Source organism: Mus caroli, unplaced genomic scaffold, assembly GCF_978045245.1.
Source record: "Mus caroli unplaced genomic scaffold, Mus_caroli_1 scaffold_1, whole genome shotgun sequence".
Taxonomy (NCBI): Eukaryota; Metazoa; Chordata; class Mammalia; order Rodentia; family Muridae; genus Mus; species Mus caroli.
In genome coordinates this window covers 80,299,660-80,588,017 of record NW_028227256.1, presented here as the reverse complement: position 1 = coordinate 80,588,017, position 288,358 = coordinate 80,299,660, and the positions used below count along the sequence as shown (strand labels likewise).

Genomic DNA, 288,358 nt, shown 5'->3' with positions numbered 1-288,358 from the left:
CCTATCTCTGGGACAATAAAGTAGACTTGTCTTACTGCAGCAGTCTCTGGAGGTTCTTCCACAGTATTTCTGACTGTCAGAACCTTGTTCTCCACCTCTGCTCCCTTTGTGGTGGCCCACTGCCTCTGAGGAGCAAGGGGTTGTGCACAAATGGATCCCAGAGACAATGGTTTCTTAGCTCCCTGGCCCCCTTTGTTTTACTGTCATACATTTTAATGCACTGAATAAGAATTCAGGTGTTGGGCCTGGAAAGACTGGGTTAAAAGTTAAGAATGCATATGGCTTTGCAAAGAACCAAAGTTTGATTCCTACGATCCAATCCATATCAGGTAGCTTGCAACCACTTATAACTCCAGCTGTAGAGGATCTGGCACCCTGTTTCAATTAGACTTGTGTGCACACACACATGCATAATTATACACAGAAATATATTTATAAAGATAAAAAAACACTCAGGGTCTAGCCCCATTGTCAGCTCATTATCTCACTATCCATTAATTATAACTACAAAATAACCTTTACAATATTAATCTATTTGACCTCACAAAGTTGTGTGTGCTTTCTGTTAGTTACGAACCCAGGCTCCGCAATTTTGAATAGCAATAGTCATTACCTCATTGTGCTCAGGTTACTGGTTATATCCCTGCAAAGTCACATGGCCAATGATTAGTATCACAAACATTTATGTCAGGTTACTTGAGAACCAACACCTATTTCTATTAACCACCCTCCACAAATGATCATCCTAACCATTGCAAGCAGGTGGATTTCCAATTACAAATCATTAGATCACTAATTTTCAAATCACTATCCTTTTTTAAAAGCAGCTTTGGCATTTTCAATTTGAGAAGTATTTAACATAATTATATTAATAACCATTATGGTTTGAATCTGACATTCCAGCCACAATTCATATATAAATGCACGGTCTCTGCCTTATTGTGTGGTTTTGGAAAGTAGAAGAAATATTTGATGGCATCTTCCTAGCTGAAAGAAGTAGGTAGCTAGGGATATACCTGTTAAGTTTTTGATTTTCTGTGGTCTCTTCCCCTCTCTTCTTCCTATCTACCATGACATGGGTAACTTTAACCACATGTTTCCACTAGCATAATATTTTGTTTATCACAGGTCCAGAAACAAGAGAGACAATGACTACAGACTGAAACCTGTGAAACGATGAGCCAAAATAACTTACTTTAAGTAATTGTCATGCATTTCCATCACAAGTACAGAAAAATATCATATTATCTAAAGACTTGCTGGGTAACTGCATCAGTTAGCTTTGTATTCTGTGACAAAATGGCCAGCACAGCAACTTAAGTGGGGGAGAGATTGAGTTTGGATTACTGTTTTAGAGGGTTCAGTCTTTAGCTGCTTGCTCTCATCCACTTTAGTGGAGAAGCATGAGGGCATGAGTATGTGAGTGGTTTAGTTAGGGTACCTATGGCTATGATAAAAACACAATGAATCAAAGCAACTTGGAGAGAGAGGGATTTATTTCAGCCTAAATGTCCTAATCACAGGATATAATTAAGGAACACAGGGCAAGAGTTTGGAGGCAGGAACTGATGCAGAGGACATGGAAGAGTGCTGTTTACTGGCTTGATCCTAATGGTGTGCTTGGTCTGCTTTCTTATAGCGCCCAAGACCTGAAGCTTAGGGTTGGCACCACCCACAGTGTACTAGGCTTTCCCAAACAATTCATCAGTCATGAAAATGTACCTCAGGCTTGCCCACAGGCCAACCCAGTAGGATGGTTTTCTCAGATGATGTTCCCTTTTCTAAAATGACTCTAGCTTGTGTCAAGTTGTCATAAAACTAGCCAGTATAGTGGGTCAGAGCAGGAAGCTGACAGGACAATGCTAGTTTTCATGCTTTCTCATTTATCTATTTCTATGATTCCCAGGTTCCAAGATCATACCTGCCATTCACACTTAGAATGTCTGTCTCTCCACAAATTTCTGAGTGTGTCCTCAGAGGCATACACTGAGGCATGGTCAATCTGATTGTGATTAACCATCATTATAGCAAATGGAGAATACACAATAAGCAGTTTCTAAAGTAATTTAGTCATAATGTGTAACTGAGGAGACCGTGAAGTTGAAGTTATTAGTTGAAAATGTAGTCCATACAATAAATTGCATAGGGGCTGAATAGAATATACTTCTACAGTGGATCATATATACATGTCTAGGGCAGTTACTGGGTGCTCATGAGAAGCCTTATTCCTCCATACTTCAGTGAGTAGCTTTGTGTTGACACTGATAATTGCTTCCTTTGATAAAAGTGATCCAGATAGCTGTCATATTTTGTAATGATCTTACTTAGATGCTGCAAGTATCATCTCTCTCTGATGTATTCTCTTTGAAAGGAGAGAGAAACTTATAGTCATTGTCTCCTCCATTGAGGCTGATCAACCATCATCTTTACTTCCTTAATTATTATTTATACAATATATAGCATGAGTTGATATATTATAATGACTTATACTTATATTTATAAAATTATATTTATAATGATATTTATAAAAACTGCATCTCAAGCCAGCTCCATGGGTAAACATGCTCACAAACAAGTCTGAAAAACTAAGTTTGGTTCATGGGACATAGTAGAAGGAGAGGACCAACTTCCACTAATTGTCCTCTGTTGTTCTCCATATATGAACATATGGGGACATACACACTCATGCATGCACACACATGCATGCACACACACATATGCACACTCACAGGAACACATGTGCATGCTTAGACACACATGCACACATATATGCATGCAATAAATAAACATAGAAAGAAAACTGCCTATGTGTAATTGTCATATAAATGTCCATATTAGCATGAAAAAGACTTACTTTATACATAATGATTATATTGGTCTATTTCAGCTTCTGTCACAAACAACTCACACTGGATAATAAACACAATTATTAGTTCTCATTTTTTTGGAACCTGGGAAGATTCAATGTCTGATGAGATTCTTTTCTCTCATGTAATATTGCATGCGTGTTCTCTATTGAAAGTAAACAAGATCCTCCCATGAACTTTCATACGTTTACTAACATTAATCACCTCCAAAAGGTTGCACTGTGTAGTATAATCACTTTAGGGTCTTGTTTCCACATATTACATCTTGCCCACAGAAGTGGTTTTATATATGTGAATTATTGTTTTGCATGCTTGAGATCAGGATAATAAAGATAAGGCACAGAAAAAGACATGGAGTGTGTTTTCTGGATATATAAAAGACCATATCCAATTCTGTGCACAATGTCCTATATTTAGCTATGAGCATGAACTATATTTTAGCTACAATGTGGTAAAAAGGAGGAAAAGGAACTAGGTTATATCAGAAACCTAAGTGAAGCAATTTCTCATAAAAAGGTTTTGTGTGTGTGTGTGTGTGTGTGTGTGTGTGTGTGTGTGTGTGTGTGTGAAGGGGTGAACATCTTCATTAATATAATACTCTAGAGGAAGAAAATTTATGATAAAGACATACTATACTTAGGCTTAAAGATGCTAAGCACCGTACACTATGTGAGTCATGCCCCAATGTATCTCTCACATTAAAAACTTAATCCCATACCCCACATCAATACATTCACTACTGAAGAAGATCAAATTACTGAAGCCACATGGCAAGGGAGGGCAGAAAATACCTAGAGCCCTGCCTGCCACATGGCTTGCCCACAGGAAGAGCCACTATATGGTGGAGAAATGGGTGAGAAAAAGAAGTGGAATAGTCTGAGCACTGTGAAGAGAGGAGGGACTGGAGACTAAAGGGTGAGGAGGAATAGCCTGATGTGAATAGTCTGTGCTGATACTGGAGGCTATGGTAAGGTTCCTGCCTGTGCTGACACTGACAGCCATATCTTGGTCCATAGCCTAGCAGTAGTAGGGGTCTGTATCAATGTCCATAGCTTATATTACCAGCAAAGGCCATGTGGGTGTCCCTGATCTGGGATGATGCACGGGACCATGTTAATGTCCAAGGACTTTGTCGACCTGTCCCTGTTTCTCAGTGTCTGCATCACTCTGAAGTGCTGGGCACATCTCTGACTGGCTGGAGCTCTTAGGAGCATGACCATGCACCAGTCCTGGGTAACACAGTAGGGCTGTCACTAGAGGCTGGTGCACAGGTGAGTTGGACCCAAGGGTATGATGCCAGGAGAGCTGGCAGTGACCCTTGTCCGCCATGAAGTGGCATGGACCTGGGAGCCATGCCCTTTTCCCTCAACTCTTGGTAACCACAAAATGGGCAGAGGAGCTGGCCCCAGGGACAGTAGAGAGGAAGAGCTGGTCCTGCCCCTCACCCACTGTAGCACTGGGGAGAATGAGCCCTGTACCTCACCTAGGCAGCACAATGGACCTGGTCCTGGTAGTGAGATATGGGTGAGCTGGCCCTGTGGGTATGAGAGCAGGAGAGTTGACCCTGCTCCTTGCTGGCTGCAGCATTGGGTGAGTGAGCTAAGACAGTACTGAGAGTTTGTCCCAGTAGTGTGGGTGTGGAAGAGTCAGTGGAATGACCAACTCAGCAACCACATAGGCCCAGACCCAGGGCCTTGAGTTAGCCCACCAAACCATATCTATGAACTGTTACAGTGCATGAAGTGGTTGGTTCTGAAGATCCAGTGCTATAGGATTTCTATGACACAGGGCAAAAACATCATATCTAAGAGGAGTCACAGTGAGGATCATAGTGTAGCAGAAGGCAGAGACCTAGAACCAGACTGATGACTCACTGAAATGAGCATTTGCAAGTAAAGATCTGTGCACAAAGTGGTATACTGGGGGTATACTGTAAAAACAGCACAGCTTCCATGACAAGGTGTTTTGTATTGTTTTTGTCTTAGTTACTTTTTAAGTATTACTTTCTATTTTCTTTGGTGGGAAGGATGCCTGGGCAAAAGGCAGATAACAAAAGGATAGGAAGATGAGTACATGATACGAAATTCACAGAGAAATTCAATAAAAAGTTATAGAAATAAAAACTAACCCCACAAGTTACTAATAATGGAATCAGATAGATAGCTTATAGATAGATAGATAGATAGATAGATAGATAGATAGACCCAACTCTATGGAATTATCTCAAAAACAAAATGAGGAGTAAAGAAAGGAATGGGGTCATACAGCTCACTAAATGTCAGGAGGTTGAGCTGGTAGGGGCATGGAGCCTCCACTCCTACATTATAGTCTCTTTGGTCCAAGAAGGTATTCTGCAAGCTACAGAAAGAGAAACCTGGATACTACCCAGCCACAAAATCCTACACTTACAATCTGTCCTGCCTGCAAGATGTTCTATGGCAATAGTGGCAAAGAACTTATGGGAGTGGCCAACCAATGTTTGTTTTAACTTGAGTCCTACATCATGAGGGGCAGTTCTATAGTGCCTGGATGGCCACAAACCAGAGAAAGGTTAGCCCAGAGTGCTAGGGTAGAAACAAACATTTCTGGGTGGCGGGAGGGAGGGATCAATGAAATGATTCCTAATGATATTCTGCTATAATAATAGATTGGTGCCTTGTTCAGAAGTCATTAGAGAGGCATCTTCTAGCAGCAGATGGGAGTGGCTACAGAGACTCAGAGCCAGACATTATGCAAAGAGGGAGTATACAATTAGACATCTCCACTTTGTCCCTCCCCTCAGAGTTCAGGGAACCCCATGGAAGGAGAAGAAAAATTGTAGGAGTCAAAGGGGGTAGAGACACAAGAATAACATCAGCTAAGCCAGGTCTCACATGGGCTCATAGAGCACTAGGCACTAGGGCAGCAAGCACTAGGCCTGCATGGGTGTGTACCAAGTCCTCTGCATATAAGTTACTGCTGTTAAGATGGTGTTTTTTTTATGGAACTTAGAACAGTGGGAATGGGAATCTCTGATTCTTTGGGGCTCTTTTCATCCAATTAGGTTGCCTTGTCTAGCCTAGATAGGGAGAGGAGATTTACTTTATCTTATTTTATCTTGGCTTGACCTGTTTGATTGTCGTCTCTTGGTGACTTGCTCTTTTCTGAAGAGCAAACTGGGGAGGGGTAGATCTAGGTAAAAAAGGAGGGGGGCAAACAAGGAGAAATAGAGAGAGGGAAAACTGGGGTTGGAATATATTGTATGAGAGAAGAATCTATTTTCAATTTTTTAAAAAAGAAAAGTTAAATGATCTTAAAGTATATAATCCAAGCAGAATTCTACTTACAACCACAGTAATGTGTCACATGTACTTTCAAGAGTGTCTTTGATTAATATTTATCAATTTAAGTTGGTTCCTCTTAGGATTGCCTCAAGCCCATTCTTGTAAACAAAACATACACAATATTTAAAGGAAGAGATTATATCTCTTCATGAACACATGGACTATGAAATTCAAATTCTCATATTATCCCCAAGTCACTTTCAAATTTAGTACAATTACAGTACACCTTTCAACAAGATGTCACAGACTTACACTCAAACACAGAGTTTATTCTGGAAATATAAAGTGAATATGTAGGGTTTGTATGAGGACAAACTTATTGAACTATTTTAAATACCTAATAAACACATTTTTCCTAAGTCCAGCACATAGTTACTAATACCAAGTGGTCTGGAGTTCTGCCTAAGTATTAAACAAACATAGTCATTTCCAATGTTTAATGCCATCAATTAACAAGATGTTATGTCATCTTGACAGATCTATTGTGTTTAAGAGCAATGTGTTTTCAACAAAGAAGTGAGAGTGTTTTGGGTGTTTTGGGTGATTCTTGTGGTCATATCATTCCTTGTTCCCACAGTGCTATGAAAACCTAAGATCTAGTATAAGTCCTTCAGTGGGAGGTTGTCCTGAGACTTACCTTCTTATTTGGTTTCCAACTTGTTTGATTCTTTTGTCAAAATGTTATGAACAGAGGGCTGCAAAATCCCAGTCAGGGCTGTGAAAAGTGCCACCAAAGGGGAGAGCTGTGAGCAAATCGCTGATAACAATAAGCCAACAAGATGGTGGGTGATATAGAAGCAAGCTATAGGCACAAATGCACACAGCCCACTTTAAGCAATGCACACCACAGAGCATGGGCCAGCAGCTTACTGCCTCAGAGGAGATGTTTACATGAGAAGTCTTTATATAAAAGAAGACATAATTTCATGAGTACACCAACTAGAACAAATAAAGCCAACATGTCAGTCAAAGATGAGAATATGAACACCCAGTAATGGCTTATTGAATTTAGCCTCTTCCAAAGTTCTGACTTTTATGCTGCTTACACATGGAACTTACTACTGCTCAGTCTTTCCTTAGTTTGCCCAACATATGGATTAAAAGCTAAAATAGCAGCTTATTTCCTGCTGCTTCTATGTTAGAAAGTCTCAGTAGGTGTTAGAATCTGCATTTGCATTTTCTTCACTAACAATCTGAGATTATTTTCCACCCTTCTCTGCTGGCAGACAAATGCATTGTGATAAAATATTCCTGATTATTAATGACCTCTGTGTTCCAAGTTGGCACAACTGAAGGCTGTTTTCTATTCCACTCATCTCAGACATATGGAGAAGGGACTGCCTGACCATGGACAGTAAGAAATTTGTACTGGCTGATTGTGTGTGTCAACTTGACACAGGCTAGAGTTTTCACAGAGAAAGGAGCTTCAGTTGGGGAAAGGCCCCCACGAGATCCAGCTATAAGGCACTTTCTCAATTAGTGATCAAGGGGGGGAGGTCCCCTTGTGGGTGGTGACATCTCTGGGCTGGTAGTCTTGGGTTCTATAAGAAAGCAAGCTGAGCAAGCCAGGGGAAGCAAGCCAGTAAGAAACATCCCTCCATGGCTCTGCATCAGCTCCTGCTTCATGACCTGCTTGAGTTCCAGTCCTGACATCCATTGGTGATCAACAGCAATGGAAAGTATACGCTGAATAACCCTTTCCTCCCCAACTGCTTCTTGGTCATCATGTTTGTGCAGGAATAGAAACCCTGACTAAAACACATGTCCATTTGTGTATCATGACAAATATTACTTGAGGTATGCATTCCGATCATGCACAAAAGCTTCAACATTGTCAGGTCTGTCTCTTAGAATGAAATTCCAGGAAATAGACTCTAGGCCAAGAACTGTATGAAGCCTCTTAGAGAAGAATTTGCAGTTGCTTTCAAATGCTACATGCGGAAGCTGATACGCCTTGTTACTGAAAGTAGGGTATTAACCAGCTCTGTGAAGAACTGTGGAGATAGAACAGAATGCAGTGCTATCTAAAATCATGGAAATGTGATTGGACCTTTGTATCTCTTCATCTATTCCTTGGAGAAACTGATGAAAATCTCTTCATGAGAGATTCAATTCCTAATGAGACACAAATCTCTAGTCATCTATGAGGTTTCCAGATCCTAATATCAGAAGGAACTGTAATACAGCAGCCCTAAAGATGAGATCTCACATCCCATACAAGCCTCCAGAAAAGTTCAATTCCATGTATAGACTTAGGTTCTGTCTAGTGAGCTCATCAGCCACACAAGACTCAACGATCACGGCAGAAGGTTGGACACCACACAACTGGTTTCAGTGGTCAGAGGAATTCTTCACATGGTAGATTTTATGTATATTGGTTACAGCAAAAAAAAATATATATAATATATATATATATGGGAGAGATAAAACTGAAGCTCTCAAATTCTTTCTAAATGAAGATGTTAAGACAGATCTGCAACCCTGTAGGTGCAACATGATGAACTAACCAGTACCCCGGAGCTCTTGACTCTAGCTGCATATGTATCAAAAGATGGCCTAGTCGGCCATCACTGGAAAGAGAGGCCCATTGGACATGCAAACTTTATATGCCCCAGTACAGGGGAACGCCAGGGCCAAAAAATGGGAATGGGTGGGTAGGGGAGTGGGGGGGGGGGAGGGTATGGGGCACTTTTGGGATAGCATTGGAAATGTAATTGAGGAAAATACGTAATAAAAAATATTTTAAAAAAACCATATTGCATTTATTTTACTTTAGGTACTCTATTAAACACAACTCTGTTGAAGAAAACAAATCAAATTAATCAACCACACTTAGGTCTGTTATGGCCTGAAGAAAGTGAGGGAGGGGGAAGGGAAGGAGAAGCTAGAGAGTATAGAATGGAAGAAAGGGGTGGGGGTAAAAAATACGTGTTTTACATAGCAAAAAATAAATTAATTAATTAAAATCCATTACAAGTAAGCCTGTCGTTTAGAGCCTGTAAAGGAACTCTGTTGGAAATGAAATGTTATAAGATAGTTTTCCTAGTTTGTATTCTCTCCGTGTGATTTACCACTGACAAAAATTGGCTTGTAGAGGAATGGATTCATTTTATTTAGGTTTCTACATTACAATCTGTCACCATAGGAAGCCAGCACAGGAACTTCAGGCAGGAAGTCAAGACAGGAACTGAAGAAGAGACCACAGAGGAATGCTTTTACTGCCTTTCTCTTTATGACTTGCCTATCCACCTTTCTGATCCAACCCAGGATGGCACCAGGCATAGTGAGCTGGGCTACCTTTCTGATACAACCCAGAACCACCTGCCAAGGGATGGCACTACTCATAGTGAACTGGGCCCTTCTGCATCAATTAGCAATCAACAAAACAAAAGGTTCTACACACATGCCCACAGGTCAATTTGATGAAGACAACTCCTTGACCCTTGACTGAGGGTCCCTCTTCCCAGGTTTGTCTATGTTTATACCATAAATTAAAAAAAAATTAACCAGAACAGTAAAAAATATACATAAAAGATGTATAAATAAAATTATGTTATTTAGATTCTAAAAATTAACTGAATTTTGAAGACAAATACATTATATATTGTGATATTTATAACATTTTTCCAAGTGAGCTGTGTGGTGACAAGAATCCAGGTATCAGAAGTCACATGGGAAGTCCTGATGTTTTTAAAACCATCTTAGCAGCAGCATGTAGCTTGAAGGCAGATTTCATATGATGAGTAAAAGTTATTATAACTTCTAAAGTTGTGAGTAAACTGGTACAGTGCAGAGTTATGTGCAGTAAGCCCACTTGCAGCCTGTAAACTTCCAATTTTCAACCACTAGAAGTAAAAATTCTGTAAAAAGAAGTCACTGTGTTTGATGGCAGGAGTGGTTATTTCTATGTTAATAGTGTGGTGAGTCTGCTACTGATTCTATGGGAGGGAACCTGCTATTACAGATCTGTTATCCAGCCTATATGACTTGACCTTTGGGACAGTGTTCCATCTATAAAGGGTACTCTGTCACAACAAGTAAGCTTCACTTGTGCTACCTAGTCTTGAGTAGTGGGTACTGCACACAGGTAGAATTTTTGTGAAGCTTCCAAGGTGCATATAACCGGGAAGAGAACTCACTTGAGAGATACCTGTCTGTGTGGGCTTTATTGACGTTTCCTTGGAATGTGTGCTCATTTTTTACACATGCGACCTGAGAAAAATCAAACCTGAACCCCAAAAAGAGAAAGAGAGAGAGAGAGAGAGAGAGAGAAGAAGAAGAAGAAGAAGAAGAAGAAGAAGAAGAAGAAGAAGAAGAAGAAGAAGAAGAAGAAGAAGAAGAAGAAGAAGAAGAAAAAGAAGGAGGAGGAGGATGGAGGAGAAGGAAGAGGAGGAGGAGGAGGAGGAAGAGGAGGATAAGAAAGAAAGAAAGAAAGAAAGAAAGAAAGAAAGAAAGAAAGAAAGAAAGAAAGAAAGAAAGAAAAAAGGAAAGGAAAGGAAAGGAAAGGAAAGGAAAGGAAAGGAAAGGAAAGGAAAGGAAAGGAAAGGAAAGGAAAGGAAAGGAAAGGAAAGGAATGAAAGAAACGAAAAAGTTCCCTTCTCCCTCAGTGCTAACCCAGCACTTTAACAAACCTTGGAATCTTGCCAGCTGATGGGGGTGAAATGACTGCTAGACCAAATCTAGTATCACCCAATATTATAATAGAGTGTTCTTAAAGATGGGAGGAAACAAAGAGGCAGTTAGCACTGGGGTCACTCCAGTCTCTACCTTTCAATTCTCCAATCATGACTTTGGACTGAGGATGCATTATTATAAGATCAATGTTCTTTGAGGATATATATTTGCTCTTGAAAAATGATGCTGCGAATTCACAGGATATATTATCTAGGTGGTACATCGATTCTCTTATCAAAACCCATGCAATCAAGATGCCAGGATGTTTTGCTCTGATGACCAGAACTTGTGGGATAATTGGCAAGAATTGAGATCATGGATTCACAGTCAAATTGCCTTTCCTATAAAATGTGGTACTTGATGAATTAGATGTTCCGAGTCCTTAATGTGTATCTGTGAACAGAATAGCAGTGCCTAGAAGATGCTGTTGTTTCTGCTAAGAATGAAAACAGTTCCTTCCAGCGCAAAGCTCTCTATTAAAATATTTGTTTCATTAAGAGATAGGAGGAACTCAAGAGTATTCTTTGTTAGAGTGAACTGAATTGAATGAGAAGAGGTTGCTACATCAATGTTGGTGATTAGGAGTGTCAGCCATTGCCTTTATTTCTGCTATGATGGCTGCTCTGTGTGGACCTACCATGCCATGAGTAAGCCTACCACCAACAGAAAACAAACAGATTTTCCAAGCAAATTATCTTATCTATATTATTTTTTGATCACCATTCACAGTTAATGTTATTTGTGTATAAAAATATACAACACAAAGATTTACACTTTGTATATATGTGTTACAGGGCACTGAGCCTAGAGTCTTGTGCTCAAGAAATATGGAATCGGTGTAGTAAAGATTAGGGTGAGATTGGTAAGTGATTAAATCAATGTTGTAACTGAGACTACATTAATTTTCCAATATTTCTTTTTCGAAATTGAGACCCTTAAATCTCTGGTTCTAGGTATAGGTTGTATAAGTCCTTACGTAAGTCTAGCACTTGTCACTGTTTTTTTTTTACTCAAGATTTTCATCAAGCAACATTGTTTCTCTATATCTGTTTTCCACATCTACTAATGGAAGATAAGAATAGTAACCTATACCTTGATGCTGCTTTGAAAGCCAAGCTTCTTATGTAATTGGCCTTGTACAAAATACTTGGGTTTATTAAATAATTCTTAAAGGGTAGAAGTATACACACGTGCACACACACACCTACACACACACACACACACACACACACACACAATAGGATTTCTTGATGCTATTGAAGTTGCTAATTGTTCCATAATGAGCTATAATACAACTTAGTAATCCAAATGAAAGTTTACTAATTGCTGCCATGATTTTGTTCTTTGGCTGGGCTCATCAGGAGAGTTTGGAGTCTCTAGTTCATGAAATTTCAGTCAAATACTGAAAGAGCTGTCAGTATCTGAAAGCAAGACAAAGTTGGGTTTTATGAAATGCTCACCTTGCTATAAGCAACTGCTAGACATTTGGAGGGACTTAGCTAGATTATACAGTTTCTTTGTGGGACCTAACTTCTGAAATTAGGGCAGATGATTTCCCAAGGTGCTTGTGCCATTAACAAGTGTTTCAAGATTCAGGAGGTTTAAGGCTACTGGTCTTGCTAGATTTAGGTTGTGCAAAAAGCTTTATAAATTCTGTTACTTAATTGTGAGGTTTGCCACCTCTTAGGGAATATCAGGAGATCAGAAACTATGAAACCATCTTTGGAAAGCTGTTACTCATAATGACAAATAAAATCTGTGATGATAGAAATTACTCTACAGCAGGCTTATTTTATGCAGAAAGTATAATATTTACGACACCTAGAACATATAAACCTTGAAGACTTTTATAAATAAGGTATAACCACATGTAATTGGTACTGCCAGATAATTACTAATTATATGAAGTATTACTATGTAATTATCAATAATATATAATTTTCTTCAAACATGTGTGTTGATTTTTATTTTAGTGAGGACTTGTTTATATATTCGGGTTTTACAGTGCTCCCTGAAACAGACGAAAATCTGGAAATAATTATGAGAAAGATAAGGAAGACTGTGGGTTGAGCAAACCATTCTACAATCAAAGAAGAGAAAAGACTGGCCTTCATAATAAAAACGATGAGATTATTTTTAAAATGGGAATAACATGAGGAAGAAGTGTGTCTTGCACAACAGACTTTGAGTCCTAGTTCCATGTACTCTGATATTCACTTTCCCCTTTAAAAATAGACATTAATTTTCTCATTGCATCTGCTAAGCAATATAGAACAACAGTATTAAACTTGTTTATGATTTCCATCATTGCACGCTAAAAGGTATGAAGTAGAAGATTAAAAGAAAGTAGTCACAAGAACAGTGCAGTGTTTGGCACCTTCTGTGTATATTTCAAAAGTGGTTTCTATTTGAAAAGCACAGATATTGGAGTTCTATATTTAGAAAGGTTAAAGTGAGTGATGGTCAGTTGCATGTCTTTCTCTAGACATCTACCTTTAAAGACTTTAAAACTGGAGACAATTGCATCCTGCCATTTGTCATCTAGAGTGTGCCCTGGAAGATGCTTAAGCCTGAGGTTGTACAGATCTGTGTCTTTTCACTTTAAAAAAAATTTCCTTTTTTTAAGAGATATTTTCTTTCTTTACATTTCAAATATTATCCCCTTTCCTGGTCAGCCCCCCAAATCCCCCTTTCCCATCCCCCTTCCCTCTGCTCACCAACCCAACCACTCCAGCTTCCCTGTCCTGGCATCCCCCTACACTAGGGCATCAAGTCTGCTCAGGACCAAGGGCCTCTCCTCCCATTGATGGCCAGCAAGGCCATCCTCTGCTACAAATGCAGCTGGAACCATGGATCCCTCCATGTGTACTCTTTGGTTGGTGGCTTAGTCACTGGGAACTCTGGGGGTACTGGTTGGTTCATATTGTTCTTCCTCCTATGGGGCTGCAAGCTCCCTCAGCTCCTTCAGTCCTTTCTCTAGCTCATCCATTGGGGACCTTGTGCTAACTCCAAAGGTTGGCTCACTCCAATGGTGGTATAAGCATCCACCTCTGTATTTGTCAGGCATTGGCAGAGCCTCTCAGGATACAGCTATATAAGGATCCTGTCATCAAGCACTTCTTGGCATCTACAATAGTGTCTGGGTTTGGTAGCTGTATATGGGATGGATCCCAGGTGGGGCAGTCTCTGAATGACCTTTTCTTCAGTCTCTGATCCACACTTTGTCTCTGTATCTTCTCCCATGGGTATTTTGCTCCCCCTTCTAAGAAGGACTGAAGTACCCATACTTTGGTTTTCCTTCTTCTTGAGCTTCATTTGTTCTGTGAATTGTATCTTGGGTATTCTTAGCTTCTGGGATAATATCCCCTTATCAGTGAGTACATACCATGTGTGTTCTTTTGTGATTGGATTACCTCACTAAGGATGATATTTTCTAGTTCCATCCATTCATCTAAAAATTCCATGAATTCATCATTTTTATTAGCTGAGTAGTATTCCATTGTGTAAAGGTACCACAGTTTCTGTATCTATTCTTCTGTTGAAGGACATCTGGGTTCTTCTCAGCTTCTGGCTATTATCAATAAGGCTGCTATGAACATAGTGGAGCATGTGTCCTTATTACATGTTGGAGCATCTTCTGGATATATGCCCAGAAGTGATATAGTTGTGTTCTTAAGTAGTACCATGTCCAATTTTCTGAGGAACTGCCAAACTGATTTCTAGAGTGGTTATACCAGCTTGCAATCCCACTTACAATGGAGGAGTGTTTCTTTCTCCACATCCTCACCAGCATCTGCTGTTACCTGCATTTCTGATCTTAGCCATTCTGACTCGGTGTGAGGTGAAATTTCAGGGTTGTTTTGATTTGCATTTCCTTGATGACTAAGGATGTTGAACATTTCTTTAGGTTCTTCTCAGTCATTCAGTATTCCTCACTTGAGATATTTTTGTTTAGCTCTGTACCCCATTTTTAATAGGGTATGTTGTTCTCCGGAGTCTAACTGCTTGAGTTCTTTGTATATTTTGGATATTAGCCCTCAATTACATCTAGGGTTGGTACATATTTTTCCCCAATCTGTTGGTTGCCATTTTGTCCTATTGACAGTGTCCTTTGACTTCCAGAATCTTTGCAATTTTATGAGGCCCCATCTGTCAATTCTTGATCTTAGAAAATAAGCTATTGGTGTTCTCTTCAGGGAATTTTACCCTGTGCCCATGTGCTCCAGGATCTTCCCCAATTTCTCTTCTATTAGTTTCAGAGTATCTGGTTTTATGTGGAGGTCCTTGATCCACTTGGACTTGAGCTTTGTACAAGGAGATAAGAGTTCTTTTTGGTAGATTTTTCCTTTGATGAGTATGAAGTGTCCTTGCCTATCTTTTTTTGATGACTTTTATTTGAAAGTTGATTTTATTTGATATTAGAATGGCTATTCCAGCTTGATTCTTTGGACCATTTGTTTGGGAAATTGTTTTCCAGCCCTTTACTCCAAGGTAGTGTTTGTCTTTGATTCTGAGGTGCATTTTCTCTGTGCAGCAAAATGCTGGGTCCTGTTTATATATTCAGTTTGTTAGTCTATGTTGTTTTATTGAGGAGCTGAGTCCATTGATATTAATGGATATTAAGGAATAGTAATTGCTGCTTCCTGCTATTTTTGTGGTTATTTTTATGTATTTGTGATTATCTTCTTTTGGGTTTGTTGAAAGAAGATTACTTTCTTGCTTTTTCTAGGGTGTAGTTTCACTCCTTGTGTTGGTGTTTTCCACTATTATCCTTTGTAGAGCTGGATTTGTGGAAAGATATTAAGAAAATTTGTTTTTGTCATGGAATATCTTGGTTTCTCCATTTATTGTAATTCAGAATTTTGCTGGGTATAGTAGCCTGGGCTGGCATTTGTATTCTCTTAGGGTCTGTATGACATCTATCCAGGATATTTTGCCTTTCATAGTCTCTGGTGAGAATTTTTATACATTACTTGACCCTTTTCCCTTACTGCTTTTGATATTCTTTCTTTGTTTAGTGCATTTGGTGCTTTGATTTTTATGTGACGGGAGAAATTTCTTTTCTGGTCTAGTCTATTTGGAGTTCTGTAGGCTTTTTGTATATTCATGGGCATCTCTTTCTTTAGGTTAGGGAAGTTTTCTTCTATAATTTTGTTGAATTTACTGACCCTTTAAGTTGGGAATGTTTATTCTCTTCTATACCTATTATCCTTAAGTTTGGTGTTCTCATTGCGTCCTGGATTATCTGGATGTTTTGTGTTAGGAGCTTTTTACATTTTTCACTTTCTTTGATTGTTGTATCCATGTTCTCTATGGAATCTTCTGCACCTGAGATTCTCTCTTCTATCTCTTGTATTCTGTTGGTGATGCTTGCATCTATGACTCCTGATCTCTTTCCTAGGTTTTATAACACCAGGGTTGTCTCCTTTTGTTATTTCTTTATTGTTTCTATTTCCATTTTTAGATCCTGGGTGGTTTTGTTCAGTAGCTTCATTTGTTTGTGTTTTCCTATACATCTTTAAGGGATTTTTGTGTTTCCTCTTTAAGGTCTTCTAGCTGTTTACCAGTGTTCTCGTGTATTTCTTTAAGTGAGTTATTTATGTCCTTCTAAAAGTCCTCTAAAGTCATCATGAGATGTTCTTTTAAATCAGAGTACTGATTTTCTGGTGTGTTGGGGTAACCATGGCTCACTGTGGTGAGAGAACTAGGTCCTGATGATGCCAAGTAGCCCTGGATTCTGTTGCTTATGTTCCTGTGCTTGCCTTTTGCCATCTGATTATCTCTGGTATTATCTGGTCTTGCTGTCTCTGACTGTGGCTTGTCTTTCCTGCAAGCCTGTTGGTCAGTACTCCTGGGAGACCAGTTCTCTCTGGGAGGAATTTAGGTATGGAGAGCTATGGTACAGAGTCAGCTCTGGGGTGCAGACAGAAACCAGAAGGATCCTCTTCCCTGATGATCCTTGGTTCCTGTGTCCTGAGGGTTCTGGGTGGGTTCCTCTGAGCAGCAATGGTGGTCCTACCTGCACAGATAGGCCTGTCTGCATTCCTGGGAGTCTTGCTCTCTCCCAGCACTCTCTAAATTTTCAATACTTACTATGGTACACATGAGTGCTTTGTAGATATTAGTAATTAAATAAATATTTGTTAGTTCAAGAACTTTTCAATATTAACATTTGTCTTTATCACATTGTTCTCAATGGAAATTTTTCCTCCTACAAATAAAAAAGAATTACACTGCTGAACAAGGAATGAACTCAAACCAAACTGATATATTTTAATAATTATGAGTTATTTTATTCTATGTAAGTAAATTGCTTTAAGAATTTGCTCTAAATGCCTAATTCATTCTACTTTGTCAGCCCTTATCATTCTGAAGCAGATATCTGACCTTATAGTGGGACACTAATGATTTCTTAGCTCCTTGCTAGTAACTAAATTTCACTTCTTGCTGATTGACCTAAATAAATGCATGTATGCCAAACTATACATTAGTTTGAAATATCGATCAATAACTTTTATTCATATAACAAGATCATTCTCAGCACAAAGTAGACCAATAATTTCAACAAGGTCTTAACATCAGTATTTGGTATGATGCTAAAAGGTGAAATTCAATAGTACTATTAGTTCTGCCTTCATTTGAAATGGATCAGAAAAGATGGACAGAAATGCTGTTCATGATCAGCACTGTGCAAAAATAAAGAAATAACTGCCCCCAAAGTAACTGCCACCAAAATAATAATAATATAATAATAATAATAATAATAATAATAATAATGCTACAGACATTTTAGAAGTGGAACTTTAGGATGCACACAAAGAAATACATTATTATCACTTACTGTGCAATAAGACACCACACCTTGCTTTTGTAGTTTTTGAAATATTAAGACAACTAGAACAAAGCATTGCAATTGTTTGAAAGTCAAAGACATAAACAGCGAAAGTAGAATCATAAACTGAGACCGTGATAATAGATGTCCCCTTCTTTCTGCTGTTTCTGCTGGAGATAGAAAGCTGACTGTGTGGAAGAAGAAGAAGAAGAAGAAGAAGAAGAAGAAGAAGAAGAAGAAGAAGAAGAAGAAGAAGAAGAAGAAGAAGAAGAAGAAAAAGAAGAAGAAGAATCACTTTCTTGTCTTTGTGTATGTGTGTGTGTGTGTGTGTGTGTGTGTGTGTATACATGTGTGTCTGTGTTGTGCCTGTGTATCACAAATATCTGAATTATTTGGTGCAATCAATATTACCATGTTTGGTTTCATATGTATAGTTGTTTTGCCTGCACATTTGGCTGTGTACCACAAGTCTGCACACACAGAGGCTAGAAGAGAACATCAGATCCTCTAGGGCTGCAGTTACAAACAGTTGTGATCCACCATGTGTGTGCTGGGAACTGAACCTGGGTCCTCTGGAAGATCAGCAAGGTTCCTTAACCACTGAGACATCCCTCTATCTCTAATACTAAGTCTCTAAAGAGAAAAGCTATGTGCCTGAAACCCCACTTCCATTCAGGCTTCTTTTTGCTTTAATAATTAATAACAAGAAAGCAGAAAATAAGAAAAAGAACAAAGAAGAGTAATCATAAGACAGGTGGGAAACATGGAAAATCATATCATATAATATAAATGGAAACTAGCTTTATCAATATGAAATAATCCTCCATGAGCTGTCAAAATACAGCAGTTACATGCTGCAATTCTGACTGTAGAATAAAAACTTTGAAAGAACCAAGGGTTATTTTAAATCTGGGCATGGTATTGCATACCTATAATCCTAGCTCCAGAGAGGTGGAGGAAAAAAAAAACATGAGTCCAAGGCCTGCCTGGGTTACATCATGATTTTCTATCTTTAATAAAGTAATGCGTAACTGGGCAGTGGTGGCGCACGCCTTTAATCCCAGCACTTGGGAGGCAGAGGCAGGTGGATTTCTGAGGTCCAGGCCAGTCTGGTCTACAGAGTGAGTGCCAGGACAGCCAGGGCTACACAGAGAAACCCTGTCTTGAAAAATCAAAAAAAAAAAAGTAATGCATAAATATGTACTTAAATACACAAATCAAATGATAAAATATATTGGCACTTTAACATAATAATCTTCTTAAAATGGCAGTATGTAATAATTCATGCCTAACAAGGTTAGCCAAGGCTAGATAAAAATACTCTCTTAAAAATGTTTTTTCATTTTTTTGTCTAAAGGTACACACCTCTAGTACCTGCATGCAGAAGACAGGGGGATAGTGAGTTCAAAGCTAGCCTTAGCTACATGAGAAGAGTCTTTCTTAGAAACAGACCAGCAAAAGAAAAGTTGCTTCACATTAGCCTTCAGAAGAAGGTAGAAAATTAAAGGATTATGAATAAAAGCCATTAAGTAACAATGAACCACAGTTGTCTGAACTCTATAATTATATTCCACCAATGTACTGAAAGAAAATATAACAAAGACAAAGATATTTTATAAACCAAGGGATGAAACATCAGAATCCAGCTTACTCAAACAGTCACACACCCAAGCAAAATCTCCCAGAAACCTAGATTATTCTATGAACTGACTGGGGATAACTGGTATCCACTCACCTAAGCCCTAGTGAGATCAAGTTAAATAAATCAACAATGGAAGATCCCATTGCTGTGATACCATTTCAGGTTCCAGTTGCCACATTTTGAGTACAGAAAGGAACAGTGAAACAGTTTCTGCACATAGACAGGAAAACATACAAACCATTATGCAGTTTAAAAAAGTTCAGCTGCCCACAGGTGACTAGAGACCTTCAGGCTGTGTGTGACAGAAATATATTTCTTCTAACTCAAGTTCAGAGCTAAAATTCTATATTGAGATTAAAGTTTTGTTCATTTCCTATTATAATAAATCTTGAAATTTGCAGTCTCATTGTGTCAGGGTAATGCAGGTTGCAGACAGTTGAGATGTCTTTCACATAATTCGGGTGCATTACTCAAAAGTACCGAGGCAAAATGATGAGTCATATGCACACTGAACATATGTTTGACTGAGAAAAGAAATAGTGGAAGTGTTTTTTTTTTCCTAGTCGATATGACAAATGTTGAAGCTGCAAGACAAATTTGCTGACCAGCATTTCCATTTGTGCCTTAGTCCACATTCTGCTGATAGAACAGAATGTGAGAAACTGGCAGTGTATAAGGTACAGAAGTTCTCAAAGGGAGGCCCTCAGTAAAGGAGTCAGTGCATGGTGAGAACCTGCTTCCTAATTCACACATGGATCCTTCTCTCTGTGCCTTTGCATAGTAGAAGGAGTAAGGCCATTCTCTGGGACATTGAAAGGACATTCATTAATCCTGTTCTTGAAGACTTTGTCCCCATTTCCTATTTTGTTGTTGTTGTTGTTGTTTTGGTTTTTCTTAAGGGAATATTTATTTATTTATTTATTTCACTCCATATTTTATTCTGTCTTCCATCCACCCTCTGATTGTTCCACATCCTACACCTCCTCCCCACATCCCTGTCTCCATATGGATGTCCCCACTCCTCACCCAACCTGACCTCTAAATTCCCTGGGGCCTCCAGTCTCTTGAGGACCTGGAAGTCCTCTACTGTATGTGATGAGGGCCTCATATCAACTGGTGTATGCTGTCTGTTTGGTGGTCCAGTGTTTGAGAGATCACAAGTTTCCAGAATAATTGAGGCTGCTGGCCCTCCTACAGGATCACCCTTCTCCTCAGCTTCTTTCACTTGGATATTTTTATGTATTTACATTTCAAACGTAATTCCTCTTTCCCAGTTTCCCCTCTGGACCTCCCCTCCCCTCCCCCTCCCCTGCTTCTATGAGGGGGCTCCCTTTCCCACTCACCCACTCCCACCTCATTGCCCTGACATTACCCTACATTGGGGCATTGAGCCTCCACAAGACCAAGGTCCTCTCCTCCCATTGATGCCAGTCAAGGCAATTTTCTGCTACATATGTGGTTGTAGCCATGAGTCCCTCCATGGTTGATAGTTTAGTCCCTGTGAGCTCTGGGGTGGGGGTGGGGGTCTGGTTGGTTGGTATTTCTTTTCTTTTCTTTTCTTTTTCAGAAGCAATTATGTTATCTTTATTCATAAAACCTCAAACTGGATCCTATCCATGTACCTGTCACTAAAGCTACAAATAGAAGGTTCTGATACACACATACTATAAAGCAATGATTATGAAAGCTACAGAGCATACAACAACAAATGATGCATTAAAAAAAAAGCTGGATCTTAAAGATATTCCATTAGAGAAGAAGAATGGCCAATATACTGGACTACATACATTCAAAGGTGGTTCGGAATAAGTTCAATGATTAAAGGAGAATGATGGGGTTGAGAAACTAGTGCATTTATATGCTGTCATTTACTGGGCAATGCACCTTACATCATCCTCTACAGAGAGGCCCGACCTGCTAAGGACACCACAATGCAGATTAGGCCTCAATTTAAGATTTTGATGGAGACATCAAATTCACACCATACCTATTCAGAAGACAGCCATCATAAGATCTCATGGAGGATGCTTCAAGCAGAAAGCTAAAGCATGCCACATATTTGATCACCATTTTGGAGAGTTCCTTATATAAATATCACTCCATAGGGAGGTTTTTATTAAGAATACATTCTATGAAAAAGGTTTGTCTAAGTTGTGGGTAGGCATGCTCTTGATTTGACAAATTATTCAAATAGCACCTGTTTAGAGAAAGGTCATATGTTAATCTCCCTGTAAGATGGAAGCTGCATAGTGGCAGAAATTTTCTTTAATGTGCTATTAGAAACTCATGTTTCTAAAAATGCCTAGTGCTGTAATAGATGCTGAAAATAGCCTGTTGGAAAAATATGTAAATTTTCATTTCTACCTACACACAGGTGAGTAAAGGAAACAAGGTATTGTATACTCAGTTTCCTTTAATGCTGTGATCATAATGCATTTAGAGTCTTAGAAAATACATTTATTGCGGTTTCATTTTCTTGCATTTGCGAGGTCTTACAGTTATGAACTTAACAAAGTTGTGTTTCTATATACTCAAGGATGATTCATTTTCTTACTGTTTTGCAGATAAGCAAGTAACTTATCTTACTTTCACAATACTCTTAAGTCATGTCTGAAACATCTCTGTATACATATTCACAAGTTTAGGAAACTCTGATATGGACATGTACAGAGGGGGTCAAGTTTTTAACCTACCACACCTGATGAATTCATCAGACACAGGTGGTACAAATAATAATGGCAAACACAAATCAGAAGGTTGTAAGTGTAGTGGTCATGAGATACAACTTTGGTATCTCTCTTCCAGAAACAATCTGTCAAATGCACACATCTGTGGCCTTTGCAGCTTTAGTTAAATAAACTCTTTGGGAGAACAGCTAGCCAATGCTTTAACACAGAAAGACTTCCCAAGCCATTCCACTTCTATCCACCATATCCACCACTATCAGGATGTATTTGTCAGATCAGCATCACACTCTATCCTGCCCTGCTTCCTTTCCCCTCCCTTCACACACTTCTCACCTCATAACTCTAGCTCAGTGTGTTCTTGCTCAACCAGCCCAATGTTATAATAGCAACAGTCCCCATTTGACAATTGGTCTTAGTGAGATTTAGAAATAGAAGGTCAAGTTTACGAATCATGAAGCAATCTGGAAGAATTTTATGGAGAGGGTTATTAAACCTCTATTCATAGACTGTAGGAGGGACTTTCAGTGAGAGAGACCCAAAAGAGCATTAAGTACTTTTGGAAAACCACTTATTTCTAGAAAACCCCATTGATGAAAGTCACTAGCATAGCAAGTGCCAATGCCAAGACCTCCTGAAAAAGAGCAGTGACTTATCCTTAGGTCTTAACCTGTCAGCTTTACTGGCTGTATTTACCATGTGTGAATCATGTGTGTATGTGTGTGTGTGTGTGCATGTTAATTGTACTCAGGTTCATGTCTGTGGGCAGAACCATCTACATGGCCATATGGGGAGGCCAAAGTTTGACATTGGTTGTCTTGATTGTTCTTGATTTTCTCATTGAAGTATACTTTCTCATTGAGCCTGGAACTTTCTGATTCAGCTAGTCTGGCTAACCAAACATCCCTGGGGGAACTCTGCCACTTACACATTCGAACACAGGACAACCAGGCCTGCCTGGTGTCTGTATGGCTGTCAAGCATCTAAACTTTTGTTCTGGTGCCTGCTCAGCAAATGATTTTTGCACCAAGCCTTACTCTCTGTATTTACAACAAAACTGCATTGTATTTGTTAATTCAAAAGGAAGAACAATTTGAACATTTTAGGCAAAAGTGAAGCAGCCTTTCTTGGTTCCTTAAGTGGAATAGATAATGTTAAATCCTTTGAACTTTCTTATTTATTCTGAGAGTAAACCTCACTCTTAACAGATTAACAAGGCATGAATAAAATAGGATCTTATTCATTTATTTGTCTATACTTTACTTAACTGAAAATATAATTAATCTAACCAATGAGGTATCTATTCAGTTGTGAAGAAAAATATTTTAGTTAAAAAACTAATTTTTAAATGTTCTCTCTAAGTTCAAATTTTGGCTTTACAGTAACATTTTAATTGTGGTAAGAACTGACAGTTTTTCTGTTTTGATTTTGGACTCTCATACCTGAGGATTATTACCCAATATTTCATTAGAAATTGGCATGTTCCTTGCATATATCTGATTGTTTGGACATATATGTGCAGATAGTGTGCTGTTGCTATTTTCCTTTTAATTATTTACGGTAATATTACATTTTAATATTTTATCACAAATCCTGAGCAAACCCTAGGATCTCTAAAGTATATAATTCTCTTCCCATCCCCCTATTTTTCTATCTAGCAGGGAAGAAAAAGATCACAACGTTGAAAAAGGAAGTCCAGGGAGTTGCAGGTTTTATTTTAACCTTAAGAACAAGCTTGAAATTTGCTCTGCAAATGGATAAACTGAATCCCAAAATAGTAACACACTTGTGCTGACAGATGGAGGTGTGGAGAGAGAAGACTATGCCTAGCAACTGCTGCCCAAGGCGATCCCATCTGTCACCAGGACCCTGCGATGCCTGTGCACTCAAAATTACCTGGTCCACTAACGGGCAGCGGTTCATGCTTCCACCATTTAATTCACTGAGAGTTGGACTAAACCTCTCACAAGGATTTGGAATGGCAAATATAACCAGAGTCTGCATTCAAGATGCTAAAACATTATCATTTTTAAAACACCACCTTTAATTTTTTTCCCTAAATATCATACCTAGGACATAGAAGGACAATGATGATGGAAATAGTAAAAGAAGGAGAAAAATAAAAAGAGAAAAAAGAAAATAGCTCCTCCTCAAACATTTTCTTTTTTTAAAAAAAGCTTATTTCCCTCCTCCTCCCAATGCAATGACAATAAATTAAGCTACTTAAACAATAGAAAGGTCTAATTCATTGCTCCTATTTAGGCAAAACCCAGCATCTGATCCCAGGATCTTCAGCCAGACTGCCTGGATTTGAACCTCTTGCCACTAACACTGGCAACTCTGGTATGTTTCTGACTGTTTAAGCCTCAGTTTCTAGGTGTTAAGTACGAATTAATAATTACGGCTATGTCAGCGTTTTGATGGGTGTTAAATCACTTAATACGTATGAGACTCTTAAAGTAGTTCCTGTTAGAAGATAGTCACTCATCAACTTCCAGTTAGACACTGAGCCAGAGGAGAGGATACTAGCCTGAACTCGCTGAGGCCTCTCAACTGGACTAGTTGAAAGGCATAGTAAGAAAGCAAGATGGTTGTCTCTGTTTAGAGATTGTTCTTCTGGTGATTCTGATTACCGTCTATCAGCAGACCTGGGAGACAGGCTCTTTCCTCTGAGTTTCAGGATGTGGAGAAAGAGGAACACTCCTCCATTGTTGGTGGGATTGCAAGCTTGTACAACCACTCTGGAAATCAGTCTGGCATTTCCTCAGAAAATTGGACATAGTACTACCGGAGGATCCAGCAATACCTCTCCTGGGCATATATCCAGAAGATGTCCCAACCAGTAAGAAGGACACATGCTCCACTATGTTCATAGCAGCCTTATTTATAATAGCCAGAAGCTGGAAAGAACCCAGATGCCCCTCAACAGAGGAATGGATACAGAAATTATGGTACATTTACACAATGGAGTACTACTCAGCTATTAAAAAGAATGAATTTATGAAATTCCTAGCCAAATGGATGGACCTGGAAGGCATCATCTTGAGTGAGGTAACACAATCACAAAGGAACTCACACAATATGTATTCACTGATAAGTGGATATTAGCCCAAAACTTAGGATACCCAAGATACAAGATACAATTTGCTAAACGCATGAAACTCAAGAAGAATGAAGACCAAAGTGTGGACACTATGCCCCTTCTTAGAATTGGGAACAAAACACCTATGGAAGGAGTTACACAGACAAAGTTTGGAGCTGTGATGAAAGGATGGACCATCTAGAGACTGCCATATCCAGGGATCCATCCCATAATCAGCTTCCAAACGCTGACACCATTGCATACACTAGCAAGATTTTGCTGAAAGGACCCAGATATAGCTGTCTCTTGTGAGACTATGCCGGGGCCTAGCAAACACAGAAGTGGATGCTCACAGTCAGCTATTGGATGTATCACAGGGCTCCCAATGGAGAAGCTAGAGAAAGTACCCAAGGAGTTAAAGGGATATGCAACCCTATAGGGGGAACAACATGATGAACTAACCAGTACCCCAGAGCTCTTGTCTCTAGCTGCATATGTATCGAAAGATGGCCTAGTCGGCCATCACTGGAAAGAGAGGCCCATTGGACTTGCAAACTTTATATGCCCCAATATAGGGGAATGCCAGGGCCAAAAGAATCAGAATGGGTGGGTAGGGAAGTGGGGGGGTATGGGGGACTTTTGGGATAGCATTGGAAATGTAATTGAGGAAAATACATAATAAAAAATATTAAAAATTTAAAAAAAAAGAAAGCAAGATGGATTTCTCGACACTTTAGAATTCAGGTAGGTTCCTCATGACCAAAGAAGATCTTCTATACCCAATGTTACCTCTGTGATCACAGTGCACAGCTTGCCCACAGGACTCAAGAAATTGTACTTTTAATAGAAACAGTTTTTGATATTATGGCATCAAAAGTTTGAAGCCATTTCTCCTGTCCTGAACTTTATTATAAGATCTGAATGTCCATTTCTGGGTGTGTAAGCAAAACCATCCTTCATAGGGCCCTATCTTTGTTCAACTGATAAGTGTTTTGCATGCACACACACACACAAGTATCCACATTTCATAAAAGTAAGTAAAAATTTAATCTATATGATTTGAAGACCAAATAATATATATTTAGTGTCAATGAATAGAAGAGAAATAAGTTGGTTTATATACTTCATACCTAGGACAATTTAAATTCAATGAGTGGGTGGTAGAAAAAAAAATACCCCGCTGCTTGCATAGATATCTGTTCACATACCTGTAATTCAGTAGATCAGCAACGTGACGAGCTGGCCTCTGGCCAGGGCACCTACTGTTCCCATACTTTTCATAGCAAGTCACAAGTTGTGCACACTGATCCTAATTCCAACTGTAATAAACCTGGGGCCATTCAAAATGTTGATCTTATTTAACAGTTTGTACAGTCAGTGCTGTGTGCCCAAACAGTCACAACACATTGACAGGGAATTGATCAGACAGACTCATTCAAAGGAGAGTCGAGAATGATAAAATAACTTTTCCCCCATTTTTTTTTTTCTTTTCTCGTCAAAGCTCTTGGACTCCTACATGTCATTCAAATAAGAATCTGTTTTCCCATCTTCATTCAGACCTAGATGTCAAGATGGAGTGAGCATCTGTGAGAAATAGTTGTTGCCTCTTAGAACAAAACCATTGAGAAAATGAAGTCAACGATTCCTTTATTATCTTTCTCACTTCTCTGGGCCCTCAATTCCCTTGAAGTGTATTACATTGATAGAAATCACTTACATTGTATCTCTCAAAAAGTAAACAAAGCATAATTCACAATATGCATGAAACTTAAGAAGAAGGAAGGCCAAAGTGTGGATACTTCCATTCTTCTTAGAATTGGGTACAAAATACCCATGGAAGGAGTTAACAGACACAAAATGTGAAGCAGACACTGAAGGAATGACCATCCAGAGACTGCTCCATCTGGGGATCCATCCCATATACAACCACCAAACCCAGACACTATTGTGGATGCCAACAAGAGCTTGGTGACAGGAGCCTGATATAGCTGTCTCCTGAGAGGCTCTGCCAGTTCCTGACAAATACAGAAGTGAATGCTCACAGACATCCATTAGATGGAGCACAGTGTCCCCAATGAAGGAGCTAAAGAAAGTACTCAAAGAGCTGAAGGGGTTTGCAGCCCCACAGGAGGAACAATAATATGAACCAACAAATACCCCCAGAGCTCCCAGGGACTAAACCACCAACCAAAGAAAATACATGATGTGACGGACTCATGGCTCAAGGATGGCCTAGTTGCTCATCAATGGGAGGAGAGGCCCTTGGTCCTGTGAAGGTTCTATGCCCCAGTATAGGGGAGTGCCAGGGCCAGGAAGCTGGAGTGTGTGGATTGGTGAGCAGGGGTAGGCAAGAGGAGATGGGGATTTTCGGAGGGGAAATGGAGAAAGGGAATAGCATTTAAAGTGTAAATGAAGAAAATATTTAATAAAAAGTACTAAATAAATACATACATAAAAAGAAAAATTTAGTCATGTGTTTCAGTTTCTCGATATGTTGAGATATCTATATCTATACACACACACACACATCTGCAGCAGGCAGAAAGTTTCTAGATATGTGAACATATTCTAGCTTGAAATATAGGAAGAAGACACACAAACCTCCATTGTTTGTGTACAGCAATGGCAGTAGGCTAAGGAACCACTTTACTGTAAATGTGTTGGTTTTATAATTCACCCATGACTGAGTGGCAAGGGAAAAACCTAACCAATAGAGTGGTAAAGCTCTCTCTGGGTAACCCTGACATGCTGCCTTCTGTTTTAGCTACTTTGCTGCTGCTGTGATAAAACACCTTGACTAAGTAAATATGTAGAGGAAAGAGTTTATTATGAGCTATGGTGGCAGGCTTGTAGGAGTCTATCACAGCAGGAAAGTATTGCACCAAGAAGTAGGCATGGTGGCAGGAGCAGGAATCAACAGATCTCATCTTTAGAAGAAACATGAAGCCACAGGTTTAAGGTAAGTCTATGAACTCTCAAAGCCCACCCCCAGTGATGTACTTCCTCCAACAAGGCTGTATCGCCTATTCCTGCCATGACAGCATCACTATGGGCGAACAAATGTTCAAAAGACTGAGCCTATGGAGACTATTCCTCAAGTAAACCACCACACCCTCTGACATCTCCCTTCCCAGGTTTTCTCCAAACCCTAAATTGTACTGATCCCCATACCCAGTACTTGGGCTCTAAGGAAATCGCCAGAACACATCAAGGTATGAATTTAGCAGTGAGAATAAAAACTTTCTCTATCTCATAAAACCTACTCTGTGAAGATTAAGATAGTCACTCATTCCTCTAATATCATTCTCAGTTGGCAAAATGACTTTAAGAAGATAATTGACAACATTGCACCTTGGAGAAATATTTCAACAATAACTTGGCTACAGGAAGAAGCTCCTTCCCTTCATGCATCACGTGAGTACTGGTTCTCATGTCCTGCGGAGAGCTCTTGTTTCCTGGTTGATTTTAATTTCCCCAAACCAGCTACTCTCTGTCATTTGATTGCCATTAAGAACAAAGGTACACCTTCATCAAGATGCTATCTGAGGCCTGCCTAGGCTTATAGCTTGAGGAATTACAACTGAAGGGCCACTAAGGGATTAGTATGTCACTCTTCAGCAATGACTCTATTTCCTAGCTAAAGACATTAACCAGCTGTGTGTTGTCTTATATACATTCCTCATATTTATATATGTCATAACACAGAATATTCTAAAATAGGAATGAATACTGATATCTTTTGATCCATATTCATATTCATTCAACAATTTGAAGTTCAACTGATTCAGTAGAATGTAGTGAAACAATTTAAAATAATATTTGTTCTAAAATGTTGGCATTAGAATTACAAAGAGCAACATATTTTACATTAATAACTCAAACAATCTTGCCTTAATAAGTTCATCAATTAAGAAACCTTCTGCATTAATGCTACTCCTCTGAAATCTTGCACTATACATAATTTAAATATAAAACCATACACATATGAAGGAAAGACTTGCCCTTTCTTTTCATTTCATAGAACAGACTAGGACTTACAACATGGGCAGGTTTAAGGGGAAAGCAATGAACTTGCTGCTGGGATCCTCATGCCCATTGCTGTGGGTTTTTTTGTTTTTGTTTTTATTTTTGTTTTTTTGTTTGTTTGTTTTTTCTAAGCAGAGCGGAAGCAATCACTTTTGCACAAGACAATGTAGAGCTTCAATATAAAAACTTCTGATAGCATTTTCCATAAAAGAAACATTTTCTGTTTTAAAGGACATAAGGGAGCTAGGCTGCAGAAACATCACAGCTGATATAGTACTTGCCATGCAAATGTGAAGACTTGAGTCTGCTCTTTAGGACCAACTTGAAAACCTGGAATGAGGGAAGCTTTGGTAAATCTTAGCACTAGGGAGGAACAGAGATATTTACCCATTAGGTTCCCTGTCTAGCCAGCCTAATCTCTTGGCTTGTGCTAGGTCAATGATAGATCCTGTCTCAATAAAGAAGGTAAGGGGCTCCTGAGGGATGGTACATGAGGGTGAACTCTGGGCACTGTGCGTACGTGTATACATGTGTGCATGCTCACACTCCCCCACCTGAATTCCCCACTTGTACATATGCACACACACACACACACACAATCAAAATATACTTATAAACTTACAAAAAGTATATTTTAATAAATAATAAGTCACCTACAGGTGAGTTGCTCCACAGTTGTATCTTCCTAGTGCCCTGGCTCATTCTCATGCTTATACAACACACACGTACGCATAAACATAAGGTTTGAGTCCCACTTTGAATAATCACAAACTGCGCACTCTTGAGTCAGTGTTTTTATCAGTTGCATTCAAATAAAATATCTGCTTTCTAGAATTATTGTCAAGTCTAAATATAGACTGTAAATAATTTAGTGTTTGTCATTGTTAATGTACAGCATAAATACTATTATTTGTGATAACTACACAGGGTTCCACTTTTTGTATGTAGTTAGAGGATCAAATCTGAAATAAAGTTAGAGGGTGCTTACCTAGTTCTGGATTTACAGTTAAAATATAAATAGAGTGATATTTTTATTATAGCTGCTCAGCTAGTGGACTATTATATAATTAATGCACATTTTGTTAAATAAGATTCTGTATTACCCTCATATCTGCTGTTAGAAGATTAAGCCGGGCAGTGATGGCACACGCCTTTAATCCCAGTACTTGGGAGGCAGAGGAAGGCAGATTTCTCAGTTCAAGGACAGCCTGGTCTACCGAGTGAGTTCCAGGACAGCCAGGGCTACACAGAGAAACCCTGTCTCAAAAAAACAAAACTAATAATAATAATAATAATAATACTTTTAATTAAATAATATTTAAATATTTTATTCATTATTAACCTTTAGTCAGTAAAAACAAAAACAAAAACAGTAGAAGGAACTGAGTAATTTTCCTCAACTCCCTGATATTAGTTGGGTGTCTTACTTATCTAGCTGTTGTATAAACACAAAAGTCTAGGAACTGAATAGCATAGTAAATTAAAGTTTGCATCCAATGAACAGCTAGTTTGTGTAAACTTAAGCCTTCATACTGTGAAGTCGACCATACTCCCTGATGTCCATGATGGATGGTACTTAAAGGGTTAACAAAGCCCCATAGGATGCAGTTTCTTGTGCACATCAGAATCACATGACCATTTATAACAGGGAAGTCTTAAGAAAAGGTTTGGAAGTATATGTCCAGTTCTAAGTGTGTGATCAGGAATCCTGGATGATTATGGAGTAAAGATTGTGTGTGGACGTGGACCCTAAAGAGAGGTGTCTGCCCACTCTTCTTAACACCTGTGCCCTTTTGCTGACTCTGTGTTTACACCTGCATGCAGTCTTGCCTGTGGAAAAGGGCTGGTTGAGGCACTGACACCTGCACATCAAATAGCCACTGTATAAAAACACTGCTACAGTGTCTGTCAGCACTTTTTTTACACTTGCCAGGAAAAAAAGGCAAGATCACTGTGCTCTAAATACCAAGCTGAGAAAATCATTAGGCCTTGAGCCCATTTCAATAAAGAATAAACATGCTTTCCCAGACAGGTAGGAGAAACAAATCTGCACATTAAGGTGTGTCAAGTAATACTTTGTTGAAATTATTGTGGGTGATTCTGCCATGTCGCCTCATAATGCTGGCTTCTGAGGTCAGATGACAATTCCTGAAAGGTGGCCATTTTTAATAAAGTATTCAGGATACCTGGTTGTGTGCATTCTTTTCTTTTTGATGTGTGGTCCAGTGTGTATGGACATATGTGTATGGGTAGACATGCATGTGGGTTTATAGTGTTCAGAGGTGGACTTTCTGTATCCTCTTGGATTGCTCTCCACATGATCTTTTGAGTCACATGTGTGTGCAGGGTATGTGTGTGAGTGAGTGAGTGAGTGAGTGTGTGTGTGTGTGTGTGTGTGTGTGTCTATTCTCCATGCTCACTGATTGGCTAGCCTCATTGGCTTCCAATGCCCCCCTTTCCTTTTCCTCTGTCTCCTCCTAGCTTCTTCATTATTAAATTCCCGTTCAAATATTTGCCTTAGGGCAGTGACAAAAGCTTCCAGCATAAGCATGTGAAACCAGGCATGCAGGTATTCACATTGCAGAAGTGAATATCTAAAAAACACAGCTGGGAACACCAGACACAAATTGTGCCTATTTCACAGTCTCTCTCAGCCCTAGTCCTGTTAATATTTCTTTCTCGGTAAAGCTTTCTCTTCTGCACTGAATCAAGTCCTGAAACAGTGTAATCTCAGGGGTCGATGTAAAGAGGATAAAGGCAGCAATTTTTCACTCTAACATCATTAAGTCACCTTTCTGAAACAGGTGATAGTAGCTACAGCTACATCTGTCTATTTCTAGTCAAAGAAAAATCTTTAATTGAGAAAAAAATTCTGTGTTTCATTTTCCTCTGAGTTTGAGATATTGATTACATAAACAAGTGATTGTCACTGTATTTAAAGCCATAAATAACCAGATTCTATAGAGGTTCCAGTTGAATGCTATGACTTTCAAATCAGGAGCCAATGAAGCTATGTTATATGGAAACATAAGCATATTCTCTCCTTTTCATATTTCATGTATATGAATTATTCATAAGAAAAAATATGAGATTTATTTTCCAGCATGAACACAGAGGGAACTGTATCATAATCCACAGAATTTACATCTTAACAACTATCTTGGTACCTCAAAGGGGTCATAAGAAAAACATAATGATTTTCACATGATTTTTTAATCAAATATTTCTATAAGAATGTTTGGACTGCTCACCACTGTAACAGATGCCCAGAGGAAATTAGTTATTCATATTAAAAAGGGGGTCTCAGACAAAAAGAAACCACAGCAGAGCTTTTCTTGTGTGTGTGTGGTTGTAAAGAACAGAAAGAAATATTATATCTAAATCCCAACACATATTATTAAGTCAAATTCTTCTTCCCAAGTTACATTTACCATTGTTGTTCCTGTGTAGATAGTAATTGCAGGTTATATTTTATAGAGTATCCATCCAGACCTGCAACTGTGCCTGTTTCTAATGTCAAAGTGCCCTAGGTAATTCTCATGTAGTAGATCCCTAGACCAAGAACATAGCAAGAGGCCCATAGAATCTAGTGATGAGGTCACAAGAAAGAAGAGGACAAAAATAAAACGATCACACTTTGTTAAGCTTAACTAGGTCGTCCCTGGAGGTTAGCACAGATGGTAGATGCACCCCAAAGCAGGATGAGGAATACTCAGCATTGGCAAGCTATCTGTTGGCTGTAGGACAAAGGTGGCATCATCACTGGAAGGGAGAAGGGCTCCAGGGGTAAGGTCCATCACTTATGAAAGTCCATGAGAGATGGGATGCATCCTATGTTCTGAACAAGCTGACTTTAGAGTAGTATATGACTGGACATAGTATTCTGTAGGGTTCATTCTTAGACCTGGATTGCTTAAAGCTGCATATACAAAGAAGTCACTGTGAACCACCCTATCCAACAAGCCAGCCCAGGCCAATTAAATGTATTCCCAACTCAGTTCCCTTTACTGAGACTCTGCAATGTCCATAGTTAACTTCATCAGCCTAAGGCACTATGTGGTCTCAACAATGAACAGGTTGAATACTAACATCCAGTAATCATAATTAAATGTGTTTAGAACAACATCTTATATTTCAAACATACAATGATATAAACCTATTCCTGGAGTTCTAAGAAAACAAATGGAAACCATAGATAGAGACAGCCCATTGAAGGCATTTTCCTTTAATGATATAAAGGAAATGAAGGAGGCATACAGATATTTATTCTATTTTTTACTCATTTATTTTTATGTTATGTGCAGTGATGTTTTGCCTGCATGTTTGTCTGTGCACCACATGCATGAAGCACCCACAAAGGCTAGAAGAAGGCTTCATATCCCCTGGAACTATAACTGCTGATGGTTTTGAGCTACCACATTAAGTGCTAGTTGTCCAGCCTAGGTTCTCTAAAAATATCTCATGATCTTAACCACTGAGCTTTCTCTCCTTACCATCTTGTTTTTGTGTGTTTTTTTGTTTGTTTGTTTGTTTTCTTTTTTAGTGAAAGATAGTACCATATGTATAGTGGTTAGGACAATCAAATGAGAAATAGTTATATTTAGGATAATATAAATAACATTTATAGAGAATAGTTGCAGGGAAGGAACCATTCTTGTCCAGAGATGGCAAGAATCCAGGGAATTAATTGAAGTGCTGTCCTTCCATAAAAGCCTAAAACTATATAATCTATTCTTTAGCAGAATGCCAACTACATTGAAATACTATGTATTTATTTGTGATGATTTCTTTCCTCAATAAAATGTGATATAGTACATCCAGGTGAGTTACAATTAAATGAGAGGACAGGTGGGAGATGGAGAGAGAGGGAGAGAGAGAGAGAGAGAGAGAGAGAGAGAGAGAGAGAGAGAGAGAGAGAGAGTCGGGGTTGACCAGGAAAGTTAAATGTAACTTTAATTTTTTTCAAAGCCTACTTTTTACAATGGTTCTTAAACTCTTTACCCTCCCTTCTAGCCCATCACCAAATGTAGTGTAAAAGAAAGGATATGGAAGAAGTAGACATGTTTAGAAATAATTCTTTGGAGCAACTCCCATCTGTGTGGTCAAGAAATAGGCATTTCAGTTCATAGGTCATTAGTGGCAGCTCCATTAACTTGCAAACACTTCATGGATATACTGGCAGTCCAGTTTGGCAGAGTTGGGAGAGCAAACACAAATCAGCAGAGGTGGCACTACCTAGCAGAGAGAGCCAGGCCTCAGCCTCAGCATAAGTCCTTGTGAGGGACCAGCAGGAAACCAGGAGTTCTTGGCTGTACCTCTCTCAGCAAGACCAACAAGCATTGCACAGCTAACTTTAGAAACAATCCTAGCAAGTGGTCCACCTTGCAGGGAGCGCCATCTTGGCTGCGGGACTCCGCCGAACTTAGTCTCCACAGGTGAGAGTGAGGACCACAGAGGCAGACAGCTTCTGGGAAAGGCGGGAGCCACAGAGCCGCTGAGGCAGCACCCTTTTGGGGCCGCAGACATCCGGCACCCTCCCAGCCAGAAGACAGTGGTTTGCCCTGCACGGGAGCCCTCTGCCTCAGGAGCAGGGAGCACATCTTGGATCCAGGACTCCACCGAACTTAGGAACTTAGTCTGCCCAGGTGAGAGTGTGCACCACAGAAGCTGACAGCTTCTGTGACCTGCCAAAGCAACACAGCATCTGGGAAAGGTCCTGTTTTTGGCCTTCTTCTTCGGCCTGGAGGAGGTCCAAACAACAGATATCTGTACACCTTCCTTTTAAGAGGAAAGCTTGTCAGCAGAGAGTGCTCTAACCACTAAAACTCAGAGGAGAGAGCCTGTCTCCCAGGTCTGCTGACAGACAGTACTCAGAATCACCAGAAGAACAACCTCTGAACAGAGACAACTATAACAACTCCAGAGATTACCAGATGGAGAGAGGTAAACGTAAGAATCTTACTAACAGAAACCAAGACCACTCACCATCATCACAACCCAGCACTCCCACTTCGCCCAGTCCAGGGCACCCCAACACACCTGAAAAGCTAGACCTGGATTTAAAAGCATATCTCATGATGATGGTAGAGGACATCAAGAAGGACTTTAATAACTCACTTAAAGAACTACAGGAGAACATGGCTAAAGAGTTACAAGTCCTTAAAGAAAAACAGGACAACACATCCAATCAGATGATGGAAATGAACAAAACCATACTAGACCTAAAAAGGGAAGTAGACACAATAAAGAAAACCCAAAATGAGGCAACACTGGAGAAAGAAACCCTAGGAAAGAAATCTGGAACCATAGCTGCGAGCATCAGCAACAGAATACAAGAGATGGAAGAGAGAATCTCAGGTGCAGAAGATTCCATAGAGAACATCGGCACAACAATCAAGGAAAATGGAAAATGCAAAAAGATCCTAACTCAAAACATCCAGGAAATACAGGACTCAATGAGAAGACCAAACCTACGGATAATAGGAGTGGATGAGAATGAAGATTTTCAACTCAAAGGACCAGCAAACATCTTCAACAAAATTATAGAAGAAAACTTCCCAAATCTAAAGAAAGAAATGCCCATGAACATAGAAGAAGCCTACAGAACTCCAAATAGGCTGGGCCAGAAAAGAAATACCTCCCGACACATAATAATCAGAACAACAAATGCTCTAAATAAAGATAGAATACTAAAAGCAGTAAGAGAAAAAGGCCAAGTAACATATAAAGGCAAGCCTATCAGAATTACACCAGATTTTTCACCAGAGACTATGAAAGCCAGAAGATCCTGGACAGAAGTTATACAGACACTAAAAGAACACAAATTCCAGCCCAGGCTACTATACCCAGCCAAACTCTCAATTAACATAGATGGAGAAACCAAAGTATTCCACGACAAAACCAAATTCACACATTATCTCTCCAGGAATCCAGCCCTTCAAAGGATAATAACAGAAAAAAAACCAATACAAGGACGGGAACGACGCCCTAGAAACAACAAGAAGTAATCCCTCAACAAACCTAAAAGAAGACAGCCACAAGAACAGAATGCCAACTTTAACAACAAAAATAACAGGAAACAACAATTACTTTTCCTTAATATCTCTTAATATCAATGGACTCAACTCCCTGATAAAAAGACATAGACTAACAAACTGGCTACACAAACAAGACCCAACATTTTGCTGCTTAAAGGAAACTCATCTCAGAGAAAAAGATAGACACTACCTCAGAATGAAAGGCTGGAAAACAATTTTCCAAGCAAATGGTATGAAGAAACAAGCTGGAGTAGCCATTCTAATATCTGATAAGATTGACTTCCAACCCAAAGTCATCAAAAAAGACAGGGAGGGGCACTTCATACTCATCAAAGGTAAAATCCTCCAAGAGGAATGATCAATCCTGAATATCTATGCTCCAAATACAAAGGCAGCCTCATTCATTAAAGAAACTTTAGTAAATCTCAAAGCACACATTGCACCTCATACAATAATAGTGGGAGACTTCAACATACCACTTTCACCAATGGACATATCATAGAAACAGAAACTAAACAGGGACACAGTGAAACTAACAGAAGTTATGAATCAAATGGATCTGGCAGATATATACAGAACATTTTACCCTAAAAAAAAAGGATATACCTTCTTCTCAGCACCTCATGGTACCTTCTCCAAAATTGACCACGTAATTGGTCACAAAACAGGCCTCAACAGATACAAAAATATTGAAATTGTCCCATGCATCCTATCAGATCACCATGGACTAAGGCTGATCTTCAATAACAAAATAAATAATAGAAAGCCAACCTTCACGTGGAAACTGAACAACACTCTTCTCAAAGATACCTTGGTCAAGGAAGGAATAAAGAAAGAAATTAAGGACTTTTTAGAGTTCAATGAAAATGAAGCCACAACATACCCAAACTTATGGGATGCAATGAAAGCATTTCTAAGAGGAAAACTCATAGCTCTGAGTGCCTCCAAAAAGAAACTAGAGAGAGCACACATTAGCAGCTTGACAACACACCTATAAGCACTAGAACAAAAGGAAGCAAATTCACCCAAGAGGAGTAGACGGCAGGAAATAATCAAACTCAGGGGTGAAATCAATCAAGTGGAAACAAGAAGAACTATTCAAAGTATCAACCAATCAAGGAGCTGGTTCTTTGAGAAAATCAACAAGATAGATAAACCCTTAGCCAGACTCACTAGAGGGCACAGGGAAAGCATCCTAATTAACAAAATCAGAAATGAAAAAGGAGACATAACAACAGATCCTGAAGACATCCAAAACACCATCAGATCCTTCTACCAAAGGCTATACTCAACAAAACTGGAGAACCTGGATGAAATGGAGAAGTTCCTAGACAGATACCAGGTACCAAAGGAGAATCAAGATCAGGTTAATGATCTAAACAGCCCTATATCCCCCAAAGAAATAGAAGCAGTCATTAATAGTCTCCCAACAAAAAAAAAGCCCAGGACCAGATGGGTTTAGTGCAGAGTTCTATCAGACCTTCAAAGAAGATCTAATCCCAGTTCTTCACAAACTATTCCACAAAATAGAAACAGAAGGTACTCTACCCAACTCATTCTATGAAGCCACAATTACTCTGATACCTAAACCACAAAAAGACCCAACAAAGATAGAAAACTTCAGACCAACATCCCTTGTGAATATTGATGCAAAAATCCTCAATAAAGTTCTTGCTAACCGAATCTAAGAACACATCAAAACAATCATCCATCCTGACCAAGTAGGTTTCATCCCAGGGATGCAGGGATGGTTCAATATACGGAAAACCATCAACGTAATCCAGTATATAAACAAACTCAAAGACAAAAACCACATGGTCATCTCGTTAGATGCGGAAAAAGCATTTGACAAGATCCAACACCCATTCATGATAAAAGTCTTGGAAAGATCAGGAATTCAAGGCCCATACCTAAACATGATAAAAGCAATCTACAGCAAACCAGTAGCCAACATCAAAGTAAATGGTGAGAAGCTTGAAGCAATCCCTCTAAAATCAGGGACTAGACAAGGCTGTCCACTTTCTCCATACCTATTCAACATTGTACTTGAAGTCCTAGCCAGAGCAATTCGACAACAAAAGGAGATCAAAGGGATACAAATTGGAAAAGATGAAGTCAAAATATAACTTTTTGCAGATGATATGATAGTATATATAAGTGACCCTAAAAATTCCACCAGAGAACTCCTAAACCTGATAAACAGCTTCGGTGAAGTAGCTGGATATAAAATTAACTCAAACAAATCAATGGCCTTTCTCTACACAAAGAATAAACAGGCTGAGAAAGAAATTAGGGAAACAACACCCTTCTCAATAGTCACAAATAATATAAAATATCTTGGCGTGACTAACGAAGGAAGTGAAAGATCTGTATAATAAAAACTTCAAGTCTCTGAAGAAAGAAATTCTAGAAGATCTCAGAAGGTGGAAAGATCTCCCATGCTCATGGATTGGCAGGATCAACATTGTAAAAATGGCTATCTTGCCAAAAGCAATCTACAGATTCAATGCAATCCCCATCAAAATTCCAACTCAATTCTTCAACGAATTGGAAAATGCAATCTGCAAATTCATCTGGAATAACAAAAAACTTAGGATAGCAAAAACTCTTCTCAAGGATAAAAGAACCTCTGGTGGAATCACCATGCCGGACCTAAAGCTTTACTATAGAGCAATTGTGATAAAAACGGTGTGGTACTGGTATAGTGACAGAGAAATAGACCAATGGAATAGAATTGAAGACCCAGATATGAACCCACACACATACGGTTACTTGATCTTTGACAAGGGAGCTAAAACCATCCAGTGTAAGAAAGACAGCATTTTCAACAAATGGTGCTGGCACAACTGGTTGTTATCATGTAGAAGAATGGGAATGGATCCATTCCTATCTCCTTGTACTAAGGTCAAGTCTAAGTGGATCAAGGAACTTCACATAATACCAGAGACACTGAAACTTATAGAGGAGAAAGTGGGGAAAAGCCTTGAAGATATGGGCACAGGGGAAAAATTCTTGAATAGAACAGCAATGGCTTGTGCTGTAAGATTGAGAATTGACAAGTGGGACCTCATGAAACTGCAAAGCTTCTGCAAGGCAAAAGACACCATCAATAAGACAAAAAAACCACCAACAGATTGGAAAAGGATCTTTACCTATCCTAAATCAGATAAGGGACTAATATCCAATATATATAAAGAACTCAAGAAGGTGGACTCCAGAAAGTCATATAACCCCATTAAAAAATGGGGCTCAGAACTGAACAAAGAATTCTCACCTGAGGAATACCTAATGGCAGAGAAGCACCTGAAAAAATGTTCAACATCCTTAATCATCAGGGAAATGCAAATCAAAACAACCCTGAGATTCCACCTCACACCAGTCAGAATGGCTAAGATCAAAAATTCAGGTGACAGCAGATGCTGGCGAGGATGTGGAGAAAGAGGAACACTCCTCCATTGTTGGTGGGATTGCAAGCTTGTACAACCACTCTGGAAATCAGTCTGGCATTTCCTCAGAAAATTGGACATAGTACTACCGGAGGATCCAGCAATACCTCTCCTGGGCATATATCCAGAAGATGTCCCAACTGGTAAGAAGGACACATGCTCCACTATGTTCATAGCAGCCCTATTTATAATAGCCAGAAGCTGGAAAGAACCCAGATGTCCCTCAACAGAGGAATGGATACAGAAATTATGGTACATTTACACAATGGAGTACTACTCAGCTATTAAAAAGAATGAATTTATGAAATTCCTAGCCAATGGATGGACCTGGAGGGCATCATCTTGAGTGAGGTAACACAATCACAAAGGAACTCACACAATATGTATTCACTGATAAGTGGATATTAGCCCAAAACTTAGGATACCCATGATATAAGATACAATTTGCTAAACGCATGAAACTCAGGAAGATTGAAGACCAAAATGTGGACAATATGCCCTTTCTTAGAATTGGGAACAAAACACCCATGGAAGGAGTTACAGAGACAAAGTTTCGAGCTGTGATGAAAGGATGGACCATCTAGAGACTGCCGTATTCAGGGATCCATCCCATAATCAGCTTCCAAACGCTGACACCATTGCATACACTATCAAGATTTTGCTGAAAGGACCCAAATATGGCTGTCTCTTGTGAGACTAAGCCAGGGCCTAGCAAACACAGGAGTGGATGCTCACAGTCAGTTATTGGATATATCACAGGGCTCCCAATGGAGAAGCTAGAGAAAGTACCCAAGGAGCTAAAGGGATCTGCAACCCTATAGTTGGAACAACATGATGAACTAACCAGTACCCCAGAGCTCTTGTCTCTAGCTGCATATGTATAGAAAGATTGCCTAGTCGGCCATCACTGGAAAGAGAGACCCATTGGACTTGCAAACTTTATATGCCCCAATATAGGGGAATGCCAGGGCCAAAAGAATGGGAATGGGTGGGTAGGGAAGTGGGGGGCGGTGTGGGGGACTTTTGGGATAGCATTGGAAATGTAATTGAGGAAAACATGTAATAAAAAAAAAAATATATATATATATATAAAGAAACAATCCTAGCTCATCACTGTCTGTGGAGTCCTGTTTATACTCCCTCCAAACTTGTGTCCTCCATTGCTCCTGTCTCACCTCATGTCATACCTCAGCACTTGAGTTTGACTTAGCAAAACTCCAAGTCACACTCTCAGCTGACATCACTCTGCCAATCAGTCTGAGTCCAAGGAAGTGGCAAGAAACTGTAGCACACTATCAGAAGATTTTTTTGATGAATTTCTCTCTACAGAGTCCCAAGAAATGGAGCTCAACTATGAAATATAAGGTAGGCTAATACTTGTATGTCATTAGCAAAGAATCCTTCATCATTTGTCCGTTCACATGCAGAATATCCTTTTACCTGTGTAAGCTTCAACAAAACATTCCTTCACAAGTCTGCCTTAGGGAAATGTCCTTTCACCTGTGTCCACTTCATCGAAATGTTCCTTCATGTGTTTGATTTAGCAAAACACCATCCAACACAACTGACTTTCCAAAGAACCTTAAGTTTCCATGTCAGTTGAGGTATTGCCTGGAAGCAGTGTTGTCTGTTGGAAAATTATGATGAATAATTTAAGTAGGGATAATCAAAATCATTGTACATTTTTATCAGAAAGACTTAAGAGTGAGTTGGTTCAAAGACAGGAGAAATTGGATGTAACATACCCAATGTTCTTCTGAAAGTTTACTTAAGACAGACAAAAAGGGAGAAAGTGCACTAGGTATGCCAGGAGAAGACTGATGATGGCTGTTGGATTCTGGTTTAGGGAGGGAGGATATGAGAGACATAATGGAAAGAGGAAAGGTGGTACAGTGGATGGGCTGGAGGACTGGGTGTCAATGAAGATGTGCTCATTTATCCTACAAATCTATGGGATCATGTTTGGAGGGTTAGGAGCTCCAGAGGGAAATGATGAAAGTGTAAGCTTTAGAACATCCACAAAATGACAATAGAACAACCAAGTGGAGATGAGTGATCATATCATGAGGATGTAAGTGAATGAAACCAGAGCCAATATTTAGAATATTAGAGTAATTATAGAATAATTATAGTTTCTTCCTAAAGAAACCAAAAAACTTATTCAAGAATATGACTGGAAGAGTGTAGGGGAAAGAATGACCCTGTTACTAAAATATCACGACTACAGAGCAGATCATAATTTGCTTACTAGTTCTGCAAAACACATGCTCAAGGAAAAACATCTCAGATGATGGGCAGGTAGTAATACTTCAATTGTTTTCAGTTCCGTTCTCCTTCTAGTAGTCACCCCTTCCACAAGTGGTGTGTACAGTCACTGGCTTCTTACCATACCACCTGTACATACATATGCATATATGTATTTTTCTTCATAATGGAACAGGTATGAGCAATAGATTAGGATTCTGATAAGGTTAAACCTGAATGACTGTGCTCAATTTGGAAAAATTAATGTTAGCACCGAATAAGATTATTAATAATTATATATGTAAATGTGTTTAATATTTAGAATTATAAAAGGAAGACAGGTCATAGAATAGATAGATGATACAGGTCATAGATTAGATAAATGATAGATTGATAGATAAGTAGGTATATAGAGTTACCAAACCCAGACACTATTGTGGATGTCATCAAGTGCTTGCTTACAGGAGTTTGATATAGCTGTCTCCTGAGAGGTTCTGCTAGTGCCTGACAAATGCAGAAGTGGTTGCTCACAGCCATCCACTGGACTGAGTACAGGGTCCCCAATGGAGGAACTAGAGAAAGGACCCAAGGAGCTGAAGAACTTTGCAGCCCCATAAGAGGAGCTACAGTATGAACCAACCAGTATCCCCAGAGATCCCAAAGACTAAACCACTAACCAAAGAGCACACATAGAGGGACTCAAGGATCCAGCTGCATATGTAGCAGAGGATGGCCTTGTAGGACATCAGTGAGAGGAGAAGCCCTTGGTCTTATGAAGGCTTGATGCCCCAGTGTAGGTGAATTCAAGGACAGGGAAGCAGGAGTGGGTGAGTTAGTGAGCAGGAAGAGAGGGGATGTGATGGAGAGGGGGTTGGAGGGGACCTGAGGAAAAGGAATAAAATTTGAAATATAAATAAAGAAAATATCTAATAAAAATAAAAATAAATGAATAGGTAGGTAGATATATAGGTGATAATATGATTTATAAATGATAGAAAATGAGAGATAATATGTGATGAATGAGAGATGGAAGATAGATAAGTACATTGATAATTGATAGATTGCAGAAACATAGCTTATAGGTGACAAATAGTGTCACAGATATATGGAAGTCAGCTAAATACATAGATACACAGATAAATACTAGATAATTGATTGACAAATTATGAAAAGATATATAATGGATTATTGATGGTTATAAAAAGTTATATTATAGCAGGAAGATGATAAATAAATTGGTGATTAGCTAATACAAAGTAAGTTGATAGATATATAGATAAGTTGTTCTACTTAATTTCCAATAAAGCAAAAGGATCTGCCCTTGGATGAAAAAGCCCATAACATTACATTATCTCTCTGCTTCATACTTGTGTATCAAGATGCAAGCTCTCCACTATTGCTCCAGCATCATGCATGCCTGCCTGCCTGCTGTCATGCTCCCCACCATGATGGTTATGGACTCTAACTAACCCTCTGAAGCTGTAAGCCCCAAATATACACCTTCTTCTATAAATTGCCTTGCTTATGGTGTCTCATTGCCCCAACAGAAAAGAAACAAAGTCAACCTGTTAAAATATAAAAGTGAGTGTGCCATTATATCAAGGAAATTAAGTGAATAGGAAATTTTGTGTATTCTGTTTATTCCTCTACTCAACCCTTGAAAGAATAAATGTCGTGTTGATGCTATATTTTGCTCTGATAGGAGTGGAAAGTCCTTGTTTTACATTCAAAGTAAAAGTAAAATCTACCCTCTTCTAGGAATTCCCAAGTACTTTCTAATTACATTTGTAACAATTTGCTATGTTCTACTTACAGATATGAAGTTTTTTCTGGAGGTTAGTCATAAAAGTGATCTCTTGAAAACCTGAACTGAACCCCAAAGTAGGAAAATAGTCAACAAGGAAACCATCATCTTGCAAATTCATTCTCTAAAATATTCAGCACTTCTCACTTACCCACTGCAGTAATACTGTGTAAACTAAGTGCTTAAAATATGTCTAACACTTTGACCTAGAACAAAACTTTTTCACGAATAACCCTTGATGATAGCAAATTAGAACAAATGAACACCTGACTTTGTAAGAAATAATGGTTAGGCTAATGGGTTCTAGAATTAAGGTATCTGGACTCAATTCCTAACCCTCCGTTTATTTGAATCACAGAATATTGCAAGTTTTTATTATATTTTAATTAACCTGTCAAAGATGGTCTTTACCTAGTTTCAAAGGAAGATATGAGTCATGACTCCAATTTAAAAATTATCTTCCAAGGTGTATAATTTTATTTGAGAAGAGATAAATCCAAGAGTGCTTACTGAGTTAATTTGTAAAAGGGTTATAAGACATAAAATCCTGACTTGAAAATAACAGTTAACAACTTTAAACAACTAATTTTTTACCAAATGTAGTTTTCTTTTCCAGATGTCTTTGTCTTTAATGATGGAAGGAAAGAGTCATGGAAACTATATAAACTAAAATTTCACATAAAAGCAGTCCTTTATTCAAAACTGCAATGTGTGATAAAACAATATCACATAAGTTTCAATTAAAATAGTTGCTTTAGTGAGCACTCATTAATCTTTTTTTATTTGTATAAACAAACCAAAATGACCGAGTAAAATTTCCCCTAAAAACACCTTTGTACAAAATCTGTATTTATTGTCCATTATAATTACACTTCTCTTTAGGCATATTTTCTGGCCAAGTCTGAAATAAAAAGAACAGAGCTAACAGTTTTTGCTTCTATATTATAAATGTGGGTCTTTAAAAATAACTCCATTTTCTGACCCTCAATTTTGCCTACTCTAAAATGGGACTGCCTATGATCTTTCTATAGTAAGCTATTTATAAGAACTTCTGAAGGTATCACCAGTTCTGATTTCAGACTATATTACAGAGCAATAAGAATAAAAACTGCTTGGGTTTGGCATAAAAGCCGACATATTGATCAATGGAATAGGATCAAAGATCCAGATATATACTCACACACCTATGAATATTTGATATTTGACAAAGAATCAAAAACCATACAAAGGGGAAAAGAAAGTGTCTTCAACAGATGGTGCTGGTTGAATTGGATGTCTGCATGGAGAAGAATACAAATAGACCCATATCTAACACCCTGCACAAAACTCATAACCAAGTGGACCAAAGACCTCAACATAAAATCAGACACACTAAATTTAATATAAGAGAATGTGGGGAGCTGCGTTGAACTTGTTGGTACAAGAAACAAATTCCTGAACAGAACACCAATAGCTCAGACATTAAGATCAACAATTAATAAATGGAACCTATAAAGCTGGAAACCTTTGCAAGGCTAAGAACACCATGAACAAGACAACATGGCAGCCTAAAGACTAAGAAAAGATCTTCACCAACCCTACATCCAATTAAGGACTAATATCCTTTAGTTAGACACCAAGAAACCAAATAACCAAATTTAAAAAATGGGCTACAGAGCCAAGCAGAGAATTCTCAATAAGGAATCTCTAACGGTCAAGAAACACTTAAAGAAAACCTTCAGGATTCTTAGTCATCAGGGAAATGTGAATCAAAACAACTTTGAGATTCCATCTTACATCTGTCAGAATGGCTAAGAACAAAAACTCAAATGACAGAACATGTTGGTGAGGATGTAGACCAAGGGAAACACTCCTCCATTGCTGGGGGGAGTACAAACTTGCACAAACCACTTTGGAAATCCAATTGGTAGTTTCTCAAGACACCCCTGGGCATATGCACAAAAGACACCCCACTATACTGCAGAGATATTTGCTCAACTATGTTCATAGCAGCTTTATTCATAATATTCAGAAACTGGAAATAATCTAGATGCCCCTCAACTGAAGAATGAATAAAGAAAATAAGGTACGTCTACACAATGGAATACTATTCAGCTATGAAAACCAAAGACATCATGAAAATTGTAGGAAAATGGGTGAAACTTGAAAATATCATCCTGAGTGAGGTAATCCAGACCCAGACTTTGGACATTAGTCTTAAAGTGCAGGATGGCCATGCTATAATCCACAACCCAAAGATACTGGGTAAGAAGGAGACCCCAAGGGAAGATGTGTGTGTCTCACTCAGAAGGAGAAACAAAATAGTCACCAGAGGTAGATGGAGAGAGGGAAGTGGGTGTGAAAGGGGATGAGGAGGGCTATGGGGATGTCAACCAGTTGTGGGGAGATGGGGAGAGAGCTGGAAATGGGTGGGAGTCATCTGTGGGCCCATCTAGGTTGGGGAAAGATATGCAGAGTCTATAGAGGTAACCCTAGATGAGATTCATACCAGCAGAGGATATAGAAACAGACGTGACCACCTCCTGAAGCCAGGTAGGACTCCAGTGAAAGAAGAGTAACATCAACCCACCCACAAAACCTTTAACCCAATTTTTTTTCTGCCAACAAGATTAACAGGGATAAAGATGGAGAGACTGAGGGAATGGTGAACCAATGACTGGCCCAAAATGAGACCCATCCTGTGGGACAGAGCAGACACTAATAATGATAGCCTGCTATTTTTGCAGACAGAAACCTAGCATAACTGATTCCTGAGAGGCTTCACCCAGCAGCAGATGGAAACAGATGTAGAGACGCATAGTCCCAAGTGGGTGGAGCTTGAGAAGTATTGTAGAAGAGTGGAGAATAGAATTGAGTGAGTCAAAGAGGTCAGGAACACCACAAGAAGACCTACAGAGTCAACTAACCTTGACCCATGGAGCTTACAGAGACTGACCCACCAACCAAAGAGCATGCAGGGGCTGGACCTAGAACCCCCCACTCCCCCCTCACACACACATTTGTAGCAGATGTGCATCTTAGTCTTCATGTGTTTCCCCTAACAATTGGAGCTGGGGCTGCCTCTGACTCTGTTGCCAGCCATTGGACTGCCTTGTTGGGCCTCAGAGGGAGAGGAGGTGTTTATTCCTGCTGGACTAGATGTCCCAGGGTAAGATGGTACCCATGGGGGCTTCCCCTTCTCTGAGGAGCATGGGGAGAGGGTAATGGAGGGGATTTGCAAGAGTGCAATTGGGAGGAGAGAAGTGGGGAGCTGCAATTCACATACAATGTGAATACAAATAAATAATGAAAAAGAAAGAAATTAAATGAGAGTGGTACCTACCTGGAGGAAATGGTCAGTGGGGATCTGTCTTTAAAGGATATATCTTACCTCTGATCTCTTCTTCTCAGTGTCTTCTTCCTAGTTATTGTGAGGATAGCATCCTCTACTGTGCCTGACCACTCTGACCTTCTTCCTTGCCAGAATCCTAAGAACAATAGGGCCAGCAAGCAGTAAACTGGAACCTCGGGAGCCTCCGGGCATGATTTTGCTTCTTTGTTTATGTCAGATAAATTGTTCCAGTCACAAAATGACTAACTCAAAATACTGACACTAAATCTGCCTTTTTCCATTTTCATATTCAGTTCGCTCTTTACTCATTTACTTGGAATTATCCTTTTATTAATTGACATGTTTACCCATTTATGTCATATTCTGTGGTAATTTGATAAATATGGGGAATGGAAAGATGGCTTTGTGGGTAAGAGCACTTGCTGTGTGAGGATCCCATGTGCCAGCAAACATACACCAACAGCAGCACAGTGCATAAGATTAATCAATAAAACAAATACTAAAGTGCTTTGAGCATAGCTCCCTCATCAGTCTTTTTCTGTTTGTGTGTGTGCCTGCACATGTGTATGGGTATTCACATGCATATAAGCACAGATCTCAGATTTCATGTCAGTTATCTTCCATTGCTTTTGACTTTGTATTTCAAGACAAGATGTCTCCTTGAACCTGGAGCTCATGGATTTATCGAGACTAGCCTCTGCTTCCAGTTCCTTACAGCTAAGATGAAAGGCATATGTCATTTTTCACAGCTTTGCATGCAAGTCTTGAGGATCCAGACTGAAGTTCTCATATGAATTTTGTAGCCTGTAACTTCACTGAATCTGAAATTAATATTTCTAACCTGCGATCCAAAATCTGTTTCTCCCTATATAAATTGTTTGATATGCAAACATGAATGACCCTTTCCTTCTGGAAAAGACTCTTATTTCCAGAAAACTGTTGGATTTACGGTGTTAGTGGTAGGTAAGTACATAAAAACATTTGATAGTAAAAATATAGAATCCAGAGACAACATTAGGGAAGAGGAAAAGCCGGATGGACCAGGGTCACAAATCCCTTCCGTTCAGCTCCAGCACCTGGTCACCTTGGGCACAGAGTCAGAAGACACCCCCAAGGTCCCCTAGAGGACTCTCCAAGCGATCTTAGAACCACCAGTGAGTGGAACACAACTTTTGTTCCAATCCAATCATGCAGGACCTGAGACAGAATTAGGGAAGCAGAAAAGCCGGCCTGACCAGGGTCACAAATCCCTTCCAGTTGGTGCCAGTACCAGGTCACCTGAGTGAGGAATCGGTGGACACCCCCAAGGTCCCTAGAGGACAGCTTTTGAGGCAGACCCCATTTCGGGCTCCTGACATCCAGGCACCTTCTCTGCCATAGGAGAGGTGTATGTTCCACCCAGGAGGGCTTTGCTAGAGCACCTGGGGGCTCAATCTTGGTTCCTGTATCCCTCTGAGACTAGTCAGCACAGGTGAGAGTGTGGACTACAGAAACTAACAGCTTCTGGGACAGACTGATGCTACACAGCTACTGAGACAGGCCCTATTTCGGGCCTTCATCTTTTGCCAGGAGGCAGGTCTGAACACCAGATATCTGTGCACCTTCTCTGTAAGAGGAGCACTTCCCTGGAGAGAGTGCTCTGACCACTGAAACTCAGAGGAGAGAGCTAGTCTTCCAGGTCTGCTGATACAGGCTAACAGAATGACAAAAGGAACAAGCTCTAACCAGAGACAACTATAAAAACTAACTCCAGAGATTACCAGATGGCAAAGGCAAATGCAAGAATCTTACTAACAGAAACCAAAACCACTAACCATCATCAGAACGCAGCACTTACACCTCGCCCAGTACTGGGCACCCCAACAAGCTAGACATGGATATAAAAGCATATCTCATGATGATGGTAGAGGACATCAAGAAGGACTTTAATAACTCACTTAGAGAAATGCAGGAGACCACAGCTAAAGAGTTACAAGTCCTTAAAGAAAAACAGGAAAACACAACCAAACAGGTAGAAGTCCTTAAAGAAAAACAGGAAAACACATCCAAACAGATGATGCAAATGACAAAACCTTACTAGACCTAAAGAGGGAAGGAGACACAATAAAGAAAACCCAAAGTGAGGCAACGCTGGAGATAGAAACCCTAGGAAAGAAATCTGGAACCATAGATGTGAGCATCAGCAACAGAATACAAGAGATGGAAGAGAGAATCTCAGGTGCAGAAGATTCCATAGAGAACATCGGCACAACAATCAAAGAAAATGCAAAATGCAAAAAGATCCTAACTCAAAACATCCAGGAAATCCAAGACAAAATGAGAAGACCCAACCAACAGATAATAGGTGTATATGAAAATGAAGATTTTCAACTTAAAGGGCCAGCAAATATCTTCAACAAAATTATAGAAGAAAACTTCCCAAACTTAAAGAAAGAGATGCCCACGAACATACAAGAAGCCTACAGAACTCCAAATAGATTGAACCAGAAAAGAAATTCCTCCCAACATATAATAATCAGAACAACAAGTGCACTAAATAAAGATAGAATATTAAAAGCAGTAAGGGAAAAGGGTCAAGTAACATATAAAGGCAGGCCTATCAAAATTACACCAGATTTTTCACCAGAGACTATGAAAGCCAGAAGATCCTGGACAGATGTTATTCAGACACTAAAAGAACACAAATGCCAGCCCAGGCTACTATACCCAGCCAAACTTTCAATTACCATAGATGGAGAAACCAAAGTATTCCATGACAAAACCAAATTCTCGCATTATCTTTCCACGAATCCAGCCCTTCAAAGGATAATAACACCACCACCACCAACAACAACAACAAAAAACAATACAAGGACAGAAACCACGTCCTAGAAAAAGCAAGAAAGTACTCCTTCAACAAAGCAAAAAAAAGACAGCCACAAGAACAGTATCCCAACTCTAACAACAAAAATAATAGGAAGCAACACTTACTTTTCCTTAATATCTCTTAATATCAATGTATTCAATTCTCCAATAAAATAACATAGACTAACTGACTGGCTACACAAACAGGACCCAACATTTTGCTGCTTATAGGAAACACATCTCAGGGAAAAAGACAAACACTACCTCAGAATGAAAGTTTGGAACACAAATTTCCAAGCAAATGGTCTTAAGAAACAAGCTGGAGTAGCCATTCTAATATCGAATAAAATCGACTTCCAACCCAAAGTTATCAAAAAAGACAAAGAGAGGCAATTCATATCCATCAAAGGTAAAATCTTCCAAGAGGAACTCTCAATTCTAAATATCTATGCTCCAAATGCAAGGGCAGCCACATTCATTAAAGAAACTCTAGTAAAGCACAAAGCAAACATTGCACCTCACACAATAATAGTGGGAGACTTCAACACACCACTTTCATCAATGGACAGTTCATGGAAACAGAAACTAAACAAGGACACAGTGAAACTAACAGAAGTTATGAAACAAATGATTTTAACAGATATCTACAGAACATTTTATCTTGAAACAAAAGGATATACCTTCTTCTCAGCCCCTCATGGTACCTTCTCCAAAATTGATCATATAATTGGTCACAAAACAGGCCTCAACAGATACGAAATTATTGAAATTATCCTGTGCATCCTATCAGATCACCATGGACTAAGGCTGATCTTCAATAACAAAATAAATAATAGAAAGCCAACCTTCACGTGGAAACTGAACAACACTTCTCAATGATACCTTGGTCAAGGAAGGAATAAGGAAAGAAATGAAAGACTTTTTAGACTATAATAAAAATGAAGTCACAACATACCCAAACTTATGGGACACAATGAAAACATTTCTAAGAGGAAAACTCATAGCTCTGAGTGCCTCCAAAAAGAAACTAGAGAGAGCACACACTAGCAGCTTGACAACACACCTAAAAGCTCTAGAACAAAAGGAAGCAAATTCACCCAAGAGGAGTAGATGGCAGGAAATAATCAAACTCAGGGGCTAAATCAACCAAGTGGAAACAAGAAGAACTATTCAAAGAATCAAACAAATGAGGAGCTGGTTCTTGGAGAAAATCAACAAGATAGATAAACCCTTAGCCAAACTTATAAGAGGGCACAGGGAAAGCATCCTAATTACCATAATCAGAAATTAAAAGGGGACATACAACAGATCCTGAAGAAATCTAAAACACCATCATATCCTTCTACAAAAGGCTATACTCAATAAAACTCGAAAATCTGGATGAAATAGACAAATTTCTAGACAGATACCACGTAGCAAATTTAATCATGATCAGGTTAATGATATAAACAGTCCTATATCCCCTAAAGAAATAGAAGCTGTCATTAATAGTCTCCCAACCAAAAAAGCACAGGACCAGATGGGTTTAGTGCAGAGTTCTATCAGACCTTCAAAGAAGATCTAATTCCATTTCTTCACAAACAAATCCACAAAATAGAAATAGAAGGTACTCTACCCAATTCATTCTATGAAGCCACAATTACTCTGATACCTAAACCACAAAAAGACCCAACAAAGATAGAGAACTTCAGACCAATTTCCCTTGTGAATATCGATGCAAAAATACTCAATAAAATTCTCGCTAACCGAATCCAAGACACATCAAAACAATCATCCATTCTGACCAAGTAGGTTTCATGCCACGGATCCAGGGATGGTTCAATATGCTAAAATCCATCAATGTAATCCATCATATAAACAAACAAAGACAAAAACCACATGATCATCTTGTTAGATGGGGAGAAGGCATTCGACAATATCCAACACTCATTCATGATAAAAGTCTTAGAAAGATCATGAATTCAAGGCCCATATCTAAATATGATAAAAGCGATCTACAACAAACCGGTAGCCATCATCAAAGTAAATGGTGAGAAGCTGGAAGCAATCCCACTAAAATCAGGGACTAGACAAGGCTGCCCACTTTCTCCCTACCTATTCAACATAGTACTTGAAGTCCTAGCCAGAGCAATTCAACAACAAACGGAGATCAAGGGGATACAAATTGGAAAGGAAGAGGTCAAAATATTACTTTTTTGCAGATGATATAATAGTATATATGAGTGACCCTAAAAATTCCACCAGAGAACTCCTAAACCTGATAAACTTCAATGAAGTAGCTGGATATAAAATTCACTTAAACAAGTCAATGGCCTTTCTGTACACAAAGGATAGACAGGCTGAGAAAGAAATTAGGGAAACAACACCCTTCTCAATAGTCACAAATAATATAAAATATCTTGGAGTGACTCTAACTAAGGAAGTAAAGATCTGTATGGTAAGAACTTCAAATCTCTGAAGAAAGATATTACAGATCTCAGAAGATGGAAAGATCTCCCATGCTCATGGAAGGGCAAGATAATATAGTAAAAATGGCTACCTTGCCAAAAGCTATCTACAAATTCAATGCAATCCCCATTAAAATTCCAACTCAATTCTTCAACGAATTAGAAAGGGCAATCTGCAAATTCATCTGGAATAACAAAAAACCTAGGATAGCAAAAACTCTTCTCAAGGATAAATGAACCTCTGGGGGAATCACCATGCCTGTCCTAAAGCTGTACTACAGAGCAATTGTGATAAAAACTGCATGGTACTGGTATAGTGACAGACAAGTATACCAATGGAATAGAATTGAAGACCCAGAAACCCACACACCTATGGCCACTTGATCTTTGACAAGGGTGCAAAAACCATCAAGTAGAAAAAAAGACACGATTTTCAACAAATGGTGCTGGCACAACTGGCGGTTATCATGTAGAAGAATGCAAATTGATCCATTCCTACCTCCTTGTACTAAGGTCAAATCTAAGTGGATCAAGGAACTCCACATAAAACCAGAGACAGTGAAACTTATAGAGGAGAAAGTGGGGGAAAGCCTCAAAGATATGGGCACAGGGGAAATATCCCTGAATAGAACAGCAATGGCTTGTGCTGTATGTAAGTTTGAGAATCAACAAATGGGACCTCATAAAATTGCAATGCTTTTGTAAGGCAAAAGACACTGTCAATAAGACAAAAAGGCCACCAACAGTTTGGGAAAGGATCTTTACCTATCCTAAATCAGATAGGGGAATAATAGCCAATATATATAAAGAACTCAAGAAGGTAGACTCCAGAAAATCAAATAACCCCATTAAAAATGAGGCTCAGAGCTAAACAAAGAATTCTCACCCGAGGAATACTGAATTGCTGAGAAGCACCTGAAAAAATGTTCAACATCCTTAATCATCAGGGAAATGCAAATCAAAACAACCCTGAGATTCCACCTCACACCAGTCTGAATGGTAAGGTCAAAAATTCAGGTGACAGCAGATGCTGGTGAGGATGTGGGGAAAGAGGAACACTCCTCCATTGTTGGAGGAATTGCAAGCTTGTACAACCACTCTGGAAATCAGCCTGGCGGTTCCTCAGAAAATTGGACATAGTACTACTGGAGGATCCTGCAATACCTCTCCTGGGCATACATCTAGAAGATGTTCCAACCAGTAAGTAGGACACATGCTCCACTCTGTTCATAGCAGCTTTATTTATAATAGCCAGAAGCTGGAAAGAACCCAGATGCCCCTCAACAGAGCAATGGATACAGAAAATGTGGTACATTTACACAATGGAATACTACTCAGCTATTAAAAAGAATGAATTTATGAAATTCTTAGTCAAATGGATGGACCTGGAGGGCATCATCCTGAGTGAGGAAACCCAATCACAAAAGAACTCACATGGTATGTACTCACTGATAAGTGAATATCAGCCCAGAAACATAGAATACCCAAGATATAAGATACAATTTGTAAAACACATGAAACTTAAGAAGAACAAAGACCAAAGTGTGCACACTTTGCCCCTTCTTCGAATTGGAAACAAAACACCCATGGAAGAAGCTACATAGCCAAGTTTGGAGCTGAGACAAAAGGATGGACCATCTAGAGACTGCCAAACCCGGGGATCCATCCCATAATCAGCCTCTACATGCTGATACCATTGCATAAACTAGCAAGATTTTGCTGAAAGGACCCTGATGTAGCTGTCTCTTGTGAGGCTATTCTTGGGGCTAGCAAACATAGAAGTGGATGCTCACAGTGGATGGAACACACGGTCCCCAACGGAGGAGCTAGAGAAAATACCCAAGGAGCTAAAGGGTTTGCAACCCTATAGGAGGAACAACAATATGAACTAACCAGTATCCCCAGAGCTTGTGTCTCTAGCTGCATATGTATCAGAAGATGGCCTAGTCTGCCATCAGTGGACATAGAGGCCCATTGGTCTTGCAAACTTTATATGCCTAAGTACAGGGGAACACCAGGGCCAAAAAGTGGGAGTTGGGGGGGGATAGAGGCGGGGAAGGCATGGGGGACTTTTGGGATAGCATTGGAAATGTAAATGAAGAAAATACCTAATTAAAAAACAAACAAAAAACCCAAAACAAAACAAGCAAACAAACAAAAAAACAAAACAAAAAAGGAATTCAAGATAAATTCTGTATGACTTTGAGGTAGATCTCTTTGAATGATCCAGGTCTTCAGTTCATCCAATGAAGTAAATTCATTACTATTGAAAAAAAATATATATATATAAAAGCTAGTGTGACATGCCATAGCTTCCATTGCTACTGGCTACTCTAACTGTTCCTTGAGTTATACAATCTTTGGCCTTTATAATTTCAGTGTGAGAATTTTTTTTTTAATTTAAAGCATTTTTATAACAGTTTAAAATTTTTTTTTTTTTTTTTTTTTTTTTGGTTTTTCGAGACAGGGTTTCTCTGTATAGCCCTGGCTGTCCTGGAACTCACTTTGTAGACCAGGCTGGCCTTGAACTCAGAAATCCGCCTGCCTCTGCCTCTCGAGTGCTGGGATTAAAGGCGTGCGCCACCACGCCCAGCTATTTTTTAATGTTTAAATATTTTAAAAATATTTCAAAATTTTTAATTAATTAATAATTAAAATCATATGGTATGTGAAATGGAATAGACATTTTATATTGGGAAGGCCTTTCATTTTGTTTGTCATTTTGGTCTGGATAGGACTTCTGAACAGCATGATCTGGAAGTTTCTTATAAATTTAAACACCATGCAATCTATTCATCTAACCATTTTATCTATAGGTATCTATAGTTCTCCATGAGAACTGAACATATGCCTCTGCAATGATTTGTACAGCATAAATATTTGCAGGTGCTTTTTTGTAGAAACCAACCATTAGGGAAAGTTCAAATGCTTAAAAAGGGGTTTGCGGGTAAAAGGACTGTGGTGTTCCCCAACAGTGGGAGGCACTTGAAGAAGGAAAAGGGGAGCTACAGACCCAGACAGCAACACAACTATACCTCAAATGGCCACATCCTGCAAAAGGAGCTCCAGGAAGAGTTAACACCCTGTGATGCCATTTGTAATGGCCTCCCAAATACCATGTTCTGAGGCTTGGCCATCAGCCTGCAGTACAACTGGGAAGTAATACATACTTTAGGATTTCAGACATACCTGTAAAGAGTGGGTTTTGTGGGCTACATTTTTGTTTCCTATTGCTTCTCTCTTTGCTCCATCATGCTTTCTCTGTCATGATGTTCAGTTGTGCCAAAAGCCTTATAGGAATGGATCAAGAGACTTGCAAACAGAAGACTCTAAAGTCTTGTGCCAAGATATGAATTCTTTCCTTATCCTTATAACAACAATTGAAAGCTAATATTCTATTGTGTAAAATTCTAGAAGAAACAAATTATTCCTCAATTGCTTTTTTAGAAAAGGAGACTTTCTGGATATGGTGACCATGGAGGACTGAGATCATGAGGTCAGGGAGAGTTACCAAAAAGCTTAGTTTGGGCACACACAATGACTAGGTCCATTCACTTTGTGGATAAAACAAAACAGTTACATGAGTATTTGTGGACATCAAACTGTACTAACTGTATACTTTCAAAAGTCAAATTTTACTATTATGTTATTTGTGTTTAATAAGCTATTTAAAAGTTGAAGGAAAAAAATGCTACTTTGGGAATTTATAAATTGCTCTGTCCTGGTGAGTTTGTCTTGCTCCATATTTGTTTGAATTTGGAACTACAAACATTCGTAATGAGAATAAGCAATAAAATATGTCGGAGTAAGGGTATAATTCATTGGCATGGTACTGGAGTTCATGGATTGTGAATTTGATCCTCAATCCTGTAAATGAATAAATAAAATAAAAGGAAGATTTTGGAATGGCTCAATAGTTAAAATGCTTATCTCATAAACAAGAGTTTTAGAATTCAGATCACCAGACGCCAAGTTAACATGAGAAAGGGTGGTCCTGGAACTTGGAAGGCAGAAGTAAGAGGACTGATTGATACAAATTCAGGCAAGCCTTAGTGAATACATGGGTCATGTGTTTAAGCACAGCCAGGGAAAGATTAAACTCTTTCTCAGTAAAATAAACAAAAAAATTATAATAAACATTAACACACAAAAACAAGAAAACCACAAGTATACATTTCTACTAGAATTCTAACTATCTACTCAAGAAAATTCACAATGTAAATAACATGTTCAAGAGAGGACAATCATATTTATGTGATACTTGCCTTTAATGTTTTTGTAAGATGTTAAGTAATAAGATACAAGAGGAAATGATAAAGGAAAATCTTTCCTTAAGGTACGCATATGGTCCTACTAGATTTTGACACTTACCTCTGCAAACCATTTTCAAGTCAATGATGTTCTTGAAAGGAGCTTTAAAGTGTAAAGATGCTTCGCATGATTCAGATAAGACAGAGGAGGACAGAGCTGAGCCCATGGCAGCCACAGCATGTATCCATTTAGGAGATCAGTCATGACACAAAGACAGTCTTTAGCCACAAATTTCCTGTTAGCCAGGAATGAAAAAGACAGCATTTAAAATATTCAATTGAAACTGCCAACCTGTATTTTAAGGCTGGTGTGAATCCCTATTTCTGCCAAAATCAATTTTTATACCTTCTTTAATTTTATTTTTTATTTTTAAAATTTTTATTAGGTATTTTCTGTATTCATACTTTAAATGCTACCCCCTTTCCCAGTTCCCCTCTCTGAACCCCACCCCATCCCCACCTGCCAACTATTGCTCACCAACCCACCCACTCCAGGTTCCCCACCCTGGCACTCTCCTATACTGGGGCATAGAACCTTCACAGGACCAAGGGCCTCCCCTCCCATTGATGACCGAATAGGCCATCCTCTGCTACATATGCATCTAGAGCCATGAGTCCCACCATGTTTTCTTTGGTTGGTGCTTTAGTCCCTGGGAACTCTGGGGGCACTGGTTAGTTCATATTGTTGATCCTCCTAGTGGGTTGCAAACCCTTTCAGCTCCTTGGGTCCTTTCTCTAACTCCTTCATTGGAGACCCTGTGCTCTATCCAATGGATGGCTGTGAGCATCCACTTCTGTATTTGTCAGGCACTAACAGAGCCTCTTGGGAGACAGCTATATCGGGATCCTGTCAGCAAGCTCTTGTTGACATCTGCTATAGTGTCTGGGTTTGGTGGTTGTTTATGGGATAGATCCAAATTCTTCTGAGAATGTTTCTCTGGATATTGCATTGTTAACTGAAACCATCACAGCACATGTTAATCTTGAGTTCCCCCACAATAACTAACAAGTGGAAAATCTTGTTAAGATTTTGGGATCTCTTGAAACCATTTGTCCATCTGGGGATAGAATTAGACTAAATCCTATAGAAACATGCAGCATATGGTGACTGTTAAGCTTATGGACTGATCCCATATTCTCCCACTGGGTTTGTCACTAGGCTGTACACTGTCTAAATAATGTCAATAGGTCAATTATCAGCAACACTGCCATCATCTTCAATGAGTTGTAAGTTCTTGTCTCACCACCCTTACCTAGTGCTTCCTTTCATTCCATACTAGGAATCTCTCCTCAAATAAGAGGGGAACAGCCCTTGAGGCAAAATAGCTTTCAGTGTTTGTAAGTTGAATTTTGTATATATCAAGGCATCCTGTGACTGCTGTTCTCCCGAAGTATTAGGTCTATGTAAACAGACATTGTTCAGAAAAAGATTCAAGCTATTGGAGGGTCAATCCCTTGACTCAGGACAGTTCAAGGAAATAGAAATTGAAGTGTAGGTTAACCATACGTATCAGACTTCTAGATTTATTATTTTCAACCCATTTGATGTAATTCTTTAACTAGGACACATTGTGTATCAAAGGACCAACATCCTCTATAGTTGGATTCAGTTCTTCATACCCTCTTTATTATGTTAGTTCTTTGGCATCCACAGTTGGATATATTTCAATTGACACATTTTGCTATCACAGAAGACATTGACTATTTTGAGTTCTAGAAAAATTAAATCAATAGAAAACCAAAGATGACAAGGGGGTGCGTGTGGCCATTGTTCATAACTTAGTTTTAAATGAACTGAAAAGGAAGTAAGATTTTTCCTATAATACTGTTGAGTACACTCCAGATAATTGTAAAATGGCTATAAAACAGAGTTAGGACTATGAGAACTCTCAACGATGAATATCAAGTGAATAACTGTGCAATAAAGGAGAGAAAAGTGAGACAGAGCATAAAAATTTTCTTTGCTACTAAAAAGATGTCTTTATCTGGCATGAGCCCGCAGTAATGTCTGAATGGAGACTTATAATTTCCCATTTCCTATGATATTCTCAAGAGTATTTTTTGTTTTCATCTTTTATTTGTATTTATTAGACTTTACTTTTAACTAAACATGAACTGAAGGTTTGTTTACATGCGCAGGTGTCAGTGGGTGCTAAAGGGGATCATCAGATCCCCTTGAGCTAGAGTTACAGGCAATTGTGAACCACCCAGCACTGATGCTGAGAACCAAACTTGGATCCTCTGCAAGAGGAGTACACATTCGTAATCACTGAACATCCTCTCCATCCCCTCATATTCACTTTTTCATTAGATAAAATACATCTGTACAAAACCTTAAAAATGTAGGCCAGGATACAGTATGATCTGCTGTTGATGGTTTTCCCACAGGAAGCCATGTTACCAGAGTGTTCTACTTCATCCCTTAGGGGTCAAATTTTCATCAGTGGGAAAACAGGACATAGCAATTTGTGGCGAGCCGTGCTGTGAGCAATCGCCATTATAAGATGGCGCTGGCTTCCGCTGTGCCTAACTAGTAAACAAGCCTTGTACGCAGGTGCGAGAGTGAACTCATGCCTAGTCACTGCCTATCTCGGGGCGTAGTAATGGGGTCATGGGCGAGCAACAAATCAGGAGCTGACACGCCACATCAGGTGCTGAAACACCATGGCTGAGGGCTATATAAGCAACGCCATTTTCCGGAGTCTGGGTCTTCCCTCCTGAAGAAGCAATAAAGCTTTTGCTGCAGAAGAATCCGGTTGTCTGAGTGTGTTCTTGCCAGTGAGAACGATAGCTCGGGCAGCAATTGGCTTCCATAAGTTTATCAACTACATTCTTCAACACTGTCCTTTCAAATTCTGACAACTTTCATTCCTCATATTAATATTCTACTTTCATCAGCTTTTATAATTTAAAAAATCCCATGCAAATGCCAGAAAACATTAACTCTATACTGATGCCTGATTTAAAAAAAATGGATTATCATTTACTAAATTCTAAGATGATTATATTTTTTATTATTTTCCTGGTATCTGAGGGAGATATTGAAGTCATAGCTTTATGGTTTCTTTTCTTACTTACTACATAAGCCATAATTCAATTGTATTAATAGCAGAGGGAATCAGGTACATTCAGAGTTTTATACCTGTATACTCTAGTTAATATCAACCTGAAACCATTACAGAACAAAGTTGATATATTTTTACCAACTAAATATATATGAAATATGAATATTAATGGCTAGTTTTGCTTTTCAGAAACTAATCTACTTCTCAGAAAACAGCTAACACAGCAGACATCTATTTGAATATTTTGATTGTAAAGTTGGACTCTTGGCTAGCTCTTGGCTTGTCTTCTAAAGCTTTCTTTAACTGGCAAGGTGTCTGTGTGTAAAGAAAGCCCCATGCAACGGTTTGTGATGGACAGCTTCAGGGAACGTGGGATTTTTGCTGCTTGCTAAATGGGGAATATCTATGTGGCTGGCCTCTGACAACTTTCTGTAGGGAAGACATCTCATAAAAAATACTGCATATTTCATACTAAGAGAGAATATGATCTATGAGACCACACCCAGGAAAGAAGAAAAACAGAGATCTGTGTGCCTGGTCCAGACTCCTCCATGTGTTTCTTCTGTTTGCCCAGCTGTGCATATTTGCAATGTTGATGTGATACACTTTATGCATATGGCTCTATGCAGGTTCTCATGAGTCTCCCTTGCCAAGCACTGAACAGATGGCATTAGATGCTCCCTAAAATGCCATTTAATTAGTATGAAATAAAACACTAAAATTTATCTTTTCCAATCCCTCATTGTTAGGGTAATGTTTTGCTTTGTTTTCTCAGATCATATATTTCTTCCTGTATTAAAAAAAAATCCATTGCTACCTATTCTCTTTAAAAATCCCTATTCCACTCCATCACTTACCAATAGCCTACCCCTCTGCATGTCAGACATGTGTTCCTTTGCTCAAAGGATTCTGACAAGCCGTTTACCCCGCTGGAGAGCTGTATTTTATAGCTACTCACCAGATTGTCTTGCTTCTTTTCTCTGTTCTCTTAACATCATCACAAATTTACTGTCTTCCTTGCCTCAGTCCCCCCTCCCCTACTCGTTGCATCAGAGGCATAATTGCAAAGAACTGGGGTGTAGGTATTAAGATTAATCTTCACATCTTGATGGTTGCATTCCTCATAATTATTCATGAGCTGAAGTTATCTAAGCAGACAATCCTTTTCTAAACCACTGTAACTGATGTGGTGTCTGTTGAAATGTTAAGCTTTCACACCTGGCTAGCTGTGGCAAAAACCACAGACAGGATGCTATGGTTTATGCAGTGGCTGTAGGGCATCTACCCAAAGAGCTGAGATTTTTGTGTATCTCTTGCCTTCCCTTTGGAATTTTCCCAGTTGCCATTCCAGGTAGCACATATCTAGATTAACGAAGTAAAAGAGGAATATATGGTGTGTGTGTGAAGGAAGGGAAGGGGGTAAAATATTTCTCTTTCAGACCACAAACTGCCCAAGATAAATAGGAAAGGGTAAATACTGACTTAGATTACTTAATTGTAATTTGAATTTGTAATTACTTGTAAATTGGTAAATAGTAATGGCGAAGGTTTATTTATATCTTATAAAGGTGAAACTTACCTTTAAAGGTAAGACTCATTTAGATCAGTAAGGATTGATCACCAATGACTGTAAGAAAGGACTCAGCACAGTGTCCCCAATGGAGGAGCTAGAGAAAATACCCAAGGAGCTAAAAGGGGTCTGCAACCCTATAGGTGGAACAACAATATGAGCTAACCAGTAGCCCCCAGAGCTTGTGTCTCTAGCTTCATATGTATCAGAAGATGGCCTAGTTGGCCATCATTGGAAAGAGAGGCCCATTGGTCTTGCAAACTTTATATGCCTCAGTACAGGGGAATGCCAGGGCCAAAACGTGGGAGTGGGTGGGTAGGGGAGTGGGGGGGACTTTTGGGTGGGTAGGGTATGGGGGACTTTTGGGATAGCATTGGAAATGTAAATGAAGAAAATACCTAATTAAAAAAAGAAAGAAAGAAAGGCCTCAGCATGTTTGAGTTGAATAAGGTCATTTTATAATGAAAAGGAACTTAGTTGTTGAGTAAAGGAATGGTTTGTCCCATATAGGTTGTTTAGGTCATTTGAAGTATTCATTTCAGCATAAATTGGGGGTGAGAGGACCAGCTTCCAAAGTTACTGCTGTAACTAGTAAGTCTGATGGGACCAGAAAGTTAGTTTTTAGCAATATCTATCATTATACCCTATTGTTGCTGCTACTGCTCTGGAGACCATTCTGTGAAATGCTGAAGAGAGAGACAAAAGCCTCTCCCACAAAACTCCATAGGTTCTGGATGAGACTGTTGTAGTCTTATTTTCAAGTATATGAGATTTGTGACTTGTTATAGATGTACATTGGATTGAGCAATGGTCTCTCTTAAAGTTGTAGACAAGCTCAGTGCTGGCTGCCTAGATAAGAAAGTGTCATGTTAGCTCTGGGTCTATTTGTAATTAGATGTTAAGTCTGTTCTCCTGGGAGGGGTTGAGAACAAGGACTGAGTGAGCATGCAGGTGATTTCCTATAAACCTTCATCTACCTTAATTTGAAAAATAAAGGCTAGAGCTGGTGATTGGGCAGATAAAGGGAAGGTTGAGCTGAAAGTTGGGAGAGAGAAGAAGGAGGAGGAAGGAGGAGGGGAGAGAGAGAGAGAGAGAGAGAGAGAGGACTAAGGAGAAGTTGAAAAGGAAGCAGAGCAGAAGCACATGGCCTGGAGAAACCGCAAATTATAAGGGGTTTCATAGATGTGGAAGATGGTAATGTAGTGGTAGATCTGTCCAATCTATGTGCACAACTTGTATTCATATTAATTGAGTTGTGTTTTCATTGCCAGGGCATATGTGGGTTGGAGATTTACCATAACAGTGTCATCTGCAGAATCTATGACATTCATCATAGTTTGAAAATAAAATTTATGGTGGCTTCACCATTTCTAATATGTTGGGAAACAAACTACAAAGGTATGTTTTGTAAACCGCAATGGAGTGTTTAATGAAAATATTAGTCACTTCAGATCATACCAAATAGCACAAACTATTATGATAAATTTAAGTATAATGTAACATTGAGGTTTTTCTCCTTAATCTTGAATATAAAGTAAAAATAGTAACAAAGCTCTATGTTGCCTAAAACACTGCATACAGAGGAATACAATCTACCATGAATTAAACTAGATAGAGGCTGAAAAAAAAAAATCAATCCAGAGAGTCCACTTCAGTGGTCAGAGTTGAGAAGAATTGAGAGGTCATGTCCAAAAGGATACTGATTACACTACAAAAAATGATTTGGATAAAACATATTAAATTATTCACGGATATGCATCTGTTGGTAATATCATTAAAAAAGTCAATTAGTATTATGTATTATCAATGTTGTTTGTTGATAATATACTATATATCTGAATAAAGTTACATCCCTTGTTATGTGTGGCGAAAGTATTGTAGAAACAAAGTTTGCATAAACACAACTCTCACTTCAAAGAAGATAAGAGATAGTTCACTCTGGGGCAAAATATGATTGTCCACAGTCCATGAACACATGTAAATCACCACAAATTTCACGTGGTAACAGCTTGATGAAGGTTTACAGGAAAAGAACAAAGAAAGTCATAAATCAAGACACCTTTCATAGACATTGGTGGAAACACTAAGTAGGCAAGTTGAAGCAAAGCAGGGAAATTCTGTTGGAAACCTCAGAGAGTACCTGACAATATTCTTGGCTTTTTGATTGGTTGGTTGGTTGCTCGGAAAACTGATGCATTGTTTGTACATTCTAATTGATATACTCAATGGTCATAAAGGTGTTAGGTCAGGTTACAGAGAAGAATAGAGAAGGCTGCAGATGGTCGGAGGTAATTTGGCTCTAGACTTGAAACCTCCCAAACTCTCCAACCATCAAGATTCTAATCAACTTTGCAGAAGGTTCCCTATGAAGGCATTGCTTCTTTCTGGCCACTTTCATTCACAGAACTTTTAAAGCAAAAGCCTAAGGAACTAAACATTGTAATGGGCTTTCAGTCGAAATACTGTAATTCAGTGTTCTTTTATGCTGTGGGCTAGAGGAAATGGTTCATAATGAAAGGTAATCGGCATCTTTGGTATAAAGCTACTTAGAATAAAATAGAAGGAAAATTCTCAAATGAGATAATCAAGGAAAAAATGCAAAAAAATGCAAGAGGTAAATTTCTTTGGTCTGGTAAGGTTGACTCCTCCCTCCAGGAAGGAATCTGTAGAAAATAGCTAGCTAACAGTTCTTCCCTAGCATCTCTTGCTCTGGAGAATCCTATGATATTTGACTTACTTGGTTTGTTCTTCAGAGAAGCACAATAATACCCTTCTTTTCTCTCTCCCTCTCTGTTTTTATTGGTTAGTTTATTTATTAACATTTCAGATGCTTCTTAAAGAACTTTAGCTCCAGTAGCAGGGCTGCAGATCTTTGCTACAGTGAATGTTCAGCCTATGTGATACCCTGGGTTCAATCCTCACAATCTAAAAATGGAACAATGAAGCATATATAAAAGTTCTAAAGGTAAATTAATGTGTTTAAAGTCATGATTTCTCCATATATTAAAGAGGCTACCTTGGATAAAATACTTCACCTTAGTGTATGCCATTTTTCACATTTTATTAAGATGACACTGGCTACATACATTTCTCTTTATAGATTTGTTGAAAACATTAGCTGTAATATAACATGAATAGAACTGTCATTGACATATAGAAATCATATTGCAAATGTTAATTTTATGTTATAATTTGTTATTATGCATTATTACACTGTAATATAACTTAAATAATCTGTACTTACCACATAACCTCTTCAAATCTATTGTAACAATTGTGAAAATGATTTAGAAATAGCTCTGGACTTAAGATGAATGTCCAAAATGTAATTTTCTAAAAGACAATTCAAATGTTTTTAAAGTACACCTTTTCTGCTTCATTTTTTTTCTTCTCCAATGATCCCTGAGCCTTAGAAAGAGAATTTGTGATGGAGATGTCTTATTTGAAGTTGAGAACTCTTTTAGTCTCAGTCTCTGAACCCTGATCAGTTGAGGGTCTCTGTATTAATCACAATTTAATGAGAAAAAAAGCTTCCCCAATAAAGACTGAAAGAGGCACCAATTCATTTGTATAATGATAACCTAGGTATTACGTGTCCATTTGCTACTATGTCTGTTTAGCAGGAACATAGTATATTCTTTCCTAGGGGAAATGATTTAGGACCACAGATTTTTGGACCCATAATTGTATGATATTAGAACTTTTTTCTTGTGGAATGAATGGGCTTTAAATCTAATAAGAGGGTGTTTGGGTACTCCAATGATGTCAGTGCCATTTTTTCTCCAGTGTGATTGTCTTGCCTGGATAGTTATTACTGTAGCTCACAGAATTAAAAATATATGAAAGCTAGCCAGCAGGAATGTAGCTTCTGGGTGAGTATCAATTTGATTTCTCTATGGCTCAAGTCAATGGCATATTCAGACATCAGTTAGTTCCCTCCTCATCAGATTCAGATGGTATCCAAGAGCACTGGAAATGCCCTATAATGTATGCTGGCCTATTTAGATTGGTGGGCTAGGGAAGTACAAGCTGCATAGAGAGAAATTTTAGGCTAACCAATATATTCTACATCATACTTCAGTGCAGGGATGTCATTTTATAGGTTCCCAGAGTGATGGGGTACATTATACTTTAATCCCAAGCATGGACTCTGATGATCCTGTTCAGTTCTGTGGGGTTATGCCTTTACCTGGTGAAATAATAGATTAATAGTCTAGAAGAGAGTCATGTTGTCTTTATGTGCTCACTGACACAAACCCTCCAGGCTCTAGTGGATAGTTTCACAGTCATGCTAGTGGCCAGGGAAATCTCAGTGTGTCACAGTACAAAAAACAAAACAAAACAATAAAACAAAACAAAAAACAAAACAAAACAAAAGGATATGAACTTGTAAAAAGGACTTTAGGGAGAAGGGGTTTGCTGATGGTGTACAAGGAATGTGAATGTGACAGAGTAATCATATTGCATCCTATACATGTACAGAGTTGTAAAAGAATAAATTTAATTAACAAGAGAGATAGTTGAAAAGACAATAAAGTACGTAAGAAAATAAAGTTTAAGTGATTTGAAAGACATTTTAATTTATTAGCTGATATATTTAAATTCTCAGTAAATAAAAAATATGACTAAAACTTGAAAGTAAATAAACACCAAAATTTATTAAAGAATTCACATAATAATATATATGCGACAGGTGAGAGTGAGGACCACAGAGGCAGACAGCTTCTGGGACTGGCGGGAGACACAGAGCTGCTGAGGCAGCACCCTTTTGGGGCCGCAGACATCCAGCACCCTCCCAGCCGGAGGACAGAGGTCCACCCTGCAGGGAGCGCCATCTTGGCTCCAGGACTCCACCGAGCTTAGTCTGCACAGGTGAGAGTGAGGACCACAGAGGCAGACAGCTTCTGGGACAGACAGGAGCCACAGAGCCTCTGAGGCAGCACCCTTTTGGGGCCACAGACATCTGGCACCCTCCCAGCCGGAGGACAGAGGTCCACCCTGCAGGGAGCGCCATCTTGGCTCCAGGACTCCGCTGAACTTAGTCTGCACAGGTGAGAGTGAGGACCACAGAGGCAGACAGCTTCTGGGACAGGCGGGAGCCACAGGGCCGCTGAGGAAGCACACTTTTGGGGCCGCAGACATCCTGCACCCTGCCAGCCGGAAGACAGTGGTCTGCCCTGCACAGGAGCCCTCTGCATCAGGAGCAGGGAGCACATCTTGGATCCAGGACTCCACCGAATTTAGGAACTTAGTCTGCACAGCTGAGAGTGTGCACTACAGAAGCTGACATCTTCTGTGACCTGCCAAAGCAACACAGCATCTGGGAAAGGTCCTGTTTTTGGCCTTCTTCTTCGGCCAGGAGGAGGTCCAAACGCCAGATATCTGTACACCTTCCCTTTAAGAGGAAAGCTTGTCAGCAGGGAGTGCTCTAACCACTGAAACTTAGAGGAGAGAGCCTGCCTCCCAGGTCTGCTGACAGACGATACTCAGAATCACCAGAAGAACAACCTCTGAACAGAGACAACAATAACAACTCCAGAGATTACCAGATGGCGAGAGGTAAACGTAAAAATCTTACTAACAGAAACCAAGACCACTCACCATCATCAGGACCCAGCACTCCCACTTCGCCCAGTCCAGGACACCCCAACACACCTGAAAAGCTAGACCTGGATTTAAAAGCATATCTCATGATGATAGTAGAGGACATCAAGAAGGACTTTAAAGAACTACAGGAGAACATGGCTAAAGAGTTACAAGTCCTTAAAGAAAAACAGGAAAAAACAACCAAACTGGTAGAAGTCCTTAAAGAGAAACAGGAAAACACATCCAATCAGATGATGGAAATGAACAAAACCATACTAGACCTAAAAAGGGAAGTAGACACAATAAGGAAAACCCAAAATGAGGCAACACTGGAGATAGAAACCCTAGGAAAGAAATCTGGAACCATAGATGCGAGCATCAGCAACAGAATAAAAGAGATGGAAGAGAGAATCTCAGGTGCAGAAGATTCCATAGAGAACATCGGCACAACAATCAAGGAAAATGGAAAATGCAAAAAGATCCTAACTCAAAACATCCAGGAAATACAGGACACAATGAGAAGACCAAACCTATGGATAATAGGAGTGGATGAGAATGAAGATTTTCAACTCAAAGGACCAGCAAACATCTTCAACAAAATTATAGAAGAAAATTCTCAAATCTAAAGAAAGAGATGACCATGAACATACAAGAAGCCTACAAAACTCCAAATAGGCTGGGCCAGAAAAGAAATACCTCCTGACACATAATAATCAGAACAACAAATGCACTAAATAAAGATAGAATACTAAAAGCAGTAAGAGAAAAAGGCCAAGTAACATATAAAGGCAAGCCTATCAGAATTACACCAGATTTTTCACCAGAGACTATGAAAGCCAGAAGATCCTGGACAGAAGTTATACAGACACTAAAAGAACACAAATTCCAGCCCAGGCTACTATACCCAGCCAAACTCTCAATTAACATAGATGGAGAAACCAAAGTATTCCACGACAAAACCAAATTCACACATTATCTCTCCAGGAATCCAGCCCTTCAAAGGATAATAACAGAGAAAAACCAATACAAGGACGGGAACCACGCCCTAGAAACAACAAGAAGGTAATCCCTCAACAAACCTAAAAGAAGACAGCCACAAGAACAGAATGCCAACTTTAACAACAAAAATAACAGGAAACAACAATTACTTTTCCTTAATATCTCTTAATATCAATGGACTCAAGTCCCCGATAAAAAGACATAGACTAACAAACTGGCTACACAAACAAGACCCAACATTTTGCTGCTTACAGGAAACTCATCTCAGAGAAAAAGATAGACACTACCTCAGAATGAAAGGCTGGAAAACAATTTTCCAAGCAAATGGTACGAAGAAACAAGCTGGAGTAGCCATTCTAATATCTGATAAGATTGACTTCCAACCCAAAGTCATTAAAAAAGACAGGGAGGGGCACTTCATACTCATCAAAGGTAAAATCCTCCAAGAGGAACTATCAATCCTGAATATCTATGCTCCAAATACAAAGGCAGCCTCATTCATTAAAGAAACTTTAGTAAATCTCAAAGCACACATTGCACCTCATACAATAATAGTGGGAGACTTCAACACACCACTTTCACCAATAGATAGATCATGGAAACAGAAACTAAACAGGGACACAGTAAAACTAAAAGAAGTTATGGATCAAATGGATCTGGCAGATATCTACAGAACATTTTACCCTAAAACAAAAGGATATACCTTCTTCTCAGCACCTCATGGTACCTTCTCCAAAATTGACCACGTAATTGGTCACAAAACAGGCCTCAACAGATACAAAAATATTGAACTTGTCCCATGCATCCTATCAGATCACCATGGACTAAGGCTGAACTTCAATAACAAAATAAATAATAGAAAGCCAACATTCACGTGGAAACTGAACAACACTCTTCTCAATGAATCCTTGGTCAAGGAAGGAATAAAGAAAGAAATTAAGGACTTTTTAGAGTTCAATGAAAATGAAGCCACAACATACCCAAACTTATGGGACGCAATGAAAGCATTTCTAAGAGGAAAACTCATAGCTCTGAGTGCCTCCAAAAAGAAACTAGAAAGAGCACACATTTGCAGCTTGACAACACACCTAAAAGCACTAGACCAAAAGGAAGCAAATTCACCCAAGGGGAGTAGAAGGCAGGAAATAATCAAACTCAGGGGCGAAATCAATCAAGTGGAAACAAGAAGAACTATTCAAAGAATCAACCAATCAAGGAGCTGGTTCTTTGAGAAAATCAACAAGATAGATAAACCCTTAGCCAGACTCACTAGAGGGCACAGGGAAAGCATTCTAATTAACAAAATCAGAAATGAAAAAGGAGACATAACAACATATCCTGAAGACATTCAAAACACCATCAGATCCTTCTACCAAAGGCTATACTCAACAAAACTGGAGAACCTGGATGAAATGGAGAAGTTCCTAGACAGATACCAGGTACCAAAGTTGAACCAAGATCAGGTTAATGATCTAAACAGCCCTATATCCCCCAAAGAAATAGAAGCAGTCATTAATAGTCTGCCAACCAAAAAAAGCCCAGGACCAGATGGGTTTAGTGCAGAGTTCTATCAGACCTTCAAAGAAGATCTAATCCCAGTTCTTCACAAACTATTCCACAAAATAGAAACAGAAGGTACTCTACCCAACTCATTCTATGAAGCCACAATTACTCTGATACCTAAACCACAAAAAGACCCAACAAAGATAGAAAACTTCAGACCAATATCCCTTATGAATATTGATGCAAAAATCCTCAATAAAGTTCTTGCTAACCGAATCCAAGAACACATCAAAACAATCATCCATCCTGACCAAGTAGGTTTCATCCCAGGGATGCAGGGATGGTTCAATATACGGAAATCCATCAACTTAATCCAGTATATAAACAAACTCAAAGACAAAAACCACATGGTCATCTCGTTAGATGCGGAAAAAGCATTTGACAAGATCCAACACCCATTCATGATAAAAGTCTTGGAAAGATCAGGAATTCAAGGACCATACCTAAACATGATAAAAGCAATCTACAGCAAACCAGTAGCCAACATCAAAGTAAATGGTGAGAAGCTTGAAGCAATCCCTCTAAAATCAGGGACTAGACAAGGCTGTCCACTTTCTCCATACCTATTCAACATAGTACTTGAAGTCCTAGCCAGAGCAATTCGACAACAAAAGGAGATCAAAGGGATACAAATTGGAAAAGATGAAGTCAAAATATCACTGTTTGCAGATGATATGATAGTATATATAAGTGACCCTAAAAATTCCACCAGAGAACTCCTAAACCTGATAAACAGCTTCGGTGAAGTAGCTGGATATAAAATTAACTCAAACAAATCAATGGCCTTTCTCTACACAAAGAATAAACAGGCAGAGAAAGAAATTAGGGAAACAACACCCTTCTCAATAGTCACAAATAATATAAAATATCTTGGCGTGACTCTAACTAAGGAAGTGAAAGATCTGTATAATAAAAACTTCAAGTCTCTGAAGAAAGAAATTCTAGAAGATCTCAGAAGATGGAAAGATCTCCCATGCTCATGGATTGGCAGGATCAACATTGTAAAAATGGCTATCTTGACAAAAGCAATCTACAGATTCAATGCAATCCCCATCAAAATTCCAACTCAATTCTTCAACGAATTAGAAAGTGAAATCTGCAAATTCATCTGGAATAACAAAAAACCTAGGATAGCAAAATCTCTTCTCAAGGATAAAAGAACCTCTGGTGGAATCACCATGCCAGACCTAAAGCTTTACTACAGAGCAATTGTTATAAAAACTGTGTGGTACTGGTATAGTGACAGACAAATAGACCAATGGAATAGAATTGAAGACCCAGAAATGAACCCACACACCTACGGTCACTTGATCTTCGACAAGGGAGCTAAAACCATCCAGTGGAAGAAAGACAGCATTTTCAACAAATGGTGCTGGCACAACTGGTTGTTATCATGTAGAAGAATGTGAATTGATCCATTCCTATCTCCTTGTACTAAGGTCAAGTCTAAGTGGATCAAGGAACTTCACATAAAACCAGAGACACTGAAACTTATAGAGGAGAAAGTGGGGAAAAGCCTTGAAGATATGGGCACAGGGGAAAAATTCTTGAATAGAACAGCAATGGCTTGTGCTGTAAGATCGAGAATTGACAAGTGGGACCTCATGAAACTGCAATGCTTCTGCAAGGCAAAAGACACCATCAATAAGACAAAAAAACCACCAACAGATTGGGAAAGGATCTTTACCTATCCTAAATCAGATAAGGGTCTAATATCCAATATATATAAGGAACTCAAGAAGGTGGACTCCAGAAAGTCAAATAACCCCATTAAAAAATGGGGCTCAGAACTGAACAAAGAATTCTCACCTGAAGAATACCAAATGGCAGAGAAGCACCTGAAAAAATGTTCAACATCCTTAATCATCAGGGAAATGCAAATCAAAACAACCCTGAGATTCCACCTCACACCAGTCAGAATGGCTAAGATCAAAAATTCAGGTGACAGCAGATGCTGGCGAGGATGTGGAGAAAGAGGAACACTCCTCCATTTTTGGTGGGATTGCAAGATTGTACAACCACTCTGGAAATCAGTCTGGCGGTTCCTCAGAAAATTGGACATAGTACTACCAGAGGATCCAGCAATACCTCTCCTGGGCATATATCCAGAAGATGTCCCAACTGGTAAGAAGGACACATGCTCCACTATGTTCATAGCAGCCCTATTTATAATAGCCAGAAGCTGGAAAGAACCCAGATGTCCCTCAACAGAGGAATGGATACAGAAATTATGGTACATTTACACAATGGAGTACTACTCAGCTATTAAAAAGAATGAATTTATGAAATTCCTAGCCAAATGGATGGATCTGGAGGGCATCATCTTGAGTGAGGTAACACAATCACAAAGGAACTCACACAATATGTATTCACTGATAAGTGGATATTAGCCCAAAACTTAGGATACCCAAGATATAAGATACAATTTGCTAAACGCATGAAACTCAAGAAGAATGAAGACCAAAATGTGGACACTGTGCCCCTTCTTAGAATTGGGAACAAAACACCCAGGGAAGGAGTTACAGAGACAAAGTTTGGAGCTGTGATGAAAGGATGGACCATCTAGAGACTGCCGTATCCAGGGGACCATCCCATAATCAGCTTCTAAACGCGGACACCATTGCATACACTAGCAAGATTTTGCTGAAAGGACCCAAAGATAGCTGTCTCTTGTGAGACTATGCAGGGGCCTAGCAAACACAGGAGTGGATGCTCACAGTCAGCTATTGGATGTATCACAGGGCTCCCAATGGAGAAGCTAGATAAAGTACCCAATGAGCTAAAGGGATCTGCAACCCTATAGTTGGAACAACATGATGAACTAACCAGTACCCCGGAGCTCTTGTCTCTAGCTGCATATGTATCGAAAGATGGCCTAGTCGGCCATCACTGGAAAGAGAGGCCCATTGGACTTGCAAACTTTATATGCCCCAATATAGGGGAATGCCAGGGCCAAAAGAATGGGAATGGGTGGGTAGGGAAGTGGGGGGCGCTATGGGGGACTTTTGGGGTAGCATTGGAAATGTAATTGAGGAAAATATGTAATAAAAATATTAAAAATTAAAAAAATAATATATATGCATCATCTGTATAAAGAAAATCATTTGAATTTTAAAGTATTTAGAAGACCTTAAAAATTAGAGATTTAGTTCAGTGTAACAAATAAATGGAATAATTTTATTCTCCCCAATTTGACATAAGTATTTTGGATCACTTAAAAAATACTCAATATTAATAGTATTTTGTATAAAATTTCACAAAATCATTTGAGACTTTATTTCTAAAATCAAGCAGAAAAGTATTTACAAACTATTCCAAAAGAAATAAATCTCAACATACGCCTTCATCCGTCAGACATAAAAGCTTATGGCAGCCTTAAAATTTATGCTGGTAATTATTGTGCAGTGCAATAATTCACAAATCAATTACAAAGACCACAAAGAGGCTTTAAGTATAGCACTGAGGATCCTCATGAAAAGGAATAATTATTTAACGTATGACAATAAGATGATTGATTACACAGTAGAAAAAGATGTTTCATTGTGTGTGTGTGTGAGTGTGTGTGTAGAAGTGAAATGCAAGTGTCTCTGAGTTCCCAAAGAGGGCACCTGATTCCCAAGAGATGGAGTTACAGGCAGTTTTGAGCAGCCCCACATGAGTGCTGAGAACCCATCCCAGGTCCTCTGCAAGTGGAGCAAGCACCCTTAATCACCAAGTGTGTTTCTAGGCTCGGAACATGTAATTTTGAAAAATACCATCGTACAAAAAGTAAAAATCATAATAATCCACTGATATAGGAAAATAGTGCTTAACATTATAAGTAATTTGAGAAAAGCAAAACGAGACCACAGTGAGATGCTACTTTATATTGATTATCTTAGAAAATATATAGAAATGTTACAACAAGCATAAAATATGAATGTAGATATAGAGAACAAGTACATGGGGTCTGTGGGTGTTGTAATTGGTGCAACCACCTTGGAAACAGCCTTCCATTAATAGGAAATGTAAACTATCATTTTTGAGGCCCTCTGTGCTTTGCCCATCTGTCACAACAGAAAACAAACCTATTATAATTCCAATTCCCATCAGACACTGGGAAATTCAGCCAGATGTTTAGAAAAAGGAATGTATCGAATAATGTGGACATGCCTAACCTTTTTCATTGTGCACCGTCCCCCCAGTAAGGCGTACAATATAAAACCATTTTTAAACTTAGAGGGAGACTTTCCATAAATATTCCACAGAGCAATAATCAGTCCTTGGGTTTCTATTGTGTGTCTAAGTAGAGGCCAAAAGGCTTCAAAGAGTGCAATTAGCCCTCTAGGAGTATGCCAGCATAAGGAAAATGCATTGTGTGACTGGCTTGGCTCAAAGTGCCTGCCACCAAAATGTGGTAAGATGTCTATTCTTCAAAGGTAAACTCAAAAAATGCTGGATGGTCTTAAAAAGTAAAGAGTTGAGAAAGCATTTGAAATGTCTGTCTCTTTATAAGAACATCCACTGTAACAAATGCAAACACTAACTCAAGAGTAACACTAGTAAACGAAGCGTTCAGGGAGAGGCAAGGAATAAGAGCTTCAGTTGTTACTTTTAGAGATTACTGGCTAGTACATTTGTTTCTAATGTGAGACCAAAGTCTTTCCTCTTGCCAATGAATATTAAAGGATTAGGAAGTATCCTTCGTCGACTAGGGTGGCATCGTAACTTCCTTCCCTCCAATGTTTTTAAACAATCCAATTAAGGCATAATTATGTTACTTTCCTCTTCCCCTTCCTCTCTTAAACCCTTCCCATATATAAAAATAATAAATAAATAATATCAGTTCAGTCCATTTTTCTTATGTATATATAACTTCAGAGATAACCACTTTGTGTTTGCTAATCAAATAAATACCTCATCCCTTGAAAAAATGAACTCTCCCTCTTAATAGCCTGTAGTTATTTATGTCAGGGTGGAGACTGTGAGAGTTCCCCTGCCACATTAGTTTGTCTACTGTTATTGTCATTGTTCTTTAAGCATTTAGCTCAAAGAAAAGTAGGAAATGCAGTTAACTATGTCATATAGAAAAAAAAAAGAAAAAATCATTATTTGTTTCTTTTTAAAATTTATTTATTTATTTACACTCCATATTTTATTCCCCTTGCCCCTGTCCACTTTTTGACTGCTCCACATCCCATACCTCCTCCCTACCCCCCTGTCTCCATGTGGATGTCCCCACCCACCACCGCACCTGATCTCTAAACTTCCTGGGGCCTCCAATCTCTTGAGGGTTAGGTGCATCATCTCTGAATAAACACAGACCTGGCAGTCCTCTGCTGTATGTGTGTCAGGGGCCTCATATCAGCTGGTTTATGCTGTCTGGTTGGTGGTCCAGTGTTTGAGAGATCTCAGGGGTCCAGATTACTTGAGGCTGCTGGTCCTCCTACAAGGTCGCCGTCCTCCTCAGCTTCTTTCAGTTTTTCTCTAATTCAACAACAGGGTTCAGCTGCTTCTGTCCATTTGTTGAGTGCAACTATCTGCATTTGGTTCTTTCAGCTGCTTGTTGGGTCTTCCAGAGTGTGGTCATGCTAGATCCCTTTTTGTGAGCATTCCATAGCCTCAGTAATAATGCCAGTCTTTGGGATCTCCCTTTGAGCTGGATCCCTCTTTGGGCCTGTCTCTGGACCTTCTTTTCCTCAGGCTCCTCTCCATTTCCATCCCTGTAATACTTTCAGACAGGAACAATTATGGGCCAGAGTTGTGACTTAAAAAGCATAAAAATAATGACTGGCCCAACTTGAGACCATTCCATAGGCAAGAAGCAATCCGTGACATTATTTATTTTACTCTGTTATACAGGAGTCTAGCATAACTGTCCTCTATGTGTTTCTACCCAACAACTGAATAAAACAGATTCACAGACCCACAGCCAAACATTAGACCAAGTTCAGGAAGTCTTCTAGAAGAATTTGGGGAAGGATAGAGGGAACACGGACTCCACAAGAAGACCAGCAATATCAATTAACCTGTACCCTTTAGGGTTCCCAGAGACTGAATCACCAACCAAAGAGCAAGCATAGGCTAGACTGAGGTCCCCTGAATATATATAGCAGATTTGCAATTTGATCTTCATATAGGTCCCCCAAGTACTAGAGCTGGGGCTGTCCCTAACTCTGTTGCCTGCTTGTGATCCTGTTTCCCTAATTGGGATGCCTTGTCTGGCCTCAGTGGGAGACAATGTGCCTAGGCCTGCAGTGACTTGACATCTCCTGTGTAACTTCACTCAGCTGCAGACAGAAACAGATTCCAAGACCCACAGCTAACCATCAATCAGGTGGAGCTTAGAGAGTCTTGTGGAAGAGTGTAGGATAGACTTGAGAGAGCCAGAGGAATCAAGGACACCACAAGAAGATCTACACAGTCAACTAACCTGGGTCCATGGGGGCTCACAGAGAGAGAACCACCAACAAAAGAGCATACTGGGGCTGGACTTAGGTCCCCTACACATTTGTAGCAGATGTGCAGCTTGATCTTTGTATGGGTCTCCTAACAATTGAAGCTGAAGCTGATTCTGACTCACTTGCCTCCCATTGGTTCCCATTCTTCTAACTGGGCTGCCTGTTTGGGCCTCAGTGGGAGAGGATGCACTTAGTCCTGCTGTTAATGGTTGTCCCAGGGCAGGATGGTTTCCAAGAGGGAATTCCCATTCTGTAAGGAGAAGGGCAGGAGAATTGGGGGATAGGAATTTGTAAGGGTGGGACTGAAAGGAGAGGAAGAAGGGGTGCTGTAACCAGGATGTAAAGTCAATAAATAGATAGATAGATGGAAAAAATTAACACGAGAAAAATTAAATCAATGAATGAAATCAGACAAACAAACACATACACAAACACACACACAAATAGCTTATTCAGAACAACAATCAGTAGTAATTTGGAGTAATATTTATTTTGCTTATGACATAGTTTTATTAAATTAAAATCAAATATAGGATGCTGTACAACATATAAATTTTAAATGTTTCATTAATGCAATGGCTTACTGAATTGAAGTATTATACTAAAATGTCATATTTTGCTGAAAATCTCTCTGGATTGTACTTATCTTTGCTTCAAATTTCTTCGGTGAATACATAAAAGTGATTAGGATAAAAGACACAACAACAAAACTAGACCCATTTCCCAGAAGGCATTTGTGCTGAGCACTATACAAATACTAGCATTTTTAATATTCTAGGTTATCTCTATTAATCTCACTTTATAGATAACTCAAGAAAGGTTAGCAATTTACATTGTTAAGAGTTTATTGGTATAAAATATAGACTTAAGCCAAGGTTGATGTGTTTCAAAGCGCTTGTTTTTTCTATCCTAGACTGCATCCATTCTAACATGGTAAGGCCACCAACATTTTGCATTATCCAACACAAAGCATTTTCTCTATGCAAGTTCTGATGTCATGATGTGAGGATGGAGGATGGGAGTTGCAGACTAAAGAGAGTAGTTATTGGCAGGTGCAAGGAAATATGTATAAGAGGAAAGCATCCATGAATGTAGTTGTCCAAAGAGAACTGACTATGACTGCCAAAATCATATCTTAAAACTGGCAGCAGGTACTCACAGGGCAGGAGAGTAAGCCGTGGATAATGGTTATAGTTATGAATAAACAATAACCACCTGGTAAGAAAAGAGTTGAAGATTGTGTGCTAGGAAGATTAGAAGCGAAGCATGGCTCTCCTCTATGAGCCATGAAGACTTGTACAGCTGTAAACAAGCTCTCCTATGCAAGAAAATGATAATGCCATTTATTTTATAAAATCAGGAGACTATATTCCTGTGAGCTGGGCATTTGTGTATGTACCTAGAACTCACATGTTGTAAGTAATTATCAGTGTGATGGCTGAGAGCTGATGCTTTGCCCTCTCCCTAAATAGCTCCAAGATACACCTGCCACTCTGATTAAAATTCTATGTAAGAGTTATTATAGAAGAGAAATTTAATGAACTGTGTAATAGAGCTGATGGTAGCTGAACATAACACAAAACCTAAGATGGGAAAAATGAAAGATTGAGGGATGATAAGAGAACTTCAATATGCTCCATGTGCAGAGTAAGAAGATATAGGTACAGTGTAAGAAGTATGAATACGGCCTAGAATAGCCTTGCAGAAAGATAATGAAAGACCAATAGGTAGAAGATTCCTGCCAGATTAGAGAGAGAGAGAGAATGTGTTTTATTCCAAGGCCTCTTTCTTAATTCACATCACCTGGGAGGTCTTAGGCAGGATTCTCCAAGAAGACTCAATCAACAGGATATGTGGAGATTTAAAGATATTTATTATGGGAACTAACTCATGTGGTTAAGAAGGCCAAGAAGTCCCTCTGTATGACGTGTGTACCCTGGAGACTCAGGAAATCTCATGGTCTAATTCAGCCTGGATCTGAGGTTCTGAAAGCCAAAGGAGGCTGTGATACAGGAACTTCTGTCTAAGAGCAGGAGGAGAAGGATGCTTCAGCTGAATGAAGCAGATAAGTCCCCCAAGGATTGTAGGATGTCATCCCACATTAGTAAGGGGGACATTTTACTCAGTCTATCAATTCAAATGCTAATATCTTCCAAAATGCTCTTACAGGTATACTTAGAAATTATGCTTTCTGGGAACCTTTTAGCCCAGGAAAATTGCCAAATTAATTACAATGCCAAAGAAGTGGTTTATCCAATTAGTAAATGTTGGGAAGGGGACTAGTTAGGTGTGATGACTCACTTCTTTAATCCCAACACTAGAGAAGCAAAGGTAGGTAGGTCTCTGTGAATTCCAAGCTAGTGTGGTCTCTATAATGAGACCTTTAAAAAAGAAAAGAAAGAAAGGGGGAGGAAGGGAAGGAAGAAGTGATGAGGGAAAGTGGACATATCAACAATCACTCAAATACCCAATAATTTCTCTCTTCTTCCAGATTGAAACCAACTTGCCTTCAAAGCTGATCTCTCTGCCTGGTGATGCTTAGAACAGGGAAGTGAGCTTGTCTAACCCTGAAGTGAGAATGTGAGGAAATGGGAATTCACATCGCCTGGAGGGATGAGCAACAGGCACCATTGATTGGAGAGCAACTCTGCCGATATTAATAAATGCTAGAGGGAACCATGTAAGCTGTTTATCTCTGTACCAGCCAGCCGCTCTCCTCTAGAGCTAGATAAAGCCTCCCAGCAGTCTTTCATACATGGACAGAAATATTATAGTGAGAACACTGATCACAATACTTGGGAAAACTCCCACATGCCTATCAATGGGCATATGGTATAGCCATACAATAAAATACTATGTGATATTAATATTCAATGCCTACATTGATTTGTATCAATATTTATAAAACATTAAAATAACATCTTGAATGAAATATTATACCATTAGCCAAGTTTTGTGCTGAGACTGTCCATATTTGAAGTTATATTTAGTTTATGAACATGTATAAATGTGAAAAAAGGTAGTTCAGACATAAAGAGCAACTGGAGTGATGACTGAGAAGGACCAGTTAAAATGGAAACAGACTCATTTCCTGTCTAAACATACTTCCTATTTCACCCCTAAAGAGAAGGCCTCTCTGGTCCTACCCACTCCTATGCTCTACATGGAATTATACACACTCTGGAAGCAGCCTTCCTTGCTCCCATTCTCCTTTCCACCCTCTCCCACACATCTCCCCAAGGAGAAACTACTTAACTCACTGATGAACTAGGAAATGGATGCTTGCCTCCTTGCCCCAGCCTTCTGCTTCTGAAGGTTCCACCTCTGTGTCACATGCTTCTGAGGTGACTACTAGGAGTGGTCAGATGAATCTGATCAGGTGAGTAGAAAGATGCTAGGAAAATCTTTTGGCCCTGGTCACTTCTCTGATTTATACTAGGCCATAACTGTATTAAAATACTTTAAAATAAGTTAGAAGTAGAATTTGCTTTGAGATTTTAATATTGTTGGCTTGTTAGAAACATAATGGCTTTCCACACAGGGATAAATAAATAAATAAATAAATTAATTAATAAGTAATATAGTTAATAACACTGAGCCACCAACCAGGCAGCATATATCAGCTGATATGAGGCCCCTGACACATATACAGCAGAGGACTACCTGATCTGGCCTCAGTGAGAGAAGATGCACCTAACCCTTGAGAGGCTTGAGGTCCCAGGGAGTGGGAAGGCCTGGTGGGGGAATGGGTTAGGGGGGTGGGGACATCCTCTTGAGTCAGTGGGGAGGAAAAATGGGATGGGGAACTGTCAAAGGGCAGACTGGGAGGAGGATAATGACTGGAGTGTAGAAAAATTATTTAAAAATTATTAAAAGTATGAAAAAAGATATAGTCAACAAACGGAATAATTTTATAGCTTAATGATTAATAAACAAGACATTACAAATTCAGTAATATATATAACATTTAATAGGCCAATTATTACATTGGCTCTTAATATTTCTAGGTCTAAAAAAATATCAGTTGCAAAACATTGTTACCCTCATTGGGTTCCTCAGGTCACTAAGGCTAAACTACTTAAATGAAAGCCACAGGAGTTGAATCTCGTGAAATAATCTGGCCCCAAATCTTTTGAACTTCCATAGCAACTATGCCTAAGATTGAACATCTCTCTGATTACCAGCCTTTGGGAAAATCACTGGTTATGAAATAAAGGGCACTTGGGGTTTATCATGAAGTTGCCAACAGCTCTTTGGGAAGCCAGTGGAAAAGCCAACAGCTGCTCTTCTTTTCATGCATGTTAACCCCTCTTATGATGGCCTGAAAGCTCTTTCATAGAAGAGCACCCATCAGGCCAAATAATTTCACATTAGAGTAAGACTGAGTTTCATAATTTACTGCTCTTGTTTCAGGGAACATTACATAACACCAGGAGATGTGTGGGGCTTGCATTATAAATCCTGGCAATTTTGTGAGGGGTTTAAGATGCAGTACAGTGCTCTTGTTTTTAAACATCAATACAAAGTGTAAAAAAGGAAATGAAAAACACAAGTATTCAAAATAATACCGGTTGCTTGGTCATTGGTTTGTGGAGATGCATACAAGAACTATTTTGTGAGTTTGCAAAACATACTATCTTTCTAGACCCTTCCCATTTCCTAGGTCCTAAAAACTGTTTGCATGTGATGTTTTCACAAGTGCTAAAATAGAGTGTATGTGTTAGAATTTCCTGGCAGTTGCAATTGCTAATTATCTGTGCACCCAGAATGTGCTAACAGGTCAACCACAGCGACAATTAGTATGGGATTTTTTTCCTTCAGTTTTCCCGCAGCTATAAAATCTCAACAATAAATCTCTCTGCTTCACTCCTTGAGGACACAGTGATCAGAGCTCTTCATCACTTATCACAGGGCTATTACATCACAAAGTTCACAAGTAGCCATTTATCATCACTGAAGCTCTTGGGAATCATTTATGTAAACTGTGTACTGAGAGCTGTATTGACAGCTCCTTCCTAGAACTGTGCCACGCAGTTATCCTTCCCTGGCTACCTATTCCCCTGCCTACTCTCTTCTTGTCCTTGGAAAAGCAGACACATTGGATATCATCAACTTCTCAAGCATTACAACTTCACCCTTTTTTATGAGTTCTGCACTTCTTGTGCAGTCATTCATTCATTCATTCATTCATTCAACAAACATTCTAAAAGTGCCTTAGGCCCATTCTGTGCTACGACAGACACTAGTGCTGTTCTTAACATCTACTTCTTGCCTGCATTGTACTATAAAAAGAGTTGCAAGTGGGGCTGAAAAGATGGCTCAGCAGTTAAGAGCACTTGCTGATCTTACAGGACACCAGCAGCTGACAATCATCCCCAACTGCAATACAAGGAGACCCTGTACCTTCTTTTGGCCTCTACAGCCACCAGTTCCACAAATAAAATATCAGAATACAAATAAGAGTAAAAATTAAGCATACAATGAAATGCAACACAGTATTTTGTTGTGATTTTGGCAGTAGTCACTAAGAAGAAAGACCACATGAGGAAATCATGTGCATGGGAACTAGAACTCAGTAATTTTAGAAGTTGTGTAGGTCTGAGGACAAACAGTGCAAGAATCTTCCACAAAGCTCCTCTTTCTGAAGGTCCCTCAACCACCCAGAAGAACCACCCAGGGATTAACCCATAATGTATGATAGGCCTTTGGGAATGGATGGGATACTTTGGGAAGAGATAGTCGAGTTTAAGACCCTCTTTTGTTGTATCTTTGTTCCCTCTTCCTGAACCATTTCAGAAAGTTGTCATTCTACGTGTTCTTCCTATAGCTATCATACATTCCCGTGAGTGCCAAATCAAAGTATTTGGCTGATCTTGAACTGGAATGTCCAGAGGAACTAGGAGACAAAGAAATACTAGGAGAAAAGGACATCCCCCACCTCTCTCTCTCTCTCTCTCTCTCTCTCTCTCTCTCTCTCTCTCTCTCTCTCTCTCTCTCTCTCTTTCTCTCTGTTTTTCAAGACAGGGTTTTTCTATTTGGCCCTGGCTGTCTTGGAACTAGCTCTGTAGACCAGGTTGACCTCAAACTCAGAGAACTGCAGAGAATAAAGGTGTGTGCCCCTGGATGAGGATGAAGTAAATATTGATGAACAAAAAGACATCAGGAAATTATGTTTTGCTTTGGTTCACAAAAAGAATGCCTCAAAGAAAATAAACATATAGATTGTAAGTTATACACAGAAGTTAAAAATAATTATAAATTTAAAAATTATATAATTATGATTATTTATATCATACACACACAAACACACACACACACTCACATATATGTATGGATTTAGATTAGTTTTAAACTGATTGAGATTACAAGTTTGTGCCACAGGCTTGCAACATTATCTCCTTTTTCTTTCTTTTTTTTTTTTTTAGGTATTTTCTTCATTTACATTTCCAATGCTATCCCAAAAGTCCCCCATATCCTCCCCCCCACTTCCCCACCCACCCACTTCCCACTTCTTGGTCCTGGCGTTCCCCTGTAGAGGCATATAAAGTTTGCATGACCAATGGGCCTCTCTTTCCACTGATGGCCGACTAGGCCATCTTCTGATACATATGCAGCTAGAGACATGAGCTCCGGGGGGTACTGGTTAGTTCATATTGTTGTTCCACCTATAGGGTTGCAGATCCCTTTAGCTCCTTGGTTACTTTCTCTAACTCTTCCATTGGGGGCCCTGTGATCCATCCAATAGCTGACTGTGAGCATCCACTCCATCAATATAATCTATTATATAAACAAACTCAAAGACAAAAACCACATGATCATCTCGTTACATACGGAGAAAGCATTTGACAAAATCCAAAACCCATTCATGATAAAAGTCTTGGAAAGATCAGGAATTCAAGGCCCATACCTAAACATGATAAAAGCAATCTACAGCAAACCAGTAGCCAACATCAAAGTAAATGGTGAGAAGCTGGAAGCAATCCCACTAAAATCAGGGACTAGACAAGGCTGCCCACTTTCTCCCTACCTACTCAACATTGTACTTGAAGTCCTATCCAGAGCAATTTGACAACAATTGAGATCAAGGGGATACAAATTGGAAAGGAACATTATTTCTTTTAATTCTTGCTATTTGGATTTTTTTTCCCATTTAACGGATGAGAAAATTGCTTAGCCTTACTTGCTGTACTTCTCCAGCACTGGTGAAAAATGGGTCATCTTAGCATCATTAAGCCTGAAAAGTGAGTGGACAAAATGTTAGAAGAATCTAACTACTTGACAGATATTGTCACTGACAGATGCAGCCCAAACACAAAACAGATGGTGGTTTCTAGACTCCCCTGAGACACCTATCTCCTGCCAACACTCCTCATGAGCTGTAAAAGAAAGCAACAGTGGCCAGGGCATCTTAGGTACTGAGGAGGAAGAGGTGTTGATCTTTAGGAGAGGGGACAGAGAAAGTAAAGTACAGTTGCCTTTAAAACTTTCCCTGCCTTGACCATGGTTTGAAATATTTTATTTGATAACCATTGTATATACACCAAAGGTCAGCTGGGGAGATGGCTTAGTCAAAGCCCTCGCTGGTCAAGCAAGAGGAACTAAATCCAAATAAAATTCAGTCAAAGCTGGACACGACCTGTCAGGAATTCTAATGTCCCTACAGAACAATGGGAGGTGGAGACAGAAGAATCCTGACAACTTGGCGGCTACCTAGAAAGCAGCATAAGACCCTACTTCAAACAGGTGGAAGGTGGTGGGGACTGGCACTCAACATTGCCTTTTTTGTACTGGTGAACATGTGCACAGATATATAAACCACACACACACACACACATACATACACACATATCCTAGAGGTGGGGCAGAGAGAAAGATATTTAAAAATAAATATGTGCCTACAAATATCGTAGCCCATTATTTGTTAAGTACAACTGGATCAGTGCCATGTGTGAACTATTAATGTCCTATTTTATTTTGAATCTTGACACTAATGAAATACAAACCTTTAAAATTCACTACTTATCTTTTCACCAGAAAGCAATATGATGATTTAACAGCACGAAATCACAAAATTAAAAGGCCCAGCCTTTGAAGTGTTTTATAGCATTTACTTTATGATTTGCAAGAGGAGAGCAGTTAATATAGCAGTCATGTTTTCAGCCATTACCTTGAATAAAAATGAATTAGAGAAAGCCTTTCATTGTTCCACTCAGAGAGCATCCCTGATCTGAGTCCTTTCCACATAATCCATGATGACATGTCAGGCAGGCCTATAGCTTTCTCATAACTTTAATAATCTAATTTTGTGCCAATACATCTTTCAGACATAAATAGGTATATTTATCTCTAAGCTGTCACCTAGTCACAGCTGCAAACTGATCTCATTAGTGGACAATTATATGAGCAGAGTCATTGAGATATGATGATCCAGTTAGGAGCCAGGTAACAATAAACTCTATGAATACACATGTACAGAGAGAGAGAGAGAGAGAGAGAGAGAGGAGGAGAGAGAGACCGAGACAGAAACACAGAGACAGACACAGAGACAGAGAGACAGAGACAGAGAGGTAGAAATAAATTTAAGTAGTTAATGAAAAATTCTGTTGCCATTCCTAAACAATTGTTGGCATTTAATAATACACATGTAAGTTTCAACTGAATATAATTTTCATATCTTCCCTTCAATAAATACAGACTTTATTTTTCTGAGAAGCTATTATGGAGAACTTTGAGTCATAGTGTAACATTTCAAAAAGACTGACCAGAGGAAATACAGAGATGATATCTTAGCATCCCCAGAGATAACAAAGTCAACATCTCAATGTTTTGACCATCGTCACCAAGACCAGGACACTTGTTCTAAATCAGTGAATCACACAAGATCAGTGTTATCTATCATCCAGCCCTGTCCTTTGAGGTGTCGGAGAATTGCAACACAAGCATATGATGAATTTCTTAGTGGGTTTAGTGTAGCAGAAAAATGTCAGAGATATTTAATGACCTTCTGAATCAACTCTGGAGAAATGGAGGCAGGAATAATTGTGTACTGATTCTCTAGTTTGTTATGACATTGAGCAGCTAAGATTTTTTTTCTGCCAAGCTTATTATGATATGTAAGACTCCTGTCATCTATTTTTAGATTTGTTGCTATGTGTGAAAGAGACATTTTATAATTAAAATTATTAAAGTATGTTCTTCAGCCAGAGCGGAGCATAGGTAAGTGACATACAATTTAATGGCTACTGACAAATAGAGAGAAAGAATGCTACAATATACAAGGTAAGCCATTGTGAGCAGTGTGTAAATTTATTGTTCTGATAGGCAACCACTCTGGTGCAAAGATATTTTTTTCTTTAAGAATACAATAATATATTTCTTTAGGAATACAATAATACATTATTATTTATTTTAAATTCCCTTCTAACTTTTTAAAATAGCTCAATTACATATAAAATTCAAGAAAATATATTATTTAACTTCATTTCTTCTCTGCTGTAATACATCTATTATCCTCATTTTTTCAAATGTGGCAGACAGTATTAAAAGAATGCTCCTGTCCAATTGTCCAGATATCAGGCATATCACAAGCAGAGTGTACCTCCTATAGTGTCAATTATTTCTCCCAGCTTTTTCTGCATTTTCTTGCTCCCCCATTTCTAGCTTCAGGTGAGAAAAAGAATTAAGGGAAAGTATGAAATTTATTTTCCAACTACTTAATGAGCTACTGGAGTCTACACTTAATATTCAGTGTCCTTTGACTGACATATGCCAAAATATGTGCCTTTTGTGGAATCCACGGATTTCCCTTGTGTTCTTCTCTGCATCATTTTTTGTGCAGCACTATCTTCTCATTTATTCCTGTTCCACCATCTTGGAATCCAACCCATTGTCTTCTATACTGGATTATTCTCATTGAAAGCAATATTACCTTTCGTTAACAAATCAGTTATATGTTTCTGTGACCATTGGGCCAAGGAAAAATCCAGGAAGTTCTAGCTATCCTCAACAGTAGTGCAAACCCTTCCCATCTATCTTGGTTTTCATGCACAGTATGGCTCCTTGATGTGCCCATTAGGCTCTGAAAATTTTGAAGAGAGCACTTAGCCACAGTAGCCCCACTTGGGCACAGCTGACTTTCTTCAGCACACACTTCTATGCAGAAAGACAAAATGGGTGTTCTGTCCTCCTTGCCTTTCCACAGTCTGCTGTAATACATGGTCTGCTTAAAGAGCTCTGGCTATCTATCACCATGCTTCATGATAAAATTCCCTGGTCAGGGCAATAGGGCACTAAGAATCTGGGAGCTGGTAGTATTAGTTCTGAGTATTCCTTCAGGTGAGCTCTCATGCAGCCACTTTTGGCTAAACGAGCATTTCCCAGTGTTTTTGATTTGCTTGTTTACATTCAGGAGAATAGAGGAGAGAAGCCATTCTCTTCCCTTCAAATGAGAAAAAACAGGTTAGAATGATTTATGACAGAATCGTCTAATTTCATGGTTTCTGATTTTTCCATGGTATGAAAAATGAGATTCCCATGAAGGCTATCAGAGAAGACAGGAAGGTATACACTTAACAAGAAATGAGATGATTTGAAAATGATTTTTGTAATATGCATACATATATGGAGAAATCATATAAAATGGCAGAACATGTCAGATTGTGTAAGTTAATGAATGAATTGCCTAAATGCATTTGAATGGAATGCCAAGCATTGTTCACTCATGTTATCCCGTCATGCCATGTTCAAAACTGTAAATATAGAAAGGAAAATGATAAGAACCATATTCTTATCGTATTCTTATGGTATGGTGTTCTTATGATATTCGTTTTCAGCACCACTTATAAGTGTGCCTATGCATGCACATGTATAGTTTGATATATAATTTAGGATAGTTAAGGATGTATACTTTCTTAAATGTATGTGTTCTTATGTTATTTTTATATACTGTGTTTGAAAATAAAACTACCACAATAATATTTATCCAGGCATTTAAAAAAATGTTTCCAAATAAACAAACAACAAAAGTTAAAATTCATAAAATGTGATGATATCACAACAGAAAGCTTTTGTGCAGTAAATGAAACAATAAATGAAGAAATAACCTAAAGAATAGGAGAAAATATCTGTAAATAATGTATCTGAGAATGAGTCAATATTCCAGGTGACAACAAGATGGCTCAGGGGGTAAACATGCGACATTTTTGCCCTCCAAGTGTGGCAACCTGATCAACTTCTGGAGTACAGATAAAATAGGAAGTAGAGAATTGACCCCACAATTCTGTCCTCTGTCTTCCACACATGTGCTATGACATGCACACTAGCATGCATGGATATCTACACATACACGCACATGCACACACATATCAATTTTTTTTAACACTTAAAATAGTCTAAATATAGAAGACATGTAACTAAATGGCAAAATAACTCAGTAGCTTGATTTTTTTATTGGATATTTTATTTATTTACATTTCAAATATTATCCCCTTTCCTGATTTCCCCCATCCAGAAACCCCCTAAACCATCCCTCCTCTTCCTGCTTCTATGAGGGTGTGGCCCCACCCACTCCCACCTCCCTGCCCTCCCATTCCCCTACACTGGGCATCAAGCCTTCACAGGGCCTCTTCTCCTATTAATGTCTGACAAGGCCATCCTCTGCTACATATGCAGCTGGAGCCATGGGTCCCTTCATGTGTACTCCTTGGCTGGTGGTTTAGACACTGGAAGCTCTGGTTGATTAATAGTGTTGTTTTTCCTATGGGGTTGGAAACCCCTTCAGCTCCTTCAGTCCTTTCTCTAGCTTCTCCATTGGGGACCCTGTGCTTAGTCCAATGATTGGCTGTGAGCATACACCTCTGTATATGTCAGGCTCTGGCAGACCCTCTCAGGAAACAGCTTTATCAGGCTCCTGTCAACATGCACTTCTTGGCATCCACAATAGTGTCTGCATTTGGTGACTGTATATGAGATGGATACCCAGGTTGGGCAGACTCTGGATGGCCTTTCCTTTAGTCTCTGCTCCACCCTTTGTCTCTCTATTTGCTCCTGTATTTTGTTCCCCCTTCTAAGAAGAACTGAGTAATTTGATTTTTAAATAGGCAGGGGGGGGGGTAAAGAGATAACCTAGTGGTTTAGAGTACTTACTGTCCTTGCAGAGAACCTGAGTGCAGTTCCAGTATCCATATATATGATTTCATAGCTGCCTGTAACTCCAACTTCAGTACATCTACTCCTAGAGAACCTGTATTTTATGGCACATACCCACCACAGGCATGTATCCACATGTAAATGTTAAAAACTAATTTAAATTAAATTTTAAAAATGGGCAAGAGATTGACTGGAGTTGAGCTCAGTAGTAGAGTATGTGCTTAACATGCATGAGTTGCTACACTTAAGAGCAATGTTAGAAAAATAAAAGCAAAACGGAGCAAAGGACCCAAATAGACATTCTCAAAAGAAGACATACAAATCACCCACAAACAAATTAAGTCTACAGAACTGCTAATCATTATTTTAATGCAATTTTAAACTAAAATACAATTTAAACACTTTAAACTAAAATGTGAGATATTATCTCACATCTGGAAGAATAGGTATCAAAAAGCAAAAGGTAAGAAATCTTGAAAGTGAATCATCGTACATGGTTGGTGGGAAGATAAATTAGTACAGACATTATAAAACTAGTATGTAAATTCCAAATTTACTAGTATGTAAATTACTTTAGAAATTTAACATAGAATTATGAAGTCTAGATATCCAACTACTTGGGAGATATTGAAAGGAACGGAAAAAACTATTGGAGATACATAAGCACTCCCAAGTTTATTGCAAGATTAGTAGCTTCAGTGGTCAGGATGGAAATGGTAATTTGAAAGAGGGGCCAAAGGCTGCAAAATTTCAGTTAGAAAGAATGAACTAAATAAAAGTATTTATTGTGTCATGTAGTGACTTTAGTTAGCAATACAATTTTCTTCTTGAAAAATCTAAAATTATATATAATGTGTTCTCATAACAAAACTGCTGAGGGAGGTGATGTGCATATCAATTACCTGGATGGACCAGGCTATAATGGATCTATATTTCAAAATATATATATAATGTTGGCCAGCTGAGAAGTATGGAATGGGTTCCTGTATCCTATCCTACCACAGAATACTTGTATATCCACGTTTACTGCTGAAATAAATCTATTTTTTTCTCAATCACATGTTGGAAGAAGACAATCAACTCATGCCAATTGACCTCCAATCATCGCATATCTCACACATGTGTTGTGGTATGTATGCACACACATACACACACACACACACACTATATATATATATATATATATATATATATATATATATATATATATATGAAATTAAGGCTATCCCTTGGCCCTGGCCTAGAGGTATTTATAAAACTCATCCAAATCTATCTTCAAATGCAGCACACTACTGCAGTTATCTTTAGCCTCCTAATTCCTTTTCTAGTTGCTCAGTCCACAGCTTGACATATCTTTGGAAATGCTCCTTAGGTGGGCTTAGAGGATTTATAAAAGAGAAAGGGGCACTGTATTTTCACGGTTTGTGTGTGGATTTCTCACACCTACCTTACAGGTCACTGACTTTTACTTCAGGATTGTGCTGTAGCAGCTCATGCTGGCCAATGTCTTCCCTATTTGCTTCTCATGAGTATTTGGTGATGCATGTTTTCTAAAGCTGATGGATCGTGCTATCACACACAGAGAAGCACAGGAGAGCTTTCATGTTCCTTTCTTAGATGCTGGATTCCACTTTTGTAGAAATGTCATTTCTTTCCAGTTGACTTCCTTTGGGCTACAAGAAGACTTTCCTTTCATGAGTCATCTGATTTGACTCATACATGGCTTTTGTTTTCCTGCTCTTATAAAAGACTGCAATTCCCATTTTCATGGAGGTTGCAACCCAGCTCAGGGGTTTCTAATTGTAGGTCAGCAGTTATACTCAATACTTTCCTCTCTACAGGTACACTTTCTTTACATTTAGCACTCTGATATACTTGATTTCCTCTTCTGAAATTGTCTGTTATTTGTGTCTACAGAAAAAGGTATAAAAAGGAGAACTTGCCTTATTTTAGGCAAAGTGTGACAAGAAAGCCATTCAGGTAAATGAGCCACTTGGCAGGATTAAGAACATGTTGAAGAATTAGGCAGTTGGGGGCAGTGGGCAGAGAAGACAAGGGAAAGACTATGCAGCTCAACACACTTGGATAAGACTTGTCCTGCTGAGCAGCATGTAAACAACTCTGTGGATTACTACAGAGATACATGTGTGTCCCTGTTTACTGCTGTTAAAGTCACAATAGCAAGGGAATGGAATCAGCTTAGCTGTCCATCAACAGAACAGGGATAATGAGGAAAAAATGTGTGTGTGTGTGTGTGTGTGTGTGTGTGTGTGTGTGTGTGTAGCAGGACTTGACCCAACCATGAATTATGAAACATTAAGGAAAGGGAAAAGCACAGAAAACATTATTTAATGTGAGAGAACTCAGACTCAGAAAGACAGTTATCATTTACTCTCCCTCTCATGTAGATGATAGCTTTTAAAATTTATATATGTGGGTTTATGCAGGAGTGAGTGTATAGAGCCAAGAAACTAGAGGGTGGAGAGGCTTTCAAGGGAAAGATGTTTGGAGGGCAATGGAAATGAAAGTAGAGAGTAAATACTTGGAGGGACGAGTCCAATGCAGATGGGGACTGCAAAAGAGAACTGCAGGGAAGGACCAAATCCAGAAATACACCTGAGAATTCCAGGAAGAAACTGGTTTTTTTTTTTTTGTATGCTATCTAAAGCACAAAGGAAACTTAAAATTAATTCTCAGAAGGCATAAAGTGACTAAACACTTTAAGACAAAGTCAAAACTTTAGGTCTAGTTCTAACATCACCACTAGAGCTAACCTTTGACCCCTCATTTATAAAAATGGTCATTGCACAGGTTTTCCTGGGATCACAGGTCATTGTGAGCATTACAAAAGATGAAGAAATCTTATAAAGCAGATGACAAATGTGTATTTACAACCCACTTATCTACCCACCTAGACTATAAGGCATGTCCTGTCATACTGTAGACTCTGGGCATTATCAAAACATAGTTCTCGCTCATGTTGTTTGTTTACAGGAGAGTTTCTAAACTACATGCTGGAGACAATGGTAGTTTCTAATTTACATGCTGCTCAGCAGGACAAGTCTTATCCAAGTGTGTTTTAATGTATGTACATATATATCCTATCAAGAGTCTTCTTGAGAGGATAATGTATGTGAATAAACTTAGTAAGGTGATTTACTCCTGAAAGGAATGTTGCTTGAAGATATAAAAGGATTAAAATGAAAAAGCAATTAGATCTTCCCTTGGCTCTCAGGCAAGAACCTGATCCTGGTCCTTAGAACACTGTCAAGTAAGTGGGACTGGTGAATACTCATGTGTCCAAGGGAAACTGATGCTAAGATGAAATGGGAGTATTCACTCAACACTCAACACTAAAATATAACATTAGAAGTGTGAATGGCGTTTCCTCCTCCCCTGCTTCCTCTTTCTCTCTGATACAGAAATGAGTGATATACATGGAGTGTGTATATCTATATTTTAACGAGAAAAGAAAAAAATTGAAAAGTAAGTATTCATAATTTATAAATTTAATAACTTTACCCCAGAATGTCTTAGAATTCTAAATTATTATTGTCCTTTGGATCTTTATAAGTTATACCTCTAGAGAAGTTTATATTTCTTTTTTTAATTTTTTTTTTTTTTTGGTTTTTTCGAGACAGGGTTTCTCCGTGTAGCCCTGGCTGTCCTGGCACTCACTTTGTAGACCAGGCTGGCCTCGAACTCAGAAATCCGCCTGCCTCTGCCTCCCAAGTGCTGGGATTAAAGGCGTGCGCCACCACGCCCGGCCTTTTTTTTTAATTTTTAAATAGATATGTTCTTTACTTATGTTTCAAATGTTATCCCCTTTCCTAGATTCCCCTCTGAAAACCCCCTATCTTATTTCCCCTCTCCCTGTTCACCAACTCACCCACTCCCGCTTCCCTATCCTGGCATTCCCCTACACTGGGTCATCGAGCCTTCACAGGACCAAGGGCCTCTCTTCTCACTGATTTCTGACAAGGCCATCCTCTGCTACATATGTGGCTGGAGCCATGGGTCCCTCCACGTGTACTCTTTGGTTGGTGGTTTGCATCCCTATAGGAGGAACAATATGAGAAGTTTATATTTCGTAGGAAACATATATAGCCTTCAATTCATCTTAGCAAAGAAGTAAGAAGGGCCTCTGGGAGCAGAACAATCACTTGCAAACATGGAGTTCACAATGGAAATGCTGGATAAGTAGTTCAGGACCACAAGCTCTTCATGGTATCACACATTTATAATCCCAGCATGCAGGACACAGATGCAGGAAGACTGCCACTTGGATGAATAAAGAGATATTCTTTCAAAACTTCAAGAAGAAAGGAAGAAGTATAGAAGAAAAGAAGTGTGGGGAAGGGGACAAAAAGAAGGAGAGAAGGAAGAAGAACAGTCAAGTCAAACATCAGACAATAACCACAGACTTTCTTGATTCTTCAGAGAGGGCATGCAATTTGGAGAATTTAATAAACTTAATAAGGTTATTTACTTCTGACCTTAGGTTTCTGACAAAGAACTTGTGCAAATACTGAACCCACTTAAGAATTGTTTCCATTCACAGTAACAGGAGCTCAGGGGGCTACAAGACCCTCTGCTCAGTCATTAGTTTTATCAAAGCTTTGCCCACCTTTATAAAAAGTGCACTATCATGGTACCTGCCTTATCCAGATTGACACTCACTCTCCTTCATTCCCAGAAACTGACTCCTTAGCTAGGCCATTCATGCCCACTGCAGACTTCAGTGTTGCAACTGCTTTTAAGAACATTTCATGAAGTCATTGAATATTTTCTACTTATGAAACAACAGGTCTCTGTTCTTCCCACTGGAGATAAATAACATGATGTGTCATTACCACAGAAGACAATGTGAAAGAATATTTTAATTATGCCTGCTTTTACAAAAAAAAAAAAATGTATAGAGTTATATGTAGGATTTGGACCGTATCAGTCAAAATCTGTTTCTGTCAAAACCCAATCAGGACATTTAGTCATTTCTTCTCCCTTCTATCGGTGTATACAAACAAATGTCCTTGTCATCAACACAGGATTTTACAGGCATGCCCCTACCTGGCTGTAGTGGGTTATGCGACTCTGGAGAGCGTAAGTGAGCACATGTCTCTTAGCAATTGAGGGCAAGGTAAAAAATCTGTCTCCTATCCTGACCATCTGTTCTGAAAGTTAGTTCACTGGGATGCTCCTGACAAAATCTATCCATGTCATCAGACATATTAGGAATATGTGAAGTCACTAATAAAATCGGAAACTACTCAAGACAAAGGCGAATCCTTTTAGATACACCTGCCTGTTGGAGATCAAATTCCTATATCATCCTCTTGTTCTTTAGTCAAAAAGATGATCCAATGCCTTGTAAATCAATGTAAATATGTCCATTTACAGTGAACTAAAGCAGAGTTGGACGGAGCTAGGGAAGGAAAGCACTTCACAAATAAAGTTAACATTGGCCTTGGTGATCCCAATCAGAACACTGGGTCTATGCTGTCTGCTGGACTGGATTTCAGTGGATGGCACACCCTTTCTTCTTTGGCTAGCTGAGAACAATTGTCTCATAAGTACTTGTACAATGCTCAGTCTACCTTGGAAGAAATCCACCTACCTTAGGCAGACAAAATCTCGAGAGATGGAAAAATGAGATGAGGATTCACAGTGATGCCTTGGCTCTTCCAGTCCCAGCACCCAATTGTGGGGATAAATCTTCAAATGCTTCTATCCTTATTTGTCCCTTGACCTTTATGAGATGAAGGACTCAAAGCATGAATTCCACCCCCCTCTCCAAAAAAAAGCAAGACAAACCTGTCAACTGCATGAGTTCGTAGGGAACTGTGCTCATAAGCAGCTAAGCCAAAGGATGAGTTCCTGTGGCTAAAATGGGATCAACTATGATAAAAATCTGCCCGCCTAGATGATAACATTTAGTAATGAGAACTGGAGAGTGAGGTTGTGAGAGTGAGAGTAACCCTAGACCACAGTGAGCCTCTGTGCAGAGAAATGTACGGAGCCATGCACTGACAGCCGAGGAGCAGAACCAAATTTGTGGTTGAAAAATGATTATGAAAAAGTGATGTTGGGTTACAAGTCAAACAACAGATACTACTTTTTTAAGGATGGGGACAGGGATCCTGTTTTTAATAAGGAGAGTATTGTAAAGAAAGAAAGAAAGACATGCACTAGGCACAGAGAAGGAAGGACCATGATGCATTTAATGGCCAAGAGGATCATTGAAGATAGAGAACAATGAGTTTCAGGCTATGCAGACACCAGAGGAAGGTGGGCCCACCTTGCCAGGGTTTGTACAGACTCGGGAAAATGTTTTCATGCAATGGCAAGCATCTGAATCATCTTACATTGGAAAGTTATAAAATCAACTTGGATATCCATCAAAGATGATGTAGACACTTGCCAAAGTGTTCTAATGTGTGAAAGCATTTTCACAAAGCCAAAAGCATTGTTGAAATGCAATGTATAAGTAACTATTACTAAAAAAAAATAATTTTAGTTAGTTCACAAGGAGAGAGAGAGTGATTAAAATACAGGAGTAGATAGGACATTTTCAAAAACACCCAAAATGATGCAAAACTATTGCAATCATTAACAAAAGCACTTGGCTCATCACAGTGCAGATGGTTAAAATGTGTTACAAGAACTGTCAAGGCGGAGGCAAGCAGAAGCCTTTGCTGGCAAGTGTTGTCTGGATCAGTAGGGGCAGTCCCTTGGGGAAATCGATGCCTGAAATCATCATTTGCTTTGCTCCTTCTGGTTCTGTTCGGTCAGTAATTCATCATGTGACCTTGAGTGCAGGGTTTGAACTCCATGGAACCATTTTCATTAGTAAATAAAAGATAGTACAGCTGGTTGATTCTCGGTTCTTCCACTCAAAATGCATGCATTTGTTGCCCATAAAATTGCTGCATATGAGCATATGAGGGGAAATCATGTATGTGTGTGTGCCCTTTCCATATTTGTTTCTTACCAACTGACGGTCACAATTACATATTCAAGGCCATCTTTGCACTGTGACATTCATTGTGTCATTCACATGGTGTTTTGTTTTGTTTTCAAAGACAAACTGTTCTTGGCACAGACACCAGGTCCTTTGTCCTGTAAGCTGTTAGGAAACAGTTAACGGATGACTTTGCATCTTACCAGAAAAAAAAGAAAGGAAAAAAAAAAACTTCAGATGTTCTAGAAAATGCTGTCCAACTCCACTGAAACAAACTCATGGTCAGTCTTCATGTTTATCATCAAAGGTGTCCTTAAAATATAACCTCAGTTAGTCTACTTCAACACAAGTTTTTTCCTATCTCTTAAGGGGGCTTTTCCTGAAGACACATGGGTACTGGCTATCCAACTTCAATATCTTAAGATATCATGCATCTTTAACAGCCTTGGATCAGACTCAGTTAGATCCAGCAGTTACTGAAATTAATATGAGTAGATATGAATAGAGAGAGATGGACTCAAGTTCCATCTGTCATTTGCAAGTTTTCATGATAAAATGAGCTACATGTAAATGACACACAGAGTCTGCTACAAGCAGTTATAAATCATATGAAAACAAAGCATTTCTGTAAATAAATACATAGTAAATCTGAGAAGTGTTATCATGGAACATAATGTTCTTAGCTATATATATATGTATATATACATATATATATATATATATATATATATATATATATATATATATATATAAAGTCTATCAAAGTAGGAAAACACAGAAGCTTTGAATTTGGGCATAACTGGGTTAGTTCAATGCCTTGATAGTCCTGATAAATTTAGACAGTTATATAACTTTTAGATCTGGAAAATAAAATCATAGATGCTTTCCAATGAATTGTTAAACTTTACCAAAGAGTGGTTATTATAAAGCCAATAGTATAGGGAGTCCAGAATAAATATCATATGCAAAAGATCATGGTGTTAGAATTTTTAAAAGGTGATGACATTTGTTCCCACCAGGCCAATTGCAGCAGTGCACATGAGTGTAGTACAGTACAATACATGCAATTAATAAATATTAAGCAATATATCAGTTATTATATTATATAGGAAAATCAAACCTTTCTTAGTTGTATAGAAAAAAATTTGATTTTAAAGTATATTTACTAATTTATTTATTTATTGTGTTCATGTATGTTGTATACATGTGGTCAGAAGGTAGTTTGAAGGAATCTCTTCCTACTCTGTAGGCCCTGGGAATTGAACTCAGGCCGTCACACTCCAGTGAAAGTATCTTTAAAAGCATCTCTCTAACCCAAAGATGGAAAGCATCGTCTCAGAAATCCACCAGTAAATTATGAAACGCTTAGTGTTACCAACTTGATAAAAGTTTTCTTTTTCTTATTAGAGAAGAATCTACTCTTCTTTGATGCCTAGCCTCTTTACATATTAATAATTATTTTCTCAGGTGATTACATACTCAGATATTGAATGAAATGGTGAATAAAGAACTGGGACCAGTAAGCTAGCTCAAAGGATAAAACTTGAAGTTCTGACTTCAACTTCTGGGACCCATATTGTTAAAGAAGAGAATCAATACAAGTTGTCCTATATACATTGTGGTATGCACACACATACACATACACACACATGCACAATCACACACTCAGACACAATGTAAAGGAATAAATAATACATAATAATCTTTTAAAAGAATTGTAACACATTGTGGTGCAATTTTACTACAACTATTTCCATTTTAAAAGTCCTCAGTGCTAAAAATAAAATGTATTTACTGTACTCACTAATTTTTTAGTATATGAAATAATTTACACTGTCAAGAGGTAAACAAGCCAGATATAACAGTACTCACAAATCAGAAAAAAAAATAACTTTGATGTCAGCCTGGAAAATATATACTTCCCACATAGCTTTAAAATCACCTGTATTCATTTACAATTGAAGTCAAACTCACCTTGTGAGATGTATTGATAGCAGCTAATAAACTGTCAATATGGTAGAAAAATTAAAACCCACATAAGCTAGTTGATGCATAATCAACATATAATATCCAGCTAATAAATATGCATACATGCATATTTATAATGCTCTGTCTTTGCAAGCTGATTTCCTAGTTAAAGAAAAACAATTTTTCAGGCAGTGCAGGTTTCCAAAGGCAGAAATCCAAGCACCATCTGGGACTTCTGGCTTATTACTCATAGTTAACATAATTACATAGGTGAGACCAAAAATCTGTACAATATGGTACTGAATTTCTCATAACTGTGTTTTTTAAAATCTTCTTGTTTGTAGAAATGAGAACTCTGTCCTCAAATGTCATATAAGAGTATAGTGTGTGTCTGATTTCATGAAGGATAAGACTCTCAGTCCATCTAAAGAGTGCACAGAGCTGTTTGTGATTGTACACAAATGGTCCTTAACCTGATAGTTGAAGTGAAAGAAAAAATAATGCTACCATCTACACATTTCCTCGTTACTTTATGCTCTGCTTTTGGGACAATCCAGAGACCCTGATGTCATCTAAAAGGAAAGGGATCCAAGGATACAAAATGAAGCTAATAAGTGTCCCCTAAAATACATAACTGATGGGGTGTGAGTCTGAGCAGTTTCCTGAGGGCTATGCCTCCTAGTCATCAAGTTCCCCTACTACAAACTACTTTGCTCATGATAAAATAATCATATATTTTCTTTAAAATACATATTTCTCATATGTTATATTGCTGCTTTCTATTTTAATGACAAAGTCTTACCTTACATTTTCTGGAATCAAATGGGATTTCCTGTTATCTTGAAACCACCCACAATGCTTTCCCTGAAAATCCCTCTACACCTCCAATTAACTTTGAGTCATTTAGATCACAGATGATCAATCATTCTGAAGACCATTGCACACCTGAAGGGAAATGTGTAAAATCAGGCTTTGAAAGCAAGGTCATAGGGAGTCTTGAGGTGACCTATGTTTTCTTGGATCATAGTCTCATTAGAATAATCAGCAGTCAGATCAAGGGATCAGAAGGTACTCTGAACTGGCTGCTGCTGCTTCTGAGATAGGGATAAAAGGAAAGCTTAGTTTCTTAGTCTCTTGGGGATTCTGTAACAAAATGTCATTCACTAGTTGCTTAAAGTGTCAGGAATTCAATTATTACACTTCCGGGCGCTAGAAAAGCCCAAAATACTGGGATATAATGATGACTAGACTCTTGGTTCCTAAACTCTTGGTTTCTTTGTAACCTTTCATGATGAGGTATGGTAAGCGGGCCTATAAGAACAATAGTCTATCATGAATGGTTTCACCTTCATGACCTCACCACGACAAAAAGGCCACACCCATTCATGCTTTTGTGTTAGAAGTTAAGATTATCATACATACGGATATAAGGGTTACAAACATTCATACCAAAGCAACCAGGAGGTATGTGCTAAACTGAGAGTGGGTTAGCAATATTATGTAAGGATAGGTCTGCAACATCATTGATTACAAAGACGCTATCACTGAAGAAGATATGATACATAGCCCATAGGAAACTGTTTTCTGTGAGTTCTGTCTCTGGCTTGCTTCATCTCTATTCGTGCTTGTTTCAAATGATTGCTCTGAAGTTTTCTTTCTTAGTCCACCACTATGGAGGTTTCTTTGGAACAAGGAAATCTGTTCTTTATTTTTAAATCCTGGTTGTTGAGGTTTTAGGCCATTCACTCCTATTTTATGGCTTACATTTTTTTTTTACACCTACGTTGCTTCATGTTCTTTGCAGTTGCTTTCAGGAAACACAAATACAGGAAGTCATTGTGAAGACACTGTTAACTAATAGCAATGGAAAAAGAAACGATTTTAAATCAAGAGTCCAGAAATAATTATATTTGCCTGGTATCAACTATTTAAGCTACCTGTTTGCATCATTGAGTCATACAAATTTTTATCTTAAATTACATTAGTATGAGCTAAGCAAACAAATTTCTAGATTGGTCTGTTGAAAATTCCAAATATTCTAAATTCCTGATGTTCAGCAGCAGATTATAAGAAAACAGTAAGAGGCAACTCTTTATTTACCAAAAGAGATAGGAAGACTCAAGAGCTGCTTTGGTACCTTGTGTCAATAACTCAAAACTGTGTCTTGAATAGCACAGACGAAGTCCACTTCTTAGTGATTCATGTATTTAACTGCACTTCTCCAACCTCAGAATTGCTACAGCTATATTTTGGGAGAACTCCTGGAAGACCTATATTCAGAGTCCATGTACAAAGGCAATGGACAGATGGCAATCTCCTTTCTATACCTTGCAATGAGGAATGATTGATTCTGAATTTTATATGTTCTTTTTCAAATCTAGATAGAGCATGAAAATGTCCATGAGTTCTAATGGAATTCTCTGCCATGACATTGGTACCTGTGGACAAATATGCCCACCAGTAATGTAGCACAAACAGAAACACAAAGGTATGTTTTCCATGCCAAAAGAAAACTAACATTGCTAAACCATCAATTTACTTTCCAGTTTTCTTTATTAATGTTTGATAAAGTGTGGTCTTGTTGAGGAGATTTCAGGAATAAATAAACAACAGCAATCTTGGACCAAAACTATGCATCGAACTGGGTTGTTGGCAGAAAGTCTCATCCTTTAATTTTGATTTAGAACTAGAAAAGCAATGTCTACCTTTGGTTTTTATTATAAACCCAGGCTTATCTTTTCCTGACATGATAGTTCTCTTTGTATCTACGCATAAAACAGCGAAGATTTGTGAAACACAGGCTCCATTTGACTGCTCATTTGCTCAGGAGGCTTGCTTATCATTTAGATTCCTGTATGAAAACTCTGTCATCTCGAGCTTCATAAGGCAGCACCTCAGGATTCTATGCAAGATAGTATCTCTCTGAAATCTTTCATTTATTTGCAGATTTCAGAAACAACTTCAGACTTTAATCTAAGAAAAATATTAATACATGGAGTCATCATATCTCAAAAAGTATACTTAGAATTGGGTCATTCAAAAAACATTGTAATTAGTGGGTAAAATGACCATTCAAATGTTGATGTTTTGACTCCTGGTTAATGTATTTTTTCCATGTTCTATGTTTGTATAATCCTATAGGGAGTCATAGAATTCTATTGTCTATGACAATTTTTCTTATCTTAATGATTTTAAATGATGCAGTAGAAATTTCCAAGCATTACAAATTCTAGTTTTGGTAATAAACAGAAATTGAAAACATTAATTTTTTAGGAAATCACATAAGTGTCCTAGAGGTATGAATAGCACAATAAAGTTTGCTGCCATGGACATAAGTTTTTAAGCCAGCACATATTGAACATTGATAAATTTGTATTGAATAATAAAATGAGATAGCCTTAGTTATCAAAAGTATAATACTTAGAAGATATTTATTTAAATAAATTGTGTTCTGCATTGTTTGATATAATAACTATCAGCGAGCATTTTATTACTAAATTTAACTCATAAGCTTTAAAACTCTATTCTGCCCAACTAAGTTATTCATTTGTATAGCTCTCTTTATGTGTATACTAACATACATGTGCTTGCACACAGATGCAGAAGGAAGGTGATGAGCTACCTGATTGTTACATGGTCCAATAGTCAGGCTTCATCCATGAGGCTGGAGAGTTCATATCTTAGAAAGCATGGATCAACAACACAAAGAACAAAAGACAGTGAATGGCAAGTGTTCTGATGGTGGCAGTGTCCTGAGTCTTTCCTTTCCTTTCTATTGACCACCTCCAGCTGACTGAGATTTTTGACATTTCTACCATCATCAACACAAGGTTCTATGCTTCTGTGAAACACCTGTATCAGAAAGCGTTAGGATACATCTAATAAGTGGATAGCGTCTCTTCTCTTCCACTCTTCTAATAAGTGGAAGTGTGATTCTTCAAGACAATGTAGGGTCTGTTTACAAAGTATTTACAAGGATCTATGTTACTCCTTCCAGAAATTCTAAAAATACCTGAACTATAGGGAAAAAGGTGGTCTTAATACAAAGTTAATTACATTTTGGGAGGAGGGGTTAAGACAGGATTTCTCTGTATAGCCCTGGCTGTCCTGGAACTCACTTTGTAGACCAGGCTGGCCTCAAACTCAGAAATCTGCCTGCCTCTGCCTCCTGAGTGCTGGGATTAAAGGCATGTGCCACCATGCCCAGCTAATTACATTTTTAATTACAAGAAAATATTCTCCTGTTTTAGACTGAATAATTCTCTTCTAATTTCATCCCCTAATCCCAAGGATCTCTAAATACATCAGTCTGTATAAATAATATAGCAAAAGGACTCCCTGAGTATGATTAACTGAAAGTAGTTGAGATGGAAAGATTATCCTAGATTACATTGCTGGACTCAAATGTAACTATAAAATCCATAACAAAGAGCTCTCAGAACCCAAAAGGAGAGAAAATTAATGTGAAACAGGAACAGCAAGTAGAATTACTTGGTCTTGGCCAAGGGATGCAGGCAGACACGGATGTATACAGTAGAAATATATGCTCTCTTGAAGCCTCTAGAAAGATCAAACCCTAGTCACCAATATTAAGTTCAGGATGCTCATACCAGATTCTGACCTTCAAAACTGTAAAGAAGTAAATTTGAGTCATTTTGACCACTAAGTTTGTGGTAGATTGTTAGAGCAGCAGTAGACACTTCACACATTTCTGTTATAAACTATGTGTTTTATGAAGCCATATAACTCCTTTTGTACCTTTGCTCCAGTAGAGCACAGCCTGAAACACTGAACAATTACTTTTACCAATTGAAAATTCTATAAACCATGAAGCTACCCTCTGCTGAATGGCGAGTGTACAGAGAAAATATGCTTGTGTCGATGTGATGCCTGCCTGCATGATAGTTACTCTGGTTTGGCAAGTATGGCAGACTTCATAAAAGGAATAATGGTAAAACACCAGGCATATCTGTTGGGCTAACCCACAAGGTTCAAAATGCTGTGGGAACATACATAGCTGCACAGTTGGTATTTTTTATTAAATATTACAAGAGTAGAAAACAAACAATACCTATAAGATTTGAAAAGATGTAATAAAAAATAGTTTTAAAAAAAAGAAAAGGATCATTTTAGTGTGAATTCGTAGTTATAGAGTAAGCATGAATATTTAATATTTAAACTCAATGCTAAAAGAGAAAGAATTCTGCCAGAACATTTTTTCAGCTGATTATAGAAACTATAACTCTCATTAAAGAAATGAATTATAAAAGTGTAACTGATTCCTTCAATTTGAACCAACTGTTTTAGGTCTGGAATAGTAGTTTTAAAAATAAGAGCCATGCCATACTTTTCCACCATCTCCCGCTTTTTGTCTGTGCATGATTGCAAACTGTGCATCTATCACCATGTTTATTGGCAGCTGTCAGTAGTGTCTTCCTGAGGTACCTAGGATGTCACCAGCTGAAAAGATCTGCAGGCCCAGTCTCAGACAAAACTAACAACAAAGTCAAATCACAATGTTTCCAGTACATTCTGGGTGCTGCCATCCAGCAGATTGGGTGCTTGTCTCCTCTCTTGCTTTGGTAGACTGTATTTTTACATCACAAGCATATTCTACTGACTGGTGTAGTTCTTGAGGTTCATAACTTTGCATGGTAGGAATAAATAAAGAAGTACTATGAATGTGAATGTCTTGCTAGAAGTTGTAAGGATGTATGGAGAAAGCCTTTTAAAACATACTACAGTTTCAGTGCATTCATATCCATTTGTCAACTAGGACCTATATGGTCTCTGCTTTGGGCAGACTAGAACCCTCATAGTCTAGATTCAGCTCTCCACTGCAGCTCTTAAGAAAGCCCTCTTCTCTTTTTACCCATTTTATGTTCCTAAAAATGTACTGGAGAGAAAGATTTTTGAGATCTACTATGGACATTGTAGAATCCCATAAAGATTTTAAACATTAGACTTGCCTCAGAAATGTTTGGGGAAAGTACCCAAAAATTAATTAGTCTTTGTGAGATTTAAGCACCTATAGAACTAACAGGCATGATTCCCTGGGTTCTAACACATTCAAAAGGATATTGTTACATTGAGTCGGATCTTTGAAATGTATATAATGAACCTGATCAAGGACAGGGCTCACAAAGAACAGTAAAGGCTACCCATACAAGAGTGACTACAGCTGGACTCCATGCAGTGCATTGTCAGCGTCCTTACAGGAAATCTATTCATCTTCATATTTCTTAAGCTAGTCAATAAACACCACATCTTACCAGCTCTTCATCAATGCTAACAACCTTAAAGTTAAGGAAGACATTTACTTTGGCCTACTTTCACAGGAGGATTTTTATCTCTCACGCATGTTCAGAAACAGTACCAGCCCTGTCCAGTAATCTGAGCAATTTCTAGGACTGTCATGGATGCTGGAGTCTGTCATGTCAGAATTCTCACACCATGGCTCCTCAGATGTGTTCCAGAAATCTGAACCAAACCTTCTCATAGTTTTAAGGAACAGCACCTGGTACGCAATAAATCCCTAAGTAGCTGAGACCCTGACAGTTGCCATCTGGAACAAGCTACCTAATTGCCCCCTCTTCTTGCTCTTATAATGGTGTACACCCACATTTTGGAGAACAGTGTCACAAGAGCCACAGTTGAGGTCCATGTCAAGGCTGAGAAAAATGAATCCAAAACTTCCACCAGACTAATGTTTATGAACATTTCACAATGTCAAATTGTCTGCTAACTTGTTTCAAAAATATTTTTAAAATTGTTTAACAGGCTGCACACAATGATAAAAGGAAATCTCTAATTGTTAGTTTTCTACTGCTATTGTTCCTTCGCAGTGGCATGCACTGTGATCACTAGGAAATCTCAGAAAGTTCTGCTTTGTTCTGTAAACGAATGCCAAGTTGCAACAATCAGGAATTTTTAGGATCTTGAATGTACATAGACATTTTCTTTGTCTCTTAGCAAGTTTTATACCCTATTGTGTGACGTGCAAATTATAGACTGAGCCACTTCTTGTGGCACTGGTTTCTTGCCTGATTCATTAACTTTTTCTTGTTCTTTTCCTCCTTTCTTCACGAGGAACTATATGCCATCATTGTCAGATAGTCTGGCAGAAAAGAAACCATTGTCAGTGATCAACACCACTGTTAAGCATTGTCACAATGAAACCAAGTGCCTCGCCAAGGTGGGGGAGGGCAAGAGACTATTATGATGCTTCTTAGATGTGTATTTATTGGATTATATGAATTATAAAGGGCAAGCGCTAGCCAACTGAATCCTACAAAGGAAGAAAAGAATACCACCATCATGAAGACATTGTCTCTAGCCTTTGGATATCACTGAGCAGCCACCAAATTGATCATCACACTGGGAGTGGGGGTCACTCAGTCTTCCACATTTCATCTGCCTGTTGGCCAACCTCTTCCCCTAGACCTTTGAAGCCCTTATGGTTTATTATGAGTTAAATCTCTCCTTGAAAATACTATTTTATGTATTCTTTAAAATGTTCCTACAGACACAATCTGTCTTGATCACATCTGCCTTAACCCAACCAAAGTCACCTTGTTGTGTGTAACAACCCTGCCTAGCAGACCCTTGTTCTTCCTAAGCCTTTGAGAATGCGTAAAGTCCTTGATGCCCCACCACCATTCAGTATGTACTTCAGCGACAATGGCCCCTGAATGTCGTGACAAATAAGCATGGGTAGAATGCCTGTGTCTTCCTAAAGTCAATATTGAGATCTAATCACCATTATAATTGTATCAGAGGATGAAGCCGTTTGGATTTGATTAAAGTATTTCTCATAAAGCTTCCTTATAAAAGAGGACAGAGAGCAAAGCATGGAGGTATATGCTTGTAATTTCAACACATAGGAGGCTGAAACAGAGATAGTGTTCTAAGTTCAAAGTCACTTCTTAGACCGTATGAGATAAGAGGTACCAACTATCAAGTACAAAATGGGCTCACACTAGACACAGAATCTGAGAGTGTCTTGCATATGGGGATAAATGTCTACAAGCATGAGAAATAAATAATACAAATTTTACAAATAAATATTATTTGTAGAATTGTGGTATTCTGTGATAGCAACCCCCCAAAATAACTGAGGCAATGGTATTTTTGGAACGATGAAAAGATGGATAGACCAAGGAAAAGAGTCAAGTTTCGGATTTTAGACTCTCGAAAATAGAGAGGTGTGGGCCCAGACACAATCAGGGGATCATCTCCATTAATGGATCATGTCTCTGAAGAACAATTCTGCCATGTTACTCTACCCACCGGAGATATGGAGTTCCCCCTCTCTATTCCCAACTCCAGCCAATAAGATTGACATGGGTAAGTAAACTTGTAGTTACCCAAAAATGTTCATGTTGTGATCCACCTGAGCTGCAAATGTGTCACCTTCCATGGTCAGAGAAACTCTGCAGGTGTGATGAGGGAAAAAACTCTGAGATGTGATCACCCTGGGTTTTCCAGGTATCCTCATCAACCTCATGTGTCCTTAAAAGAAGAGAAGCGAAGCGGGCAGACAGATAGTACGAAAGAAGCACATGGCTCACCATTGCAATTTTTGAAGATGGGAGGAAAGAGCAGTAAGCCAAGAAATGTACCAAGTCTTAGAGGCAGGGAATGCCCCCAATTCTGAAGCCAGCAAGGATATGAGGACCTCAGCCCAGAAACACAAGACCCATATTCTGACAATAATCAAAGTGAACAGAAAAGTGCTTCTTTAGAGTCTTCACAGAGGAAAGTAGTCTGCCGACACCTTGAACTTAACCTGGTAAGAGTCAGATTTGCCTGGCAAAGATACTGTAATATCTTAATTCTCTGTTTGCTTTAGGCTAATAAGGTTCCAGTAGTGTAAGCATTTGGGAGAGGGCCATTGTGCATGTATAGCAGACTCACTTTGGTTGTCCTACTCTATGATTCTTTGCCTGGTTTTTTAGTTTTGAAACAGGATGTCTAACTCAGAGCTCAGATGCAGCAAAATGTGGTGGCCAGCGAGCTCCAGAGATGTTGCCCTCCCTGCCTCCTCTGCACTAGGATGGTATTTCTGGGCCACCATGTATATGTATTTTACATGGGTGTTGGGGATCATAATTCAGTTCTAGTTTTTGCATCTTAGCACTTAGCACTTAGCCTGTGCTATCTCTAATAATCTGTTAAAGGTGGCAATAGGAAACTAACATGTGAATTCTCAAAATTCTAGGTGAGAAAATGCAATAAAAAGCAAGTAAAATCAGTGTCCTTGTGCCCAGGTGCAGTGTGTACACAAATGCCTCACTCTGAACTTTTAAAGCCTAGGCGCCTGTAGAAGGAACAAAAATTTCACCATGTGTGAATCCAGTTACAAGGAAGCTTCTCTCCTTAGAAGCACATTCTAACATTGTTTTTTTCCAAACTGAGAATATTTCTTAGCAGCAAGACCATACTAGCACATATGTTTATTCTATTCTCTGTCTACAAGGTCTCTCTCTCTCACACACACACATACATACACACACACACACACTTTCTCTGTCTCTCTTGCTCTGTGTGTGTATGTATACATATATGTGTGTGTGTGTGTGTGTGTGTGTATGTGTGTGTGTATTACAGTTATCTGTAAGTTCTAAGCTGTTTACTCCATGCAGTACACCAGTTGACAATATTTTATTTTTCTTTTTAGGGGCTAGAAAGATGGCTCAGTGGATAAAATATTTTGCTTCTCTTTCAAAGAACCCAGGTTCATTTCTCAGCACCAATGTTGAAAGGTTGACAATTCCCTGTAACTCTAGTTGCAGGAATCTAATGTCATCTTTGGCCTCCACAGGTACCTGCATGCATGTGGTACACATAAAGTCATGTAAATGCATATGCATATACATACATAAAAATAATACTTTAAGTATTTTATATTGTAACTATTGTGAGATAGTTCTCACATCTGTGAGAGACAAAAGAGATATAAGCCAGGAATCTTTCATCTAGTTGACATTTACAATAACAAACTGTAAAAATTATAGTACAATATCACAACACAACAATGTCATATTGACATTGATAAATGAAAATTATACAGTGTTTCCTTGCAAATCCACTTCTTCTCTGCTCCGTATTAGCAATGTTTCTATGAGTTTGCAGTTACCTATTATACTACATGTCACTTAACATGCATAACAGGCCTGTTACTGAAATACAACCACAGAGAACATTATCACTGGATATCTTTTTTCACTCACCTTGATTTCCTATAGGACCATCCAGATCCTTTTAGAAACTGTGATTTCATTTTTGTTTTGTTTTGCTCAATTGTATTTTCAGTCTATCAGTTTGTTTAGTCAACTAGCTCATGAAGGATATCTGTGCCACTTCCAGATTTGTAATAAAACTGTTACAAACATTTGCATAATGAGCTGGTGTGACTACAAAGGTTATTTTCCATGAGATATACACTGGGACACAACTGTTGGGCCCTGCGGTCCCAGCTCAGCTAGTGTTTTAACTTCTTCCAAACTGTTTCAGAGTGATTTCCATGGTTTACATTCCTAAGTAGTGGATGACGGATGGTAGATTCTTAATTTTAAACAATCATTGGTTTTGTGACTCTCTTTCATTCCATCATTCTGACAGGCATACAGTGAAATATGATGGTTTCTGCTTGCAACTTCCTGATAGACAGTAATGTTGATGTTTTATTATGAGGTTTTTTTTTTCCATATAAACCTTCTTTGCTGGAATGACTACTTCTGTCCCTATTCATTGTTTAGTTAGAAAATGATTTTTTTCTGCATTTGAATTTTAACAAGTTTTATAAATATATCCTACATTTTACTCTTTCACCAAATACGTTATTTGCAAACAGAGTCTCCCAGCTAACAAATCATCTTTAAACCTTTTCAACTAAGTGTTTCTTAGATTGAATAACACAATGAACTTGACAAATTTTCTTTTTGTAGATTGTACTTTTAGTATAAAAATTAAGTTTTCTTGCTTAGTCTTAGATCTCAAAGATTTTTACTTACATTATATGATCATTGTGCTTTAGTTTTGTTTCTGATATTTAATTAAAGTCTATGATCTACAATAAGATATGCTTTCTATAGTGGCAGATAATCATCATTTTTAATTAGATATTTTCTTTATTTATATTTCAAATGTTGTCCCCTTTCCTAGTTTCCCCTCCGAAAATCACCTATGTCCCTCCCCGCCCCCCCACCTGCTCTCCAACCTTCCCACTCCATCTTCCTGGCCCTGCCATTTCCCTGTACTGGGGCATAGAACCTTCACAGGACCAAGGGCCTTCCCTCTCATTGATGACCGACTAGGCCATCCTCTGCTACATATGCAGCTAGAGCCATGAGTCCCACCATGTGTTTTCTTTGATTGGTGGTTTAGTCCCAGGGAGCTCTGGGGTTACTGGTTAGTTAGTATTGTTGTTCCTCCTATGGGGCTGCAAACCCCTTCAGCTCCTTGGGTACTTTCTCTAGCTCCTTCATTGGGGACCCTGTGTGTTGTCCAATAGATGGCTGTGAGCATCCACTTCTGTATTTGTCAGGCACTGGCAGAGCCTCTCAGGAGACAGCTTTATCAGGATCCTGTCAGCAAGCTCTTGTTGGTATCTGCAATAGCGTCTGGGTTTGGTGGTTGTTTATGGGATGGATCCCCAAGTGGGGCAGTCTCTGGATGGTCATTCCTTCAGTCTCTGCTCTGAACTTTGTCTCTGTAACTCCTTCCATGGGTATTTTGTTCCCCCTTCTAAGAAGGATTCTGAGCTTCTGGGCTAATATCCACTTATCAGTGAGTGCATATCATGTGTGTTCTTTTGTGATTGGGTTACCTCACTTAGAATGATGCCCTCCAGATCCATCCATTTGCTTTGAATTTCATAAATTCATTGTTTTTAATAGCTGTGTAATACTCCATCGTGTAAATGGACCACATTTTCTGTATTCATTCCACTGTTAAAGGACATCTGTGTTCTTTCCAGCTTCTGGCTATTATAAATAAGGCTGTTATGAAGGTAGTGGAGCATGTGTCATTATTACAAGTTGGAGCATTTTCTGGGTATATGCCCAGGAGTAGTAGTGCTGTATCTTCCAGTAGTACTATGTCCAATTTTCTGAGGAACCCCCAAACTGATTTTTTGAGTGGTTGTACCAGCTTGCGATCCCACTAGCAATGGAGGAGTGTTCCTCTTTCTCCACATCCTTGTGAGCATCTGCTGTCACCTGAGTTTTTGATCTTAGCCATTCTGACTCGATGTGAGGTGAAATCTCAGGGTTGTTTTGACTTGCATTTCTCTGATGACATCATTTTTTAATACACCAGTGACCAGATCTTAACTGTAAGATCAGCTGTAGAGAATGGGACAGCTTATCTGTTTTTCCATTGGGTTATTCTGAAACATTGTAAAAAAAAAATCATTGGACGTATTTGTGTTGTATTTGTATTGATTTTTTTCTGTTTAATTTATTTTTGCATCCATCCCTCTGTCAAATACATGCCTGGAATTACTCTAATATTATGTCCTGAAGTGTTATAGACTAATTTCTATTCCTCTTTGATTTTCTAATAGCTTTTTAGTTTTTCTGCCTCTCTTCCACTTTTATGTATATTTTAGTATAATCCTGTTGGTATCTATAAAATACTCTTGCAGCATAGGAAATATATCAAACCTAGTATGAGTCTGAAGAAGTTTGATATCTTTACTGTGATGAGTTTCCAATTCCTGGCACAGCAGGGACCTGTAGCTCTCCATAGTCTCTGATTCCTTCCATTAGAATCTCATCACTTTTAAACACCAATCTGTATATGTTTTATTAGATATTGGGCTGAGGACTTCTTTGTTTTTCTTTTGAGTAAATTTAAATGATACTTTAAATTCAATGTTGACATAGTCAATATGAGTATAAAAGATAGTATTTTACATTTTGATCTTTTATCCTGAGACTCTGTAAAGAGATTTGAATCCTAGGTTTGTTTTCCTTAAAATCAACAATATATTTTTTTAATGAACATGGTGTCATGTGCCTGGAATCCTGGCAAGCAGGAAGCTGAGGCATGTCATAAGCTTTCAGGCTATCAAGAATACCAAATTTGTGTGTGTGTGTGTGTGTGTGTGTGTGTGTGTGTGTGTATCTGTCTGTCTGTCTGTCTGTGTATCGCAGAGCAATTTTACTTCTTCCTGGCTAAGTTGCTTGTTTTTATCTCTTTCTTTCTTGCCTATTGCATGAGCCAGCACTTTTAGCACAGTATTGATTGAATGTTGACAGGATGGATAACCATGTCTGCTTTTCAGTTTTAGGGAGAACGGTGTAGTTTTTTCTCACTGTGTAATATACAGGGCTCTGGAAGTTGTTTTTCATCAAATGAGTTCCTTTAATATTCCTGTTTTTCTGAGCACTTTTGTCAAAAGTGAGCATTGGATTTTGCCATATTTTTTTCTTGCTTTAACTGATAGGATTATGTTTATTTTTTAACCTGTGAGTATAGAAAATTATAGTGATCAATATGATTTTCAAATTTGAGACTATTCTCACACCCTTAAAGTAACTTCTGCTTTAGAGCTAAAGAGCAAGAGTTAAGAGCATACTGTTCTTGCAAGGAACCAAGTTCAGTTCCCAGCACTCATGTCAGGTGGTTCACAACTCACAGCTGCCTGTTCCTCCAGTTCCAGGGGATGCAGTCTTCTCCTCTGGACTCCATGAACACCTGCATTCATGTGCACATACCAAAGACACAGATGCATACACACACACACACACACACACACACACACACATAATTAAAAAAATAGAAAAAATAAATTTTTAAAACTAATTCCTACTTGACTGAGTATTTATGTCTGGGTCTCTAGCCTGCAGTTTTCTGTTTATCTTCTCTGATTTGGATTTCTAGATACACTAGCGCCCTAAAATGAATTCGGATCACTCTTCATGTGATTTCATCAAGTCACTTTTAATTTATCTTTAAATATTTGAATGAACTCTTTTTTATTATTTAATTTTATTTTTTTACTTATTCTCTTTACATGTCACTCACTGCCCCACCCCAGGTCACTGGTTGCCTCCTCCTACAATCCTCCCCCATCCCCTTTTCTCTTCTCCTCTGAGAAGGTGGAGCTCCCCCTAGATGTCCCTTCACCCTAGCACTTCAAGTCTCTGTGAGGCAAGGTGCTTCACTGAGGCCAGACAGGGCAGCCCAGCTAGAAGAACACATCCCATGTACAGGCAATAGCTTTTGGGATAGCCCCCATTCCAGTTGTTCGGGACCCACATGAAAACCAAGTGGCACATCTGCTATGTATGTGCAGGGAGACCTAAGTCCAGCTCATGTGTGCTCTTTGGTTGGTGTGAACGAATTCATTAATGAAACTATCTGGGCCTGAAGATTTCATTTTTAAGAGGACTTTTTCTAATTAAAAATTCAATTTCCCCCTCAACAGAGGAATGGATACAGAAATTATGGTACATTTACACAATGGAGTACTACTCAGCTATTAAAAAGAATGAATTTATGATATTCCTAGCCAAATGGATGGACCTGGAGGGCATCATCTTGAGTGAAGTAACACAATCACAAAAGAACTCACACAATATGTATTCATTGATAAGTGGATATTAGCCCAAAACTTAGGATACCCAAGATATAAGATACAATTTGATAAACACATGAAACTCAAGAAGAATGAAGACCAAAGTGTGGACACTGTGCACCTTCTTAGAATTGGGAACAAAACACCCAGGGAAGGAGTTACAGAGACAAAGTTCGTAGCTGTGATGAAAGGATGGACCATTTAGAGACTGCTGTATCCAGGGATCCGTCCCATAATCAGCTTCTAAACGCTGACACCATTGCATACACTAGCAAGATTTTGCTGAAAGGACCCAAATATAGCTGTCTCTTGTGAGACGATGCCGGGGCCTAGCAAACACAGGAGTGGATGTTCACAGTCAGCTATTGGATGTATCACAGGGCTCCCAATGGAGAAGCTAGAGAAAGTACCCAAGGAGCTAAAGGGATCTGCAACCCTATTGTTGGAACAACATGATGTACTAACCAGAACCCTGGAGCTCTTGTCTCTAGCTGCATATGTATCGAAAGATGGCCTAGTCGGCCATCAATGGAAAGAGAGGCCCATTGGACTTGCAAACTTTGTATGCCCCAATATAGGGGAATGCCAGGGCCAAGGGAATGGGAATGGGTGGGTAGGGAAGTGGGGGGCGCTATGGGGGACTTTTGGGATAGTATTGGAAATGTAATTGAGGAAAATATGTAATAAAAATATAAAAAAAAAAATTCAATTTCCTTGGTAGATTTGGAGCTTCTGGTATCAAATGTGTCTATGCTATCTTTACCAGTTCAGTTTACATAATATGTTCATTTCCTACAACTACTTTAACAAACTATCACACCGAGAACAATTTAAGAGCAACAGAAACATATCATTCTGCACTTCTGAAGACTGGAAGTCCAGAACAAAGATGTCAACAGGCCCTTGCTCCCTGTGACACCTCTGGCGACACGGAGAAGACACCTTCCAACTGATTGCCCAACTCTTCATTTGGGTGGCTATGTGACTTCACCTCCATCTTCTTTGTTACAGGGTATTTATTCTCTGGTGTCTCCTAAGATCACTGCCATTCTATGCCTATGCATAAATTCCCCTGTCTGTGTAGACATCAGTCATATTGCATTCAGTATTATTTGAATACCTCAACTTACCTGCAAGGTCTGAGACATATCCCTATTTCATAGCTGATTGGTAATCCATGCCTTCTGAATGTTCTGTCAGTGTAAAAAAAGCTTATCAAATTTATTGAACCTTGCAAAAAATGCAACTCTTTATTTCACTCATCATCATCATCACCACCACTACCACCATCATTAAACTTTATTGCTTTCTTTTTTTTAATTTATTTTTAATTAGGTATTTTCTTCATTTTACATTTCAAATGCTATCCCAAAAGTCCCCCAGACCCTGCCCCACCCCCAGCCCCCTACCCACCCACTCCCACTTCTTGGCCCTGGCATGTCCCCGTCCTGAGGCATATAAAGTTTGCAAGATCAAGGGGCCTCTCTTCCCAATGATGGCCAACTAAGCCATTTTCTGATACATATGCAGCTAGAGACACGAGCTCCAGGGGTACTGGTTAGTTCATATTGTTGTTCCACCTATAGGGTTGAAGACCCCTTTAGCTCCTTGGGTACTTTCTCTAGCTCCTTCATTGGGGGTCCTGTGTTCCATCCAATAGCTGACTATGAGCATCCACTTCTGTGTTTGCCACACACTGGCATAGAGACAGCTGACAAGAGACAGCTATATCAGGGTCCTTTCAGCAAAATCTTGCTGGTGTAGTAAATGGATGGACCTGGAGGACATCATCCTGAATGAGGTAACCCAATCACAAAAGAACTCACATGATATGTACTCACTGATAAGTGGATATTAGCCCAGAAACTTAGAATACCCAAGATACAAATTGCAAAACACATGAAACGCAAGAGGAACGAAGACCAAAATGTGGACACTTTGCCCCGTCTTAGAATTGGGAACAAAACACCCATGGAAGGAGTTACAGAGACAAAGTTTGGAGCTGAGACCAAAGGATGGACCATCTAGAGACTGCCATACCCGGGGATCCATCCCATAATCAACTTCATTGCTTTCTGATCTTGGTTAACTGTATGCTGCTTTGTGCATATGTGCACGTGCTCAGGAGAACAAGTGAGTCTGGAGATCAGACAATGACTTAAGGATTTATTTTTCTCTTGCTACCAGTGAGATTCAAAGCATTCTCCAGCATGTTGTTTTTTCCATGGGTCCCCAGTATCGATGTCAGTTTGGCACTATTGCTATTGCAAGTCAAACACTTTCTTTCCCGAGCTGCTCCTCCCGAGACCCATGGCCTTCTTGGTTTGGCATTATTTTACACTGCTTTTCTCTCTGCATCCTTGAGAAAGAAGCTTATATCATCAATTGGTACTTTGCTTATATATTCATTTGGTGCAAAGTAACTTCCAATCAGACCTGCTTAATAGTTTCTAGGAGATGAAATACACATTGAACTTAAAGTATTTTTTAACGTTTCCTTCAGATACCCTCCTCTGTGGTCCATATATTTTGAAGTTTATAGGGGAGAGTTTGCCTGGTCTTTGCTTTGAGAGGAGATCTTGTTCTGCATCTCATGATGAAGCCCATGCTGGCCTGCCACTCATACAGGGGCCTGAGCAAGCCTAAAAATGTGAGCCTGTAGGATGACTTGCCAGCCAGTGTTTCTTCCCTTCTTGATTTTGCCTCTTCTTTTTTTTCCCCATTATGTGATTTCAATTATTTTAAATTTGCGTACTGAGTTTGGCTTTCTGCCACAGGATAATGGTTCCAAATCTGAGGATACTCAGGCAAAACTGACCTGCCTTTTCAAAACATTTTACCAAAAGTTAGTTGTCCTCACAGATGTGGAAATTGCTGATACAAGAGACCAACTCTACTTTTATAATACCTGTTTATAAAAATGTGAAGGATTGTTTTAACATCTCTGTTATCTCAGTTCAGGGTTCCTACTTTGTGTTATTTTTTTCCTTTGGTTTGAAAAACCTTCCTGGTTATTAGCCTGATACATAATGTCCTCACAAACCTGATGACTTAGGATAATATGTCTGAAGACTGAGTCTTACTTAATTGTCTGCTTTAGTTGGCTTCTTGCAGGTCAAAGCAGGCAGGGCAATGCTGCTCTATTACTGCCAGTGCATTAGCCTATTAGGCTCCCAGATTACTTCTGAAGGGATAGTGGTCCACACCTCAGCCTTGCTAGGTAGTAATCACAGGTTCCTTTCTGGTCTAACTGATAGCTCTGTGGCTATGTCTCCAAAGATGTGCACCAAGGTTGCTACATGACCTCATTACTTCTGAGCGTTGGGCCTCCTCTAAATTGCCACCAAGGTTCTCTAAGGGCTATACAGAGCTCAAAATCTCCCCACCTTCTTTGCTCTCATAACATCTATCTGGGTGGTGTTGTGGCTGGTTAGGAGAACCCTCTATTGGTGCCAATTTGTGGAGATGTCAATTGCTTCTTCCTGAAAGGGATGAAAGTCCTGATCCATGCTTAGTCTTCCCTGCATGATTGGCAGGAAATGACTTGCATCCTTCCAGCTCAGGACACTGGAATATGAACTTCCCCCTTAGCCTTTGGTGCTACAGTTTAGAGTGGGATTTTCTCCTCTAACATTCAGCCATCATGAAGCAGGTATCTGTGCATTTTCTGCCTGTCTAGGCTGTTTCTGTCGTTTGGCTAGAGACACCCCCCCACACACATTCTTTGCATGGTCAGGCCCCTAGTTGTTCTCCTTGCTTCTGCCAGATTTTTTCTATATACAATTCATAATATGGAGAGTCCTAGTTAGACTTACAAGAAGCAAAAGGGGAAATTTTATTTTTCTCATCTTCCCATTCCTGGAAGTCTCAGGGTATTCATTTTTAGTTTGCTTTTCAATTAAAAAAGAAAAGGCACGAGGTTCCATGCCCTCTTTTTAACAGAGAGTTGCTATCATCAGTGTCTTGATTTCTTTCTTTAAAAAAAAAAAAAGTCTGTTTCGGCTCAAAGAGATGCTGAGCAGACAATAGAGCATCAGTAAAGCATGCCTTCCGGTTCTGAAAGCTGCCTCAGAAGGATGGCCACTGTCGCGAGTTTTGAAAGTTTTATCTCCTCATAGGGTCAAACAGGTGAGAGATGATGGTGTCCCATTTAAGGAAAATGAGTTACATGGAGACAGGAGAGAGTTAAAACAGGACAGAGGCTTAGAAGAAAGCAAAGGAGCTGGATACATTGACACAAGTGACCACGCCTTCACCTCCTGTTTTGTTGTAGAGGACAAATAGAGGGTCTTCAAGGGGATGTGTGTGTCACCAGTAGGGGCAGCGGGAAGCCAGAACTGCCAGAAGTGAGCCTGTGAATGCAGCCAAGTGGATGAACAACTTCAGGGCTGAGACTTGGTGTTCACCAGAGAAAGCAAGGGGCGGGACTGGACTAAGGGGAGGGGAGTGAGCAGGGAGCAACAGCGAAAGGCACAGAAGGCAGTCAGACCCGGGAGACCTGGGAGGGAGGCGGGAATTAAGCTGAAGGGTCAAGTCCAGCCAGCAGTTTTCAAGATCTGAGCAGACCACAGGAGGCGCCACCAAGACATCTCTGCAGCGCTTGGTGGCCAGGGAGGAGCGAGCATCAATCTCCGCTGCGGGTCTCAGTCACTGCTGCTCCAGCCTGCACGTCTCTGTCCTCGCGCAGGGCGCTCAGGCTTCTTAGCCTTCGCCTGCGCTGTCAGCTTTTCTCTGCCTGCGGTCAACCATGGATGTCAATTCCCGGCTTTCTGTGCAAAGGTAAGACTCGCTTCTCCATGTGCCTAATGTGATGTCTCTCAAACTCCGCTGGGCACTAGAGATCACAGGCAAAGTTGTTTCCCACCCTTTGCTCTCCTTAGAGACTCCCACGGAGAAGTCAAGTTCCTGCACCACTGATCCTTGGGATCGGCCCTTGGGAGGTGGGGGGAGGGGTGGGGGCTTCAATTCTGTTAGCTACCCCACTGGGCGCCCGGCTGGGTGGGGCCTGTGTGCTGGAGCCAGGTGCCTGCTTCTAAGGCTGGGAGGTGAGGTTGGGTGGTGGGGTCTCCTCTGCCGGGCGAGGTACCTGGGGAATCAGGCTTTTAGTGTATATTATCTGGAGCAGTTTTGCGCCTTGACATGGAATGCTTTCCAAGGTGGAGAACAGAGACCTGAGGGATCAAGACCAAAGCTGATTTACCTCCAGTTCTGTTGACCTTAACCTGGGTTAGTGTTTGGGGCTTTGGAGTGAGCTACAATGTCTTGTAGGCTTGGGGAAGGGGAGATCTCTTAGATCTCTCACTGGCACTAACCTGAGCCCACCTGTAATCCTGGGCAGAGGAGACCTCCTTGGTCCTGTACCATCTCTGAAGCGCTAGTTCCACCTAGTGTCTGAGTCCCTTCCCCAGACCGGTAAGTCCAGCCACCTGAAAGACGTGGTTACAATGTTTTGTTGTTTGGTCTTGTGTTTCCTCTCTCTTTCCTCCTGTTCTGCTCTGCTTCGGACCCAGCTGGAGAATTCAGTACTCTATGACTTTTGCTCTTCTCCCTAAAAAAATCTCCGGATTGAACCGAGTCTATCTCTCAGGTGCCCAGCTGAGCAGGTAGCTTTGAGCCCTTTGTGCTCTCTGCCCAGCAGGAAGCTGAGCATTTGCAGTTCACACCTAGAGCTCCTAGCACTGTTGAATGCTGCAGCCTGGGCTGCCATGCTGAGATCCCAAAGGCCCACCTTTCAACTCCACCGAGGCTCAGGGCTAATCTTTTAGGCTCTTACTTCTTATCTCCCCACCCCACCTCACCCCACCCCAACCAACCCAAAAAACTAAGGTAGTTTTCAGCTAACACTGTCTAGCACTGAAATAAACAAGTTGAGCTAGAATTCTTGGGTTGCATAGGAACACAGGAAGACCCAATACTCACAGGCTAAGGCTCACAGACAGTAGCCAAGATAGAGGGAGAGCTGGGATAAGGCTGGGGGTACAGCAGGTTACATATTGCCTTTCAAAGGATCAGAGCCTTCCATCTATAGATGCAAGTGTTCATATTGTGTGATAGAACTAGTCTCCCCAGCTTCCCATCCATCACCCACCTCTGTAAATCTAGCAAAGGACTTTGAGGTTTCTATACAATGCCTGGAGTCTCTCTTAAGTGAGGCTCTAGCTCTCTGGCTCAAATGGGAACAGATGAACACTGAATCTCTCTATTTCAGCCTCATGTCTGGAAAAGCAAGTAAGAGCTATGGGAGGGAAGATTTTAAAAGCCTTAAAATTAACCATTGTTGTCGATTTAGGTAAAAGTTCAACAACGTTTTAAAAGTTGAGCTAGAGGTTTGCTGTTTACTGCCTGGAGAAATGCTCCTTTGAATTGAAGTGTTCAGGGCTAAGGATACAGTTCATTTATAAAGCTCCAGCCTTGCATACATGAGGCCCTAAGTCCCATCCTCAGTTTCTACCCCCATTCCTACAAACTGAAATGGTGAACTAAGTAGTCCCTCAATTCCAGAAAAAAAAAAAAAAAAACGAATTATTTACTTTAAATCCACCTTTTCAGATTGTCAGGAGTGTGGCTCATTCCTAACTGAATTTCCTTCTAATCCTGGAACATTTCCTAAAGTATTAGAAATAAACAATTCTGATAACTTACTAAGATCTTTTATGGGGTGGTGACAGAGGTGGCTTTATAAAGAGGGAACAAACTAATTGAAGGCCCACATCTGAATCTTGATAGCATATCTCCAGAAATAAACCTTTTGACTATTACCACTTACTTACCAAGAAACATCACCTCTCCCCTAAGTCAGAATAATAGTCTCATCTCTTGGAGCGTCTTTGTCCATTTCTTTGCTTTAGTGCAGGTAAGAATCCCAACTTCTCTCCCATCAGATCTCATGAGAGGCCATGGGAATTAACTTTCCACATATATGTGAAAGCAGAATTAGAGTTTGAACTGATACCTGCATGCCTTGTATTAATCACTAGACTTATTTAGGAAAGCTTGAGTTTTGAAGAACTGGCAGTTGGATATTCTACACAAGTGTTTTTGAGAAAGTGGCAAAATGATCAAGTAATAACAAATCATTATAGTTCAAGCATATATTGTACAAATCAGAAACACTCTCAGTATTTAATAAAGTTAAGTCAGTGATAAAAATAACAGCATTTCGTTTAAGTAAGATAAAATAATTTAGACATCTACTCAGTAATGCGCAGAAAAAACAACAAGATTTCCGGGCAATGGTTTAATTATAGATATTTTGTGCTGTTAGGATTTTTTACTTGCTTGGTGATTTCAGGTCAAACAGAATATAACTGGGACACTAATTCAGCAATACTCTGTGGTGTATCATCTCAGACCAGAATTTGATTAATAATTTGGTAAATTTAAAACATGGCTTTTTAACAATGAAAATGTTGACAGTTCTATGAGACATTATAATCTATTAACCTTGTATTTGCAAAGGTTTCACCTTATTTTCACTGTGATGATTTTAATTTTCAAATATATAAGTTGTATGAAGCAGATTAAAGACTTTTAAAACCCTCTGCAAAGAGAAGCCCAAAAATGTCTCCAGGAAGGAAATCAGGCACTAGAGAAATCAATATCCTTTGCAGCAGATGTATTATAAACCCCGAATTCCATGCTCTTTTCTGGCTAGTAGTCTGGTAGAAATAAAATGTTTAAAAGAAAACGAAGGCTTTTGCCTACTATTTTTGGCTACTTTTACAGCTAAAAGTTTTGGAAACACTTCTTCACTTATTTGTTTTATGAAGTTTATCTCCCTAAATCACATAATTAGGTGTTTAGAAAAAAAAAATGGAGGGTTCTCTCCTAAGTGATTCTTGTAGCTGTTATTCCTGCACCACAGTTACCCTTTAGAGACGAAAGTCAATATCATCTGCATAAGCAACTGTGTACAGAATCACATTTAGAATTTATTAAGTGTCATTTCATATATTAGATTATTTGATCATTGCATCCCTGGGAGTTAATTATAGCAGATATTACTTCTACTTGCTAGCAATAACTTTGAAGCAAAAGGAAATTAAATAAAGTAAATACCAGATTTAAAAGTCCACATACATGATACCTAGGACACCTCAAAGTCCTTTGGCTTCAAGTCTAGCCTTTTTTTTTTCCCTTCCTTATATTGACTATGAAATCACAGTTGTTTTTTATAGGAGAAAAGAAATGCTGGCCTGGCCATAATGGTAACATCATTCTCAGACACCTAAGGGCAGCCTGAATGCAAGATTACCTTCAAAGCACAAGCCTTGAAATGCCCTTTAAAAAAAAGTTACAAACAAAACCTTTCAATAGAGTTTATTTAGGGCATGGGGAGGGGGTAAATAGAGACAGAGAAAGAGAGAGAGAGAGAGAGAGAGAGAGAGAGAGAGAGAGAGAGAGAGAAGAGGAGTAGAGGTCAGCTATGATCACAGAGCAGGGAGGGGAATGGGGAGAGAGGGGGAAGAGGCAAAGAGAGCAAGAGCAAGAGAAGAGCAAAAATCATTTTATATCTATGCCACATTTGAGCTAGAATTGGAAGTTGAAGAGTTATTCTCTTTCTCAATATTCGTTTACATTTTTATACTACATAGAGTTGTTCTTTTTGTTTATAGAATGCTGGATTCTATTTTAATCACATACTTTTTATATGGGCCTTTGAAGAAGAACCCAAAAGTTTATTTTGAAATATATGTGTTTGGGGGTGTGCCTGTGTGTGCAAACATATATGTTTGTATGTTTGTATGTGTGTTTGTTGCATTTATATGCTTGTATATTTGTAGGGATATTCATATATATTTGTATGGTGTGTTATTGATTTCATTGTCCTGTCATTTTTATTTTACTCAAGCTGAAGTTTAATTTAGCAACACATCACTCATATTGTTAGGACCTAGGGGGCAAAAAACCCTATATTTAAAGTACCAAAACAACTCTAAACTGCATACTAAGCTAAAGCCACCCAATAATATGTTTTAGTGAATGTTTATAGGTTTTCAAATTCATAGAAAGGCAGAAATGCAGGGTCATAGCTTCATTTCTATGTCCTCTTTACAAATGAGCGTGAGGAAGGTTTGGTCAGCTCCTGTGTGTGTGTGTGTGTGTGTGTGTGTGTGTGTGTTGGGGATGGGGCATGTTAAGGTCACATGCAGCCTTGAGTGTAGCATTCTCTTCTCAGATCCAGTGTTGAGCTGCATTGGGTATTCCCCAGCTCATAAAAGGCAGGGAACTACCACTCCAGAAGTAACTTCCTAGAGAAAGAGACCCTAGGAGTTCAGAATCTATTCAAACATACAAGATTTGAAGTGCCAACAGTGCTTCTGAGTAAAGGGCATGTGGTAAAGAAACAGGAATTCTCAAAGTAATTTCTAATCAAAACACCTTTAAAAATACTCATGACATCTACCAATAATATTTCACCTTACTGGCACCTCTTATGGGCACATGCCTCCATCTCTGTGGTTCCTGTAAGCCATCTCTCAGAGAGCTCCTTGTCCATAAGGGACTCCCATGGACAAGAATTGTCTGTCTGTGAGAGAGTTCTCTACATGGAACTTTAGGGAGGAAGGAAGAAATTCTGGTGTATTTGATATTAGAACGTTTATGCCCTCTTCACAAAATAACTGCAGTTACTCTCTCTCTCTAAGATGCTTATTGGCTCCTCCTAGATTTTCTGACATGCACAGGAACTATAGCAATCATCTGGGTCCTTTCTGTTTATAACCTTCTATAATGCCACCCCTTCTATGATGCCAGTGATGGTCAATTAGGCCCTATAAGAATGAACATGTAACTCCCTAGACAGAACAAAGATCAAGTCATATGAGAGAACTGAAATAGTTCTTCAAGAGAGCTTCGAAGAAGGGTCGTTTCTCTTTAAGATTCCCCCATGGGTGAAGAGAAACAAGTTTATAGTAAGTGCTTCAAAGGATTATTCCTTAGTGAAGAAGGCTACCCAGCACCTAAGAGCACCTGCCACCTAGCAGTTATCCTATAAGAAAGATTTTTAGGAACTCTGCGACTAGTTTTATCACCTGACTAAAGGAACAATAACAGCACCTGAGAGTCCTGTGAGGTGAGTTGAGATAGCCTTGTGTATGGGGACTGAGTAAAAGTGGCTCTCTGTTTATGGATTACCTGGTGATCCCACTTAAAAGCAAACAAACAAACAAACAACATCAAAACCTCTAGGTGTGGTCATTGTATTTTCTTTCCTTAACTGATATTTATAAGATTCTCTCTATTTTTTCTGGCTTATCTTTGTCTAGTCTATATCTTCATATTTAAAGTTACTGCTCTCTCTCTCTCTCTCTCTCTCTCTCTCTCTCTCTCTCTCTCTCTCTCTCTCTCTCTCTCTTCTTTTTTCTTTTGTTTTTTCGAGACAGGGTTTCTCTGTGTAGACCTGGCTGTCCTGGAACTCACTCTGTAGACCGGGCTGGCCTTGAACTCAGAAATCCATCTGCCTCTGTCTCCCAAGTGCTGGGATTAAAGGCATGCGCCACCACTGCCCAGCTAATAATCACTTTTAATATAACTACCTCACCTATGTGCATTAGCATCGTAGATGGGGCTAGATTTTCTATTTGTACAATCTGCCTTCTTTGTAAATTTATTTTTCCTCTTGTGTACTTTACTTGTGATTAATTGGGAAATGCTTATAATTCAATGCTAGCTCCTCTGCTGATTCACTATTTATAGTTTGCTAAAGCAAAAGTTGATACCACAGACATTAGAATACATATCTTTAAATAATCAGAATGTACTTTCAAATTACAATGTATCCCTTCACATCCAGATTAATTATACATTCAAATTCTCGCCTTTGGTTGGCTTACATTTTATTTTTACGAGTGGCATAAACAATGTGTGTTGTCATATTTCTATTAAGTCACTTTTAGAATACTCTAAAAAGTTTGATGCAGTTTCCTTCACTTTTGAAGTTTTGGATAATTTGTTCTCATAACATTGGGCTTTTGTGTGTGTTACATAGCTTCTGTTAAAAGTAAACAAGCAAACAACAATAACAACAACAACAACAAAACCCTTCCTTCAGTATTTCCTGTGGAGAAGGCTTGTTAGCAATGAATGTTAAGACTGCTTTCCCTTGACTTTGTGAAACATACTCTTTTTAAGTATATAGCTCAAAATAGAAAGCTATTTTCAAGGAGTTTTTGGGTTAGTGTGCAAAGTAAAGGGATTTCTGTAGCATTTTCTTACATATTTTGTTTTTCTTGGTCCTTCTCCTCTACTCCCCCAACCACCTACAGATCTCCAGCTGGCCCAGTTAGTCTCTTTCCATCCTTTCCATGTCTAGGGTTTTGTGTTGCTTTTTGTTTTGTTGTTCTCCTTTTAAACCCCTCTTCTTTCATGATCACCTTTCTAGTCTCTTCACCTATACCTCCTACACACACACACACACACACACACACACGTAAATTTAAGAGCTACATGGGAAGAAAATATGCATCCTTTTGCCTTTCTGAATGTATAGCATTTTAGGAAATCATTTCTGGTTCCACCTATTTCCCTGTAAAATCTCATCATTCTATTTTTCTTTGTGATGAATAATATGCAACAGTTGTTACATTGACCACATTCTCTTTATCCACGCATCGGTTGGTAAACATTTGCTTCTTAGTTACTGTGAATAGTACAGCAATAGATGAGCAAGTATCTCCCCAGAACATGGTAGTTCTATTTTTGTAGGGGTTTGTTTTGGTTTGATTTTTTGCCTTGTTTGTTTGTTTGTTTGTTTTAAGAAAACCATAAGGCTTTCTAGGGTGGCTAAATGTATTTGCTGGTTTTTTGTGTCAACTTGACACCAGCTGGAGTTATCACAGAGCAAGGAGCCTCCCTTGAGGAAATGCCTCCATGAGATGCAGCTGTAAGGCATTTTCTCAACTAGTAATCAAGGCAAGAGGGCCCATTGTGGGTGGTGCCATCCCTGGGCTGGTAGTCCTGGCTTTATAAGAAAGTAAGCTGAGCAAGCCAGGGGAAGCAAGCCAGTAAGTAACATCCCTCCATGGCATCTGCATCAGCTCCTGCTTTCTGACCTGCTTGAGTTCCAGTCCTGACTTCCTTTGGTGATGAACAGCAATGTGGAGGTGTAAGCTGAATATTCTCTTTCCTTCCCAACTTGCTTCTCAGTCATGATGTTTGTGCAGGAATAGAAACCCTGACACTAAGACACTACAGAAGTTTATGATCACACCAGCAGCTCACAGGGTTGATCATTTTCTATGTCATCACCAGCATTTGTTATCATTTATTTTCTTAATGTTAGTCACTCTTGTCAGGATGAGATGAAATTTTGAAATAATTTTCATATTCATTTTTTATGACTAGAGATGTTGAATATTTCCCAAAAATTTATTAGCCATTTGTGTTTTTTCTTTTGAAAACACTCTGTTGAGTTTACTAGTCCATTCGTGGGTTGCAAAATTTTGTTTTCTGTATTTAAGTTTTGCAGTTTTTATATATTTTAAACATTAAAAACATATCTGCTGTATATGGACAAAGATATTTTCAATATTCTGTAAATGCTCTGTTCATTCTGGTGTTTGTTTCTTTGCCTTGGAGGTTTTAAATTTAATTTAATCTAATTTGTCCATTATTATCATAATTATTTGTGCTATTAGAGTCCTTTTCAAAAACTTCTTGTCTATGAGAACATTGATGGCTTTTTGTATTTGGTTTTGGTTTTGATTTTGGTTTTGGTTTTGGTTTTGGTTTTGGTTTTGGTTTTAGCTCCTGCAAGCAGTTTCAACATTTCAGGTCTTATATACAAATAGTTTTTATTAAAATTTTTTAAATGTATATTATTAAATAATATAAAAATCAATAATCAAAATAAAATTTTGGGTATAATTACTCCCTCCTCCTGAGTTGTCTTTTATAACATCCTCTTCAGATGTATATACATTGGGGCTAGGGGCTGCCAGTCTTTTCAATAACTAGGGCTCTGAGGGGATGCAGAAGACCTACCATGCCTCTTTATCTTTGCCACTTGGTGTTTCATGATAGCCTTTCCCCCTTGGGAGACTGCACCAAACTGAGCAACGCACTTTTCTCATGATAGAGACACCTCTCCCGGTGGTATGCAGGGTGCTGGCTTCTCAGACTGTTAACTCCAAACCAACAATGGAAAATATCAGCTTTTGGTTCTCCTTGTCATGCTCCTTTCTCCTCCACAGCCTGCTATAGTGTGTTTATCTCTGAGCAGTGCATCTAGTCCTTTGTCATATATCTCCATCTGAATCAACTCTCTCCATTTTGCTGTTCTCATTACAGCATTACTAATTTCCATGTGACCTATCTTTTGTCCCCTCCACTTTCAAGATTTTCTTTGTCTTGGTTTGAGCAATTTGAATATAATGAGCCAAGGAGTGAGATAGCATCTCTATCATATTACCCTGGTGATAGTCTCTAAACTTCTTGGGTCTATGATTTGCTGACATTATTAACTTAGAAAAGGTTCAAGATGATGTCTTCAAATCTACTTTCTACCTTAGTCTATTTCTTGCTTTGCCTCCAACCTCAACCTTCCCTTAGTGGAGGTAATTCAGTTGGTGACTGACAAAAGCCAATATTTCACTGACTTAGAATTTCCATTTGCTTTCATCATACAGCTTTCATGTGAGTCTCCACACTGTCCACTTGGTCCACCACAGCCATTCAAATGAAAATTACTATTTAATTTTCAACAGTTCCAACACTTCTATCCTACTTGGTTCTGTTGGTTGTTTTTATCTATTGGAAGTATGTTTTTTTGTTTTGTTTTGTTTTGTTTTTGTTTTTTTTATTTTGAGAAGCTTGGAATGTTAGTTCCCCACCCAAGTCTGAGGTAAATAGTTGATAAGGAAGACATAGTTTTAGGTGTCCAGTGCTACTATAACAAAGAGATATTATATATCTTATTGAGGAAGGCATAGGGGAAGGAATATGAAATGCTCAGTCATGTTGTTGAATCAACAGCCAGGAAGCAGAGAGTGGATAAGGATTGTCTAGATACTTAAATCTCAAGGCCTGCCCTCACCCAGCTCTAAAGCTAGTTATCTTCTAAAGGTTGCCCAGCCTTCCAGAAGGGCTCCACCAGCTGAGTACCAGCTGAGTACCAACTGTTCAAATATATTTTTCTATGTGGGACATTTCACATCCACATTATAACAATTTCCTTTTATTCCTTTCATTTTAAATATACAACAAATAGCCAATTTATTGAACTAGTTATTTAAATTTCATAGAACAGCCATGGTTTCAGATACTCAAATTCGTTAAAGAAAATATAAATTGTACTGCTTTTCAAAGCAGTTAGGTTTAAAACAATACTTATCTCTGTTACCTCACAGTTCAGAAGCCTGATGCATCTTGGAATGAGCATAGTGTCAACAGGACACATTCTTTCATGGAGATTGTACTAAAGGAACTGGGTCCTTCTAATTTCTATAGGCTGCTATACATCAAGCCCCATAGCTACCAACTCCATCTGAAAATCTAGCAGTTCTTGTGTGTTGAGGTCATATAACATCCCTCTGACTCTTAACCTCTGATATCTGACCTTTTCTTCGGCCTCCCTCTTATACTATTAATAATACTGCACCCTAGATAATCCAGTGTAATCTTTGTATACTAAGGCCATCTAATTAATTCCATTTTAAACCTTAATCCTTCTTTGCCCCAGAAAATAACATACTCGTGGCTTCTAAGGACTGGTCACCAAGTTTCTTAGGGATATCACTCTCATGCCTCCCATGGGCAGTAATTGAACTAAAATTTGACATTTGAAATGCTACAAGAAATTTTTTCATTTTTCTCTTCTCTTTCTCCCTCCTTTTTCTTTCCATCTTTATTAAAGTAGAGACAGCACCATTTGTTCTTCTAATATCACAAATGAGTCATTAAGTGTAGTAGAGCTGAAATAGCCATCAAGTTCTCAAGGACTACTCAAATACATGAAGGCTATACATGGAGCACTGTTGAAGTTCTTCTTTGAAATATGCTCACTGAAGTGGTCTTGTTATTTAGCAGCTTATTGGGGAATAGAATTAGCTGTCTTCCTAAGTATAGGGTGAGACTGTTCTCGGGTTTCTTTTTGACATATAGCCACATGGTGTAATTTTGTCCAATTCTATATTTTAAGAAAAATAATGACATTAAACCCTAAACTTCACATTTACTGCATTTAGTAGCCTGTGCTGCAGATAAAAGAACACTGATTTGAGAAGCCATTTCAGTAGCATAATACTTGAGAGCAGAGCTAGGTAGAGCAGACTGCTAAAAAAAAAAAAAATCACAGGATCCCCAGGTCTATTCAAGAGTGTTGACATTAAAAGGCCATTTGAGGTTGGTTTGTTTGTTTTGTTTTTGTTTTTTTTGGGGGGGTGTTGTTGTTGTTGTTCAAGATATAAAAAGATATCAAGAAACACTAGAAACAGATACCCAGGAAGTTGTAATATTTCACACACAAAAAAATGAAAAGGCAACCAGGAAGATTCTTCTTCAAGATGTCAGTTGACATATGACCACATTCTCAATGCTTGTAGCAAGGAAGGTGCTGAGTATGCCTATACCTGCCTGGATACATGTTGACCTTTCATGCTTATTATAGATTGGTACAGTTAGTTGTCTTGGTAGTAGCTTCATTCCTGTAATTTAAGAGAATGGGGCAAAAGAGAAAAGGAGGGGGAGATGAGGGAGGAAAGGAAGAAAGAGAGTAGGGAGATGATTTGAAGAGTGGAGAAATGACTTTACAATGTACAAATGGAGCATTGTCAGGCACTGGATTGAAACATCTGTTCCTGGATGAAAGAGGAGGCTTACAAACTTGAAGTGGTACCAGCAAGTGAAGGAAGATCATCATGTCCTGGAAAACATTGCCTTGGAAGATTCTCGAGGTTCCTTCCCAACAGCATAAAATGTAGTGAACAGTGCTGGGGTGGAAACTTTGAGCAGCCAAAGTGTGAGAGCAGGTTTGTTCAGACTATGGCATTGCATGGAAATGCAGAGAGAGCCCCAGGTTTGCAGGCATCATCACCTATGTTTGGGTGGGCTTTTCAGTGATGTAGCCACTTTTAAGTTATTCTTATTCCTTGTAAATACTCCATCACTCATACACCTTTTGATAAGCTAATGGAAAACTTGCCAGTTGACCAATTTCAACATTGGTGCACCATTATTTTGTCTGCCATATACTCTTTCTGGGGTGATTAGGTAGGTGTGTGCGAGTGTGTGTGTGTGTGTGTGTGTGTGTGTTGTATCTCTCCAGGAAGACTGCCACAACACATGTGCCTGTAAGGTAGGGAATTGGTCAGTTGACTACTGTAAATACATCATACATACAGTGTCATCATACACAACAGTGTTTCCCTTAATATTTACCAAGTGTTCAACACTATTTTCTTTGTGTTCTTAGAACTCTGTCTTTTATCAGGAAAGGGCTACTGCCCTCTCATGGGTCATGTGTGATTCTGAAGCTTACTGTAAACCTTTTCTACTGTCTCTTCCTGGTGTGGCTGCCGAATCCCAGATGCTCACTGGCAGGCAGCTGCCTCTCGGCTCACTTTGAAAGTGGGACACCAAGATCTGTTCCATTTGGAGTGCAGTACTAGTGACTCAGCTTCTTCTGGAACAAAAAGTCTTTCTTTCCTAGGTTTTCACTACCCCCTCATGACACTTTCTCTAAGTAGGGCTGGCTTCCCTACCAACCTCTGTGTTCTGGCTATCTCATTGTTTTTTGAGGTCAAATTACTATAGTAAGATGCATTACAGGTGTGCTTTACACTCCTTGGGATTGATATTAACAGTAAAGAATTAACTTCATCATACCCTTTCCACTAGATATTGACAGCTTTGAGTGGATGCACAAATAAAATGTAATAAAAATGGCCAAATGGTCTTGTTCAAGTTGAAATAGAGATATATCTTAAGATTAAAGGCTCATACATATGGATCTAATTGATTTGACTGAGTGTAATTCAAATGTAAAAGATGCCTTTCTACAAATTAGCATCTATATCATGAAGTCACCAGCATTCTCCCACTTCGTATTTTGAATTGTTAATGTATGTATAACAGAATGGCAAGCACACAAGGCATTTCTGTTCTGGGTCTACTTGTGTAGAGTCCTCTGCTTAGAGACAGACAATGACAGCCTAGAATGGGGGTTGACTCTAGATTGTACAAGGGTTGGTTCATAGAGAAAGCTGAATGTTCTAAATATTTCTAAATATTTTCTGACTTCTGTTGATTTCCTCCACAAGGCCACCATTGTTGTTCATGAGATAAATTCCTGAAGGAATATGTGCTAAAACCCTATTAATATTTCTATATTTAGCACCATACCTGTAACCCAATTAACAAGGCATTTTAACTATAAAATCCTTAGCACAAAAGCATGGAACCCACTTGGTAAGACCACCCAGTTGAACACCATAATCAAAAGTACTTTGTAAACATGCTTTAATGTCTTGCACATCTATGCTTCAGGGAAAATTTCTCGTGAAGTTTTCATGGTTCATTGATGGTGAAATGCAAATCATGGGTGAAAATTCTTGTTCTCATATTGAGACAACTCAGTGTCTGTCCTTCCATGCTGGTCATTGATGTGGTGCATAAGCATCATAGCTAGATAGGAATGCCCTTCCTCCTTTGGGAAGCTTGCATGGTGCTTTCTGGTACCATGAAGGCTGGTCCTCAGGGAGGAATCATTCAGCTCTCATCCAGCTCAGGGGTCTCTGAGCCCTGTTTTTGAAGTGCTTGGTGTCTTCAGCAATCGGGACTTACCTACTATCTCTGGAAGACAACCAGAGGTAATAGGTAGTCTGTAATGTTTTAGAAGTCTCTTGAGCAAACATGGCCAAAAATTCAAAAGAAAAATCTCAAGTCTGGTGTTAGGGTTTTGGTTAGATGCTCTTGGAGACTGTATTGTCACACTAGATGAGAAAATGTCATGGAAACTATATGTGTATATTTATCCAGAGCCTATTTAAAGCAGTGGTTCTCAATATTCCTAATGCCTGGTTTAATGGCAATTTAATATGGTTGGTTCTTTATGATGTGGTGATATCCCAACCATAAAATTATTTTCATTGTTGCTACTTCATAAGTGTAATTTTGCTACTGTTATTAATTGTAATATAAATATCTGTTGTTTTCTGATGGTCTTCGGCAAAAGGGTCATGGCACACAGGTTGAGAACTGCTGGTTTATAGTCTATCATATAAGGAAATAGTGGTACTAATGTAGCAAAAATACCACAAGAGCGTAGTCTTTAGTTCCCTATAATCTGAAATAAGAATAAAGAAGAAGGGAGGAAGCCCCATGTGAGCAATTGACTAAGAAAGTCTTAGTTTGATTCTCAAAGCAAGTAACTTTATCATAGGTTTTTTAAAACTGATGTTAGACAGTCCAAGAACTCTAATTTCCTAGAGTAATGTCTTTACATTTTTTTTCCAATTTGTAATTCAGTCTCTGATCTTTTGAGCAATGAATCATTTTCAAAGTTTCTTGGCAGTTTACATAACAGAACTGTCTTCCTGAAGGACCAAGGAGCCATATCTTTGAAATGTAAACGAGAGAGAGAGAGAGAGAGAGAGAGAGAGAGAGCTTGCATCTCTGAGTATCTGTAGGAAAGCAGGAAGCTAATATTTATGAGTGTCTTATACCAAAGTGTAAAACCATGTCAGCTCATGGAAATGTTAGAAAATGTGCTTTCCCTTTCTATATGGCTCCTGAGCAAGCCCTCTACTCAGTACTCCTGCCATTAAGAAACTCTCCTGTCCTGTGCATAGTTGAGTTTAGACTTCATTCTGGTCTCCCTCCCCACTTCAATGACTTTAATAATGTATGATTTTCATTTAATCCCTCCCCTCAAACTTTATTTCATCCTTCAGTGTTGTTTTTGTCATCTAGAATATAGGAGGATGGGTTGTATATTCACAGGGATAATGAAAATGCAAAGAACGGGATGCAAAGCAAATCATACTTAGCTGAACTGGAAGATTTTCATAACAGAGTAAATATTCAAGATAGAGAGGAAAGGGTCGAAGATCAATCCAACTTATCTTTGGTTTGGGATATCTGGGCTTGTTTTTAATGTCAAAAAACAAAACAAACAAACAAACAAAAACAACTGAAATTCCTAAATTCCTTTGTGGGGGAGGGGGAAGAAAGTAGATCAGATGAAAATAAGTTGAATTTCAATAGATAGAAAACAAAAAGTGCATATGGATGACCAGCAGCTGTGGATGGACTCCAAAGCTCATGTAAAAGTAGGGTGACGAAAGTAGAAATATGATTCTAGGCTGAATGTATCAGAGAGATGAGAACCTTTAGGATAAACGGATGGCTCTAGAATAGTGCCAACTCATGGCCCGTTTAACCACTTGTACAACATCTGTTTGTAATTGGTCTCTTAGACTTCTTAACATAGAATAAAATTACAGAGGTAGACCTGAAAGAGGTAAATTCCAATTGCAATCATGTGTGTGTGTGTGTGTGTGTGTGTGTGTGTGTGTGATATGTATATGTGTGTATGTATGGTATGAGGTATGTAAGTGTGTATCTGTCTATGTGTTTGTGTGTTTTTGTAGTTTGTCTGGGTGTTTGGTATGTATAATGTGTTATGTATGTTTGTGATGTGTGTATGTTGTGTGTGTGTTTGTATGGTGGTGTGTGTGTGTTATATGTCTTTGTGTGAGTGTATATTATGTCCATGTGTGTGGTGTGGTATGTATAAGTGGTATGTGTCTTTGTGTATGTCTCTGTATTGTGTCTGTGTGTTTGGTGTGGTGTGTGTGTGTGTGTGTGGTGTATGTGTGTGTGTGGTATGTGTGGTGTGTGTGTGATGTGTGTGGTGTGTGTGTGTGTGTGTGTGTGTGGTGTGTGTGTGTATGTGGTGTGTGTGGTATGTGTGGTATGTGTGTGATGTGTGTGGTGTGTGTGTGATGTGTGTGGTGTGTGTTTGATGTGTTTGGTATAGTGTGATATGTGTGTGTGTGTGTTTCTGTGTGTCTGTCTCTGTGTCTCTGTATCTGTGTGTCTGTGTGTGAATGCTTTCACATTTCTTCCTCAGGTCTGTAAGAGAGAAAAACAGATGAAAACTATTAGTAGCCAGTTTGAGCAGTGAGTAGAAGAAGTTTAGATATATGGCCAACACTGCTCAGCAATGCTGATTAAATTCTCTAGATAATTGTCCCATAATAAACAAGTCTGTGTGTGTTGCTCACCCTGCTGCAGACTCCCTGGCCTTTTGCAAGCTTCTCTATCATAATTTGCTCCATCATGTCTGACATGCTGCTGTCCCCTGGCATTTCTACATTGGTCTTAAGCACAGTGCATCAGGCTATACAACTATACTTCATGCAAAATCCAACCGTAATTAACATTTGATGCCTACTTTCATGGCTGGTGCTCTTTTCCTTTTAAATAACATAATTATTAAACTTAGACAAGATATCTACTGCCCTTCTGTAGTCATCTAAATTATCTTTGAAAATAAGCAGTGTCACATTTGTTGATGTCTTTTCTCAATGTTCTGCAGTAATAGTTTTCATAGCAACTGTTAAACAATCAAACTACAGTAGTACCCTCCAGGCTTTAGTGCTTACAGTCTAAAATATGATCACCTCTAATCCCAAAGCAACACAAACACCTGCATTGGACCAAATGGACTCATAATTCCTCTCAATGCAATTTCTATTTAAACAACAAAAATAGCATAGGTGAGTAGCAGATGTTCCATTGCTAATGATCCAGATGCTCCACTCTGCTCTCATCATCTAGACCCTGCCTTGTTCATTTTCATTTTACAAGTATTGTTCTGTCTTGCATTGTTTGAAGCTGTTAGTGAAAAAAACTTACATATTTAGATAGACATGATTTGTGTTTCCATGATATTCAATATACACCAGTTTGTGCCCATAGAGCTGGGTAGTGCTGTATAATGGTCCAGGGTGTGGGGTGGGGGGCTGTGTGGCGGGAGGAAGATACAGGGTTGGGTTCCTGAGTCCAAGATTGTATTCAATGGGGTCCAGTGAGATGGTTCAGCAGTTAAGAACACTGGTTGTCTTTCCAGAAGTCTTGAGTTCAGTTTCCTAGAAATCAGATGGTGGCCCATGACCAGAAGAGGGATCTAATACCCTCTTCTGGCATGCAGGTGCACATATAGACAGAGCACTCAGAAAGATAGAAAGAAAGAAAGAAAGAAAGAAAGAAAGAAAGAAAGAAAGAAAGAAAGAAAGAAAGAAAGAAAGAAAGAAAGAAAGAAAGAAAGAAAAAGAGAGAGAGAAAGAGAGAGAGAGAGAGAGAGAGAAAAGAAAGAAAGAAAGAAAGAAAGAAAGAAAGAAAGAAAGAAAGAAAGAAAGAAAGAAAGAAAGAAAGGAAGAAAGAAAGAAAGAAAGAAAGGAAGGAAGGAAAGAAAGAGGTCACTTATAACCAGACTTTTAAATTATCTTTTCATGATCAGTTGGACCCACTGTTGGAAATTTTCCCTATATCACAGCAGAAAAGCACATGTTCCTCACCGCCAGGAAACGAAAGAGGAAAAGTGAAAAAGACACTACCATTTACTTCAAAAAAAAAGTCATGATTTAAAGATTCTCACTATGTCAACTGCTAAATGTCACATGGCCTCTTCCAGCGTATCACTCAAGGAACCCAGTCTCTAAATGCTAAAGATCCAGATTATAGCAGCATCTGTGTCTAGATCTTGTAGCTGGTTCATAGCTACAGCTGGGATCCATGCATCAGGTGTTGGGGAATCCAGTGCAGGCAGATTACAAGCAAACACGTCAAGTACTACTCTCATCTCAAAGTAGGTGAAGAAGAAACCATCCTGTTCTCTTAGGTGACACATCTTAGCTTAAATCATCCTTCCCAAGGGAAGACATTTCTCACCATGATGCTCTTCTATATAGGACACAGTCCATTCCACTCTGCCTAGAAACAGCTAATAAACCTACAACCTGCTGTTTCCTCCCTGAGACACAGGAAAGCAGGACTTTTACACTCTGAGGCTTCACTCCTCCTACATAATCCCCATGAAAGCTCCATTTGTTTACAAGTATAATTTGCAAGAAATACTAACTTTGCAGGATGTCTCTTGGAAATCCGTGGTGGCTCTCTTGCCATATTTTATGCAAGAAAACTAGTGTGTCTCAAGTTACTTAACAGCAAGACAGTCTTTACATAACAACCATGGCTGTGTTTGCTCACTTTCTCCTCTCAACTCACTCTCCCCAGCAGCACTTAATGAGGCAGCAACACAGACCTGCTGCGCCAATGGCTCTATTGTCCTAATTATTAGGAAACATGCTCATCTCAGAGCCTCAGGAAAATTCCATGCTCTGCTTTCTCGGGAGAAGATGAAATGCAGTCTCCAAGAAAAGTTCCAAGTTTCCCGAATCTTGGCTATTTCAGAGTATATAAAGTTATAAAAATCTAACATGGGCATTTTTATTCTGCACATTTTGAGATCTCTTTAGAGAGCACTTCTTTTTTCTTGTTGATATGATTCATACAGGCTGTAATAGCAGTCTTCTATTAATAAGAGCTGTATGAAGTTATAAATGTGTAAGAGTCTGGATGTCAGTTACTTTTTTTTTCATTATTTACATTTAGAAAGCAAAGAAGACTAACCCAGTTCACTCTTAGCAACAAGACAGCTGAATGAATGGCAAAGATATTCAGCTAACCTCTGATGGAGGTGCTAGGCCTGTCTCCTAGCCTCCAACTCATCTTCTGTAAGAGAGCATGGTAGTGTTAGACACAACAAGAAAACTGTGCCAGGGATCCCACAATCATTGACAGTAAGTGGGATGGAAAACTGCAATTGAACACCGCGATAATGACTGGTGGTCCTCAGGGAATGGCTTTGTTACTAGGAATAAATGTACTTACAAGGAAGGAAAGTCACTAGATACTGTTTTTAAAGGTCTTTCTAGTTGGGCTAAATAGTAAACCTTATAAGACAGCTTTAAAATGGTTTATTCACATGTGTCAAAATATAATTTAGTCAGTGATAACCCAACAAAAGGTTTTATTATTTTATTCAAGAGGAATTTTTCCTTCAGATACACAATTAGAAGACTAATCAGATACTAAAATACAAACATTCTTTATAACCTGAGATTGCTTTAACTGGTAATTTTGCTCCCACACTTTTTATGAGGTGAAATATGCAGATATACTTTTCTCTGTGTTCGTGGCAGGCATCTAAACATTAGACTTTAGGACTCAAATGAGGACTTGTACTTTGTCCATTTATTGACAAATAAGTTTGTTTTGAGGTAATTAAAATTCATGTGAGAATGAAGAAAGGAAATATTTTATCCTTTCACACATTTTTGTGCCTCATGCTAAAATCTGATGCTTTGAAGTTGCTTCTTAAATCAAGCATGAGAGTAGGGTTGTGGAAAGATCAACCCCTCAGTTTCCCTTTCCAACACAGGATTGGGCTATTCAGTCTCTGTTAGTGTAAAACTTGTTGGTGGCGAAAGCTGTTTCGGTCCTGCATAGAGTATCATCCACTCCATTATGTGTCTGAGACATGTACCATGTCAAACTCAAACCTATGTACTCAATGATAGAATAGTGTTATATTACATTTTAAGAACATTATCAATAAATTCACATCCTGTATTTCTTTACCTGGGTGTTTTAAGGGCCTGCTTTATTTTATTTTTTATTTTTCTTTCACATATTATATCTAAGCTACAGTTTCTCCTCCATCACCTTTTCTCAGTCTCTCTCTCTACCTCCCCTCTCCCTCCGATACATCCACCTTTGCCTCTCTCAGAACAAAGCAGGCCTCCCAAGGACATCAACCCAACAAAGTATAACAAGCTACAATAAGACCAGGCATCATACCATCACATCACGGCTGGACAAGACAACCCAGTAGGAGAAGAAGGGTCCCACAAACAGGAAAAGGAGTCAGAGACACTGTAAGGAAACCAAAAAGAACACCTAGTTACTCTCCCATGGCATATGTATGTATGGGGTCCAACCCATACAGGCTCTCTGATCTCTGCCAGCCTCCATGAGTCCCAGTCAGTTGGAATTGCCTGCTTTATTTTAGAATAAATATGCTATGTGGTGCCTATATATGCAAGGTATACTTTAAAAACTAAAACCATGATGCATACTCTAACAATTATTTGTTTTTAAGGAACAATTCGCAATATTATTTGAAAAGGCTCACATTTAAAAATCTAAAGTAGAGTGAGGGCAGTGATCAGGATGTAAAGTGAATGAATGAACAAACAAATGAATGGATAAATACAGAAATGAATGGGAAAAAAAGAACTGTGGGGCCACCTCTGCCAACACTCTTTATGTAAAATGGAAAGTAACTGACTGACTTCTCAAAATTGGCATGCAAGATGAGTGTGCCCAGATTATAAATGCAAATCTAAGACTTCAGTGTCCAAAACTTTCAAGTACTGACAAACTACCACAAGGGGATATTTGATGTCTGACCTCATATGGCAGTTCCAGTTGAGATCAGGGACACTGAAAATATTGTATAATGCTCCTTTCAGACTGTGTGTACTAGTTCTACACAGAGCAAATAAACCCTGGTTTAGGCTTAGGACCTATCTCCAAGATAAGCCATTAAGTGTATGCAAATATTCCAGTCCCCCCCCCAAAAAAATGTCTAATACCAAAACATTTCTGATCCTAAGCAATTCTGATAGAGAATATTCAAGCTACATAAGACTACTACTTAAACGACAGAATAACTAACTTTGCTATTGTTGATGTTATTGTTCTTGCCATCGCTTATTGCTACGGTGTGAAGTTGCTGCATCTTCAGGCTAGATAACGACTATTGCCTTCTGCATTGCACCACTATTATCTCTGGAAACCTTTTCAGTCAACAAGCTAGGTCTCTCTTTTTTTGGTCTCTGTTTATAAATATTCCTCACTCTCCTTCATCTTACATTTTCCCCAACCTCACAGCCCGCTGACACCATTATCCTTTCTAGTTATGTCCTTTCTTTCATAATCAGTAACTGTTAAATGACTGTGAATTTTAGCTCTAGTATTTTTTTTCTTTTTTTTAATTAGGTATTTTCTTCATTTACATTTCCAATGCTATCCCAAAAGTCCCCCATGCCCTCCTCTCCCTCCCCTACCCACCCACTCCCACTTCTTGGCCCTGGCATTCCCCTGTACTGAGGCATATAAAGTTTGCAAGACCAATGGGCCTCTCTTTCCAATGATGGCCAACTAGGCCATCTTCTGCTACATATGCAGCTAGAGACACGAGCTCTGGGGGTACTGGTTAGTTCATAATGTTGTTCTACCTATAGGGTTGCAGATCCCTTTAGCTCCTTGGGTACTTTCTCTAGCTCCTCCATTGGGGGCCCTGTGTTCCATTCAATAGCTGACTGTGAGCATCCACTTCTGTGTTTGCTAGGCCCCGGCATAGCCTCATGAATCGTCCCCACCACGACCACCACAAAACACAACTAAAATTGCTAATACTTCTTTTTACAATTATTCATTTTATTTTACATGAATAAATATTTTGCTGCTTGTGTGTATGGGCAACATATATTCTTGTTGAGATTCTTGTTGCTTGCAGAGTTCATTAGAGAGTGTTGATCATCTGGAAGTGGAGCTATCGATGGTTGTGAGGCACCATAGGGGTGCTAAGAAGCAAACCCAGGTTCTGTTCGAGAGAAACACACACTCTTTCACCTGATGTGCCATGGTTCCAGCATGATAATAAATACTTGAAACTTACCAATAGATATTTGAAACTTATCAAAAGAACAGAAGAACACACAGTATAAAATGTACTTGTGAGCAAGTACCACCAGGCTAAAAACATGTTTAAAAGATCTTTTTAAATAAGAGTCAGAAAAAAAAAATCTGCGACCTTAAAACTTCAAAACCAACAGTTAGATTGATGGCCAACTTCATCAAAGCAAACAGGTGATATTTTGGATATGTCAGAAAGACTAATTGCTAGTTTAAAATTCTGTGCTCCATGAAAAATAGCCTGCAAGAGTAAATGAAGGTATTTTCATCTCACCAAAGATGGTCACTCTCATGCTTGTCCCTCTCAGTCCCACACCAGGGGTTTTGCTGCTGAGGTCTCTGGTATGGATCTATTAGCTTCACTCACAAAATAAGATTGCTTTGTATTCTGAGTTCCCAGTAGCTATGAGGCAATAAGATAAATACTATTTTACTGACAGTTCCTTTTCACCTCCAGCTGGGCTGGATAGATCTTCCTAGCCATATGTATTGCCCCATCATAGTTACAGTCATCTCATGGCACTGAGATTTAAAGTCTTAGACTATTAATTTGCATTCCAAAAGTAAACTGAGCTTACACACATACATCACATACAAAGCTTGGCTACAAATATTTCAGAGAACAAATGTCTAAAATGATGCATTGCCTTATTTATGCTCTTAAAATTTAGTCAGGGGAAAAAGTGCATAAAATGAATTGAGAAGGGCTGAGACTCTTACCTGCAGAATGGAAGCTATTTCTGATGAATGAAGATGTGATGAACAGTTACAAATACAAGTCCATTGCGACCCAAGCCACTCCAAGTCAGATTGCATACATGCAAATGTCTAGAATCCCTAGATCCTTTCCTGAATTTTCAAGTATTTGCTAGAACATGCCCATTTAGCCACCGATATGCAAAAACTGGCATGCTGTGAATCTTTCTTTCCTCTTAAATGATACTAAAACTTCTTTCTTTTTTCCCCCATCCTCTCTTCTCTGGCTTCCTCTCCAAATCTGCTGGTGTTTCTAACCCCTCTATGGTGGGTGTGGTCCTCTCCATCAGCCATGTGGGTAGTTGAACCAAACTCTGCTACCTGCCTTTCTGCTGCCCTGCCGGTCAAGAGACACTGCCAAGAATCCAGGTTGGTTGTGGGGCCTGGGGTCCAGGGGATTATAATGCCAAGTCATGATCAGGGTCTTCTTAATGACAGTACCCATGAGGCCCCAGGGTACATGGATGAATATTTTGACCCTGAAGTTCTAGATTTATTGGTTGATGGTACAGTTGTGGAAACACAAACTATGGCGTACACCTGCCCTCTTGTTTACTGTCACATTTAACCTCTGTGTTCTATCCCTTCAGTGCCATGCACCTCTCCAGCTGAAAAGACTTTAAGGCATTAGGAAATATTTCAATATTGTGAACACTTATGTTCCATCCCTCAGTGTCTTCCTGTCTTTTTCCAGTTTAATGGACTCTTAAGAAAATAGGAGACATCTAAGTGCCATGAAAGGTAGTCAGAACTTTACTTAGGCAGAACTCTGTGTCCCAAAACTTAAAACCAGGTTTGCTTTCTGCGCCATCTTCATTGCAAGCCCATACCCACTGTTGTGTTTATTGATGACCTACTTCCCAACCCGACTGGAACCCTGAAGGTAGCTTCCCATGCCAATCCTACTCCCAGTCGGCATTGCTTTTCTCTAGACCCCAAAATTTAATAAAATCAGAAAATCCTATCAAAAACATTTCTCCATGGCAGGACACCATGTGAGAACAGCTGGGAGTCTAGGGAAGACTGTAGACTAGGGGGCAGGTTCTTCTAGACTCAGCCTTCTGAGTAACAATCTGAACAAACACAGACTCTGTGGCTCAGTGTCCTTATGAATATAACAGGCTAGGAACACCTACCATGACATGTCACCAAGACAAGGAAATGACAACTGTAAAAGTCTTGTCGCAATGAATAGAACAGGTACTCAATGAAATGTGTCTATTTTTCATTGAAGTTGCCTTTTTACACTAAGGATATTATAAAGTGATTAACATCAGCCTCATTTAGCAGAGATTAAATGTCTCAACAAGAATAAATATCATTCCCAGAGTCAGTGCAATGAAAGCCGAATGGGACCCCAATTCAAGTTTTTTTTTTAAACTTTAAGATATTCTTTATTTACATTTCAAATGTTATCCCCTTTCTTGGTTCCAACCCTCCAGGAATCCTCCTACCCCACACTCTCACCCATGCTTCTGTGAGTGTGTTCCATCACCCACTTATCCACACCCACCTCCCTGTCCTACACTGGGGCAGCGAGCCTTCACAGGACAAAGGGCCTCTCCTCCCATTCATGCCCAACAAGACCATCCTCTGCTACATATGTGGCTGGAGCCATGAGTCCCTCCATGTGTACTCTTTGGTTGGTGGTTTAGTTTGTGGGAGTTCTGGGGGGTCTGGTTGGTTGATATTGTTGTTCTTCCTATGGGGTTGCAAACCCCTTCAGCTCCTTTGGTCCTTTTTCTAACTCCTCCATTGGGGACCCTGTGCTCAGTACAATGTTTGGCTGCAAGCATCCGCATTTGTATTTGTCAGGCTCTGGCAGAACCTCTCAGGAGACAGCTATATCAGGCTTCTGTTGGCATGTACTTCTTGGCATCCACAATAGTGTCTTGGGATTGGTGACTGTATATGGGATAGATCCCCAGGTGGGGCAGTCTCTGGATGGCCTTTCCTTCAGTCTCTGCTCCACACTTTGTCTCCGTATTTCCTCCTATGAATATTTTGTTCCCCCTTTTAAAGAAGGACGAAAGCATCCACAGTTTGACATTCCTTCTTTTTGAGCTTTGTGTGGTCTGTGAATTGTATCTTGGGTATTCTGAGTTTTTGAGTTAATATCCATTCATCAGTGAGTGCATACCATGTGTGTTCTTTTGTTATTGGGTTAGCTCACTCAGATTGATATTTTCTAGTTCCATCCATTTGCCTATGAATTTCATGAAATCATTGTTCTTTATAGCTGAGTAGTACTCTACTGTATAAATGTACCACATAGCTGGTCAGTGGTGGCACACACCTTTGATCCCAGCACTTGGGAGGCAGAGGCAGAGGCAGAGGCAGAGGCAGAGGCAGAGGCAGAGGCAGAGGCAGAGGCAGAGGCAGAGGCAGAGGCAGAGGCAGAGGCAGAGGCAGAGGCAGAGGCAGAGGCAGAGGCAGAGGCAGAGGCAGAGGCAGAGGCAGAGGCAGAGGCCGAGGCCGAGGCCGAGGCAGAGGCAGGCAGATTTCTGAGTTCGAGGCCAGCCTAGTCTACAGAGTGAGTTACAGGACAGCCAGAGCTAAACAGAGAAACCCTGTCTCAAAAAAAATAAATAAATAAAAAAAAAAAATAAACCACATTTTCTATATCCATTCCTCTGTTGAAGGACATCTGGGTTCTTTCCAGCTTCTAGCTGTTAAAAATAAGGCTGCTATGAACATAGTGGAACATGTGTCCTTGTTATATGTTGGGGCATCTTTTGGGTATATGCCAAGGCGTAATGATTGGTCAAAAAACAGGCCAATTCAAGTCTTTAAACATGTATTATGCCATAATGCTCTATGAGAAAAAAGAGAAAAAATGATTAAATCTGACTTATTAAAATGGACTATGAATCTTCTCCTATAGAATATTTTTAATGTGTGGATATTTTTACACTTTTTTCCATCAGTCCTAAAGGCATCAAATACTTCAATCAGGATGTACAGATGTTTTGTGTGCTCTAAAATAAATAAATGAGAATGTAAAATGTAAATGTTTCATTTGGAGTCCGTGTAGATTACCCCCGTATACCTGATATGACCACTGGCACTTGCATTTTAGGGGGACTGATTTCCACATACACCTCACCCTCACTGAAAAAAAAAAAGAAACTGAGATTAAGACTGTGTTGTTAATATTTGACTTACTTGAACACTAATAGAAAAACCCTTAATGTGATGTCATAATTGAACCTATGGCTTTGTGGAAGGATGACTAGTCAGAGTCACAGTTGTCTTTCATGGGATCTTTATGGTGAGTCAGAACTATCATAGGTTTAAAGATAAAGTTTGACGATTCTAAGATACTCCTATTTAAGTTGTAAGCCAAATTTACAAATGGAACGCCTTAAGTGGCAGTTGGCATGTGTTGATGTTGAAAGGTAAGGATACATTTACTGAATCATGATTACTGTATGGATAGTTTTGCCATAGAGAGGAAAAAATCATCAATTCATTTCTAGCTATATAAGTAGTTATCCAGATAAGTTACAAAACCCTCTGTTATGATAACAAAACAAAAACAAAAGAAAACAAAAAAAAATCTACATTTAAACAGTGTTTCAAAATTCTTAATTCCAAAATGTAGTGCAAACTAAGAAGCCATCTGAAAACACATAGCTTTATAAACTTAAAATCTGTGGATAAGTAGTATAGAATTTAATAGAAATAACACAGGAGAATTTCAGGACTTTGAAAGTGCTCCTGTACAATACTATAATAGTGGGTGCATGTCATTCCTTCAAACCCATAGGATTTACATAAAATGTGGACCTTAATATAGACCGTGGACTTGGGGTGTTAATGATATGCCTTTGTAGGTAGATTTGCCAGTTGTAACAAGCAAAGAAGTCTGGAAGAGTATGTTGTTGACCGTGTGTGGTATGTTGGTGACTGTGTGTGGAAGAGGCAAGGGGCCTATTGAAACTCTTTGTACCTTACTCTCAAATATGCTAGAACTTGAGGCACTCCAGATAAATCAATTTATTTGAGAAAAAAGTAAAATAAAACCTTTCCCAGTTCAAAAAGCATAAACAACGAAGAGAAGATCTGAGGGAATAAAATATAAAATGAAAAAATATGGCAGAGACACTTGTTGTCTGGAGTCAAATTATCAAACACTTTAGACCAATACTTATAATAAAATGTGTACAATGGGCTCACTGCTTTAGTGAGGTCTCACATTCGCCAATTACTGTCTGTTAGAGGCTGAATTACCTTCCTCCCCCTGGTATTGTAATAGGGATATTCTTTCTGTTGTCAAGTATTGGCAGGTAATTCAACTGTGGGGAGCAATATGGCTCCTAATATGTGCAGTCTCTTTATATATGTCTTGCTGCTTCTGATATATCCATCCTCTATTTTAAGTGTATTTTCCTATTTGTACTCCTTTGACACTTAACAAACTGTGCTTTTTAAAGTTATTAAATGAAAGTGCATTTGTAAGGAGGGGTCTGAGTTTCTTAAGCCTCGAGGAAGTAACCCATAACTGTAATAAGAGGCATAGCCATTGAATGCTAATATATATGCCAAAGGATGAGTCTAGAACCACCTACTCAAGGTTAGTCCCAAGCTTTTTCTTAAGGTCTGTTCTAAATCAATGCAAAGTGCCATTGTAATGCTTTCTGATAATCTTTCTACCAGCTTTGGCCATTTTTAATAAAACATTCTCATGTACCCAACAAAGAGATCAGCCAAACTCATTAGGATAATGAAAGGAAAACCAAGCCATGACGACCGATAAGCTTACCTATTAGGATGCCCTCCTTTAAAAAATTCTATTTGTGACACTGTGTTCTTTTACACTGTATCAGCAGTGCCACCAAGCAGTCTCTGAGAGCTGCAGCTCCTCATGTCTCACTGTTCACAGTCAATCAGTCCAGGCAACTCTCTGTGTTCAACTTCACTCCATTACTCACGGGCATAGACAACTGTGATATAATCCAAAAGCCTCAGGAGGGAGGCACGAGAGAAGCAAGATGCAGATTAAAGGGCACTGACCTGGGATAATGGGTCTCTCCCCAGCAACACTGATGCTTTGGCTGTGGCAAGCGGCTTCTGGTCTAAGGCAGGAAAGTTTCCCGGCTTGTTGGCTTTCCTGTTTCTTCCAGCCACACTACTCAGGCTTATTGTCACTGTGGTAAACACATTGAATGTGTAGGACCTGTGAGACCCGATTACGAAAATAATAATAATGTGTATACATGTGTCAGAAATCTCATTACATTTGAAAGGCAAAAGTTATTTACTAATCAGATAATTCATGAGAATTGTGGGCACCAATTGTGCCTTTCTCATTCTTTTGGCTTTAGATGGTCTGTTTCTAAATATCCTCTTACCACCCATTTCAAAGGAGAAACTTCTCTGACCATGAAACAATAGATGGCAAATACTGAATAAATATAGCCAAGAACAAGAAAGAAGGCACACAAGACCATTTCTCTATGCAACTACTATTAACTTTTTCATGTCTCTATATAAAACTGTACATATATTTATTCTTTGACTAACTGTTTGATTAGATGCATAATTACTGAGACCAGCTAAATCTCTGATATCAGTCTTTGGGAATCTTACATGAAAAGAACCTAACAAAGTTGGCCATATTTATATAGTTTATAATATATAATGCAAGAAGGGCATATGATGAATAATGGCATGAGAAATACATAAATTACATAGAGGGGTTTACACCGAGGATAGTGTAGGAGAAAGTTGAGCCAGAGATAAGGACATTAGGAGAAAGTTCAATAGCCACAGTGGTCAGAGAAGCCTCCATGAGGATGCAGAAAGGACCTGAAGCAGTCAGTACTGAGGTATGCCAACTCTCTATGCAAAGCACATCCCCAGTGGTAAAACCTAGAGAAGGCTCTACCATAGCAGTGGTGTCTAGACTCCTCTGGAAAGAGCAAGAACCTTAGTGTGGACAGAGTACCAGAGAGGAAGACTCTGAAGGAGACAAAGTCCCAGAAATGGCATGCAGTCCACATGGGTAGAATTTTGTAGTCTATGATAAGAACATTTAATTCTTCTAGAAGTAAAATGTAGAGCTACAGTGAGTTTCTAAGCACAGAAATGGCCTGACCAGTCTTGTGTTTAAAAAGTAATGTCCCTGTATTAATAGGTACAGAGTTGCACTTTATCTTCAACCCTGTTTTTTTAATATGGAGCATTGCCCCATGGCATTTTGGAAGGAACAGAGAATCACCTTAATATGTGCATGCAAATACCATCAATGTATGCATTTATGGCCATAATGTTATTTTCAAGTTTTTATTTAAATATAATCCATTAAATATTTCCTGGCATAAAATTTTGTCAGTTTTCTAATATATATAGTTTTTGTGAGGTTTGTTTTGTTTTGTTTTATTTTGAGTTAGGGTCAAATTTTGTAGCCTTGAATGGCCTGAAATTTATCTTTGTGAAACAAGTTGGCCTTGAATATATAGAGATCTACTTGTCCATGCCACCTGAGTGTTGGTATTAAAGGCATGTGCCACCATGTCTGGCTTAAAATATATCTCTAAAACTGGCATTTATAGCTCATTCACTATCTTTCTGTTCCTGTGGTTAAAAACTATGACTAGGACAACCAGGGGAAAATTTATTTGGGGCTTATAGTTCCAAAGGGCTAGAGACCTTGACTATCACATTAGGGAGTATAGTAACAGACAGACATGTTCCTGAAGCAAATAGCTGAGAGCTCACATCTCAATCCATAAACAGGAAACAGCGAAAGAGAGCTAACTACAAATGTCCTTTAAAACTCTAAAGGCCAACCCCAGCAACATATCCCTTTCAGCTAGGCTAAGCTTCCAACCAACTCAGACAACCACTAACTGGGGGCAAGGTATTCAAATGCCCAAGAATGATTGAGGTCCTTAATCAAATCATCACACATAGGTCAGAGGCAAGAATATGTTAAATTGAGGGATAGCTTACACAGATGGTTTTCCAGAAAAGCCATGAATATAAACAATATAAATACATACTGTTTTTATTAATGGCATAATGGAATAGTTTTCCTATTTTGAATTATCAAAAAAGTGTCCTTTTTCTTAGTTACCCACAATTATTTCTTAAAATCTATATGCCTGATTTAACATCACTGGAAACATTGGAATGGTCCACATCTGTCTTCTCCTCCAACACATGTATCACTCCTCTTGCACCTCTGCAAGGCTCAGCTTACCCCATGTCTTCTCTCCAGCTATATTACTCCCTTGTGATGACAAGTATGTGAGACATGATTTTTATGCTAAATGAAGCACAAATTCAGAAGCCTTTCTTCCAGGATCTCTGGGAGAAAGATTCTGCCAAGAAATATATAAATATACAGAGCAAACAGGAACACAAAATGAAAAAGCATAAGCTACCTTAGAAAAATAATTGTGGGCTGGGTGGTGGTGGCGCATGTCTTTAATCCCAGCACTTGGGAGGCAGAGGCAAGTGGATTTCTGAGTTCGAGGCCAGCCTGGTCTGCAAAGTGAGTTCCAGGACAGCCAGGGCTATACAGAGAAACCCTGTCAAAAAAAAAAAGAAGAAGAAGAAGAAGAAGAAGAAGAAGAAGAAGAAGAAGAAGAAGAAGAAGAAGAAGAAGAAGAAGAAGAAGAAGAAGAAAGAGAGAGGAGGGAGGGAGGGGAGGGAGGGAGGAAAGGAGGAAGAAAGGAAGGAAGGAAGAAAGGAAGGAAGAAAGGAAGGAAGGAAGGAAGGAAGGAAGGAAGGAAGGAAGGAAGGAAGGAAGGAAGGAAGAAAAACAATTGTTATATATTCATTGAAATAATCTTATTGATTTGTTTTACCAAGTGAAATAGCATTGCTTTTTGTAAAATGCCTGTTCTATAGAAACATCTCTTTTTTTAAAAAAAATGGGTTTTCACCTTCTAATGAATTTTCTTGAAATCTCTGAAGTTTGGTTTATTATAATTATTTACATATTGATGGACAAAACATTGTGTATCTAACACAGGCCACATTTTTATAACCTTAGACTAATTGAATTCTCTTGTATTTGTTGGTCTTTCCGAGACCTTTGGGAGTCTTCATTTTATGGTACCATGATAATGCCCGTCAATCTCCCTAAATACAGGAATGTCTATTCTGAATATTTTGAATACTCTGGTCTAAAGATAAAACTAAGTATGTGTGTACTATAAAAGTCTGCAGATATTATATTTTTCCCTTAATGAAAGTCTAAAAGGAGGCTTCTGGACTAAACCAATCTTCAGGGATTATAGCAGCATCATTTCTCAGCTTTGAACTGAGTGCTCTCCTGTGCTAGCTGTGATATTGCCCCTTCACAGGAAACAATCTTATCAAGTCACCAGAGTAGTCCATGACACCTGCGTTCTACAGGTGAAAAGAAAAAATGTAAATATTAGAAAGGTTTAAGCATCCTCACTTGGGCCTTCCCTCTTATTTAACTTCTTTGGGTCTGTGGGTGTCTCACTGGTATTCTGTTCTTTATAGCTAATATCCACTTACCATACATGTCCTTTTGGTCTGGGTTACCTCACTCAGGATGATATTTTTTAGTTCCATCTATTTGCCTGAAAATTTAATGATGTTCTTGTTTTAATACCCGAATCATGAAAGGGAGGCAGGATCAGATATGGAGAAAGACAGGAGAGAGGCCCAGAGTGCCAAGAGAATGAATGGAAATATGCAGCTGCTGAGAGTGGGGAGTCAGGGGAATCTCTAAGAAGTACCAGAGACCAGGGACAGGAGAGGCTCCCAGGACTCAATAAGACAGTAAAAAGTGGCAACTTTGGGGGAGGTGAGTAGTGTGATGGCGGTAGACTGATGGAAGCACTGAGCAGGAGGGAACTAAAGTGGTGCCCATGCAGTTTTCTAAGTTCATCTGGACTAAGGTCTGATGCAGCTGGATGAAGCCACATACCCAGTACACTTAATCTTTGAAACTGAAACACTATTTCTGTTTTTTAAAGGTGAATATTTGGTAATTTTATTGTTCTTATAGTATTCCTACAGTAAGCATCCAGTGTCATCCCTGTATAAACACCTATTCAAGAAAATTTAACTTAGCCACAGTAATGTGAACTTGCTGTCCTAATGTTACTAGTTCATATTTCTGGACATATCATTAGTAGCACATGTTTTGAAAGTCTTGGGAACAAACAAAAGACTTAACCTAAGTATTACCATTCCATTTTCAGACTTTATTTAATCATAGAGAGAAACTAAATTTAAGGTCCCAGGCCCTAGGACTTCCCAATAGCTGAACAGCTTCTATTATAAAGAAACAGTTTCTATTATAAAGAAACAGTCCAGACATCTCAAGGACAACTTCTCCATCTTACTGTCAGGGTCAAACTAAGTTCATGTTTCCAGGTCCAGGAACCTACTCCTATCCTGATTGATGGAAACTCCTTGCTCTACTTTTTATGAGAAAATATGATTAGATAATGCTACGGTGCTCCCTGTTCCTCTTACTTTATGGCTTTATCCTTTAAATATGTTGTGCAGCACCCATTTCGGGTCGCAGTTCAGCTCCCAACTCTGTTCTGTGGCCCTGGGTGATCAGTAGTGGTTTGATTACAGAAGATTTTTGTCATCTGCATTGACCTCATGTTTGAGTTATGTAGGATTTAAGCAGACCCCACAACAAAAGAATTTTCCCCAACAGCCCTAGTTAACACAAAAAAGAAAAGAAAAGAGCTAAGTCTTTAGGTTCTCTGACTGGACCCCTTTTCTGAGCAAGGTGGTACAGTTTCCAAATTCCATTTTAGGACCTTGGGGAAGCCAGAGATTTTGAAGCAACATTTAAAAACAGAAAAATCTAAAAATCTGCACAGTAGTGATTAAAGCTGTGTGTATATTGTCTGTCATCGCCTGGTTGGTAGAAATAGCACAAGTATGCAAAGCCCAGGATCTGACACACAGAACCTGCTCTGCAAATGCTCTTCATCATCATGCATTATCCATGACAGCACAATCAAGTGCCATTTTTAGATCTGGACAGTCATTGTTGGTTGTATTTCCTATTGTAATCCAGTCATTTTGCCTCATATCTAAAATTATGGACAAACATAGCCGATAGATTTTGAGATCTCCAAATAAAAAGCTTTAATTATACAATATTCAACACAGTTCTTAGTATGAAAGACTTAAGTACAAGGAGTACTGAAAATGGAGAAATTACTAGCTGTTGGCTTTACAAATTATATTTCAAAGGAAGTAACAAGACTATAATCACGCCTTTGTTCTTTATCCGCTACTTAATCGCTGAGATTGAATTAGAGAATAGTTAATTTGTGGCCATTATCTCTTCCAAGAAGAACCCCTGTTTTATGATTATTAATGAACAACCTGTTGTCATCTCTTATTGTTATCACCAAGCACTGCACAAAGATGGTACCGAAGCTTGATTCTGCAAGCATATGCTATGTGATCCAAGGATAAAACTGAGAGGAAAAGTCATCTTTTTTTTTTTTGGTGTGGACAAGGGAATGCCTTGCATTCTTTAATAACTCATCACAATCTTATAATGTTGTTTATAATTTCTAGTGACAAAAGAAAGTAAGGTTTTCATTTTTACTTGCTTCTATTACAATCTTTATCATTATTATTTCATTGGTTAACCATATCAAAGGAGGTCTACACTTCATTCTTCAGTTACCTGAAAACCTTTCAATATTAAAACAGGATACATAAAAGATGATCCCCAAATATGTTCAAGGTTGACTAAGTGGCTCCTCTGATAAATTTATTAAACTCTTCAAGCTCATGAGGATTCAGCAGGCCTTTCAACCACAGCTGGATTGGTGAAGAACTCAATTTGCACGGATACCTCCAAACTGGGGTATTGGAGGAAAGGGGAATACACATGGGTTCAAAATTAAAGTAAAAAGAGCACAGAGTCTCACCTAGTTAGTAAAACTAGAAAATATCATGTAAATAGGTTTGGTTTTGCACCAGATATCTGTAATTGGCAAGGCAGATTTTTATGGAAGCCATTATAATGGTACAAGTGACATCAGTACAGATGTAGACTTAGCTCTAAATATACTTAGGGGAAATTTACAGACAGGAGGTTGGATGAAAGCACTACTGAAAGTAGAAGTATTAGGAAGGAATATCAGGGATGGGGGCATCTGTGAAACTGAATTGAATGTACTTGCTAAAACAGGACAAGGACAGCATCAAGGGTGAAGGGATTTGAAAGCCGGTCAGAAACCTCAGCTTCTTGCTGAGGGCTGGAGAGATGGCTCAGTGGTTAAGAGCACTGACTGCTCTTCCAGAGGTCCTGAGTTCAATTTTCACCTTACAACCATCCATCTGTAACAGGATCTGACGCCCTCTTCTGATGAGTCTGAAGAAAGTGAGAGTGTACTGAATACTCACCTATATACAGTAAATAAATCTTTTTAAAAAGATACTTCTTGCTAAACTCTGTTAGGGAAATTTATTATTAATATGAAATTCAGTAGATCAAGGTCCAGGCATAGCCGAAAAAGGTGCTCACAGAAGTCAGACTAAGACTTAATCAAAACCACAAACCAAGTCCCAGTTAAGATATGGCTCAGGAAATAATAAGCAGGAGACACTAGCACATCATCTGACTTGTAGTACAGATTAGTTTTTGAAAGATTGACCTAAGTACCTTATCTTGCACATTTAGCATGTAAATCCTTTTGAATGAGGATAAAAATAAGGACATTCAGTAGAGCAATCTTTCATTTTGAGCTATGCAAACACGTATTTTAAATTCCTCTAAGTAATTCGGATCATAGCACTTTTTAAAATTGATATTAATGAGAGCATCTCAATTGCTCACACAAGACCTCTTCAGATGGATCTGAATTATTTTCTTCCAGCGTTGTGATGAGAGGATTTAGTGTGGAGCTCAAGAGCACATATCCTTGACAAGGCTGAGACAACCAAACAGCCAATGATAATCACTACATTTTACAAAAAGTGTACTTTATGTGGTGAGAACTCAAGAGCAAATCTTATTTTTCACAATCTACCAAAAGCATTTGCCTTTACACTGTGTTTAACAACAATAACAGCAGGGTCTTTTCTTTTTTTTCTTTTATTAGAAATATCCTGGGAAATACTTTAAATTATCTTCTCAGATACGGCTTATCCTGCCATCTGTCACTGCTGCCGAAAATTAAACAGCGAATGCAAACACATGTTTGTGTCTAATCTTTTGAGGTTAACTGATTTCCCAGAAAGATGGGAACAAACAACCTCAGCAATTGCTTGCTGCCTAGCATTGTCTTCGGGGGGAGGGGAGGGCTCTGCGGTTGCTGCACTCATAAAGCTCCTGTTGGAAAGGGAGAGACAGAGAAATATTATACATAAATCAGCCTTCTTGATAAGTGCTGGAGAAGATGTTGCTCAGGGTGCTCCTGAGACAGTGAGCATCTCACTTCGTAGAAAGAGGTGGGAATCATAAGGAGTGTAAATGTGTCTGTGCGCTCCTGGTGTTTGGAAGGGTGTTGAAGGGGACTGTGGGTCTCCACTGTAGGGAGAAAGCAAGAAGGAGGAGCCTGAGTAACTAATAAGCTGAGATACAACCGATAGAGGAGGGATTATTAAGAAAAGAGGAGGAGAATTAGAAAGAATATTCCTGGGTAAAAACATCATATTCAAAAAAGATCATGGCAAATTAGGATGCTCATCACTTAATTTGCTTAATATGACAGACAAGTACTTTTCAGACTCAGTGGGCATGGAAGTCTCTTGATTTAATATATATATATATATTTTTAGAGTCTAATTCCATAGTTGTAAGGAAGAGCCTGGATTCCCAGGTTTCTAAGGAACCCAGGATCCATACAGTTGATGCTGCTTCCTGGACCAAGTTCTGAGTAGAAATACACAGAAAACTCAACATATGAACTACTTGTCTCTGGAGAGATCATGAGGCCCTCGATGTTGACCTATTCTTTCACTGCCCATGAGTCCGTAATGGATGCAATGCAGTGGACCCTGAATATCTCTTTTGTTCACAAATGCCATTTTGTTTTTCTGTGAAGAATGCTGCTTGATAGAGGGCCAGCTTTACATCATGTTTTGCTTTTATACCTCCTTTCCCACTTTATCTTCCCTCTCATTGAAACTGATTTTGTAGCTTCCACATTTAAAAAAAAAAAAACAGCCTGAAAGGCTGGCCTTAGTAAATACTGACAACACTTGTCAAAAACCAAAGGAAAGCCTCCCAAGGAAGGGTCATGGGCTTTAGAGAAACATAAAGAACTGCAATGCGTGCCTCGACCGCGACTCTTTACCTGTCCACTTAAGCTCACATTAGTAAATATATGAGTTCCATGTCTCTACCATCTTCCCTCATTGTGCAACAGCCCAAGTTCAACCTCCATGGAGGCTAAAGACAAAATATTTATAAACACTTAAATATCCCATCTCTAACCCAAAGGCTATGGAAGAGGTGGAGTCAATGATAAAGTCACATACTGGAAATCTACATCCATACAGCATGTTTTTAAAAGGCAGACATTCCTGTATTTTGTTGTCGATGTTACACGTCCTCAGAGCTCTGTATTGGGTGGTTTGGGAGATGAGGAGGTATGCCTGCTTCCAGTGTTGGTGTGGTGAGGTCGCACAGTGCTCACCATGAAGTAACACACTCCTCAAACTGACTTAAAACCTATGATGTCATTCTATTTCCTCATTAAACTCTCTGACTAGTACATAGCTATTTGCTTCTATAGTCTTTACTGAGCAAATGGGGTGAACCTTGTAGATAAGTAACAAAACTTATATTCCTTTATGCATCTTTACGTCCAGCAAGTGTGTCAAAAAGGAGAGAGATCACCACTAAGAAATTGATGGGCAGAGTTTCTATTTTTTTCCTTTAATGGATAAGTGACCATTTCTAAAGCTTTTGAGCAGTATACCAGGTTTTCTAAAGCCTGGTGGTATATGCCTGGTGGGCAGCTATGTAAGTGTCAAGGCCTATATTTCACTCCCTCTTTTCATATCACCTGCTTGCTGACTTGGGGTCTAATTGACTCATCCAACCAGAAGAATTTCCTTCTAGAGCAGTCGCAGCTTGCTGCCTCGCTGCCTTTACTGTTTCTTCTCAGCAATGAGTAACCTGGGACCTTTTTCAGTTTTACTTCTTAACCCTTCCAAGGACCCTAAGCCTATAAAAGCAGATGTGGAAATCGCCCTAACTCTGCAGCCAAATCCTAGAAGGAGTGGTACAAGTGATCCACTAGTTCACCAAAGTAAATTGGAGGTGCGATAGAAACAGGACCAAAAGGTCTCTTCCTGAATTCCTGCCCATAGGGCTTGAGTGACTCCTAAAAGGAAAAATGCATTATTGTCTCTATTCACAGACCAGTAATAGTGGGCCAGGATTAACTGGACTATGGTCTGGTCTATCACATGTTAACAATTTGTAACCTATATTAACCTCCCATCCCTTCTTTGCATTTGTCTTTACTCCATTCCTCCATATCTCTCGTGTTTCTTCCACGACGATTTCCTTTCCTTTTCCTTTTTTCTTACTATTCCTTCTTTAAGCAAGAAAACTGTGTGTGCTGCCCTCTCCTTTCTATTGAATGTGTTGTAGAATCAGAGAATCGGGTAGTCAGAAAGTCGCCTATGACAATTTTGAACTTTCTAGAAACTTTGCTAGATCCAATGATTTGCCACAAAACACAATCATTTACTGCAATTAATGAGAAACAGACCACACTCATACCCTGATATCATAAAACTAATTTGTAACCTCACACTTAAGAGTAGGGTACTATTAGAAGCATGATTTACTATTTTTAAAAAAAATGATTTTTTTCTTTCTTCTTCTTTTTTTTTTTCTTTCAAGACAGGGTTTCTCTATGTAGCTCTGGCTGTCCTGGAACTCACTCTGTAGACCAGGCTGGAAGCTTAGCAATTAAGAGCATTGGCTGCTCTTCCAGAGGTCCTGAGTTCAATTCCCAGCAACCACATGGTGGCTCAAAACCATCTGTAATGGGATCTGATTCCCTCTTCTGGTGTATCTGAGGACAGCAACAGTGTACTCATATAAATAAAATAAATCTTTAAAAAAAAAAAAAAAAACCTGATTTTAAAGAAAAGATATGTACATCTCAGAAAATTTAATATGAAGCCATGAGATAATATTTCAAAAGAAACTCTTTATTAAATTGTGCATATTCTATGTTATCAGCAATCATGGCCAAGCACTCTACTCAAGACATTAGGATGTCTTCAGATTCCAAATTGTCATATTTTTCAGAAGGAAAACTTTATTTAAATTGTTTAAAATTTCACCGGGTGTTTTAGCATTAAAAGTGGGTTTTAATTTTCTACTGTCAATTTTGTAATGAAGAAAATTCAAACCTTCAGTTTTTACCATTGCTTAAAAATTTAGCAATAATGCTAAATCTTTAAAGATATGTACACCTTGTTGTTCATAGACAAACCCAGCAAGGTTTGATACAGATGTAGGGATTTCAAAACTTAGACACAGACAATTTGCAGGACAGCTGTAACCAGAGAGATGCTAAAGGGGTTGCTGGCCCTTGCTTGGCTCATATTCTTTCTGGTGTCATATCACACTACATTTCTGGCTAAAATTATTTTTTAACCTTCATTTTGAAAAAAAATGATGAGTATTTTATGACGTGATGGCTTGACAGGGCTGAATTAATGTGACAAGTGAGAAGGCTTTATTTGGTTTTAAAACCTGCTTTTAAAAAGCAGGTAGCATTGTCAGAAGTCAGGCAGATGGGACTGTGTCCATTTAAGCACTGTGGGAAGCAACGGCTTTCAACTTTCTGTTCATAATATGACTGTCCATCTTATTTTCAATTCCTAAAGCGATGCCACAAAGGAAATGCCAGTTTGAGAGGGACCAGTTGTGTTGACTGCAATCAGAATAAAAAAGGGGTTGGTGGCATGCAATAAGCACTTCACTCTGCATTTCTAAGGAAAGAGATGAGTCACTGGACTTACTGTGTTCTCTTTCTTTTGTGTTTGGGGCACACAGCAACGTGGAATCACCACTGATGCATGAAGGTTCAGAGCCACAGCAGGTCACCAGCAGTGCAGCAGGCAACCTGGCTGGCTCCATCACGGCCTGTAAAAAGGTAACCCTTCCTCATGACAGATTCTTCCCGCCAGTGGATCAGCACCTATGCCTAGCCTTTCAAGCATCTTTCCTTATGTAGAGACAACACAGACAATCAAATGACCCACATTTTGCTTTTCCAAGTATGGCTTGATGATACTTTTAAAATGCAATTCATAGAAATAATATAGCTGAATAATGCCCAAAGTCCTAACTTGAAAATGATAAGCCTCATTGCCTAACCAACCCAATCCTGCCCGTTCTTCAGGATCTGGGTGCAATGGTATCCATAGAGAACAGCCACTTGCATATGGACAGTATTCCCAGGTTTTCAATGGCTTGACCTATTGTTTTGAGCTATATAATACTGAACAAAACTTTTTGACTACCAAAAGATAGAATATGGCTTCCCAATGCCTGACTTACCTTAGAAGCAGAACTGCATTCTCTAAAATCTTGGCTGGACAGCTGCAATCTTCATGATACTTACAGAAAATAGTTGTTTGTGAAACATAAAATAACCCAGCTTAACAACCCTGGTTTTTATTCTGTTAATCCAACTAAGGCCCGAAACTTAAAGCAAAATATCTAAGATCCTGATTCCCACATTGATGTTTTGGATATTTTGTCGTTATTTAATGTTAATTTATGTAGGACATATAATGTATAAATCAAGACAAATTGTTTTACCAAATATATACATACATATTACTTATATGTAATATATGTAATATACATTAAGCATTTATATATTTGTGTATATCATATATACATATATGTGTATATATATGTGTGTGTATGTGTACATATATATATATATATATAGAGAGAGAGAGAGATTGAGTACTGTGCCCACTTAATCAGCTTATCTATTCTTTTGTGTATGCAAATTTTTTTTACAAATTGATAGTGTTAAAGTATAAAACAATAAGCACATACATTAGGGAACAGAACTAATATAGAAAGGAAAGAGTAAGCACAATTTTCTCAATATATTTTCATGCTATGTGTACCATGTTTCCTTAGCTGAGACAGAAAAACCAAGATAAGTAAGTGTACATAGGAACGTTTACTTCGGGTCATAGTTTCAAAGGTTCAGGTCTATGGTCTCTTGACCCTGTTGTTTTTGTGTTTGTACTGAATTAAACAGTGGTGTAGAAATTCATGAAAGTGGATCCGAGTGTCCTGCATCCCCATCAGGGGCATGCCTCTAAAGATCAGACTGTCCTCCATACTCCATCTAAATGTTCTACATCCCCTTTGTGATACCACAATCTTGGGATCAAGTGTCTAAACTCAGCTTTTGTGAACCATTTAAGATGAAATCGAACTCACTTGTTCACTCAAAACCAAATAAGGAATAAACCTATCTAACTAAAAACTCTTCATAGAATGTATTATGATTTTTTTCCTATTATGCATTATCTATAGAGGAATTGATGTTTTAAGTCCCAATTATTAGTGTAGGATACTGAGATGAAGTCCTACCACTCATAATTATTTTTGAGCTTTTTATAAGAGGAGTAAGCTGCAACTTTCAAACATTAGGTACATTTCCAAGTCTGTAACTTCAAATCATGCAGTACTTTCCATATACTATGTATCTCATAGAGCCAGTGGATTTTTCAATGCATTCTAATTTCTAAGGCACATACTTTCCTGTTGGTGGGAGTCTGTGTGGTATTTGCAAGGACTGAAGCTGCAATGCTTGGATCTGACAGCCAGCTCCTCATTTATTGTGAACTTCGTGGTTTGCAGCAAATGACTAGTTCTGGATGCCTCAATTTCCTTATCTGAAAAATGAAGATAATGATGTTACCCATCTCGAAGGATTGAGATAAGACCAGAAAGAGGCAACAGACGTCAAGTTCTGAGAACAATGTCTGGCATATTGTAAACACCCAAAAAGAAAAATTATCTCCTACTAATGTTATTAGACAGGATAATTTTATCAAAGAGTGTACAGCCCCAGAAAAATAACTTAATAATGAAAGAGTAATTCATGGTATTAGCTTGGTTACTGCCAATTCTATAGGAGGGGAGGTGGCCATGTTCCTTTCTCATTTAGAAACACACATCTAAAAGCTACTGAACTCATACCTAGTAGAAGCTGGGTGTTTACTCAAAAAAAAAAAAATTAAAACCAGTTGGGAGTGATGAAGAGAGCCTAAGTAACAGCAATGTTGGGCAATTGGCTATGTAGCACGAAAATGCCTTAATGAAAACAGATTAAACTCCATTCTAAAGGATTTTATCATTATATCTATGTAATATTTCTGTATACCTATATGAATCTATGCATAAAGACATTTATGTAGATATGTATATCTATGTACAGATAAGATTTAAAAGTTTTAAAAATAACCTCATTAATTCTACAATTGTTTCTGAACAATTGTTAGTAGGTTTAATCCTATGAAACTACCTTTTATTACAATCCCAAAGTGATCAAATATAGGCAGATTCACAAGGTTCAACTTAAATATGTTCTAAAGCCGCTTAGATCTTGACAGTAGACACAAAGATGGTAGATCCAAAGATGGATCACAAACCACCCTTAACAGGAAAATGTGTGATCTAGTTTAACAGATAATTCTGTTTTCTCATGTGGAAAGCAAAGCAGGAATTCACAAGTTATTTATAGCCTTAGCTCAAGACAGCCTAACATAGGTGAGAAAGAAGTCTTCTCTGCAAGCCTGCTTGTTTCCTATTGAGAGACACAGAGGGAGTGAGTCCAGATGGGAGGCGAGGTGGGGAGGAACTAGGAAAAGTCAGGGGGAGGGGGAATCCATAATCAGGATAAATTATGTGAGAGGAAATCTATTTTCAATAAAAGGAAAAGAAGAAGCAAGAGGTAAGAGCAAACCCAGGGGACAACAGTTGCTATGAGGAAGTACATCTGATTCAGACTCAGTACATGGCAAAGATCTGAATGGGTGCACAAAATATCCATCCAATGATCTGCGGCTACCAAGACCTTTGTGTACTTCTAAGTTTAAGAATCTTCACAGTATAGCTCACTTATTTCAGATATTTCCTATATGTAAATGATTGCTTGGTAGTAATTGATTAGTCAGAGTCACCCACCATTTGGGGTGGAACTGTTTGAGACTGGGGAGATGGCTCACTGAGTAGAGAGCTTGCTATGAACTCACAAGGACCTGAATTTGGATCTCCAGAACCCATATAAAACTCAGAATACAACAACAAAGGCGCGTATGATGTCACCTGCCCCTTCCAAATGGGAAGCAGGAGAATCACCAGAGATTCAAGATGTCAGAAGTTGTCATGCAACATACACAGCCATAAACAACCAGAGAGAACCAGACAGAAGGCAAGGCTAACACCTAAGGTTCTCCTCTGTTATCCACATTTGCACTGTGCTCTGGCACACCTTCACTCACACCTATAAACACACACACCAAGTAACTCACAATGTTTAACCCTTCTATATACCCAGTACTTAGACACTTAGCAATAAGATATTGAATAATTCCATACCTTTATTCTCTTTACTATCAGTTAATCTCGATGATCATTGATCATTTTTCAAACCTTAATCACAGGCAGTGAGCATCTCATGATCATAACTGTACATATACAGATAATCATGCCTTGGGCACGTGGGTACAAACGTAGCTCTGGAACATGGGAGATGAAGCAAGTTTTCGAGGCCAGCCTTGATCATTCTGGGACACATAATGACACATTGTCTCAAAGTGTACACACACACATGCACACACACACACACAACACACACACATACACACACACACACACACACACACACACACACAGAGTTTATCCCAAAGCAGAGAAGCAAGATTTACAATCCAGCTGGATCAACCTTCACAGTAATCAGAGTTTAGTAAAAGTCACAATGGCAACTGAAACTATCAGGACTTCTCAAACTCACTGAATGTAATAGCCTCAACCTTACTACTCTCTAAGCTCTCTCATCAGAACTGACATATCCCTAAGGCAGCTGGGAAAAGAAATAAGGTAAGGATTAGAGGGTAATGTATTAGACACATAATCACTCACTGAGAAGCACCAAAGTGATGGTTTCTTTCATGTGTTTCACAAGGAATCTCTCAGGGCCTCAGAATCTCACCCATCTCCTCTGGTCACTGGAAGGATGGCTGCAAAAAAAAAAAAAGCCATTGTGTCAGAAAATATACTTGGATGAAATTATTCAAATGAGGAATTCTTCCATTTGTATTTTCAACATTGAGAGGCTGCCTTTCCAGAGATTTCAGGTGACCACATAGTAGTGGTTTCAGACACTGTCGGGACCTTTGGTGATAGAACTTCTCTGCTCTTGATAGTGCTTTGGTGCACAAAATAAGCCACATGATCATGCTAACTCCAGATGCAGAAATGTCTTCACAGTCCACGTGTGTTTCATATCTCTGAGTGTGCGGGTATGTTTATGTGCACAGATACATTTGTGTGTGTTCGAACACATTTATGTGTGTGCTGGTACATGTGGGGGGAAGGGTATGCATGTGTGTGTGTGCCTACATTTGTATGTGTGTGTGTGTGTGTGTGTGTGTGTGTGTGTGTGTGTGTGTGTGATGTGTGAGTGGAAGGTTTTAGTTGTCTAGACTAAACCCTAGACTCCATCCATCTCTCTCTCGAGCCTGGAACTCACCAAGGAAGCTAGGCTAGCTAGACAGTGAGCCTCAAGAATTGGCTTGTCTTTCCCTCCCTGGGATTACAAGAAAATATTGAATTTTTGATTGGGTTGGTTTTTAATTTAATAAAATGCTTAGGAAATATATTCTGATTATAATCTTCTGAATCCCCCAAGTCTTCCCAGATTTTGTTTTCAAATATAGGTTCTGGGCAATGAGCATACCTCCATGCTTATGTGGAAGGCCTTTTAATGAGTAAGCTATCACCCAGCCCTTATGTCAGCTTTTAAGAGCTAGGATTAACAGATAAATTTATGCTAAGATGCTCCTTATTGAATGTCCTAATATAGCAGAGACAAAATCCTGCTGCTGCTGCTGCTGCTGCTGCTGCTGCTGCTGCTATCTCTCTTTCTCTTAAGTGACATTGATAACGAAGCTTGTAGTGCCTAGACATGGCCTTAGACACTTCCTGAGCACAGGGCATTAAGCAAATGGTCCATCCAAGTAGAAACGTGTGTTAGTCACTTGCCTGCCACTCTAATTTAGTGAGTATGGAGATCTAGGATATGTTTTGATGTCTAAAATATTATTCTCAGAACTGTGCAGGTTAAATGTGGTATTCACACAATGAAGCAGAAAACCAGGAAGAGTTGGAGGTGGGGAAAAGTGTTATCATTCCCTCCCAGGATGCTGGATCAGCTTCTCTCATAGCACTACTAATGCTCCACTTATCAGAACTCCTTATGAAAGAAACAGAGCCAGCTAAGCTGATTTGCAAGGATTTTCTACTACATAAGATGAGTTATTATAATTCTATAGTCATTGAACTTTAAGTGAAAAGTCTCTATTGTAGTCTTCTATGATCAAAAGTCTATTATCGCAAAGCAATGGAATCTAGGCAACTATCTGAATATGGAATCCACCCAAGCACTTGAACTCCATCCCAGGTTTTGTATCTATGTGTGTGATGTGAGGCTGAGAGGTGCATCCCATGCAATTTCTCCCATGTTAAATACTCTCATGTTTCCTCTTCCCTGGAAGGCACTGTACTCCATCCATCTCATAGTCCCACAAGAGTGGGACATTCTTAGTCTTCACGTTATATCATGGACCAAAGATTTACTATTTTAGATAAGAGTAGGACCAAATTTCTAAATATGATTGATATGAAGAAAGACTTGTTATAGAAAAATCAACATTCCTACTATCTTTCTCTTTTCATTTCACATTAAGTAATTAATCATCCTTAATTTCGGAGTTATCCAAGGCAGCTGACAGAGAACCCATCAGGTACCTAGAGACCGAATATAAACTTCTGATGACATATGATTCGAAGTTGCAAGCACTGTTTCCTGTGACTGACCCTTAAAGTGGCCATGTATCTCATGAATATCTGAGGAGGGACAGACCAGGTGTCTCTTGATGTTTCCTTTCATTCTGTAAAATACCCTTTCATCTAAACTCAAATCTTTTTGAGGATATGCAATTAACCACACAATTCAATTAATACATGGAAGAACTCACATTCAAATGATCCAACCCATATCTCTAAGAAAAGAACCTTTTGGAGCAAAAATCCAGCATTGCTTCCAAGAAGCTAATGATTTTACCGAGCCAGACAGTCACATAGTCACACAGTGGAGAATGGTAATGGTGTTCTGTTCGTAATAGCTTTTCTCATTCAGATTGGAAATACTTAGAGAATGAGAGAATGAACAAAATTGAAAATAATATGCTGCAGTCTAAAGAAGGGACTGTCTTCCTCTATTCTGCAAAGTACATGGAAGTCCCTGCATGGTATCTGTGATCCTGTAGCACCTAGTGCTCTTCGTATTCAGCATCTGATACAAAAGAATAGCCTCATCACTTTTTGTTAAAATCGCTGGATAGATGCTTTATTTTATATCCATTCTACAGTAGTAAAGAAATGGAATCTAGGTGAGAAGCAGTGTGATGGAGATACAGCTCAGCAGCTAAAAACACTGTCTGCTTTTCCAGTGGACCTGAGTTCAACTCCCAGCTCCAGTATGGCAGCTCACAAGCAACTGTAACAACAGTTCTAGGGGAGCTGATACTCACTTTTGGGCGTATTTGCCATTGAAAGCACATGGTACATTGATATGCACAGGCAAAAAAATTACACATACAAAAATGGAAATGTTTTAAAAGACATAGAAAGTTATCGTATAAAATGATATTTAAAGACAGCTAAGTTAGAAAGTCTAAAGGTATGATTACTAAACTCTGGGATGCCAACAAGGGCCACTTCATGGGATGGGGTAAGTGGGATGTATAGAGATAGAAGCTGTGTGAGAGCAGTGGAAAGGGAGAAAGGGAGACTGTGATGAGACATGTGTTGAAGTCAAGGTTAATAGATCTGCATGGCAGTGAAGGATACACAGATGACCTCTGAGTATTTAGTCTAAAACAGCTGGAGTGGTGGTACAGTTGAGTCCTTCCGGGGGCATGGAGGCCAGTGAGGAAAAGGAAAAGATAACCATGAGTCCAGGATCTCTCTGTTTGTAAGTGAAGAGCATACACCAAGATTCCTTCTGAGAGCGATTTCACTGACCACCTAAAGAAATTTCTGCATGTCTAGAGCAAAATCACATATAGAAGGCTTCAGGGTTGCACTGAGGACAAAATGCAAATAGTGAAGGCTTCCAGCAGGGACTCATTTCCTCTGCTGTCAGTAAAAGCAGGTCACAATGCTAAATGTCTTCTCTTGTCATGGGAGCAGTTAAGTTCACCCTGAACCTGAGAGGAGAGGCTGCCTGTGCCCAACCACCAGTTTATCCTTGGGGAAATTTAGCACAGTGACCATTTGTCGGATGATCTATATCTAACACTATCAATTGTGCCGTACTTCAATATGAATATGATTTACCTCTGTATTCCAAAAGTTAATGTGATGGAGGACTGCTTTTATGGACTCTCCCCCTTTTCCTCCAATACTTTTGCTATCTAATGCCTGAGAGTTGACATGCCTATCTTATTCTTGTGTCTTTTCTGCTGTTTGAACAGCCCCCAAAGGATCTTGCCCAGCTCTTTCTTACTTTTAAGCCAAAAAAGTAGGACTCTGAAAATCCGAAATAGCTTAGAATATTTTGTGAAAATTGAACGATACTATGCTTTTGGAATTACATCTTTCCTTCTAAGTATTTGCAATTACCATAAACTTTCTTTAAACTGTAATCTAAATATATCTATCCTGGAATGGAAGGGGTCTTGAGTTTTGAAAACACAATCTGGCATTTGCAGTTCTCTTTCCTTCTTTGGGTACTTAGAAAAAGACTTCCCACTCTGTTCGCTGTCAACAGCATCAAAGTCTCTTTTCTCTCCATCCTGCATCTAAAAACCCCTTCACTTTATAAGACTATAGTCCTCCTCTCTCCTCAGACAACCCTTACAGCATACATCTTTTCTCATTTTGTACCTAGTTTTCCACTCAGCCAATTTTAGAGAAGAAAGAAGGATATAGTTGATGTCTTGAGTGTACCTTTGGCGCAGACATCTTTCAGAGAGAGCCTAGTCATTTGCATGCCTACATTAAGTTTCTCAACCTGTGGGTAGAGACCCTTTGGGGGTTGACTGAACCTTTCACAGAGGTTTGTTAAGACCCTTGGAAAACACAGATATTTACATTACAATTCACAACTGTAGCAAAATAATACTTATGAGGTTGCAATGAAGATAGTTTTATGTTTGAGGATCACCACATCATGAGCGACTGTATTGAAGGGTCACAGACTTAGGAAGGTTGAGCACCTCTGTGCTAGGCTCATTTCTTTCTTTCATGAAGGTAACTCATCCTGAAAGAACTACTTCAAGGCTCATGCTCTCCCAGAAGAACATCCATAAGCAAATGTGTCTCTTAAGTTACATGTCTACTGCAAAGCTTCTAATGTGCTTTGTTTCCAACGGCTTCTTCTGGAGAAGAAATGTGTTTAAGGAAAGAAAATTACCACTTTCTTTTAGTTGTCAGGGGCCAAAAACTATGTATTTATATTGAAGTGACACATCATTATTAAAGTCGTGTTCTCTTCTCCGGTGGTAAATTCTCTCCTGCATAAATCTTTCATTCCTTTACAAATAATACAAAATCAATAGCAGGCTTTGCTTCATTTTATATCTGTGTGTGTGTGTCCCTCATAACTGATTTTTTATGTATTTTTCTTAGATTATCATTAAAATAATATTTCCCTTCACCAATCTCACAAATGTGCCATGATTCACTGATTCCACATAGCAGTCAAATAGCAACCAATCAGCTCTCTTCCTTTTATAAATCAAACTTACATTCAAACCACTGCTGGCCATTTATAAATTAGGCTATATCTTTCATTTCCTGAGTATGTTTGCTTCTGTTCTACCCTTGCTTCATACTTTATACCCAACCTGGTTATACTCATATGGAAAAAGTTCTGATCAAATATTTAATTTTTTTTTTCCTGGTCCACTGACATCTGTGGGGTGTAATAGAAGTAAACAAATACAGCTTGAAACTTCCCCACCTGTCCCAAGAATTTCCCAGACTCTAAACTGTCCTTTGTCCTCTTAACCAGTTCTCAGAACTCCAGTGAGATCTAGTGTAGCTTTCAGGATATGTGTAACTGAGAACTCTGGGTATACTAACAAGCTATCTGGGATATGCTGAAACTTCATTGTTTGTGCTTGCCATGTGAGGATGCATGATAGCCCAGGTTAGCATACAAAGTGGCTAAGCCATGTACATGGAGTAGTTAATTTCACTCCCTTCCCCCATGAAGCATTTCCATTTTACATTCAGATATTTACATATTTATGTGGCGTTTGTCAGAGAAGAATGTTTTAAAGTCAGTATATCCATACTTATTTACCAGCAACAAGTTTAATTAGACCAATGTTGATACTAAAAGCATTTCATAAATAAGCTCTCTCCTGCTATAAAGAGTAACTTAGCTGAGGCCAGTCCTGAGTCAGCCATGTTGCATGCCTATCTGGAGCTACTGAAGCTCTTCCCATCTCCCCTCTACAGCAAGGGGCTGAATGCATTGGCTTCCCCACCAACAGTACTTTCTACCCATTTTCTAGGCTCTGCTTCCTCCTTGATAAAGAACTGTTTTATTCTAAATACTAAAAGAATTCCTTTACTTTGACATACTTTTCTAATAATCAGTTAGAACATATTTGAGTCTTGTCAGGTGTCCATAGCATAATTCAAGAATCTTTTACATCCAACAAAACAAGAATTAAACTATGTCCCATGAATAATCATTATTCATAACATGAGAATCCAGTTCTCTATTGTAAAAAGAGGCTAACACACGAGAACCCAGTCATCCAGTTAAATTATCATTGAAAGGAAACTGCTACCTTGACATTTGGTTAAACCCAGTTGGAAAGGTTTTTCAGTGCCACCTTTCCTTCTACATAATAATTTTATTTGTACCATTGATTCTGCTCAGTAGTTTGGTGTGCTTTAAATAGACTGTGCAATTTCCCTTTGAAATAATGGATAGGTGTTTTATCCAAGAACAGAAAACAGAAGTCTCCAAAAGGAAAGTCAGCAAAGACAGATTAAATCAACATAGACTTATATGTATGCAATTGAGCAAAATCCTGTGAATTCTAGACCTGGGTATGTGCATATGTGTGCTAGACTTTTAAGCTATTATAAGTGTAATTCAATAATTAGTTAATCCATTGACTAAATGGTCCAAAATTACAGTAAAGGAAAATTTAAGAAAAAAAAATAATCTTAGTGCATTTCCACGCATTGAAAATGCTCTGTCCCAACTTAGCTACAGATGCTTTCTTATCAAAAGATAAAAGGTTCCTTTTCTACTTCAGGGAAATTTTATTTCCATCGCGCCTCTTCCTGAGACATTTTGGGCTCTTTTCTGTCCTTCAAATGCATGCTCCTGCTTTGAGTCTCTGTTTGTGCTCTTGACCTCTGCCTGGGCCACTGCTCTTTCCTTGGATGAGAGTGTGACTGACACCTTGCTTCATTCAGATCTCTACTCAATGTTATCTTTACAGCCTTCAAAATCCTTTTAGCATAGTGTTAGAGAAACCTGCCAAGATACGCTTTCCAAAATAGCATCTTACTTCTTTAAAGTCTTCATCTGGTATAGATCCTTCCTGTAGTGTTTATCTGACATTTATGCTTATCAATTATCCTTTTATTTCCTGCCACAATAGAATGAAACAAGACTCTACATGTAACTCTATTCTTATTTTGCCCACTGACTCCCCAGTTAAATCAACAAAGCCTACTGGAAAGACAGCAAGTTTATACAATTAGCTGAGTTTGTGAACGTTCATAAAACATTTAGCATGGATTACATATCCTTCTCTTATAATGGCATCTAAAGTTGATAGCAAATATAGAGTCCAGTAAATTATTTTAAGTATTTTTGTTAATGATATAGATTACTTCACAATTTCTTACATATATATTAATATTGTGTTCCAATTATTCTCCCATCCTTCATTATCCCTTTTCCACCTCCATCAATCACTCCCTCCCTAAAAGTCTTTTCCCCAGTTCATGTCCTTTAGTTTTCCCTTCTTGAACAAGGCTATCTGTGTAACCATGAAGTAGGGCTTTCTATCGGAGCCCAGTGGTTTTACCAGTATGTACACAAGTGAAGGCAATTGCCCCCTCTTCTTTACCAGGAGCCATCATCACACTGGTAAAGGGTAGGAGCCTGAGTCCCTCCCTAACCCGTGCTGACTGTGGGCTCGCCCGTTCTTGTGTAGACCCAGGTCAGGCATCAGCAGCTGCTGTGAGTTCACAACTGCAATGAGAAATGGCAATTGGCAGCCTATCTCTGTATGTTCTGCCTCTTGCATTCTTTCCATCGCCTCTTCTTGATGGTTCCCTGACCCTTGAGGTAGCTAAAATAACTGCCTTGTTTAGAGCTGAACACTCAACTTTCACTTATTCTCAGCCTCTTGAGGATCCTGTGTATCTGCATTCATCACCATTCACTAGAAAGAAACTATTCTGATTGATGTTGGGAGTGGCATTTACCTATTGGTATAAACTTAAATACTGAGGCTAGTGAGAGGGCTCAATGGGTAAAAACATTTCCTTCTAAGAATGATAGCCTAAATTTTATCTCTGGATCCTATGGTAGAAGAAGAAATCTAATTGCATCTAGTTGTCCTCTGATCATAGCAAACATACACACATATACACACACATGCACATACATACACAAGAACACAAACGTGCACTTGTGTACATGTACACACATGCATGCACATGCATAAGCAAACAAACAATTAATTAATTAGATCAATATTAAGAATACATGTTTAGAAGATAATTTGACATTATTTCAGGAAGACTCAGCTCCCTCCTAGAGCCTGTGACTTCTGTGTAGATAGTATCATGTGGTCTTGAGTTCATAGAGTGGTTGGTTACTCCATCAATAGTTAGCCACTATTGAATAAGTGTGCACATCTTACATGGCAGGGTGGCATTGTGCTTGGTAGGTTTCAGAGCTGGCTAAGTAAAAATATTGGTACTTTTTATCCCTCCGAAGCTTCCATAGCACTTTACAGCACTGTAAAAGCTAGGGAGAAAGTTTCCAGTTCAGATCTACCTTAACTTCTCTGTAACTTGCTATCAAGGTATTTGGTGGATTTCACAATAAGTTCTGGTGGGCATCCTTGAAGAAGAATGGCAGAAGCTTGTATCTTTTAGGAGGTCCTCTAGAGCCTCCCTAACCCACAACTTAAAAGAAAGTGATAGCCCACATCTGGCACTGAGATTTCTGTTTCACAGAAACAGAATCACAGCTGAATCACAGCTGCTACGGAGCACAAGTTAAGAATATAGTTTCACAAACATCTTTATAAGGAAACAAGTCAATTGAAACTAAGAGGGAAATAAAGCATAATGAAACTCTGCTATGTGACTGTAAGAAATAGTAAAAATAAGCTTAAAATAAATAATATTTATTTATATTATTTATATTATACCAAGTGCTAATACCAGATATGTAATACCAGATAATACCAAGTGCTTGCATAAACATGGATCAACTTGCATTTTGCTTTTTGGCCAGTGGAAGTTGAAATTGATAAACTTATATAACTGCTTACTAGATCCATGTAAATTTACCTTAATATTTAGTAGTGCTTATTCTTTTATGTGTTCACCCAGAACCCCCTCCCCAATAAAAACATAAAACCAAACATTTGTGTAAGTATTTACAACAGCTTTATTTGTACCCAAAGATGTAAACAAACCAAGTGTCTTTCTAATTATAAATAGACATTTTTAAAAAAATCTCTGTATACCCAGAAACAAATTCTGATGGACAACAAAAGAAATTGCTAAATGCACCCAGTGGCACCGTGAACTTGAAACTCATCTTGTCGGGTCACATGAACTTGTCACAGTAAAGTCTATGTTATGAGATACATGTGACTTCCTGGAAAAGACAAGAGTCTAGAGGTGAAAATTAGATGAAATCTCAAGGGCAGAGTCTGGGTAGATATGTGTGATTTCAGAGTTTGGAAAATAGGGACACAAATTGGAACTGGAAGCTAGTGTGTCTTCAAAGCACATTCTTCCATCTTGGTTTTGGTAAATTAAGAAGATTGAGAGACAAGAGGGATAAGAGGAGACAAACAATTACAACATGACTGGTTCTATGGGTTCCTGACTCACTCTACCACTTAACATTCCTGTCTTAGAATATTCAGGCATCTCAAATAAAATGCCACATGTATATTATTATTGCTGTTGTTATTCATTATTATTGTTATTATTTCATTATATTACTATTATTATTTTTATTATTATACTATGCAAAAGTGACGCGTTACTCATAGTCCCGGGTATGGAAAAGTCCATGGTGCAGGTCGGGGCCTATTTTTTATCCCGAACAAAGTGGTGTGTTTGTATTTCACGGAGGATAAAAGGGATTATGGAGCCTCTTTAAGAAAGAAGCTGATCCTCTTAATAAGGATTGAGCCCAGCTCAGCCATCACCCCGAACAGCACCACCTCTTAATGGAAACATATCAGGGGTTTGATTCCAACATGTAAGTTTAGAGGGATGCAAACATTCACATGATAGAAACACTTAACCCTTACATTCTTTATCACAGCATCATGTGGATTTCTCTATCATATGAACCATTAAGTTAAATATTCCAGTGCTCCTTTGTTTCTTGTTTTGCCTTCATAAATATAAAGGTCAGTTCTACACAATGCACAATATGCTACCCAGAGAACAATCCATAGCATGCAGATTAAAAGCTTTGCTAACATTAAAAGTGTGGAAGAAAAAAAAATGTAGAGCAGACATTAGGAATAGAAATAGGCAAAGAGGTGTTCCAGCTGGCACAGAACTAGCAAACCAACAAAGCTAGAAGAGTTAGCATCACTTCTGGGCTAGGAGTCAAATTTCCTTTAGAGTTTCAATTGGAGAAGGAGGGAGTTTGAATATAAACACAAAGCCATGAAGAAGATGACAGCAGATGTCATAACCACTTGTAGAGGCCCATTGGCCTTGCAAACTTTATATGCCTCAGTACAGGGTAACGCCAGGGCCAAGAAGTGGGAATGGGTGGATAGGGGAGTGGGGGGAAGGTATGGTGGACTTTTGGGATAGCATTGGAAATGTAAATGAAGAAAATACCTAATAAATAAAAAAATAAAATAAAATAAAAAAGAAATTTTGCTGATAGGATCCTGATATAGCTGTCTCTTGTGAGACTATGCCAGTGCCTGGTAAATATAGAAGTGGATGCTCACAGTCATCTATTGAATGGAATACAGGGCCCCTAATGAAGGAACTAGAGAAAGTACCCAAGGAGCTAAAGGGGTCTGCAACCCTATAGGAAGAACAACAATATGAACTAACCAGTACCCCCCAGAGCTGCGTCTCTAGTTGCATATGTAGCAGAGGATGGCCTAGTCAGCCATCACTGGAGGAGAGGCCCTTGGTCTTGCGAAGATCATATGCCCCAGTACAGGGGAATGCCAGGGCCAGGAAGCAGGAGTAGGTGGGTTGGAGAGCAGGGCAGGGAGGGTATAGGGGGATTTGGGGATAGCATTTGAAATGTAAATGAAGAAAATATCTAATAAAAAAAAAGAAAAGAAATCTGAAAAGAAGCAGGCTCCAGGAAAGGGTCAAAACTGAATCAGGAGAGAGGGCTGTGTCATTCTTCCAGGTGATGATTAAATCTCATGAGGACCTGCAACAAGATTGATTGCTGGAAGTGGAAGGAACAGAATTCCTCTAAGTACTTATGAGCACAATAGGGAAAATCAGCCTGGGGATGGGGGGCAGTCCTCCCCAGCTTTCCAAATATCTCTAGACAACTCAAATCCATCCACCTTGCGACACACCCATCAAGTGCAAGGGCTTTTGCTGCCTCTTGACCCCAGATAAAACTAGCCACTTCATTCTTAAACTATTTGGCTGGGTTTGACATTCCTCGAAGCACTTCCCTTCGTTCACATTCTTGGGACTACTTTCCAAAGATGCAGTTGGTTTTGTATGCATATTTTAGTATATTTTGCCACAGGGCCTCACCTTGACCAGGCTGCCATTGCACTTCTGATCCTCCTACCTCTATCTCTCTCCTGCTGAGAATACAGTGTATGTTGCTAGGTCAGGCTTCTTTATATTTTTCCCAGTGTCTCACTGAGTTCATTTGTGAGCTCAGTGAACATTTGCTCACTGACTGTTGGCTGTGGAAAGGAGAGAAGGAAAATTAAAACAAGGATGGCATATCACAAACAAAGGGGGAGAGAGAACTTGTCAGATGCTAGCAAGATCAAGAAACTGCTAAGATGGAACATAGATCCTCTAAATTCCACTGCCTGCCTCTTCTAAGAGAAATCAGGCATCAATCAGCTGCCTATTTAGTTGGGTGATCTTGGTTTTGTAAACATCTTCCTATTTGGTCCCTGGAACAGCTTTCTCAAGTGGCATTGTTATCATCAAATGATGCAAGAACTGACTCTCAGAGTCCATCAAATTGTCCAATTATACTTGATAGGTGCTTGAGATGAGGAGAGAGTGTTTTCAGTCCTTCCTCCAAATCTTAGAAGCTAAAGGTGAGCATCTTCTCCGATTTAAGTTACCAACCAAAGAAGCAGGCATTGCTCAGCCATGGTAGGACTGAGTCTAATTTGTAAGAGTCACTTCTTCCCTCTCTGTCTCATACCAAAACCGAGGGCCTGCACCTTGGCACTGCCTGGTGAAATGAAAGCAGTTAGCTACACCATGGAGCAGGAAGGTTTCTTTCTTTCTTATTCACAACACTCGTGGAATGTTCAGACAAGCTGCATCGTTATCGTTTTAAACTTGGGAATGTGCGGCACACAGTGCGTTCATTATTAGCCCTCCATCTGAAATAGGCAAGCCTGGAACTAAAAATAGCAGATAACTAAATGAGCCATGGAGAACCTGGTGAGTGCCTCTCTTTTCCCACTCAAAAAATGACTCGCTCAGCAGGAAGCTATATTCCTAAAGCTTCAAAAACATTAAATGTTCAAGCACATACTTTTTTCAAGCACTTCTTATAGTTCTTTGTTCAAACCATTAGACAAAAAAAAAAAAAACAGGTTACAATTGTGCAACACAATAGGCCAAGTAATTTACTGAAGCTAACATGTTTATTTTCTTTACTTGTTCCCTTATCAGTCTTTTTAAAAAAATATTTCCCATATTATGTGTATAAGTGTGTGCCTGACTATGTGTGTATGTGTTTATGTGCATCGTGTATGTGTATGTTCCTGTAAAGGTCCTAAGAGGATCCCCAGGAAATGTAATCACAGACAGTCGTGAGCCACTTAATATGGATGCTAGGAAGTAAATCCAAATCCTTTGCAAGAGCAGAGAGTGTGCTTAGCTTCAAAGCCTCCTCTCCACTTCCCTCCTTCCTCCCCTCTCCTTCCCCAGCTTTTCCTCATTGCTTTTTCAGTTTGTTTGTTTGGTGGAGACAGGGTTTCTCTGTGTAGCCCCAAATGTTCTGGAACTCACTCTGCAGACCAGGGTGGTCTTAAATTCAGAGATCCCCCTGCCTCTGCCCCTGCCCCTGCCCCTGCCCCTGCCCCTGCCCCTGCCCCTGCCCCTGCCCCTGCCCCTGCCCCTGCCCCTGCCCCTGCCCCTGCCCCTGCCCCTGCCCCTGCCCCTGCCCCTGCCCCTGCCCCTGCCCCTGCCCCTGCCCCTGCCCCTGCCCCTGCCCCTGCCCCTGCCCCTGCCCCTGCCCCTGCCCCTGCCCCTGCCCCTGCCCCTGCCCCTGCCCCTGCCCCTGCCCCTGCCCCTGCCCCTGCCCCTGCCCCTGCCCCTGCCCCTGCCCCTGCCCCTGCCCCTGCCCCTGCCCCTGCCCCTGCCCCTGCCCCTGCCCCTGCCCCTGCCCCTGCCCCTGCCCCTGCCCCTGCCCCTGCCCCTGCCCCTGCCCCTGCCCCTGCCCCTGCCCCTAATGGGCACTGCTACCGGGCTTCTCCCCACCCTCTTCAGCTTCTTATTGTTAGGAAGTGTGAAGTATGAAAGGGAAGATTACATTATGCTTCGTACAAGGGTAGTGTTTACCTCAGATAGCCTGATATTATGAATTTACTAAGAGAAATTGGGCCAGAAGCTAGGAGGGATTAAGAGTTAGCTGACAGAGAATCAGGACTGGCACACAACTTTCAACTAGGGTCCTTAAATTAGACCAGTTGACCCAAACGTAAGATGCATGAGATGACGCTATCTCACAAAGAGTCTGGCTTGTGTTGAGACCCTGATATCTGAGAGGCTGGTTCTAATGCTACTTTTGTGTCAAACAAACCATGGGCCCCTGTGGTCAAGGGCAGAGAAAATAATAACTTTTAAGATGGCTACTGTTGGTCAGGTACTTTAATATATAGGAATTGTCTTATTGCATGTACATATGTTTGTTTCACATTGCAACCCACAAATCTAGAGATTTAATTCAAATAAGTGAGAGCGTTAGCTCAGAATTCCCAATGAAGTGTCATTATGTGAATTATTAATGTTAATGTAAGTAATTCTAATCGGGATAGGCAAATAGCTCAGTGATTAAAAAAACAAACAAACAAAAACAAACCTTGGCACACAAGTATGAGGACTGAAGTTCAGATCCTCGGCACCTCTGTAAATGGCAGGGGCGTGGCAAACAGCAGCAATTCTAGCTTCAGAAGACAGAGGCAGGGCATCCCCCAGAGAAGCTGGCTACTGAGAGTAGCAGTGTTGCTGATCTCTGAGTATCTTAGTCAGGGTTTCTATTCCTGTACAAAACTTTATGACCAAGAAGCGAGTTGGGGAGGAAAGGGTTTATTCAGCTTACACATCCACATTGCTGTTCATCACCAGAGAAAATCAGGACAGGAACTCACACAGAATAGGAACTTGGAGGCAGGAGTGGACGCAGAAGCCATGGAGGAATGCTGCTTAATGGCTTGCTTCCCCTGACTTGCTCAGCTTGCTTTCTTATAGAACCCAGTACTACCAGCCCAGAGATGGCACCATCCACAATGGGCCCTCCCACCATCACTAATTGAGAAAATGCCTTAAAGCTGGATCTCATGGAGGTATTTATTCAAGGGAGGCTCCTTTCTCTGCAATAACTCCAGCTTGTGTGCTTGTGTCAAGTTGGCACACAAAACCAACCAGTACACCAGGTTTGATTGAGAAAACCTGCCTGCCCCAATGAAGAGAGAGTAAAACAGCAACCAAGAATGACCAGTAACATCAATCTTTAGCCTCCATGTGCATATGCAACTATGTACATCATTTTACACACAGGCATACCAACACACATGGAAAACATGCACATGTAAATACACAGACACAAAATTAGAAGGAAGGAAGGAAGGAAGGAGTAAAGGAAGGAAGGAATAAAAGAAGGAATGAAGGAATAAAGGAAGGAGGGAGAAGAGATAATTGCTAAGCACAAGGAACAGGCTGGATAGCTTCACATCAGACATTCCCTTCCTCAGTTAAGGGAATTTCTAAGTGATAAGTGACAAATGGTAGGCTGACTGGTGGAACTTCCTATCCATCACTGGGAAAGTATGGCCACTTTGCATATCCTTAAAGGGCCAAGTAAAATGTAAATCAGCTCCTCACCACTCCTCAGGTTGACATAGGAGAAAGATCAGTCAAACGCTGATGTGACTGTTGAAACAATTTGTTGTGACCACAATATTACAGACTTTTTGTCAGTCAGAATGTGAACAAGCAAGGTCTGTAGCCAAATTTTTGAAGAGTAATCTCTGGGATGATGAAGAGCTGATTCCGTTTAGACTATTTATTAAGCTGGACTGTAAAGCAGGATTAGCCAGCCTGCTCATCTGGTGTCTGTGGTTTAAGCTCTGATGTTCCTAGGATGCAGAATTAATGAGTTTTTTGTTTCATTGATAGAGTTCCAAATCCTGGAGATCAAAGAAAGGCCAGGGACAAGCACGAGGTACCAGTGGTCTAATGATAACTTAAAGAGGCTTCAAACTATGATGCCTGTGAGAAATTACAATCTCATATTATCACTAAGTGGATTAATTCGAGTGTCTTCCATACCACAAAAGTTTCCCTTAAAGGAAACTGTTACTCAGGAATTATAACAAGGAAAATCTGCCCTTAAATGAAAGAACATAAAATGCATTTTTTTATTTTAAAAAATTAGACAACAAAAGAAGTTTCAGAAACACTTGAGATAAGACCATTTGGGAAGTATACAAGGCAGCAGTGTTCAGGGAACTGAAAAACAGACCCTCGGTGCCCTCACAACTAAATCCAAGGTCAAGGTCTGAACCACGTGGAGCAGAAACCCAAAGCCCACAAACTGTCTGAGCCTCAAGGTCTGTATCACCAAAATAGCAATGTCAGTGAAGAACTCTGTCGATGAAATAGTAGCATTGTAACAGTTTTAAGTGAATTTTAATAGCCCAATTCTCAGAATTTTCTAACGCTGCAGACAATAGTGGTTGTAACTATCAATGCTACAAAAGGCACAGTGAAAATTATACCTCAGACCAGAATACTTCAGAAAGAAAATTTGTGTTTGGAGCTGAGAGGAAAGGATGGACCGTCCAGAGACTGCCGCACCCAGGGATCCATCCCATAAACAGCCACCAAACCCAGACACTATTGCATACGCCAGCAAGGGCCCTTTGCTGAAAGGACCCTGATATAGCTGTCTCTTGTGAGGCTATGCCAATACCTGACAAATACAGAAGTGTATGCTCACAGTCAGCTATTGGATGGAACACAGCGCCCTCAATGAAGGAGCTAGAAAAAGTACCCAAGGAGCTGAAGGGGTCTGCAACCCTATAGGTAGAACAACAATATGAACTAACCAGTACCCCCCAGAGATGTGTCTCTAGCTGCATATGTAGCAGAAGATGGCCTAGTCGGCCATCATTGGGAGGAGAGGCCCTTGGTCTTGCGAAGATCATATGCCCCAGTACAGGGGAATACCAGGGTCAGGAAGCAGGGGTGGGTGGCTTGGGGAGCAGGGCCTGGGGGGGGGGGTGTATAGGGGACTTTCAGGATAGCATTTGAAATGTAAATGAAGAAAATATATAATAAAAAAAAGAAAGCTTGCCTTCACATATCTGAAGTCATTTCATTTTTACTGATTTTTTTTAGGGGGGGGAAATCTTCCAATTATTTATATTTCCTTTCAAGTCATAACCAAACTATGTTCTGAGAAAATAACCTACTTATTGGATGCTTCACACATAGCTCCTCCTTGTTTCTACCACAGTTCCTCAGTAGAACCCCCTCTATGCATCCACCACCTCAGTGTACTCAGCCACTTCTCACCATGGCTCCTCAGTGGACCCCTCCCTCTGCCCACCCCAGCTCCTCAGTGAACTTCCTTTATGTTTCCATCACTTTATTTTGTGATTCCTTCTCATGGGTGCAGAAGCTGAGAATCATAGCTTACATCATTTGGCGCAACTTGTCCTGAGCTCACCTTCCAAACAAGATTTGTAAACTCTATTCTATATGGAGATAAATGTGAATGACAGCTTTGTGCAAGGGGGTGGAGTTAGAAAGATGCACACAAGTGAAGTCACACATCTGAGGGGGAAAATGCTATAAAAAGAAAAAAAACAAAGAGTTTCAGAATTATATGTGTTAATGCTACTCTAAAATAAAACTAATACATTTCTGGTTTTAAAGAGTAAAAAGACAGGATTTCCTTGTAATTGACTTAGAATTCTATTTTAGAGACTCTTAGCTGAATTGGTTATATCTATTACATTGCTTAAGGGAAGGCAGCTGTAATCACAAATTAGCAGACATTCACCTTAAAAGAGAACCATGATTAACATTGTGAATCTTAAATGAGAAGCAAATGTGTACATTATTTAGATAAGCCGAATTCAAGATTGAGTCATCTGGTTACTTAAGAAATTGTGTCTTCAAAATATTTGGCTCAGAAAAAAAGAAATGCTTTGTGTCTCTGCTTTGAAACCCAAGACAAAAATCTGCATTTACAAACCATATCTGGCTTTGTTGCTATGGGTGTTCAACTCCTGCAAAATGGGAAAATGCTTTTACTAGTGGGACTATATTATTCCTAATATTTTTACCAGCCTGGTACCTTAGCTGTTCTAGAATTGTACCCAATTTCATACCTATGTTTGTGCAATCAAAGGAATAAAGAGTAGGCAGTGCAGCAAAAAAGAAAACATGATTTTTTTAAAAAAATAAAGTATTTGTGAGAGAACATTAACTATAAATGAAACTTCTATGCCCACTGACGGCAAAATAATCACTGGGTTTGGAAATTATGCAAGAGTTAAGCACACATTGATGTTCTGGGTGTTAGACTTGAAGAACTGTAAGGAGCATTGATAACATCAGCAACCCAGGTCATGACAGCATGCTTTGTACATTCCATTCCATTCTTTTTTTTTTTTTTTTTTTTTTAGCTTTATTTCTTTTTTTTTTCTTTTTCCAATTTTTTATTAGGCATTTTCTTCATTTACATTTCAAATGCTATCCCAAAAGTCCCTTATACCATCCCCCTCCCCCACTCCCCTACCCACCCACTCCCACTTCTTTGCCCTGGTGTTCCCCTGTACTGGGGCATATAAAGTTTGCAAGACCAAGGGGCCTCTCTTCCACTTCTCCACTTCTTAGAATTGGGAACAAAACACCCAAGGAAGGAGTTACAAAGACAAAGTTTGGAGCTGAGAGGAAAGGATGGACCATCCAGAGACTGCCGCACCTGGGGATCCATCCCATAATCAGCCACCAAACCCAGACACTATTGCATATGCCAGCAAGATTTTGCTGAAAGAACCCTGACATAGCTGTCTCTTGTGAGGCTATGCCAGTGACTGGCAAACACAGAAGTGGATGCTCACAGTCAGCTATTGGATGGAACACAGGGCCCCCAAAGGAGGAGCTAGAGAAAGTACCCAAGGAGCTAAAGGGGTCTGCAACCCTATAGGTGGAACAACAATATGAACTAACCAGTACCCCCCAGAGATGTGTCTCCAGCTGCATATGTAGCAGAAGATGGCCTCGTTGGCCATCATTGCTTTGTACATTCTAATGCTACTGTCATCCAGCAGGTTTCTCCCTCCTCTTTTCCTCACCCAGATGCTCAGAGGAAAGCCAGGAAGAAAACACCTACAGGTTTCCAGTGGAAAGCTGCTTCTTTAGATATAAACTCTTGCTGGACAACTCTGAAAGGCTTTTTCTGTGTTCCCCCAGGTTCTTCGAAGCAATAGCTTGCTGGAGTCCACAGACTACTGGCTGCAGAACCAGAGGACGCCTTGCCAGATTGGGTTTGTGGAAGATGAGTCAGAAAACTGTGCTTCTGTAAGTGTGCGGAACTCTGGGGCACGGTGGGGTTGGAGGACACTGTCTAGTAATGTGGAAACTGGAACAATATATAATAACTTCTTAATTACAAGGTTAGGACAATATACTTTTAAAAATTTGTTCTCATGTGGACAGACAACACAGTAACAGACAGCTAGTGCTTTTACATTGATGCTTCATTTAAATAGATGAACTAATGTTATCATTTCCCTGAAAAGGGAGAAAAAGCTGCACTTTAAAAAAAAAAAAAAAAGAGATGATCCAGACATATATTCAGAAATAGAATTATACCGGAAGAAAAAATCTAAAATCTCAACCCCTCTCTTGGATTCTTTCCAATATGTTTTATAACTCCTATTAGAAGGTGTTTTCTGATCTTAAAATTGGGCAAGAATTTTCCGGCTTTCTTATGACTTGAAACCCTCCTCAACCTAAGAAATAAAAAAGGCATGAATTTTAATGCATTGTGATGTACTGTACTCCATGTAAAGCCTCTAAAAGGCAAGAATTATTTTTTATAGTTAAACTATATAATTCTTAGAGCTTAGACTATGAATTCCCATTGTGTGCATTTGCAGTGACGCTTCCCCTATGGGCTATATGCTTCCCCTATGGGCTATACACTGCATCGTGACTGAAGGCACCTAACTCTTATGGGGTCATGAGGACAGAAACTAGGTAGTATTTTCAAAAGGGGCAGAAATGAAATGTATTTTTCCTGACTAAATTGAGAGCATCACCCCTGAGCTATTCCTGGAGGTAAGTTCTATGCTGGCATATCTGTTTCAAAAGAAAAGGGGGAAAAAGGGATGAATGGAAGGATGACTATTGGTATGTACTGAGCAAAGCAGTCCTGGCAAGCTGGAACGAGCATTTCACATAGTGGGATCTCACCGCACGAGTGGCAGAAGCCACCCCAACACCCTTTCCTTACTCTTTGTCTCAAAAAGGGAAGCAGACACAAAAGCCCAGCCCCTATCAAGTAGCTATTTACAGATATATCCCTGCTAGGAAAGGGAAAACTAGTTTTCTTCAATGGAAGAAATCAACTGCACACCTAGATAGGCCCTGTGCCCAGAAGTAGTTGGCCTATACAAAATGGACTTCATTTTTGGTTGGGGGGGGCATTTTTTGGTTACTCTCGCCTTATTCATTTTATGTTTGTTTTAATTTGCATTTTGTTTATGTGTGTAAGAATGAGAGACAGAAACAGAGATAGCAGGCATGGGGAGAAGAGCATGAAGTTGGGAGGTGAAGAGTTAGGATCTGGGAGGAATTGGGGAGAAGAAAATGATAAAAATATATTTTATGAAAAAAATTGATTTAAAATGGTTTTAAAAGAGTTACTTTCTTTTGGGTCAATAACTTCAGCTTTCATCTTTTAGTATCTGTGTAGGGTGTGTGGGTGTGGTATGTGTGTGTCTGTATGTCTTTGTGTTGTGTGTGTATGGTGTCTGTGTGTTTGTTATTTTGTGTGGTATGTGAGTGTGGTGTGTATTGTGGTGTGTATATGTATCTGTGTGTGTATGTGAGGAGTGTGTGTGTGTGTGTGTGTGTGTGTGTGTGTGTGTGTGTATGTGCGTGTGTGCTATGTATGTGCATGGGATATATGGTGTGTATCTCTATATCTGTCTCTGTGTGTGGTACATATGTGTACCTGTATATGTATGGAAAGGCTGTGTGTGTGTGTGTGTGTGTGTGTGTTGATCTATGCATGTGCAGGTAGAAGCCAGAGACCAACATCAAATGACCCACATCTTCTGCTCTTCCTTTTCTTCATTTATCTTTTGAGAAAGGGCCTCACTGAGCACAGAGCTCACTGGTTGGCTAGACTGGCTGACCAGTGAGATCCTGAGAGTCCACCTGTCCCATCTTGCTCTAACCTGTGCTTTCTCTCCAGTGGTGGGGTACAGACACGCACAACCACCCCCCACTTTTACGTTAGTGTCAGGGACCAAAGTTCAGGTCTTTGTGATTGCAGAGCAGGCACATTACTGACTGAGCCATCTCCATAGCCCCAAACATTCAGTATTTTTATCTCTTGTCCAGAATTTTAGTTGCTGGTCTAACTTTTCTTTCCTTCCTTCCTTCCTTCCTTCCTTCCTTCCTTCCTTCCTTCCTTCCTTCCTTCCTTCCTTCCTTTCTGTCTTTCTTCCTTTCTTCCTTCCTTCCTTTCTTTCTTTCTTCCTCTCTTTATTAAATAAGGATTAAGTGACAAGTAATTCTATCATATTTATTGATTGATTGATTGATTGATTGATTTACAAATTCAATCTTGGAGGTAGAAAATCCAGGCATTTCTGATGTAGACATCCAGTCATACCACTTCAGATAGCAAAGGATAACATATCAATCAATAACCGTGCTTTTGCCAGATCATCATCCCAGTAATTCCAGTCACTATTGGAGTGTGTGTGAACGTTGGACCACAAGAATTAATGATTGAAGAGCAGAGGTATTCTGTACACTCTCTATTTGGGATGGAATCACAGGTCTACAGTTTGAAACACTAACTTTTATAGCCAGAGCATCTTCCTATGTACAGACTAACACTTCTATCCACCATCAATGTGGACTGAGAACACAGAACTTCCTTTCTTCTTTGTTTCTTTTTGGTGTTGGAAATTGGAAGCACCAGCTGAGGTTTAACTGACAGCTCCTACTGTTGTTACTCTTCATCTTTCTAAATGGGGGCAGGGGGAACCAAACAAGTACAAGACACATTAGAATATTTGTTCCTGAGGCTCCTCAAGCACTTGCACTGATTGAAGCTAATATAAACATTAAGAATTACTCATGGCTATGAACCAAAAATAAAATTTAAGATCCCTATAAACAACTAGCCTCTTTGCCTAATGTATCATGTAGTCACTTTCCAAATTCATTCTTTTAGCATCTGAGGTTCTAGGCTAGGGAGAAGATTGTGAGAGATGGGTATGGTGATTTGAATAATAATGGCCCTCATAGGCCCATAAGAAGTGGCGCTATTAGGGGAATGTGGCTTTATTGGAGGAGGGGTGGCTTTGTTGAAGGAGGTATGTCACTGGGAGTGGACTTTGACACCTCAGAAGCTCAAAGCCATAGTCTTCTCTTCCTGCTGCCTTCCAATCATGATGTAGAACTCTCAGCTCCTTCTCCAGCACCATCTTTGTCTCTATACCACCATGCCTCCTGCCATGATGACAATGGACTGAACCTCTGAAACTGTAAGCCAGTGCCAATTAAATGTTGTCCTTTATGGATCTGCAACCCTATAGGGGGAACAACATGATGAACTAACCAGTACCCCGGAGCTCTTGTCTCTAGCTGCATATGTATTGAAAGATGGCCTAGTCAGCCATCACTGGAAAGAGAGGCCCATTGGACTTGCAAACTTTATATGCCCCAATACAGGGGAATGCCAGGGCCAAAAGAATGGGAATGGGTGGGTAAGGGAGTGGGGGGGGGGGTATGGGGGACTTTTGGTATAGCATTGGAAATGTAATTGAGGAAAATATGTAATAAAAAAAATATTAAAAATTAAAAAAAATGTCCTTTATAAGAGTTGCCATGATTGTGGTATCTCTTCACAGCAATGGATACCCTAACACACTAGGGTTCCATATTTCTGAGAAAACCTCATAGCTACAGGTCAACTAGGGTAAACTAGGCATTTAGGACCAGGAGAATCCTGACAAAACAACCACCATGTCAGTCAAGGGAAAGTGTTACATTGTTTTTTAAAGCTATTTTTTCAGTGTGGCAGGGTGGAACACACCTATACTACCAGCTACTAGAGGACTGTTTAGGATTACCAGGGCTGTAAAACAAAAACCTTATCAAACAAACAAAGGGTAAAAATGAATTTTCCCAAGAACTCCATGAAAGTGTAATGTAAATGCAAGCAAACCTGGTGATCGACCTGACACAGGACTCTTTCATCACAGGACTCTCAGAAAACTAAAACATAGGATTATCAGGGGCTAGACAATCTAAGCTAAATAGTAAATTCCCAACCAGGCTGTTGGTAATATTATGTTTCAGATGCCTCCCTTTAAAACAGTGTAATTTAAAGGCAGACAAAAATAGTATGATTAAAAAAGAATCCCTTCATTAAAGTTTAATTTAAAAAATCAGCATTATGAAACTATCCCAGCCTTAAAGTATTTACAGACAATAACAACAGACCCCCAAGGAACCTGTAGGGATGCTGTTTATTGCTCTGCAGCCTTTTTGTTATTCTGGAAGACCTAACACTAAGTGAACTGCTGTTTTGGCTATTTCATCCTCATTTCAATTAGTAGCTAATTTTATTTGATTGGTTTTGTGGTTTTGATTTTTTTTATTTTTGAGGATCAGCCTCAGGCTTGGAAACTATTGGGGTATCGCTGCCATTTATTAATACAGATTTTGTTTCCAAACAGCAGACCATGAGGTTTAGTTGTTTCTTTAGGGGGCAGGCTCATCTGTCCCACCACAAACATGAAGACTGTTCCTGTTCCTCTCTTGTAGCCATGACAAACACCATGATTGAAAGCAATTAAGCAGAGAAAGCACTCATTTCAGCTTACACATCAAGGACACACAGTCCAACCTTGAGGGAAGTCAGAGCAGGAACTCAAGGGAAGAAATTGGAAACAGAAGCCATGGAGAAATGCTGTCCACTAAATAATACAGCTCAGGACCAGCTGCCTAAGAATGGTACCACCTACCCTAGGCAGGGCCCTCCTGCATCAGTCAAGAATCAAAGCAATCCTCCTATAGGCAGACATGCCCAAAGACCAGCCTGGTTTAGGCTCCTCTCAGATGACTCTAGCTTATATCAAGTATTTAATTTTATATCTAGATGATTTAGGCTAACCAGAATAGATTCTAAGAACAGGGTAAAGCAGTCAGAAACATGATAGCTACTCTACTTCCAAACAGGAGAAATGATGATACCAAACGGCCATGACCCAAATGGCCACTTCTGCTGAAACTCTAAGCAAAAACAAACAAACAAACAAACAGACATGTTTCTGACCCTTTAAGCTATTTTATCAGGTACTTAGACACAGTGAGGAAAAGCTGCCTTATACAGCCTAGTGCAATCCCTCTGCACAATAGCATTCCTTTATCACTGAAGAATTTTAAAGAAAACCTAACCACCACCTAGAGAAAAGCAAAAACCATCAAAGGCCAGTGAAGGGTGGCATAGCAGAACAGAATCTCCATGTTGCAGTAGCTCTGCTTACATTTGGAAGAATCTTACCTGGGCTGCTTCAGCAGGCAGCAATGGATGGATAGGGTTGCTTCAGCAGGCAGCTTCTTGGAAGGGAGAGGTGTTAATGAAGGTTTATTGTTTAACCACATTCTTCTTCCTTTTTTCTGTCTGAAATATTTTCAGGGATTTTAATACTCAAGCCCATCAACATGTCTAAAATAAAAGGACCCTCTTGGAAGGCTTGCTCCTCAACCTAGCTCCCAGATGAGATGAGATGAGATGAGATGAGATGAGATGAGATGAGATGAGATGAGATGAGATGAGATGAGATGACTCTTGTTGACCGGTCCTTGCCCTATGCATTTGCCCCCTCAGAAAATTGAAAATTTCCAGGGGAAGCATTTTGACTCTTAAGAAAACAAAATTTCCACTGAACATGACTAAGCTGCAAGAAGCCAATGAGTTAGGAAAACTGCTTTATTGTGACACAATTATGAAGGCTTACATATCTCTATAAACCAGGCTTTGAAAGACTATAGAAGCACTTTGGAATGAGGGCACCCTGTGTAGTTGTATATTAAAAGTAGGTCGTAAACAACATTGGACGAACAAGCCAAAATATGCAGTGTACAATAGAAATTACATAGTTAGTAATGGTGTGTTTTAATCTAGATTCTCACTAGATGGATAGATTCTTCAGCCATGGAGAAGGCGGGTTGATAACTAGCTGAGATGAGAGAAATGTTCATTCATTCTATTATCCTAATGATTCTAACATTGACATGTTTCCTAAAATGTGTTGTATGCCTTAAATAACTGATACAAAAGCAAAGAATTAAACAATAAGTTAATATAAAGTAAACACAAGAGTAAAAAGGAAACAAAACCTAAAACTATAAAATTGTGTGTATGTATTAAATAATATTATTAAAGAACTGGTTTTTTTTTATTGGTTTTTTTTTTTTTTTTTTTTTTTGGCTTGAGCTCCTGGGCTACTGAGAGTATGTATCATTCACAAGTGAGGAGAGGGAGCAAAGGAGGGAGGCGTGAGGGAGGCAGGAAGAGGGATTAGACATTGGAAAGTGGGGGATGGTTGAATACTATTTATTCATTCAAGGTAGGAATCTGGATATAGAATCCGGAACTCATGGCAAGATCAGGACTAGAGATTTAAATCTCTATTAAATATCAAAGGATATTGGAGAGCAGAGATCCATGTAGTGAGGGGTTGGCGGGAATATAGAGAGAAAGAAGCAGTTCACAAGGAGTCCGAGACACTCAGAATACATGCATGGCTGATGGTCTGCATGCCATAGGGCCTCAACATAGCAAGGGATTATTACTGTAGTCTTCCATCATGGATTTTAAATGCATAAAAATATCCTACAAATCTCAACATTTTGCCATAAAAATGTAGTTGGATGAGTAGATCTGGGGATGCTTATACAGCCTGAGTGTTTACACCATTTATCAACTATTTTTAATTCATTTTGACAGAACACATTATTAAAATAGCTCAGAATAGCAGCATGTCTCAAATGTTCAACACCCCCTTCCATTACTGCAGTTTTTCTCTGAGGGAAAAGCCTATCAATCAAGAAGAGCCAGCAACAATAAATAATTATTCTTATTAAAATACCTCTAACACCTGAAGGGCATGACTACATCATTTTCTATTTCTTTTTACAGTTGTTTGTTTATATTAACCTGTCTTCCCTATTCAATTCTTCTTGATATCCTGGGGGAAAGGTGAGAATGAATAGTTGTTCTTTTTTTTAAGATCTTATATACTCGAGCCTGAAAAAGACAAATATTAGTAGGTGAGCTGGCTAATGAGTACACTCAAAGTTACCTGTTTCGTATTCCCAGAAATATTAATTACCTCTTCTGTGACAATGAAACAGGTTTGCTCTAGAGGTGAAAGAGGAAATGAGAACATTCTGAATATAGAAGCAGAATTGCGGTTCTTCAGTATCAATTGCTATACTTTCTAATGGAACAGGGACAGCCTTCTTCACACTTGTCCATGGCGTATATAAAGCCAGAGGTTTTCATTGGACCATCTAGAAGTATTTTATACACTTTTTCAGAAGCATTTGAAGTAGCTGGACTAGATGAGAGTTCACTCTTGACAGAGGTGAGTGACATGTCACCCATACCCTCCCTTCAGCCTTTGAAAAGTGTTTGCTCTGTGACTTCAAAACCACTCTTCTCTCACTCAGACTCCTCTGCTGCCTTTATAATCACTACTTTGTAAACTTCAAGCAGGACTTTTGCCCCTCCCCTGACCCACAACCCAGCACTCTGCTTACTGTTTCCTCAGGATCTGTCTGGATGCTTGGTCCGATCTCATTTGATGTTTTCTTTGAACCTATTTTATCCACACCTTCTGGCTTCAGCCCTGTCTTGTGCTGATGACCACCATCTGGTAGACTGCAGGATTATTTCCAAGTACCCATTACCTATACCCTCATGAACACCCCAAATTTAATACAACTAGAGAGAAATATCCAATCAAACATGCACTGTGGCTTACACGTGCCTCTTTCCCAGGTTACTTTCCAAAGTTTCTTCATTTTGGATAGTTTTGTAATCTATTCATTATTTCAAGTCAGAATCCAGAGTGAGATTAATCTTCTCTTTCTCTGTTTCTCTTCAACCTAAATTAGTTATGAAAGCCATTTTAACTTTTAAATTCTGTTTATGACTTTCAACCTAATTGTAATATGCAAAAATTAAAAGCAAACAGAGGGGAAAAGCACCTAGATACCAGGCCTAGATCTCTTTTCCTCTCGAGATGTGCCACAGCAGCTAATTCCTGGATTGATTTTTTTCCTTTGTTATAAATACTGATATCCCCAGTTCCCCTCTGCCAGCTCCACAGCACTTAATTCCTCTGGAGGCTGATGAATTTGTTTTGCACCTAACTCAGGACTAAGGTTCTAGATTTTCATTGAATTGATTATTAACTCCAAAGGAATTGATTCACCACCTTTATCCTAATTTCTGCCATGCAGAAAACATAACAAAACATTTTGACTGTGGCACACTGGAAAACATACAATGTTCATTTCCCAAAGGCTGGAGATATGTGAATTCCAACACAAGAATCAATGATAAGAAGGCAGGCATGAGACTGAAAAGATAGCTAAGCAATTAAGAGTACTGGCTGCTAATGCTGAGGACCCCAATTCAGTTCCTAGCACCCACAGGGTAGCTCACAACCATCTATAACTCCAATACTCCAAGAGGTATTTGTTGCCCTCTTCTGGCCCCTGTGGGCACCAGGCATGCATAGGGTACACATACATGCATGCAAACAAACACTCATAGACAAAAAATAAAAATAAAGGAAAGGCAAGCATGGCACTGGAGTGTCTATCTGTGTGTAAACATACATGCTGTGGCTTGCATGAGGAAGTTGGAGGATAACTCGCATGCTCTGGTTCTCTTCTTCCACTATATGCATTCCAGGGGGTGAGCATGGATCATCAGGCTTGGCAGTATGGATCTTTTCAGGCTGAGCCTTCTACCCAGCCTGATAGCAGACCCTTGTGATCCTGGCAATGAGGATGCAGAGAGGTGATTTGCTGAGGCCACTGGGTAGCCAGCCTAGCCCAGCCAATGCTGAAGTTGTGCTCTGGCCTCCACATTCATGCACACGAATAATCATATGTAGATGCACTAATAAGTACCCATGCAGGCAAGAACACAGCTATGTACAGACACACATACACACACAAAGTGAGGGGGAAGGAAGAAGAGAGGAAGATAGGGAGAGAGGGAAGGAGGGACAAAGGGAGGGAGGAAAGAAGGGAGGGAGGGAGGGAGGGAGGGAGGGAGGGAGGGAGGGAGGGAGGGAGGGAGGGAGGGAGGGAGAATCAGAAGTTTCTAGATATTTAGCTTTTGGGTTATTGTGTATAAATTTAAAAATGTCAACATTTGTATAGAAACTGTTCCCAGATAGAGCTGTGACTATGGCTTAGCTGGTAGAATGGTTATCTAAAGTCTTGGGCTTGATCAGTAGCACCACTTCAAGTGCATTGGTACCAATGTAATAGAAAAATACATGGACCAGACAAAGACTGTAAAACTGTAGTTAAGAGCTAAGGGTAAAGAGAGATGCCATACTCCTGATGCCTCAACAACATGGCTGCCAAAACAAGACCCAAACAATAGCAACACCAACTGACATGTTATACAGAAGAGAAAAATTTCATGGACTCCACCCTCAGACAAAGAACCACAGGCAACTAAGAAATGTGGAGAAAAGTTTTTCCCAGGGTTAAACACCCTAATTTGTCGTTCAATTCTGATTGGTAAAAGAGGCATAAATTTGAGAGAGAATAGGGAATATGGCAAGGACTGGGTTGGAGAAAGAAAATAATGTATTTACTTTTGTTTATATACTGTGCTCTCTGGCTTTGTGTTTTTAAGGTATTTCTCAGTGTGTGGATGTACGTCTCTATATCTACATGTGTTTCTTGTGCTTTTTTTTTTTGGCTTTTGTTTTTCCTGTTTCTTTGGTTTGTCTTATTCTAGTGTGGTTTTATGTTATTTTATTCTATCTTGTTTTATTTTTCTAGATCCCCATTTACTTTCTAATGAGATAATGCAAGAAAACATGTGATGTGGGGTGAGGCAGGAGGTGGGAAGGATTTGTGAGGAACCGGGGGAAACAAAACCATAATCAGAACATACTATATGAAAAAACTATTTACAATAAAGCAATCTCTTCTAGGCTAAATAACACTAAAAAAAAATGGGAAAAAAAGGCATAATTACGTTTAGCCTGATTAATTTTAAAGAATTTGAGGGAAAAAATGGGGTGGACTTTAAGTTGAGGCACACTTTGCAAAGTATGTAGGGTTTAGAGAAAGAGACTTCTAGTGCAAAGACAACACCAAGCAGTAGGAACATTTTGAAAGAAGTCTGAAGCAGGAAAACCAGGAGTGCAGCCATTATGGAGGGTGGGTGGTGTGGATAGGAATGACTGCCTGGAGACACTACTAGAAGAGAAGTCTGAGGTCATCTGGTAATGGCACCCTCCTCACAATGGGCACAAATGATTCCTTTTGTTGGTGGATGTTCTCCACCATGTTCTCCATCATACACTCCTATCCAGCCACATAGAGCCAGCTGTTCTGGCTGGATAAAATGAGGGTCTTTGTAGCAATGTCAAACACAACTTGGTTATCTAATGGAGATACCATTTGTTGACTATCTGGCATACAAAGGTCCTGCCCCAAACCGTGTGCTAGCCCCATGTATTTGTCAGCATACAGGCAACTCAGAGAGAGAATGAGCAGGATTTCAAACTCTGGCTGCTGCAATCCAGCAGCCCCATCTTGGCTAATTCTCATACCTTTGACACTTTTCTTTATGAATCCTCAGATAAACATGATGATATTCTTAATCTTACATCAATATCTACCACACAGACCTTTTCAGAATGTCCCTTGTGTGGATTGACAGCTGGAGGTCAAAGAGTGTCTCTGTGCAACATCTAAACCCTGTGCTCCATCTGTGAACCCTGAGCCATCTTAAGCCAGGATGAGTCATTGTATCTCAGCTAACAGTCCTCACTATGAGGTTCATTTGCCCCTGGAAAACCCTAGAAATGTGGAATGGCTAAGTGAAGGGTGGGTGTGCAGGGTAGGTATGAGTGCAGAGGTGAGTCTTCCATTGGCTTTTCGATCTATCCCAGGATCTTTTTCATCCGTCTGTCTATTAACTTCACCTAAGTAGTAAAATCACTTAACTGGAAAAATGGATAAAGGTTACAATTTATGGTTCTCCAAGTAACTTGTAAACATGGGCTGGTAGGAAATGAGGGTGCTATCCATTGGTACCCAGCTGGCTTATCTTGGTGTGGAAACTCTTCCAGTGAGATGGAAGAAAGGACATGAGAGTCTTACTACTCCCTTAACTCACGGCTAGGGTAATACTTCAGCCTTACAGGCACACCATACATAGAGAAAGGTCAGTTTCTGGCCTTCATGAATAATAACTGTATCATCTTTTATTTAATACTTTAGGGTATGAAGAACTCTGACTCCCAGTGATACCCAGGAACTCTCACTGGGAACCCTAGTATAAATGAAGCACCCTTTCCTAAACACAGATGCCCATGTGCACTACCCACAGCATGAATAAGAGACCACAGAATCTGGGCTACAAGGGTACAGTCAGTTTTAGGCTAGTTTTAGTGGAGTCTCTTGAATAGACGTTTACCTGTACTCTCTGTGACCTTTAGATCATTCTTTAAGGATTAAAATGGTGTTTTCACAATATTGGCTAACTTTTCTTACGTTACTAGGGATCTGGTTCTCAGAGATCTGCACACTCCCCTAATAGACCTGGAACTGCGTCCTTTCATGAATAAAGCACATAGTGTGCCCAAGAAATAGCATCTCATAAACAACAGCTATGCAGAGAATTGCAAATTTTGCAGGAAGAAAAAGCAAAAAACAAATGAAAAACAAAAAAGGGTTAGGGGTTCTAAAGCATGGAGTTCAACTTCAGAATTCTCTTGTTTAAAAGGCCACATGCAGTGTCCAAAGCATGTGCTAGAAGTTACCATATCCTACCGACTGCTTAATTGTAAAGGATCTCCTTTCAAAATAAGCCCACAAAATGAACCACCAAGTGTACCCTCTGGCACTGTGTGCACTGTCTTGTGATGTGATGTTTAGTTGCAGATGCTCAGTGATAAAGGCATGCTAGTGATGACAGGCACTAGATACCTAAAGCCGGCTTGTTCTTTGTCTCACAGGAGCCATACTCTCTCTGTTTGCCATTCCTGTATTCCAACATAACCATGCCCTCAACCTGCAGAAGAAGAAAACAGAGGCTTGCACTCCTTGAACAACCAGAACTTTTATGTATTTTTGAACCAGACAATTATGGATTGGGAAATATTCACTAAGGAAGTTTCACTGCAGTTTTTAATAACATTGACACATAATCAAAGCTAGAGCCTGGCACGCACACACGCACGCGCACACACACACACACACACACAGACACACAAGCTAAGAATTATAATTCTTCTCACAAATCCCAAAGTGGCTGGAAATGTGTGAGCTCAAAATATCTCTCCAAAGTCAAGACTCTTTACAGAAGCTTACTCACTGTTCTTGGCATTGTAGGGTTGAAGGAGAGTGAGATTGCTTAATAGGTGAGAACAGCCTATTTCTGCTGCATGTGCACACATGCATTGGTTCACTCTGGCCCTCAGTATAGGTTCTGTTAACTCAGCAGATTGCTACGGTTCTGTTAGATGGCCTAAGAGAATGTGAGAATATATTTTTGGTTTACCTTGGCAATGTCAATGAGAATTCATCAATCAATGTCACATCAATCAATGTCACAGGCTCTTAGTGACTCAACTTTATTCACTGTTTTTCTTCTGGCAGCCAGTTTGTCTGAGTAGATGCCCCTTTTCCTATCTAGCCCAAACTTCTTGTTCTTTACATAGAAAAAAAATCACTTTGATTTGAAGCAATTATAAAGAAAAGAATTGAGCCCTATTCATAAGCCAGGACACCAATGTGGGGGTTAGCATCCTGAACGTTCACTGTGTTCTTAGGATAAGAAAGTACTTTTCAAAATAAATCAATGATGGGCAATTAAGAAACTGCTGAAAGAACGATCCATGGGACACACCAGACAAGGCAGAAACAATGGATTCCTGCAGGGTAGGAAAGCTCACATCACATTGTTTGAGAAAAACAAAGCAATAAGCGATTTATTACAATAAACAATATTTGTATGCTATGCATTAAAAATGTGAAGTGAATTGACCTGACAGTTTCTGTCAGGTAAACCAAAATATATCCTGGTGCATTTTCCTCTTAGGCCATCCAACAGAATCGGTTTTCCAGAGTTTCCAGACAGTTTGATAATTATGGAAAATGTAAACAGGTTGAAAGCTCACATGAAATCAACTGTGGAATGATTTCTCTTTGATTGCTTATATAGTGGCCATGTTGTTTGAATGATCTCAGGTTTCACAATGCCACCGAAGCTCATTTGAAAATCCTCCTGCCTCAAGCTCTCTAGTCACAAGCAACTCTTCACTTGTCTTTTGTGTCTAAGCATAGTGTGTCATTAATGGCAAGACCACTCTTAGGCATATTAATCTTTAGAGTTTTTCAATGCAATGAAGCAATCATTATACACTGGCTACAACAGGCCTGGACTTTAGAGGCAGATGGAGGGATGACTTCCTGGCTGCTGCTACATTTGAATGCTCTCTACCCTGTGAGCATCATTTATTAGGGTTTCCAGACTGCCCATTGTTTCTTTATGCCTTAAGGATAAATGAGACGAGTGACTGCACACACCGACTGCTCTGTTTCTTTTCCAATGAACAAATGGTTTATCAGTAATAATGACAGAAGTTTCTGAACTGGTTTCCTGGACCAAGAAGCTCTGTGCAGCTATAAGTTCCCAGTAAACAAGTTGCTGGACTAGGGGTGGGAGGCAGGCTGTATCACCCAGGGATACACCCCTCCCTTAGCTAGGTAAGGGCTGTTGAGGGATTTCAGAACTCTATTATTATTTCTTTCAAGTGTTTTTCTGGGAATGTTTCTTTTGTTACTGTCTCCTATTACCAACTGTAACTGTTTGAGCAATGCCTTCCCCTATGAATTATTTCTACTAGTACTATGGCACTGAATTCTTAGGAAACATCATGAAGTTTCTCGATTGTAGAAGAATGTGCAGAGCTGAAAGTTAGTTTGTCTGAGATCACATGGTGATAGATTTGGTACCTTAATTCAGATTTTTCAGTTAGTGACAAAGGACAAGAAATCCCTTCCTGGCTATGTCAGCTTCTTTTTCAGTTACTTTTCTATTGATGTGACAAAATACCATTAAAAGAAAATACTTAATTGGTCTAAGTGTTCTAGGTTAGAGGCCACAATTGCAGAGCAAAGGCATGGCAGCAAGCTCCGCTGAAAACTCACATTTCAAATGCAAGTAAAAGGCAGCATGCACTGGGATGTCATGAGGCTTTTGAGGCCTCAAAGCTCACCCCTGTGGCTTGTCTCCTCCAACAAGACCACACTTCCTAGTCCTCCAAGCAGTTCCACTAACAGCAGACCATCTATTCAGACTTATAGGGGTTGTTCTCATTTAAACCACTGCACCTAATTGGGAAATTGAAATGCTATGATCTTATGATCTTATGTCCATGATTTCCTAGAGATGTTGTTACTGAAGTACACTACTACACGACTGTTACTGAAGTAGACTACACTATATCTTTAAACTGGTCCAACTAACTTTTTAAAATTAAGTTTTTCTGAGACACAATCCCATCTATTCCATTCAATCTAAATCTGTCCTCTTTCTACACACACACACACACATATATATATATATATATATATATATATATATATATATATATACAGAGGGGGGGTCAGGTGGAAGTTCTGAGTAAATACAACAGAAAATATATGGGCTATAAACCCGAAATATTTGATTTTATATACACTATTTGTCATCTGTTCTAAAGCAAAGGCAGCAATTAGGAAGTTAAACACCAGTTCTCTGGATTGATGGTTTAGTTTGAAGAACACAGAGTTGCATTTGAAGAATCTCTCAGAGCTTTTGCATTGTGTTGGGAAAACTTCACTCTCCAGGCAAGTCTTCAAATGGTCTGTCTCTCATCTCCATGATGTGGCTACTTTCCACTTATAGATTTACTTATTGCTTATATTGACACTTTTTTTCAAAATGACCTTGCCATACTAAGTTCCCACATATCCTGCTATTGTTTCACATAAATGCTTGGTTTTCTGTTACTATCAGCCTCTCCTTCTGATGTAGCCAGGCATCACACCAGTGCCCTATGAAATCACTCCATGGCATCTTCCATGACTAAAGTCTGATAAAACTAGACAGGTGCACTGCTGCCCCCTTCTCCCTTGGAAGAGTAAGGTGGCATCTTTTGCAAGAAAGATAATGGTTTCTGTGTGCCTCTAGCTCCTTTTCTCAAAGCTGTAATTACTGATGGTATTTTTAGTCATGTAAACTCTAATTCGCCTTCCCACTTTACTACAGCCTGTGAATCGTGAACTTTTGGAAATCACAAAGGCAGTGGTGGGAAAGATTTCATATGTGTCTTATATTCCAGGAAGGGGTTCAGGCATGTGTTACACTATCAGAAGAAGAAATCAGGACCTTAGTAACTCAAAGACTTGTGATAAGGAGCATTCCCCAGTTTCTAGGACTTAGGCTTAAAGAAATTCTTCACCCGGGGGTTATGTTCTCTAAGTCATTGCTAATTCTGAAAAACAGACACATCTACATATATCGAAAGATTGAGTGTTAAAAACATCACACTTGTAGCAGAAGAAAAATAATATAAAAATCTCATCTCTGAGATCCATTTTTTGTGATGCTGCAATACGATGTCTGTTTACCTCCACAGACATCTTGCTACTTTGAGAGACATTGAATTATTACCCAGGAGCTATGATCATGATTGTGATGCTCATAGCTTCAACTTCTGGGTATTCAAAAAAAATGTCTTGGCTTTAGAATACAATGATCTCATTTTTCCCTGATAACACTGATTATCTCATACTGAATATAAACTTGATTGGCAAGAATACATAGTCATTAATAGAAAAAGGAAGGGTACAGGAGGGAGGGAAGTAGAGGGGGTATAGGGAAAAAGGAGGAGGGTAGGCTTATACAATGATATCAGATTGTGTTGAGGGCATTACCTTAAATAATTCATACTAACTTTATTATGGATGGTAATATAGAACAGAAACCATAGATCTGAATCTCACTGGTTTATATCCATTGCAGGTGTTTTGCACCTACAGATACTTTATTCATGCATATTATAAAATTTTTTCTTTATGCATTTATGGTGGCACACAGCTTGAATCCCAGCACTTAGGAGGCAGAGGCAGGCAGATTTCTGAGTTTGAGGCCAACCTGGTCTACAAAGTGAGTTCCAGGACAGCCAGGGCTATACAGAGAAACCCTGTCTCGAAACCCACCCCACCAAAAAAAGTACAACTCACTTGAGAAGAATTATGCTTGACTAACAGGTACAGGGGTTCATTAAAGACATGTTGAGGATAAACTTGCAGCACTTCATACGTGTCTACCTACCGAGTGATTTGTATAAAATGAACATAAGCCTCCCTTGGTGTTACTATTGCTGCTTTCCACTTTGTGCTTCTGACCTAACTCTGTGTCTGTGACCTTAATGTAGGGGAGCTGTCTCTCTCCTCATTAACTATGGGTCATTGAGGCAGAGCTTGTTGATTTTTTTTTTTTTTTTTTTGGCATCTGAAAACTTTAAATGAGAATAAGAGTATCTGGTGACGTGACATTTACTGAAATCACTCACAGAGGAGCTGAAGCATGTAAACTTTCCCCTTCTAACTTAATACTTACATACTCACACATACGCATTCAGTCATTACCTCTAAGACTGACCCTTCCCAGTATACAAGGTCTCATTTGTGACCCCAAAGCTCTTCAGTCCTGACTCCATCCTCCATTAGAATATAGAGTAGTATGAATTGCAAGCTTTGCTCTAAGGCAGTAATTTCCATGGAGTATTCCAGAAAGACAGAATCCCCCTCACATTTCAAGGAGGAAACGGTTCCTTACTATTCAGTCAGCGAGCTGTTAAATGCTGGGTCAGACATTTGGGAGAATTTTCACTTCTTTAAGATACTTAATTTTGACTAGATGCTCTTAAATTTCTTTTCTAGGACTGGAAACCTACAGTTCTCTGATTATCTGTTCTAGTCATTGTAAAAGCACATTGAGTTACCCCAAAATTTGATAGCATAAACCCTTTAACTCTGTTTCCAAATCCTGTGGATAATGTGTTCAGAAACAGGACAAAAATGAGTGCTTATTCCTGCTCAGAGATGCAGCTGGAAAACTCCAAGACTGACTTTAGCAGGCAACAACTTAACTACTGGGAAGTCTGATGGAGAAGTCATCTGAATGTTTGCTCATTCATGTGTCTGATTTCTGAAATGTCCAACAACTGAGCCTCTTCTGTCTCTATGTTGCCTCTCCAAATGGCCACTGGGACATGGGATCTTGAAGTAATCTAGACTTATTACATGGTATGGGGTTTCCAAGGAATGTGGCCCAAGACCCAAATAGAGGCTATGCTGCATTAGGCCTACCATCATAAGTTATATCTTCTGTAAACACAACCCATTTAGATAAAGAATAAAAGAACACCGACCCTTCATCCTGATAGGCATCCCTAATATACTTCAAAAGGTGCATGTGAGATGGTGTGCATTGCTGTCTGGCCCTAGGAGAAATGCAATGTAACCTTCAAAAACAGCTTCTCAATATGCTTAGGTTAGTGTGTACATAATTAATATACTATGGTTCTCACCTTCATGAATGTCTAGTATGAAGAACAATTGATGATGCTTTATAAAAATATGATGAATGACAGTTATAGTAGATAGAAGTTCAGCTATCTGTAAGATGGGGACATAAGCAAGTCATAATGTGGTTCCACGATCTGAGAGCTGACATTGTGGATTCCTGTCTGAGAACCATGGAAGACAATCAGTCAACAGAGAGAAATGTTCTTTCCCTCTGCCTTTTTGTTCTTCTTGAATCCTCAGTGGAATGAGTCATGCTCACCCACATTGTGGAGTCCCAAAAGCTTTACTGTATCCACTAATTTAAGAGCTAATACCTTGCAGAAGCACCTTCAGACAGTACTAGCTAGTAGGACATGCAATGACTGAGTCACATTTATCTGTACTATTAACCATCACACTGCTGCTGGGGGGAGGGGGCTGAGGCACATGATACATGGAAACTTTTTGTCTGCTAAGCTTATGAAACCATCCCTAGGTTTAGGGAATCAGTCAGGGTTAATTTTCACCATAGTTAAAAATACAGGTAGGTAGGTATTCTCTCTCCATTTTGCCTATGTACTTGGCCTGACCTTAGCCAATCACATCCTCCTGTTCATAACAAAAACACTAAAGGGAGGGACAGTACAGAACCCAACATATGTAGACAACACATCAGTCTGTGGCTACAGTGTAAGTGGCATTTGCCAGTGTGACAACAATGGAACCTAAACAGAACTCTGTGGCCTAAAACTTGGCTCCTGAGGCTCCCATCTGTGCTTCAAGCTCTCAACATCCATCTATCTCCTGTTCTAGATGTGTTACCCAATAGCCATGCAATGCATTCCTTTGCTGTGCAAAGAAAGAATTTACTTGGGCTGTTTACAAAACAGAACATTCATAGTGGTAATAATTTGCTATATAATAAACCTCTAAAAATAAAATCAATAAAATATGAGGGTATTTTGTGCCAAATATAATACCTGCTATAGAGGGAGCAAATGCTGAGTTTGGATATAGAGCACATCCGGGGACCCATATACAATACAAAATAGCATCCTCAAAACTGACAGTCACCATTTTAAAACTCACTGTTTCAGGAGATAGGATGGGGGACATGAGAGTTCCAAAGTTTTATACATAGAAATAATGAAAAAAAAAAAACCTCTGAAACCTCTCATTGTTGAAAATAAAAACATACAAACCTGGAAAAGAAACTTTAAAAATGTGGCAAGAACATGAGAGATGGTTAAAAAATGAAGAAATGAAAAGAGAAAGGAAGGAAAGAAGGAAGGGAGGGAGGGAGGGAGGGAGGGAGGGAGGGAGGGAGGGAGGAAGGAAGGAAGGAAGGAAGGAAGGAAGGAAGGAAGGAAGGAAGGAAGGAAGGAAGGAAGGGTGTTAGAAAACCAATAATTAAACACTATTAAAAGACATCTTTAGATGGTCCATCCTTTCGTCTCAGCTCCAAACTTTGTCTCTGTAACCCCTTCCGTGGGTGTTTTGTTGCCAATTCTAAGAAGGGGCAAAATGTCCACACTTTGGTCTTCTTTTTCTTGAGTTTCATGTGTTTTGCAAATTGTATCTTATATCTTTGGTATTCTAAGTTTCTTGGCCCAGAAACCTATTAGCCCATATCCACTTACCAGTGAGTACCTATCATGTGAGTTCTTTTGTGATTGGGTTACCTCACTCAGGATGATGCCCTCCAGGTCCATCCATTTGCCTAGGAATTTCATAAATTCATTCTTTTTAATACCTGAGTAGTACTCCATTGTGTAAATGTACCACATTTTCTGTATTCATTCCTCTGCTGAGGGGCATCTGTGTTCTTTCCAGCTTCTGGCTATTATAAATAAGGCTGCTATGAACATAGTGGAGCATGTGTCCTTCTTACCAGTTGGAACATCTTCTGGATATATGCCCAGGAGAGTTATTGCCAGATCCTCTGGTAGTACTATGTCTAATTTTCTGAGGAACCGCCAGACTGATTTCCAGAGTGGTTGTACAAGCTTGCAATCCCACCAACAATGGAGGAGTGTTCCTCTATCTCCACATCCTCGCCAGCATCAGCTGTCACCTGAATTTTTTATCTTACCCGGGTATCCATCCCATAATCAGCCTCCAAACACTGACACCATTGCACACACTAGCAAGATTTTGCTGAAAGGACCCAGATATAGCTGTCTCTTGTGAGGCTATACCGGGGCCTAGCAAACACAGAAGTGGATGCTCACAGTCAGCTACTGGATGGATCACAGGGCCCCCAATGGAGGAGCTAGAGAAAGTACCCAAGGAGCTAAAGGGGTCTGCAGCCCTATAGGTGGAACAACAATATGAACTAACCACCAATACCCCCCGGAGCTCATGTCTCTAGCTGCATATGTATCAGAAGATGGCCTAGTCAGCCATCAGTGGAAAGAGAGGCCCGTTGGTCTTGCAAACTTTATATGCCTCAGTAAAGGGGAAAGCCAGGGCCAAGAAGTGGGAGTGGGTGGATAGGGAAGTTGGGGGGAGAGGGTATGGGGGAGTTTTGGGATAGCATTGGAAATGTAAATGAAGAAAATACCTAATTAAAATAAAATAAAAAAATTTAAAAGATAATAAAAAAAGAAAAATTAGGAAAAAAAATAAATAAAAGACATCTTTACCTTATGTAGTAGAAGAAAAGAGAGCTGAAGTTCATGATGGTTCATGATGGTTCACCAAGTCAGTAAACATTGATGAACTACAATGGCAAACTGGCATATATGGTTTGAAAGTATTAACAAACAAGCTGGATTAAAAGTGAAGACAGGGGACCTTCTCAGCATCCTCTGAATTGTGCTACTGTGTGATTTCTGCAAACATTTGAAGGGGCTGCAATGGTTCATTAGTGTCTTAGTCATGTTCTGTTGCTGTGATGAGACCCCATGACTATGGCAACTCTTATAGAAGAATGCACGTAATTAGGCGGGAAGCATGGCAGCATGCAGGCAGACACGGTACTGGAGAGTAGCTGAGAGTTCTACATCCAAATTCATAGGCAGCAGGAAGAGAGAGCCACTGGGCCTGGTGTGGCCTTCTGAAACTGCTAACCCCATCTCCTGGTGCCATACTTCAATAAAACCACACTTACTAATCCTTTAAAATAGCACTATTTTTTAAATGTCCAAATATATGAGCCCATAGGGACCATTCTTATTCAAACAACCACTGATATGGATTGTAAGAAATGCTATTCTCATGCATGGTCGCTGTGGTTTAAATTGTTCCTACCTGTTAAATAGGAAATGCAAATAGCTGTTACACTGAAGTTTCCAATGTACTTACCTAAACCAGAAATCCTACTTTGGGAGTTAAACCCATGAAGATGGAAAGTCAGAATCTGTATGTAGCAATCTTCATAGAACAATAGAAATAAACAGACCAACAAATCAGGAATCGAAATGGTTCTCATTAATCACAGAAATGGAGAACTGATGTGATCTCAGTCTACAACACAGGAAGCAGTCACAAGAAGGGGAGGAAGAGGAGGAGGAGGAGGAAAGAAGAAGAAGAAGAAGAAGAAGAAGAAGAAGAAGAAGAAGAAGAAGAAGAAGAAGAAGAAGAAGAAGAAGAAATAATAATAATAATAATAATAATAATAATAATAATAATAATGCTGGCTGTTGTGGAAGTTAAAGTTCTAATAAGCCTGTGGTATAAAAGACAAACTCTCCAGATATTTTATTTACAAGCCAAATGCCTAAATTACACAGATCCAGGCCTATATTAACTTATTCCCCAGCTATAAAGCCCCTTGTTACTGTGTCTCCTGGCTACGTGGTTCTGGTCCATTAGGGTTCCTTCCCCTCCCTGCAACCTGCTCTCAAATCTTCAGTCCCAATTTACTCCCTCCACAGTCCAATTACAAGCTCTAGCCTTTTATATAAAGGCTATTTGTGTGTGTGTGTGTGTGTGTGTGTGTGTGTGTGTGTGTGCGTGTTTAAGGAGTTAAATTGGGAGAGGGTTCATATGGCATCACTTGCATATGTGAGCATCTGCTTGCTGGGGCAACCACACCTTGACGAACCAGTTTTAACTGTAGGATACAAGCAGCATCAGACTGGCCCACCACAGCTGGCACTGAGTCACTTAGAGAATATCTAAGATGGGTTAATATATCAAATGCTACATGATAGATGTTGTTTACACAAAGTATACAATGAACAGATCTCCCATACATGTGGGGAAAGTTCTCATTCTGTCTCCTCTCTTGGGTGTGACTTGTTAGCATCAAAGTCATGAATGTAGGAGGTAGCCAAAAGAAGGCAGAGCTATTGCTAGTCAGTGGTGAGGAAAACTAAATGCCACAATTTGATTCCATGGATGATGGAGTTTTTGTATTGTTTGGAAATAGGAAGAAATTAATTGAACAAAAAGAATAGGCAGAAAATTCTAGGCGATGCAGATAGAGGCAAAGGCAAGTGCATACAATCCTAATGTTACTTTAATGTCCGCATTAAGGAGAAATGCAAAAAATATTTTTAGAAGAAATAACTGTGAGTGTTTCATGGTTTTACAGTCAGAATCCAACCGATTTTCCTTCATTTGAAACCCACAAAACATTAAAATGTAAATGAATAAAACATAAAATATCTAAACTGAGAAATGGGTTGAAATTGAAAATACAAAAAAAAAATTTTTCCAAAGATAATTAAGAAAACACTGAATTTTAATCTTTCAAATGGCTATAATATTAATGTTTCTCAACTCTTCACCCACATAGCTTGTGGGGTAGTGTTTAGAGACATAGAATCCCAGCTGCTCCTGTGTGATTACCAGCTCAGTCTTCCAGTCTAGTGGCCGTGGGCGTGAATAATTTGTGAATTCATGTATAGTTCTAAATACACAGCAGAATCTGTTTTCCAAGTGAACTCTGACACTGGCATACGACTCAGGGAAAACAAACATGTCCCTAAGGGCTTAAAAGTGATGGAGATAGATTGCTCACCATTCTGGACCTGAGGCCCTTGGTTAGATAATGTGTAACTGAATAAGGGTTTGTCTGTCTGATCCAAGGTCTGATGACTGTCTAGCTCAGACCTCAGGAGACCCTGTCAATTTCCAAGCCAAGGTGACTTTAACAAAGCCTATGAAATAAAGTGCTGTCCTTTGAATTCCTTGCCTGGTTTGTAGAGTTTATTTTATGTTCTGTAAGCATAATTTGTGATTTTTTTCATTAAATCGTGGTTTTACCTGAAAATATAAAACAAATTCACTTCTACTAGAACTGAGAGCACATGTTGATGTTTTTAGTAGTTACCGATAATCAAATGGGAATCAGCTAATTGAGCCCTCAGTACTTGAGCAAACAGAAGGTGAGAATGTTCCTGCCTTATAGTTTAGTCAGGGTTTCTATTGCTGTGATAAAACGCTATGCTCATAAACAACTTGGGGCCAAAAGGGTTTATATGAACTTTAAAATCTCCGGTCACACTCCAGTGTATAAGGAAGTCAGGGCAGGAACTCAAGGCAGGAATCTGGGGGCATGCGGAGGCTATGAAGAGGAGCTGGCTTGCTCCTCCTGCTTTCTTCCTTCCTTTCTTTTCTTTCTTTCTTTCTTTCTTTCTTTCTTTCTTTCTTTCTTTCTTTCTTTCTTTCTTTTATGCCTAAAAGTAGCTTTATTATAATTGAATGAATGACTGCAGGAGGTTCCATGCCAACCTAACTTGGCATGGAAGCCACAGTACAGCAAGGGAGGTGACTCAGCAGGTGAGGGTACTTGGTGCAAGGTCAAGAATCCGAGTTCCATCCCATGACCCTGCATGGTGCAAGAGCTGGGTGAGGTTTGACCTGACATGTATACAAAAGCTATGACATGGCATACAACAATTAAAAGGAAAAGAAGGGTTAGGAAGACAGGCCCTGGAGAAACAGTAGCTCATTACCAAATAAATGCTGACAGAGACAAGAGTGAAATGAGAGAGAAGGAAAGCATTTGGTGAGCAGCTACCAATTTTTACAACATAAATACACAGACAACTTCAAGCGGTACTCTGTGTCATTCTCTCTGGTAATTTTTCTCAAGGTATAGACTAACAGAAAAGAAAAACAGAGGATGAAATAAGAGGAGCCCAGCCAAAACCGGGGCCAAGCTCTGGAGGCAGAGAGACTGCCCAGAGGGGGCAACTGATGGCACAGTAAACAGGGCTAGTTAGGAGCGGAAGCCTGGTCCACATGAACAGCATGTGGGAGGACAACCCCGAGGCAAAAACACTGCTCTTGGTTGCTTTATAAACAAGTTCTGGGGTTCTTCCATCCAAACCACTCTTTCTTCTGTGGATGTTATTTTCCAATTTATTCAGGCTTGATCATCGGCAGTCAGACTGAAGGCCCACATTAATCCAAATGAGTTTAACACAAGGGCAGGGTATGATTCACAGTTTGAAAGGAGGCTCCTGTGTTGATGAGAGGAGCTGCTAAGCCTAACAGCAGCCCTAGTGCTGTGGTGACACCACAGTCAAGGTCACTGCCAGAGTAAAGGTCCTCTGCCAACAGAGACATTCACAAGGGGAGATTCAGAGCAGAACAAGCATGTGCACGGAAACAAGGAAGAGATTCCATAAATCTGAGCATCCCAACAGGAGACCGAGTGGCCGATGGAGGCGCAGCAGTGTCAGCCTCGGGTGCATGGTCAGGGCAGTGCAGACACGAGCTTGCCACCCATGGCATGAGCAGACACAGGACTCGGGTGTCCGGCTGTGACTGCTGACTTTCATCCAAGGAGTTCTTTGGTCTTTGCTGCCAGATGGTGGTCCAGCTCTGCCACAGTGTCGTCTGCAATTTGGCTGATCTGCTTCTCGATGACTAGTCTAATGGTGTCCTCCGAGGTTTTGTCCTATGACTTCTTCAGTTTATTCATTACATTAGTGCGAACCTTCCGTAAATTTTCTTTGGCCTTGTTGGTGTTCTGTTTGGCCAATTTTACCAGCATTTTTCTGTGTTCCCTGGTTACTTTAGGAATGGGTACCCGAATTAGTGTTCCTTCCACTTCTGGGTTCAGATTCATTCCACTTTCCCTTATAGCCTTGATAGCTGCAGCTGTACACTCTGGCAAGCTGGCCATATTCACAAGAATCACCTGTGGTGACTTCATGGAGATCCGGCCAATCTGATTTAGAGCAGTTACCACAGTAATATGGTCAAGGGATCCTGGTGCAGGCCTTATGTTGAGAGTCTTATTGAAATTATCCTTAAGTGCTTCCATCACAGATTTCATGCCTTCATCCACTTCTTCCAAGCTGATTATATCCTCAACCAAGGCTCTATTAGTGTTCACCCTGTCCTGGGGCTGTCCTTTCCCTTTAGCTTTGGCTTTCTTGGTTGCAAAATGGCGAACTGGTACTGCTGGGTAGGCTGAGTACTGCCTATGGTCATGTTGTCTTCCACTCACTGTCTTCATGGAAACGTCTGAAACAGGTCCGGTGAAAGCAGCATGGTAACTGTGAAAAGCAGGGTGCAGCAGGCGAAGGCATCTTATTCCCAAGGCCATGATGGAAGAGAATCCTCAGAAGCAGCCACAGCTACAGCGGGGATTATAGAGAAACACACGAGTTCCTCCTGCTTTCTTATAGAACCCAGAACCACCCATGGGCAGCAGTGTCAACAATGAATAGACCCCTCTCACCCCAATCATTAATCAGGAAAACCACCACAGGCCTATCTGATGAGGGCATTTTCTCAGTTAAGGTTTCCTCTTCCAAAATGATGCTATCTTGTATAAGTTGCCTTAGAAACTAGTCACCACACTTGGGTTTTTTTGGGGGGGGAGGGGGCAGGATCTCACTTTGTAGCCCTGCCTTCACCTATGTATATCAGAATGGCCTCCAAATAGCTGAGTTTTGAGTACTGAGATGAAAGGTGTGTACCTCCATCCCAGGCCAGCCTAGTCCTTTCTAAAACCTTGATGAAACAGAAAAACAGAGTGGCTTTCTAGGCTGCCTTGTAGTAGCAGAAGAGGTAGTTGAGGAATCTCAGGAGAGCCTGTGGCTTATACATTCAATGCCATTCCTATGGAACTGAGTGTCCATATTACATGAAGGCACACAGGCATGAGAGTGTTTAGCCCTATGGAGCAGGACACATAATAAGGAAATCAGAAGGTATTTAACCACAGAACAGGACAACAGAAATACTCTCCTAAGCATTATCCCTCTGTTTTATGCTTAAACAGATGCTTTTTTAAAAAGAACTGCTCTGATAAATCTATACTCTAGTGAGAATTTATTATGGATGAATGAATGTTCCTTTTGCTCTGAACAACCCCACTACCTGAGAAATAAGTCCCCCTTTGCATGGAGACAGAAATGAATGTATTTTTTCACTGTCAAAGCTATGTGCACAGAAGCAATAGTGCAGTAATTATAGCCCTGGTCTCAGACTCCACTGCCCCTCATACCTGAGCCTGGGAGACTCTGGTCTCTCTTCTCTCTGAGAGGCTGGCATGGCTTGGCATCTGGGGATCCAAACAGCTTGACAGAGGGTAATTGTATCCCCTTTTAAAAAGAGCTAAACCTCAAAAAGGCACAAATTACCATTTTATACAAACTGAATTAGTGTGTGCCAAGTTGAGACCCAGAGCTAAAGGTGGGGATAGAAGAATAGAAGGTGCCATTTGGTATAAAGGATGTTCTCTGTGTCTGGTAATGGAGTCAGACGTCCACAGGCACTGGGGTAGCAATGCACTGAACACTTCTCAGCACAGGAGTTTTCAATAAAATGAGCTACATGTGTTGAAAACCACTTCTAGAAAAGAAATGAGACAAAGTTGAAGCTGGAGCCAGAGGGGCGGTGGGGGGGGGGAGCTCTTCTTCACTTATCTAGTTACAGAGAGAGTTTCCTGTTCCCACAGCTTTCTGGTAATTCTGCAGAGTTTTCCTTTGTTGACAGATGCCAAGGTGATCTTTCTTTGTCTTTCTGAATCATGCACTTTAAACCTGAGCCACAGGAGCCTCCTGAATACATTTAAAGCTTTGTCCCACTTTGCCCCCACTTCCTATTTTGGTGATGAATTTCCTCCTCTTTCCCCATGTTCCAGCTTAGTGAACCATTAATCTTTCTCAGAAAAGCTTCTGGAATTCTGAGGGGTGGCAGTGTGTCCTGGACACTCATGCAGTCTCACTTGGTGCTAAACCTAGGGTAGAGCTGGCTGTGCTAAATTTGTGGAGTTCAGGTGTGTATGTGTGCAGGTACACACACACAAACACACACACACACACACACCATTACCATCAAGCTTTTTCTTTAGCCATACCAGGGAGCTGTTCTTGGTCAAGTTTACCAAGGGTCATCTCAGTCTTTTCTGTCAGAGTCACACTTGACCCTAAGTCAATGCTGGCCTAAGATCATATTATCCTAGGAAGATGGATTAAATAGAGAAAGGAATTTTTATGTCTCCTAGTGCAGCCCAGCCAGAGAATTGGCATGCTGGTGTTGGTTTCCTGTTCTTCCCAAGGAGCAGAGGCTACAGTTGGTCCCTATAGCATTCATATAGCAAGTTAACACCATAGCCAAGCTATACTCCCCTTAAAAACTCCATCATTTCACAGAAGATCTGTTCTTTGCAAAAAGGATTAAAAGAGAATGAGCTTCATCCTTCATGGCCATTGGCTAAATGCAGTACCAGGACCTGGGCCTGTGATGGGTAGCCAGGGGCCTTGATCTTTTGTTCTAACCAAGAACACATGGGGATGCTCACATGGGGATGCTCATATGGGGATGCTCACTGATTTATACCATATCCGTTTCTGTCTACCTTCATATGTGCCGATGATTTAGAGTCCTGTCCTTTCTTCTTTATATCCTCTTGTGATTCTGTGCTTTAATTAATGTCTATGCCAAGAAATTCAAACTCAAATGCTTAACAAGGAAGGTCACTCGAATGAGACAGACACCAGCAGTGAATAAAGCCAGCATATGCCACTAATGTGGCCTCCTGCCATTCATTGTGCTAAATGAAGAAAATATTTCATGTAACACAAACACAAATAATGCTGAAAATATCATTTTGAGACCAAGAATTTAAACTATCCAGAATAAGAAATCAGAAAAAAAAAATCGTCTATTAAGTTCTCAGTTACTAAAATCTGATTGTGAACAAAATTGCCAGATTACCTCATCACCCCAAGTCTTGATGGCAAGATTAGCTACACTATTTACAGTGTGCAGTGCCAACCTTGGCCATGCTCCCACTGATCAGAAGAGAGTGGCCATGTCTTCGCTTTCCTGGTAGGAACGACTGCTCCCAAGCCCAACAGCTGTCAGGCTGGGTACACTTCTGCTGCTTCTGTTTAGGGTAGCAACACTCAAGGAAGTTCTAGAAATCAAATACCCCAGAGTTGTTCTCTCTATTCCAATTCTTGCAATTCTGTTTTCCAGCAATCTCTTCCTTTCCAGTTGAGAGTAAAAGAAGATGAGCAACAACAACCAAGTTCACTTGCACTTTGACATCAATTAAATTATATCCTTAAAACCGTTATGTAGGAATGTTCTCCTTCAGAGACTTGTAACTTCTGGACTGTTAATACAGTATATTTGTGTATGGCACATCACAGCTGGTTCTAATGTCAACTTGCCACAAAATAGAGCATCCTGAGTAGGGAGCCTCAGCTGCAGATGTGTCCTAAGTACTTGGATTGATGTGGGAAGACACACCCAGATTGCAGGCAGCATCTTTTGGTAGAGCACACTCAGATCATGGGCAGCATCTTTTGGAAGCAACCCAGATACAAATAGTGTCACAGAATGTAGATCAGATTCTCTCCTTGTGCTCACTTGGCCTTACCTCTTGCCCTGAGTTAATTTACTGTGATGCTACCGATAGATCCTCTTCTGATGTCAGAACCACCATTTCTTTCTAAGCTTTGGTCATCTTTGATTTTGAATCATAGAGCTGTAACTCCAGGAAACCTCTAGGCTTCTGGTGCCAGATTGAGACTGCAAAGGTACCCAGCTTCAGGGTGACTGACCAACTAGTGGCTGTCACCTCCACCTCCCACTAGCAAGAGACAATCATGGTGGGGATTACTTTGAGTGTGAAGGCACCCACCCTCACAGACCAAAAGACTACCAGGTTCTCATTTCTCAGGTGTGACTCTGCTATAGCTATTTTAAAGGTGTATATGTGTGTGTGCATGTTTGTGTGTGTGCACATGTGTGTGTGTTTTATATATGTATATGTGTTATATATGTATATATATACACCTATATGTTATACATCAATTATAAATATATATATGAATAAATATGTGAGTACATATAAATATATATGAACCATATATACATATATGAACAGGTCATTGGGAATGGATTCTGACTACTACCGGGAAATTCTCTTTTGGAACACACTGCTTTGATTTTTCTGTACCTACATCTACTACTGTGAATTCTGTAGATAGCAATAAATAGCACCTTCTTTTTTTCCCCCAAGAGATTTTTCAAGAGCATTGAAAATTTGGCCCAGAGAAAGTATTATAAAGAGTCTGTTACCACGGCTAGAATTAGTCCTCAGTTTTCAGCTGGTCACCCATATAAAGTGTCTATTTTTAATCAAATTTGCCCATCAAATCATTGAGAATCTATGTTTACTACACTGTTCTCTAACACCTATTCCTCATCATCAGAAGGGAAAATAGATGACTCGGATGGGACAGTTGATTTCATTGGAGCACAGTTTTTACAATGTAAGATTGGGTCTCACGCTGCAGAACTGCAATTATTGATCAGCAACATAAAAAAGCACAATCTCCTCCATGAAGGAGACATAAAAAAAAAAAAACTCTCCCATTATGATGTCTCCAAAACCTCATTCCACATTCCAGAATCATGGAGAAGAGCATGAAATAAAACCCACAGTGTGTTGCTGAGAACACATTGTTTGGGCTATAAGAAAAGCTTTAGTTCATGACTCCACTATGAATTGACTTTTTGACTCCCAGAGCAAGGAGAAATCTGACCTTCTCACCATGCCTGTCCCACTGTTCTCTTCTACTTCAGCAGTTATCTTTCCAGTTTCATGTCACATAACACTCTAACTCTCTTCATATCCCCTTCTCTGAAAACTCCTTTTTCCCCACATATATGTCCCATTTAATTTCATGATATCTACTGACACTCACACCAGTATGAATACATGTGTATAAAGCTTAGAACCTGGAGGGGGCTGAAGAGATGACTCATGGTTAAGAATGGTAGTGGCTAGAAGCCACACAGCTTCTGGGACATGCAGAAGTGACACAGCTTCTGGGACAGGGAAAAGCAACACACCTTCTGGGACAGACCCCGTTTCCTGACTCCAGACATCCGGGCACCTTCCCCACCAGAGGAGAGGTATCCGCCCAGGAGGACTCTGACCACCAGAGCAGGTAAGAGAGCCATCATGTGTCCCATGTCCCTCAGAGACTAGACTGTGCGGGTGAGCATGCAGAGTGCAGAGGCAACACATTTTTGGGGGCAGGCTTGTTTCAGGCCTTCAACTTAAACCAGGAGGCAGGTCTGAATGCCAGACCTCTGTGCACCTTCCCTGCAGGAGGAGTGATTGCCAGCAGAGAGTACTCTGACCACTGAGACGCTGCTGACAGAGGCTAACAGAATCACTTTAGGAACAAGCTCCAACCAGAGACAACTATAACAACTAAATCCAGAGATTACCAGATGGTGAAAGGCAAACATAAGAATCTTACTAACAGAAACCAAGACCACTCACCATCATCAGAACCCAGCACTCCCACCTCAGCCAGTCCTGGATACCCCAACACACCCAAAAAGCAAGACTCACATTTAAAATCATATCTCATGATGCTGGTAGAGGACATCAAAAAGGGCATTAATAACTCACTTAAAGAAATACAGGAGAACAGTGCTAAAGAGGTAGAAGTCCTTAAACAGGAAATATAAAAATCCCTTAAAGAGCTACAGGAAAACACAACCAAACAAATGATGGAATTGAACAAAACCATCCAAGACCTAATAAGGGAAGTAGAAACAATAAAGAAAACCCAAAGTGAGACAACTCTGGAGATAGAAACCCTAGGAAAGAAATCAGGAACCATAGATGCAAGCATCAGCAACATAATACAAGAGATGGGAGAGAGAATCTCAGGTGCAGAAGATTCCATAGAGAACCTGGGCACAACAATCAAAGTAAGTGCAAAATGCAAAAAGATCCTAACTCAAAACATCCAGGAAATCCAGGACACAATGAGAAGACCAAACCTATGAATAATAGTAGATAAGAATGAAGATTTTCAACTTAAAGGGCCAGCAAATATCTTCAACAAAATTATAGAAGAAAACTTCCCAAACCTAAAGAAAGAGATGCTGATGAACATACAAGAAGCCTACAGAACTCCAAATAGACTGGACCAGAAAAGAAATTCCTCCCAACACATAATAATCAGAAAAACAAATGCACTAAATAAAGAGAGAATATTAAAAGCAGTAAGGTTAAAAGGTCAAGTAACATATAAAGGCAGGCCTATTAGAAGAATACAAGATACAATTTGCAAAACACAAGAAAATAAAGAAGGAAGACCAATGTGTGGATACTTCATTCCTCCTTAGAATAGGTAATAAAATACCCATGAAAGGAGTTACAGAGACAAAGTTTGGAGCTAAGAAGAAAGGATGGAGTATCCAGAGACTACCCCACCCCGGGATCCATCCCATAATCAGCCACCAAACCCGGACACTATTGCATAAGCCAGCAAGATTTTGCGGAAGAGACTCTGATATAGCTGTCTTGTATGAGGCTATGCCAGTGCCTGACAAATACAAAAGTGGATGCTCACAGTCATCTATAGGATGGAACACAGGACCCCCAATGGAGAAGCTAGAGAAAGCACCCAAGGAGCTGAAGGGGTCTGTAACCCTATAGGTGGAACAACAATATGAACTAACCAGTACCCCTAGAGCTTGTGTCTCTAGCTGCATATGTAGCAGAAGATGGCCTGGTCGGCCATTATTGGGGAGAGAGGCCCTTTGGTATTGCAAACTTTATATGCTCCAGTACAGGGGAACGCCAGGGCCAAGATGTGGGAGTGGGTGGATAGGGGAGCAGGGTGGAGGGAGGGTATAGGGAACTTTTGGGATAGCATTTGAAACATAAATAAAGAAAATATAATAATAATAATAATAATAATAATAATAATAAAAAGAATGCCAGCTGCTCTTCTAGAGGATCCAAATTCAGTGAGCAGGTCATAGGGTAGCTCATCACTGCCAAAATCTAATTCTAGAGGATCTGATGTTCTCTTTGAGGCCCTGTGGGTACTTGCACTTACATGTACATAGCCACAGAGAGATACATGTACACATATAAATTAATAAAAATAAAAATAAGTGCTTACGAATGAAACAAAAACTTAGAAACTGGGATACACATATGAAAGCAAACATGTGGCACTTGTCCTTCCTACACTCTGTGTCACACCACTTAGTATGATACTTTCCAATTCCATCCATTTTCCTGCAAATTTTATATTTGACTTTTCTTCATAGCTGAATAAAATTGTTTTTATATACTGCATTTTCCTTATTGATTCATCTCTTGATGGACATCTAGACTGATTCCTCTTTGCATTTGGCACACTCTCACACAGGTCTTCACTGAAAAATGGACACTTCGTTTTCAACAGACTAGCACAAGCCAGCTGAGGAGTAATCCTTTATATATGTAGGAATGGTATAACTTTGGTGACCTTGGACTATTTATCTCAGTACCTAAGCTGCAAAAGATATCCCTAGAGTGATGTCATTGACCTGAGGGAGAACCACCTAAGACAGGTCAAAAACAGAGCAACACACCTGACAGCTGCCATCATCATAAATGTTCTTTATCAACAGCTCCCTGCAGAAGGCATGGATCTATGTTCCCCAGGCCCCTACCCCTGACCACAGAGTTTCACACTGTGGTGCCTCAGTATCGTGAGAATAGTGAGGTATCTCTAACAAGTAAAGGAATAATGACAGAGTGTTTTGTACAGACTTGGCTTGGAACCATGAGTTGCCTATTTATTACTTGAAACTGAGTTTATTAGCGATTGGTTATCTACTCTATTATTCCCTGCATTATATTAGCATGCTATCTATTTTGAAAAGTCTCACCAAAGATTTATTTATAAAATCAAAAAATATGGTAATATATATGTATATATATATGTGTGTATATACATGTGTGTGTGTATGTATATAAAATCACTTCCATTTTGTATATATTTTAGTATTTCTGGTAGAAAAATAGAAGAAAAGAGAATGTCAATGCTTCTGATGTGGTAAACATTTGCATCTCTGAGTATGATCCTTTAATTATAACTATCAGGTGTTTAGGAAAAGAAACAAATTATTATTATTAGCTTGAAATCGTATGATTGTTCTAGAAATCATTTATGGTTGGTGAAAGCAGTTCAGGCTGCAAGCAAATCCCCTTGTTCTGGGTACAGAAACAATGAAGTGTGGAGAGGGTAATCAAATAGAAACAGTGCATGCAAGTCACAGTTTGGGAATGCTAACGTAACACAGTTTGATAATATATGAGGAAGATCCGTCTAAATCCTCACATAATTGGGGTGGTGGTGTTCATAAAGAAAAAGAGTGCGAAAGTTAAGCAGATGCTACAAATGAAAATAATTCTACTCATCAGACCTTAAGGCTGAATGCCTATGGTCCCATTATCTTATTTTTTTCTTCTCCTTTGGTTTGCATTATCCTTTGGTTGCAATCTCAGGATTGCCTGTTTTTCTTCTGGTGCCGACTTCCACCTGTCAGAATGGACAGGATTTCACGTTCTTTTTTATATTTACTAAAACCGCCAAATAATGGTTCTTCTATGATTTAATGCAAGCATATAGAAAAAAATCAACTCAGGTTATTTTAATTCCTCCTCCAATTTCATTCAGTTGTTTAAAATATATTTTACTTATTCTTTAAGAACCAACCAGTCCTCCAAGAGCACCCAGGGACTAAGTCATCAACAAAGGAGTACACATGGCTCCATCTGCATATGTTGCAGAGGATGGCCTTGTCATGCATCAATGGGAGGAGAGGCCCTTGGTCCTATGAATGCTTTATAGATGCCCCAGTTTGGGGAAACTGAGGGCAAGGGGGAGGAAGTGGGTGGGAGGGTGTTTGAACACCCTCAGAGAAGCAGGGGAGGGAGAATGGGATAGGGAGGTTCTTTTTTGGGGGGGGAGGAAAGGGGATAACATTTGAAATGTATATAAAGAAAATATCCAATAACAAAAAAGAGAGTTTCATACATGTACATGATGTGTTTTGATTACATCCACACCCAACACCCTTCCCTCCAAGTTTCTTAGAACCCATTCCCCTGACTGTTTTTAACCTACTGAGCCAAACAGTGCTGACAGTGAGTTTAAAATGTGTGTGGGTGCAGGGCCAGCCACTGGAGCAAGGACATTTTGTCACTAACCTGGAACTTAAGCAAACCAGGTATGAATTAGCTTCCTGAGTGAAACACTAAGGAATGGCAAGGCACAGCCTCTACACTGGGGCCATGAGCTCTGTGTCCAGTAATATGCCAAAGAATTTTAATTGGTCCATTCATTCTATTTAAGAAATGTATTGACCTACAATAAAAATCAAAATTGAACTTTACAGGGATCTAGACACCCTTTCAATCCTGTTTATTGAAATTACTTTTCAGATCCCATTTTGTTTTTTCAATTTTTTTCATCTGTGTGTGTGTAGTATATGCATGGGTGTATATGTATGTGTGCATGTGTGTGTACAGGTATGCTCTCCCCTGGGGACATAGCCTTACGTCAGTATGGCTTTCTTCGGTTGCTTTTTCATATTTTAAGGAATTAATTTATTATTTTGAGACAAGGTCTCTACCTGAAACTAAAGCTTGGTATTTCAGCTAGTCTTGCTGGTCAGAAAGACATTATCCTCCTATATCCAACCCAAAATTCATGAATTATAAGTCAGTACCATGTATGCCTGGCTTTTACTTGTGCGCTAAGAATACAGACTCGGGTCTTTATGTTTTTGTCACAAGTACTTTACCTACAGAGACATTTCCCAGGAGCATCAGCATGGATTTTAGACTTCTAGTTCAGTTTTTTCCATCTGTGTGAGCCTGGAAGTTGAAAACTCTGTCCCTCAATTTCTTCATCTGCTCATAAGTACAACACTCATGCTGCACTAATGTATTTCTTATGAGGGTGCAGTGGGCTGAGGAGAGGGCATGCAGGTCAGGCCTTGTTAAGCAGAAAAGCTTTCACTACTGTTATTACAATTGCTGATTTAGAGCACAGTAATGAGCCAAAACTGTCAACAGATCCCCTTGCTCTGCATCTATGCATCTCTCTCCACACATCGCAGAGAGCTCTATCTACATTTCTGCTAAATATTGCAATCAGACATAGTTGACCATTGAGTCTCTACAGCAGCCTCTAAATAAATGTCTTTGCTCCAGTTCCAGGGGATCCAAAGCCTCTCCTGGCCTTTTTGGGTCCTGCATGCATAAAGTGCACAAACATATATACATAAACATAAACCAGTCACACACCTAAAAAATAAAATAAAATGAATCTTTAAAAGAAAAAGAATTGTAAGATAAGCAAGGAATAATAACCCCAATATATATTTAAAAATCTGTATTCAATTCTATTTTTCATAGAAGAAAGAAACCTCCTTGCAGTTCCTCTCTCTTCTTGCTCCATTATGACAGCCTTTGCCTGCCCTGGCTGGATTGGTTTCAAACACATCCAATTTCCTCTAGTTTCTGCTACTTTAGACCATAATTATAGCTCAACTCCATCATTTGTAGAAATCAACTCAGAAAACATCTAGAAGCACACAATTCCTAATACAGGAGCAAGCGATGAGGCATGTATGGCCACTTTGGGAACAGTTGGGATCTTATTAAAGATTAAATCTGCATGCATCACACAACCTAGCAAGATAATAAACATCTGCAAAGTCAAACAAAGGGCCAAGCTCAAAGACAAACCATAAGCTATGGTCACATCATCTTTGGGGATCCTTTGCTAAGGCCATGTCTTTCAATAGAAAGAGGTACCAAGAGTCTCACAACCAAGATGACGATGACAGAGTACAGTCGATGATCATCTTACGTTTCCCAAATTCTCAATCAGAACATTTTGAAAAATAAGCTTTTCTTTGAAAAGAAACAAAATTTAAAAATTAGACATGTAAAATATATATTTCCATACAGTAAAATATTATTCTGCAGTAAAGTCTAATGAACTACTACTAATAAAGATTTGGTAGAGTTGAACTTGAAAACATTATGTTAGCCAGTCACAATAAAACTACATATTATACATATTGTTCCATTTACATTAAATGTCCAAGATAGACAACTCTATAACATGTAAAATAGCTATTCAAAGAATCAACCAATCGAGGAGCTGGTTCTTTGAGAAAATCAACAAGAGAGATAAACCCTTAGCCAGACTCACTAGAGGGCACAGGGACAGCATCCTAATTAACAAAATCAGAAAAGAAAAGGGAGACATAACAACGGAACCTGAGGAAATCCAAAACATCATCAGATCCTTCTACCAAAGGCTATACTCAACAAAACTGGAGAACCTGGATGAAATGGACAAATTTCTAGACAGATACCAGGTACCAAAGTTAAATCAGGATCAGGTTAATGATCTAAACAGTCCTATATTCCCTAAAGAAATAGAAGCAGTCATAGTCTCCCAACCAAAAAAAAAAAAAGCCCAGGACCAGATGGGTTTAGTGCAGAGTTCTATCAGACCTTCAAAGATTCCAGTTCTTCACAAAGATTTCCACAAAATAGAAGCAGAAAGTACTCTACCCAATTCATTCTATGAAGCCACAATAATTCTGATACCTAAATCACAGAAAGACCCAACAAAGATAGAGAACTTCAGACCAATTTCCCTTATGAATATCGATGCAAAAATACTCAATAAAATTCTCACTAACAGAATCCAAGAACACATCAAAACAATCATCCATCCTGACCAAGTAGGTTTCATTCCAGGGATGCAGGGGTGGTTTAATATACGGAAATCCATCAATGTAATCCACTATATAAACAAACTCAAAGGCAAAAACCACATGATCATCTAGTTAGATTTGAAGAAAGAATTTGACAAAATCCAACACCCATTCATGATAAAAGTCTTGGAAAGATCAGGAATTCAAGGCCCATACTTAAACATGATAAAAGCAATCTACAGCAAACCAGTAGCCAATATCAAAGTAAATGGTGTGAAGCTGGAAGCAATCCCAGTAAAATCAGGGACTAGACAAGGCTGCCCACTTTCTCCCTACCTCTTCAACATTGTACTTGAAGTCCTAGCCAGAGCAACTCGACAACAAAAGGAGATCAAGGGGATACAAATTGGAAAAGATGAAGTCAAAATATCACTTTTTGTAGATGATATGATAGTATATATAAGTGACCCTAAAAATTCCACCAGAGAACTCCTAAACCTGATAAACAGCTTCAGTGAAGTAGATGGATATAAAATTAACTCAAGCAAGTCAATGGCCTTTCTGTACACAAAGGATAAACAAGCAGAGAAGGAAATTAGGGAAACAACACCCTTCTAAATAGTCACAAACAATATAAAATACCTTGGCGTGACTCTAACTAAGGAAGTGAAAGATCTGTATGACAAGAACTTCAAGTCCCTGAAGAAAGAAATTAAAGAAGATCTTAGAAGATGGAAAAACCTCCCATGCTCATGGATTGGCAGGATCAACATTGTAAAAATGGCTATCTTGCCAAAAGCAATCTACAGATTCAATGCAATCCCCATGAAAGTTCCAACTCAATTCTTCAGCGAATTAGAAAGGGCAATCTGAAAGTTCATCTGGAATAACAAAAAACCTAGGATAGCAAAAACTCTTCTCAAGGATAAAGGAATCTCTGGTGGAATCACCATGCCTGACCTAAAGCTGTACTACAGAGCAATTGTGATAAAAACTGCATGGTACTGGTATAATGACTGACAAGTAGACCAGTGCAATAGAATTGAAGACCCAGAAATGAACCCAGACACATATAGTCACTTGATCTTTGACAAGAGAGCTAAATCAATCCAGTGGAAAAAAGACAGCATTTTCAACAAATGGTGCTGGCACAACTGGTTGTTATCATGTAGAAGACTGCGAATTGATCCATTCCTATCTCCTTGTACTAAGGACAAATCTAAGTGGATCAAGGAACTCCACATAAAACTTGAGACACTGAAACTTATGAAGGAGAAAGTGGGGAAAGCCTCGAAGATATGGGCACAGGCGAAAAATTCCTGAATAAAACAGCAATGGCTTCTGCTATAAGATTGAGAATCTACAAATGGGACCTCATAAAATTGCAAAGCTTCTGTAAGGCAAAAGACACTGTTAATAAGACAAAAAGGCCACCAACAGATTGGTAAAGGATCTTTACCTATCCTAAATCAGATAGGAGATGAATATCCAATATATATAAAGAACTCAAGAAGATGGACTCCAAAAAATCAAATAACCCCATTAAAAAGTGGGGCTCAGAGCTAAACAAAGAATTCTCACCTGAGGAATACCAAATGGCTGAGAAGCACATGAAAAAATGTTCAGCAACATTAATCATCAGGGAAATGCAAACCAAAACAACCCGAGATTCCACCTCACACCAGTCAGAATGGCTAAGATCAAAAATTCAGGTGACATCAGATACTGGCGAGGATTTGGAGATAGAGGAACACTCCTCCATTGTTGGTGGGATTGCAAGCTTGTACAACCACTCTGAAAATCAGTCTGGCGGTTCCTCAGAAAATTGGACATAGTACTACAGGAGGATCCTGCAATACCTCTCCTGGGCATATATCCAGAAGATGTTCCAACTAGTAGGAATATGCTCCACTATGTTCATAGCAGCCTTATTTATAATAGGCAGAAGCTGGAAAGAACCCAGATGCTCCTCAACAGAGGAATGGATACAGAAAATGTGGTACATTTACACAATGGAGTACTACTCAGGTATTAAAAAGAATGAATTTATGAAATTCCTAGGCAAATGGATGAACCTGGAGGGCATCATCCTGAGTGAGGTAACCCAATCACATAAGAACTCACATGACATGTACTCCCTGATAAGTGGATATTAGCCCAGATACATAGAATACTAAAGGTACAAGATACAATTTGCAAAACAAATGAAACTCAAGAAGAATGAAGACCAAAGTGTGGATCTTTGCCCCTTCTTAGAATTGAGAACAAACACCCATGGAAGGAGATTACTGAGACAAAGTTTGGAGCTGAGATGAAAAGATGGACCATCTAGAGACCGCCATACCCGGGTATCTATCCCATAATCAGCCTCCAAATGCTCACACCATTGCACACACTAGCAAGATTTTGCTGAAAGGACCCTGACATAGCTGTCTCTTGTGAGGCTATTCTTGGGCCTAGCAAACACAGAAGTGGATGCTCACAGTCAGCTATTGGATGGATCTCGGGGCCCCCAATGGAGGAGCTAGAGAAAGTACCCAAGGAGCTATAGGGGTCTGCAACCCTATAGGTGGATCAACAATATGACCTAACCAGTACCCCCTAGAGCTCATGTTTCTAGCTGCATATGTATCAAAAGATGGCCTAAAAGACCATCAGTGGAAAAAGAGGCCCATTGGTATTGCAAATATTATATGTCTCAGTACAGGGGAATGCCAGGGCCAAGATGTGGGAGTGGGTGGGTAGAGGAGTGTGTGGGGGGGGGGGGTATGGGGCCTTCTGGGATAGCATTGGAAATGTAAATGAAGAAAATACCTAATTTTTAAAAATATTGACAGTAAGAAGAAGCAGAAAAGTCTGACAGCCCTGAGTGTAAATAAAACTTGTATTTTGTATGATTGCTGCAATTATTTGGAAGCAGTAACTGCATACAAATGCAATACCATCCCAGAGAGTCAAGTGTGTTCTAGAAGGACTGACAACATGGCACCATGCCACACTGATGGAAGAGTTTTCCATTTAATCCCATTAACCCAAACTGATAACCCGAGAAAATGTGACAGTTTGAGAAGATAAATTCAGTCCAGGTTCCTGCATCCAGCAAAACTCTTTTGCAGCAGGAAGAAGACAGACAGCTTTTTTTAATTGTTGTTGTTTGGGGTTTTTTTTTTTTTTGAAAGCATTGTAGCGCTTAGCATTTTGATACTGTCAAATTAAGGGATCTTGTCATAGCTTCCATGGGCAGATGGCCGAATTGTTCAAAGCAGCTGAAAGGAACTGGTTTTCTTCAAAAATAAACCCTAAGTATATGTTTGGCCATAAACAGCATTCAGATGTCTAAATTTTAAAGGCATTTGACATCCTGCTTTTAAGGAACTGTTCATAGAAAATATCTCTATAAGAATAAAAGGTTTTAGCTGACTTCAAGAGACTTGGAAACATTAAAATCCAAGATACCCCCTGGCTAAAATCCCTGGTGTCAATTTATCCTGCTGTCAGCGACTGCTCATGGTGGATATACAGCAGGGTGGTATCTCCTAACTATTGAACTTGCCTATCTGGATAGTCTAAAATTTTGACTTAAATTAATGTGCAGCAACCTAAAACTGTTCACATGCAATATAGATTTAGCACTGGCAGCGATCACCAGTTTTTCTCATGTGTTCTCAATTAAATTCAAAGTTTAACCTTTTTTTTTTTAATCTAATACAACATTGCTGGTTTTGTCTGACTTCATTTGTCATTTATCTCATGCAAACTGCTGTGATCTATGTTCAACTAAATTTATTTTATATTACATTGTTTGAGTAGATCTTAATGCCAAACTCTTTCTCATGTCAGATTTTCATTGCACACACACAGACACACACACACACACACACACACACAAACTAATTGAGATTACCTGACTAAGTAATCCACACTATGAAACTGAGAAAACAGAATATTGTCTATAAAATTCATATATTTGTGTGTACATATATATATGTATACATATATATGTATATTTGTGTGTGTGTGTGTATATATATATATTAGTTTAAATTATTGAAGAGATCATTTTCTTCCTGACATTTATTCCCACACCAACACATACATAAGAACAAGCTAAGGGACAGGGGAGCAGCATGTGAATGCAACGTTGAAAGTGCAAGCACAGAGGTAGCATTGCTAAGCCTGCAGGGTGGGGAGTGTCTGAGCTCCTCTGGGATGATATGCTTCCATCTGCTTCAGGCAAGTGCAAGAAGCAGATGGAACAAAGCGCCTGCACAGAGGCGAACAAATGCATTCCATATGAAGAGAAAGGAGCTTGAGTTCTAAGGAAAACATCACCACCTCTAGCCTCTCCTCACTACCAATCATTAGTTCATTTTGCTTTTGTTTGTCTTCTTGTTTGCTTCTCCTGTGTCTTTATCAAGTATTCATATGTAGAAAGAGAGCATTCCTCTAAGTACTTTACATCGTTGTCAGTTGCTGAGCTGATGCCCCTCCAGTTAATTCTCCTGCAGGATCTCTACAGTTTCCCTCTGTCCTTGTCACAAAACACTTCTGCTGAGACCCCTTAAATCATCACTTAATTCAGAAGAGATGACCAAGGTGCAGTATCTGCCTCCTGTGGCATGTGTACCACCTGAGACAGGGGTTCCACTTCATTCATTCATTCATTCATTCATTCATTCATTCACATTAGGCTGGAAGAGAACTCCACACTTAAGAACACTCTTTCAGAGTACTGGAGGGCAGTTTCCATGGCTATGTTTCATACAGCTCAGAAAAGCCTGAAAATCTAAGGGCAGGGAGATCAACGTCCTACTCTGGCCTATTTCCTATTTCTGTTTCTAAAGGAGGAAACAGAAATTCTGTAAACACATCCAGCTTTCCCCAGATCCTCCCTGGGTTCATTTGGCATACTTGGACATCCTCACACAGGTATCTGGCTGAGAACTCTATGCCATCTGTTCATGTAAGGAGATGAGCCAGCACAGAAGTTATGCTTTGATGTCCACTAGCTGTTAGCTCCTGCAGCCCCAGTCCCCCACCCTATCACCACCACAAAATGTTCTTTAGCCTACAGAACCAGAACACATAATCCCTCACTTTTTATGATTTACCCACACCACGCTGGTCTAACAATACCTCCACAGAGTCCTATTTTACCTTCTCCTTACCAAAAGTTTCCATTGCAGACTTCTAGCCATCAAGTAGGGAATCAGCAAAAGCTAACCCATCAGTCTCTCTCAGCACTTGTGGTGCAACATTTGTAGCATGAAATTTTATTTCCTCTTTCATTCAATTCTTTAAAGGGTTAAAAGATACTCGGAGTTTTCACTATATCAGAGGATATAGTGCTTGGGAGTCTTAGTTCTTTGGGCTTCACAGCTGTGGCTTCTCCTCTCCAAATGAAAATCCTCTTGCCATGTCATTGCTCATTGGATGTAGATCATGAAAAGATCACCTATTTATTATGTGAACCTTCCCCTGGGTTCACCTCAAATCTGTCTTCCCTGGGATGGCATTTGTGACTAGCCCAACCATCCCAACATCTTTCTCCATTACACACAACATGTCACCTCTGCCTCAGCTCATGGTGTTGTCCATCATTTTAGGGGTGTGTTTTCCCTCCAGATACCCTACCCCCATGAGAACAAGAAGAGTGCCTTGTGTTGTCTGTCTTTTGAACATATAGCCCAAAGATCATATACCATAAAGACAATGAACACTAGTCTCTTCTCAAAACTTCCTACTCCTCCCTACCATCCCAGTGCTTTTATGTAGAGATCTGTGTTGTCATTTAGGGGTCAACATGAATGGATAGTTGAACCCCAAGAAAACAATACAAAGCCACAGGGAGTTAGATCTCTAAACAGCAAACCAATCATATGGACAATTTAAACTAGAAACAGATAATTGTAAAACGGTCATAGGTGCACTTACAAAGCTCTCCAGATACACAGAACTTCTACTTCAAAGGCCCTGGACTAGGGATAAGAAACATTCTCAAATGATTTTGTTGCAAAATTTTCAAAATGTCTATTCAGACTCTCACTGTGTCCCATGTTCCCCCTAGACTGACCCCAAGATTTTATGCACCCTGCCTCTAAAGAAATTGGATGGGGTTGTGTTTATGAGATATACTCTGTGTGGCTTTGAGCCCTTTCATATACACATAAAGTATTGCTGCATGAAGGAAGAAAGGCACAACTTATCCAAACACAGTGACATGAAGAGGGTCAAATCAGAGATCATAATCATATTAGTGCATACTCCAGTTCTCAGTACTCCAAGCACAAACTTGGAGTGAGCAGAGCTAGCCTATGTAAAATTTCCAAGCCATCAGCCATGTGAAATGTAAATACAAAGTTGACTTTTCAATAATACTCAGTCAACTGAAAGTTCTCTCTGGGAAGGATTTTTACCCACTATGACAACATCAATATTTATAAAGAAACCATTTTTCTCTTATTCAGCAGAATCTCACAAACATTAGTATTCCAAATTTTTATGTTTATAAAGCATAAAATAATAAGAATTCTACAAGAAGGAAGACTGTAATAACTCAAACATGAAAGTAGTTGTGTGGCAGCTCCCCACTAAGATATTAATTAAACTAAAAAACAGTGTAAAGGTTTTATAAATAGGAGTTGAAGTAGCTGAGAGACATTCACTAGACTATACAAAACTGGGTTATGTCTTCACTTTCCATGGAAAAGATAATATTCTAAACCTGCTGCTGAAAAAGAGGTGATTAAAGAATGTACAGTTAGAAATTAATGGAAAGCTGTTATGGAGGCATAACTGAGTCATTAAAATACCACTTTCTGGATATTTTCAAAGTTTCATATATGAGAGATCTTTCTTTCCTCTCCTCCTCCTCTTCCTTCCTCTTCCTCTCTGTATCTCTTTGTCTCTGTGTCTCTCTTTGTCTATGCATGTGTGATGATGTGGGGGGTGGGGAGGGGACAAGGAGGTAGTAGGTCAGAGGACCACCTCAGGAATTGGTCCTCATCTTCTACTTTGAGACAAAGTTTGTTTTGTCAATTCTAGCTGTAGCATGATTCTGGGGATGCTTCTGTTCTGCTTGAAGTTTTGCCCTAAGGGTGCTGGGTTACAGATGTGTACTACTACATCCAGCTATTAATTGGCTTCTGAGAATTTTATTTCAAGCTTGTACCCACTGAACAGTCTTTCCAGTGCCTACATTTCAGATTTATTGTTATTTTATTTACAAAAAGGAAATGTTTCCATATATATATATATATATATATATATATATATATATATATAATAAAATTGTTATTCTTTTTCTTAAAATGAATTATCCCCTGATTGTGGGGGGGGTGGGGGGGGTGGGTGTGTATGTATGTGTGTGTATGTATATGTGTGTATGTATATGTTTGTATTGTATATATTAGGCTCTAAATCTCCTAACTTGATATCTTACCATAACAATACAAAAAATATTCCATGCAGAATATAAACAGGTAATTGACCTATATTAGCAAAATTTCATATCACAGCTTATAGTGGATGAATGACTTTACTCTCTATAACTAATGCTTGTATTGAAGGTCAGATAATCGCTATTCTAAATGACTTTCATTGGTCTCTGTTTTGCTTTTTCCTACTGGGATACTCAATAAAGAGAGTTTTGTGATATACAGGCAAAGTAATGGCCTTTTAAAAGGTGAGTGGAGAATCATCACAGTAGTTCAATGTCTGCAGTGATGACTATGTAGTATGAAAACCCGAGCACTAATGGATATTGAGCCAATTTTTCCAAGGTCAAATTTCAATTACTATGTGAATCTTCAAATGGTTCTAGATCATGAACCACTTCTGACTTCCATTTACTCTGCTTGCATTGCATTATCTGCAAAGGGACACAGGCCCCATGGCTCCCAATTTTCCCATCAGAGTGTCCTGAGGAAACAGAGCTTAAATCAAAATGAAGTAGCATTTCACAGCATTCTCTCTCCCTAATACCCATCAAGCTGTCCAAACAAGTACTTACTGTAGTGCTGGGGTACAACAAGTAGCATAGGATGTAGTCATGTCAGCCCAGGAGGCTTAGGGAAGTCTCTCATGTGAGAGCAGAGCTGTAGTCATCTGCTGTATGCTTTAGCAAAATATTGACCATGCTAGCTTTTAGAGCTTTCACTTATAGACTACTCTTCTTGTTGCCATTTGCTGTTGTTGTTGTTGTTGCCATTTTAATCCAAAAAATAAAAATAAAAAGGGTTTATTCAGAGAAACTCTGGCCTGTACAAACCAATTGGAATCAGAAGGGTCCATATATCTTCAGGCATCTAATAAAATTACACATATTACTAGCACTCTGATGCTGTATTGTAAAAATTATTTAATCATAACCCTGCATTTCCACCCCATCTTATGTCATTTAGTTCCTAGATCAAAGATACACACAACCTTTATATTTATAAGAAGCCTTAACCAGCACTAGAACTGAGCAGATATCTACCCTCCCCTCGACACTATTAGAATCCACTTTACTATCGGTAACCCTGAATTACTAATCACTGTGTTCCATCTGGACTGTTCTTAACTCCATCTAGCCAACCCTCAGGGTTATGTTTTTATGACTCACCTAACCCATGGCAGCTTTTCCTTCCTCCTCTACCTTCTTCTTCTTCTCATGGTTCCTTTCCAACCCAAAGCCCAGGAAACCTAAACCCACCCTATGTCTCTTCTGCCCAGGTTTTAGCCGTTGGCATCTTTCTTTACCAATCAGAAATAACTTGGGGGCAAGGTAACACAGTGTCACTGCATTCTACGAGCAGATTCTCTGGTCTCTGGGACAACCAGGTCTCGGGGGCCCAATAGTAGTATTAGAATACAAGCAGCATCAGGCCAACCCACTACCATAATGTTCTGTATTTTACATATTCAAATATTCAAATCATGTAATTAAGAATATAATTGATGAATTTTAACAAGTAGAAGACCTCATTCATGTCTTCTTATTTAATATAACCATTCTATGATTTTGTTGCTCACACTTCTTTTTCTCCCAGCCTGGTCTACAGGCAGATCTTCCTCTTTTACCAGACAATGTGTTTTATCTCCAAGCAGTGTTCCTTCTGCCTGCCTATGGACATTCACCTCCTCCCTGCTGACAGAGTCTTCCTAACATTTATGAGTCTGTTGTTGACCTTGAAATTGTTCCTTAGTCCTCCCTCCAATCCCATCCCATTGTTCATAGTATTTATATATCTGTATAATATGTTTAAAGTTTGAAATTTTACTTGGAATATATCATTTCACTATTGCTTGAAAATAATATTTAACAGTGCACCCATTATTTTAAACTAACTGGTTCAGGCATCTAAGATGAGCAACTTAGAACCAACTTTTATAAAAGTAGAAAAATTACAAATAAACTCAAGCACCCAGGCAGACAGAAACCATTAAGAGATACATTACTAGGAGAAGTAGATCAGAGCCCCAGGGCATTACAAGTCTCTTTCATTTGTTTCTTTCATTTTTTCTTTTCTACTTCACGGATTTGATAATAATTTAACCCTAAAGATTTTGCTGTGACTTGAGAAAAATCAGGAAATATTTGACTATGCTGGCCTATGAAAGCAGAAAGACATTTGCCATCATGGTTGGGACGTGTGAAGAGGAGGTTGGAAATCCCTGTAGAGGCCCAAACTGAAATGATGGTCAAGCTATATAAACTGGCTAAGACTTTAAAACTATTTCTGTGAGTGTTTTTTAATTTTGTTTTGCTTTTTTTTTCCTAACAAGATGGATACATTCTTCACACAATTGAGTGTTTGCTTTCCCTTTCAGGTCTGCTTTGTGAACCTGGATGTCAACAAAGATGCCTGCATCACAGAGAACCTGCAGCAGGTAACAGCTGGGCTTGGAGCTTTCCAGGAGACTGTGATGATGGGTAAACTCTGTCTGTGATGGTCTTCTTAGAAGGATAGATGACATCATGACTGCCCTTTTCCCTGACCTTGCCCTGCAGTTTTTCATACTGTTACCCCATAATGTGTTTGAAAGTCACATTTCCAGGCCTGCAGAACTGTTCAGAAAAGCATCTCTCCTCACCCATCAGCATCCTAACATGGACCTTCTTTTACATTCACATCATAATCTGCCATGCATTTTCCAAGGTCTCTTATAACCAAGTGAAGGCAGCCAGCCCTTTCCTCTGGTTCTTGGGATTACTCTTTCCATTCATTTTATCTGATCTCATCTCAGCTGTGTCTCCATTGTCTTACCCTTATTGTGGGCTTGAACATTCTGCACCTCGTAACAGCCAACTTCCACCATCTCATTTGAGGTTGATCCCTGGTGTAAATGCTTGGCTACATTAAGGACCTGAATGTTCAGATACTTAGACGCTGGGCATGCCTGTGGTACAATGGAAAGAATTGAATAATATCACAGTTTGTCACTGCACACCCAAAGCTGAGAGGTTTGACTCCATTTGCTATAACAGCATGATAATTATTGTTGAATCCTCACAGAACAATACATGAAGCCTTCATTTAATTGACACTGGGTACTCAGTTATACAGGAACCACTCACAGCATATGTAGAATTTGAGATTTCTTGGTGCTATCATATTTTTTCTAGGTATAATTAAACCAAGCTTCTCAACCTAATACTCACAGGGATTGCTCTCTATAATCTTTTTCCAGGTTCCAAATATTATCCTCTGTGTGGCACTATAGTTTTCTAAGAAAGTTATGCATACAACTTTATTTAATGAGTTACTATATAGAGTCTATCATAAACAGGACAGAGAGGATGGAAGCAAGTTCCCATGATAGTAACTGTTTGAATAACTTATGGAGTGATTTAAGAGAGTTTCCAGTTATGACTTAGCTCACATGGCCTGATATGATTTGTGTAAGTTACCAATGTCTAGGCCATAGACAATTTATGTATACATGAAAGTAATTATCTCATCCACATACGGTTCTGTTATGGATTAAATAGAATAGGATGCAGACTTTACCAATATGCAGACTTTACCAAAATGCTTAGAACATAGTCAAAGCAAAACTAGCATTAAACATGATTTTATTATTATTGAGTTTATTGGAACAGAAGATTACTAGCAAGTAATTTTGCAATTCAAAATTTAAGAGGAAAAATATTTCCAAACTAGTGTTAATTTCTGTTGTATAATAGTAACTGCAAAATGTTAACTTTGGAAAATTTAAAACAAGAGTTTTTCTTTTTTAAACATAAATTTTCTATTCCAAGCTTAACTCTTATTATCTAATTTGAAACAGTTTTGTTCTGATTTCAAGGTTTCTTAATATTTTTGAGATCATAATATAATTACATCATTTCCTATCTTTCCTAGTATCCTTCCAACTTGTTGGTGTGTGTGTGTGTGTGTGTGTGTGTGTGTGTGTGTGTGGTGTGTGCATGTATGTGTGCATGCACATCTATGTATATTTGTGGTGTGTGTGTGTGTATGTGTGTGTGGTGTATGTGTGTGCATGTGTGTATACATGCACATCTGTGTATATTTGTGATGTGTGTGTGTGTGCGCGCGCGTGCATGTGCGCACTTCAGGCTGGCTATTTGGTACTTACTGGATAGCTGTGCATTTCCCTGGGGAAGATATTTTTCCTGCCTTCAGCATTACTTAGTTGCCTGTAGTCTTCTATCTAGGGTTGAGACCTCCTGAGCTTTCTTCATTCCATGTTATCCTATTTATTGCTGTCATCCTTGTTCTGGTTATATTTAGGCAGCCTTGATGGTGAGATTTCATGGGTGTAGCTACTCTGACATTTCTAGGAGAAATAATCTCACAATAAACGTCTTGTTCCTCTGCATCCAACAATCTTTTTGCCTGTCTCTTCTACAATTGTTCTTGAGTCTTATGTGTGGAAGTTGTGTTATAGTGAGCTATAGACTAAGTAGCTTACATATCTAGATTCTTAAAAAAAAACAAATATTTTTTGCAGATGGACTAGTTTGGGAGTGCTATTTTAGAATGTAAAGGAATCCTCTGAACTAACTGAGAGTCTTTCTTACCCTACAGAAACTGGTCAATGTTTCACCGGACCTTCCAAACCTCATCAGCTCCATGAATGTCCAACAGCCGAAAGAAAATGAAATTGTCCTCCTAAGTGGGTTAGCCTCTGGAAACCTCCAGGCAGATTTTGATGTTTCACAGGTAAGGAATGTAGTTCTTGGTCAACTAGTCATATAGTGCAAGGGTTCCCTTTAACAAGCCTCTATCTCCAAAAGCATATACATTATGATTCAAAATAGTTTCAAAATAATAACTATAAAGTAGCAACAAAAAATATTTTTATGGTTGGGGAGTTACCACAACATGAGGAACTGTACTGAAGGGTCATAGCATTCAGAAGGTTAAAGACCAAGTTTTCTGTTGTCAGAGAGATATGAGCCCCCAAAAGATGCTGCACATGAACTTTATCAGAAGAGTGTACTCTACCTAACAGTGGACTTTAGCTCTATCTCTCCCCAGTAGCACCACTCAGAGCTTAATAGATTTTCCTTTGCATCAACCCTCAGATTCCTAGTGTTGTTTACCTGGGGCTTGAACACATATACTGGGCCTGTTCTACAAAATCTAGTAAATATTCAAAATCAAAATCTTCTCCCCTTTTAAGAACAAGTTCAGAATTCTAATATGTATCATTTATTCTCATATCATTTAATAATATAACTCTCCTGGGACTTATTTGCTCCTCAAGAAATGCCAAACTGGCCAAGATTATAATAAGCATGTAGCTTTCGGGATAGAAAGGAAGTGTGCCCATAGAGTAAAATCCCATAAGGAAGAAAGTCATTAAAAATAAAGCAGAAATGAAAATATTATAACACTCTGATATATCCTTCGTCATTTGTTGTAATAAGCATCACAACACCACTTTGAAGAATGTACTTAAAGCTTTTTCATCAATTCACTAGAAAAGTACACACAAGCTATACTATAATAATATATAGTACAGATTGCAGTTCCAAATTAGTGAGCATTTGTTGCCCAGTAAATTGGTCATTTTTTTTCCAAAATACCAGAAGCCCAGAAGCCAGCCTTTTTTTCAGTTTTGACTCCAGAGACTTAGTGCAGATTTCTACCTAGTCTATCAGAATTTTCTTTTCTTTTCTTTTCTTTTCTTTTCTTTTTTCTTTTCTTTTCTTTTCTTTTCTTTCCTTTCCTTTCCTTTTCCTTTCTTTTCTCTTCTTTTCTTTTCTTTTCTTTTTTCTTTTTTTTTTAACAAATGCAAAAGTACAAGGTTTATTTTTCCTCCATGTTTGGGTCAACCCTCAATCAGTCCCTAAAGGCAAGTGGCTAGAAGGTAACCCCAAATGACTATTAAAAGTAGTTTTTATGCTTTTTTTAGGGGCACAGGTTTCATCATCAAGGTTACAGTGTAAACTTATTGGCTAAGAATATTTAACTTTAAAATTTATTGGCTAGCAAGCATCATATGCATTTGAACTCTACCTGGGATTTTCTAGAAAGTCAGGTGACTATCAGTCAGTACATTCTGAGAATTTTTTATTCAAGAATGTTCCTGTGAGTGGAGAATGGAACTTGGCCTAGACTTGACAAAAGGTGGGTAGGTGTAAGGCTGGCAAAAGCCCCTAGGGCCCTTCATTCCCCCATTTTTCTTGTACAAGCTCCAATCTTGGAGTTACACTCAGGAGTCTCTGGTAACCAACTCATATTCTTTGGGTCCTATCCTCAGGGTCTCATATTGTTGGTGCAGGACCATCAGCTGCACTGCTCCTATTCACTCTTTTATGAAGGCTATAAGCTTGTTCAATATGCAGGGTCCAAAGGTCAGCAATAGCAGGAGAACAACTAGGGGTCCTAACAATGTCCTATCAATTTTCTAATTGATATATCAGTTATGACAATATTTTTCATTAGTGAGGAATCTAGATTGGAGGGGGTAATTGAAAAATGTCTCTAAGTTCAAATTCCCTTTATATTCAGCAAAGCAATGATGAGCAGATAAAAATTTTATGCATAAAATTTCTAAGTATTTCTATACTGAGCCTGTATTTTCTCTGTCTCTATACCCAGAAATGAGCTTCTATTCAGTTAAAGGGCCTTCATTTATCTATAGAGAAGCTCCTTAATATAACAAAGGAAACCCCAACTAGTTCTAGAAGCCAAAACTGTAGTAGACAGCAAGCACTGTCTACCAACCCTTGGTTTGACCATGTATCTGCACTCGAAGCCCATAGTACATGATAATTTTTATCTTATCAGCCAGAGAAACAATATTCCTGAACAGTCAGCAGTTGGGATTCGAAGCTAAAGAATTTGGGTCTTCCTGAGCCTGGATTCACCCATCTATGAAACAGAATAAATGCATTTCTACTTTGAAACACCAACTTGAGAAATGAGATTGGTAAAAAGCACATTGTTTAAAATGAACTTTAATTTTATTAGGAAGAAAGAGGACAGAATTATATAAAAAAAAAAACCTATCATCCTACAAAAAATCAAAACTATTTTTCTCTCAAATTTCCTCTTTGAGATGCTTTGTATTAGAATTGTCGTGTTTATAATAATATTTTAAACAATGTGATCCATCAATGAATAGAAAAGCTTTGCTGCTTAGTAACCATATAATCTTATATATTCTTGATACTGAAGCTAATAACAAGGTTTGTTTACTATAAATTTTACGTGAATTCTGCATAAATTGTATGCTATGGTTTTAAATAAATAAATACTGGAAACTTTATTCCTATCTACTTTGTTATACTAGGTCAGTTTTTCCTGATGTGCTCAGCTGCACATATCATTGACAGCTGCAGGTTTTATTGGAAGATTCCAGTTTCCTTCTTGTGCCTCCATGATAATTGATACTGACATTAATTGGGCCTGGCCTTGAATTGAACTTTGTAGACTCTGATTGACCTTAGCTAAGATTCTTAATTAAACATGACTGAAGATAGACATAAGCACATAGAGAATGTATTGTCTCGTGTAACTAAGCAAACACAGTACACGAAAGGATTTGAATCATGTTGACAAGATGTGGATTTTTCTTATAGCCTCTTTCCTGCTTTTACTCTGTAGGTCCTGTTATTAGGCATAAGGAAGCATTAGCCTTTTGTGTTCAGGTTACCCAGTTAGAGGAATGAGACCACAGACAGGCAACAAAAGAGACTGAACAACCAACCAAGAAGCAAGCATGGGTGGGACCTACCACTGCCCCCTCTCCCCCGACATATGTAGCAAATGTGCAGCTTGGTCTTCATGTGGGTTCCCCAACAAGTGGAGCAAGGGCTGTCCTTGAATACACTCAGTTTTTAACTGGTCACTGTGGCTTGAGGAATGTACTATTCTGACTGGCCAGGAAAGATTCACCCCTGAACTCAGAGATGAACTCCATAGGCATTTCTCAAACAGTAAGGGAAGCAGAAAATTCTACTTCACAGAGGACGAAGACAAAAAGGTTAAATTATGGTCAACATAAGGTACATTGGTGTTTTGCCTGAACAAATGTCTGTCTGTAGATCACATTTATGCCTGATGACCTTGGTTTCCAGAAGAGGGCATCCCCCATCCCCTTATCCTCTGAGAAGGGGGAGGTTCCCCCTGGGTATCACCCCACCTTGGCACATCAAGTCATTGAAGGACGAGGTGAGTTCTGTGAGAGTAGAGTTACAAAGAATTTATTAAATATCACATAGTAAGGAATGCTCAATGTCAATCATGGTCATGTGCCACTACAGTACCAACTATCTGGGTATGAGGGGGATGAGGTGGATCAGAGGACCACTGGAGGCTAAGATTTTGACCTAATCTCATGAGAGCTCTATGTAAAATGTTCAGTTTATGCACCCTTTCCTAACGAACTATCAGTGCTTGCCTACGAGTTCTATCACTTACATCTCTCTTATTAGACTCTCTATCACTTATCCTGTATCATGTTACCTGACTGTAGTGTCCCAGGACTTCCAAAGGTGCTAAGTCATTATGTAGATACCACAACACATGTTTTGACAGGTCAGCAAAGCAGTATCAACACTGCACCTCATCTTAGCGATCAGAGCAAGTATCTACTTTTATATAGACACTCTGATTGACTACTTTGTCCCCTTGAAAATTGGTAGTCTATTAATTCATAAATAAGATTTAGAGACTGGCAGAAATTGTGTGCTAGATTAGCCACGGAAGTCTACATAATTTATCCTTAGGGATGGCCTAACAATACACTGATGGCTGACTAAGTGCTAAGTACTTGGCCATGCTGTGGTATACATCCTGGGGTAGTGAACAAGTTCAACATTTTGCTCTTGTGGAACTAACTTACAACTAATGGCTAGACCATTACTGTCTGTGCATATTATTAAATATATGAGTACAAATCCAACAGTCCACATGCATACATCTCAAACCACTAATGAACACATACAATGATCATCTAAGATAATAATAATAACAAAATTTCAATGGCCAAAAGTTAAATCAAAATATTAAGTAAAATTAGTTACTTTCTGTTCCTGTTTGATTTCTGTTGCTACAATAAACACCATGACCAAAAACAACTTATGGAGGATAGGTTTAAGGTTTTAGTGTATGCATACAGGGAATAGTCCATCATTGAGGGACATTAGGGCAGAAAAAGCAGAAACCACAGAGGAATGCAACTCACTGTCTCACACTCAATACTTGGTTAGATTTTTTATACAGCCCGTCCTTCTGACCAAGTATGGTGCCACCCATAATGGGCTAGATCTCCCTCATCAGTCATTAGCCAAGACAATCTCATAAATATGGGCACAGGTCAATCTCACAGGCAGTTCACATGGGATTCCCTGACTTGAGCTGACTCAAGTTTCTATCAAGTTGAAAAGAAGAGATGAGCAGGATTCTTGGCAACAAAAGCAGATGTATGGAGAAGCTTCTGATATATAAGAGTCAGGTCTACTCCTGCCGTGGTTGTTCTGGAGATGAGGATGTAATTAACCATGCGCACATGAGTTGGCAAAGGCCTGGGTGTGGACTCTGCTTGTCAAACTTGTCACACAAGTCTTCTGTGGATACTGAGCATTTCTTGTTTAGACCAGGAGACCATGAAGAAAAGGAACAACACATCTAGAGTGCAAAAACCTAAAGTGCAGTGCAGGTTCTTCCTGTATGCATTTGCCTATGCTTGAAAGGGAAAGGTAGCCTTTTATGCCAGTAAATTTCTCATCTCTATCAGTGCCACAGAATCACCAGCCTCATGTATACATATACACACACACACATATGTACATGTACATGTATATGTATATGATGTATATGTGTATGTGTATGTGTATGTGTATGTGTATGTGTATGTGTATGTGTATGTGTATGTATATGTATATATCACATTAGAATTGATAGGATTTGAAAAGTACCCTGGAAAACAGTGGTTCTCAACCTGTGGGTCACATCCCATATAATATATTTACATTATGATTCATGACACTAGCAAAATTACAGTTCTGAAGTAGCAATGAAATAATTTTATGGTTGGGCATCACCACAACCTGAGAAACTGTATTAAAAGGTCACAGTATTAGGAAAGTTGAGAACCACCGTTTTAAATGTTATTAATTTATGCAATATGTCCTTGCATTATAGACTATATTTTTTCTTTACTTATCTACAAGTCTCTGCATTTTATTGACTTTTTAAAAGACTGTTAAGAAAGCATACTTTCTTCCTAAAAATTCCAAAGCTGTGTAATTGTGCACAGTTAATAAAATCTTTAAATCTATCTTGAATTATTATGAACTACTACTACTTCATATTGCTTTGTTAATATCTCTTGGGTTCCTGCTGTCATTTACATTGCATACTTAATTTAATAACATTAAGTAGCACATAAGAAATGATCTTGACCCAGAACTATGGCAACTCCTCATGGATCCAGTAATTCATTCTCTTTACCGTGAACAGACACTGTAGGCTGCCTTTTTATGGTGACTGGGTGACTGTCCTGTTTTGCATCTCACAGTATATTTTCTGTCTAACAGTCAGAAAATGGCTGGTAACTTTTAGGTTAGTGTGCTATGTCTAAGTTCAGAGGAAAGGAAATTAATTCAGATAAAAGAAAGAGATCACAGGTTTTAGGGTTCAGTAAAAGCAACGCACCATTGTACCTCCAAGTCTGTGTAGTCTGAGAAGTTTCTTGAGAAAGTATGTTGTGATTTGTGCTCTGGATTGAAGTCTGAAATTGTGAATTTCAAAGGCACATCTGGAAAAGCTGAGACTTTCAGTCCACACCCCGCACTTCGAAATGAAAGGCTGTGTACCACCATGCTTGGAAAACAGTTTGGATCACAAACGTGCATAGCCAAGTTCTATCACCACCCAGTGGGGCTTCCTGAACCCTTACGGGAACCCCTGACTTCTTCATAATATCATTTTCCCACAATGACTCTAGTTGCAATATCCAATCAAATGTCCATGCATGACATATAGATAAGAAAGTTAAACTACTTCAGGAATTGGCTTGTGGCTGTCTATGTGCAAGTATCCTCTTACATAGCCTTGTGCTTCCTACTTATAAACATAAAACAGAACTGAGGGTTCTAAGTCACAAATTCACTAGCATTAGACCTGACTACTGCCAGCCACGGGAGAGCATAGGATTGAAATGTCATCTTTAAAAGGTGACCAATCATATAATAAAATATTTATTCCAAAACATTTCTAATTCCACTTTGGGATTCGATTTTTCCCATGTCCATTAAATCTTATTTCCACTTTGAGATGTTTCTTCTAAAATCTGTTGCAAATTCACACATTATTGCTATTATTTTTAAAATGAAGCTACAGAGACTGGGGTATTGGCTCAGTGGGTAGAATGCTTGTTGTGGGAATGTGCTGGCCTGAGTTCAGACCCCCCAGAACCCAAGAAAAGGCAAAATGTTTCAACAGTGCACCTATAACCTCTGCTGAGAGGTGTGAGCATAGTCGTGAGTGTGTCCTGGGCTCTCACTGGCCAACCTATCAAAGCAAAATGAAAAGGTCCAGGTTTGAGAGAGACCCTGACTCAAAAGAAGAAGTGGTAAAAGAGAGAAGAGAGAGGCAGAGAGAGAGAGAGAGAGAGAGAGAGAGAGAGACCCAGCAACAACCTCTAGCTCCCACATGTACATGCTCTTAACATGAGCACCAGTGCATAAATACATATACCTGTATGTATACATATACATATGCACCCTCTCAGTCATACACAACCTTTGGGAGAGCTTACTAGTTATTGCCCCGAAGCCATGAAAACTTTTGTTGCTCTTTTAATGAACATAATATGAATAATGAAGATGAAACCTGGGAATAGGCAGCTGTCCCGTAACTCTAAGCCTAAGCAATATCATCAGGTCTACCTGAGGCACTACCCTGTCATCTAAGTTCCCTTGTCAGTGTCCTTTGTATATGTCAGCACTGTAGAGATCATTGGCATATCTTCATATTTCATGTTGGCTCCTTCTTCAAGAGGGCAGCACCAGTGTGACATATCCAAAACACACCAACAGAGGCTTTGTCTACAACTATCAAGCTAGCAAAGGATAATGTTCTGAGAAAGGGTCTCCATTTAATCAAGAGAGTCAGTCCTAAGCCTGAGTGAGTACCCTCCTATAAGTCTTCAGTGAACCCTCTTTCTGGTGCTAGACCCTAAACTACCTCTTCCCTCTGAGCATTTAGCCTACAAAACATATTATTGTGACTTTCTTCTATTTTGACATGCAAATCTCCTTTAGAGGCCTCCATCCAGCATTGTAACCCACTAGTGTTTTATCCAAGGACCCAAGAACCATGTCTTTAAAACCAGTGCCCCTCTCCCCAACCTCTAGGAGAAAATGGCAACCTAATAGCTATAGGTCATTGGCCCCAAGATAAAAAACATTTCACTTTTCCCTTGTGTAAAGCCAAGGAAACAACCATAAATGACCTAAAATCCCGTTTCTTTTTGATTCATCGCAGTGCAGGTCTGAGTTCTGTGTTCATTCCAGTTATTACAATAATCACCAATAACCTCTTCCTTCCCTGTACAAGTTAGAATAGTACATTTTATTTTTGCTTTCATGAGAAAAACCTCAAATATATGATACAGCTGGTTGTTTTCTTTTAAGTAAAACTTCCTTCTAGGTGTGCCACGTTCCAAAATGCCATATGATTTTTTAAAAAACAGTTTATGAGCAGGAGCTCTGAAGAGACTTCAAATAATTTTAAGAGCCCCTCTCCTTTTCACGGGAGAGGTTGGGAAGGAGAAAATGGTCACCAGCATTGTCTTTTCCAGTCAATTTTGAGGAAGTACCTTCTTTTCTATCTGATTTTAGTGTCCTTGGCTACCAGATATCTGCTTGGTCCAGTGTGCAAGAGGGAACAGACCAAACAGTACCAACTGCATCATCTTTGAGATCAACAAGTTCTTAATTGGTCTGGAAGTGGTGCAGGAGCGTCAGCTCCACCTGGAGACGAACGTGTTGAAGCTGGAGGATGATACAAACTGTTCTCTGTCTTCAATTGAAGAAGATTTCCTTACAGCCTCCGAGCATTTGGAGGAAGAAATCGAGGTGGACGACTGCAGAAGTGGTAAGACATTGCTGATAAACCAAGTGTGTCCCCAGAGGTTATTCACCCTACCCCTTACTACGACACTGATGAGAAAGGTTTCCAGCCATGTCATCTTGGTTGATGCATTAGTCTCTGCTTGCTGAAGTTTGATGAGGCAATAATAATAAGAGAATACTGGTGAGCATGCTGACTAATGCATTTAAGACAGCTTAATGGTTGGATAGATACTAGCTCCAAATGATGCCTTAGGGATGCTGAGGGAAATCTATGTGCTCTAAAGGGAGACATTCCTACTCACCAAGAGAATGCCTCTTCCCAAGAGGAAGGTTAGTTTCCCTGAAACTGCCAGAAAAGCCAGTACTCTCAACTGGAATCAAGTTGGATTGGCTTGGATTCAAATCCCACAACTTCCTTTGAGGCTGAGAGACCTAAGACTTCTTTCCAAACTCTTTTAAGCTTTGGTTTCAAAAAGTGCTTGTAGTTAGTGGTAGTTGTGCAATTAGAAGGCACTGACTGACCCAAAAAAGTGCTCAGCAGTCATTTACATCCATTGACTCAGTAACAGAACTCAGTGTTCCTCTTCCCACCTTAAGTCACAGAGAAAGGAATTGCATAAAGTGTTGTGTTGTTGCTGAGTCAGGTCCTTTGCAAAGTTCAGTGCAAACCTTTGCACCAAGGTTCCTACTGAAGTTCTTCTAACCCTCAACTCTACCCTTACTCCTTCCTTCCCCTACCATGCAACCTCCTGGATCACTTTCCCAGGAAAAATGATGACAAGCCATCATTCTCAAACACCTATGACCCACCCCCCGCCCCAAAACCCCAGCATTTGTGTACCACATTAAAGGTGTTTCATAATACAACAGTCCATAATGAAATTCAACATCCTTATCAGAGTCACTTTACCTAATGCAACAACCCCAGAGCTGCATGCAAGTTTAGAAAGTAATTGTTAGTTTGGGCCCATTAGAGTTTGCTCCCTGAGAAGTAACAGTGTTTCTCAATTTCCCTTCACTAGGTTTGGAAAATACAAATGTGTCAGCTAATGTTTTGGAAAGTAAAAAGCCAAAGGAAACTACCCAGGAAGGATGGGATTACCACAAGGAAAAGTTGCATTGTGCTTTAGGGGAAAAACACATTAGAAAACACCGTATGCCCTCCACAAAAACAGAAGGGTCAAAGGAAACTACAGAAGAGAACACGGCCTTGAAAAGTCTCAACCCTTTAGTCAGGCCATCACACCTGAAAAGTGAAGTGGCGGGGAACAAGCAGCTGGCCACAAACTACTCCTACCCAGAAAATATCAAAGGGGAACTAGAAACATCTCAAATGCTGTTCATTCCTAGAGATGCCTATCTCTCCATGGTTAAGAAAGATGTACTTTCTTCGTGTAGTGTACTCACTGAACAGGGAAGCAACCTCAGAGACCATGACGTTACTCCAAACTCTCTTCCTCCCGTTCAAAATGGAGAAGCCACCACCGGAGAGTATGCTACAAACTTAGCAGAATCTGTAATGCAAGATGCCTTCATCCGATTGTCTCAGTCACAACCCACACTCCCCCAGGAATCTGCAGTCAGTTTCTCTATGGGAAGTGCTCTCCTTCCCAGTGGCTGTTGCACAAAAGATATGGTGGTCCCTCGTTCATGGAATGAACTACCCAAAATTGTCATTGTGCAGAGCCCAGATGGCAGTGACACAGCCCCTGAGCCAAATGTCTCCTCCTGGCCTGACATGGAATTGTCTGTTGAAACCTCGGGCATCTTTTCTGCAGACAGTTCCAGTAGACCCACTCAGAGTGCCCTAGAAGTTGCATTGGCTTGTGCAGCCACTGTGATTGGAACCATTTCCAGTCCACAGGCCACAGAAAGATTCACCATGGAACAAGAATCCCTGGTATCTACCTATGCCCAGAGAGGCAGTGGGGTACAGCAAACTCAAGTGCCCCAAGTATTCATGGCACCTTCTACAACCGAGTATTCCTTCCCATCAGCTCTGTGTGGCATGACACAAGTGGCAAGTGCTGTCGCTGTCTGTGGCTTATGTGAAAGAGAAGAGGTGACATGTCCTGTAGCTCCAAGTGACCTCTTGCCTACCTCTGGGGCTTCTGAAGAAATATCCTCCATCGGAAGTTTAGTGATGGAGAAGAGCACAGAGCTGGGGAAGGAAGCCATTGCAGGGGCTCTGCTCAGAGAGGCTACTCTGATTTTAGCAAGGCCAGATGCTTACAGCAGCCTTGGTGAGCTCTTGGAATCTGTGAACCAGAGAATCATAGAAACTACTTCTAAAACCCAGACCCTGTGCACAGAAAGTGTTCAAAGGAATGGACTGGCACACACCTTGTCCGATGTCATCCTCAAGCACTCAGTGGATGAACTTCACCAGAAAACTACAATGGCTCACCCCACTGATGAAAGGCATCCCTGTGGAACTTTGGACACCTTGATGGAAAGTGTGAACCAGCTGCTGCACAATGTGATCTGCTTCACATTCAAAAAGATGAATCACATTTTAACACTCGGTGAGCATCCCTCATTTGATCAGGCTGCTGGTCAAGCCTGGGTAAAAGCCTCCACATGCCCCAGCAGCCAGCCTCTTAGCAATGCACACGGTACTGGCCTTGTCATCAGGAATCTTGTAGAGGATGCATCTCCTAAGTCAAACAAGGGCGGAGCAAGGCCAGAACAGGTCAACAACCCCAGGTTGCAATCTGAGTTCTCCTGCAGTCATAGAATTCTTGATTCAACTGCTAAGTCATTCCCCAAGGAAATATATCTGAAAGGGATTATGGGAGAGGATACCAGAAACCCTCATCATACACTAAATTATGACAGCAATGAACGAAGAGCCTCTACAGACCTAGGAAAATTGACAACAGCAAGTGAGGGTTGTAGTGGTTTCCAGGAAACTGAAGACAGCATTGTTCCAAACACCCAAGAGAAATACATCTGTGCCACACCCCTAAACAATGAAGCTCAAGTTAACCTATCCTTATTAGGTGATGACCTGGCTGTTCCTGTTCAGTCTACTCTAGAGGCAAAGCAGTCCGAGGTCTATGGCATCACAGACTTTGCGGAAGAATTGGCAGAGACTGTTGTCTCCATGGCAACCGAAATTGCAGCAATCTGCCTTGACAACTCCAATGGCAAACAGCCCTGGTTTTGTGCTTGGAAAAGAGGGAACGAGTTTTTGACGACGCCTAACGGATCCTGCCGATCCTTGAAGAGGAAGAAGGAAAACTCAAGCGCCGGAAGCACCGTGAGGAAACACAAGCCACCTCGCCTCAGTGAAATCAAGAGAAAAGCTGATGAGCACCCAGAGCTGAAAGAGAAGCTAATGAACAGAGTCATGGATGAGTCCATGAACCTCGAAGACATCCCTGATTCCGTCAGTACCTTTGCCAATGAAGTGGCAGCCAAGATCATGAACCTCACAGAGTTTTCCATGGTGGATGGGGTGTGGCAAGGCCAGAGTTGTTCCCGGACTCGGCTTCTGGGTGGCGATAGGTGGAACCGGCTGAAGGCCTCAAGCTGTGAGAGCATTCCTGAGGAGGACTCTGAAGCCAGGGTCTTTGTAAATAGCCTGGGTTTGACGAGTACCTTAAGCCAGCCAGTTAGCAGGGCCAGCTCCGTCTCCAAACAGTCCAGCTGTGAGAGCATCACCGATGAGTTTTCCAGGTTCATGGTGAAACAGATGGAAAATGAAGGGAGAGGGTTTGAGTTGCTGCTGGATTACTACGCAGGCAAAAATGCCAGCAGTATCATGAACTCAGCAATGCAGCAGGCATGCCAGAAAAATGACCACCTCAACGTGAGACCGAGCTGCCCCTCTAAGCAATCCAGCACAGAGAGCATAACAGAGGAGTTCTATAGGTACATGTTAAGGGACATCGCGAAAGAAAGCAAAGATGGTGCCTCCTCCAGACGAAGCAGCCATGATTGGACCACGGGCTTGCTGTCTCCTTCTGCACGATCCCCTCTGTGTTACAGACAGTCATCTATGCCTGACAGCAGGTCGCCATGCTCCAGACTAACAGTAAATGCGCCTGTCAAAGCCAACTCCTTAGATGGCTTTGCCCAAAACTGCCCTCAAGATTCTGTAAATGTACAGCCAGTCAGTAGGGCTTCCTCATCTGGCCTCTGCAAATCAGATTCCTGCTTGTATCGCAGAAGTGGGACTGACCAGATCACAAACATGCTAATTCATGAAACATGGGCGAGCTCCATTGAGGCTCTCATGAGAAAGAACAAAATCATTGCTGATGATAGCGAGGCAGCTAATGCCAGTCCTGGCCCTGTTTCCAGTGGTTCTCCTTTGCAAGTAGAGAAGAATGCCAACAGATTAGCCACCAGCAAAGGACACAGGGGGCCAACTCTGCTTGTACAGGAATCTGTTGATTACCAGAGAAAAGATGCTGTTACTGAAGGCAATCACTCCCCAGTGTCATCTCCAAGCAAAACAGCTCCTGTTAAAAAACCCAGTGGTTTTGATCCTAGACGAGAAACCTCTGCGTGCCCCAGTGCTGCTGGTCTCAGCCCTAGGCGGTCACTCTGCTCAAGGGATGTGCCTTTGATTCAAATAGAGACAGATCAGAAAGAAGAGTGCATTGGAGAACCGGGACCTTTCCTTTCCCAAAGTGTCTCCCTAGAGGAAGCACAAGGGCACCAACCTGAAGAAACCATCCCAGATGTGGCCAGAAATGAAGACACAGCCCCGAGCACCTGTGAGAGCTCTCGGTAAGTTGATCACTTCTTAAACCATACAGGGCTCATGCTCTTCCGTGTTTATATCTCACTTAGGGTTAGTCTAAGTCTTAGGGAGGAATACAAGGGTGTTATCAGTGGACAAAGTAAATTCCCAAGACAATAAGTGACCTCCATATGACCCTGCACATGTGCAAAAACAGAGACGTTCCTCTCACTTTATTCACTGACATTTTAGTCCATCTTTCCTATGGTCCCTGTTCTTCTCTTCTGCTGTAATTGTAGACAGAGGTCACATCCCCTCATATGCCTGCTGTGTTTTGTTTAGAATGCCTGATCTTCCATTCACATCCAAGATCAATAATCCTCCTGGTCATCTCGGGGAATTTTATTCATATACCTATAGTAACTGTTGGCTCAAAATGCTATGTTTTTATTGCATGCCACTTAAATACCAAATAATAATAATGTGAATTCATCCCCACATCCAAAAGGATCAAGTCACCTCCTGGCCCCTATAGTTGTTGCTTAGCTATGTTTCATGTCTGATTACAATAAAACCAGTCAGAACCTGATAAAGTGCTGGTATACCTTGCTTTTAGCTGGAAAAAAATTCTTTTGGGCTATTTTGTAATTAACTGAGAATATTCATTTGAACATTCCTCAGCATTTAGGTAATGGGGCAATACTGAAATAGGATATGTAACTATTGGGAATTCAGTAATGATTTTATTCTATAAACAACTTTTTTCATTTGAAAATAGCTATTTTAAATAAACTTTAGTTTTATATTTTGAGATTAATTGTTTTTGCTTAATCAATGGAGTTAATTTTCTTTCCTTTTTTCTTTTTTTTTTTTGTTTTTGTTTTTGTTTTTTTGTTTTGCATCTTATTCTAAGAATCTCTATTGAGACTCTATGTCCAACAAATGCCAGCTCTTTTGATGCATAGCATAATTGTTACATGGTCTATGGTGTCTCTGGAATTCTGGCATTTAGACAGTGCTTTTCCAGGAGATTGTACTGTAAGCAGGAATAAATTGTGGGCAAGGTAATTCTTTCCCTCAGGCTGAGAGCATCAGCTCCCTTCATAACTTCCACTTTCTGCACACTACTCACCAGAGACCCCTGTACCATCCCTTTCCTTTTAGTCCATAAGGAAAGGTCAGCAAAACAGAAAACAAAAAATCTTAAAACAAAGTTCAAGCTTTAGAAGCATACAGCTCAAGAAATAACTGCATAATCTTTTCAGAGATGTATGTTTACCATTCATTATTTACAAAAAGGCCTTAGTTTCTTTTTATATTTAACTGGTATATATAAAGAGAACATGGCTATTACTAAATAGTCACAGCTCTCTAAAATCTGGATGGAGTACATTTGACCCCGAGCAGAAGAGATCAAGGTCCTAAAGCACCCCCCACATGGTGTAGAAAGTATAGGGTCCAGTCAGATAGGAGAATTTCCTGTTAGACAGTGCTAAGAACTTTCCTTTCCAATTGGCTAAAACCCCAGAAGCACAAGAAGGAGAAGAGAAAAAAAAAAAGAAACCCAAAGCACAAATAACCTTTGGCTACTTACAGTATTCATCAAAGGTTTTGCTAGAGTGACTATGGAGAAATATATCAGAGCTAACAATATAAAATAGCCAATGTATAATTTTTCAGGATTGTTATAGTTTGAGATGGATACAAAAGGAGACTCAGATTTCAGCTACCTGACTTAAAGTCAGCAAAAGCTGGGAGATGTTTAGTCAGTGAAGGTCACGGAATTAGAAAGCATTGTGAACTAATATCCTACAAGCTTTATGGTTGTAGACACAATCAAATAATGATTATTACCGCACAATTTTAAATTAAGTATCATTGATGTTATTGGATATACAGACATAACCTAGAAAAGTTTCAAAAGCTTTACATTCTGTATGAAAAGAAAATGCTACAGCTGACTCAGATTCTCAGTCCCTGTAATCACTCAAGCATGCGACCTCTCAGGTCAGATTCTGCTTTTCATCCAATAAAGCAGAAAGGATGTGGACTATCCACCCCAGAAGTTCAAGAGTTGGCTCTAATGACAAAGCTCAGAGGCTAAGGATTGAATATGGTTTTTGTTTTATGGAGCAATATAATCACCCTATAACATGAACTACTACACTATCTTAACTAGTATTGGCTTGAACCGGTTTCCTAATCTGTTTCATTTTGCTTTATTCCCTCATAAGTAGAAATGATAATTATAATATAAAATAGTTTTTTAAGGTTTAAATGATTTATGTATGAAATGCTTAATGCAATAATTTATTGGGAACAATCAATAAATTCACCTGGTTGCCATTTCTATTTAAAATGTCATTTGGGTGAAGGTTTGTGGTGGCTTTTGTTTCAGGGAGAGGCTGATTTTCCCGAAGGGAAACCTGTCATGAACAATGTAAGAGTTTCACTGAAACAAGACAATTCCTAGGATTGCCAAGCAGAAAAATTAGTCACAGTTCAGTTCAACTTCCTGAGGTCAGAGTTGTTGCCGTGGGATTTGATTTGTCAAAATAGCTGGAACCAGAACTCCATTCCCCACAGAAGAGTTCATCTAACTTACATGCAAGAGGAAGGAATGTGACATGGGCAGTTTGAGTGCTGCTTGGTGGTGGGTCAAGATTATATCTTGACGATACTTTAGGGTCCTATCTGGGGGACATCTTCACGGTTCTTTAAAATGTGGTTAGAATCCAACTCAGTGAATTAGAAACCACCTTCTTACTTTTTGATTACTTGATTAAAAAAAAAAAGAATCACAACTGATGATTCATTGTGGAAATCATTCCTAAATGGAACTCTCTGTTGATTCAATAATATCATATTTTGAAGATGTATAGACTATAGTTCTCAAGTCTTTGAAGAAGAAAAATAGTATAATGTTGGTGGCCATTACTTTCTCCTTAACACAGCATGACATGCAATGGGGACTAAAGAGCAGTTGTTTAACTTTTGACACATCAATTCTTAAGCAGAAGCTGACTCGAGCATTTAGAGGATATCCCAAGCACTGGATTAATCAGATGTTGCAGAAGCATGCAACAGACCTGTACAAATAGAGTAAACTGGTCTGTGACAAATGAGCAGAGTGATATCATTTAGAAGACAAAGTCTCTGAGCTGAGGAAATAGCTCAACAGTTAAAAAAAAAATGCTGGCTTTTCAGAGGACCCCAGCATCCACCGGTAGTGCTCACAATCATCCATAATTCTACTTCCAGGAAATCGAATGCCTTCTTCTGGCCTCTGCAGCCAATAGGCATGCACATGGTATCTTGAAGGCAAACATTCATATTCATTAAATAAAAATAAACAAATACTTAAAAGAGGAAAAATATTTACAAAAGAAAGAAAATAAGCCTTCTTCAGGAGTTTCCATAACAACCAGGCATCTATTGTCAAGTTAGCTGAATTTAAACTCATATAGTACCCTACTGGATATGAAGATGTTTCCTGTTGGTTTAGTTGAGGAGGGAAGATCCATCTTGAATGTTGGTGGTACTATCATTTAGGCTGAGGTACCAGACCAAATAAAAAGAAAACTTGGAAGAAGCCAGAGGACCACCAGCAACCCCCACTCTCTGCTTCCTGACTGTGGATGTCATGTGACCCACTGCTTCACATTCTTGCTGCCTTATCTTCCCTCTATGCCTCACATCATAAACACAAAGAAGTCCTTTTTTCCTTAAATAGTTTCTGTCAGCAGAATAAGATAAGACATAGACTAAAAACATATTTCTTAAAGACATACCTGATAAAAATATTACCTAAAATGTCAAAATTCAAAATGTTCTTATATGTTGACAAATCTGTTGTAAACATGAGACTGCCCTAACAAAGCAGCATGACTTCAATGAAAAGAAAAATCTCTCAAAATTCAGCAGTAAGAAAATGAACAAATTGTTAGAAAATAGATAAAGGTTCAAGGTTCTAAGGTTGGGTTCCCAGTTAGTAAGTATAATCATTAGGAAGAGATTCTACCACAAAGGTTTCATGTAATCGTTGTATCAATCTATGATTAGATCCATTGTTTGACAACAGTAGTGTGATAGAAACTTAGAGGTTAAAAGAAGTAGGTTGAGAAGTACCCCTGGGGCTACTATACTTGCTCTGTGTCTGCCACTTTCCCTCTTGACTGTCATGAAGAGAGCTACTTTGCTCCACCACATGATGCTACCATGATGTTCAGCTTCACCATGTGTGGGCCTAGAAGCAACATACCCAAGTAGCCATGGTCTAATATCTTAAGTCATGAGCTTAAATGAACCTTTCTTCCTTTAATTATTTCTCTCAGATATTTGACAAAGTGATTTTTAAAAAAAAAAACAGCTGCACATGCAGTGGTTTGGATTTTGTTTGTATTAATAGATATTCAGCACATCCTGGTGTTTGAATTTGAAAGTTCCTAATGGCATATTATCATATGCCATTGTGCAGCATTGTGCAGCTTTAGTGTAAAATGGATGAATGCTCTGGAAGACAGTTGTCAGTTTCTTTCAAAACTAAGCAATTGACATCCATCGAAAAAAAATATATTCATATATACTTATACATATGCCACTAGGAAACTATATAAGTGTCAGTAGAATTTTGTGGATGTATGGAAATGAATATTAACAATGCCTTCAAGATAGATAAAGGGTCAGAGAGGGTCACATATAGCAACAGCGTGGGCCAATGTCAAACACAGTCTTCTTATATTGCTTTACGTTTCTTCAAAATATACTCTTTTAAGTAGAAAGGGTTTTCTAAAACATTTTAAGGTATGTGAAGAACTAAAATACATGTCACTTATGGTACAAAGTATAGGAGAGGATAAACAGAAGCATGTTGTGCATAGGTCATTACACAACACACACTTCATTGCATGTCAGTTTTATAATGTAATGTGACAGTAATCTATGTAGTGAATATAAACAGCAAAAGCCCTGCAATAACACTAAAAATATGAAATAAAGAATTATAATTGTAAACCAATAGTTGAAATAAAATTTGAAAATCTAAAAATTGCTCAGTTGATTAAGTGGAATCTGGAGTCAAAGGAAAAATGAAACTCAGAACAGATGGGACAAATAGAAAACAAGATTATATATTTAAAACCAGCCTTATTGATAGTCACATTAATTATCAATGATCTAAACACTTCAGTTAAAAGCAGAGATTATCCTATTGCATAAAAATGCATAATCCTAGCATAAGCTATGTGCAGCTAAAATATAAAAATTCAAATGGGCCAAGAGTAAAAGGATGGAAAACAAAAATATTTTAAAAGGTCAAGTGGACCTCAGAATAAAAAGTATTCCCAGGAAAGAAAGAAAAAATAAGTAAAAAAAAAAAAAGTATTCATGGGGAAAGAAAGAAAAAATAAAGAGGAAGATATGTCAAATTTGGGAAGGAGGGTGGAAAAGTGTAACAGGAGAAATTCGAGGAGGAGGATGAATATGTCCAAACTACATTGTCTGAAATTCTAAAACGCCTAATACAATATCATTAAAAAGAAAGGTGAGCAGCATTCACTCAACCTATACAACTCAAAAAAATAGTCTAACCCAACAGCAAAGCATATAATTTTGTTTCAGGCATCCTTAAAACATTTGTCAAGGTGTACCATAGGCCAAAATGCAAGTCAACATATTTAAAGGAATCTAAAATATATAGAATATGTTCTCAGATCATTCTGGAGTTAACCCAAAAGTTAATGATGAACACAAAATCTTCCATAATAATTAGAAAGTATCATATTAGGAATCAACACATTATCTTTTGCTCACAGAGGACATAAGAATAAACTCCAGATGAAAGCTATAAACCTGTTTAAAATTCATGACATGCACTGCTACTTACAGAAGAGATCTACACTTTCTAAGTATTTCTGCTTTTTAACCAGACAAGTCTACCTATGTTCTAAGTGTCCATCTTAAAAACCTAAAAAAGACTAGGGCTGCTGCAATATTCTCCGTGGGCAAAGCCTGCAGACCTGGGTTTGATCCCCAGGACCCACATGGTAGAAGGAAACCAGATCTGCAAATGTTGTTCTCTGACCTCCACATTCATGCTGTAGTGCAGACTCAGTCACACACTTACACATGCAAAATAAACAAATAAATGCAAGAAAAAATAAAATAAAATAGCATATTGAATCTTAAAAATAGTTGAAAGTACATAATCAAAATGGGAGTACATATATCAATGATTATGAAAATAAAGGGAGGAAATTCATAAGAATCAAATGTTTTTACCCTAAGGACTGAACACATGCATATGTTCAGTCCTTATGTATGCATTTAACTCAAAGAAAATTCCTAAGATATAAAAATGTCTGCTTACATTTCTCCTTTCAAAGGGCTTTCAATAGTAATAAACACTGCACAGCCCCTGCAGTGAGGGCTCTTACCAGCTGTGTACTTAGATGGTTACCTCCTACCTGTGCTGAGTGATATCTACTTTCCATTTATGGTGACAGCTTCAAATAAACATAGTTAGATTGTGTTAAAAGAAAACCGGACCTAAGGAAATCTTACAACTCTTGATGCAGATGGTACGGAGGCATACGAGATAAAATCAGGAGAATATTGGGCTTTTTCCTACGTGATGACTGGATAATTGACTTCAATAAGGCCCTCGTCCTCCGGAGCACTTGTGCAAACTGAGGGGTCAGAATGGAGGCTGCCAGATGACACGCTTCTACGTGGCACATTTGTCCATTATTCACCAGTAAATAAGGAACGTGATAAGATAAGCTTCTCCCAGAAGCAAATAAAAACTAGCACTCTAGCTAATCATGTGTGCTTCTGACTTTCCTTTCTATGGCACAGATGTGAGGTTTGCTGTAAATGGAGCATGAAATTAAGATAAAACAAAATGTGCTGACAAGCTCATCTGTTAACCTGGATAGTTTATGTCAGTCACTAGGACTCAACTCCCTTAGCAAGAAATATCCTTGTGTGAATTGTTCTATAGTATAAAGGTCCTAAATTAAGAAGGAATTAGGCCCCACATTGTTTTTTAAACTGGTGAACAAATGGGGCCAAAGTCTCTCTGTTATTCCCATGTTTATTTCATATATACATTTTTTTTAACTAAACACCATCTCCTTTAACCACGCCCATCCTCTCTTCTATAGTATGGAAATCTCAATACTGTAGGCAGGAAATCCAGTCTTATTAAATGGGAAAGAACACTATGCATAACCACATGGTTGTCTGAGGGCACATGGTACCTGGCCTGGCAGCCTGAGTTCCCATCACTTGAGTCCACAGGTGGAAGGCAAGAGCCAACTCTCTCAGGTTTCCCTCTGACCCCCACATGAGTCCCATGGCATATGCGCACCAGCACACACCTACACACACACACACACACACACACACACACACACACACACACGCATAAATAAATATGATAAACACCACTGTATCCCCATGATTCTTTTCAACATACTCTAAAAATAAATGCAGAAAATAGTAAGTGGAAGACACAGGAAAACTGATGGTGTTTAACTATGAGAAAAAAATGCTACATGGCTTCAAAGGGAGCAGCCACCTACAGAAAGACTCCACCTGTGAGCAACATCCTGCCTGGTGTGTGGAGACACAGGCTTACGGCTGCCCAGAGTAGGGCTCTGGGAACAGCTCTATATTGTGCCTCCTCTCTTGATAATAATGCCTTGATGTCTACAGTGACAGCCTTGAGACCAGTGGGGAAGTAGAAGTGGAGGTCTTGAAAGAGGACATACCCCGAGATGAGTCCCGGAACCCTCCTAGCAGCAGCGAGGAGAGTACAGGCAGCTGGTCCCAGCTGGCCAATGAGGAGGACATCCCAGATGACACAAGCAGCTTTCTGCAGCTCAGCGAGCGGTCCATGAGGTACGCACTTCCTCTTCCCTTAGCATCCTAAGGAAGGCAGCCTCAATGAGGACTCCAAAAATGCATGTTATGGTCCAGTGCCAGGTGCCTTTAATAGACCAAGGAGAAGAAAAAAACCTACAAACAAAAACAAGGGGGTAATCTCCCAGTTGGCCATGGTCCTTACACATCATAATGGGGCTAAAAACTATCTTAATATCTAGGCAGGGCTTGAATTACCTTGGCCATATTTAATAGTAAGTTGTGCACCCTTCCCTAAAAGTTACACTGGATATACTCAGTGCTAAGAACTGCTAGTTTGTCTTAATGAAAACTGATGTTACACTTGATGAGTCTGAACTTTCTGTCTGATTCATGTGATTTCAGATGCAACCCTAGCTGGGTTTATATGAAGCAGGTGTTAACACACTACTGTACCGCTTGCCCTGTCTTTTCCCTTTCTTTATCTCCCGTGCCCTCTGTGTTGTTTCTGGAAAAGCTTGAGCGGAGCATCTAGCTGTAACCACTAATGTGATATTTTCTGTCCAGAATCCTTTTGACCTCAGGCCATTAAGACCACAGACTGTCCAGGAAGAATAGCTGGAATGTTAGACCAAAACACCCAGGTGTAGATAAAAGATCTTTGAAAGTCCAGTGACTGGCAATACAACCTGAGATATAGGATCATTTTACATTAAATAAGTGGTCTCAAATTTCAAATATTCCTACTAAATGTTATAAAATAGAGACAAAGAAACATGTTGCTCCTTCTCTGAGGTTGAAAGAACAAAACCTTATCCATTTTTGTATTTGTAAACTCTTTAGTCCTCAAGGAAAGCAAGAAGTCAAATGTATATTCTTATAGAATATACTTATATTCTATATAAACTTATAGAATATTCCTAAGAAAAATTCTCCACATAACAAAGGGAGACCATGGATCTCTGGCTTCCTTCTAGATGCAAGAAGCAGGCAGATAATCTGGCCAAATTTTCAGTAGTATATTCAACTCTGTAAGTACGTCCAATGGCAAGGAATCTTTATAATAAATACCCTCTCTCTAACCAGAATGAATAAGTAAAGAGAAATGATGATTATTACCAATTATGTATAATCCACTGCATGTGGCACCACTTCAGACATTATAAATCAGCATCAGCATTACTGTCATAAACACAGTTGGCTTCTACCTTGTGTCTTCCTTTAATTTGGTCAAACATCAATACCAATGCAGAAGGTCAGGCACAAAGAGATCGTGTGTCCTAGGGAGCAACAAAGGCCCTCTCCCTACATGAGAGTCAGCAGTGTGGCCAAGCATGGAGATAGGCATTATTAATATGTAAACTTTTGCTTTGTCAGCAATGGCAACAGTAGTGGCACTAGCAGTCTTGGCATTATGGACCTGGACATTTATCAGGAAAGCATACCGTCTTCTCCCATGATTAAGTAAGTAGCCACGTGACTCAGTGACTGACAGCACCGCTCCAATTCCATCCAGCAGTCCATCGTAATCATGAAGGTTGTGCCCAGCCACCAATTCATTATGTCTGTGCTACTGTGGTTCCATGTCACTGGAGTAAAGGACTAAACTTCACCCATTACTGCCTGCTTTCTCGGTTTCAAACCTGTCGTTTACAAAATGGTCATTGCAGATAAAGCTTGTCAATATAATTAGACATATATGTCAACTTACTTATTTTGATTTACAGAAACAACAAACAAAAATTTCTATCTGAAGTGTACCGTACCATGCCTCTTTCAGAAGACTATTCAATACCTAGCCTTTGCTATAGAACACAGTCATTTCAGTAAAATTAAATATGAATGGCTTTTCCTTGGCTTGTGGACACTGGGGTTACTGATATGGAATGTATCTAACATCAAGGGTGGCCATGAGAGAGATGTTATTCACCCCCAGGCAATAACTATGCTTTTTCAATATGAGGCCTTCTTAGAGACCAAAATCAAAAAATAGCACTTAGAGATGTACTACATAAAAGATCACAAAATGGGAAGGCAACCTGAAGTCATGGCTACTTCTAGAATTGGTGATTATTCTAGAAAATCAACTGAATTGTATTCTAATTTTCATCATGATGACTTAGAATATATAATTTGAGTATTCTGAACTAATAAAGCCATATTGGTCTAATGGCTATTCCTAATGTATTTCCCTCTGGCTTACTACAGATTCATTGACTTTATTTTCCACTGGTTAAGTGTGAAATAACATGTTCAAGTAAACATGAATGCATATATGATCTATTTAGGGGGGACCAAAAACAAACTCAACAAAAATTATTTTGTGATAGATTAATTTTTACCTTTTGGGAAGCATTAACTTAGCATATTCTCCATATTTCTTTGTAATATAAGACTGTAACTTCAAGAAAAACTCATATTGAGGGAAAGCCAAGATCACCTGCATCCCTTCTCAGGATCCCATCATTATATTACATAATGCCAGAAATTGTACCTACCCCTTTCTAAGACATTTATGCTACTTGCAGAGTGATCAAGAAGAGACTCTGAACCCTTAGAAAATTGATGTTCCTGAAAATAATTAAGTATGAGTGAGAAAATGGCTATTAGTCTTTCTCTCTACTGCAATGAAACTTACCTCACTAAGGAAATAGAATTTCCCCATACAATGGAATGCATTAGCCAGATCTTAGCTGCAACAGGGAAGTTAAGATAATCTTTTATCACTAAAAGACTCACTTTTAAAAGCCTCATAACAAATTTCTAGAGACTAGAAAAGTATAGGACATATACAGACTTGCCAAGATGGTCACTTCTCAGCTACTGAGCTGCATGACTTTATTTCAGAAATTTTCACTGGGTCTTCCCACTACAGGGCTCTATAATATGTGTACATAATGCAAACAACAACAACAACAACTAAAAACCTCCAATAATAAGCATGGTCAGGGCTAAGGAGAGGCTCAGTTTGGTTATGTGCAATCTCCAGCCTGCTCTACCAAATAAAAACAATGGAAAAGAATAAAGACTCTAGTACTGAGACACTCTGTTGTAATGTTTAAGTTTTACAGCTTGTTGATTGTTCTTATTCCAGCTCACAGAACAATCAGCATGTAAATGTCTCTTCCTACTTTAAAATTCCAATGTGCATTATTGTCACTGCACAGAGAAACACATTGTATGATAAAATGGAAAAATATAATCCAGCGAGAGGCAGGTATAAAGCTGGAGGATAACTCTGCAAATTATAACCAGTTACTTCAAATATCTCTTTAACTCTTCAGCCCTGTAGAGGTTCATGGAAAGGGAATTACTGAAAAGAAACAAAGATGTAATTCTCAGAATCATCCCCCCTGACTTACCTAACTAATGCCATTCAAGATCCATGGGAACACTCTTTGGTGGTGGAGGCGGGGAGAACACTAATGGCAGACCCAAATGCCCTGTGCAGTACTCACCTGGATCCAATCTGCTCTGTGATACCATAAGAATGAGTTCCACATGTTTGTAGCTCAGAAACACCTATCACCTCATCCTCCATTACAGCTTATTCTTCAAAAGCATTACCAACCATACACTGTTGTTTTCTCCCAAAGTGAATTAGTAGAAGAGAAGGAGAGTCTTAAAGAACAATCAGAAAGCATAAAGGGTAAGCCATGTTACCATCCTTTTAACGCACAATTGCCCGGGGTGTCCTTTTGGAAAGCAGAGTAAGGTTGTGGTTGTGTCTGTTCAGAACATGCCTCTGGACCGCCAGGGAGGGCTGCCAGCCCCCAGAGGAGCCTACTGGTGATCAACTTTGACCTGGAGCCAGAGTGTCCTGATGCTGAGCTTCGAGCCACTCTGCAGTGGATAGCTGCCTCCGAACTGGGGATCCCAACAATCTACTTTAAGAAATCTCAGGAAAGCAGAATTGAAAAGGTACCAATTCCGCTGTCTGGGTCAGATAATAACATGGTTCTGTGCTTTTTATCCCAGCTGGAAACCCAGTGAGTACCAATGCAACCCACAGGAGCTTGTAGTGTTTCATCTTGATTTCTCTCAAACAAACAACAACAACAAAAAATCAATCTTGGGAATACTTTCAAGAGCCAAGCTATGATTGTGTATTCACCAATATTGTTTCATGAACCTTCAGCTTCTTACATAGTTGCTGATAAAGATAAAAGGATCTGAGAAGACTGTAGCCTTTAGAGTTTGTTGTTTGTTGTTGTTGTTGTTGTTGTTTTTTAATTTTTTATTTATTTATTATAGCTCTCTCCGGCCCCACCCTCTCTCCAAAGATTGATTGATTGATTATATGTAAGTACACTGTAGCTGTCTTCAGACACACCACAAGAGAGCATCAGATCTCATTATGGATGGTTGTGAGCCACCATGTGGTTGCTGGGATTTGAACTCAGGACCTTCAGAAAAGCAGTCAGTGCTCTTAACCTCTGAGCCATCTCTCAGCCCCCTGTTGTTGTTTTTAATATGCGATTACTCGCTAAAGTTCAGTGCCAAAATCCAGCATCCTGAGATAAAACCCTTACTTTCTTGCCCACTGGGAAATTAGAACAGTTTCGACATCTCTATAACCTCAGCCAATCATATTGGCTGCTGGAGAGATTGCCGCCCCTCCCCCCATCCCTTCTCCCACTTCTGCCTCTCTTCAACCAGCACTTTGTTCTTTTTATGTTCAAGTCCACCCAACCCAAATGTCCTAATTGTTCTTCCTTTGTTGTCAAAGTGATGCAGGGCTCCTTGCTTGATAAACACTCCCTTCAATTTCAATTTCTCCATGCCTAAACTGGCTCATGCATGGACTATAAAGGTATAATCCACAAATCACACAGTGCCCCTCCCAAGCCATACTTGGTCCCACCTGAGGGAAGCAAGAATGTTCTCAGGAAGATAATGTTTCAAGGTTCACTTAAAGGGTTGGTTTTATATCTGTGTGCTTTGCTGAGTAAAAGATCCCCTGGTACATTTTTAGGTGATATATTAACAAAACAGATTTAATTTAATCCACCACTTTTAAGGTGTCACTTCCATTCATGTAAGTCTAATAAATTCTCCATTTTGCAAGGGTAGCAGATATGTTACTGATGCTTTAATCTGTAAACCACGTCTTAACTAGATATTTGTTTGTATCTACCAGGTTTTCAATTTTAAAGTGAATGTCTGTCTTTGTGAATAGCTATATTTCTGAGAAGACAGAGGACTCACTCCTTTTATCAGGAAAAAATATGAGATGATTTTGCATATATTCATATCAATCCTCTTGTGAGACTTAAATATAGATGAGGCAGTCTTAAGGACTACAATTTCCAGGTTTTGTTCTGAGTTAATGAAGGCTCTCTGCATACAAGGGCTTTGATAGAAATGAGCATCAACCTTGGTTGTCTATGACCAGGTTTTAAGAGTATGAATAAGAGCAGTAGAGATAATGTGCAAAATCAGAAACATTTCATTAGCTCCTCATCTTCTCAGAGAAAAGAAACCCTAAGTTCAGAAAATCCAATCTCCCACAGACACTCAGCGTCAAGCATAGCGACATATGAATACCCTACATCTATTCATTGCTGTTGTTTTGTGTTTGTTTGAGTCAAGGTCTTATGTAGTCCAAACTGGCCTTGAACTCTCTGGGAAGCAGGTGATAATTTTGAACTTATTTTAATTATGTACATATGTATGTCAGTGTTAAGTACCACTAAAGGTCAGAAGAGAGTATCTGATTCCCTGGAGTTACAGGCCATTGTGAGCTGCCCAATATGGATGCTAGGAACAGAACTTGGACCTTCTACAAGAGCAGTCTGTGAGCTTAACTGCTGATCAATCCCTCTAGCACCAACCTTGAATGTCTGACCTTCCTGCCTCAACCTCCCACATGCTGGTATTAGAGTCATGTGCCAGCTTGTGTTGTTCTGGGAAATGAACCCTAGACTTCATGCATGTTGGGTGAGCATTCTTATAACGCAATTACATCTCAGTCCCAAAACCTTAAATCTTTATTTCTAGGAATGCTGACTTAATTTTCTCAACAATTAATTTAGTCAATATGTATCTATTTGTGGTGGTCTCAGCTTACTAACCTTCCCACTTAGTGAAAATGGAGGTGTGTGATAAAGGAAAGGGGAACATGAACCCCAGCACAGTCATCATTCCCGGGACTTTTTGAAAACTTGGGACTTAAAGACAGCAAAAATGAGTCACAGGAAAAGCAAATTAACAGGAACCCACATGCCCAGTACATTGTCAGTTGTCTAATGACCCAACGTGCCTTTATTTTCCAGCATCCCCTTCATTTGTAATTTACTTAATCATTAGAAGACAACATGCCCTAGAACATCTTACATTTAAAACATTCCTAGAGTACCCTCACCATCCTGGTATTGTTCTAAGCTCCAAGTCCAAGGGCGGAGTTGATTCTGAATAAAGAAATTAGGATGTATCTAAAAAGTTAGTATCTGAACCACACCCATGAAAACAAAATTACCTGGAAGACACATTCACAATTCAAATCTTTAAGTTCCTTCTATCCACTCAAAAAACAAACAAACAAAACATTCCATTCCATTAATCCTTTCATCAGAAATCTCAAATTGGGGAGTGTTAGAATCACCCCAGAAAGCCTTTCAAACCCAGAGCCTTACCAGTTAGTGCAGACTGTCCACTGAAAATAAGACAGAAGCACCAGGTCCGTGTGAAGGTCCAGAACTCTAGAACCCAGCCCAAGTTCCAAATCAGGGCTTCATAGGCCATAAAGTCAGGGACAACGTAGGGACCCCCTCACTCTGCTTAATGAAGTCTAATTTCTGCCTTGGAGCAAAAGACAGTGACAGCTTTCAGAAGTATGCATTGAATGCATCAAACTCACAAACACACAAACACAGACACATAGCTTGCTGCAATTCCCATAATTGTACTATAAATTGGAAACAATCAAATCTACAAAATGCATCTGCGAATACAAAGGTTCAACAGATAATGAGGCTTTCTTCAGCAGATGAATGAGCCTGTGATAGTGTCACAGAAAACAGATTCTTGTGATTTTCCCAAGACACAACTTTTGCTTAAAAAAAAAAAAGTCTAACGTCTGTTGTTGTCTACAGAAAAGGAACTCAATTACTGTTGATTGGGAGATGTCAATACTGAAATGGTTTTTTGCTGTTGTTTGTTTGTTAGTAGAGCAGGCTAAAAACCCAAATCCCTAACATCCTAAAGCTGATTATGACCATAAACTGAACAGGCTTAATGAAAGCTCTAGGGTCAATTGCTAGTAGAATGTAGCTCTAAAAACAGGATAACAACAACTGGTCCTGGTGAGCTGGTGATAGCAACTTGTAAATCCCAGCTACTAGGGAGGTTGAGGCAAGAGAACTGAAAATTCAAGTTCAGCCTGGGTGGTAGAGTTTATGGTGACCTTGAGCAATTTAGTAAGCCCTTGTCTCAAAATACAAAATTGAAAAGAGGTTCATGAGAGAGCACTTAGCTAGCATGCAGAGCATTCTACATTCGATCCTGAGTACCACAGGAAGGAGAGGCTGTAACACTGAGCTGGAAATGCCTTTTCTGTCTATTCACAACTGCATTTCAATCTCACTATTATGAAGGAAGCACAAGGCTGTATCACTCACCAACTGCACACCTGCTCCAAGGTTTCAGGATACAATATTAATTAAACCAATGCAGCTGTTGCCTTTAGTGCATGCTGACACAAACCTATGGTCCCAGTACCTGGAAAGTGGAAGCAATATGATCACCATTAATGTGATTGAGATCATCCTGGTCTGCGTAGCAAACTCTAGAATGGTCAGAGCTCCATAAGATGACCCTGTCTCAGAAAAAAAAAAAAAAAAAAAAAACAATAACAACAACAAGGTATTCTAATGGGATAACAGATTGACCTTAGGAATCAGTAGACATACTCTAGCCAATGGCCATCCCAAAAGCTACTAGTTGAGTGGCCTAACTCCAGGGCACTTTAAGTGCTTTGGGTCATTCACCGACCAGAAGTTTTGGTCCTCACCACTCTGAAATGTCCTTTTCAAAGGCCCTGGTAGATGGAAAGAAGGTGTAATAGGTTCTGGGAAGAGTATCTTCTTCAGAGTTCTCAGCCAAGCAGTGCCTCAGAGACAGAAGTGGTAAGGTAGTGCCAGAGTAAGCTAAGGTTTGCAGAATGAAGCTACGGCAAATTCAGTGTAAGTACACTTTCCATTGACTTGACCTTCATAAGATGTGTGAAGAAAGAAGATGTACCATTGATTTTGGCAAAAGGTCAAGTGTGACTTGTCAGGGAAATCTTATGTGAGATTCTTGGCCTATGAGCACTGCTCAGTGATTTCACAGAAGCTTACTATCCAGGCTATAGATATCTGTCTATTCTTCAGATTTCCAGTAAGAATGGTTGATTAATTGAATTAATCAGATGTCATAGCCTCCTCCACCCCCCTTATTCACATGGTTATTAATACTCCTAAGCCTTCTGTTTCCACTCTTGTTCTACCTAAAACCTATCCTGAGTTTATATATATATATAATATATATACACCAAAATGCTAGTAACATTTCACAAAATCATTCTCAACTGTCTCCATAAGCCATTCGTTCCTTGAGGTATTTGCATTTATAAGCACAGCCTTTCCATGAAGGTTCACATCTGACCCTGAAGTGTCAGAATCAGGCTGAGCTGAAACCAGACAGGATAGTTATTCCAGACAACTAATGATTTCTCCAAAACTACAACAAAGACACATGGAGCTAAATAAACTGACCTTCCATTGCTGCTGTCATGAATAGTAAAATGAGGTCATAGAAATCCTACCTTACAGATGTATATGCCTGCTGTCATTCACCCTGTGATGAGAGTCATTCCCAGGAACCATCTTCTAGTTAGAAACTTGCTGCTGCCATTTCCTACTCCAAGACATGTGGCCTTTAACCATCTTCATGACGTTGAGAATTATTAAGCAGCCATTATAAATGTATGCGTGTTTGTTTTTAATTGTATGTGTGCAAACATGCTATGTGAAACTGAAGAATACTCTTAGTAGTGGGCTTATCTTGGATGATATTAGATATCTACCTATATTTCTTGAGAAATTACATGTTTGTCATTGTTTGACCTCCTCTCCCTTCTATCATTCAGCAAATATTCACTGACTTTATTCTTTATTGAAGGCAAAGGATAGAAAACCATGGCTGAGATGGTGCCAGCTCTGGGGAGATGACTAGCCATAACAGTATGAACACCTGCCTTCCTTTACAAGAACCTAAAACTCTTTAAGGCAATATTTATGTTTCCAGATATTTATCGAGTTTCATTTTTCAGTCTAGACAACTGTTTTATTTAGACACTATCAATAAAAAGTGAACGGGTACAAGAAACCATTCTTAAAAACATAACCAAACTATGGCCTTTGTGTTTTTAATAAATAACACTTTCTTTCTTGTTAAATGCCACCCTATTCCTAGGGTGTCCCTTCAACTGAAGTTCCAAATAGAAAATCATTCTCTGCAATCTGGAGGCAAAAAAAAAAAAAAAAAAAAAAAAAGAATTATAAAGAGCATTAGCACATACTACAATACTATTATTCCATATCTTATTAAGTATCACTTTCTAATTTAAAAAAGCATCTGAATAAGGGATTGGACAGGCTGTCACACTGGACTTAAATGTAGTTTCAGAAACAGAATATCATATAGGGATTTTCCAGTCTTCTAAGCCCATCATTCACTTGAGGTCTAGAATTTTCTGTTAAGCCCAACTAAAACTGGTAACTACACAATTTGACATATCTAAGACAAGTCCTTGCTTTCTTTTAACTATTGTCATAGAGAAACATCTTTATGCTTAACCTTAGCATGGGGAAGGAGAGGTGCCTATCAGTATTGAGTGTGAAAGCATTAGGTGACTCTACCTATACAGAAATTTAGTACTCAATTTATTTCCCCTAATATACACATCCAATAAGAAATGGGTTTGTAGTCCTGGAATAAAAAGTCTAACCTAGATTTTAAATGTGAACCTGAAAAAACACCAGCTACCTAAAAGAATGCTTCTTAAAGGTATTGTCCTTATCCCACCCAGTCATCCACTATGAATAGAACTGCAAAATGAAAAGACTTTATTATCTGAAATGTCTAAAAAGAAAAACAGACTGTCTTTGAAAATGTCCCCTGAAAGTAAAGATGCTTCAACCCAGGCTCAGATCCACACAGTCTTTGTAAGGGTTGTTTGGTGAAATGCTGGTGAGGGTACTATGATATGTCAGTCCTAACTCTGTGTCTTATTTTAGTTTCTAGATGTTGTGAAGCTTGTTCATCAGAAGTCCTGGAAGGTGGGAGATATATTTCACGCGGTTGTCCAGTACTGCAAACTGCATGCAGAGCAGAAGGAGAGGACTCCGAGTCTCTTTGACTGGCTTCTGGAACTTGGATAATCAGGCGTACCCCTCAAAGAATTTCCCTCCTCTATCCCAGCTTAGGTCACAGTGGTTTGCGCTAAATGCTCTGAAACTTTCTCAATACACAGCATCCCATTAGCAGAACTATTTAAAAATCTGCTCCAGTACCATGTACAAGGAATGAATTTGAAATATAGTCTGTACTAATCAATATCACCATGGGCGTGCCCAAAGGGCTTGTATGAGAATGATTTCAAAAAGAGATACTTCAGTGAAGCCCAAACAGGAAAGTGTATAACAAGCCCAGCCTCCAGGAAAGCTACACTCACATATACGTCACAATAGAGAGTGAGCTATATCTCCAGATATATGAATCAAATAGAAACAAAGTCATTGGGTCACAGTAATTCTATAAATTATGCTAAAACCTTCATTGTACTTTGCTTAATGGATACAGGGGTTGTCCATCTAAGGAAATACTTAGGATATAACAAGTTTCCATGTCTTTTTGTGAAGGATTTCCACTCTCAGACCAGTAACACATGCAAAAGTGTTATCAAAATCCATGTGAGGTGATTTCCTTTATTTGCAGACACCAATAAGTATTGCACCCCTTGCACTCAGGGACCTCAAATGTCCCTGAGCCCCTCAAAAACTGATGTCATTCAGTGGGGGAAAGGAGGCTCAAGGTTGGCTTTTTCCATCGCTACATCTATTGCTTGGATAAAATTATTATGGGATTCTTGCCTAAAGGCAAGCTTTTAAACATAAACAGTAAAATAAATAATAGCCTTTTGAGGAAAATAATATGCTTGTGTATTGAATTATATAAGAAAAACTATTTGTTTTATTGTAAATTATGAAAAGACTATTATTGAGTTGTTTTAGAGCTTCATAAACTATGAAGAGATTGTTGTCTTAACTTTTAGAGTGTCATGAACCATTGGTGACTGATTGTACTATGTACGTGTTAGCATCTGTATAGTGGACATGTTTTTCCAAAGATATTTATAATGCTGGAATCAGGGTAATGGCCTTGTGCTTGAAAAGGCCAGCTAGAGATGCGGACTTTCTGGCTGGGTGATATTGACACTAAATTAGAGAAATAGAAGCCTTTAACCTTTTTTATTATTTATTTATAGCAGAGATGTACTCTTTTGAAAACTCAGAGTATATATGACACTAAAAGTCTTCTTTCCCTTTCAACTAACTATGCGACATCCACTTTTATTTTCTCATTCAGAAAGATGTTTAGTATGTATCTTCTGAAATACTATGCTTTTACTCTGTTTTTAAAGCTTATAGAATGACTTTAAATGTGAGCCAGGCCCCAGACTATCAATGTCAATCTTGCTGGGCTATCAATCACATCCTAAGACCATTAAAAAAAAAAAAGCTTCCTGGCAAGCCACAACCTCCTTACCCCATGGCAGAAATCTTTTTCAGACCTCAGTGGGCATTCATCACGCAGATGGTCCAGATTTAGGTGTGCGTTCAATCTGACAAATTACCTGGGCTTTGAAACCTACCCATCTTCTCAGATAGAACTGTGTGTGCTTCTTTGTGCTAGTACATGAGAAAAAAAAAAAAAGATTTTTATTGTTTTGACAATCCCAGCATATTGTGTGTAAACTCTTGTTGTGCTCGAATTAATGTTTACTTATCCTCCAAAGCACAAATACTGGATGTAAACATGTGTTGTACCTAATGTTGCAAACTAATAAATAAATTTCTGTTGCAAAATTGTTATTCCATCTTTTTCTCCTAGGCTCTAGAAACTAAGGCTTTAAGAGCTTTATCTAATTTTAAGAAAGAAAGAAAGAAAGAAAGAAAGAAAGAAAGAAAGAAAGAAAGAAAGAAAGAAAAAAGAAAGAAGAAAGAAAGAAAGAAAGAAAGAAAGAAAGAAAGAAAGAAAGAAAGAAAGAAAGAAAGAAAGAAAAGAAAGGAAGGAAGAAAAGAAAGAAAGGAAGAAAGAGGGAAAGACAGAAAGAAATAGTCATACTGTAAGTAGATGAAGATAGATGTGCCAATAAGATAAGATTTGCTGTCCTGATTTCAATTTTTGATTAAGTAAATGTTCCAGACAATCTGTTAGCACTGGGAATGTTCACTGTAGATCATTGGTTCTTAACCTTGGCACTCTTCATCTTTGGAACAAGATAATTTTTTGCTGTGGGGTTTGTCTTAGATATTGTAGGATATTTAGCTGCATCTTGAACTCTCCTGATTAGATATTGATAATTGTCTCTTTCTGACTGTAGCAATCAAGAATGACTCTGGACATTGCCAGATGATTCTCTGTGAATAAAGGCAAGGCTTCTTGAGGACCAATGAGAGTAACAAAGTGAAGGCACAGTACCTGAACCCCAATAAATAAATGAGGATGAGTTGAATTCTTCAGTCTAAGGACCAGAAAACCAGGCAGACCCTACCCACAGCCCATGGAGGCAGCCTTTACACAAAATTTTGGGGACCATAGAAAGAGACATAAAACCAACATGGAGTTTGTGATATGAGTAAATGAGATAAATTTATCAAAGTCATAGGAAAATGCTTTTTGAATTCTAGAAAGAAACTACTAGAGGAAATGCAAATTAAGTGGTGAAGGTTGCAGGCAATCAATTCATAAAGCAGAGCTATGAGCATGATTGGGGCATGGAAAATTCCCCAGGCAGGCAGAGGATGTCATGAAATTGAAACAAAGCTCTTCTCACTGCCACGTGGAGACATTAGCTGAAAGAACTATTGAGGAATGAGTAACTAATTCAACAGAGAAGATTCCTAACTACCAAGTTTTCCCTCAGTCAAGCTAAAGACAGTTCTCTTTAATAAAGAGGAATAAACAGACTAGAAAGGATGATACTCAAACCAAGGCATCATGGCCAGATAGTAGATCAAAGAATGTTTTATTCCATCAGACACTGACTGGTAAGGAGGAAACCAGGTCAAAGTGTAGGGACCCAAGCTTAACAGAAGCTTGAATAAGAACAAGATTATTCCAGTTGATCAGTGGGTATTTTGGCTAATCACTTAGGATAGAAAGAATACAAATTTGGAGGGTTTGTCTCTGGTCTTGTTGGAGGTATAAAAGCAGAGGAAGGGGTACCTGTGGGCTTTATCTGTGTCATATGGAGAAGGATGATTACTGGTACTACACTTCATCCAAGAACACAAATGTTTAGAAGGATATCTCTGGTCATGCCTATTGCCTAACATCACAAGGCTCAGGCAAAGATCATATTGTTGGTATCAATAACTAAACAAGTGTTATTGATGAAACCATTATCTTTGACAATTTCCAACATGTGCTGTCTTTCTTCCACAGAGTAGGAGCATGTCATCTCATCTAATAAATGTCCTCTTTGTGTCTGTGGAGTATCAGATACCATGCTAGATAGCTAGAACAAAACTCTAAATCACACCTAGAAACTCACAGACCACAGGGGAAATAGACCCATCAGTCTCACAAAGCAACACAATACTTGCTGTGATGTAATTCTGTGTAAATTAAAATTTGAGAGATCAGTAGGCAGGAAAAGTGTTTATTACTGCCTGGTGAGATACTGGACCACACCATGAGAAACCATGTGACCTTTTATTTTTATGCTTGAGAGAAGCCATTTAAAGAACAAAGGCAGTAAGAACGTTTAAAGATTAAAAAGAGTCCACTCAGAGAAAAAGTAAGATCACAAGTGACCATCCTAACATGCAGTTGGAAGCAGAAGGTATTTGCTGGAATTAGTAATAGTGGTGAGCTAAAGACTCGCAAGATTTAAAGTCAGGAGTTGAAATTGAAGGCATATTTTAAGATTTCTATCCATATATCGTCCTTTTAAATCAAATCAAAGAAGATGTAAAAACTGGCGTGAGTGGAAGAGAAATAACATGTGAATTTATGTGAGGCCTACAGGTTTAGGGCTTACATAGGATAATACTATTAAAGAATACTTTGGCTGTGAGTAAAGAAATCCCACTGCCCTAATAACTGACATTCCTTATATAATACTACACTAGAGGTCCCACAACCAACCTCAGGCCCACACTGCTGTAATGGCTAAAGACCTCAGAAACTGTATATTCACAGTTACGGTTTACTGCAGTAAATGGATAGAAGATTCAGGCCAAGAAAGAAAAGAGATTTGTAAGATGAAGTTAAGGATATTTTAGTGTAGATTCCAGGTGATTCCTTCCAGGACACCTGCATAGGATGCTCTTCATTCTTTGGCAATGATATATAAGCTATGTAACAGCACATACAAAATATGTCAACCAGGGGAATACACTCAACCACACCTCAGTATCTAGATCTTTTATTTATCAAATAAACATGCTGCACCTGAGTAACTGACTGTATCTTTTCTCAAGGAAGCATCCCTCCTGACCAATAAATGACAATAAATCATGTTAATGTCATATATTATCTGGTAAAACTGGAACCACATGTCTTCTATATGTTACATATCCAAAAATAAAAAGAAGAAACAGGCAGAGCATCCTAAAGATGTGGTAGTTAGCTTTAGGAGTCAGACAAGACCCAATTCTATAACTAAGCTTTTTGGGTGAAGGCTGAGGGCACATTGTCAGCAATGCAGACCTCCTGAGTTAAGTCTTCCTGCAGAGACACTTACTGTCATCTGCTATCTAGCATGGCCAGTGGAATGCATGTGCCTCCCTCTTTGATTGAAGGTTCATTGAGGCAAGGACTTTATTCCATTCACCTAAAGTATCTGCCGTACTCCTTTACACAAAGCCTTCTCCATGGCTGGTGTCAAACTGGATTGGAAAAGCTAATAGGCACATGGAATAGTGCCATACCCATAAAGAATGGGTGTGCCCACATGATCTAGTCTAATCTAGAAACTCTTTCAAAGACATGCCCAGATGTTGACTTCTGTAGAGATTCTAAAGCCATCAAGTTAATCAATATTAACTATGGCAGCAGCTGATAATATTTGATCATGGATTCTAGTAATACAACTTTGTTTTGTGGTTCTTCTTGGCTGACTAGAGACCTGCTAAGTTGATATGAAACGCCGTTCAGGTTATCTAATGAAATTACTTTGTTTTTCAGGTAAATGAATAGTTTATAGATGATGGGTTTTGATTTAAATCACTTGAGAAAGTTTGACCTAAAACATTAGAAAACATACAGCATAGAGAATGTTGTCGTGATATTGGAATGGCTTTAAGTGTTATTCATCTGCATTATCATAAGCATTCAGATGCCAGTTAAAGGCAGATAGACTTGAATGAAATGAACAGAGGGGGGGTCGCTTAAGTCTAACCTAGTTCTTCACAAATAAACAACATGCCAGTACGACTACATAAATATTCTCTCATCGATACCATAAGAAGCACGCCACCCATTAAAGCCTACACCTGTCTCTTATTCTGTTCACTGATTCTTAATAGGAAAGGAGGAGTGTTTAGTGTTCTTCAAGGGTACTTAGTGTACTTCAAAGTATTACATACTTTGCTCGGTTTCTGACTCAAAATGTGGCATGGATTATAAAATGCTAAATGGACCGTGATGCTCTTAGCACACACAGCCCAGGGGCAAAGCCTATTTGAGGGTGGCTGATGTTGTCCTTGAGCTGAACACCTGGTGCAAATTATGTTCATATATGGCATAGCTCTCTCTTGCCATGTGACAAACAGTAGTATGTGGCCCTCAAAAACTGGCAATGAGACTCCCTTCCTACAGAAGAAAACAAAATGAATCAGCATTTGTCGATAGAGAGGGAGGATTAGCAAAACCAGACTGTTCTTTAGTTTCAACTCTTCTGAGCCCTGGGCCCATGTGTGACATTTATGAAGGGTAAGCTTGACATCTATGCCAAATAACAGGCCAATTATTTTTGACCTGGCCATATTTTTAGTAATAAAGGAAGCAGACCACATGCTGACCTTTTGTGAAACCCAAAGAAATTAGAAAAAAAAAAAAAAAACCCTCCACTAAGTTAGATTGGCTATTTCCTTCTTCCTTCATTTTTGGCAGCAAGATCTTATTTTAAAATTGAATGTGGAAGGTGATATAAAAAGCATTTGTTTGTGGTTGCAACTGTGTAGGAGATCCATCCCACTATTAATTGTTTCTGAAAATTAGTTTTGTTAATAGAAGGTACATAAACAATGAGACCTGTGAGGCCATTTCCAAAGGAACATTTTCATTGCAAATCCATGGCTGAGGAAGAAGTGGGGACCAGAGCAACATCACAGGGTCTGTGGGGTCTGGTGTTTCTGGAGCAGGATTGGTTTTCCTAGGAAGACTGGAGCATGAAGCTGTGGTTCTTTGTGTTATAAGTGCCTACGGCAAGATACTAGAGATCAAATTTAGAACTAATATATGTAACATATGTAACACATAATATATGAAACATATATTTGTAACACATATAATATATGCAATATATAACCATAATTTATGTAGTTATTAATATATGTAACTATAATTTATTTCTTACTGTCAGGGCAGAAGTTTATTTAGCAAAGCAGCTAAAGATTATTAAGTGGAGAGGCAGAAGTTTAGTTAGAAAGCTAAGCTAAGCAAGCACCAGAGAAAGAGGCTAGAGTGGGTTCCCCACAGTATGGAGCTGCAGAGTGGCTTCAGCATGGTGGATTTAAAAAAAAAAAAAAAAACAGCAAGGGAGGAGCTTTCTGACTTTTTACAAATTAAATTGTTCTTTGACGATTTTATACATGTCTGTAATGCATTCGAATCGCCATCACTCCCATCTACACTACTCAGGTATGTATGAAATCCTCAAAAAACTAAGCAAATAAACTTTAAATTAAAAATATATATTTTAAAAGAAATTTCCTGTAGCGCATGTCCTCATTAATAAGGGAAGGTGGGATGTGGGGAGGAAGAAAAGATAATACGCAGATGAGGGAGACAGAAAAAGAGAAGAAAATCAGGAAAGAGGGAGGGAAAAGAGAAGAAAAGAAAGAGAAGTGACCCACTCAGCACATATGCTATCTTCCTATGTGTAACATGTATTGTTTAATATTTTTAACATTTAATTTATTTCCCTTCTCTCCAGTGGACTCCTACATGAATATAACATATGGAGATCATACCCATGTGCCCTTTCCCTTCCAGCTCCTCTTGAATCCCTTCTCCACATCTTCCTACCCACTTCTTGTTCTCTTTGTCTACTTCCTCCTCTTCCTCTTTCTCATCTTCTCTGCTTCTATAACGCACAGAGTTCAGTTGGTGCTGCCCGTATGCACATGGGCAAGGGCTGTCTAGTAGCACATGGACAAGCTACCATGGGTCATGTTGCAAGAAAACTTATACTCCCTCATTCTGTAGCCATCGCCTGCCAAAAACACATCAAAGGATTCTTTCAAAACTATAGCTACTTTTAAAATGAGAAAATTGTTCATCCAGAAGAAACACAATATTTAGATCATAAAATATGCCATAGTTGATACACATGGGATTAAATGTCCATTTTGAAAACTGCAAGAATGGGTCAAAGCATGGTGCCCCTTCGTGGCACTTAGTGAGTCTCCTGTTTAGCCTCGTGTTGTGGTTCTCCTCAGCTGCTTAGGGATGAGGTCTTGACATAGATACCTCAATCAAGCCATATAGCTTTGCTTTTCCTTCATCCAGTGTCTGGAAAAACAGAACGGTTATAACCACTACTAAAATCCACCCCCTCATGACATTTTCCAGACTGGCTCATGCTTCATGACATAAGAACACACCATTGCCTGAGTCAAGGGTTATCTCATCTTTCAAAATGTCGAGGGCAATGCTGCAGTTATTGTAGGTCCCCTGACTGTTTAGAAGATAGCCTATAAGTATAAGTGGGTTCATTCCTGAAAAAAGAAAGTGCAGCTTCCTGACTTGATGCAGGTTGTAAGCTCTTTCACTGGAAGAGAAATCTGTTCATCTGCTAATGAACATCTGGCAGGAATCTGGCATGGTCAAGTGCTAGAGACTTTGGGAATACAAACCAGCTTTCCTAAGAAGGCCCCTAAAACTTAGCCAACCTTTTAATAACTTCCTCCTTTGACCTCCTTTTGCAGGTCCACATAGTTCATTTGAATATGGGGAGAGATTAGGGACCAAATTTAGCAGGTAGAGAAATGGAGATGCAGGGGAATTCAGCAAGGAGGTAGAAACAAAAGTTAGGGAGCAGTTGAGACCTTATTCTAAGTAAGGTTCCATGCAGTGTTTGAAGTATTTTTCTTGTACTGGTCTATTTAATGTCAAGAGTTGCCCTCGGAAGCAGGTACCATTAGTATCACTTTGTTACTGGAGAAATTGGAGGACAAAGGATGTCAGCAGTCGGCTTAAAGACACAGGCATAAACAAGCTGAGATGGGTTCATCTTCAGGGGTGAACACTGAAGCCTCTACTCACACCTCCTGGTATAGGATTTTAATTTGGCATCTCAACTGAGGCACCAAAAGCCAGAAGCTGGGAGTATGAATGACAGGAAAAGACACCGGTACATATAGCAACCATCTACTATTAGGTTGGTTTTTTTGTTTTGTTTTGTTTTGTTTTGGGGGTTTTTTTGAGGGGGTGGGGGCACCCATGTTTCTCTCAATATAAGAAAATAGGAAAATGGATGAAACTGATCGGTACTTACTAAGAGCAGGTGGGTTGGAAAGCTGGAGCTGGTGAGAGACAGCACCCTTGTGGAAAGAGACTACACTCATCTACCACTTGAATCAGCTGCCTCCAGGCCATCAGTACGTGCAAATGTAACATGTAATGGTGTCCTATATCTAAGAAAGCCACAGTATTTTTCAAAGCTTTGAGACAGCAATAAACTATTACTATAACAAAGAAAATGTGTTTAGATTCTCTAACAGAATTTTTAGTAGTGCTGTTAGTGTGTGATATTTAACTTGAAATAGTTATGTTAAACATTCCTACACATGTCGTATGGAACACCTATTCAAAATAAAACATGAAGCAGCAATGAAGAGCCATGTGATCCCACTGAGGAAGTTTGTACCAGACAAATTCTCAGCCTGAGAACAATGACCAACCCATAAACACACTGGTAAGTGAATTTAAATCTGGTTTTAGAACTTGACCCCCACCAGAGGCAGTGGTTAGGAGGAGTTGGGGGATTAGCAAGCAGGTCATTTTCAAAGCACCACTTGTCAAGATTGACTCATGGAATCTGGGATTATGGAAACCATCCCCATTTTAGGCCAATGTGAACACAAGGTAGGGCTAAGGAAATGATCACAGCACACAAATGGGCTGGTCACCAGTGACACGCTGGAAATAAAGCTTGACAGATCCCAGTCTGTCCAGGAATAGTAACCGTGAGTAATGAGAAGGATCTTTGGCATGAAGCAACACAAAGGAAATTGGTCCTCATTACCCAAGGCCACATGGGTCATTGCCAAGGTAAAAGCATATGACTAGCACATATGGTGGCCCCCATACTGAGAATTCCATCTCCTTTGCCTTTCCTGGTGTTATTAATAGAAATCTACCTCCTCTATGATACCCCAGCAATCTGAGATGAGCACAGGTTGAACCAAATCATCAGGGTTCATTATATCCTTAGCAAAATATTTGGTTAGACTGGAGGTATGTCACCATGCTCAATGTTCTTTTCTGGGACCCAGAATCAAATCCCAGCACCCACGTTAAGTGTCTGGCAATCCTCTGTAACTCCAGCTCCAGAGGTTCTGACATCTCTGGCCTCTTACATATATCTACCCACACACAGGCACAGGCACATACACACAATTAAAAATAAAATCGATTTACTCAAAATGTGAACAGGAATCTACAATGACTCAATCTGAAAGGAAGGACCCATATTAAGATGATCATTCTCTGTCTCTGTCTCTGTCTCTGTCTCTGTCTCTCTCTCTCTCTCTGGCTTGTGAATGTTCTTTTACTCTGTGTGTGTGTTCTCCCTTCTTGTGAAAATAGCTTGTTACTGTAAATATTTCATTACATGATATAAATCATGTAGTTATTTGAGCCAAAAAGTTAATATTTTAATTTCTACAACTATGATAGATAAATGATAGATAGATAGATAGATAGATGATAGATAGATTGATAGATAGATAGATAGATAGATAGATAGACAGATAATACATAGCCAGGCAGTGGTGGCACACACCATTAATCTCAGCACTCAGGAAACAGAGAGAGGCAAGTGAATCTCTGTGAGTTTGACACCAGTGTGATCTACAGAGTGAATTCTAGGGCAGTCAAGGAAGTCCTGGGTATCACACAGAGAAATCCTGTCCAAATAAATAAATAAATAAACAAATAAATAAATACTGTGAATAAGCTCAAAAACCACCCAAAGAATATTTACAATGAATAAAATATTTTGCAAAAGAACCAGGTTGGGTAAAAGCCCCTATAATCAAAAGAAGTGGTCCACCAATGGAAATAGGTAAAAGAGAACAATATTTTGCTTTCATTTGTTTTGTTTTTGAAAGAAACATATAAAGAACCTCTAAGTGAAAATTGGAACATAAATCCTTAAATCAAATTAGCAAATATCAACACTCTAGACAGACAATATTCAGTGTTAGTAAAGGTGTGAACAAATGAGTACCTTCAATTCATGTAAGAAGGGAAAATATTTAATCTTAGGGGAGGATAGTATGATATAATCAGAATAATATTTAAATACCTTTCTAACATGTCAGTTGCTTTCAAGTAATTAAGACCCATCTTGTCTGCTTGTTGGTGTTGGCAAAAACAACCTCTACAACCCAAGGGGAGAAGCTTAGTTCAAAGATGAAACATCAGCATTTCATGAAAAAGTACAGAGAACCTTGAGTTACATCAGTGTGCCAACTGTCACATACTGAGATAGATTTGGGACACTTGGAGTCAGCTGGGACCTAGTGACACTGAAGTTTCATCTGTACTCTGGCTGAAAATTCAGGTCAGATGTGGAAAGGCAATAAGATCTGTATACAAGAGCTATAGGCAAAGTAATTCCGAGCAAGAGGGAGGGTGCAAGCAGTGGTCTGAGGACTGGAAGAAAGATAGCGGGGGAGAATGAGAGGACCTAGGATGTGGAAGTTGCTGGAGCCAAAACATGGAATGCTTTGAACACACAATGGAGACATATGGTCTTCCCAACCAATGGATTCTGTATGCGTTTGTGTGATTTGGGGGTTTTCTTGTGTATCAATCTTATTGAGAAAAAAATTTCTTTTATAATTCTTGTTCTTTTTTTATTAGATATTTTCTTTATTTACATTTCAAATGTTATCTCCTTTCCTGGTTTCCGCTCTGAAAACCCCCTATTCTCTTCCCCCTCCCCCTGCTCACCAACCCACCCACACCTGCTTCCTTGCCCTGGCATTCCCCTACACTAGGCCATAGAGCCTTCACAGGCCAAGGGCCTCTCTTCCCATTGATGACCGACTAGGCCATCCTCTGCTACATATGCAGCTGGAGCCATGAGTCCCTCCACGTGTACTCTTTGGTTGTTGGTTTAGTCCCTGGGAGCTCTGAGGGTACTGGTTAGTTCATATTGTTGTTCCTCTTATGGGGCTGCAAACTCCTTCAGCTCCTTGGGTTCTTTCTTTAGTTCCTTCATTGGGGACACTGTGCTCAGTCCAATGGTAGGCTGACAAATCCACCTCTGTATTTGTCAGGCACTGGTAGAGCCTCTCAGGAGACTCTCAGGCTCCTGTCAGCAAGCACTTGTTGGCATCCAGAAAAGTGTCTGTGTTTGGTAGTTGTATATGGGGTGGATCCCCAGGTGGAGCAGTCTCTGGATGGTCATTCCTTCAGTCTCTTCTCCCTCCACACTTTGTCTCTGTAAATCCTTCCATGGGTATTTTGTTCCACCTTCTAGGAAGGATCGAATTATTCACACTTTGGTCTTCCTTCTTCTTGAGTTTCATGTGGTTTGTGAATTGTATCTTGGATATTCTGAGTTTCTGGGCTAATATCCACTTATCAGTAGTGCATATCATGTGTGTTCTTTTGTGATTGGGTTACCTCACTCAGGATGATATTTTCTAGTTCCATCCATCTGCCTAAGAGTTTCATAAATTCATTGTTTTTAATAGCTGAGTAGTACTCCATTGTGTAAATGTACTACATTTTCTGTATCCATTCCTCTGTTGAAGAACATCTGGGTTCTTTCCAGATCCTGGCTATTATAAATAAGGCTGCGATGAACATAGTGGAGCATGTGTCCTTATATGTTGGAGCATCTTCTGGGTATATGCCCAGGAGTGGTATTGCTGGTTCCTCAGGTAGTACTATGTCCAATTTTCTGAGTACCTGCCAAAATGATTTCCAGAGTGATTGTATCAGCTTACAATCTCACCAGCAATGAATGACTGTTCCTCTTTCTCTACAACCTCTCCAGCATCTGCTGTTACCTGAGTGATCTTAGCCATTCTGACTGGTGTGAGGTGGAATCTCAGGGTTATTTTGATTTGCATTTCCCTGATTCCTAAAGATGTTGAACATTTATTTAGGTGCTTCTTGGCCATTAGGTATTCCTCAGTTAAGAATTCTTTTTTTTTAGCTCTGTACCCCAATTTTATTAAGGTTACTTGGGTCTTTGGAGTCTAACTTCTTGAGTTCTTTGTATATATTGGATATTAGCTCCCTATCGGATGTAGGATTGGTAAAGATCTTTTCCCAATCTGTTGGTTGCCATTTTGTCCTGTTGACAGTGTCCTTTGCCTTGCAGAAGCTTTGCAATTTTATGAGGTCTCATTTGTCAATCCTTGATCTTTGAGCACAAGCTATTGTTGTTCTGTTCAGGAAATTTTCCCCTGTGCCCTTCAAGGCTCTTCCCCACTTTCTCTTCTATTAGTTTCAGTGTATCTGTTTTATTATTATTATTATTTCAAATTAATAGTATTTGACTAAAACTTACCACAAAGGAAGGCTAGGTGCTATTCTCCGACATTATTCCAGTATTTCATGGACAGGCAGACTACTGCCATAGAACCAATTATCTGAAATAACTTAAAATATGATGTGCATTCCATGAATCCATTATACTGAAATAAATGAGATTTTGTAAATACCTGCCTAGTTCAGTGGTTCTCTATTTAAGGGATGGAGTGGTATATCAGATATCCTACATATCAGATATTTACATTACAATTCATAACAGTAGCAAAACTACAATCATGAAGTGCCCCAACCTACAGGGATAATCAGCAGGGACCCAGGGCAGGAGAGAGAGAGAGTGGGAGGGACAAGAGACATGAAGAATGAGAGCAAGTCAATCATAGTGTTCAAGCTCTGAAAAACGTTATTCAGGAGTGGCAATATAAGCATAAGCAAGAGGAGGTGCTAAGGGAGTGGGGAAGAGTCCAGGGGCTCTCTGAAGGTCAGATGGCAATCTTCAGTTCCTGGAACCAGCGGTCACAGTGTTCTCTTTCCCCACAAACATTCTTACTGTTATGATCAAGAATGTTCTCTCAAGATTGTTTATGTAAGCTAGAAAATATCAACAAGGCCATGACTGAGGCCATGCCTCCCAGCAATGAAGTAGCAACAAACTAACTTAATGGTGGGAAGTCACCACAACATGGGGAGTTGTATTAAAGGGTCGCAGCATTAGGAAGGTTGAGAGCCACTGGTCTAGTTGATGATAGAAAAGGGCAAAAGAGCTTGGCTGAGGGAAGACTGTATCTAGAAGGGGAGAGTATGTTCTTTTGTCCTTGTCACTGACCTTCTATGTGTCTTTGGGAAAGTCATTAACCATTCAAAACCTCAGCTAATCCTTTTGGAAAAGGATCTGTAACCCGCCTTAATTAAGTAATCAATAGGCAACCATGCTTTCTGAATCTGGTTTTCTAGGTTCTGTGACTAAATAAATAATAAAAAAAAAGGTGGCAGAATGACTTAAGGGAGAAAATATTGACTGTGGCTCATGATTTCAGGAGATATCCATATCTTATGATGGGGAAGGAAGGCAGAGCCGCTGAAGTAGCCAGTGGTGGCAAGAGTATACTTTTCCTAGTTTTGATAAGGTACTTTTTTTAATAAGGCACAGATTTTTCAATACTTCTTCAGCTGACCAGTGTCTATGTCTCTGTCCTGCCATCTGGATATCCTTCAAGGCCTATCTCACACAATGGATTGTGGGTAGTCAAAGATCCAGAGGCTTTATCCCCTCCCCACACAGTGCCACCACTTGAAAACTAAGTGGACCAACAGATCAGTCAGTGGGGAACATTTCATACTGAACTCCATATACCTTGTAAGCAGCAAGGGGCCATCTTGAGATAGACAGCCAATGTCATTTCGGAACACTTGTTATTTTTGAAATGCCATCCTTAAATAGGGCCTGCTTGAAAATGATATTTATGTATAAAGTGAGTGTTAAAACTAGCTAAAATATTTATAAACCTAGTTTTCAACTGTGCTGAGAGTATTTTTGACAGGTGATTCTCAAGGGAACTTTTCAAAGGACAAATTCAGAGGCCTATGAAGAAAGCTTATAATTGGGGGTACTCGGCTTTACCTGAAAGCTGAACTCTCAAGATTTGGGTGGGGGGAACAGTAAGAATTTTAAGATGGCAACTTTTGCATAATCCTACCATTGTACTCTCTGATTATATTTCTCCAGCCCTCTATCTCAGCTCCATGAAAGTAAAAGTCTTCCTATTATGCAAGAGGAGTCCTCAGAGTGGAGTAATTAATCAACTTTTGGTATGATAAATTATAAGCAGTTCCTGTGGTTTCATAAGGTATCTGTTACAGCCACAGCAATTCTTCCCCACATCTTTAGATGGGACTGCAGAGCCCTACATGAGCAGGTCTCTCTCTCTTTCTTTCTCTCTCTCTCTCTCTCTCTCTCTCTCTCTCTCTCTCTCTCTCTCTCTCTCCCTCTCCCTCTCCCTCTCCCTCTCTCTCTCTCTCTCTCTCTCTCTCTCTCTCTCTCTCTCTCCCCTACAAGTCCTTTGACCATAGACACTCAAATGTGGCACTTCTAACTCCCATTTGTCCTGTCCCAATGGCTCCTAGTTTACATCTTTTTATCTGCTTGCTTAGCAAAAACGTAATACCTTCTCAGCCTCCTTCTCAGGCATGAGACTTGGGTTTAGCAAACCACTGCATACTGTTGTCATGGCTAAGAGAGTATATGACTGTGCCTAGAGAATTTAAGGAGGGTTTAATGGACCACTGTGAACTAATCAAATCCATTGGTCAGAATGAACAAATACTTTTAATTTCCCATTAAGTATGTGTGGTATGACATACTGCTCTGTGGAATTTCAAGAAACTCAGATGTATTTCTTTCTGAACATTGACAAGGTCAGTCTGCTCTTCTTTTTAAACAGCTTAGTTAATACTTAAGTCAAACCATTCAAAGGCTGATTAATTGCCTCACCTAGAAGATTTGCTGGATTTCTGTGAGGTAAAATGGACATAAGTCTGACATCTCTTCTTTAGGAACTGTTATCTCATGAAAGTCTATTAAAAAGATGCCTAGCCAAAAAATAAACACGCAAATCAATACGTCAGCATCACACCATAAGAACATGACTGAACATAAGAACATCACTGCAGTAGTTCATGTCTCTGGGAACAGTAGTCCTTATGCACAGATTTTCCTAGCTTTGGAAGGTGATGTTTTTAATGGTCACAGATGATTTTTGATTCTTGGAGCAGTGTCTATATCCCTGGGCTTTCATCTGGGCTGGGTTGACTTCACACAAAGCATATTACACATGTGGTGCTGAATTGACTTCTAAGGCTCAGCCTTTGACTGTCATATGCAATACTCTTGAGAATTGAGTATGAAGAACTTTTATATTTGAACCATGAGAGTCTGCAATGGTGATGCTGGAAAGACTGTGCATACATATTTCTGCTGACAATCCCAATGAGCCTGATATTCAGGTCTTCCACTCTGAGGACCACATCATCAAGCAGAGACAAACCATCTGTGATGACTATTCTTGGCTGCCAAATTGACTACATCTGGAATTAACTAAAACCCAAATGGCTAGGCATACCTGTGAGGAATTTTTTCTTCAGAAAAATACTTGTGAAAATCATTTGAAATGAGAAGACCAACTTGTAGTTGGGATTTTTGAGGCTGGAGACAGGCTTTTAATCCAAATCTTTTCAGGTAGGAAGATCCATCTTTAATCTGAGCCACCTCTTCTTCTGGCAGCCTACAAAAAGGAGGAAAAAGGAAGCTTGCACTCTCTTTGCCAGCTTGCTCTCACTCTCACTAGCAAATCCATTCCTTCACTGGAAAACCTTCACTGAGATATTCAACCTCATGGACTGAACAATTACTGTATTCTTGGGCTTCCCATTTGTTTAGACAACCATTGTTAGACTAGCTGAACCACATCCTGTAAGCCATTTTAATAAATCTCACATGTATAAAATCTGGACAGGGTTCTGATTTTATACATCCTGATAGATAGATAGATAGATAGATAGATAGATAGATAGATAGATAGATAGATAGATAGATAAATAGATAGATAATTTCACATATATAATTTTGGGTATATGTGCATGTGTATATATATGTATGTATGTATGTATATGTGTGTGTATATATATATATATATATATGTGTGTGTGTGTGTGTGTGTGTGTGTGTGTGTAGTGCTGTATGGAGATAGATAGATAGATCCAATTATATAGGTTCTATTTTTCCAAAGAACCCTGACTAATATACCATCTCTGCTATAAAACACAGAATGCCTAATGTTACAAAATTGCTTCATGCCAATTTTCAGGGATCAATTATATATCATAAAAGCAAGAGTAATTATCTTAGCCAGGCAGTGGTGGAGCATGCCTTTAATCCCAGTACTTGGGAGGCAAAGGCAGGTGGATTTCTGAGTTTGAGGCCAGCCTGGTCTACAGAGTGAGTTCCAGGACAGCCAGGGCTACACAAAGAAACCTTCTCTCAAGCAAACAAACAAAAAAAAACCCCAAAAAAACAAAAGATTAATTAGCTTTATTGTTCATCACAGACGGACTTTAAGATTTTCCATTCATACTCTTCAACTACTGGGTGCTTAGGTACAGCTCTCTGGTTCAGTTAGGATTCAATGGAGTTTTATATTCCTTTTACAATATTGGAGGTAGTCTGTAGTACTGAATCAGAACCCTACACAAAATAATTGTTTTTGCTTTACTCTGAGTCATTTTGTTTAGCTTCTTAAACCCACAGAGTTTACAGCAGTTAATGATGATAACCTTAGCCAGGCTTAATGATATACATCAATAATTCTATCACTCAGAAGACTAAGGCTCAACTTCTTCAACTGCGGTGGCAACCCTACATGGGTGACATAACTGAACATAGGAGCCACCAAAAAACTCTGTCAATAGTAAGATATTCCTGAATTGCAACAAAATTAAAAATGAAAAGCTCATGCCTGTGGGTGGCAACGTGTGAATTCATTCACATCACTGCAGCTGTGGTTCTGAACACATAATATGTACATTTTTCACCAAGCATATCATCATACCACACAGCACTAACAAATGTCTAGAAACACCCTGGCTAAGATTCAAGACTCTTAAATATTGAGAGTTATAGTGATTCTTCCTGTACATACAAACTTCCCAGCCCCTATAGGACCGTGATGGTTTCATCAAGAAAAACAAAGGCATTTAATGTTTCCCCACCATTAATCTTTGGTGTGTTAAATAATTAACATATTTCTAAACTGTATTGTGCTAGAATGCTTGATTTTTAAAACTGCTGTTTGAGTTGCTGTCTTAAAAATATATCATTTCATCCAATGAATTTTGGGTTTGAGGTAGGACTGAATTTCTGTTTTCTGAAATTTCCATAAATATAGTTCTGCCTTTCTGTACTATAAGTTCATGGGAAAGAACAACAGGAGAACTGTTGGTTACAGAAGTAAAATATTGATAAGTTCTCCAAAACCTTGGAGATATTTTATATTTTACAGAATCAAATATTCATCCATGATTTAATTCTTTATTCAAAAATAAACAAGCACACGATCTTTGTTAGTACGTAAATTTGTTGCCATCTTTAATAAGTGGCAACATTATGTAAAGGGTGAGAGATTATTTTTAAATAAATTTCTTCATGATTTATTATCAGTAAAAGTTGATTTTTATACCTTAATTTTATATACCTGTATATATGGAAGTCATATAAAAATGTCTTAAGCAAGTGCCAAAAGTAGGGAAATATTAAGAAGGCCTAGATAGGAAAAATGGCTCAGCAGTTAAGAGCACAGGGTGCTGCTACAAAGGACCAGAATTCTATTCCCTACATCCACGAGAACTCCCAAGCATCAGTAAGACCTGTCTAAGAGGATCCAATGCACTCTTCCAGCCTCTGAGGACAGCAGGTACATACATGTTACACAGACATACAGACACATAAAATACCCATATACATACAATTAATTAATTATAAAGAAGAATTACACTCAGGCAGGTAGATTGAGGAAAATGTTAAAGGTTGGCCTGGCTACATGTCAAGACCATATCTCAGTAAAATAAAATAAACATATAAATGAATAAATAAACAGTGATAACCGTTATTAATCGGTTAGCATTTCTTAAGCATTTTATGATAAAGGTGAGTATCTTTTTTCTTTTATTCTTGCTTTCCTCAATAGTAACAACGTAATGTTTCAACTCAAGTTCGAGTTTTATCCCATCAGGATCAGGTGACAGGGAGCCTGGGCTATTTAGAGAAGAGATACTTTGAAAAGCAGCATCACTGTTGCATAAGAGGCCCCAGCAACAGAAACATCTTCTCCTCTCTGTCTGTTTTTAGAGAAACAAAGCTCCAAGGAGAGGGCATTGATTTACTGCATCACTCCACCATCCCAAAGTTGAGGCAAATGGACCTGGGATAATTAACTAATAAATTTAGATCTTATCTAATAACCACAGGGGAAGGCATTCCCATAACCTCCAAGTAGCTCATTTTCATAGGATTTTTAATGTAATTGTGGTAAGCATTATTAATAAAGTTTTACTATTAAGACAAGAAATAGCAAAACACAAATAATTTCCCCCAGTATTTCTTTTCTGACCAGCCCATACATGCTTATTAAATCATCGCTGGGAAAATACATCCTGCAAAGCGGCTCTTTTTAGAACAAGGGAAGCGTGTCTTTATCCTAGTGGTACCTGATAGAAGTATCGGACCAGCATCTTTGGAAGTCCTATCTCAGCACCAACATAATAAGTTTAATCCAGAATCCTCCTTAATAAAAGGTACACTTTCAAATTAGCCTCCCCAAATGGCCTCAGTGAACTGAATTCTGAACTCTGAGAACTACTTATTTGAGGACAGAAATTGTTAATGTGGATTTGAGAAAACATTTCCATGACAGATTCTCAGCCAAACAGACAGTACTGCTGACGCCAGAATTTCCACACCGCTTGACAGGGAAAGGAGCTTATTGCAATGTATAGCATACAGACTTTATAAATCTTTTATGCTTTTTAAAGGGAAATTAAGCAGCCATTCTGGAGCAGATTTAGCCTCCTCCAGATCCCAAATCCCTCTGCACCGACAGCTCACCAGTATTTCTTATGAAGAACAGTGGCTCCTATGCTATTTCAACTTTCGTCAATTATCCGAGTAAAGGAAAATCCGTGTTATAGCCTGCAATTTAGTGATCTTCATCTGGAAATAAAACAGAAATCATGACTATTTTGCACATGCTCCTTCTGTTGATATTAGTATGAGCAAAAGAAAATCTATAGTTAGGCTCAGGAAAAAGAAATATCATTGTGCTGAATTTTCCAATCTGACAGAAGATAACTTCGAAGGGCCCTGTGAGGACAGCCTCATGCTTATAAGACTAACCTTCTGCTTAAGATTTCACTTGTATGCCACCTTAAATGTTAAGCAAATAGCCACTATGCATTACTGTAGCTAAAAATCCTAGGCAAAATAAAGCTATATCAAAATCATTGCTTTCCCCAAGAAGTCATTCTTGCCATCAAATAACCATAATATTCAAGGACCAGTGACAGCAACTGGTTCAAACACTAAGCATATTAGAGGGTCTTATCTTCTTCTTTGTCCAGTATTATCTTTAATTTTATATATATACATAGATAGAGAGGGAGGGAGATGGAGAGAGAGAGAGGGAGAGGGAGAGGGAGAGGGAGAGAGAGAGAGAGAGAGAGAGAGAGAGAGAGAGAGAGAGAGAACAGATGATAGATTAAAATAGAGATACAGATAGATTAATTCTTTGAGAATTCCATACACTGTATTTCGCATGTATCTACCCCCTCCCATCTCTCCCCACTCAACTTTGAGATTACTTTTTGTTTGTTTCTTCTTTCCCCATCACATCCAGCTCTTGCTGTCCAGCTAGTCTTGGGATTAGGTTTTGTTGTGATGTGTGGTCAGCCTATGAGGCGTAAGAAAGTTGACTCTCCCTCTCCCCAACAGCTATCTAACACCAATAGCTCCTCGGCTACTAGTAGGAGTGCATATTCCCCTTCCCTGCTGGGGTTTGGCTGGCTGGAGCTTATGCAGCTCTTATACATACTGTCACAGTTTCTGTGAGCTCTCATGTGTCACTGCCTTGTTGTATCTGGAAAACATGGCTTCCCTGAAGTTATCCACCACCTCTGGCTCTTACAATCTTTCTACACCCTTCTCTGCAGGTCCTGGACTGACAAGTAGTATGGTACCGTCATGACTCAAGCATTCTAGAATGAAGGCACCCAAGGGAAGTATAGAAGAGGCACTGTTTTATTTTTCTTTTAGAAAATAGGGTTTTTTTCCATATAATATATTTTGATTAGTTTCCCTCCCTCAACTCCTCCCAGTTCTTCCACCACCTCCCCTCCTACCAAAACCACGCCCTTTTTGTCTCTCTTTAGAAAACAGACATATAAGAAATCATTGATAAGGGCTGGAGAGATGGCTCAGCCGTTAAAGGCTAGGCTCACAACCAAAAATATAAGAAATCATTGATAAAAAGAAAAACAAAACTAATCAGAATAGGACAATATAAACAGAAGGAAAAGAGACAAAGAAAAAGCATGAGAAACACAAAGACATGCATGTTCACACATACAGGAATCCAATAAAAACATAAAACCAGAAGCCATAATATATAAGCAAAGGATCTGTAAGTGAAAAAGTGAAAGGAAGGAAGGAAGGAAGGAAGGAAGGAAGGAAGGAAGGAAGGAAGGAAGGAAGGAAGGGGAAGAAGGGAGAGAAGGAGGAAGGAAGGAAGGGAAAAGAAAAGGGAAAAAGGCCTGTCACAATATTATGTGACAGAGAACCTCCAAAGATGGTGTTGAATTCATTTTGTGTTGATCATCTACTACTTGACATGGGGCCTACCTTGAAGAGCATTTTGTTTTCTGAGTGATATTCCCTCAGAGAAAACTAAGGGGATGTTTTTTACGTAATTATTCATTGGAGCTAGCTTTTGGGTTGGGGTGGGGCATATTTCTACTTTTTCTTTCAGCTCTGAGGCCCTATTGGTGCAGACCTGTGTAGGTCTGTCCATGCTTCTCCATCTCTGAGTTCATATGTGCATTGATCATATGATAAACACAGCAGGCTGTGTTTATACCTCATTTCCTTGGTGACTTCCACCTCTTCTTTCACAGGGCTTACTGAATGCTAAGGGAAGGGATTCAATGGCAATATCCCATTTAGAGTTGAGACAATATCTTCCACACCCAAGATGCTCCACACGGTAGTCACCAGGTGCATTTACCACTGAGAATTTGAAACATGGCTGGCTTTACTGAAGATAAGTTTAGTTAATACTAATAATACAGAGTTGACACAACAGCTAATGAATGTACTGTGCTTGGATTTCAAGCAGATGTTTTCACTACAAGGTCATATTAATTATTCTACAGCACATACAAACCAGGCCTGCCAATTGTGAAGATTGCTGACATAGGGAGATGTTTCTTTGGCAGGCAATTTAGGTAGTGGAAAATTTTCAAATGTAATTAGAACAGGATAGGTACATGCATCTAACTTTTCAACTGGAAATATAAATACAAATCAAGCATTTTTAAATTTAGCTTCTAAATAAAGATGAGTCTGCCCTCCTAGCCACGGTGCTGTAAAAGTCCTCATTTTTATGGCAGTCTGGAGGGGAGGGTTCATGGAGAGGTCACCATATGGAGTCACTGTCAGGTGAATCTCCCTAAGGTGGTGACATCTCATACTGCAGCACAGGGAAAAAAATAGAAGCTTGGCAGGTCACAGGAAAGATTCTTGGGATGCCCTGACCTTTAAGATAGATGGTCTCCTTTCCTCATCATCTTACCATTCTTCAAGGCTATGCAGATCCAACATGCTATAAACATTGCTGTCTTGTGGTGTTCATTTGACCAAGGAAGTAATTCAGAATTCTTATTGCATATTCCTCACAAAACTTAGCCAAGTTCACTGCTCAGTGAGTTGAACAAGCTATAAAAAAAAAAGAAAAAATTTTCTTTATCTAAAATGTATATTTTTGAATGAGTTCTTTTATGCTTTGGGTAATTTTCTGTGTGTATGTGGTGAGGTGATAGTTTCCTACTATTTAGTCAAGCACTAACAAAGTCTATCCTCTTTTCTTGTATAAATGGGAAAACTCAGAAGTGATGAAGGCCAGGTAGAGAGTCTTGAGCCAAGGGACAGTCTCCATCCTGCCACTATCACTGTGACTGGTTTCATCCCCCACTTCTAGGGATTAATATAAATACCTCAGTTGTGCTCTTCTACTTCAAAGAGTCACACATCAGAGGCATAGACTTGAAGAGCCAATGTACTCAGAAGTACCGGGCTAAAGATACCACACACACACACACACACACACACACACACACACACAGTCTACACATTATTTAAAAGCAAAGGAGATACACTATATGCATTTGCCAAATATCTAGTAGGTCTTTCCTATGTAACCCTTACTGAGCTAAGCCAAGAGATAAAATGTCAAACAGTCAGACAACACTCATGTTCATCAGCATCTGTCTCTTTCCCATGGGCTCAAGGATATGCTTTATTCTCTTCTGAAGTATGACTAAGAGACAAAGAAGCTGAATAGCAGTGACATGAATCACTTGCTATGTACAGTTCTATAGCCTTTCTTCTTTGCCTCAGTTACCATGAACCACATGTTGAGGCTAAAAAAGCATGTGAACTTTCCATGGGGGTCAACTGCCCTGAAAACCCAGAACAAAAAATACATAGGTAAGAAATAGCTTCTGTGTGACTCTCCTGAGAACCAAGGGGCATTGTTATTTGTCTGTGCCAACATTATTTTTCTTATAAATGAGAAACTAAATCAGTAGTCCCCAACCTTCCCCATGTTGCATCCCTTTTGTAGAGTTCTTCATGTATGGTATCCCCCAACCATAGAATGATTATTTTGGTTGCTATGTCATAACTGTGATTTTTCTACTGATAGGAATCATCTTGTAAATATTTTATTTGAAGAACATCTTATATTTGATACCCTCCATGGGAGTCATGACTCCCAGGTTGAGAACCACTGGACTAAATAATACAGGGCTCCTGTACTCTGTGTGCTTATTGTCCAGGTAGATTACTCACTACATCTCAATGGCTGTAATAATGCTATGGTTAGCAAAAACAGTTGTTTCTAATTTACATAGCATTCACTTCCAAAGAAGTTTGAAAGATCATTTTCACGTGAAAGGATGTATAAAAACAACTTAAGATACAATCCACTAAAGTATTTATTCTCAATACTCAATAATGATTTGAATCACATGTTCAAATTATCGATGAGAAGGACCTACATCATTACAGGTTCTGGTTGGTACAGATTAGGGCCAAGGCTTCAGAATTGTTCAGAGACTCTTAGTTTCAGTTGAATCTGGTTTCCTTAACTACCTGAGACAAGTCTACATGTTAGTCTCAAAATTAAACACTGAGTCCAACGCTAAGGTTATTTCTAAGAAAAGAAAATGGAACTTCTATTTCTGGAAATCTATGGTATTTTAATCACATCTTTAATGTTCCTCCCTGTGGCGATGAGTTTCATTTGTCACGAAGCTAGGCTACAGTTTAACTCCCTGACTATTCCAATAAACACTAATGTAGGTGGTGCTGTGAGGATAGTTTGCAGAGAGATAAACACCCATAAATGGCTGACTTGAGAGGTTAACCTACACACTCCAAAGGGGCTTAGATCAACTGACAGTCCTTTGCAATAGAGCTCCCTCAGACAAAACAAGTAATTTCTCCTGTGAACAGCAGCTTTAGCGTCTAAGCTTGGGCACCGCCATTCTGATGGTCTGCCCTGAGGATTTTAGACTGCTCTGCTCATCCCCAAAGTACATCACCCATTTGCTTACAGCAAAGCCCCTCACCTCCTCTTCTCATTCAGTTCCTCTCAGTGAAGCTTGACTAATACATTTCTCACCCTCATTAACTTGTAAACTGTGGAACAGAGATATCTGTCTTATTCATTATGAATTCCTGGTACCTAGCAACATGTTGGGCACTTAACAGTCACCCATTAAATATATACTGGATGAATAAGGGAGTGAATGAATAAACCAGATGAATAACCAGATGAAACATCTGATTGCTGAGGTAAAAGCATGTATCAAAAATGAGAAACAATGGGGGGAAATCAGTGCTATTAGAAGTCTCTTTTTAAAGGAGCAAATATATCTAGTCATAGAGACCGTGGAAGAACTGCAGTACAGCTGAGAGTGCAGGGTGGATAGTATGGGAGCAGTATACAGAAAATAGACAGTGAGCAGATTTTACACAGTTGGATGCAAAATGCTATGCTTTTAGCCAGGAATAGCTCTGTCTCTGTCTTTTCTGTCTCTGTCACTGTCTCTGTTTCTGTCTCTGACTCTATCTCTATGATGTGTATGTGTTTGTTTGTGTGTGTGTGTGTGTGTGTGTGTGTGGTTGTGTCTCCTCTCTCTCTAACTCTCCATTTGTATGTACATAAATAAATGACAAAAAGATGACGATGATGATAATGATGAAGATAGATAGATAGATAGATAGATAGATAGTAGATAGATAGATAGAAGATGATAGATAGATAGATGATAGATAGATAGATAGATAGATAGATAGATAGATAGATAGATAGATAGATAGATAGATTGAGATGGATCATCTGACCACAGAAGCTAGGCAAGGTCGGATTAGATAGTTCGTGAACAGGAAACTACACATACATTTTTATCTTCTCTAGTTAATGTAACCTCTGAATTGTCAATTTCTGTGTGTTTGGCCCATCAGTTATTCCCACAGAGGCATAGACTGAAAATTGATTCTAAATTAATGGAGTGCACGGTTTGCTCACAGGTTTTCTCAGTCAGTCAGTTCTTCAATGCTCACTACTGGGTCTCATCAGTAAGTCACATCCAGTACCAACTCAAGACAAAAAGAGAAGATATGTCTCCTGGTAGTGAGGCCAGGTTAAAAAGTGTTGATTACCCCCTGTAGTTGTAAGTTTCCCTGCACATGACTGGGGGCTTTGCATATTTTCTAAAGCCTTGGGGCTTATTGCAAAGACAAGGAATATCTGATATAGGATGTTGACTTTTGTGAAAACTGGATGTAGGCTTGCCAGATTTTTCTCTGACCTCATGTCTCCTCTATGAGGTTGTGCCAGGCCCCTGGGGAGAGGATGAAAAAAATAAATGTGTTCCATCATAAAACATCTCTGTGGTGTACAAGGGAACAGCTAAGATGCTCCAGAGCCACACAGCAACACAGTGGCAGTGCCAAAAGCCACTTGAGATGAAGCAAATTCTAAAAATAGAATATGAGGACATGTCCTCTATCAGAAGAAGAAAATGAGAGGGCCAAGGAAGTCAGAAGAGGGACTGCTTGTCACAGCGCCTGCATCTGTCCTAGAAACCATGTGTCTGACAAAAAGTGGTCTAGGGACAATTCACGTTCTGACTGTGTGGCCCATATTTTTCTTCGATGGTACGTCCATTGAACTCAGGGCTTATTCATGATACTAGGACACTCTACCACTGAGAATATCCCCAGCCCTGGCCTTTGTTTTACTTTTTATTTTGAGATGGGGTATCACTAAGTTACCCAGGCTGGCCTTGAACTCATGATCCTCCTCCTGTCAAGTTGCTGAGATCGAAAGCATACACCACTAGGTTCACCTGCTTAGTCTGTCTTACAGTGTAGACCTTCAGTTTTGTCACAGCTGCACTGTAAACATCATGGCAGAAAATCACATAAACATAGAGTCAATGTTTACAAGAAACCTCTCCAGTTTGACTGAGCCACCCATCATCACTCTGTGAGATCATCTATGGCTATCCCTATCCAAAAAAAAACCTGCCAATATACATCTCAGCCCTCAAGTGCTTCACCCATAGAAAATGGCCCCACAGAAACCAAGGTCATGAGTTTAACTGGCCGGGACTTGTTGCCACTGGCCTGAAAATCAAAGACAAACCATGTAATTCTCCTTCTGTACATAACAAGCTCACAGAATATTAACACGAAGAAGGTCACCCTATGACTGTGATGGACAAGACAGAAAAACAGCTCTGCTCTCTAGTCACATCTGAACAGAGCATTAAACATGTCAAAGATACAGAAATAACTCAAAACCTCCCTCTCCTGGCTGATATGAGTGACAGCTGCTCCTTTCCCAATCATAACTTTAGTCTTGCTCCATAGCTGGCCTTCCCTAATGATAAAATGTATGAAGATGCTCAGTCATAGACTTAGCCTCACATTCCAACAGCATCCAATCTTTGCAAAAGACAAAGCATCCAACCTCTTCTGAAAATAAAGCAAACCACATCTTATAAATTGTTTCTATCAATCTGTGTCTGAGATGCCCCATAGGTCCCCATGGCAGAACATCTCTCTTCAGGAAGTAGTGAACTTGATTTGTTCCAAGGTATTTTTTTGTCTGGAAGACAAGAAGAATAAGGACTATTACTGTTGTTGTTGTTGTTGTTATTTTATCACACTTGTTATGATTTTTCATAGTTACTTTTCCTTGTTGTTTTGATAATGGACTGTGAAAAGAAGCTTGAGAAAGGGTTTATTCTGGCTCACAGTTCAAAGGCGCACACCACCATGGCAGAGAAGTCACAATGAGAAGAATTTGATGCAGTTGCTCATACACCATCAGGAAGAAGAGAGCAATGAATGCATCCTCTGCTTACTTTATGCATTTTATACAGCCCAGGGCCTCAGCCTAGGGAACTGCACCCCCTCTGACTAAGGCAAATCTTCCTACAACAATCAACACAATCAACATACTCAAGACAATCGTGCACAGCTATTCTAGACTCACCTGGGAGAAAACCTTCTGGGCACACCTCTGAAGCTAACCGGTATGAAGGAAGGAAGTCTGCGATGACTGTGGTTTTTGTTTTTGCTTTTTTTCCACCGAGCAATGTCTGTGTAAGTAAGTCAAACTCAAAAAGAAAAGAGTTAAATAAAATTTTCTGTTTGGGGTAAACCATAAAGCATGGTGTGGTGGTTTGAATAGGAATGGTCCCATAAGTTCATATATGGATGGATTCTTGGTTTCTAGTTAGTGGAACTGTTGAGGAAGGATTTAGAGGCGTGGCCTTATTGGAGGAATGTGTCACTGGGATTGGGCTTTGAGGTTTTAAAACCCCAGTCCAAGCAAGCCAAATCTCTCTGTCTCTCTGCCTGCCACTTATGGATCAGATGTGAGCTCTCAGCTACTGCTCCAACACCATGTCATCTGCCTGCTGCCATGCTCCCCACCATGATGATAATCAACTGACAATCTGAAACTATAATTCAGTCTGTAATGAAATGCTTTATTTTGTAAGTTGCCTTGGTCATCACGACTCCTCACAGAGAGGAAATAGTAATTAAGACACATGGAAAGTGACCTGTATTGCCCAGTTATAGATTTAGGGGAAAAAAGCTTCAGAGACAGACGGTAAAATCAAAGCTACAGAAGTGTGAAGCACCTTAAGACAACAGTAAGATCTAATGAGTACTTCTGTGAAATATGAGCTTGTTAAGGATGCTGTAACAAAATGTTCATACTGGGCAACTTAAACAACTTAAACTCACTTTTAAGAGTTCTAGAGGTTTGAAGCCCGAGTTCAAGGTGCATAAGCATATATTTCTTCTGATCTCTTTCTGTCTCTCTCTGTCTCTTTCGCCTTCTGTATGTGTGTGTCTGTCTCTCTCTGTCCCTCTCTGTGTGAGTCTCTCTTTCTCTGGCTGAAAAATGGATTCTTCATTTTGTCTCATGTGATCTTTTCTTTGAACACAAATGAGTGGGTCTCTTTCTCTGGTTTTCTACTTTATATGGTGGACTATTAGACCACTTGGAATGAAGGGTCTTTTTTTTTTTTTTTTTTGGTTTTTTCGAGACAGGGTTTCTCTGTGTAGCCCTGGCTGTCCTGGCACTCACTTTGTAGACCAGGCTGGCCTCGAACTCAGAAATCCGCCTGCCTCTGCCTCCTGAGTGCTGGGATTAAAGGCGTGCGCCACCACGCCCGGCTGGAATGAAGGGTCTTATGTCACTATATTTCTAAAAATTGGTTAAATTTACTCAAAACAGATTACCTAGGCAAGTTATGGCATATATCATTTGTAGCAACTAAGACTTTGTACTAAAAAGGTCTTGCTTTCTGGTATATAGATATTCATATTTTTCTGTTTCAATTCTTCCTCTACACCAGATCTAACAGCAAGATGCTATAGATATTAAATAGGACTGCTAAACAAGCAATGCTAAGTCATAAGTTTGTCTATGGCCATACCACTCCAAACGTGTCTGATCTTATCAAAAAAGGGGAAGGGTGGATTAGTGCTTATAAACATTAGCCCAAATGCTCAAGAAAGCAGCTGATGCTCTTCTAAATATAGACTACCTGCTGTGCCTGAGGGTGTTAGAGAAGAGCATTGGAGGAGGGATGTCTCCATACTGCAGCTTCAGCAAGGAGCCTTCTGGGAAACAAAGGTTCTCCCCCTGTGCCCTTGGATGAAAGCTGGCAGTTAGCATAAGCACCTTTCCTTGGACACAAGTCAGCACTGATACCAACCTTCAAATATTCGTTCTCCAGGGAGATAGGGAAGATCAAACACACAACAATCAACAACAGCATTGAAGGATACTCGAACTAGAGTATCCATGTGTAGTACCCTAGTTCATTCCATTGCCATAATTTCATGTTATAAAGAAGGAAATTAACTTGATAATGGGAGTGTTCACATCAGACTGGAGCAATGGGTGGAGTCTGGTCTTACTCCAAGGCCATATGTAGTGGGTTTTCTCTCCCTAATGAAGTAGCTCACTGTCTTCAGTGTTTGGTTTATGTTCTGTGGTCTACTGTCTGCCCTCTTGGCCAGGCTGCAGTATTGGAGAGTGGACCACTACTGAGGGTTTGCTTAAGGACAAGTCTGAGCTGAAATCTCAAAGACAGCAAAATCTCTCACCCTGCACTGAATAAGCAACATATGAAGTCAACCCCTATGCAATTATTACAGCTCAACATTTGTCAAAATTGGCAATTGCATATGATTTACACTAATTTCTTATTCATGGCAATAACCCAAAGCACTCTAACTATTCATCTACTTCTCCTTGGAGAGTGTCTACTGCACAGTCCTTTTGCCTCAGGCACACCCAGAAAATAAGTCTTATACTGCCTGGGGAAAGAAGGCCAAAATTATCTTCCAGAAGCTTCCATCACCTTCCACACACAAGCTGTAAAGAAAGGAAGGCTGCACTTGAATTAAACAGAAACTCAGGCTTTCCTCCTGCGATTGTTATTTCCATAATTAAATATGAGCATGTCCTAGAAATACCAGTGGAGTGTGGGGGTGAAAAATAAAATACTAAACCAAAAGCAATTCTAAAAGGGATCCTTCCCCAAAGATCCTTAAACATTGAGGATAAAGCAAAGCAGGAATGTTGATACTCCATATACCAGAAAATCCACATCTGCAGCCACTTGTTCTGAAGGATACTGGATTGTTTACTAACTTGCAGCAAATCCACTTAAAGTTCTGGAGCATTTACCAGTGTCTCCAGTATGTATGAAATACTACACATCAGAAAACCTTAGGGAATGGTTCTGCCTTTGAATAGTCTAAATACTTTATACTTTATACTTTTTACTTTTTCCTCCAGTATTGTTAAGAAGGGCTCTAGTAGCATTATGAAATCATAATTAATGATATTTACATCATATCTGTCTCCTTGCCCACAAATGAATTTCTATTGAGATGGAGGCTGGTGGAGGTGCCTTAAGTGAGTTAGAAACATAGCACTTTGCAAGTAGAAAAGATAAAGAACTGAGGATTACTCAGAGGACCACCGGGTTATTAAATTAAACCAAAGTAGTACTCACATCCCCGAATACATGACAGCTCTTGAGAGATGGGAATGGAAAATAGTCATTGTATTTCTTTAACCCCCTTTATCTCCTATGACAAAGGGACTTAGATAGTGAATAGTGTATTTATGATAAAGCTTGCCCTGAATGGACAGATTCTTTCATGGGTCTTAAATCTATCAAATTCAAGTTACTGGACCAGTGTCCACAACTATCAGCTAATACTAATGGAGTGCTTACACTATATCAAAACCTTTATGTATTTATTAATTTATTTTAATCTAAGAAAAGTTCCCGTGTACTGTTATCAATTCTATTTTAAAGATAAGAAAACTGAATTACAGAATGTTTGATGGCACTAAGATCTCAGTGCCCAGAAGCAGCCGTGCAGAATATTTAAACAGGCCTCAGAGTTCAGTCTAGAGGCCATCTAGTGTTTCTTCTTTTGTTTTATAAAGCAGATCCTTGGTTACCTCTCATGTCCTAAAATGAAGGTACAGCAGCTGGACCCCCCTGCCACCTGCTCATGAGTAACAGACTTCCTCAGTTTGGTCTCATAGGTTTTTGAAGCAAATTTTCCTTTTTTTAACAAAATTTTTATGTGCATTTGTATTCTGCCAGCATGTATGTCTATGTGAGGATGTCAAATGCTCTAAAACTGGAGTTAAGGCAGTTTTCAGCTGTCATGTGGGTGGTAGGACTTGAACCTGAGTCTTCTGGAAGAGCAGTCAGTGCTTTTAACCGCTGAATGATCTCTCCAGTCCCTGGTCTCATGCTTTTGTCTTCGCCAACCAAAATCAAAGTTATTTGGTCATGAAGTTCACAATTATGTAATGAGAAAATAGATAAAGTATTTATGCTCTCAATCCTCTGTAATTGCAGAAAACCTCATTATCTTAGAAAACAACCCACATTTGCTCTGGTAAGATAGTGTTGTGAAAAGACTTCAGAGTTGCAGACTTTGATAGAAGTTATTATAAAATAAACATTCCCACATGGTTCCCCACAGGAGACCTTAAAGGAAATATTGGAGCTATCTATTATTCAATTTAATGGTCTCTGTCCTTCGAATAGATGAGGAAATGTCCCTGCAGGATGTCAAGATTAATGAGTTATGTCATTTGTCCCAGATCTGTCAGGATAGTCCCAAGCTTTAAACTGTACCACATTCTCAGTAACTGTATCCCCACATAACCCTTATCTGTAAGGGTCTTGGAATTTAAAACATTACACTGTACAGTCTCTGTTTGTCAAGAAAAGCAAAAACTGCAGAAAGATAAACACTGCCACCTGCTGAGAGGAGAGAAGAAACCAAAGCTTGTAAGCCAATAAGCCCTGGGAAACAGTAGCATCTTCCAGGCTTCATCAAAGGGATCCAATGCATTCTTGCTCTCCCCAATGGACACGTGACATGTGTGAGCACATATTTAATTAAGCAACATGCCATATTTTCAATAAAAGAGCATTAAAGGTGGCTTTGTCCAAAGCAATGAATCCAACCTTTCTTTACAGGCAAAGTAAATGCCAATCCTCTCCAT

At 39.3% G+C, this 288,358-nt stretch overlaps 1 protein-coding gene and 1 pseudogene across 4 annotated transcripts; one reads left to right on the top strand and one right to left on the bottom strand.

Annotated features, from left to right (window-relative positions):
* The first annotated feature begins 115,945 nt into the window (after positions 1-115,945).
* Positions 115,946-258,278, top strand: Sphkap (SPHK1 interactor, AKAP domain containing). 4 transcript variants are annotated; one of them, XM_029480132.2, is made up of 13 exons: positions 115,946-116,255; positions 138,290-138,368; positions 154,003-154,102; positions 176,416-176,523; positions 222,877-222,936; positions 225,099-225,233; positions 233,372-233,627; positions 234,628-238,345; positions 246,015-246,200; positions 247,539-247,625; positions 249,758-249,810; positions 249,898-250,082; positions 256,442-258,278. In XM_029480132.2, the coding sequence occupies exons 1-13, from the start codon at positions 116,228-116,230 to the stop codon at positions 256,583-256,585; spliced, it is 5,139 nt and encodes a 1,712-aa protein (XP_029335992.1). In that variant the 5' UTR covers positions 115,946-116,227; the 3' UTR covers positions 256,586-258,278. The 4 variants fall into 4 exon arrangements, with proteins under 4 accessions (XP_029335992.1, XP_029335998.1, XP_029335999.1 ...); XM_029480134.2 differs by lacking the exon at positions 115,946-116,255 and adding an exon at positions 135,302-135,418; XM_029480138.2 differs by lacking the exon at positions 138,290-138,368.
* LOC110301463 (ribosome-recycling factor, mitochondrial pseudogene) lies at positions 200,822-201,613 on the bottom strand (annotated as a pseudogene).
* Positions 258,279-288,358: the final 30,080 nt, after the last annotated feature.

Coding starts and splice junctions, on each gene's coding strand:
- Sphkap (XM_029480132.2), top strand. CDS start 116,228: ATGTCAATTCCCGGCTTTCTGTGCAAAG. Junction 154,103..176,415: donor CCATCACGGCCTGTAAAAAG/GTAACCCTTCCT, acceptor GTGTTCCCCCAG/GTTCTTCGAAGCAATAGCTT. Junction 246,201..247,538: donor CTCAGCGAGCGGTCCATGAG/GTACGCACTTCC, acceptor TTGCTTTGTCAG/CAATGGCAACAGTAGTGGCA.